Source organism: Lissotriton helveticus, chromosome 5_1 (assembly GCF_964261635.1).
Source record: "Lissotriton helveticus chromosome 5_1, aLisHel1.1, whole genome shotgun sequence".
Lineage (NCBI taxonomy): Eukaryota > Metazoa > Chordata > Amphibia > Caudata > Salamandridae > Lissotriton > Lissotriton helveticus.
The window spans coordinates 141,804,376-142,039,620 of NC_136065.1; the positions used below are offsets into that span (position 1 = coordinate 141,804,376).

Sequence of the window (235,245 nt, forward strand, 5' to 3'; positions counted from 1 at the left end):
TCGCAAAGGGCCGGATTCTCAGAATCTGGCCCTTTGCGAGCCGATTTTACGTTGATGAATCTGGCCGATAGTGCTTGCATGATGTAAATATCTGGAAGCAAAGATGGTCATGATACAAACAAACAGCCACGCTTTTTGCACAACGCTTACAATCATTCAGTTTGTTCTCATGCCCTCACGAAGTAGCGACTGGCATTGCCGCACTGAACACCCCCGAAACACAAACCCTGTCCCACCATAACTGCATGAAAACATCACAACATATGAAAAGCAGTATATTTTTAATGAGAAAATATAACATATATAATCTATCCATCAGTTTACTTATTTCTGTACAAAAGTTTCCACAGGTAGTTCAACATAGAAATGAGAGCAACTGTAAAAACAGAGACAAGCACAAACTTGATAGATCTGAACAACACACAGTGTCACACAGCTGATATAAATAATGTTTTTAAGGATGATAATAAATTAAGGTAACTTCTTCTTCCTCTCCAGAGTTCTTTGCCCAGGTTTCTGCGGCGGCGTCAGGTGTAGCACAGGTAGGATGCGACAACTGGATGATGACGGACAGAGATCCCACTGTGTAGGTGATGCTTCTCCATCCTAGATGCTACAGTAAAACTCTCAAGCGACAAGCAGCTACAAGGAAGGTAGCAGGTGGCTCCACTCTTTCTTCTCAACCAGTTGGGATGCACTTCTGCAAGGACCTCTGGCATCAGCTATGTACCAGTATGAAAGTGCTTCATGAAAGTGCTTGCCTCATGTCAACCACCAGGCATGAAGATGTCTCACCAGCGACCCCTGTCAAAAGAAAAATGCATGTTGGCAATTAGTGTTGCCCTGATCAAAGCTCAAAATGATGTGATCCCACAGCCAACATGAGAACAATTGACAAAACGTGACTCTCTGCCTTCTATTGGCCAGAGCCATAGTCAGGTATAAAGTTGGGTGATAATGTAAAATGCTACACATTCTGCAGGAAATACTAAATATGGATAAACATTCACTGGTGGAGGTTTCTGCACCATTGGCATAGTGTGGTGGATTAATTTGCACCAGTGACCTCTCTTTTGGACTTAGCACTTCCTGTAGAAATCAGCTTTCCATTACCACTCAACTCGAACTTAGGTCCTTAACATTTTTCAGACCCACTGGAAGTCTAAGAAATAGCAGCTAGTATTAGACCAATGGGAAGCTTAGCTTAAGGTCATTACCTTTCGGATTTCACTGTATATGTAACACACTTATCCTGACCCTAGTTTCAGGTCTGAGTGGTGCAAGTAGGCACATAGCCGTATTTGTATACCACAAACCTAACTGGGAGGCAACAAAGCAGTGAACAGAGGGTGGGAATAACCAAGAGGTACGATTCAAAATTTATTTTTGAATTGCAGGAGTGTCAGGTCGGTTTTGATGTTGATGATACCGTTGAGCCGGATTCCGAAGCCTAAATGGAGAATGCTTGTCCAGGTTTTTTTCTTTCTTGCTCTCCAGCCTGGCGATATCCTGGATCTTGGTGTGTGGTTGTCTACCTTGGGTGGCCAGTTTCTTGGTCAGGTACTCTTGGGTATCATTTGTGATGGCCTTGGAAGTGATGTGACTTGTCATAGGTGCCAGAGTCTTGGCATAGCGTTGTTGAGCAGGATGTTGACTCCATCCTGGTGAGAGAAGATACCAGACACTATGCATTATTGGTTTTCTTGGTGATGTGTTCTTTGAAGGTAAGGTCTGTGTCAAGGGTGAATGCAAGTGACTGACATTTTCTCTCACTAGGGTGTAAAGCTGTCTAGGTTCATGTTGGATATCAAGGCTTGAATCGGTGGTTGTTTTGAGCTATTGACGAACAAGAGAAATTTAGATTTTGTCACGTTGTGCTTTTTTGGAATGTACTTGACATCCAGTTCGGGAGTATCTGAAAATAGGCTTTGGGTCGCTAAATGTTATTAACTGAGGAGATTTTGAGATGCAGATGAGCTTCATTGGCATACCGATGAATACCAGTGTTTTCAGCAAGAAGGCATATGAGGGGTTCCAAATGGAGGTTGAAGAGGATGGGGGGGATAGATTGAAGAGATACTGCACAGGTGGCATGGGGTTTCTGGCATATTGCAGTGTTTAGCTGCATGAGATGGAGGCGATTGGGGACATAGAAGATGAAATATCGCTGACCTGTACCAAAGAATCTCAAATGTATTTCCAAGGTGTAGATCACCGCTGGATGCTTGACTGCGTCAAAAGCTAAAGAGAGGTCCAGCTGGATCAAGAGGCAGGGGTTATTTTGTCATTGATAAGGATGGAGATGTCAAATATGTGAACAGTAGCTTTCTCTGCAATACAGCAACCAGACTAGTAGCCCTGTAGAAGACTGTTCGTGTGATTTGCTATTAGAAATGGGTGGAGAATACTTTTTCCAACATTTTTGTTCTGTGAAGGATAGGTAGCTAATGGAACAGACTTATGGAAAAGTGGAACAGACTTATGGAAAAGACATTGGCCAGATTATTAAGGCCAAGGGTCAGTAGGAGGATGATCTGCCCTGTCTTAAGGGCATCTGGGAATATTTCTTCCCTGAGGAATTAATTGACGAGAGTAGGGAGGGTTAGGAGGATATCTCCTTAAAGAGATTTGATGATGGATAATGGTAGGATGTTTTCTTCATAGGAGGTGGCCTTCAGTGAGTTACAGACAGCAATAACCTCAGCTTGCGAATGGAGGATGTCCATTTGGGGGTGGGACGATGAGGGATAGAAGACAGAGTAGATGTTGTGTTGTCCACTTGATTTAGTTGTGATTTGCTATTCATTAAGGAGGACTGTAAAGGTCTTCTCTTCTAAATCCAAGTTCCTCAAGGGGATTTGAACCGGGATAAGATTGTTGTAATTATCAAAGTTCAGTCCTGTACCTCTCTTCTTGCTCAAGCATACTAACTACGAAGAGTAACTACTCCCTGTTTCCTCTGCTAAACGGGACCTGCATTTAGGCTCCACTGTCTCCATTATCAAGCGCCCTCTTTGGAAAGAGCATTGCCATCTGGCTCCCAGGATGACAGAACATAAATAGGGGTGATGGGTCTCATATATTGCAATTTTCCTTCTTGTGTCTTGTGTGCTGGCATTCATGCGATGTTGCAGAGAAACAGTCTTCTATTGATATCACCTCTGTTGAGACCCTGGACTTTGTAACAGGGTGAACACTGGTGAGGATAGGTAGGAAGCATTTTTACCAGGCATGGTCTCAGAGGCGGAGATGCCTGTTGATACCAATGACACTGTTCCTTCCCTTTTTCTGGGACCCTTTGCTCATGAGGTGGAAAACACTATAAGAGACAACTTGTCAGTCTCCATGTGAAAGAAAGCACCATGTTCAGTTAGTTACGTTCTCTGGTACCAGACAGCCTATGTATTTATGTTCCACTGTGAAATGTACCAGAGAGTGATGCTCTTGCAGCAGGATAAAGTGGAAAGCCATCAGTACTTTATGACCTTTTCACTACTATCCCGGTTTAAAAAGCCCCACAGCGGAGGACTCTTGCCTTGGAATGGCCGGGGAAGTGCACTGACCAGGTTCAGAGCAGTGGCGGCTGGTGAGATTTGAAAGTGGTGTGCGGAAACTTATTGGTGTAGCACACCGTGCGAGCGAGTGAGCCCGAACCACCTAAGGAGGGTTCTTGGGGGTTCTACCCCCGAAAAAATTTAGAAAAATTAGCAGCCAAATGGTGGATTTTCAAGACTTTCGGAAGCAATTGTGCTTAACAGAAACAGGCCACTGCCTCACCTAAAACTATCATCAGTTCGAAGGCCTCATGAATAAACCATTCTAAATTGCAATAAACCACATTATATTTTAACAATGTTGCATAAATAAGTTGGATCTGTCTACTGACCCAGTGGCTACGTGAGATAAAGTGGCATTCGAGGTAGCCCATCAGAGTAAAATGCCTATTCCAAGAGGCAAATTCCCCAAACAGGATGGGCATGTCGGAAGTGGACCTTTCCTCCCTCTGGGGTCAAGGTACTCCTACATTAGTTATCACAAAAATAGTCTACATACCATGTTTAGAGAGGATGTGTATAGAATAATGCAGATGTTACACAATTGAGATAGGTCCAGTCGTCTTTTCCATTGACCTGAAAAGCACACAATCCCCCAATCATACAAGGCGACATGCTTCCTTATAGGGTTGTTCTACATCGTAAGGCCAAGGAGGACCTTGATAAGGCTCTCAGGTTCCCGGACTAGAGTGGTTCAGTCTGTGTTTTTTTAAAGCTGGGTGAATTAAAATTGTCCTGGGGTGGATATAAAAAATGGATACCTCCATGTTCACAAGATTAGAAACTTTGGAAGTATTATGGCTACCTCTCTTGCCACAAAGTCAACATGGTTCTATCAAAACTTGCTCCCGATAGAGGTCACTACACTTTCATGAAGGTGGCCAATCGGGGCCGGACTGGGAACAGGAACCGGCCCTGGCACACTGCTCAGCCGCCCCCCCTGGGGTGAGAAGGAGTGCAGCCGAGCAGTTTGCGACAGTTGGTTTCAGCCGATTTTGTTACAGGGGGCCGATATTGCCGACCCCCGGTAACAAAAACACCCCCCCATGGGCTCAAAACCACCCCGCACCCTAGCGGCCTATTGAGGAAATGCCTGTTGCCCGCTATGGCCAGTCCAGCCCTATCCTTCCTGCACTAGCCCGAACTGGTCTCCGTGTGGACAGAAGGCCAGGAAATCTTCCAATTTACCTCTATAGACCAGGCAGTAAGGAGGATCACGAGCAGTATAAGAAAAAGGAAGAATTAATGAATGAATTAAGGATTTATACAGCACATATCAATTCAGAAGAGTGTTCACAGCGCTAGATGCGAGCAGCCCCTCGGTACAAAACTCATAACACAAGCCTTACTGCCTCACAGAAAAAAAGGCAGATTTTAAGATTCCTGCAGAATATAGTCTTAAAGGGAATCAGACGCAATTCGCTTGGAAGTTCATTCCATGCTTTAGCGGCCTGGGAAGAGAAAGCTTTACCGCCCCTTCAAACACGCTTAAAGCGGGGTAAGGAGATGCTGTAAAATTGCTTTGCCAGATATCCCTGGCTGGACTGATCCACTGCCCTATGAACGAGACTCAGGGATTTGAATAGGATTTGTTTCCCGACGGGCAGCCAGTGGAGAGCTTACAGGACAGAGGCGATGGAAGAACACCTGCGAAGACGCAAAAGAAGCCTAGCTGCCACAATGTAGACCACCTGCAAGCGGTTCACGAATACCTCCGCAGCTTCTAAATAGAGGGTGTTAGAGTAATAAAGAAGTGAAGTGATCAACGTGTGAATCACCACATGAATCAAGGAATAGGAATGGAGTCTCTGCTCATTGCTGCTTGGCTTGAGGAGAGAATACCCCCCCACATGCACACGGTTTGGACTGTGATTGCCAGGGGGCGATTACAAGGAAAGAATGCCCAAGGCCCAGCTGACTCGAAAGACTGTTATGCAGGTCGCTCAATATTGCCCACAAGCTTGCCCAGCCAGCTGCACAGGAATCCATCTTGAACGAGTAGCACTGCTGCAGATGACTCTTCCTATGCGTGGTGACCCATTACATTTTTCGACATAGACACTGCGAATTTATACTATAGAGAGTGACCCGGTACCTCCACCACAAGTGAGGCCACTTTCCGGGAATATGACCAGCACACGAAGATGGTAGCTGAAAAAATTATATCCACTTGGGACTATTGTGCAATTTTGGCACTAGTTAGTATCGGGTTGTTTTGACAGCTGGATCTAATAAAGGTTTCCTTTCGCCCCAGTCCTGATGAGGCCCTAATTTATCGGGCTGAAATGCATCGTCACCGCATTTTGGAGAAGTCCCTAAAAAATCTGAATTGAGTAGAAGGAATTATGAGCACAGTCTAATGTTTAAAGAGGGTTTATTAATTTTCCCTCCTTTGTGCTTATGTATATGGGCTATCTTCTTGAATACGGATTGCGAGCGATAATAATTGTGTTCTAAAAAATCTTTTTTCACATCTGTAATAGCAGATAGGGTAATAAGGCATCATATTTTTTGTACAGCTATATGTGTGACTGTTTATATATGTTTAACTTTGTGTGTATACATGTTGTGTATTGATCCTTTTGCTAAATATATATATATATATATATATAAAATATAAACACAACTTTGGATCATGTGCTGGTGCTGGTCTTTGAATATATAAAGAAATCATTTTGACATATAATTCCATGTGAAGGATTAATTTAAGTGTCCTTCTACAACAAGAGATTTTTAGATCCATTCCGCGGCATCATTTTTTGTATTTTCAGTGTCTGTTTGCCCAGATGCAGGTGGAGTATTAGGGCGAACCCCCTTCTTTTGAAAAGCTGCACAGGAACAGCAAGACATCCAGGATGAGAGGTGCTTCATCACCTTCTCAAGTTGAAATGGGTGTGCCTGCATCATCCCCAATGTCCCCATGCCCTACAGTGTCTGTACTTACCTCCTCCATCTCTCCAGTGGGACACGGAGATAGGTACATTTCATCCCCAAGATGCGAGCTCATCACATAATTCCAATAAGGTTGAGGAGGTATTTCTGAATCTGTAACCAGAACCATCATTGTAGCCTTTACCGTTCCAAAGATGGCACCAGTCTTAGTCACACTCTAATTCGGATTAGTATCCAATGGCTTCCAGTGCCACTGTGACTTACATTAGATGTACCCACTACCTGTGGATGCTCCACAACTTGGAGAACTCTACCGTGGCCTGTAGTTTCTGAAATACAGAACCATTCACCAAAAAGGTACATTTGGGACAAACAGTGGGAAATGGCCCACCATTTTGCCACCTGCTTCATAAAAGGCACAAGGGACCAGTTAGACCATAAATTGAGCCTTGTAGCTATTCAATTTAGAGAGCAACAGTAGTATGCCACTGCGACTCCATTGGTAAACTACCTCAATGGAACAGGATAAGGCTCACTTGCCTGTGACTGCCCTAAGACCCCAAGCAAAGGTCTCCCAGATTTAGAATAACCCACTGATTGCTCAAAATCTACACTTCACAGGAATTATTGCATGTCAATAAGGGATATGACATAATCTGCAAAATGTATGTGCTTTGAAACCGCTGTTTATTGAACAATAAAATATGTAATATATTACACAGATGCTTATTTGCTTGTCATTTTCTGGGTATAAAGAATCAAAAATGCCATGTTCTGATGAATCATTCCCAGTTGCATCATGCAGGAAATGCCAAACGTGGGTGGAAGCACTCCATGCGGGACTTTATTTGTAGCAACTAAAACATAAAGTGTGCGCCTTAACCTTTCTTTAATACTGTGCATGCTCCAGCCGTATTTCTTTGAGAAATGACTTACCTAATTTCTACTTTCTTACAGGCGCTTTTCGTTGACGAGTACTTCTCCTTGTCTGCTGCACCTTGGTGCTTTCTGCTGTGACCACCGAGCCGTCAGGGACAGCATGGCTGCAACTTGCTTCAACATGAGTTTCCTAAATATGAAAAAAAGGAGAATTTGGTAAAGTGGGTAAAACAATCAGTTCCTCACTTGACAAAGTGGCGCTGTTGTTCTGTCTGTGTCTACAGTCTCATCTGTCAAGGATGCTACCTGGCATCAGTGGATACTTTTGAAAAACACTGGGTTGCCATCACAGTGGCATAAGATTCGCTGATGTGGCATCCAATGCATGGAATTGTTCTGAAACACAGTCTGTACTCAATTTGAACCAGTGGTTTCCGGTGCTCAGCGCCAGCAGTTAATTGTCAACACCAGGACTTATGACAGCCAGCCTCATGGTGGTGCTGTTTGTCCAATTTTGTGTTGAACACAACAGTTGTTTAATAATTCTATATACATTAAAATGACTAATGCCTGCCACCCAAAGCTGTAAAAATAGCTTGGGTGGCAGGTAATAGCCATGTTTAATGTATGAAAAGTCTGAATTGGCATTAGTAGCGCAATGGGTCGCACACGCTGCTGTGGTCTCCTGACAGGCGTCCTGGCACTTATTTTTTTTTACAAATTAATTACTGACCCCAGTGATACATTCTTGAAAATAATGAGGTTCACTGCCATCAAAAACCAGAAGAGGTGGCATGTAGGAACAGTGTAGCAGCAAATTACCAGGAAGGCTGTAGTGTACCAACGATTGCAATAACAGCCGAGCGGATTTACCTATGCAATATCTCATAGCTGCATTACTTTCTGGGGCAAGGTCCTGAAGCGGGACAAAGGAAGAAGAAAAGTTCATCGAATTCTCCAGCACCTGGGCTGATTGTGAGGAAATTCAAACATCTTCATTCGTAAGTTTATACCTAAGTATGAGTGTGGAGTTTCAAATTTCTGATACACACAAAGGTTTCTAAGAATACTTCTGAAAATCTTCAGCAGCAATTGTAGTTTCTCCACACTACTCCTGAAAGGCTACTGAGAATGCTCATTTATATTCATGAGAGGCCACTTCTGCAGGGGCAATGCAAAAATGACTGTGCAATTTGCCTTTACCTCCTTCATACTCATTTCTTGACCCAGCACTCACTCATGGAGCACTGAGGCCCATCTCACCAGAGGCACCCCCCTAAGCATCTCACTTTCACTTAAAAAAGCACGCTCTGTGTCTATAAAGGTGGTTAATGATCACACTGCATCTCTGTACACACTCCTAGTTTACACAGTGCAGTGGCCATTGTCATTTCTTTTTTTTTTCTACTCTTAGGTTAGTGGTGCTTGGGCCCACGGGTTCTCGCTTCAAAAATTGTTCTGAATTTTTGGTTGTGAAAAAAAAAATTGTTCTGAATTTGGTTTGGTGCAGGTTCCTTGACTTGCATGTTCTGGCCTGTTAAGCCTTTCTTCTTAGCAGGTTCCGGTCTGTAATGGCGGCTGCTTATCACTTTCTTTTCATCAGCTTACCATGTTTTTTAAGGGGTTCGGGTAGCCGAACAGTAACTTCGTACTCTACGTTTATTACTCAGCACCTTACAGGGTGTCTCCTTTAGTGTCCGTTTCATCGGTAGTAAAACCTCACATAATGCTGCTGGGCATTTTTTAAATTGTAGACCGAATTTTTGGAATCAAGAGTGGAGTAACTTTTTTCTTTTTGAGTTATAAGCAAAATAAAAAGACACCTGAAAAAGAGGGAGTACTTTTTAGGTCTCGCCTGAGCTAGTGCATGCGCTTTTCTGGTGAGACATTTAGTAGCTGGTTTAAAAGTGCTACCTTGCCGGCCACCAGTATGCTATTATGCGCACAGCTGCCATCTGGCTTTCAGCGCGCGCGTGAATCCCCTCCCCTACCCCCTCCCTTCTCCCACTCCCTCCTCGTCAGCTTCATTTTCCTTTCACTTTCCCGCCGCGCTGCTGTGTTACATTCACGGCCGCGCGGCTATCAGCTTCATTTGGAATTTTTTTTTTACTTTCAGCGCGAGGCGCACGCTGGTTCTATTTTGCTCTCCCATGTTGCTCTCACATCCACCCCTCACCCTTCCCAGTTTTGCTTCAGCACTCACCACCCCCCGCTGCTTCCATGTTACCCTGTGTGGCTCACCTTCGTTTTCATGGCCGCATGGCGTTACTTTTACGGCCGTGCGGCAAATCTTGTTTTTTTAACTTCTTTATTTAAACTGCTGCTCAAAGATAACCGGTGGTTATCTTATTTTCTCTTCCTGTCAGTTACTTTTTTTACACTATTTATTCAACTTGCTGTATGGATCAGAAATTAGCTATCTGTTCTAGAACCAAATGCCAAGCACAGTTTTATTCTTTTTTTTGCTTGCAGATAACACCGATTTTCTTTTCTACAAAAGAAGACTTGGTCTATGCTGCAGTAAACTAGCCACCGGGGGTAAGGTTACACCCCTGAAAACCAACTGACAGCCAACTTAAGGATCTTGGTTACAAAAAATACACCTACGCCACATTTTATCATGTGAGAAAATGTACACCTTTTGATCTTGCATGTGGCAAAATCATTCAGCAAGGCATGTACCTAAAGGCTGAGGCGCTTCAAGGAGAGTTAGGCCACAACCAGGACATGTTTCCGGGCCCCCACTACTGCAGTGAAGAAGTGGAGTAGCCTTTATAACCTAGTTTGACTGGCCAACCTAGTCTGATGCCAGCTGCCCCCCTTTTTTTCCTTTCCTTCCCTAGACCCTTAAACCCCAGAATGCCTCTGCTGCTGTTCATGAATGTCTCTTTCAACTTCCTGCTGAAAGCCCCCACTGAAAGTCAGATCTGCCTGATAAGGTGATATTTATTTTATCTAGCCGTGTCAGACTCTCCATTTCCTTAACCCTCCCCTTCCAGGACTCTCAATCAGTGTCCCTAATCAGCACCTTCCTGACATTGCGACTTTCCAGTGTTTATTCAAGGCTGCTATCGAGGGAGCTGCTGGTGATAAGGCATAGGTAGGGGATAACTCCACCACGCGTGTCACGCCTGAAGCCAGACCCAAATCCTAGACAGAATCTGTTCCCCATTAGTGTGGACATTTAATTCACTATCCTTGCACACAGTGGCGTTGCCACAGCCGAACTATTAATTTTCTGTTCCATGATGCTGAGGGGGCAATGTTGTGTTTCAGGGGGGCTATGTTGTACTTCAGGCTTGTATAGTTATGGGTATGGCTGGAGTTTGCAACAGCACCCAAGTTCTTGATCATGCTACCAGTTGGACTATATGGCTGGAAGTTTGCAAGGCTATAAAAAATTTGCCCCATATTTACTATACTTTGCGTGGGCGCTCACACGTCCTACATACCCAGACATTGAAAATGATAAGTATATGATGCTGTCTTTTGCATCACGCCAGTGCCTGTTCAAATCTTTGGAAAATGTGGGGCACAATGTTTCCCAGAGGGTATTGGGATCAGTTAATACAACTGACATTGATCAACTAATATTTTTATTTTTGGATGGCTTATTTGTATGGTTTTGTCCCTTTGCGACAGCAATGCATCAGGGCCTGCTTTCTGATCTTCTCAAATTATTTGAAGGTATATAAATCATGTGCAGTGGTTTCAACATGCCATTTAAGTGAACAAGTGTCAGTTTCAAGTATGGTATGGGTCTTTATATAGCGCTTGCTACTGCTGAGGAGGCGCTGAGGTGCTTTGCAGACCGGTACCACGCTACGCTGTTGGGTCCAAGTGTCGGTGATTAGTTCGTGCTGCATGATTACAGTTTGTCAAGCGGTTTATCCTGAGGCCTCCGTGCAGTTTTGCAGCTTTATCCCACTCTATTATGCAATTCCTTATGTAAGCTGATTATATATTGTTGTCATGTGCTTGAGTAATGGATGATGCAGATGACCTCAGCGTGGCTTCTGCAGTTGTCATGCAGTTTGCTACCTAGGGGTCCTATCATCTAGTGTATTGTGCCTGTCACTAAGTCTGCACAATGGATTCAGTATAATCATCACTCAGCACCACCACAGCATCACTGAGGGCCACCACATGATCACTCACCTTCACCACAGTATCACTCAGGAATACCACAGCATCACTCAGGAATACCACAGCATCACTCATTACCACCAAAGCATCACTATGCGCTACCACAGCATCACTCTGCAGCGCCACAGCATCAATCAGCATCACCAAAGGCATCAGTCAGCACCACCACAGCATCACTCAGGGTCACCACAGCATCACTCCGGGACAGCACAGCATCACACAACAACACCACAGCATCACTCAGTGCTTCTTAAACTTTTTAATTGCAACTTCTCAGCATGCTGCACAGCAGCCACACTTCTCTACAGAACAGCTCAAAAACATTGGCAAAGTCAATAGCTCTACCTAAAAACTTATAAGGCCCCCCAAAGCATAGCCAATAGGTCTCGCCTTTCGAACATTAAAAGTGTTTAGTTATCCAGCACAATATCTTACATTAAACAACATCAAGTGTTGCATGGCTAATCACTTATAAGGTCCCAAAAGCGAGACCTATTGGCTATGCCAATGCTTGTTCTAGGTATAGTTAGGCTTGGAAATATTCAGTTTATATAATCCTAGTAAAGACCCTTCACATATTTCAGATAGAAATGTAGGACCTGTATCTTGTTGTACGGGGATACTTCGCCAGAGAACCGCAGGCCAAGATGCCTGCACTGCATTAAGCTCATGCAGAGGGTAGCAAGTGGCCCCTAAAATCTAGCAGGAGGAGGATGTGAAATAACTCAGTGCCCGATGTATGTGTCTGTCAGAGAGCCAGTTGAGCTGAGTATTATCCCAAGCGGTGTAATACCTGCAAAGTTACATGCCGCCAGCATCCTGGCCTGAACATTGCAGCCAGGGCGTAGCTTTGGGGGGGGGATTTGGTGTGTGACACCCCCCTAAATAAATGCATTTATAGCTTAAGAGTTGAGTCTGGGGGCCCTGAGTCGGGTCTCCTGCGTCTTTGTTAGTTTTTTTCGTCATCCTAGTTTGACTAAAAGGTTTTATCTTGTTATTAATTTTTTATAAATCAATCACTTAGACAGGGGCCCACCTAATGTAAACCTTGGTCATTCCTCCGCCCTCTGACAAACTGTTTTTAGTTGGGAAATTTACGATTCACACACCCCCTGAATATCACTGACTAAGCTACGCCCCTCGTTGCGGCCGGTGAAACCCACAGCAGGGAGGAGCCTGTGGCCCGGGTCTGGGAATGTGTTGCTGCGCGGCACCCCAACTCTCTGGGTGTGACACCGCTGACAGTAGAGGCTGACTGTCCAGACTAACGAGGTCGCAGGCAGCTCAGAGCGTGGCTATGAGCACACAGGGGAGAGGAAGGCCGGCAAGCACCAGTAAGTGCTGCTGGCGGCAGAGACCAAGGTCTGCAGGTATGGCCTGGAAGAGGGAGCCCAACATGGCCTGGTTGAAAAGGCAAAAGGAAACAACTGATCTAGCGGTCATGGGACCTGTGTAAAGCTGTGATGCATGATCACAGACGAGAGTGATACCTTGTAAGTGGCCTGTACTACAGACCTGGTGCAGAGACACATTAAAATACCTATTAAGTTGCCATAACTTTATTGAAACGTTTATAAGCCGATACTGGTTGATTGTTTGTGAATCAACATAAGTGCGGCAGACATATTATCAAGTGAGAAACTCAGTGTAAGCATTGCTCGGCTGTTATTTTTTTGCATGCCACTTGGTTAAATCATCACTAATCCATGAAATTACTCAGTAGAGCGTGGTGGCATAGCACACTTAGTTCGTAAAATTAATCTGAACCCTAAGAGATCACTGTATGGGGCTACCCAGGGTTGTGGGGCTCAGAATCATCAACAGGACACAATCATGAGGCACTAACTGGAATACTTCCTTTTGTGACGGGTGACGCATTCCTACCATGCTAGAGAAGCATGTGTTTTTCCTTCTTTAATCTGGTGGATGGACAATAATCACTGAGATGTGTAACATTTTATACCTTGAACTTAGTAAAGCATAGGCATGGAACATAGGCATGGGGAAGAACAACCAGCACCAAACCAAGCTAACATTCAAGCAGAGCCTGGCAGAGATGAACAACGCAACAAAACTTTGGAGCCGGAGTAGGAAATTGATACACATGATATTAAAACACTACTCTTGGAAATGAAAAAGAGCCTATCCACAATAGATGGGAGTAGAGGGAAAATGAAGACCTAGAGGCAAGGTCGAGGAGGAATAACCTGCTCATTACAGGAATAGCGGCATCTACAAACATCTACAAACATAAGAAAAATTGAAATTATGGAGAAACCATACTAGTAATTCAGTGGATTCGCCTTTTCAAATATGTTCATGGTAGAATAGGAGAATAGGTCAATGGTAAAACACCCACCACCAGGAGCCTTGCTTTGATCTATAATTGGTAGAATATTGAACTATCAGGATAGGGACAATGGACACAATGATTCATTAAAGAAAAAGGATCAAGCATAGAACAGGTTGTTTAACTTGTTTTTCCCAGACTTTACGTAAATGGTGCAGTCGGCGAAGAGTGTATTCACCATGGTGAATAAGAAACGACAACAGGTCAATATCAAATAGGCGATGCTGTACCCCATACGGCTGCACATTTTCTTTGAAGACAAAACGTATATCTTTAATGATGCGCAAAAAGCAGGAGACTTTTTCAAATGAAATTGTGGAAGACAATCCTTAGTCATCACCAACAAAACTCTCCTCTCTTGACTGCCATGCTGAGTGTGAGCATATCGGATGTGCCACTGGTGTAAAAAATGGCTCTTTGCACATATATGGACATATACCTTTGGTAATGTGGCTTATGTACATTACTATGTTGAACTGCCTTGCTTGATGGTTTCCCTTCTACAAATCGTGACTTTTTCAGACTCGTGAACAGGGAAGCACTAATGGGTAGTGGGACGTTGTGCACTAATCGGTAGTGGGAATGGGTCTCCTGCTGCATTCAAAGTTTGGTTGTGACCCTATGGGTGAATTGTTGACCGGTTTCGGGTTGGTATGGGTTGTGGGTAGTATAATGGGGACAGTTTATGATGTTAAATGTATTTCTCAATATATCATAAAGTAAACTGTTAACCTTTACACTCAAACTAATAAACCATTTCCAGTACATTGCTAGATCTATTGTGATTTTCAATTACAACAATGCAAAGTACACCATCACCTCCACTTAGTGTAAACTTCCACACATGGAATGTACGAGGATTCAATAATGTGCCCAAGGCAAGGCGGTTATTGGCATACCGTGACTGTAATATTGTACATATAGCCCTGTTACAAGAGACAAAATGACATCCACATTCGGACTCGAGATTTGCACAGCGCTGGAGTGGAGACCGATTTTTCACTTCCTACTCGAATTAAGCATTGCCATAATAATAATAAAGAGTTCTGTTTACAGTACGATTGGCGCTGAGAGACACGGAGGGATCTTATCTGAAGGCAAGCGGACATTGGGTATATCGCCTGTTACAATAATTAACATTTATGGGACTAAGGGCCAGATGTAGGAAGGCAAATACCGGTCGGTAACGGCTGATTTCGGCCGTTACCGACCGCTATTTGGAGTTTGGGACGTAGGGGCATGTTAAAATACAGATTCGGTAATTTTACCGAATCGGTAAAATACCGAATCGGTCTAATTACCGAATCTGTATTTTGACTGCACTGTAATCAGTGCTACAGGGGTTTAAGAATTCTTAATTTACCACCAACTAGAAGTTGGTGGTATATTATGAAAACCCTTTAAAAAGCATTTCTTTTGTTTTTGAAACAGTGCCATGTTGCAGACATACATGCCCGAAGGGCATGTATGTCCCTAAGGCATGTATGTCTGCAACATGTGCACCCATGCACAATTGAGGGGTGCAACAGGGTGTCAAAGTGACACCCTGCCACCCTTCAATGTTTCCCTCAATTACTGAATCGGTATTTACCGATTCAGTAATTGACATTCATTCCTATGGGCCTCCAGGCCCATAGGAATGAATGGCAATTACTGAATCGGTAATTACCGAATCATACCGATTCGCTAATTAAATCGGTAAAATTACCTACATCCCGACTGCCAGTTCTTAAATACCGAATCGGTATCGGAATCACCACCCCCTTTTGTACCGCTTTTGGCCACCATAAGTGTGGCAGGGTATGCTCAGACGTGAGTCCCTTGCTCACTTTGCCATTGGATTCAAGCAAGCCGGGCTGAAGACGGCTGGAATGCCAGAAACCGGTCCTCGGAAGCTTGTTTCCGGTCCAGGGAAGACATGGATTGGCAGTTCTGGCTGGACTGTTCCCATGAGGCACAGGGTCAGACTGATTTGCATATAGCCATGTCTGAACTGGGGTGGCAGAGTGGGCTAAAGAACGGTGATGGATTAAACCCAGATCTTTTGACTGGGTGTGAGTGTTTGATTGATTCAGATGCTCCGTCCATCACCAACCCCTTTTGTACCGCTTTTGGCCGCCATAAGTGTGGCAGGGTATGCTCAGACGTGAGTCCCTTACTCACTTTGCCACTGGATTCAAGCAAGCCGGGCTGAAGAAGGCTGGGATGCCAGAAACCGGTCCTCGGAAGCTTGTTTACGGTCCAGGGAAGACATGGCTTGGCAGTTCGGGCTGGACTGTTCCCATGAGGCACAGGGTCAGACTGATTTGCATATAGCCATGTCTGAACTGGGGTGGCAAAGTGGGCTAAAGAACGGTGATGGATTAAACCCAGATCTTTTGACTGGGTGTGAGTGTTTGATTGATTCAGATGCTCCGTCCATCACCACCCCCTTTTGTACCGCTTTTGGCCGCCATAAGTGTGGCAGGGTATGCTCAGACGTGAGTCCCTTGCTCACTTTGCCACTGGATTCAAGCAAGCCGGGCTGAAGACGGCTGGAATGCCTGAAACCGGTCCTCAGAAGCTTGTTTCCGGTCCAGGGAAGACATGGCTTGGCAGTTCGGGCTGGACTGTTGCCATGAGGCACAGGGTCAGACTGATTTGCATATAGCCATGTCTGAACTGGGGTGGCAGAGTCGGCTAAAGAACGATGATGGATTAAACCCAGATCTTTTGACTTGGTGTGAGTGTTTGATTGATTCAGATGCTCCGTCCATCACCACCCCCTTTTGTACCGCTTTTGGCCGCCATAAGTGTGGCAGGGTATGCTCAGTCGTGAGTCCCTTACTCACTTTGCCACTGGATTCAAGCAAGCCGGGCTGAAGATGGCTGGAATGCAAGAAACCGGTCCTCGGAAGCTTGTTTAAGGTCCAGGGAAGACATGGCTAGGCAGTTCGGGCTGGACTGTTCCCATGAGGCACAGGGTCAGACTGATTTGCATATAGCCATGTCTGATCTGGGGTTGCAGAGTGGGCTAAAGAACGTGATGGATTAAACCCAGATCTTTTGACTGGGTGTGAGTGTTTGATTGATTCAGATGCTCCGTCCATCACCACCCCCTTTTGTACCGCTTTTGGCCGCCATAAGTGTGGTAGGGTATGCTCAGACGTGAGTCCCTTACTCACTTTGCCACTGGATTCAAGCAAGCCGGGCTGAAGACGGCTGGAATGCCAGAAACCGGTCCTCGGAAGCTTGTTTACGGTCCAGGGAAGACATGGCTTGGCAGTTCGGGCTGGACTGTTCCCATGAGGCACAGGGTCAGACTGATTTGCATATAGCCATGTCTGAACTGGGGTGGCAAAGTGGGCTAAAGAACGGTGATGGATTAAACCCAGATCTTTTGACTGGGTGTGAGTGTTTGATTGATTCAGGTGCTCCGTCCATCACCACCCCCTTTTGTACCGCTTTTTGCCGCCATAAGTGTGGCAGGGTATGCTCAGACGTGAGTCCCTTGCTCACTTTGCCACTGGATTCAAGCAAGCCGGGCTGAAGACGGCTGGAATGCCAGAAACCGGTCCTCGGAAGCTTGTTTCCGGTCCAGGGAAGACATGGCTTGGCAGTTCGGGCTGGACTGTTCCCATGAGGCACAGGGTCAGACTGATTTGCATATAGCCATGTCTGAACTGGGGTGGCAGAGTGGGCTAAAGAACGGTGATGGATTAAACCCAGATCTTTTGACTGGGTGTGAGTGTTTGATTGATTCAGATGCTCCGTCCATCACCACCCCCTTTTGTACCGCTTTTGGCCGCCATAAGTGTGACAGGGTATCCTCAGACGTGAGTCCCTTGCTCACTTTGCCACTGGATTCAAGCAAGCCGGGCTGAAGACGGCTGGAATGCCAGAAATCGGTCCTCGGAAGCTTGTTTCCGGTCAAGGGAAGACATGGCTTGGCAGTTCGGGCTGGACTGTTCCCATGAGGCACAGGGTCAGACTGATTTGCATATAGCCATGTCTGAACTGGGGTGGCAGAGTGGGCTAAAGAACGGTGATGGATTAAACCCAGATCTTTTGACTGAGTGTGAGTGTTTGATTGATTCAGATGCTCCGTCCATCACCACCCCCTTTTGTACCGCTTTTGGCCGCCATAAGTGTGGCAGGGTATGCTCAGACGTGAGTCCCTTACTCACTTTGCCACTGGATTCAAGCAAGCCGGGCTGAAGACGGCTGGAATGCCAGAAACCAGTCCTCGGAAGCTTGTTTCCGGTTCAGGGAAGACATGGCTTGGCAGTTCGGGCTGGACTGTTCCCATGAGGCACAGGGTCAGACTGCTTTGCATATAGCCATTTCTGAACTGGGGTGGCAGAGTGGGCTAAAGAACGGTGATGGATTAAACCCAGATCTTTTGACTGGGTGTGAGTGTTTGATTGATTCAGATGCTCCGTCCATCACCACCCCCTTTTGTACCGCTTTTGGCCGCCATAGGTGTGGCAGGGTATGCTCAGACGTGAGTCCCTTACTCACTTTGCCACTGGATTCAAGCAAGCCGGGCTGAAGACGGCTGGAATGCCAGAATCCGGTCCTCGGAGCTTGTTTACGGTCCAGGGAAGACATGGCTTGGCAGTTCGGGCTGGACTGTTCCCATGAGGCACAGGGTCAGACTGATTTGCATATAGCCATGTCTGAACTGGGTGGCAAAGTGGGCTAAAGAACGGTGATGGATTAAACCCAGATCTTTTGACTGGGTGTGAGTGTTTGATTGATTCAGATGCTCCGTCCATCACCAACCCCTTTTGTACCGCTTTTGGCCGCCATAAGTGTGGCAGGGTATGCTCAGACGTGAGTCCCTTACTCACTTTGCCACTGGATTCAAGCAAGCCGGGCTGAAGAAGGCTGGGATGCCAGAAACCGGTCCTCGGAAGCTTGTTTACGGTCCAGGGAAGACATGGCTTGGCAGTTCGGGCTGGACTGTTCCCATGAGGCACAGGGTCAGACTGATTTGCATATAGCCATGTCTGAACTGGGGTGGCAAAGTGGGCTAAAGAACGGTGATGGATTAAACCCAGATCTTTTGACTGGGTGTGAGTGTTTGATTGATTCAGATGCTCCGTCCATCACCACCCCCTTTTGTACCGCTTTTGGCCGCCATAAGTGTGGCAGGGTATGCTCAGACGTGAGTCCCTTACTCACTTTGCCACTGGATTCAAGCAAGCCGGGCTGAAGATGGCTGGAATGCAAGAAACCGGTCCTCGGAAGCTTGTTTAAGGTCCAGGGAAGACATGGCTAGGCAGTTCGGGCTGGACTGTTCCCATGAGGCACAGGGTCAGACTGATTTGCATATAGCCATGTCTGATCTGGGGTTGCAGAGTGGGCTAAAGAACGTGATGGATTAAACCCAGATCTTTTGACTGGGTGTGAGTGTTTGATTGATTCAGATGCTCCGTCCATCACCACCCCCTTTTGTACCGCTTTTGGCCGCCATAAGTGTGGCAGGGTATGCTCAGACGTGAGTCCCTTACTCACTTTGCCACTGGATTCATGCAAGCCGGGCTGAAGACGGCTGGAATGCCAGAAACCGGTCCTCGGAAGCTTGTTTACGGTCCAGGGTAGACATGGCTTGGCAGTTCGGGCTGGACTGTTCCCATGAGGCACAGGGTCAGACTGATTTGCATATAGCCATGTCTGAACTGGGGTGGCAAAGTGGGCTAAAGAACGGTGATGGATTAAACCCAGATCTTTTGACTGGGTGTGAGTGTTTGATTGATTCAGGTGCTCCGTCCATCACCACCCCCTTTTGTACCGCTTTTTGCTGCCATAAGTGTGGCAGGGTATGCTCAGACGTGAGTCCCTTGCTCACTTTGCCACTGGATTCAAGCAAGCCGGGCTGAAGACGGCTGGAATGCCAGAAACCGGTCCTCGGAAGCTTGTTTACGGTCCAGGGAAGACATGGCTTGGCAGTTCGGGCTGGACTGTTCCCATGAGGCACAGGGTCAGACTGATTTGCATATAGCCATGTCTGAACTGGGGTGGCAGAGTGGGCTAAAGAACGGTGATGGATTAAACCCAGATCTTTTGACTGGGTGTGAGTGTTTGATTGATTCAGATGCTCCGTCCATCACCACCCCCTTTTGTACCGCTTTTGGCCGCCATAAGTGTGACAGGGTATGCTCAGACGTGAGTCCCTTGCTCACTTTGCCACTGGATTCAAGCAAGCCGGGCTGAAGACGGCTGGAGTGCCAGAAACCGGTCCTCGGAAGCTTGTTTCCGGTCAAGGGAAGACATGGCTTGGCAGTTCGGGCTGGACTGTTCCCATGAGGCACAGGGTCAGACTGATTTGCATATAGCCATGTCTGAACTGGGGTGGCAGAGTGGGCTAAAGAACGGTGATGGATTAAACCCAGATCTTTTGACTGAGTGTGAGTGTTTGATTGATTCAGATGCTCCGTCCATCACCACCCCCTTTTGTACCGCTTTTTGCCGCCATAAGTGTGGCAGGGTATGCTCAGACGTGAGTCCCTTGCTCACTTTGCCACTGGATTCAAGCAAGCCGGGCTGAAGACGGCTGGAATGCCAGAAACCGGTCCTCGGAAGCTTGTTTCCGGTTCGGGGAAGACATGGCTTGGCAGTTCGGGCTGGACTGTTACCATGAGGCACAGGGTCACACTGCTTTGCATATAGCCATGTCTGAACTGGGGTGGCAGAGTGGGCTAAAGAACGGTGATGGATTAAACCCAGATCTTTTGACTGGGTGTGAGTGTTTGATTGATTCAGATGCTCCGTCCATCACCACCCCCTTTTGTACCACTTTTGGCCGCCATAGGTGTGGCAGGGTATGCTCAGACGTGAGTCCCTTACTCACTTTGCCACTGGATTCAAGCAAGCCGGGCTGAAGACGGCTGGAATGCCAGAATCCGGTCCTCGGAAGCTTGTTTACGGTCCAGGGAAGACATGGCTTGGCAGTTCGGGCTGGACTGTTCCCATGAGGCACAGGGTCAGACTGATTTGCATATAGCCATGTCTGAACTGGGTGGCAAAGTGGGCTAAAGAACGGTGATGGATTAAACCCAGATCTTTTGACAGGGTGTGAGTGTTTGATTGATTCAGATGCTCCGTCCATCACCACCCCCTTTTGTACCGCTTTTTGCCGCCATAAGTGTGGCAGCGTATGCTCAGACGTGAGTCCCTTGCTCACTTTGCCACTGGATTCAAGCAAGCCGGGCTGAAGACGGCTGGAATGCCAGAAACCGGTCCTCGGACGCTTGTTTCCGGTCCAGGGAAGACATGGCTTGGCAGTTCGGGCTGGACTGTTCCCATGAGGCACAGGGTCAGACTGATTTGCATATAGCCATGTCTGAACTGGGGTGGCAGAGTGGGCTAAAGAACGGTGATGGATTAAACCCAGATCTTTTGACTGGGTGTGAGTGTTTGATTGATTCAGATGCTCCGTCCATCACCACCCCCTTTTGTACCATTACCCAAAGCCCAGCAGCAAATCATGGAACAATTTGAGCTAATACACATATGGAGACATCGAAATCCAGCTAAGCACGAGTATACACATAACTCCTTGCTAGAATATCTAGATTGGACTGCTGGATAGTTTATCAAGATGAATGGCTGAAGTCCAGCTATTAGCTATAACGCTGTCGGATCATTCACCAGTATTACTTACACTAGTGTTCCCTGTGGAATACTAGAAGCATAGATTATGGCATTTCACTTCAAAAGTGACAATGGACTCCATGTTAAAAAACTGAAATCATTGACTACTTTCATAATACTAACAATACTTTCACATTATTATTAATAATAATACTCACTCAGTATTGTTTGGGAGACCTTTAAGGCCTATGTAAGAGGTGTATGTATTTCAAAATCATAGGGAATTCTTAAATCCATCAGGACTAGGCTGGATATGCAAGAAAAAAAGGTCCAACTTTTGGAATCCAAAATAGGGGGAGTAGCAGATGTACAAAAACCTTTAGCAGACTGTACAGGAATATCATGCTAAAGTAAATACGGACATGTACTTCCTGGGAAATACCAACACCATTAGTAGATATGGAGAGGGAGAGTCCCCTGGGAGAGCACTGGCTGCTTCGATCTGTAAACCTTGTGCGCTAGCCGTGGTCACTGAGATTCACACCTCTGAAACTGATGTTATGACAGACCCACATGAGGTCCTGGTAACTTTCACCAAATTGCATAACTCGCTCTATGAGTCTGTTGCAACGTCCCCATGAGTCAAAATCGATAACTATTTAAATGAGGCTGCCATGGCCTGGTTAACTAATGTAAACCGAGGATATCTGGACTGCCCCATAACTGAGTAGGATATTGCGGGAACAATATGCAGCATGGCGAATGGAAAAGTCCCTAGTAATGATGGGCTAACTGTTGAATTCTATAAAGCAGTGTTTCCCAAACTGTGGGTCACGCCCCACTGGTAGGCAAGGAGTGGGTCGCAAAAGCCAGAGCAATAAATAAAAATGCCTTTAAATTCTGTGTTTAACTTGTCACATTTACCCAAAGACAGAGGCCAATTGTAAGGCTGCTTAATTCTTTTAACATGGGGCTGGTGTTTAATGTTCTTTTCCTGACTGCAAAATGAGAGGTTTTTTTTCAAGTGAATTATTTGACAATGTAGGATGTTGGTTTTTTCAATGCACATCAAAATGTAAATACCTGTAAATGAACTGTATGCAACCTGTAGTTAGGAATACAAAACAGAAGCACTTTTTGGTAACTCTGAAGTGTGCTGGAAACAGAGTTTCAACCAAGACACTTACTTGGAGAGGCACAAGTGATAAATTTTCACAGAAACCCGATATCCACATATCATTTGTGTGCTACATAGTTTTATCAGTAAAACTGTATATCTGTGCAAATGTAGTGGCCATTTCAGTGGAAAATGTGCTATCTGTAAATGTCAATGCGCTACCACACGATGTTATAGTTGCATTCACAAATCACCTGGCCTCATGTGCTTTAAAGGTAGGTGTGTCGGGAACGCTTGTTGTTCTAAAAAGTGGCTCGTGGTTCTAAAACTTTTGGGAACCACTGCTGTAAGGAGGCACCCTCATTGCCCCTCACCCGATGAAGGTCTATCAAAAAACTTTTGATATGGATCAGCTCCCTACTGCAATGCAAGAAGCCCTGCTGATCACTTCACATAAACCAGGCAAGGATTCCAGCAAATTTAACTCTTGTCAGCCATTGTCACTCAGAAAAAATGGATGACAACATTCTGTTAGCCAGTAGGCTTCTCCCACTCATGCCTATCATAGTATTACCCAAGTAATCTGGTTTTGTACCGGGACGGTCCACAGCTTTTAAGCTCTATTACACAAATTAAATCCTGAGATTCATACTGTGGTGGTGTTTCTTGATGCCGCCAAAGCATTGATTCATTACCATTGCCATTCGTGAGTCCATCGAGAGAATTATGGGCTACCTATTATTCAACTTACTAGTCAAGTAGAACGATGGATACAACAGCCCCTTACTATAATTATGAGGATAGCCATAATCAAGATGGTCATAATGCCCAAGCATTTATACCTTTTTAATAATATTCTCATATACCCAACAGCACACTTTTGTAGGACATTAAAACCCCTGTTTATCTGACACATTTGGGCAGGCAAAGTATCCCGGATAAAATGAAGCACATTGATACTTCATACAAAGATGGTGGCCTTAATGTACCAGATTCAATGTTGTACTATAGTTGTAGGTAAGCACAATTTGCTTTTTACTGGCACCACCCTGAGCTACCCCATCTGCAAATAGTTGGAAAAACTGATCCAACCTAGCCTACACCGCTAAACACTGTAATTTGCTTGAAAGTGACCCGGTCAACACAACAAATCAATCCTGTGACTAGTACAACTCAGGCATAGCACTTTCTAATTAACATGCCACCTTGCACACACCATATTCCTCAAAATGGTCTTTAATAGAGAACCCCTTAATTCCTCTTACAGCAGAACCTAAAGTAGCGAGTCAGTTTAAAAGTAAAGGGTACACCATGTTAGGGACCCTATTTCAAAATGGGTCATTTGTGACACTTGAAGATTATCTGGGGACTGCTGGATGATCGACACCAGACTATTTCTATATCACAGATTAAGACTTGCAATGAAACACATATTAAGCGACTTCCCTAGGTACCACTGTAACCACTACAGGTATCACACATTATATGGGCTCCTGGAGCTAAACAAATGTCAAAACTCTATAAATGTCTTTGGTTTTTCTGTCTTTAAACCCCAGACAACTACGGAACTAGATAATTTGACATTGCAGTAGCTGAAATCTCTGCTATTGCAATCCTCCTCTGCTACTGCGATTCCTCCTCCTCCGATTCTTCGATTACTAAGGAAGATTCGGAGAGGCAAGACCGTTATATATTTTACTGTATCCATACTGGCCAACAAGAGAGAAGTTGGTTTCCTCTTCTAGGAGGGTAGATGAAAGGACAAGTGTGGTGTCTCCCCCAAAATACATATATCTTAGTTCCTGCTCCTCTGTTCCCCCTAAAACCTCTATAATGTCCAAGGTTGGCAGTTTGAAGCTTGAAAGATAGGGGGTTTAAAAGTTAGATATTTCTGTTTTAGTGACTAATTTCGTCCAGGCCTCAAAAAGGGACTCTCCTTGCAAAGCATATAATCATCACTGGGCCTATTTTTCAAAATGGTGTAACAATGGAGAGGCTTCTCCTGCCCTATGTGACCCGGAAGGCATCATGAAATTTCTGCAAAATAGTTTCAACAAGGGTTGATCAACCTCTACCTTCAAGTTAGAATGGGCTTCAGTTAAAGGCTTTCATTCAACTTTGGATTTTCTTTTGGAGCTTGAGAGTTGGGTCACACAACTTTTTAAAGGCTTTGACATCTTCAGACCTAAGGTAAGAAATATATTTCTGGGTTGAAACCTTCTGTTAGTTTTGGATGAACTACTAAAGGTTGTTTTTGAGTCTTTGAAGGACGTTTCTCAAGTAAATTTCTTTAAATGTGACATTTCCGGGAGTAATAGTTACTACTAGACATCTGAGAGAACTGTCTGCGTTGATGTGTAATAACTCTCATTTTAGGATTTTTGAAGATCGTATGTTTTGAGATGTGGTCCGAATTTTGCACTGAAGGTCATTTCAGTATTTCATAAGTCACAAGACATTGTTCTGCCTTTGAGTTCCATTGACAAGGAATGATTGCCATATCTATTGGATGGTCTGAGGGCAGTCAAGATATACCTGTCTTGAGCAGATAAATTCAGGAAGCATGACTCCCTGTTTTTGAATTTTGGTTGAAAGTCTTCCCTTTCTACCTTAGGCCATTGGATTTAAGGGGTAATTTCAAGTGGTTATTCTAGGACTACTCGTGAGATACCACGCTCCGTGAAGCTCACTCTACAAGAGGGATGATTGCTTCATGGGTAGAATGGGGTGTAGTCTCTATTACCGACGTTCGTGGGTAGCAACGTGGGCAAGATCTTCCATGTTAGTTAAACATTACAGGTTCAATGCGGCCTAATGGTCTGAGCTAGAATTGCGTACAAAGGTTTTGGATCATGATTGTTTAAATGGTTGGTTGAATCAATTAACTTTTTTCTACATGGTTTGTGGTTTCCAGCATAGTTACTTTGGCATGTCTGCTTGAGTGAGCAATGGGACAAGGAATGGTGATGAGGAAGCTAAAATTTAGGTGAATCTTCATTACTCTGATTACATATTCCTTGTTTCAGTACTTAAGATCAAACTCTCGCACCCTATTTGTGAAGAGTGGTAACGTAAAAGCACCAGTAGGTCATGTCGTCATTATCCCTTTTTTATAACTAAAGGAGGGTTTTTGGTTTTTTTTGTGTGAAAATTAGAAGCTTAGAAGGGATGCCATGGGTGAAGCAAGGCGTCACGTCTGCACCAGTAAGCACTGGGTCACAGAATGTGGAATTGGAGTAATGAACTTCATCAGTAACTAGTCTAAACATTTTGTAAGCAGTGGGGTATTTTTCTCAGAAAAAAACTCTTTCCCATACACTTTTAGTAATTCTGTGAGTGTTTCGTGCCCATTCCCACCCTGGAAACAGATTTGCTCCTACCCACAGCAAGTGTAAATAACCGGCCATTATAATGGTTGGGAATGGGTTGTTAAAGTTTGGACATGCCTACCATCCTCCTACACAAGTCTCCATTCAGAGCCTAGAAAGAATGAAGCTCTCAGAATGAAATGCTCCTTAAGGTTTTTAAGAAAAAAAGGAAAGAAACAAATATTTTTTTAGCTGCTTTGTGCTCATCTCGCTGATAAAAAGTGATTTGTTAATATTTGTGTTTTTAATATTTTAATCTATTTTCAGTATTTTATTTGTTGTCTGCACACACGGGCTGGTTCAGGATGGTTTTTATATTTTATGGTCTAAATTCAAATCGCTTTCTTCAGGTCTGGCGGTAGGTAAGGCATCTGTATTTTACTACAAGTATATTTATACAAAATATTTATTTACATGGGCTTTTATCCAGCCCTCTTCGTCCATTGGGATGCTATTTGGTCACTAAAAATGTTCTTCCATCCACTACAGGATACAGCATGCATCAATGGATCAGTCCACTTCAGCCATTGGGTAACTTCACTGTGAGTGACCGCATTCTGCAGTTTCACAAGGATCGGTTCCCTCAAGGTTCAGACACTATTATGGCAATATGTCCTTTTGGAGACCAACAAAATGTGTGCTTTTGGCTAAAGTATTTTTTTAGATTGCCCTGTGCTTGCCCAAAAATAAAAATCTGCAAATGCCATGACAAAACAAAACAAGCATTGGCAATGCCAAAGGCTGCGGCCAAAGCCAGACCTATTGGATTAGCCACAGCTTGTTCCTTGATCCACTTGTGTATTGGAGTAATAGGCTCCCAGGCTTCCTTAATGATTGGTCCAAGCAATGTAGCCCCATTCCTTTGTTCCCTTGAGCCCTTCTCCCATGTTCTCTTGGTCCCAAGACAGGTTTATTTCCGGAGTATAATGGCCTAAATATCATCTGACATAAATATTGTAACCAGGATATCGTTTACAAAATTAGCACTCCATTGGGGTTAGTAACTGATAATACATGACCCAAGGGAGCAACAGTTTGATAAATGATATTTGGACTATGATATTTATGTCAGACAACATTTATGTTATCAAATTCTATAGGAAAGGATGGTGCACCAGAATTAGCAGTCCAGGTAGGCTGTCGTATTTTGAAAAAGTCCTTTATTATTTTCAGTCTTTAAAAAGGCCTCAGCAAACGCGTTCGTTCCCATACGAACTTCGTCAGGGCTAGAGAAAAACTTGGTGACACGTAAGGCAACCAAGCACAATTTGTAAGTCGAAACCTCCACGTCGTCAATAGGTCAAATTCTTAGAATAGATAGATGAGACGTATTAAAAGGAGTTTCTAACGCCAATAAGTGTCACCGGGCAGGATTCTTCACGGTCCAGACGTGAGAGAACCACAACGTGATTGAATATCAGTATAAACAAGAAACTGAACCACAATTTGTTGATATGTCGGATGCTAGACCATTAGGTAATCTCAGAACTAGTTGAAATCGATGACCTCCTCTCAACAAATTAGATAGGTGCAAGGTCAAAGCCCACTGACAAACCTATCCACCACTTAAAATTTACTTGCATGTTTCACTATACTAATTCAACACTAATCCTCTATGGGTCCTGGAGTAGCCTGCTACTTGCCAAAAAAAGCGCTTCAACGCATCGTCAGGGGTAGTTAGCGCTATACAAATGCAATTACAATACAATACAATACATTACACACTGTATGGCCTGTGCGACATTACCTGATCTGGCTGGGCATCACACTGAGTTGTAGGAAGGCTTTTAGCTGTACTGTCCAACTGCATTTTAGCCAAAGGATTTTCTTGATTGTAGATTGCTTGCTTACACTCATCGTCTGTAGAGTCCATCTCATCATACTCAACCACTAACTCTTGATAGTCATCCACTTCGTCATCGGTATCGCCGTATGTGTAGTGAGTGGAACGTATGGTTGTTCTGATTCCTGGAGGAGGCATTGTAGCCAAAAAAGCTGGTAGGGTAAATGCTGATAGGAACCGGGCTTTCAGCAGGAGATACGCTGGATTGTCCTTAAGTTTATGAGCAACCAATTCTTCTATAACCTCAAGTGATTTGTCTGTAGTCCTTTCCTTATTTTCTTCATTAGATTGCAAAAGCCGAAGCGCATTCTTTTCCAGCACCTTTTTCTGCTGTAGAAGTCTTGACAAAGTCTTCAAGTTGCAAGTGGAAGGTGGCATGTAGGGTAGGTCATCTTTTAATGGTGGCACATGAACGCCATGTGCTCCTTTCAGCCAACTCTTCACTTTTCCTTCATCCTCTAGGGAAACTATGCTCAGATCCAGAACCTTTTTCTCAGTACCTGATACAGGTGGGTGGTTTTTGCTGTTATCAGTAGCAGAGACCAGAGGCGTGGCTGGAGTCTTTGCACCAACAGATACAGGTGGCTGGATTTGGTTCTTATCAGCACTAGAGACAGGTAGGGTGGCTGCACTCATGGAAGTAATAGATACGGGTGGGGGAATATGGCTCACACTATTGCTAGCTACAAGTTGTGTGGTTGAGCTCCTTGCAGCAGCGTATATAGGTGGGTGGATTTGGTTGTTAATAGACACTGGAGGTGTTGCACACACTGCAGAAACAGATACAGGTGGACAGATTTGGTTCTGACCCTTAACAGAGACAGGTAGAGTTGCAAAGCTCACTGTAGCAGTAGATACAGGATGCTGGATTTGGTTATCATCTTTACCAGGCACAGGTGCTGTGGCTAAACTCCTTAGAGCAGTAGATAAAGGCGGATTGATTTGGTTTTTAACATTACTAGGGCCAGGTGGTGTGCCTAAGCTTCTTGGAACACTAGAAACAGATGGCTGGATTTGGTTCTCATCTTTACTAGGCACAGGTGCTGTGGCTAAACTCCTTAGAGCAGTAGAAAAAGGCGGATAGATTTGATTCTTATCGTTACTAGGGCCAGGTGCTGTGGTTAAGATCCTTCGAACAATAGATACAGAGGGCTGGATTTGGTTCTTATCGTTACTAGGCACAGGTGCTGCGGCTAAGCTCCTTGCAGCAACAGGTACAGATAGCGGGATTTGGGTCTTATTCTTACTAAGCACATGTGCTGTGGCTAAGCTCCTTGCAACAACAGATACAGATGGCTGGATTTGGTTCTTATCATTACTAGGGCCAGGTGCTGTGGCTAAGCTCCTTGGAACAATAGATACAGATGGCTGGATTTGGTTCTTATCATTACTAAGCACAAGTGCTGTGGCTAAGCTCCTTGCAACAACAGATACAGATGGCTGGATTTGGTTCTTATCATTACCAGGGCCAGGTGCAGTGGCTGGGCTTCTAACGGCTAATGGTACAGGTAGCTGGATTTGGTTCTGATTACTACTAAAAACAACTTGTGTGGCTGGGTTCCTCACGGCAACAGATACGAGGGGCAGACCTTTGTTCTTATCATCACTAGCTATATGTGGTGTGGCCACATTAGTCACAGCAATAGATGCATGTGGTTGGATATTTTTATTTTCATTGCTAGCCTTAAGCAGTGTGGCAGGAAATGGGCTCTTTGCAGTAACAGAAACAGGTGGCTGGGTATGGTTCATGCTGTTTCCAGCCAGAGGTGGAGTGGGTGCACTCTTTGCTAAAAGAGCAGATACAGGTAGTTGGTTTGGTTTCTTATCAACACTGGAGCAAGGTGGTGTCAGAGCACTCATCACACCAAAAGACATAGGTAGCCGTATTTGGTTATTGTTGGAACTTAACAAAACTTGTGCGGTTGGGTTCTTCACAGCAGCAGACATGAGGGGTAGATTTTTGGTCATATTTGTACTAGCCACAGAAGGTGTGGCTGGGCTTCTCACAGCAATAGAGACAGCCGGGCAAATTTGGTTCATATCTTTACTAACCACAGGATATGTGGCAGGGGTTTGGCTCCTTGCAATAATTACAGGTGACTTAATTTGGTGTATGCTGCTACTAGCAACAGGTGGTGTAGCTAGGCTCCTTGCAACTACAGGACACTGTACACTCTCTGCTTTAGGAATAGGTATAGTAACCGAAGTCAGAGGGCGTTTTGGTGCTTGAACAAAGGTATCGGAGAATGTTTGTACAAGAGACCTCTTTTTTCCAATTTTCTGTGCTTCGCTCTGGAAGGAAGGTGACTCTTCAAGTTCAGTAACTCCACCCTTGCTCAGGCTGATTAAACTCAGAGAACACTGCAGTTCTGCACTTGATATGACCATTGGCTTGTTTGCTGGAGGTAACACAGCCATGAAGGATGGTCCACTTGAGGGGGAAGCAGCCCCCAGTTCACCAGATGTGCATGATTCAGTAGAATTGGGGCAGTGCACAGGAACCGCCTGGACAGGCACTGATGCCGCTGATGGAAGAATATCCGTAGGGCACCTAAGTTTTGCTACCTCATCTTTAACTGATTTAATGGATGGTTGATTTGAATTGGAAGTGGGTGCAGCTGGACTGCTTGTTACATTTGTGTTTGCATTAGTCACGGATAGGCGTTCTCCTTCAGCAGACACCTTGTCACCAGAAATACCTGCCAATGGCAACAGACAACCAGAAGGAACATTAAATTCTGTTTTAGGTAAAGCCATCTGTAGACTGGAGCTGGGAAAGCCGAATAGTGTGTGAGCAGGCACAGGAACCGGTCCCTGTGGCGTTACAACCCAGGTGAAGGGCATCAGGGTGTTGGTTAGATTTTGAGGCCCTCTCTGCGAGGGTGAAACTGCAGGCATCAAGCTCAAGATGCTCTTTTGCGAATAAATGGGAACTGAAGATCCAGCCTTGGACATTGAAGCTTTGGTTTGAAGTGCAACTGTTGTGGCATTAGGAGCTGCTTGAGCAATCTCTTTTCCTGCAGGTACTGGGCATGTCATAGCAGCTTGTCCTTGAAGAGACTGGGATGTCAAGCTATTTCCCACCATTCTCTTAAAACTTGTCTCATCAGGGCTACTTGTGTGAGATACTGAAGTGCTGCTTGAAATTGGCGTACGTTCTCCTTTATTATGTATCACAGACTTATCTGAGCCTGCACTCTTCTCCTGGGATAAGGTAGAGCCATCTACACACTTGGATTGCCTTTCCGAGAGACGTATTGATATCCGCGATGCGGAAGATGCCGCTGGGGATGGCAAAGGCAACAATGGGGCCTGTGCAGTGTTTATCAAAGGAAATGGATTCTTAGGGGATGGCAAAGGGTGTGGCTGGCTTGATCCAGGTTTAGGCTGTAGGGCAATCAATAACTGGGGAGTCAAAAGTCTGGGTCCAACAGCAACAGCCTTCCCACAGGGTGCTGCACTAGTAAAAGATGCTGAGTTCTTCATCCTTTTCTCCCTCAGTAATTCCCAGACAGTTTTAGGTTTTTCTTTTGGTACACGAAATGGTCTCGGCATCCTATACCCCAGTGATTCTGTATTGCCACTTGATGTTTTAAGACCAGACAAGGCATTGGTGGTATTTGGCAGGGTCCCAGGTGGCACAGGAGGTACTCTTGGAGGCACTCTTGGAGGGAAACGTTTTCCTGGGCGGCCTACAAAAGAAGCGAACAATATAGTAAGAAGAGGAGATATTTACTGTTAAGTAATTTAACATACAAGCATAATGTTATTGAAGGTTTTACATTCAGCTCCCAAGTCTATGAAAGTGTGACAAATCAAAAGTAAAAGTAAGTTTGACAACAAGGGCCACTGATATGCCACAAATACAGGCCTACTACAACCTTTGGCTTTTCACACTCAAACTTCCCAAACCAGGCACTAATCCCACAACCATCACCATTCAGGAATTAGGTGCAGGGTGACTACTGTATAATTTCCACAGACTGTCCATTGACTCCTTCTGACACCATGAATCAATGGGTTAACATGTCAGCTGAATGGTAGCACTGCCTACTACCCCACCTTCCTACATCTTCTCCTAAGCAGTAGGAACACCTCTACAAGTAAAAGACAGATCAGGTTTAAACTACAAAGAGCATTCACTTCAATCAAGAATTGTCCTAGAAATGGAGACTGGTCATCACACTTCCTAACCCTAAGCACTCCACTACGAAAATTGCAAATTCAATATTGGATGCTAGACTAAAACCATAAGCATTCTCTTTTCTGTTCAAAAACATCTATTCGATTTTATCATAAAACCAGACATGCAGTAACTAGGGTAGCAAAATACAAGATTATCGGGTGACCATAACCTCAAGTAACAACAATTAACAAACACAATGACAGATTAAAAGATATACGCCCAATTTCTAATTTGGCAGTTGGGTCGTCCACCACCGAGCGATGGAGTAAATGACTGTCACCCTGGCGGAGGTCACATTGGCCACATTTGGAACTGTCCACTGGACATTTCAAGGATTGAAAGGAACCGCCATCAAGGCATTTCCTGCCAATGTTTGTAACTTTGCTGTACGACTCTGTCATACACGGTGGAGCCTTATGGCAAAGTTACAATTCTTTTTTTTTTTATTTTAAACTTAAAAACAAAGAAAATCAGGATATTCTTTTTGAAAATTTAAAAAACAAGGCTCCCTAGCCATGGGAGTTTTATCACATGACAAGGGTGGCATTGAGCACTGGGCACTTTTCAGTGGCCTTTACAGCTAATTAGATGGCCGGACATACAGCCAATTCTCCAACGGCGCTTATTCTGTTTGAGTTTTGTATAGGCAGCGGGGGCGCACTAGTCTCTGCTATCTATACACTGAAGGTCCCCCAACTCTAAATAAGGTGTACGGACTTTCAGGTAAGCGGAAAGGGTACTCCGTTGCTGCTGCGACAGAATACGCAGTCCGCCAACAGCTATATCAGGCCCATAGTCTAACATGACAATCTTACGTCATGGGCAGCCTGATACTCCTAGCTGTGGGAAGATAAAAATGTACTACTAACATTTTTAATCAACTAACCAAGAGATACATATGGACACAGAGGAACTAAACGAGGATCGGAAAACAGACAAGTAACATTGTGGTCACAGTTAAAACAGTAATAAAACAAAACGAAGAATCTCTGACTTCATTGGCTCTGTAGCGTAAACAACTCAAAGAACTGTTACCTATTAGGCCCATAAGTCCTGCTTCTTTGTAAAGACATGCATATTGCTCTGTTTCAGTACTTATTCTAGTACAGCCTAACACCTGAACAGCAAAGATATAAAATCTTCCTGAACTGATACCTGGGAATATTTATAAAGATGGGGAAGATGCAGAAATATAAAGCATCCATCACTCAAGCACTGACAAAACTAATGTTTCTGTCTTTTGTCCAGTAAAAAGGGCTCTGAGAGAGAGCAGATCTGCCCATGCTCAAAGATGGCCACCATCATCAAAGGGGTGGTGTGCCTACCTTTCTGAAGCTCTTCTTGGCGCTGTGGTTGTAAGTCGGTCCAGCATTGGTGAGTTCAGAGTAGAAGCGCCCTGATCAACATGCAGTGATTTGCGCTACATGCTGGAACCAGGAGAAATACACTTCGGCACTGGAATTGCAAGGTGACTACAAGGTGGTGCGGCATCTGTGTCTAGCCACACTATTGAGTAGGATAGAGCACCACAGTGTCATGAACCTACAAGTGTCATGAGGATTCCCTTTGCCTCTGGCATAGCGCAGCAGAAAGAGCTGAGTGAGAACTGACAAGACGTCAGAAGCAGGCTACATCGCACAATGGTGGTGGTGATGCCCCGCCTGTGCTGCAAAGAAGAAGAAGGGAAGGTGTCAATGAGTTTCCCTCCCTTCTTCATGAGTAAGCACTATATAACACAACTGGACTGAACCTGCCAAGACGGTATCATATCACTGACTTAATACAGAGAGGTCTTAAAGCTAAACTGGACATTTTCACTGAAGGCCTCAAGGAAGACACATGGAGAGGTACACGAGGAGCATGAGTCCACAGATGCTGGGCCATCCGAAGCAAAACTGTAGCAATCCACCCAACGTATTGAGGCAAAAGTGGTTTGGATGGAAGGGGTGCTGGAGGAGTTCAACATTCTTGTGACACAGAGAGCGCCCTTGATAAGTGAGTCTCCACCCTTGACACCTGGAGGAGGACAACATAACAGAACCCAACTGGAAAGATTGTATAGTGCAATAAGCCTTTATCTGTCTCGTACACTTGGAAACCAAGGTGGAATCCCTGGTGAACACAGCAAGGAGCAGATACTTCAGAATAGTCTACATGCACCCTCTCGTTAATAACAAGAACTTTGGAGGTATTGTTCAGTCATTTTACATCAAGTGTGATGGGATGCGATCCCCCTTGCCAGATGCAGGCACTTCAATCCACTAGACTGCCCATAAAGGGCCCAATGAACAATGAGTCACTGTTAGGCAATGCTGTGAGTAGAATTATCCATTGCCAGACACAAACTAATAACTAAAACAGCAGACAAGTCAAGGAGCCTTTGATACCTGGAAGTAAGATTCAATTGTTCCCAGACCTGCAAAGAGGATGCTCTTACGGAGGCATAAGTTACAGTCTACAGAGTTGTTTGCGGTGGCATTTCTTATGGCTAATTCAAGGATGAGGCAAGAGGACATGGTTCACATTTTCATCCAATGAACTTTGAACTCCCATATTCCTGGAGATTCTAAGGGGCTCAAGACACTCTGAAGTGAAGTTTTCCTCCCTAGCTACATGTATTGTGCACATGCTAATGGAGGGAAGAATGTGTTGATTTGGAAGCAGGGATAGGTCTACACAGGTAGCCTACATATCAGCTCAAGGTGGGAGCCTACTTTGTGGGATGGGCGCTAGGAAGTAGGGGTGTGGGAGCAGGGCCGAGCTGGGAACCCAAAGCAGCCCTGGCAAATTTCTATAACTGGGAGCAGATATTGCAGCACCCCTACAAAACTGGCCTCCGGTAACAAAACCGTCCCCCACCCTTCCAGCCTCTCGGGGAAACGCCCCATGCCCTGTGTGGGAATGCTGCAGCACCCCTAAAATAACAACACCGGAATTCAGAAGTTTAATGAGCAATACAGCCGCCTTTAAATCTTGTTTTTTATCTTGTCATAGAGGTCAAGTGTAAGGCTCTGTCTTCTGACAAATTGCTACTTATTCTTCTAACATATTGGTCGGTATTTACTTTACTTTCTCTAAATCCAAAGTTAGAGGTTTTTGCAAAGTTAACTATGTGACAATCTTGCTGGGATACAAGAACAGTGAAAGGACTAGGGGGTAGGATGTCATTTCTTTCGTGTTAGCAGTAACATTGCAAGTCTGAGCAAATTTAGTGGCCAATGGAGAACATGCTGTCTGTTAATGTCAGTGCACCACCACACCAGGCTTTCTTAATATACTTGAGACAGTGTGCTCCAAAATGCCACTGGCTACATACTACACCCTTACCACCCTCCTCCTGAATGGGTGTGGCTAATTAGCTACACTTGTTCTTTGTGTGATGCTTGGATTTTTCACAAGCCCTATAATTTCAGTGATGTGACACTAATGGCCGCACCCCCACTCTGAAAAGTTTTGCCGCTCCACTACTTCGTGGGTTTCCTTGGTGGTACTTGAATCTCAAGGCACTATTCACTCACCCTTCATCACATGCTAGGCTAATAAACAGTTTTCAGGGCCAATTATGGATCTTGCTGGATGCTTTATTTTATGTTTAAGGCCGCTTATATATTTTTTTATTTCATGTATCCCATGGTATAGATAGGTGTGCCTCTTGAAATGTGAGATTGACTCAGCTATGTATAGCATTCGTGGGCAATGTGCCCATTTGTGTCAATTAGAACATATTTAATAGGAAGCTTTTTTGCCACAGAGGACAGTACCTTAGGAGTAGCAGCAGAACCTGCTTGACGAGGTACAAGTGGCACAGAACAGGGCCATCCACATTATTTATAGCTTGCCCACGCTTGGTTCTGTTTCCAGATACTGCAATGACCTGGGCAGGTTGCAGGAGTTTCCGGGATTAATGGGCACGCTCTCTGTCTCGTGTGGGAGGAACTGAAAGAGGTTACCCTTGAGGGCATCCCGAACTCGAGATTCTTAAGCGGTGAGGTGTTAGGTGTGGAGGTAAAGGCTGTAAGCTGCAGATGCCACTTTGTGGAATGAACATTTAGCGTCCTAGTGCTCTGCCGCGTCATTCCCCAGTCTTAAGGGGGCCATGCAGAGAAAAGAATACATGGTTCTGAGTCTCTAAATCACCAACAACAGGTGTCCTATAATGTTGCTTTGATTGATGACGTCTGTCGGGGTCATCTACCGGATGTGGCTTTTAGAGGCCCTTAAACTATGCCCTAGAGTTTAATCTACTGCAGGAGTAAAAAATTAGCTAGCATTCGCGCCAAGAATTTTCAATTTTATTATGGGCACGGAGGCGAGGATTATCCCACCAGGATTATGCTTCTCTTCCTTTTATTTGCCACTCACAGCAGCCAATGAAAACGTTTTTGTATGCGATCTGCTGACTGGTCATCTGAGTCTACATTTAAACAATTTTATTATAAACCGGTGGGTGATACAGTTTCAGTTGTGTTTGATAAGCGTTAAACTAGCATATTCAGAAGCCTCAGGTTCTGTAATAGAATAAAAAATTAGCTAGCGTTCGTGCCAAGAATTTTCAATTCTATTAAGGACACAGAGGCGAGGATTATCCCACACGGTTATATTACAATGTTTGTAATGTTTGCCCACCTGTTTGTATTTGGTTTTTCCTGTGTTTCGTTCCTTTCAGGTTCTGAAAAGAAGATGGATTAGAAGTACTTCTGGTTAAGAAGACGTATACTTTCCAGTTTGGTTCTAGTTTTTCCACGTTGGAGGATGGTTGTTTTGACTTGAGTATATGTTCTTGGACTGAAATGTTAATGTTAATGGACAGAAATGTTCGAGCAAAGAAAGAGGCTCAGCAACAGGATATGGTGGCTCTTATAGGGTCATGCAGGATGTGATGTAAACCAAGCATCATGGGAAATGTAGTTTTTATTTGCATACAAAAACGTCTTCATTGGCTGCTGTGAAAGGCAAATAAAAGAAAGAGGAGCATAATCAGAAGCCTCCGGTCGTGTAATAAAATGTAAAGTGTCTGTATTGCGAGACCGTATTGTGGGTTCCTCTTCTTTTCACTTATGTTTTAAAGCTGTTGTACTTTTGATAGTACTTTCCATATGTTAGGTATTTTTTATTTGGTGGTTACTAGCAGCTCGATTTTATCTGGATATTCTGCACTTTAAAAATAAAATACAATTAAAAGTAGGATCAAGAATGCAAATGCAGCATGTCTTAATAAGTATTGTTTAAAGAAAATATGTGTTAGGTTAAAGTAAAACAATGCAATGAGAAATAAATAACAAATGATTTTATTGAAAAATGAGACCTGGCAGATACTATATTGCATCTGCATACTTTTCTTGATCTTATGTGAAGCAAACGTTTGTTTCTCGGTTTACTGGTGTTGTCTTTAATTTTGTAAACTGCCTTTCTAAGATTTGGGCTATTTTTGTCCTATCTTGTGAACTGACCTATGTTTGGTAACCATTTTCTATCTGTGTGAAATGTTAGTCATGTTGAAAAATTATGCACTTTGTTTGATTGATGGAGAATTACATGATTACCCCCCTTTCTGCATTAATCGGCCCATTTTGACATAGGTGTTTTGGGCTACTTCCGGTGTAGACCAGTAGGATTGAGTTATTTCACACCAATATTCCTGTTCTGCTGTATGGAATTTACGTCATACGCAGGACATATGAAGTTTGTTTAACAGGGGGATGGCTTTCCCTCACTGGATCACATTTCTTGACTTTTTTGACACCATTCGCTTTGGGCTAATTTTGGTCCTGTCTGTGTCACGACTTGAATGTGAGCCCGCCTGATCTTAAGATGGCTTTCATAATGGGCTTTCATTTCAGAAGGCCAATATTTAATGGCTTACACTGGACGGGGGAAGAGCCCTTCACAGTTATTCTTGCAGGCATAAGCTGTGACTAAGTATCCAAGCTGGTCAGACGATTCTGTCTTCTCAGTGATGAAAATGATCAATATCAACAGTTAAGTGGTAAGTCATTTCCAGTACCCTTTGTTTCCATCTTCCCACCCCGAGGGTTCCCTCTACGATGACACTGAGCCTTTCGTTTCATGACTGCAGTAGCACTGGTGCCACCCCTTGCCTGCAAGAGCTCTCTCAAGTCCTCCTTTGCCACCCGTCTCCTACCATGTCTGTCAGGGCACCCATTTTTCACTAACTACACAACCAGCTGTGCAGTCAAATGTCTTCTTTACAAGGTTCTCGCAGCATACGATCTTCTTGACATTAGCACGGCCGTTGTGCACATTTATCTGCCAAGAGCATCCAGCATTAGTGACTTCGGCTTCCACCTTCGCCACTGGGGCTAGCTCCACTCCTGTCATTTCATCTCTTTCCTAAATGCCTTTGTGTGGGCAGATTGACGATACCCTGGTTTTCTTATGTTACGTTATGTTAATTGTAGCTTATATAGCGCATAATCACCTGCAGGTCTCTTAGCGCTTGTAGAGAAAGCTCAAGTAGCCACTGAAATCCCTGTTCAGTTCTTTCCAGTTAGTGCTCAATGAGCTCTTTTCCAGACTAGCCCCAAACGTATGAGGTATTCTGTTAGAGTGGAGCGCATCATATGGCTCTTCCAGATGAAATAGACAAGATTTCCTCCTCCTCCTCCCTCAGGACTACCCTACTCAATGTTTGAATACCCTCAAGGGTGATTAGCCGTGCTCTACAAATCCACATAACATCATAAAGTCATAAGCAGTAGCTCAACGGCCTCCACTCATCTCAGAGACCAGCCGAACAACTCTTACTGAATCCTGATGATTTCTCGATCACTCAGTCTTTGTTAAAATGCCCGATAATACAACTGCTTTTACTAAATAATTGTATCTGCTTGCAGAGCAGAAGAAACTCGACCATAAAGGGTTAGTGTTATTGCTCCGAGAAACAAGATCTTAGGTTTTTCCACATTCAGACATAAATCTTATATCCAAATTTTAACAGCCTGAAAGCACTACGAGATTGATTCCGAATCACTCGATTCCTGATGTAAATTCAAAAAAATTGTCTATCGTCAGCTTAAGGCAGATACCACAGAAGGCGGGAGCAAGAAAAAGTTACTCTCAATTGGTAATGATATTTCGGGGTGATACTTTTTCTTACCAAAGATTCTTCACGTTATGAATATACCCAGGTGCCAAACTGGATCGGGATAACTCTTCTCAAGTACTAGTTATTAAGGACAGCCAGCTGGCACCGCAAGACTTCAGTCATTTATTCTGATCTCATCTGTCAAGTATAGAATGAGACAGCTTACCTAGGGTCCGGTTTATACAGGCTGGCAGCACCTTGGACAGAAAGAAGGGACAATTAGAAGAACCAGCTTGTCTGGATAAAATTCAGTAGAAAGTGGACTGAACTATAAGATCTAGAAGTCGGAGTAGTCACCACCAAGAAGACAATTTTGAGGGTTAAGAGAAAAAGAACTATGCAGCGGTCTGAATGGCAATACTGCAAGAAATTTGAGGACTACGTTTAAGTCCCACTCTAGAGCAATGTTGAATGTAGGAGAATACATACATTGTAAGCTCTTCAAAAACATGTCACTAGGAGCAGTTGGCTATAAAGCAAGGACATCAGACAGGTGAGCCTTTTAAGGATTTAAGTAAGCAACCGGACACCAATAGACTGCTCCACAATATTGTACCTTCTGCAGAAGTTACAAGTATCATGATGGTAGAGAATACATCATACAGGCCCTGCGACCAGCTCAGACAGAAAGCATTCCCTAGCGGCGAACCAATTGGTGGGAAGAGCAGGGAGCAAAATATAGGAAATTTCCTGTTTGGAGCAATGGGAAAGATGTCAATTCAGCTGGGGGAAGAAGACGTTCATGACATTAAATGGGGGTAACTCCAAATTATGATCCTCCAGCGACAGGCAAATCAAGTTATCAGCCTTCCCATTCAGAGTGTCCACCAGATGAGATGCCACTTGGAAAATATCCTACTGCAGAGCCCCATGCCACAATTGCAGGGGTCACAGCCTTCACAAACCAGTCATCCAAATATGGAAATACATGGACTCCTGACCTGCTGAAGAAAGTCACCACCACACCCAGCTCTTTGACAAAGATTGGCAGAGCAGTTGTCATCCGATATAGCAGTACGGTGAATTTGTAGTGCTAAAACTCCATTCTCAAGCAGAGGTAACATCTGTGAGCTGGGAGGGTCAGCAGCCTGTAGGTCTGTAGGTCCAGCAGCCTGTAGGCCTGTAGGTCCAGAGACACCATCCAAACTTGCACATTCAGGATCAGGAGGGCCTGACTCAGGGAAGCATTTTGAATATGTGCTGACAAAAAAAGAAAAATCTGGAATCTGAGGTATATATTGGGTCTGAGGCTTGTGCTCCATGTACCTCTCCTCCACGGACACCACTTCTATGGCCCATTTTTGCAACAAAGCAAAAACATCCATCTCTAAGATTGAGGAATGGGACAGGGTGCGCTTCGTGGCGGAAGGAAGGCGATCTGGAAGAGTAAAGAGAAAGAAGAGACTGTAAGCCTTGACAACAAGCTGGAGGACTCTGTGATAGAGGTGGCAGATCCAGTGCAAGAAGGAAGACTCCCTTTGATTCAACTTTCCAGCTAAAGTAGCAGAACTGCTGCAGGGTCTGGACTGGCTGGATTGACTTTCTAGGCTGAGTCAGCAATGAAGGATGCTCCAGGAGAGACACGGTATCTGCGACTTTGATGCTGGTGGCTTCCGTGGCAGCAGCGCAAAGCCCAGAGCCTATAGAGACACAGACTGGTGGCTGGGATGGAGCTGCTAGAATCAGCAAGCCTGATGGGTCTTACCCACTCTTTGGCTCGGAAGGGGCCCAGAGGGAGGAAAGGCAGCCCTAAAGAGGTCCCACATGGCCCACCAGAAGACCTTGACGTAAGAAGAATCAGAAGATAGAAACAGAAACTCAGATCTAAGGTTTTAAAAAACCTGGATTGGCTCCGAAGAAGACAAAGAAGAGAATGGCTCCACCAACTCTCTTTACAGTCTTGCAAGCAAAATCATTTCCTTGAGGAAGAAGAGAACTTATCATTCCATTTATGTTTCTTAGGTGTTTTGCAGGAAGGAACCTTTGGAAAAGCACGTCATTTGACAAGAATTACTTGAGGGGTGGGAGAGAGACCTTTTGGAGGACTTCTTACAGACCGGACCAAGAAAGAGCTAGGCTTCCTGCTCACTATTGGCTTTTGGATGCAGGGAGGTAATGAGGTCACCAACTTAAGGATCATGTTAAGGCTCAGACACTCTGTCCTCCTGGTGGAGGAACCACCAGGCAAATTTATAAACGACCGCCAAGCTGGCTGTCAGTTATAAAGCATTGGCAGGACATGCCACCACAGCACTTCCTGCCAATGCTCTACGCTGTTTGGTTCAGGATGAAGCTACATAACAAAGCCTTGCACCAAACAGTCTTCAATTTTATTTTTCAGAACAATTCCCGAAATGAAAAAGAAGGTGGGTGGGTGTTTCTGTGTCCGGACATGCTGATGGGGAGGGAGGCATACACCAAATGGGGTGAAACCTGATGTCATATTGTGGAGCCTCCTGTTTCTGGTGGCCATAATTGTGATGTTGTATGTAACACTGTCCAAGCTTTTTATGTGTATCACGCCTACCGTACATACCACTGCCTGGACTTTGGAATTGTGTTATAAAATGGAAAAATTAAGGTATAAAAAAGTTAGAAAGAAAATGCCCCCTGGAAATGGCAGCCATCTCCCATGAAAAGGGGGGCATTATTTATTTTTTACTGTCCCTACCACCAGGGTTTGCCCGGTGGTGAAAGACAGTAAAAAAATGGCTATATGTGCACTCATCCTAATTGGGTGGGCGGACATATTGCCATTTCCCTGATGGCCCAACGGAATAAGGGCTGACAAAGAGGTTCGGCTTTGACAGTGACACAGAAGTCACCGCTGTAGCCAAACCTATGGTCCACCCGCATCTAAATTGGACAGGGAAAACATTATCTCAACGGTAACCATACTCTGTCACTGTTGTACAGAGCATGCTTACCACCACGAAATAAAAAGGGCCCTTAATCTGTGAAGAAGTTTCATTTAAAATGTTAAGGAATGTAGGGCCATATGTATCAAGCAAATTCGCATTCGCAAACGCCGAAATTCCCAGAATTTCGGCGTTTGCGAATTTGCTAAATGGTATGTATTAAGGAAAATCTGGTGCAAAACAAGGAATCGCAAAATTTGCGATTCCTTATTTTGCAATTGCATTTAAGAAATCTCAAATTTAGCGATTCCTTAAATGCAATGTATGAAGCAAAAAAAAAATGCAAATTGTCCTTAAGGAATCGCAAATTACCACCAACTTCAAGTTGGTGGTAATATGCGAATTCCTTGAAAAATGCACATTTTTGCATTTTTCACAGTGCCATGTGACGCACATACATGCCCTTTGGGCATGTATGTGCGCCACATGTGCACCCATGCTTATTTCAGGGGTGCAACAGGGTTTTGGACACCCCTGCACCCTTGAAATTATTCTCAATTTGCGATTCTCAAATTGCGAATCGCAAATTGAGAATAACTTCCCATTCATTCCTATGTGCCTCCTAGCCCATAGAAATGAATGGGAAAGTATTCCTTAATTGCGATTTGCAATTTGCTATTCGCAATTAAGGAATACTAAGAATTCGCAAAAATAAATGCGAATTTGTACATACATCCCAATTTGCGATTCTGAAATAGTGATTTCTAAAAAATCGCTATTTCAGAATCGCAAATCGGGTTGATGATACATATGGCCCATAGTAAACTTCTTTCCCCCATCTTCTGTCACTGACATCTGAACACTTTGGATACTGTAGCTCCTCCTGATGAGAATTTATAAAGCATTAAAAACCAGTCTGAGTCATCCCACTGAACGCAATCCTATCACAAAAGATTAGACCATAGAGCATGTCCTCTTCTTTCCTCGTCCAGCTACTCAAGACGTAGCTTTTGGAGACTCCCTTTGGATTTCAATGTGTAGGGAAGCAAGTGGCAAGTGAGAGAAACCAAAACTGCAAAACGATCATGATTTCAATGAAGACAAAAGTGATACTGTACCCAGGGGAGTCGGCGGAATCTTGGGTGGCTGCAAAAGAAAAAGAAAAACAACAAACGATTATAGGTGCAATAGGACTAGCTTTCGAGGTATTCATAAATAAAGTAATAGGTACTTGATGGAGATCTTTGCTCTTTTACAGCAGAGTCACAAAGGAACTTTAAAACTAATCTGCTACCCAAGTGATTTGGGTACCTAGGGGATCATTTCACAAGCAGACCCACCCTGGGTGGTTACTGCGAACCCCCTAAATACGAATACCACAAGGTACGTTACAGGCAGGATTGTTTTTGTGCAGCAAAGGATACCCTGATAGACAAAACAAATATTTAGAAGCATATTCCACTTTCTATGTGTGCTGCAAAGTGCAAGACGCAAAATCTTTGTAAATCTGGGCCTAACCTCAATATAGCTAAAAAAAACCAACATTATTACATCTGATTTGCATGTAAAAATATAAAAAAATATAAAAATGCTAAAAAAGTTTAAAAAGCTGGGGAGTAGGTGAAACAGTAATGTCTCAGAGCAATAAGTCACAACTTCTGACTTCAAAACTAGCGTGGTCAAGTAGGCCACTAGTACCTGTAAATGCTTAGATCACTAAGTACCACGTAGTAGGGGCAAAGGTGAGACCCGGCTCAATCTAACCTATGTGTATTACATAACAAGCTGAAATAAAAAGATGAATGAATGAGTGAGTGGCCGCCAGATTCTGTACCTGCACAGCGCTTTGAGATTTGTGAGGCACTGCTTCGAGGACTTCTGATTCTTGGGTTTTGCGTTCACGTATCACTTGCAAGCAGCCATCAGCGTCGATCTTGAAAAGCTAAAAGCGAGAAAGAAAAAAATTCAGTTGAAAAAGTCAGGTGGGACTTTTTTTGCTGGCCAGTTTTCCACTGAGATTTCTATTCATGAAATAATAATAATAATAATTAAAAAAGCTCATATCGCTATGTCTAGGCTCTCATTATGAGTCTTGTGGGGATAATTATATGGTAATACCTCAATGGGAATTATGGACACCATAGGGTACTGTGCTTAAGTGGTGCAGTATTGAGTTGTATTCTCCCTTCATTCCAAGGTCTTGTCTATGGATATATTAACCCTGGGTTTCAGGGGTAAAACGTGTCCAGGGGTAAAACGTGTCCAGGGAAAAACCTGAAGGTTTTACGGCAACACCTGGAACTCCAAATCGCACAGGAACACTCGTTTTCACCTGATTTGGGGTTATCTGGTTAATTTCTGGTTCTAGTGAAAATGCTTATTAGCAATGACATCATTTGAAGGTTTATAGCATTTGGGCACACCTTTTATACTTTGGAAACTCAGCTCACTAGAGCACAATCCATGTGTTCACCCAGTGGCGGCTCGCACAGGTAATGCTGTGGGGCGGGGTGGGGACTCGGCTGGGTGGGAGGTAGTGGAGTGTGACATACAATGGGAAAGTCAAGAGTAAGTTATTAAATAAATAAAAGCACTTACTTTGCACTCGCAGCATCGCAGACTCACGACTTTCCTGTCGTATGCCACACTCCACTACCCCCCACCCAGCCCCGCCCAGCCCCACCACCCTACAGCCTTACCTGTGCGAGCAGCCACTGTGTGCACCATTGTCTCACTTCATTTTACCATAGGTTTCCTTCCTCCCAGCAGTGTAAAATCCTCGAGGCCCAGTAGAGATTTGTGTAAAGATTAAGTGTCTGATTTAATAGTGGGAAATTTACGAGTGTTCCATTTAGCCGATGTCTTCTCCACTCATCTCTGCCTTCCTTACCCCCATTAGGACTGCTGGGAAAGGTGCTGTTCCTTATGGCAGAGTCCCCATTGGGAAAGCCTTATGGCAGAGTGCAAAACCCATCTTTGCCTTCCCATTCCTATTTAGAGTGCAGGCAAGGTTGGTGTTGCTGATGGTAGACCCACCTTTAAAAGTCCAATGGTTGGCCATGACAACATAAATTATCACTCACATATTAGAAGAAAAGTCTCACCATGTCAGAGACATTCATAATGTTAGTTTCGTAAATGTAACCCTAACTTACAGGTGCAATTCCAGTACCCACATTCGTAATGGCAGTTCTGGTTTGTAAATAGAGCACGGTGGACCTGCCTGCACATAGTTCCCCTGAACAATTGGGATCAAACTTGCATTGCAATGACTCTATCTCTGTCAAAAAAGCCTAAATAAGGAGGAAGTTACTCTGCTATGTGCCAGTAATTGTCCTCCACCACAGTGGTGCAGTGGCGGTTCACGGGTGAAAGGCTGAATCAGGCCCCAAGTCTCTCAGTCAACAGGTTGCATCAATCGGGTCCCCTGGCTCACCCTGTTGCCCGCTTAACAAATGAAACAGCAGCAGAAATCCGCAGAGATTTATTTTATTTTTATTTTATTTTAAAGTTTTTTTTATAGCGCTGGCTAGACCCGGAGTTACTTGTAAGGTCAAGATAAACAATAAGAACAAATATGTAAGGGGAAAAACAGGCAAGGGGAAAGATTCGGGGAGGGGGGAGGAGCTGGGGAAGTAGACAGGTAATGAAGGCGGGAAAGGGGTGGGTGAAGGACATTGCATGGGAAGAGGAGGGGAAGGGCGACGGGGACACAAACCAGTAGACGAGTCAATGCAACGTCCAAAGTCCAGTAAGCTGTGATCCCAGGGGAAGTGGTATCACTTCCCTATCTCTGTTGCGGGAGGCTCCCATTACGCAGTGGACTCTCTCAGAGGGGTCTCTGAGACTCCAAGGCCTACATACTGGATCCTTCCCCAAAAAGGGGAGAGGGAGTGCTTTGGCAAGGGGTGCCATACCATACCTCAGCTGTGAGTGGCTCCCTTGGCACAGTGGACTCTCAGCGGGTACGCTGAGACTCTAGAGTATAAACATTGGATCTTTCCCCAACAAGGGGACTAGGAGTGCTTAGTCAAAGGGCACAAAGGACAGGGGGCTAGGCAGACTAGCAGGCAAGGTGAGAGATTCAGGGGAGAGTGGCTAGGAGCTAGGGAGTTAGACAAAGGGAGAAAGAGTACTAAATGGGAACAGATTTAATTAATGAGTTATTATATAGCGCTGGCTAGACCCGATGGAATCAGAGCGTTTTACTTGAGGGACAATAATGTTACAAATTACATCAGCTAAAAGTCCAGTTTCCACAACAGGAGTCATCCCCGAAAGCTAATATTAGAACTCTGGAGATGCCATGCACCCAAGCTCATGGCAATGCAGTCGGCTGGGGATCCTCAACAGGGACACCTACCTTCAGCCAAGAGCATCCCTAGTGCAGCCCAGCTAACCTAGTAGTAAAGCATTTGCTTTTGTTGGCTGGAGGGAGAACACTACCACCTCTGAGTATCCCTGAATGCCTGTCCTCAACTCCCTCTATTCCCTGTGGTTCACTGATTTCCTCCACTACTACCCTCTTTTTTTTGGCCTTTCTGAATAACAGCATCTGATATCAGTCAGAAGATTTTGTACAACAACACTAAAGTGATGCGCAAAACATCTACAAAAACCAAGACTTAAAAAAACAGCATACCTGCCATTGAAAGGTACTATATAACAATCTTTAAAAGCCTGCTTGGCCACATTGCATGAATTCCCAGCCATTCTTACAGGGTTCTGTTAATAATATTAACTGTATGAGGGAAAAATAGAAGGGTTGACTCCAAATGCGAAAGGACTCCTTCGACCATCACCGGAGGCAACCACCGAGGGCTTGCTTGGCAACCACATCCTGAAGAACAGGACCTAAGAAATATGCGTGCCCAGTGACTTGCATCAAGGGTAACAAGCCAAGTTAGTGGGCTGCTCAACGCCTCCCATTATTGCCAAGTCGTCCCCATACATTAGTACAATCACTCACAGCAATAACTTTCATTAAGTGACTAAACAACACCTCAAAACAACTTCAGCTGGCAGGATATTGAGGCTAAAACCTTTCAATGTTCCTGTTGTGGTTGACTAAACGACCACAGCAGCCCGGGAATACACTGCTCAGGACATTACAGAAGACCTCACATGTTACATTGTGGGTTATATCTCTCAAATCGCTCACACTTCCCTTTTTCATGTCAATACTTATGGAAACAGAGCCTTGTTAATCGCTGTAACCTGGACAAGGACATCTAGGTTAGACCATAGAGCATGTCCTCTTCTTTTACTTGTCCAGCTACTCTAGACGTAGGTATTGGAGACTCCCATTGGATTTCAATGTGTAGGGAACGAAGTGGCATAGAGTGAGTGAAACCAAAACTGCAAAACAATCATGATTTCAATGAAGACAAAAGTGATACTGTACCCAGGGGAGTCGGCGGAATGTTAGGTCTAGAAACGGATACTGCAACATTTGAATTACAATCATGTATGGGAATAAGTATTACTCCTGAGTGTACCAGCAGCTGCGTTCCTCTGTTAAATATACATTACACAGTCACAATGGTGGTTTCATGGTTGAAGTCTATATAAAGGTCATTGAAGACGCATTTTGTGGTGCCATTTGTAACCTCCCGTTTGAAGGTGTAGTAGTTGGGTAGAAAACAAATAATGGGAAGTTGTGGTGATTTTAAGTTTTGGATTATAATTAAAATGTACCTTTGCGGGACGATTTTGGGGACATTAAAACATTTTAACAGCACATTTTATTTTGTGATATGAGAAGTTAACCGCAACTCTCTCATTGTAGGACAATGGGAAAGTGGATCATTTGTGATTTTCCTCTCGAAGTCTGTTCGGTCTGTTGAAACTTATTTTCCAATTATTCCATTCACCAATAACATTCGAAGTAGACCCAATGAGCTCATGGAGTCGAAATCCCCAGACGCTCAATGAGATGCAAAGCATCAATGCAGTAAACTAATGCTTTAAGCACATATTAACTTGTAAGCCAAATGTCTTTCAAATACTCCAATTTGCAATATACTAAATTAATCTACTTAAGCTGCAGAAAGATGTCTGCCAAAGGGTTCGATATTTCAATTTCCAGCCTTGCTACGAAGTTCGATACTCTTATGTACAGACCTTCAACCCTGCATTTGTGCAGAAATTCAATTCACAACTGAAGGCATGGGAGAGACTGGACCTTAAGGCTGATCATTATTAGCAATTACTCCCAAATAAAGGGGAGACTTTGCTCCCCGTGAAGAGAGGTTTGGGGGTCAGCTGAACGTAGTGAGGTCTGCCCCCGGTGCAGTTTGGGAGGGGTTTGGGCTGGCCGGGCCGGCCATTTTGTGGTTTGGTTTTTTTTTGGGGCATAGCCCAATTATAGCCCAAGTAGCCCAAGGTTATATAACTCTGTAAGAGTTATGCCAACCACCATTTTAGGTTTTGGTGACCTGGTGGCTGGCAGCAGGGTAGCTTGGCTTTCAGTTAGCTGTAGGTTAGCGATTTCGGCACAGTTATGCAGGATTATAATGTCTTGGAAGCGGTGCGCCTGCTGAGCGAGGCGGGTCGCCTCGATCTCCTAATGCCAGCGGCTTGAGGAGTTTTCTCGCCCTCCTAGGCGCGCCTCTGTGGGGGTGGCGACCACTGTCGCGGCCTGCACATCCCCAAAGTGGGCAAAAGGAAAAGCAGTGAGTGCCAGGGGCCGCTCTTATACCCGTAGAGCAGCCCCATTGTCCCCAGACGAACCAGAGCCTCATGCACATTCTGAGGTTCCGACGAGAGTGTGCGAGGGCAGGGCCCAAGGGCGGAGGAGAGCGTCTGTGGCCCGCTCCACTGGGCCTCAAAAAAGGTCTGGCCTGCTCGGGGCCTGGGGCCGAATGAGGCCGAGGCACTGGCATCAACAGGAAGGGAGGAGCGGGAGGCTGGGGGAGGGAGGGCTGGGGAGAGATGGAAGTCTTTGGGGGGCGGGGAGAGGGGACTGGACAGAGGTGCAGAAAAAAGAGTTTAGGCAGTAGTGGTGGTTACCCCCCCCACCACCACCACCACCCCTTTTTCCTGGGTGGCGGGGTTTCGAAAAGTTGGCCAGGGTTGGCACAGGTTTTTGGTTAAGTATTGGAAGTTGGTGAGCAGTCGCAGGAAAAGCCCCTCGTAGGGATCATAGGGGCGGGGGGATCAGGGGTCAGTTATTTGATGTATAGTGAGGCTTTAGTTTTGTAAGGCAGTTGCCAGTTGGTTATTTTGTAATGTGCACCTGTTTCAATAAAGCAGACTTTTTCACTCACAAAATGGGTCTCGGGTTGGGTTGCCCCCCTCCCTCCCAAGGGGGGGTTCGGGGGCAGCCAAAATTAGAGAGGAAGGGGTTTGGGCCGGCTGGGCCAGCCATTTTGTGGTTTGGGGCTTTTTTGGGGCATAGCCCAATTATAGCCCAAAATTATATAACTCTGTGAGGGGTTATGCCAGCCACCATTTTAGGTTTTGGTGACCTGGTGGCTGGCAGCAGGGTAGCTAGTAATAGTTTTCCTGGCCCTGCTCTCCCATCCCTCTTTTTAAGAAATTCATCTGGGTGGAGTCTTTGTTGTTTTTTCCTTGGTTTAGGCAAGGTTTGTGGAGACAGGTAACTAAGGGACCTTTAGGGATGTGGTCACTTGGAACAGGTGCTTGCAGGGTTTTGAAAAGTTGGCCAGGGTTGGCACAGATTTTTGGTTAAGTATTGGAAATTGGTGAGCAGGGGCTGGAAAAGGGTAAGCAGGTAGTCTTACGTTTCAGGATAGACGTTTGTTAGTTGCAGTTAAACGGGGTTTCATTGGGGGAAAACGTTTTAACTGCAATACTGTGTAATGTTGTTGTTATGTTAATGCCAGGGTGGGGGAACTTTGAGGGGATCGTAGGGGCGGCTCAGGCTTAGCCAGAGAAAGCTTGATCATGTTCTACCAAGCACTGCTTCTAAGCTCTCCTGCTGCACCGACACTTGCCGATGTATGGATGAAAGCAAATTAGAAGAAAAATGTTCAGATACAATAAAGCAACATCAACCACAGATCAAAGGTGAGAAAATATACATTACCTGTAAGAGTAATGCAAACACTGGCGTGCTGGATAGTTTGATCGTATGCACCTGTTCTTTGATACTATCCGCTTAAATAAACAAAGATAAAGAAAGTAATGTTAATTTACTGTGAAACATGTCCGCTGGAATGACATGGACACATGATCTCACCTGGCCTCCACAATATGTTTTTTAGATCTTTAAAGACCATCTGAATAATGTGAGCGGTAGTGGCACCCCCTACCGTAAAACTGTTTACATACTTGGAAATGTCTTCTGCATTTTGGAGAGTTTGTCTTATGCAACTTGCTGTACACATTACATTTAATAATTAATCACAAAGAAGTGATGATCAACTCATGTAAGGGCCTCTTAAGACTGGTCCTTGGGGCTCCTTCGGGGTACCTTATTGCTGGGGAGGAACCACTTCTCTTGCCTGCCAGCTCCAAGCAGCTGTACCTGTCCCTCCAGCTCTCCCATCTCTACTCAGGGACCCCTTCACCGTCTGCCAGTCATAGACGACCATTAGGCGTGACCCCCAGCCCCGGTGGGCCAAGTAGGAAGGGCTTATGTTCCACTAGTGATACTAGCCTTGCTGGCCCGAAAGTTAGTCAGGAGGCAAGGTCTCAACTACTGTGTACTGACAATGTCAGCAAGAGAGCTGAGATATTCTATCAGAGCTCGGTGCACCTCTGGCCCACTGATACTGAGGAAGGCAGCCCCTCAACCCAGCATAATTGCACTCTGTGGTAGAATACCCTTGGCCAATACCCAGTGGAGCTGTCCTATGCAGCTAGAGTGGAGTTTGGCTCTGGTTCACCCCACGACCGTCACCTACCCAGCCGGACATCGGACATTGTTTTCCTCGCCTCCCCATTGGGTCTCTTTTCCCTCCCCTGCCTCCTCCCTCCGTGATTCACTGTCTGCCGCCTAGGGGGAAACCTTAAATGTCCGTACATACCACGGTGCTCGAGCAACCCTGGCCGTTGCCCGGTGGAGGTGTTCTATGCAGCTAATGAGGAGTTTGGCTCTGGTTCACCTCTCGGCTGTCACCTACTCAGCCGGACAACGGACACTGTTTTCCTCGGCTCCCCCGTTGGGTTTCTTTTTCCTCCTCTGCCTCCTTTCTCCATGACTCATTGTCTGCCTCCCCTTTTCCAGTCTTACATTTTCTGCGTCCCCTGAAGTACTTTCCCCCTTGCTGTTTTTTCTATGTTATGCTATGCTTTAGTAACTCATGTAAGTATGTTATACTGTCTCCCTTTCTATGTTAAGCGATGCTCCAGAAACTGATGCAACTATGTAACAATGTTCTGAAACAATGTCCTACCTCATGTAAAGCGCTCTGATACCTCTGGGTCTAGGCAGCGCTTTATAAAACCTTTCAAATAAATAAATAAAGAATAAGCCACACGAGACCCTGGTCTGGCAGATGCCCAGATGCAGGAAAAACCTCAACCAGAGAGCTAATGGGACAGGGCACCTGGCCCCCATTGGCCCTTATGTAAATCTATTCTAAGTGCATCTACCTAGAGTGTTATATGTATCTGTTGCTTTATATCAGATTTCTTTTCTGCGTTTTGTCTCTTCTCCTTGGATCCACGCCAGCTGCACAGATTCATCGAGCAGTTTGTTTTTAATGTCTACTCAGTCTGCCTGTCTGGCTGTCTTTGCCTCCCTCCCCCTTCTCCTTCTCTCAGCCTTCCAGGCTACCATCGCTCTCTTGGCTGGGGCTCAGGATGCAGCAATATTTCTATGTTAAAGGATTAGCAGCCTGAGAATGGAGAATGCATTGAAGCATGTGAATCTGTAAAAGATTCAACGCTATCTACAACACACACACCAGATCAATAATACAAGTAGGAGGTGTTCTTTCCCTGCATATATTTATAACAGATCCTCATTGTGCAAACTATTCAACATAAACTAATCAAAAATGAAAAATAAATCAACAGAATAAAGCAGCTGGGTGAATGCTTCAGAGTACTACTTATGATTCTCTAGATACATTACTGACCATTCAGTTATTTATCTGTTTTACCTCAATCCCTGAAAACACCACTGGTGCCTCCATCTACCTTGCATTTCAAATAATTCCTTATTTGCTTCTCCTACAATATTAAACTAAAGTAAAAGTTCAGTCCACAGTGTGAAGTGCTACTGAAAATCTTACCTGGTCAGACAAGGGAACACAGTCCACACTAATTCACTCTAACATGGAAAGATTTAACTCTGAGGCTGTACTATTTGTGAACAAAATGTGCAGTGGGATAGGTACAGGAAAGGAGCACACATATGTAGATAAGGGACAGGTCAATTTCCAGCAAGCCCTTACCTAAGTGTTGAGTACAAAACAGCTCTTATGACATACCTTTGGTTCCACTTCGCAATGAACTTGTAGGTCTTAGAGAATAGACCACAATGACGTTGCCCACCCAGGGGGTCACAGCCATAAGAAGTTTTCGGTCAATTGTGCTATTTCTCAGACCAATTATGTTGTGGCGTGCTCCCTGCTCCTTAGCACGGTGCAGCACATCTCTCATTTGGTCCAGAGACAAGCCGGAATAAATCTGAGACATTTCTGGATAAATCCCCGAACACAGCCTTTTCATCTTTTCAACCTATGGAAGAACAAAGACTGACCATGAGACAGAGACGTAATACTTTGACAACAATGACAAACAAACGTGTACCTTCTATGAAATGAATAGTCTGGGATTGCTGATAACATATGTAACTATTGATCTAAGTGATATTACAAATGTCACCCTAATACATTTCTTCTAAACATCTGTAAGCCATGAATAACTATTTGGAGACGAATGCAAGAGTGTCATCCTCGTACACAAATCTATAGAAAGGGACTGACTGTGCCTTTTTGACAGAGGTGGGAACAGGCCATTGCTTTATGGCAAGAGCAATGTGCAGGCAGCAAGGATCCAATCTGCCTAATATGAACCCCAAAACATTTTGCTGCACCATCTCTTTTGACTGACACATGCATTTTGCTTCAGTCCTCTAGTTCTTCTGTATAAAGTCAGCAGCCATTGGCCTCACTGTAGCCGCCAGGGTAACAAGTGTTGCCTGACACACTTAAGGCCTGTTAACATGGCTTTTATTAAAATGTCACGAAGGAAGTGTTCCTTTTTCATAAGGGTAGAATCGACTGCAAATACTATGTTATTTTTAAAGTGCTATTGGAGAGAAATGAGAAATGAACCCCATTCTCCACTGGATTGTATTTCAATTGGTATAATTTAGGGGAACCTTGGATTAGGAAAAAATAGTAGGAAGGGAAGGGTAGGATGAGAAGGAGATGAAAGAGAAGTGAAGGGGTGAGGAGGGACGGATGGGAAGGGAAGGCAAAGGAAGGGAAAGGCAGGTAAAGACAGGAAGAGAAGGGACGGGAAGGGAATTATTAACTAATTGTCACACATTTGTGGGACAAGAGATTTCCTACCTCCACACTTGTATGATACTGACCCTAACTAAATACTGTTGGGACACCATGGTCTGGTCAGAGAGAGCAACCTCTGGAGTCAGACAGTTGACGAGAGAAGTGCCCTTCTAGCAGACCTAAACAGGCTCCGGTGTGCAATTGGTCAACCAAGGAAACGCCTTGTCCCACGTATGTGTGATCATTAGTTAACATAGGAGCAGGGATCCTTGGAGCCTTGAAGAATGTCCCTGACCTCTTTAGGGCACTAGAATGGGATGAAACATACTGGCGAACTTGGGAAGATTGAATCATTATATCCATAGACTTCCACCATTTTGTTTTTAACAACACCTGGGCAACTTTAAATAAAGGGAATTCCCTATGTTTACCCCAAAGTACTTTTAGTGTTAATCTGGATCCCGTTTTTATCCAGTTAGTCAATTATTTTGAAGTCACTCTACCTGAGGTTGAGTCCGCCCGGGCGGGATGAGGAAGACGATGATGAAGCATGCCACATGATGTGGGTGAGCCCTCCTCTTCCAATATATTGATATGCCTTTTTAACTAGCTGTCCTGGGATCGTGTTTAAATAATACTTTAACTATATCATCACTGCATCGTTTTATGGTTGTGTATACAGTGATTGTACCTCCTTTTCTATTATTGTGATACATATCTTCCTGGACTGAACCTGGCTATCAGGGCTTTGCAGTCAACTCGTTCAATTGCTCTCAGGTTAAAAGGATGGAGGTGGCCTTTTGCATGTTATGGAACAGGTGGGAGGCAACATCTACAAACGCCACTTATTGCTTTTGGGGCTTACGGTGGCCAAACGTGATATAGCCCGGGCCTGGAAGGATCCGAGGGCTCCCCTGCTAGGGGTGTGGGAAAAGGGATTAGACTTCTGTATGGGACTAGAGCGTCCGGTATTTGTTGCCAGGGGCTGCCCCCAAAAGTATTTTAAGATTTGGAAAAGATGGGCAGAATATAGAGGGCTGTGGCTGGAACCGCCAGCGTGTCAGGATGCTGATGCAGGACATTCGCTTGTGGACCTGGGGTGAACGGATCTGCACACGGACATGAGTAATGAATCGTTCTTAGCTTTCGGACTATGTTGACACTGTGAGGGGTTGTGGGTGGGATCCGGGCGGGAGTCTGCAGGGATGGGAGTTGGGGGGGTAGGGAGTTGGCAGTGGGTGTTCCTATTTAATACTGCTTATACTGCTTGATGATGATGATTATTTTATGCACACTATGTCTCTGGTGTACAGAGAGTAGTGCCGTCTATGCAATGTCTTGACACCCTAATTGAAAATAATAAAAATTGTTTTGAAAAAAAAAGGATGGAGGTGGGGGCATAGGTTGGGGAGGGTATTGGTGGGAGGCCTCCTTGTAAAGAACAACCCTCCAAAACAGCCTCTGATCTACATGCTGCTTTTAGGGCTTGCCATGCATTTTATAAATAGACTCATCTGTTACTGGAACCCCGAGTGCCAAGCACCCTGAGGGTCTAGTTGAAATGGAGATCTGCAAGTGGAAAAAAGAGTACAATGAAAATCTCCTGGAAGCCTAGAGGTGTGTGAGGGACACTAGGATACATTGACTAGATCTGCTGTTGGGGCTGATCCTAAATCACCCAGCGTCTATATCACCCAGTTTCTAGAATCCAATCTAAGGAACCAACTTCTGCAAAACATCAGGTGCAGGGTGTCTGTGATTGGTATTTGAAACACAACAATACCATTTGTAGCACCCCAGAACCTCTACAAATTTTCAAAGACTGACTGGAAGCCTACGAGGAAACTCCAGCACTAGTACAAAGGAGACATGATCTCTTGTCCCTTCGCAGATGCTTTTCTTCAAGCCCGCCTCCATGCAGTTTCAAGATCAGTTTATCATACTTTAACCGTGTCTGATACAACCTTGAGACAACTGCGGGTAACTTTGTTCACAAAGAAAACCTTCAAGCTGTAACTGTGGGTTGGCCAAGCTTTTTCCCTGGTTCCACTAAAACGACACATAACAATACTTAACATTTACTTGCCTTTGCCACTATTCCCTATAGGATAATTGTAATTTTGTAATTAATACTACACGCCAATTTCTATAATTGAAGAAGTTTAAAGTATTTTTCACTAGTTTGATGAAGTTACCTGATAAAGATTTAGGGCCTGATTTAGAGTTTGGCAGACGGGTTACGTTGTCTCAAATGTGAAAGAAGTCCCACCCACCTTATTACAAGTGTACTATATCCCACAGCACTTGTAGTAAGGCGGACGGGATATCTGTCATGTTTGCAAAGGGAGAACACACCTGCCAAACTCTAATTCAGGGGCTTACTTTGTATCATCTACATTTCAAACGTACTTTTTTTCCCCTTTTAACAGTGTTACTTTTTGATTTGTACATTCTGTTAGGCCTCACCATCTCACTCAAAGTAGAACGAGGTCCCCACCATCCACTGGTTAGACAAGGGTACTTTAAAGACATTTTGGCAAAGACTTTTTGTGGGTGCTGCAAAATACACAAGATGATGTACGGAATGTTGCACAATGGCAAAACATTCACCCCCAGTCACAGATCTGGGTTTAATCCATCGTTATTTTGCTCACCAAGCCACCCCAGTTCAGACATGGCCATATGCAAATCAGTCTTGACCCTGTGCCTCATGGATACAGTCCAGATCGAACTGCCAAGCCATGTCTTTCCTGGACCGGAATCAAGCATCCTAGGACTGGTTTCTGGCTATCAGCCGTCTTCAGCCAGGATAGCTTGACTCCAGGTGGCTTAGTGAGCTTACCCATCACACACACATAATAGCGTTTTCCAATCGCTCCTGCGTCTCCCCAACTTGCCAGGCTGAAATGTTATGCTATTGTCTTTAGTTCACTAGCAAACGTCTTTATTAAGTGTGGCTCTAGCAACAGGAGCTGAAGAGCATTTTATATCAAACAGATGAAGAAACCATAACAGAACAGAGAGAACAGGGGCAGTCCTCCACAAGGTCGGAGGAGCATTGCCCACACTGCTTTCTCGCAGTGCGAGAAGCAGAAACATAAAATGGTAATAATTTTCAGTTATTGTCATTTTATGTTTGCTTTACGCATTGGGGTTGGGGGAGAGGGGGTACTGTGCTCTCCGAGCAGGGCACTGGAGGAGTAGTTTGCCCACTCCTGAGTGCGCAAAGACTGTTTGGTCGGCCTTCTCGGGCCGCCCAAACCAGTCATGCAAACACTGCCCTTCTCCATGCAGGCTGCATGGAGCACATGCCCACTCCACTAACACCCAGCTGGGAGTCGTCCCGACCCATCACAACGCTGCACTGCAGCATTGTGATTGGCTGAGGGGAGGGAGCCTGGCTGCGTGGATGCCTGCTTCCTGTTCCTGACTAAGGCAGGAGAGCAGGAACAGAGAAGACGCGGGACCCAGCAAAAGTTAGGTTTGACATTTTTGGGGGATTAGTGACTCCCCTACCCGCACAATCCCCCCCTCCCCATTCAACCCGCGCCTGCTCCCCCACCAACGAGTCATGCCGGCCGCTACTGAGAGAGAAGCAGGACAAAATCAGAAACAACTGAAGGAAATTGTGCTGACAGAGTTTGGGAGTTAGCTCAAACTCTTTATTACGTTTGGATATTAATTCCCCAGAAGATAGGCAAAAGGTATTTATAAACAGTTTTGCAAATTGCATAAAACCATAGATCAATTCCAAAAATTCAGAGTTTTTTCCTGAAAAACTTAAATAAAACTCAAACTACAACAGAAAAAGTTTAAAAATAGTAACAACTCCTTAGATGCTGAGGCTTAAAAGATGGATCTTCAAGTCTAGCCACTATGCTAACAAGCAGAGGAGTAATAAACGTTTCGCACTTGTGGTTAAAATGTGCAACCCCTGAAGCATCTCTATAAGGGTGATGATGTGCATTCCACCCTTCCTCAGGGTTTGCGTAATACATATGGGGTTCACACCTTTGAGTGAGTTTCACTTCTTGGACCGCAGTCTTATTCATGTTAGAGAGCCTCACTTCTTAAAGTACAACTTCTCTGATTGCAACCAATCAACTCAGATTTGTAAAGCGCAACTAATCACCCATGAGGGTGTCCAGGCGCTGGGTTCCTGTTGGGATCAGTCGAAGAGCCAGGTCTTACGAATTCAGGCAGAGCGGATGATGTTCGGAGGTGCAGGGGGAGACTGCACCAGCCTCTGGTGCCAGTCCCATGCATTTGATCACTTCTTAGGTGGGAGCCACACAAGTTGGGACACAATCAGGTGCAAAGTTCATACACTGGTGTACAGTCTCGCTCTTTGGGGGGGACCCTCAAACCATGGTATTCAATCACATTCAATGGGTGAGAGTTTCACTTATTGGAGCACAATGCCACTCAATAACTGTGTGATCATTACATCTCAGAGTACGTTTCACTCACTATGTGTGCGCCTGACAACGTAATATCACTGATTTGGTGTGAGTCTCACATTTTAAATACACTCAATAATCCCCGAGTTTAATAGGGTCGTAGACAAGATTTTTTCGGCCAACATTCCTCTAATCTTACACTTACAGGTTGATGGCCTTGAGATGTCTGCTGTTGATGCCATGTCTAGGCCCCGAAGGGCATTGCATTGCCTAAGTAGAGGAAAGAAGTTATGTAACTGCAGGGGCAGGATGTCAAAGCACACTTTTGTGGATCTGAAATGCCTAAACAGCCCATATATAGTGTGCTCCCTCATTGCAAATCTACAAAGCCAAACAAAAGGGTTCCCTATCAGACCTGCACTAACATAACTCAATGTGTGCATGCTTGCGGATCTAGACTTTCTTAGTGTAGTCCTTCAGTTGTAATTCTGTTGGCCTCCAATTTGTAAATCCTGTTAGTTGCTCCACTACTAGACACGTGTCAAATGCGTATTACCACACAGTGGTTCAAGTGAGCTCCATATCTCCTACATGTACTAACCACACACTCCCTTTGTCCTCTTTTTCACAACTGCTGCTTATTACGAATGAACAGATCTGACATGACGTGGAAATGTTCTTCTGTTAACCTATATATGGTAGACACTTCCAACTACAAATGTACATATCTTTTAAATATCCTAGGCTCATACTGATGCCATCCACATATCTATAAAGCTCTCACTTTTTTCATTGATGTATTTATAATAGAGTGCAGTAACTGCAATTATTCTTTGATACATTCATGATGCAGGGATTGATGTCAACCCAATATTTAAAAAAAATGAAAAAACCTTTCTCTTCTACCTTATTGTAAGTAAATATTGTTGAAAAAAAAGCAAAACCTATTGTAAGCTATAAGTAACAGATTGTTGGAACAGAAAGTGTTCTTTGCCTGGCCCTGGAGACCGTACACCCCTGAATTCTGTGCACCACCATAGCAAGTCCCAAATGTTTCTGACTGTTTTGTGTCAGTGCACAAGACAATCAGGATGTGCAATGATAGATTTTGCAGCACGTAACACAACAGGGACAGACGGTGGTCTGGAGGGGCACATCATATGCATTCTCCCTTTGTTGAGCGTGATTACCATCATCTCACCGGACTGCTGAAGTCTTACAGTGGTGGTAGTGATAGATTATAGTGACAGGATAGTCATTCTTTACTGTCACCCACTTGGGGGAGTCACCTATTGGCCTCCTACATTTCCGAATCTCCCTGTCAGTCCCAGGCCACAGGGTCTTGTGCTTCATCTGTGTGGAAAATGATTGTCACATGTATGTTTAACGTGTGTTTATAGAGGCTGTGCTTGTAGTGTTAGACACCAACTAAAGAGTAACACTCAGTCAAAAACCTACTCAAAAATGAGGGTTGAAAAAGTGTGTGTGCTGCTTGCCAAATCAATAACAGGACACCCTTGCGATAGTTACAGTGTTCCCATCAGGGTTCCAACCTGTACCGCCCTTCATCATTTGGGAAGGCCACCATAAGTACACAGGGAGACCCCATATACGATCAGGCATAGCATGGTGGAAACCAATGCCCAATGAAGTTATAACAGGTCGGTGGCAGGATGTAACCAATAAGCAGTGCTAAATAATGAAAATAAAAATTTTTCAAAAAGTGGTGATGTTAAAAAGGGGTAGGAGAAGGAAAATAGATTTATTAGCAACCTTCAACTCCCACTCTCTAAAAACAGTGCAAAAAGGTAGTGTGAGCAAATTACTACCTCGACAGTTTATAAAGTCACGGTCGACATGTTTCTGCAGCTTTTACCTGTGCCCCGGGGTCACTCGCTGCTTCTTCAGGACCTATCCTGCTACTGCTTAATTAGTGCAAAACAAGGAAACTTAAATAAAGTAAATTTCACCTTACATTCTCCTCAGATTTTCTGTTGGAGGAACCAGTGGATTTCGCAATACAGCACACACACATAGAAAGGAAGAAAGAGAGAACAAGCCTATTAGCAAAAAACTCTCTGGGCGAGACTCAGATACCAAGAAGGGTCTCGCAATTAATGGTCTATAATCCATTACCTTCCACACTTATTTTGGGATAACAACAATTCCCAAAAGAGCCAGATTGTCTCTTAGGTACAGAAACACTCACCCCATGTTATGGAGAATGCTGCCCCACCTCACCCGGCATTAGCTCAGGTACTGCGGAGCCCCGCTCTGTATGGATCGCAAACACATAAAAACACCAGAATTAGTTGAAGGAAGTACTAAAAGGTCAAGGCAGGCCACTCGGCATTACGTGGCTTACAGAGGCACCAGTTCTGTCTGTTCGCTCACCTCTCCGTCGGTACTCCAGACGTCCAACTGGGCTGTCTGTGGGAGGTACCGACGGGAGGCGTCGTATTGTTTAAATAGATTATGGATCTTAAGGGTGTGCCAGCACATACCGTAAATCCGGACGCGCTGCCCCGCTCCTTGCTGCTCGCATCAGTCTGTCCTCTTCCGGGTCTGCCAGAGGAGTGTACTGATTGGCTAGCGCGGTGCGTGACGCGGGCGCGTCACGCCAGGAAATGTGGGATTTGTAGTTTTAAAACCCTCGTGTGTACTGTATACAATTATCTAAGGTGTCGGGCCTAAGAGGTCTCCCAGACTCCTCAGATTTTTTACATACACACTCGGCGCTAGGGCGCAAAATGTCATGGCGACCTTGTGCTAATTATAAAAAGGAAAAAATATCGACATTTTCAGAATGTTCAATCTACATAAAGTTTGACACAGCCTGGCGGCAAATCCAACGTGACGAGGAAGGGGGGCATCAAACCAAAGCCCCTTATGTCTTAATAGTAAGGTCAAATGGCCCTATCATAATTACGCTAATGGCGCATCTGAGTGAGACATAGTCAGATCTCGCCTCCAAAGGTCATTATAAACGCGCTACTCTTGCGCTGTATCCATTGTACTGGAAAACAAAAGAGTCCTGGGCTTCCATGTACCCAGGCAACAAAGATGTTCCGTCACTGACAGCCCATCAGCCACACACATCATCGAGTCCTCAGGTCCGGATGCTATCAAGTCGTCATGGAAATACCTCTCTCTGGGCATCTCATTCAAGGGATGAAAAAGCACTAATTATCTTGTGCCTCTAACTCTTGAGTGACATCCAAGGGATGTCTTCATTCAATCCCCGCTTGTCTGTGCCCAACTTGTGTACCCATCGCTGTTCACGCTGGAACAGAAAGCTCTTAATGTCAGTGGTATGGGCTGGTATTAGGGGCTGCTCTAGTAGTAGTTTGTGCTTGTAGTGTGTCTGTTATATGTGGCTGTGGCTACACAGGGATCCAGTTTGATTTCCAGAAACCCAAGTGGCACCTAGGATAAAGACTGGGGAGAGCTCAACACAGCAATGTGAATTGCAAGACTCCACCAGGACATTCCTCGGAGTCTCTGCAGTGGACCTCAGAAGAAGGTGGTGATATGTATTTTGGTTTGCTCAAGAACCACAGAGTCCGGTTTTCTAGACACTGGCACTTATGACTCAGGCAATGAACCAGCCCGAGACAGAAAACCAGTTGAACAGCAACCAGCCCACACCCAACTGAGGAATATTTGGTGTGCTCCTAGTTTGTTTTGGTCTTGTGTCTTGGCCCAAGAAAGATTTATTTATTTATTTATTTATTTATAGTGTTTTATATAGCGCGGACATGACCCGTGGGTATCAGAGCGCTTAACATTTAGAAAACAGATTGACATAGTGGTAACATTTATAACAGCAAAACATATATAGGGGTAGGGCAGTATGCTTAGAAAAGGGATTACCTAAAGACATAGAAGAATTAAACAGTTGACATTATAATAGCAATTATAGCATCAAAAACAAATCAGGTGTGGGAGGTAGTGTGCTGTCTACGGTGATTAAGGTAAGATATATTCCTAACGCCTAAGTAGTTAGTATTAGGGTGTGCCTATGTTTAGGTAGTGTCATAGTCATGCAGTCAAGTTCTATGAGGTAGTATAGTATATTATTAACAAGACAATATCGGCGTAATAAGCCATAAGAGTAGTGTGGGTATCGTTGGATGCATCGAACATAAATATTAACAGGTTCAGGTATGGGTGATATCTACCGGTGAGCAGTATGGAATAGATATCACCTAATAATGAGGTAGCAATAGATTGTAAGGCCGATGCTTGAGTGGCATCAGTCGTTTGTCTAATTGGTCTTCCAAGAGTTCGTGGTGACTCCAGTCCTTTTTGGCAGAAATGTTCGTATCACATGTCTGTGGTCATCTCTATATAGGGTATTTACTCATCATGTGGCTTTTCAGTTCCCTTTTAAAAGCTACGATATTTTGAATCCTCCTGATGTAAGGAGGGAGTGAATTCCAGACTCTGGGGGCCGCTCCTGAAAAAGCTCGGTCATAGGTCATAGGTCTTTTTTTTCTGGAAGAATGCCGGCCGCAATAGCAGCTCTTTGGAGCTTCTTGTTGTTCTGTTACCTCCCGATATCTTAATTTTCTTGGCGAGATATCTCGGCGTGTTGTAGTGGACCGCTTTATGTGTGATGCAGGCCATCTTCATTTTAATTCTAGCATCATAAGGTAACCAGTTTAGGGCCTTCAGGTGAGGAGATATGTGGTCGAATTTCCTAGTTCCTGTGATGAGTCTTGCCGCTGCGTTGAGACAGGCTTTTAGTGGTGCAGTGGATGTTTTTGGTAGGCCAGCTAATGTGGTACAGCCATATTCGATCCTCGAGATAACTAACGATTGGATGGCAAGTTTTAGGTCTGCTTCGGAGATAAAGGGCTTCAGTTTCCTTAGATAGTTTAAATGGAAGCGGGCGCCCTTGGCCATCAAGTTGATGTGTTCTTTCATGTCTAGGTTCTTGTCTAGTGTAATTCCTAATGATTTGGCTGAATTAACTAGGGTCGGGGTGCAGTTCAGCGCAGTCACCAATTTCGCCCATTCCTTTGCCTCTGTGTAACTCCTTGTCGGTGAGATTAACAGGAATTCCGTTTTATTGGCATTCAGTTTCAGGTGATTGGCTGTAAGCCACTGCAATGCTCTCTTTAGAGTTTCATTCATAAGATCAATGTCTTCACTGCAGGCAATCTTCATGTATATTTGGGTGTCGTCTGCGTACATGTGATAAGATATCTGTGAGATCCGAAGAATCTCTGTGAGAGGTTCTACATACAAGTTGAATAGATCTGGGGATAGCGTTGAGCCTTGAGGGACCCCTATTGTGTTAGGGCAAGGGGAAGAGGTTGCTTCGTTGACCATGAATAGCTGAGTCCTGTTCTGCAGGAAGGAATTAAACCACTTCAGAACGTTACCAGATAAACCCATCCTGTCTTGTAGTCTGGTCATCAGAATCGCATGATTTACCGTGTCGAATGCCGATGATAAGTCCAGTAGAATCAGTAGGCACGCATGATTTTGGTCAAGGGCTTGTAAAGCGTCATCAACAATGTGTAATATCGCAGTTTCCGTGCTGTGTCCTGTTCTGAAACCTGATTGGCAGTCGTCTAGTAGTGAGAACTTAGCGATATGTTGACTCAGTTGACCTTGTACACATTTCTCAAGAAGTTTGGCCAGTAGAGGGATGTTGGTCACTGGTCGATAATTGTTCGGGTCTGTTGCATCAGCTGTCGGTTTTTTGATAATGGGAGCTACCTGCCCCGTTTTTAGGCAGTCAGGCAGGGTCCCTTGTATTAGTGAAGCATTTATTATCTCCGTCCAGATTGGAACTAGAGTGTGACTGATTTCTCTTACACATTTTGCGGGTAGCGGGTCTTGGTAGTGGTTGTTAGGTTTAAGTTTCGCTAGCGTTTTGGCGATCATTTCCTGGGTGTATAGTTCAAATGTGTCCAGCTTGCCTTGTTTTTTGAGAAAAAATCCATCGATGGCGCATTCGTCTCCTTTTTTGAAGGGGGCGGGGTCGTGATGTTAGCCGCTGATTTTGTGAGCTCAGCTTCTAGCAATTTAGATTTGTCCGTGAAAAATGAGGAGAATTTCTCACAGCTTATAGGGTTTTTTGGGTTCTCTTGGGCGGTTTTAGTTAGTTTGTTTGACTGTTGTTTTAGGATCTCGAAGAGTTTTCGGGGTCTGTTTGTGGCATTGTCCAGTTCAGCCCTTATAAATTCTTTTTTGGCGTTGGTTATCTTTAAGTTATATTGTTTCCTCGTTTTTCTGAGGTCCTTCAATTCGGGGGAGGCGGGATGTTGTCTCCATTTCCTTTCAGCCATTCTCAATTTTCGCCTGTCCTCGTTCAGAGCCTCATTAAACCAAGGATTTTTGGGTTTTTCCGAGACTCTTTTCAGTTTTTGAGGCAAGGTGTCATTGACAATATTACCGATTGAAGTTATGTAGTGGTCAGTCAGCTCATTCACATTCTGCCAGTTGTTAGGAGGCTTGAGGTCTTTCTCACATCTTTCAACCAACCTTTCAATATTAGCTTCTTTAGTATCTCGTATCAATTCTTTGACCCTGTGCGGTTGTATGTTCCTGCCCTTTTTCATTGTAGGTATCATGAAAGTTATAGCGTGATGATCGGACCAGTCACATGGGTCTATAGCGGTAATTAGAATTTCTTTGTTTCTAGAAATTATCCAATCTAAAGTCGCTCCTTGTGAGTGAGTGGGCTGGGTGCATATTTGAGTGAGGTTTAGCTCATTAAGGAAGTCTTTGATCGATTTAACCATTTTGTCATTGCCATCGTCCCAGTGGAGGTTAAAGTCACCTAGGAATATGTTGTTAGCGTCTGGGTTAGAATTAGCAGTTATGATCTCCATGAGATGCTCTGTGAACTTTGCATTATCTCCAGGTGGGTGGTAGACCGCATGTAGGTTGTAGCTCTGATTATTTGGTGATCTTATATTAAGGCCAAGGTATTCACATGATTCTATAGGGTCTGATTGGAATTGGTTAACCTTTATCTCTGAGCGGTGAATGCACGCTATACCTCCTCCCACTTTCCTTGGTCTGTCTAACCTGATAATGTTATATTGTGGTGGTACTAGAAGATCCATGGTTGGGGAAGATGATTCATTGAGCCAAGTTTCCGTGAGGATGGCCAGGTCGATTTCTTTGTTGAGTATTAGAGCGGCTATGTCGGATGCATGTTTATTAGCTGATCGACAGTTAAGTAGTAGGCACTTCAGTGTTTTCAGTGAGTTGAAGTTGTTTCCGTTTTCAGCTTCGGTTGAATTTATCTGGATGGGTTGTAAGTTGTGGAGGATTGCTTTCCTATCCTTTGTTGAGGCCGTTCTATTAGGGTCAATAGGTACAACTTCGATAATCTCTTCCTTTTTCGGGGCCTGTTGTTCATAAGATCGAAGTAGGGCATGAGCTTCTTCGTTTGGAATGGGGTTGGTCCTGTTTGGTCGGTTGGGTCGAAGTATAATATTCTGGATGTGTGTGATCTTGGAGTTCGTGTTTATCGTCATCTCCCAGATTTTCTCAATTGTCTGTGAGACTTTTATTGAGTCTTGTGCCATGTAGCTTATTAGTTTTCTAAGCTCCTTCATTTCTTTCTGTGTTCGGGGTAGCTTCTTAAGTGAGGTAGGTCTGGCAGTTTGCGTTCTGTATTTAGCTCTCCTCCGTGATCGATCTGTTCTCAGTGTCCCATAATTTATCGTTGTATCCTTAATTTGGTTGTGATTCCGGATTCTATTAAGGGTGACATCATTATTTCCTATATTGTTAAGTTTGGGGGGTGTTTTTGTGGGTGAGGATCCGTGGGCCTCTAGTCTCGTATTCGAAGGGTGTAGGGGAAGGTAAATATTCTCTACTATGTTCCTTTCGTAGTTCTCGTCATAGGGGGGCTCGCTCTGATCTGAGTTGTCCTCTGCCGTTGGAGTGGCCACGTGTGATGGTATCAGCGGTCCTTCTAGGACTGTCAAGTTCTTCTCTTCGTTTCCAATGATATTATCTACCGTTATCCTTTCATTTTCATTCTCCGGTATTGTCATCACACTTCCAGGTAAATCTCCGGCGTTAGATGTTTGGTTGTCAGTTAAATTGACATCTCTAATGACTGGGTAGTTGTTGTCAGGTGTGGTCTCAGGAGGGGTCACGTTTTGTTGATGACTAAGTCTCACTGTATTTTGCAGGCGGTTTGGTCCTACTATGGATTCCTTTAAGGCTTGGAAAGTTATCTCAAATTTCTCAAGTTCTTTGTTAGTTCCTTGTATAAGCACTATTCCCGTTTTGTATATAGTAACGCATACTTCTGTATTACCTCTTTGAGTTATTGAGGTCGTTATTTTCGTGCCATGTGGTATATTTTTTACCGTTTTTATGAACAGTCTTTTTGTAATGATATTACGCCATTTAGCTGTTTTGTCTGTGTGGAATATTAGGTCATTCATCATGATACCTTTAACTCTATCAAAGTATGGGTCCACGAACAACGTGTCCGGGTTTTTTTTCAGAGTTGCATGTTTGAATTTTTTGGCTGCATTTTTTGATAGGGTGGAAGGATATTCTATATGTTTTGCATGAGATCCGGGCGACCCGTGGTATCTGCCCTCCATTTCCGCTTCTCCTTCACGTTGTGGGTCTCCAGCAGCCCTTTGCCTATTTAGGGTTGAGTAGTTCACTGTTGTGACTCACTCCAGACTGAATATTGACTGTGGTTATTTCGATGTGTCAATATAATTAACTTTAGTGTTTTCCATATGGCAGTGATGATACTTTCATTTCCCATTCGTTATTTCAGTATGACAATATAATTGGCTTTATTTAACTTTAGTTAATTCAATGTGTCAGTGCTGATACTTCCACATCCACAATATAATTGGCTTTATTTAACTTTAGTTAGTTCAATGTGTCAGTGCTGATACTTCCACTTCCAATACATTTCTTGCGCCTTGTGTGTTGTAGTTTCTGGTGACACTGCAGGTTACTTTCTCTGTGTTGTTTGGTGATTCTTAGTCCTTTTTCAATTTCTTGTGTTATTGATTGTTTGAGAACTGAGAACAGATCCACTGGATTGCAAGCAGTGCCACATGACTGGACTGGCATTGCCAATGCTCCCCTGACCAAGTGGGTGTACTCAATGGAGACTGTGATAAAGACGGCTGGGCTGGGGCAGACTCAATCCCCAGTCGATGAATCATGTATAAATGCACGTAACTTGGGGCAGCACTGCGTCCGTCACCTGCCAGTAACTGCAGGACTAGTCTCTAGCACACCAATGGCCAAGAAGGGCCCAAGGGTGCTTTACAAGTGCAGCACTGAAAGGAAGGGAAAGCCTTCACATGGGGCCTAAGAATTCAACAAGTCTCAGGCAGGGCTCAACTGGGCCCTCAGGAGCCCTAGCAAACACTACCCACAAAATCATCTAGAAAAGCTAATGTCTGCATTATACTGAAACACCACTAGAATACATATCCTAGAGAAGTAGCCTTTAATCGCAATTATTACTTAAAATATTAAAGTACAGTGTACCAATTGGAGTGGCTTATGATGATTATGTCCAGTACTGTGTCATGTGAATGGCACGTGTTCTTGAATACGTATTGGCTGCCATGGATTTATTGATTGTTATAGAGTTCTGAGTCTCTACCCCACAAAACCTCCCTCAGCAAGCCTTGGACTGCTTGACTCCGCTAGCCTAAGGAGCCTGTGCTAAATATGGGTACTTGATGCTTAATTTTAGTTTTAATGAAAAAGCCCCAGGGCACCAGTGGCAAAAGGCTTCAAGTGATGCAGTCTGAGTCCTATAACATCTGGCTCCCTTAATGCTCCTTAAAAAGTTCCCAATCAGTTGCTCAATGGAATTAGCTTAAGACACGTGTGTGCAATTATGAGCAGAGCTATAGACATCATATACGTATGTACTATCATTTAAACATCCACTATAGCCATCATAAATGCAGGTACTGCTGCCTTCATGTGACCAGGTACTTACTGCCTGAAGATCCCTGGGTACATCCATGGTCTGCTCGGGTACTGCCATCATACTGTACACCCACGTACTGCTGTTGAATGCCCATGAACTACCATTATATGTTCAATAGAGTCATTATGCTTATGTATTACCATCATATACATAGGTACTGCCATAAATTGTGATGGCATTACAATTATGTGACACATATTGCCACAAGTAGAAGGCTGCTGCCTTGCATTGTTTCAGTGCCACATATAGACCCTTTATTGATATGGAAGACAGCAATGAAGCTTCTCTCACTCAGTGGCATTGCTGCTTTCTACCTTCTGGCTAGCTTGGGATGCACTCATTAGGCTTCCACTCTTCAATGCATATGAGTGCAGCATCTCCTTCCTTTCGCCTGGTGTGAGGGACAAGGAGGGAAGGTCTCTTTTTCCGAGCTCCTGCTCCTTTGCAAGATTTTCCTTTTCTTACTTCCAAGGAAGAGGGGTAGCTTATTAATCAATGGAAAACACGTATGAATTGGATTTAATGGCATGTTCAAGTTCCCAAACTCTGTAGAATAATATTTACCTTTGTACCTCTATGGCCAAAATAATTTAGTTCCTACATTCTTATATTCTTACAGGAATATATACTTACAGGAATATATACTTACATGACGCTCAATCTGTACAAGGAGCTACTGGCATTACTACTAGGCCAAGATACTATAATCCATCAAAATGTTGATGATTACCTAACAAAATTCTTTAACTCAGATGCTGCCTGACTTCTTTGAACCCTGCATATCTGCAGTGTTTTTCGAGTTCAAACCAAACATGGCTGAGTTTGTCCTCATAAACAGGGGAACCTCAGTCTCCTCAAACAGAAACTGGCTTAAATAATATGAACTTGGATGGTATCTCCCCCATGTTGTGATGTTCCACTAAATCATGGGCTTTGTCACTGTAAGTCAGCTTACACTGCAAAATGAAAATCTTCCTCTCTCCTATGAACTTCCAGCCAGTGCTTGAACTGGAAACATAGAAGTGCTGGTACTCTGCATGAGAAGTGCCAGTACTCTCCAATTAAAAGTCTTACGTTTCTCTTGAAAAGTGCAGGTACTCTCCTTCTCAAAATAAAAAATTCCTGGTACTCAGTACAGGACAGTATCGGCGCATTTAAAGCACTGCTTCCAGCTCATGTCAAAGACTTGTCTTATCACACAGTATTGGCAGTAAGGCACGCTTGGTGTCCCGGCATCCTCATTAGCACCATTTAAAGGTGTCCTTTGTGCAGTGACTCAAAGAATCATCAACCAAAAGAAAGTTTGAGCACATTTCACCAGCCTTGAAAAAATTGCATTGGCTCCTTCTCCCAGCCAGAATCTAAAGGTTCTTCACTCCCTTATATCTAAACTCACCATGTCCTGTGGGGACTGCACCACTGACCAAGCTGGAGATACAAAAGACTCATAAACAACGTACAAGCCAGCAGGCTTCCTCTGAACATGGATGGAGACTCTGGAGCAACCTGCGTTTGCACCTCAGACTAACCTTTTTATTGATACAATTCAAGAACAGTCTCAATACACACTTCTTCCACCCTACTACTTGGACACGGTCACAGTGACGTGAGATGCAGAAGACCCGTTTAGATAGGAGCAAAGAAGTGAAGAAACAAAAAACACTCACCCGCTTTGTACGTTGGCAGGAGGTATTGCGTCTCAGTACTTTCCTCACATCTGCCATGTTAACTCGAAATACATACTTTCCATTGTCGCACGCCTTGGAAAGAAACAGCAAAAGTTAGTAAATAAAAAGGTCATTTGTTTACTTTTTTTAAATATATTTATTGAGAGGCGCATTTGAACCACAAAAGCTATACAAATTAGATTAAGCCAGAAAAGAGACTGCAATTTACCACATCTGGTAAATACCGCAGGGTTTGGTATGTACACTGTCTATACCACCATTCGCAATGTGTGTTTTCCATAACAAATTAGACATGTATCAAAATGTAGCACTTGTGTTTTTCCTTCAAAGTTTCCACACGGTTGACTTGCAGAAATGTATTAGGGGAAAGATTCAGGTATGTGGCTTTCAGGCTCATTTGAGAATTCTGAACCAAGCACAAAGAGAAGTTTGAGCAGGGTTCAGACTTTAACCCTTCCCGCCAATCAGGGCCATTGTAACATGTAGCATGTTATATTAAACAATTTGGAAAACGCACTATATACATCACTAAGGGCTCTCTCACAGCTCAGGTCTACTGACCTGATAAAATTGTCATCGGGTGCAAGAGGTTTTTGGAATAATATCCCAGCTGATACTTATGCTGCTCTCAAATAGTACACAAGATTTCTGGAAGAGTATGAAGACCAAAGTGTTTATGGAAGAAAGGAGTCAAAGGTAGGTAGGGTAGTAAGGTAGGGTGGTAGAGGCTGGTGGGGACCTTGTCTGCCTCAGTCCATCATTTACTGATGGTACTGATTTTAGAGGAAGATCTTAAAAGAAGTATGTTGAAAATATATTTTTTTATTCGTGACTCTTATCCGCTTAACCGCGGAGCGAATTCCGCCGCAGTGTGGCGGCTTTAATCAGTGGGCAGGGGCGCGTCGGCCAACGGACGTGCGCAGCACTACGGAGGTAGTACTCGCGACGGGCGTTGGCCGACTGGAGCACTTAAGGGGATATATGAGGACTATGTGTGATTTCAAGATCATTGGTGAGATGATCATTATATCAGATGAGGACATTGGAGAAGGAATATGTGTTAGAAATAGCGCAATGAAGAAGCGATCATTTTAATGAATACTGCAAAACGCGAGTTGGCTGTTTTTAGATATAAGAGAACATTTAATGTGATTGGAGATAACACTCATATCAATTCATTAAATGTGTTATCAATGTATTAGGTATGATGGAAATTTGAATTTTGTTTCTATTATGAAGAATTAATTGAGTTCATGCTTGCCCCTGCAACCACTCATTCCCCCCACCCCCACGCTTTGAGTCAGCTCAAAATTGTGATTGAAGGATGGGGGGTATCAAAGATAGCAAGGAAAATATCTCATCGTTCTTCCACAAAATGCTGAGAGATGAATCTGAAAGAAGAAATGATACTGCGAAAGGAGATGGTGTAGAAAAAGTCAAAAAGAGGAAACACACGACCTAACCTTGATTATCAATATCTGACTGACAGGCACTGAGAAGTCAGCAAATCATTACGTCGTTCCTTTTTCATTTGTTAGTGATATAGATTCAACATAGTTGGCACTAATGTGATGGCAAAAATCCAATTTTAATTCTGCTAACTCTTTGGAAAAGATGATTAGTGGATCTTCAAAATCACATGGAGAGAGAAATCTGCATCACAGTGAAATAAAACACAGAGGCGCTAGATCAATCCAGAGTTAAATGAATGGATTACAGATAAGAAAAACTAATTTTGTTTTAGAATACTTCCCGAGCAGATATCACTATGGGTGTTTATGACACTCCTATTATTATTTATGATGTGAAGAGAACTAACTAAGTCACTGTTTACAAGCTTTAGCCCAGGATTCTGCCAGCCAGGATAGATGCCAGAAAAAGCAAACTTGAATTTCCGAAATATTCCAAACAGAAGTAGGCATTTCGATGTGAGGAGCTCAGACAACAACAATAAGGACATACACACATTTACAATCCCAGACCACCATACCATTAAATGGAGGAAAACAGCACAACACTCCAAATTTCAATCACAGTTTTTTAAATAATGGAATGATAGTGCTATATTATTATAGGATGAAAATAAATAAACCAGAGCTCTGTGCATGTAAGGGAATCACCTGAACAGAATTAGCTTCAAAAGGCTGAGGCAGAGGTTGTGCTAATAAAAAGAGTGCACGTTTAGAATTATTTGCTTTAACCTAAAAACGAAACTGAAAACATTTAATAAGGAGAAAATATGAATACATAATGAAATTGTGTCTGATACTGGACTCTGCAAATATTTAGTAAACATACAATGCTGAAACGACAATTTACAAGAAAAAAAGTGAATAATTGCGTTGCTTTTTGGGTTTAGTAAAAAGTTATATTGAAAGTGAAACTGTGATTGATAATAAACAATAATGAAAATGAAAGGTATTTCACTTAATTTTAGCATTATGAGATATATTTTAAATGTAATAAATAATTAGACTCTCTCAAATGCAATTTCGAAAAGTGGCAATGGCTCCCATGGGTGATTGCCATTTACACCCATAGAAATAAGATAGCTAGGAGCAACTGGCCAAGGGAACAGATTTGAAGTACCAAAACTAAATCTGAAAGGATACAAAGCGTTATTTCCTGAACTATGCTTAAAATACTAACACGGCAGCAATGCAAAACATTATGGTCTCTATTGCAAGCTCGAATCTGCTGCAAGAGAGAAAAGAAAATAATACACCGAATACTGACATGTAAACTGCCAGGCAATGAATTCAAGAAAAAAGGCTCAAGTCTGTAGCCACAAAATGGAGGCGCTGTGTTGACACATGGACTGTGTGAGCTTGCGGAGTAGAGTGCTGTTTTGAAAGGTGTTCTTGTACAGAACTAGGAAGAGCTCTCTCGAAAAGATAGATGCAAACATTGCTTTCATAATCGTTGCCTAGGTCCTCTGTACGTTGAAGAGGTTGGTTCTTAAGGCCTTGCAATGTAGCATCACATTTCAGAAAGGTCAGCCGTTTCTTCTGTGAAATGCCCCTATGTCCCACATACCTGCTCTTCCACTGAACAGTGAAGAATGAATTGTTGATTGTAAGGTTGCAAAATATGGTTATTTGTACATTGTATAGTTAGGGCCAGCTGAGGGGCCCTATTGACTGTCAGCTCTCAGTCCAGTTGATGCTTCTTTCGAGGCATTCCCGGTTCATTGCATCATCCTGGAGGCATTTGTTCTTGGTTGGAAAACTGGTCTGTGTGTTAAGTATAGATTTTTATCTAGAATCAAGTTAATAATTCTGGGTATTGGGTGTTGTCCTCCAGGAGATCTGGCACTGACACCAGCCAGTGATGCATTTTGACTGCAGGTCCTGCCCCACCTGTACCATGCACATTGTGGATCTGGGTGACCGCCCTAGCTGAACAACATTCCAAAGATTAGAGGAGAGACAGGATAATGGCCCCTTGTCCGAACTATCTCAAATAATAGTTATTGCTTAATTGATGCGTGGTTGGCTTCATGCCACATCAGATGCTGCGGAAAGCAGCTTGAAGATGATAACTACAGATAAATTCATAGTAAGTATAGGGAAGGTTTAGAATATGAATACGGCAGTAGGACAATTTAGTAGTCGGAGACAATTCTGAATCTAAATTCTGGCATTTTCTTGAATTTGGTAATTCTGAAGTAAAGGCTATTTAAGTTCAGTAATGCCCTTTCTGGTGGATACTTTATCCTCCTGCTGATTCTAACTTCTCACTCCAGTGAGGCCATTACAAATGAAAGATCCACCCAAAAGAAAAATGCAAGCTTTACGCTACACCCACTTAACTATATGAAAGATGACCATATACTACAAGCTACTGAAAGTCAGCCTTCTGAAACTGCCTGTTTGTAACTTTGTAATAAAATTCCAGTGGAATAGATGGCCAACGGGCAACCTGGCAGATTTCCAGAGGCTGGACTCCTTTACAGAGGGGAGATTAGCCACCCTGTCGTTTTTAGATTAAACAATTATAACGGCAGGAGGATCCTTATCCCCCAACTCATAATAAAGCTTAACACAAAGCACTCCCCATCAGGAATAATGTGTCCTCAAAAGATTTCTCTTCTTTGAACCTGAATAGCCCCCAAGAGTTATCATTCAACCTATTTTCCGTTGATTTCTCCAAATAAAACCTAAGGGAGCCGTACACAGGAAGGAAACACCGTTTTCTGGGACTTATAAAATTCAGAGGCATCCCCTCAATATTATTGTGAGGCAGAAAAGAACTGAGGGTGGTATAGATTGTTCTTGCTCATGTGACTGCCACCATGGTCAATATTAAAACCATACATAAAGAATCTCAAATACAGAAGACTGAGAGACTGTCAAAAACATCAGCACTAAATTCAGAATCTACAGCAGGAAATTGAACTGTGTAAGAGTGAAAGAATTCTGCAAGAAAACCAATACTGTGTGAAGGGTCTGAGGGAAGTTTAAAGACCAGCCTAGGCTACAATCCCCAATAATACCATTAGCTACAAAAAAAACTAGGGTTCCAGAGTATGAGGGAAAAAGGGGACCTCAAATATAGGGCAACAACAGCAACCAAGTCTCTCAATTACCAAAGCACACTTGCTATTAATTTAAGTATTTACATGATACACACAGGACCAAATAATGATTGTGGGTGAAACCAATAAACGAATGTAGGATTCCCATCAAAGTCTTGTTGTGATCAATACTATCATCTGGTCATCCTTCGGGGATGGTGTGTCTCTAGATCATTGAGACCTTTCTACCAACCTCCGGTCAGGGCTGGGTTCCGACCCACAATCACTCCTGGACCAAGTAGCTAGTTATGTAAGATAGGAACCAGTGCAATGCAAAACCAAAGAAGGTGTATAGAAGTGGTGCATTAAAATAGGATAGAGGACAAAAGGAAAAAACTTTAATATAGATTGGCCTCTTCCTAATTAAAAACCAGGAACAGTGCAAGAAAAGACAGTTTCAAACAAATAACTGTAAAGGGGCCGACATGTTTCAGCCTTCAGAGCAATACCCTAGGCTTTCTTCTGGGCCTCTGTTTTATAATTTTTAATGCTACTGCATGTGTATATTATGAAAAGGTGAATAGAAATTATATATACAACAAAGGATGTAAATGACCGGAATGTACTTTTTCTCCGTGTCAATCCGAAATGTCTCAAAGGCCTCCCCCTGACTCAGGATCCGCCAGAGGCAACGATGGACAGAGCGGGGCCTCCATATTCCTGAGCCTGGTCCAGGAGAGGTGAGGTCTGGTCTCCGGTCTACCCGGGTGTGAGACATTGCGGATTGACACGGAGGATAAGTACATTCCGGTGTTTTAGATAAACACTTTTACTTTTAACAGGATTATCTGAGTGTGGACCAGGGAGGCGAATGTCACAAATGTGGGCTTAGAGATTTGCACACCCCTAGATGTTAGGAACTCGATTGAAAGTATATCCTTAGATTCCAGATGGCTGCGCTCCGGGATGGCCTTCATTAGCCTTGGGATATTTCCTCAGTTCAAGATGTCATGGCACCCTGTGTGTTGTATTCTGGGAAGAACAGCAGTCTGACATTGGGTTGGTGAAAATCAGTGTCTTTAAAGAAACAGGTTACCCTGTGGTTCTTACAAAACAACAGACTGCGCCAGCTGAGTTAAAGCAGAAGACATATTCCATCTTAAAAAATGCACTGGGCCGCAGCCTTTCAGTTTTCAGAGCCCAGCAGTTGTAGACATGCAACCTTCCAAGGGCTGAGTGGAGCTCGCTGCCAGCAAACTTAGTCCGCAGGCGCCCTGATTGAACTAAGGAAAGTGCCCAGTCCCGCGCCCATCATCCATTGTTCCTCTCTCTAAGCTCCTGGAATATTTTCGGCCTCGCCCAGAAACAGGGGTTTACTAACCTTCTGGATTTCTGGGGTGAATTCGAAATAATCTCTTTACAAGAAACCTGGTGTATCACTGACCACTCCATCACCTGTTTCCGCGAGTTCTGCAAATTTGCCTACAAAAAGCATAAAAACAATAAACCTAAAGGAGGATTTTCACTGTACATCGCCTCGAAACTTAAGGTCTCGATTGAACCAATAGACATCCAGAAGAACTGGCTGCAATCAGTCAATCTGCAACAATTGAGAGCTAGTTCGCTTTTGCTAATCAATATTTACATTTCCCCCTCATAGAGGGAAAAAGGGAAAAACGAAATCATCTCATATCAGTTATATGTGGACTGGGCACAGACCATCGCTCTATTGACTGTACCATAACGGGGGGTTCAACGTGATCCTCTTCCAAGACAATTATGAGGAATCCCCAGAGTTGGCTTTTGACTTTGAATGAAACATCACAGAACAAACAAGGCCTAATGGGAGTCGATGAAACGCGCTCGGGGAACTGGTGCTCATGCAAATCAACAACATGGGCTTCAAAGGTTCCTGCAGGATGTTCCACCCCACTGGACCAAATCAGGTGAAAAAACATAGTCTTACCTTGACTACACTATTTGTAATGTGGAAATGTTCAATTTAGTGGAACGTTATTGCATTGTACCCTGTCTTGAGAGCAACCATCACCCTCAAGTAACTAGAATAAAGACCGACTTGACGCAACACACTCTGGCCTGTCTCACAAGTAAAGGGGCCTTCACTGACCACCTTAGGCGACCTAAGTGGAGGGATGACTCCTGCTGTAAAATCATGGCGAAATGCATAAAGATTACAAGTATAGTCGCCATTGAATATACATCTCCAATAGCTGAGTGGTCCAACTTTACTACCCTGTTGCTTGCGAAATTTTCACATACAAGAGCAGTTAACTCACATCCTCCGACCCACTTCAAACTGTGCCCCCCAACCACTATGAATAGAAGCTTGAAGAAAGCCCTGAGGATCGCCCTGAGAGCAGTTTGCATAAACCCAGTCAACAATGAGCTAGCCACTGAGTTTAAGATTGCACAAAAATGCCTCAAGCGAGCAGTATGGGCCAAAAAGACCATACGCATTGATCAATTCTGGATGGCACACTTGTATGAGAGTAAAAAGAAATCAATAAAAATCAAGGAGGACCCCTTCTATTTAAGGTCTGGGACCAGGGGAAATGTTAAAAAAAGGTACAAAAAGGTCCCTGAGGGAGCCAAAAAATGGTCTCAGGTATTCACCAATGCCCATAAATCACCTATTTTTTACGATAATACCAATCTCACAGTGGTCAGAGCCTCCAGTTCCCTAAAAAATACCTCAAGGCGTATTCTGTATATATCAACTGGATGATTACAGCTCACAATTTTATATAAATCCAAACAATTTAGCAAAAAATTCAACATATGATTAGAAGCAAGCAGAGAAAAAAACTTCTATAAAAATATGAAATATATGTATTTATTCAACAGTTTTTACAATTATAATTCAATGGAAAAGACTGAACAAATGCATACAATGAAAGTACAAAGTACATGGTATATAAAAAAATTAATAAAAAACACAATATACGGTAATAATTAAAATGTTCATGAGGAACAGGTGTCAACGCGGCGTTTCGGTTGAAATGAAAATTAAAAACCTTCTTCAGGACAGTTTCTCGCTATCTGAGGCTTATGATTTTCTCAGAGGTAGGTAGAATAGGACCGTTTCCTGGATTTGGCACAACGGAACTAAGACGATATCCTGATTTCTTGATTATAGCTAGATCTTAATATTCAGGTGTCTTCATATAGCTTACTTCTAGTTCACACTAGTCTAACAGGAGCCACCGGTCTCGGGTTGTTTGTCCACTTGAATATTTCAAGTATCACTATATGGTAAATCGCTGTAGTCACGGACCTTTTCAATTGGATTTTCGTGTCAGCTTTTACTGATTTTTGGGGGTTGCCCTCCCACTGTTTCTGCAATTTCTTTTTACATAGAGTCGGCCTCCCTGCTCCTGTTGAGACAGTGTATCGGGGGTTCTGTATATCTCGATATTTATATTTATATAAAATTGTGAGCTGTAATCATACAGTTGATATATACAGAATACGCCTTGAGGTATTTTTTAGGGAACTGTAGGCTCTGACCACTGTGAGATTGGTATTATTCTAAAAAATAGGTGATTTATGGGCATTGGTGAATAGACCATTTTTTGTCTCCCTCAGGGACCTTTTTGTACCTTTTTTTTAGAGTAAAAAGAGCATCTCAAAAAACTTTTTGACTCTCATAAATTGGTAGATAAATGGCCCGAGCAGAGCTGGATGTGCTAACCTCACCGAATCGTATTGGTCATCTTTTCTGTCTGAACAGTTCACGTCCAGCGAACCTGCAGAAAGCCCCGACTGCTATGCCACCCAGCAACGGAGTGACCGTGGCCTCACAAGTATCAGGGAGGCTCCCAGCACTGTCAGTTATCAAAGATCTGTAGGTGTTACTCCCTGTACTAATGCACTGTCCTCCTTGACGTGTCAGCTGAAACTGGTTCTGGTGAAGGCCAAATCAGACGGGCCCCCTGGGCCAAACGGACTTCCCCAGGCTCTATTTAAGCAGGACATCCTCTTTTGAGCCAGCAAACTAAAGCCTCTGTTTGATTACCATCTAAGAAATTCATCAATACTGGATTCTTGGTGCAGTGCCATAATTTAACCTAAATCCGACCCCAGCAATTATAGCTGATAGCCCTTCTGGACAATGATGCAAAACCTTTTGCAAGCTTACTCCTGGACAATATGCGACAATGGGTGGAGTTGAGGGGTCTTACTCCAAGAAATCAAACTGGGTTTGTGGAGAAGTCTGGTACCTCAACAAATCTGTTAGCAATATCCTTACTCTCAGGAATAGCTATGACATCTCAGACCTTGCTGCACTGTTTCTTTGTGGACTCCAGGGAAGCGTTTGACTGCGTATCAAGGGGAGCCCTGTGGACAAAGTTAAGGAACTGGGGTGTCCCATCAAATCTCCTTGATGCAATTACACAATTACATACCAATACGTGGATCCTACTCAAACGGGGCACTGGAGCATGCATATCCAGGAAAATTGGAAGCGAGTAAATTAGTAGCCTGCTCAATGCAGATGACTTAGTTCTGCTTAGTCACATGAGAGTCGGCCTGCAGCGCTTATTAAATGAATTGCCAACGTTAACCGTATGGAAGTTAACTTAAAGAAAAACAAGCATTTACAATGCAATAGGTCTCGCAGCATTAAAGTTTGAGCTATTGGCATTGTATATTACAATGTGTTGCATTAATTTGTTATCAAACTCTGAATTGTTTTATAAAGATTGATTGCAAACTGTCAAATGTTGCTGAATAGTAAGCAACGTTGTGAATAATATTGTTTGCTAGTCATCCTTGGGTACCAGAGTACTTCACTTGAGGCAGAGGTATTATCTTTAGACTACAGGTGCCGGTGCCGCTTGAGCTAGAAACAGGGCCAGCCACTCACTACTCTGCACTCACTACTCACCACTCACTACTCACTACTCTGCACTCACTACTCACTACTCTACTCACTACTCACTACTCCCTACTCACCACTCACTACTCACCACTCACTACTCTGCACTCACTACTCTGCACTCACTACTCTGCACTCACTACTCTGCACTCACTACTCTGCACACACTACTCTGCACTCACTACTCACTACTCTGCACACTCACTCTGCACTCACTACTCTGCACACTCACTCTGCACTCACTACTCTGCACTCACTACTCTGCACTCACTACTCTGCACTCACTACTCACTCGGCACTCACTACTCTGCACACTCACTCTGCACTCACTACTCTGCACACTCACTCTGCACTCACTACTCTGCACTCACTACTCACTACTCTGCACACTCACTCTGCACTCACTACTCTGCACACTCACTCTGCACTCACTACTCACTACTCTGCACACTCACTCTGCACTCACTACTCTGCACTCACTACTCACTCGGCACTCACTACTCTGCACACTCACTCTGCACTCACTACTCTGCACTCACTACTCTGCACTCACTACTCACTACTCTGCACACTCACTCTGCACTCACTACTCTGCACTCACTACTCTGCACACTCACTCTGCACTCACTACTCTGCACTCACTACTCTGCACTCACTACTCTGCACTCACTACTCACTCGGCACTCACTACTCTGCACACTCACTCTGCACTCACTACTCTGCACACTCACTCTGCACTCACTACTCTGCACTCACTACTCACTCGGCACTCACTACTCTGCACACTCACTCTGCACTCACTACTCTGCACACTCACTCTGCACTCACTACTCTGCACACTCACTCTGCACTCACTACTCTGCACTCACTACTCTGCACTCACTACTCTGCACTCACTACTCACTCGGCACTCACTACTCTGCACACTCACTCGGCACTCACTACTCTGCACACTCACTCTGCACTCACTACTCTGCACACTCACTCTGCACTCACTACTCTGCACACTCACTCTGCACTCACTACTCTGCACACTCACTCTGCACTCACTACTCTGCACACTCACTCTACACTCACTACTCTGCACAAGGGTAAGAACACCGCCTTCATTCTTTGAGTCAGGCTAGCCTTACAACTTTAAGAGCCTGAGCTCCTAACATATCTTCACTAAAGTGTCGGGTGTGGTATATCACAAGCTGAGGGGTCTGTTTTCTTGGGGTTACGCGTGGTGGCTTGGGTACGATTTGCGATGGGCAACGTTTTATTAACTTACGAGAGTAGCGTCACCAAGCTTTAAAATGTAAATACCCCCAGGGCGAGACGTTTCTACTCCTTCACGCCGACAACTCTTTGGTACCCCGGGGGTGTCAACTAGAGCTCAATTCTGTTTTCGTGAGAAGTCCTGCCTACTCGTGCTTCTGTCTCGAGCGCGCTCTCGTTTCTCCTCCCTCCTCTCCTTACCTCCTCCCGCAAGCTCGGCCCCTGCCTCCCACCGCTTTCCTCGGCAAGCCGCTCGGTGACGCCCCCCCTGCAGTCGGTGGAAGCGCACTGCAGCTGCCCCACTCCCCGCGCCTCTCGATGTCAGCCTCCCGGCGGAGCTCTCCCGGTTACATTTACGTGGATTTGAGCGCGCATCCGGCTCGGCGCCGCTGCAAAGGTAAAGCCGCAGCCGGAGCTTGGGAGGGAGCTGGGCTGGTGTTCGGGGAGCAAGGATAGACGAGGGATTGCCCCAGGGGTGGAGGCGGGAAAAGAGGACACACGCAATGTGAATAAATATACTCACTACTCACTACTCTGCACACTCACTCTGCACTCACTACTCTGCACACTCACTCTGCACTCACTACTCTGCACTCACTACTCTGCACTCACTACTCTGCACTCTGCACTCACTACTCACTACTCTGCACACTCACTCTGCACTCACTACTCTGCACACTCACTCTGCACTCACTACTCACTACTCTGCACACTCACTCTGCACTCACTACTCTGCACTCACTACTCACTCGGCACTCACTACTCTGCACACTCACTCTGCACTCACTACTCTGCACTCACTACTCTGCACTCACTACTCACTACTCACTACTCTGCACACTCACTCTGCACTCACTACTCTGCACTCACTACTCTGCACACTCACTCTGCACTCACTACTCTGCACTCACTACTCTGCACTCACTACTCTGCACTCACTACTCACTCGGCACTCACTACTCTGCACACTCACTCTGCACTCACTACTCTGCACACTCACTCTGCACTCACTACTCTGCACTCACTACTCACTCGGCACTCACTACTCTGCACACTCACTCTGCACTCACTACTCTGCACACTCACTCTGCACTCACTACTCTGCACACTCACTCTGCACTCACTACTCTGCACTCACTACTCTGCACTCACTACTCTGCACTCACTACTCACTCGGCACTCACTACTCTGCACACTCACTCGGCACTCACTACTCTGCACACTCACTCTGCACTCACTACTCTGCACACTCACTCTGCACTCACTACTCTGCACACTCACTCTGCACTCACTACTCTGCACACTCACTCTGCACTCACTACTCTGCACACTCACTCTACACTCACTACTCTGCACAAGGGTAAGAACACCGCCTTCATTCTTTGAGTCAGGCTAGCCTTACAACTTTAAGAGCCTGAGCTCCTAACATATCTTCACTAAAGGGTCGGGTGTGGTATATCACAAGCTGAGGGGTCTGTTTTCTTGGGGTTACGCGTGGTGGCTTGGGTACGATTTGCGATGGGCAACGTTTTATTAACTTACGAGAGTAGCGTCACCAAGCTTTAAAATGTAAATACCCCCAGGGCGAGACGTTTCTACTCCTTCACGCCGACAACTCTTTGGTACCCCGGGGGTGTCAACTAGAGCTCAATTCTGTTTTCGTGAGAAGTCCTGCCTACTCGTGCTTCTGTCTCGAGCGCGCTCTCGTTTCTCCTCCCTCCTCTCCTTACCTCCTCCCGCAAGCTCGGCCCCTGCCTCCCACCGCTTTCCTCGGCAAGCCGCTCGGTGACGCCCCCCCTGCAGTCGGTGGAAGCGCACTGCAGCTGCCCCACTCCCCGCGCCTCTCGATGTCAGCCTCCCGGCGGAGCTCTCCCGGTTACATTTCCGTGGATTTGAGCGCGCATCCGGCTCGGCGCCGCTGCAAAGGTAAAGCCGCAGCCGGAGCTTGGGAGGGAGCTGGGCTGGTGTTCGGGGAGCAAGGATAGACGAGGGATTGCCCCAGGGGTGGAGGCGGGAAAAGAGGACACACGCAATGTGAATAAATATACTTACTTTCATCTGTAATTTCACGAAGCACTTGATGTGTGTATGCGCATGCGTGTGTGCTTCACAGGAGACAGCGCCTGGCCGCAGCGCTCGTTCGCGTGCGCGTGTCACTTTCAAATCGCCTCCAAGGCGATGCGCGCGGCCAGGACTGTCTCCTGGGAAGCACACATGCCGACAAAAGGGGCTCGGCGGAGACGCGCTTCGCGCAGCTAGCCGAGACCTAATAAGATTTTAATTCTAGGCAGGAAAATCAACAAGGGGATTGCTGGCACCTCAGTGGCAATAAGATCTCGAAGGAGCAGCCATTTAAATATCTTGGTGTTAATACTGATGCAAGGAGCTCCTTGCCTGGCATATGGAGGTCGTGGATACCAAGGCCTTGATCCTCCTATCATCCTCTTCAAAACTGTCAAGTTCGCTGTGGGGGACGAGCCATTCCGTCCTTAGTCTATGGCAGTCAAACCCTGCTGGGGAAGGATGGTAAGCTTTTAAACAAGTTGGTCACCAAGATTTATAAGACCGTTCTTCGTTTGCCAAAATCCTGATCAACTGTTCAAATCCAATTGGGATTCGGCCTTCTCAACCAATGGTTGGCAAGGGCAAGTGCCTTTTTAAATCTCAGCCACAAACTCTGGCTTGTTTGGAGAGGAAGTCTGAAGGCCCTATTGTGGAATTAAATTTAATCTGGGGGTGCCCGACAACCGTATTCCTTGCATCTTGAGGAGTGTTGCAGGCTCCTTAATGCCGGGGAGCTTTGGGCTCGACTTGAGTCAATCAATCAATCAATCAATCAATCAGAGTACTTGTAAAGCGTGCTACTTACCCGTGCGGGTCCCAAGGCGCTGAGGGGAAGGGGGGGAGGGGTGCTGCTACTGCTCGAAGAGCCAGGTCTTGAGGAGTCTTCTGAAGGCGAGTAGGTCTTGGGTCTGCCATAGGTGGGTAGGGAGGGTGTCATACATCTCCAGATGTTTGGCCTCCTTGGCCAAGTGGGAGGACAGAACTCTTTAGGGAAGAGTCAGGAGGAACAGAGAACAGAGTTCAAAGCAGATTCCAGAAGAGACAGACTGTCTTTACTGGAAGTGGTTCATGAGAACTGTGCAGGTTTGCTGGGAGAATAATGCCAACTCCTGGTCCTCCAAGACGGGGAGAGGATGTGGCCATATGGCTAGGGCGGCCGACCTCGATGCTGGGGAACCAGGTTCAAGTCCAGGCAAGTCCAGGCAGGGATGCTCAACATCCTGTGAGTCTGGACAAATCACGTAATCTCCCCATGTCAAACAAAAACGAATGTGTCCATCTGTAACGAAACTGGTGCTCATGTAAAGTGCTCTGATACCTGATATCATCAGGTCAAGTTTGCACTATATAAAACTCTTTAAAAAAAAGTGGTTCTTGAGAACTCTGCAAAGGCCAGGTCCTCCAAGATCTGGGCCAGCAGAGAAGATGGCGAAGTCACTTGCTCATTTTGACATTACAGCGGCATCCCTCTAAAACTGATTGGCTGTCTTAACAAAGTAACTTGGCGGATGCCAATGCTGCCTCTCACTTTTTCTAATGACCCTTGTGTTTAGTGGTACTGACTTTGTGTCGAAACATAGATGGAAACAGCCTTGTCCTGTGGCAAGGCTCCCTGCTCACTGATGAGCCCACTCTCTCACTCCGCAACCTGCACAGCACTGGAAATGGCTTAACAGCATAAGAGATGGGCCAGCCTGGTTATACTTGAACTGCAGCAAAAACCTGTCTAACGGAGAACCTGGGTCTGACTCCGGAGTCTCCTGATCTATGCCCAGGTAGGGAGATTAAATCTGCCTCTTGATGCAAAGAGCCTGCAGCACCACGCTCAGAAGAGAGGCTGGCTCTTTCCCAAGGTGTTTCTGCAGCATGAGGCGTCTTCACCCAAACGAGAAAATGAGTCTGATCCACTAGACGGTGTGTCAGAGTCTAAGGAACAAGAAGTTTGAAGAGCCCTCTTGCCCTTGATGCCTTGTCTGGGACTCTGATTACTTCAACCATTTGAAACAAGTTGTCTTGTTCCGATGGGAGGAAAGGGTTACGGTGTGAGAAAACAGCCTGGTGACACTAGAGATATATACACCACTTGTGTATGTCTGGTGAGTGTGGCCTCAACGAAGAGACCTCGATACCTCACAGGCGGTAAGGGTACTCAGTATTACATCCAACAATTAAGACACCTTAACACACTTCATAGCTCCTCTTACAAAATGATCAACTCCTATGTCTTCTGAAAGATCAATGCACTTTTGTTCTGGAGGCATGCACCAGATGCCTGTTCACCAAGCAAAAGTTATAGAGGGCATCTGAGTCAGCTGCTGTAAAGTCCCAGGTTGCCATAAATATATTTGAACCTGTGGAACATGACTAATAGAATGGTATCCAATTAATCAGTCGAAGGGGATTATAATTTTCATATCACCGGCGGCTACACTTGGCTACAAGAGGAGATCACGAGAAAGCGCAATTTGAAAAGGGAAATTATACCCTAAAGAAGGCAACAAATTATATGTAGTTGTGAGCAAAAGTATTGTGATGCACAAAGGATACATAAGCCCTGACGAAGTCGTGGGATTACACCCTTATACGACGAAACGCGTTGGCATAAGGGAGTGGAAGATTGTGATCAAGTGGATTAAAATAAAGGAACAGGACAAGCACAGCAACGTGGAGATTCATTTTTTGTTGCACCATCAATTTTCATATTATTTGGCTTGTGCTTCAGAAAATTGTTAGAATTGGTGTTCAATCTTTGATTGAGTAATTTTGGAGAGATTCGGTGTACACTCTCTTTTTCCGGATGCACGGCAGGAGATAGAGATTTTGACATATGTTAATGGTTCACTTTAGAAATATTGTGTAAATTTTACATGAGCGCCTCAAATCTCTGTAGACACCCATACATTGTTATTTGCTGTAAAGAGCTGTTGACACAATGTCCATGGCTTAAACCTGGATTACTGCAGTCCACAGGTGAACAATGTAGAAGATGAATGGATGAAAGAGCAAAAAAAAGATAGGACTTCGGGTATCAAAGGAGGCCCCGCATTAGGAATTCACCTAACTTGAGTAAAGGAGGGTCTGACTCACTGTGCCAGACAAAATACAAGTGCTTACGCCACTGCTCCATGCAAGGGAAGGTCACACAGCGCATATGGCGCATTCATGCATAAGAAGTAACAGTTCACAAAGCTTTGAACTTTCAACTATAGAATCAGGTTTCGGTCATTTTTCTAGGTGAAATGGGAAAAAGGAAGAGTACTTGGATGCACGTGTCCAAAAATACAAATTAATCTTTGCAATTAGTCAACTTCAGGGAAATAAAATGACAGGCCAACCAATGAGAGGAGAAACAAGGACTCCAAGCAATAGCAAATATCCCTTGGAATCTCTATGCACCCTATACTTGTTAAACATATACGCAGGATGACGAATAAAGCTGGAGAAAGGATTGAAACAGATCAAGAAGAAAACTTTTAAAGCCCCAGCAAGAAAGTTTGAAGCCCACGTAAGGCCCTTGGGTTACCTACACTCAACTCCTCTAATCTATGGCTCAGTTTACTGATCCCATCTACATTTTAAAGTAGAGCTTGTGGGCTTTGGCCTAATAGAGACTAAAGTGTCAATGTTAGCAAAGGAGTCCTTTTTGAGAAATCTAAGTTAGATGTTCTGGAACATTGGAGACATATTGCCCCATATAGTCCCCACCAAAGTCACTTCAGTGTAATTTATCAAATAGGTTGTCTCCCATTTTGAATCCAGGAGACCATAACCACTTATAATATCTACTTAGGAATTACAAACTAGTCAAACTGAACAACAGTAAGGCTTACACCGACAATCAAAGGGGAGTGGATGATTTCATTTCTCTTTCTGAAATTATTTGTTTTCATTGATTATATCATGAGCATAATACCCTCACCTCTGTTAGTTTAATTTATGTGGCTTCCGTTTTGTATATATAAATATTTGTATGCAAAGATCATGATCTGGCCAATACAATAAACTCAAACTTGAAACTGTTGACATCATAGCCTATATATTCATAGTAAATTTGGAGAATCATATTTGATATTTCTGTGGTCAAGTGACATGAGTTTAGTGAAATTATGTTACCTCTTTCAACATCTGTGTTGGATCATCCGTGGTAACATCTGTCATGTATGAGCTTCCAAATCCTTTGACTATAGTACTGTAACACCATGGTGAGTCTGCCATTGGTTCGTTACCTTCAGCAGAAGAAGGGCCTACTTTCTTGCGACTAGTTGGCGTGGCATCTTTAGCAGAAGGTTCTTTTGAATTTTTGGAAGACTGTGCACTTCTCGATATGCTGAGTGCAGTAATGATTTTGTGTCTTCGCTCCAGAGTGTGATCTTGAGTTGGTACCCAAAGGTCTACTGCTGGAATAGGATATGTAGGGCGCCTGATAACCTTGACTGGCTCTGTTTCTTCTTCAGAGCTGTCCATGAACTCAATCTCCATCTCTTCTGTCTCATCACTGCTGCTCTCACTGCTCATTTCCTCCTCCTCTTCCGAACTGTCCGGGAGGTTGTTATTTTCATTCTCCTCATCCTTCTTCTTCTTCAGCCTTTTCTTATTTTTCTAAAAAAACAAACACATTAATCACACACTAGGAAAACACCATCCACCAGGCATGACTATTTACCATGACTTAGTTCTCATATGTCTTTTTTTGTTGATATTCAATTCCCTCTTCGGCAAGATCCCCATGCACTGATAATGAAAACATGATTTAGACATTTTAAAAAGTGGCATTTTAAAGAGCCTGTACTGCTTGCTTAGATGGTGCCTTGTATGCATACGTCTTACCCTCAGGCCTACAGTACGATTTTGGAGCTACAAACCAGCAGTTTAAAAAAAAGACAACTTTATAGAAATTGTTTTTTATTTCTTTGCTTTGTATGAAAAAGCTGTTTTTATTCTGTATTTTATGTGGAATTCCATGGAATTCCAAATCATAATAAAAATTGAAATAGATGAGGACACATAATTTCTACATCAGAGAGTTCGCTGGCTGACCGCACGGTAGCTTGGTAAAAGGCAGAGTTATGGGTATGGCCTGTAAAGGTATCTCAAAATTAAAATATTTTAAAAATAGATGTACCCTGCCCAAAATAGTAAACAGCTTGTTGGCATAAACGCTAAATGCTTATATGCCTAAATGAATGTATTCAGGAACCCAGGTTGAGGAAGGATTGCTGCAGGTTAGGCTTTTTTTCTTCACCATCACAGTAGCTCTTGCATTGGCGATACCTATTGGCTTTGCCAAAACTTGTTTCTAGAGAGAATGTCTCAACTATATCGTCAGAAATCAACACTGTTGTGAAAGAAATTGAAAAAGAAATCAAGTGGTTAAAATTAAAATGCCAATCTCTTTTAGAAAAAAATACAGGTCACCTCAAAAAACGAATTATGAAAAAAGATACCATATGACATGTTCATGAGAGGGCGCAAATTATCATTAAACATATGTTTAACAAGGTTAAAAAAGGGGAACAACGTTGAAAAAGTCAGAACACAATTCTTGGAGCAAATCGCATAGTTGAGAGGTGTTCAATTGTGTAAAGAGAGTCCAATCACCGTCACAGTTATGATGTTGTCATTTGTAAGAGGGTGGCTGTTCCTGGAATACTGGAAAAACTCCTGAATGTCCAGGTAGATCACTCTCAATTTAAAGGGATTGTTGTATAGTTTGAATTGCAGTAATGTCCTTAGACCGTCACACGAGGGACCTTATGTTTAGAGCCCAAAAGAGAATATTTTCTGTTAGTGAAAGTTGTCTTTAGAATGTCTGAAAGAGCCCTAATGTGGTGGGATGGGTCTATATATTAATTGGAATTTACTATTTTGATGAAATACCTCAGTATCTGAAGGGCACCAATCCTGAACTTATTGGTGGCGCGACAGAGATCATGAAAGGATGAACAATTCAAACTTTAATAAAAGAAAGGAGCAAAAATAAACCTTACAAAAACATGACTAAGGTGTATCCTCTGAGATTCCTAGCTGCCTTTAACAACCGTCTACCTCAAGCGAACGAATAAAAGGCATTGATTGTCCTTCATAAGGTTGGTTCTTCTGGGGTGAGTTGTCTGTAGTGCCCGCTAGAATGTAGCAGTCCTGTAGATGTCAATGGGTCGCGAAACTAGGACCACAAGTGCAATGGGAAAGCAGAGCAAGCAAAGAATAAGATAACAGTGGGGGTAACAGTAGTGGATATAGTTCCCTAATCCTTAAAAGGCAAGGAGCATTTAATTCGAGGTCTTCAACTCTGAACCTTTTCAGGGTTACTACTAATATAACTATGCATGTGGGTCCCATCAGGAATCATTTTAGAGCAAAGTACTTCACTGGGATAACCCGAAACCCTAGAGGAGAAAGTTCATCTCTTTTTTCCAAGCCCCCCCCCCCCCCACATTTGTTTGCTCTGAACATCTGGCCTTCGAGCTCTGCGGTGGTCAAAGCTTGTTAAGAAGGCTTCAGGTACATGGGCTCTGTTGAAAATGACAAGAGTTGACTATTTCCAAACGGCCTACTGTCCTTCTGGTAATTTAGCAGTATGTGTGCAGTGCTCCTGCACAGCTGACAACAAAATATTTTTGAAGAAATTTAGAATTCCGTTAAGACCAAATGACCAATGAGCTCATCAGAGAGGCATCATTATATCATGAAGAATAGTCTCTCTCATGCATTGCTCCTTCTGTGTGGAAACAAGATGCAAGCGTAAACAGAAAGCGATATGCCTTTTCATGATGGTGACATCAACATCTGCTGCACCACAGTCTAGTAATGTTGCATGCACCAGCCAAGGACAGGGGAGGTTCACGCAGTAAATTGAGTGTCACAAGACCAGAAGCAACATTCGTTCCTGATGCCACACCAGAACTGCAGAAAGGGGTGAGTTGGATTGTCACCAAACTGCTACACAGCGTGTGAGGAGGGAGGAACCAGGAGGATGATTAAGTGATCAAAGATGGTCTCCTTGGGGTGGATTGAGTTTGTGGGGCCCACAAGGCTATCTCCCATCAACAGGATGCCCCCACAGCATCCACTGCCGGACTTATATGAGACGGGGGATTTAACAGGGGCTGAAGCGCTGCACTCGGTGCTTTAAATGGGCCGGTACGGTCCAGTACGGAGAACAGCACTTTTATTTTGAGGGGGAGAGTACCGGCACTTCTCAAGAGAGACGTAATACTTTTAACTGGAGAGTACCGGCACTTATCAGAAACAAGCAGTAACTCTGGTACAGAGTACCTGCACTTCTATTTTTCCATATTGAGCACTGGCAGCACGGATGTCACTGCCATGAAATCACCTGGACCTCTGAAGAGACCCTAGTGCCCCACGGCCTCCAGTCAGTGGAAGATCAGCACTTTGCTCAGGTCATAAAATGCAGAGATAAACAGGAGCAGAAGCCCTGCTATCATGACAAGGAGGCAAGGTGAGGACTGCCAATATGAACACCTCTCCTGGACAAATATCAGACAATGGTCCTTTGGATCAAACAGAAAACATACAGAGAAAAGCTATATGTTCTTCTGGGCCAGAGGCCGGAAGAAAGGAGACTGTGGGGGAAGTAAAGTGGATGTGCTGGGTTGAGAGGGGAAACAACTGTTTTGGTGCTGGAAGGAAATCAGCTAACTTGAGGCAAAGAGACAGTGTTTTACATAATGGAACAAGCATGTGCAAAGCCAATAAACTGATCTTGCCTTTATTTTAATGAAGAGCTTCTTCATTGTTTGGCAATTTTGTTTCTTTGATTGTGCGAATTGCTGGGTGGTTGATTTCGAAAATCAAAGTGTTGCTAAACTGATGGATGAGTTGTTGAATGCATTGAGAAATGGATGATTGAGTACATGTATGAATGGTTGAGAAACGTATAGATAAATGAGTCCGAATACACCGACAGGTGGTTGGATGAATAGATGAGTGTATTAGTGAATTGGTAAGGCAATGGGTAGGTGCTTCTGAAGTCCTAAGAAGACTCCAAAAACATATACGTATACATATATATAGGCGGTAGCGGTGCGGGCTCGGACGTAAACTCCGATTGAACACAAAGTTCACTCTTTCCTGGCTTCCGGAACAAAGAAAAAGTGCACTCCAATGTAGCTTGCACGTGAAGTTTTAATCAAATAATCTGTGGTACATGCAGGAAAGCACAAACTCCCAGTGCGATTTGGCGATCAAGTCGCCTTGGTCACAGGTAGGTTGCTTCCTCCTAGTGGGTGGTTACAAAGAAAATTATAGGTCATCGAGGTAACAGTGTGAACATAAAGAAAGGACTAGCTGGTGGGGGAACCTTTTGCGGCTGACGCTCGCCATGTTGGAATGTTACCTATTACATCATTTGTAATTACAACACCACTTACATGAAAATGTTTGCGTAAATTAGACAAGAGAGTACACGTAATCGCAGCTTGTTGGTAGGGTTCATGCCAATTCTCACACCTGCCAAACTCTTGAGCTCAAAATGTGAGTGAACACAAGTGATCCCACTGAGATGGAAGTACAATGGACACATTTTTTGCAGGGCTAGATAGGTTTGAAAAGTGGGTGACCCAATACAGTCTATAGAAGTATTTTGTTTTCAGAAGGGAGAATAGAAGTAAAAATACAGGTGAGTTGTGAGATGGGCATTCTCTCCTTGCCTGAATCAGTTGCAATGAAAGCACTCTAAAGGTAGAATCACACAATCTGGGCAACTAATCCCTACATGGTCAGAGATGGTGAATTTCCATCACTGTACTAGAGACTGAAGTAAGTACACCAATAACATAGTGCAATAGAAACAGCTCATAAACCAATGCAACTATGACCTGGCCAAACTAGCAGCATACCACAGGTGAGAGCCTGTATAGAAGAGTAAACGCTGTTACTTCCTGCTTGTCACCAACATACGAACAGGGAAAGCCGTAAGACCATGAACAGAGGCGGACTCATACAACACAAGAGAGTAATCATCACATCTTCAATGTGCACACATACAACTTGTATACCAGTGAAATGCCTGGATACTGGCGATCAAAAATGCATGTAGCGAGGAGAAACACTGATCAAAAGTGCCTACTCAAAGAAGACCTCAGGACATGAGCACACCCTGCACAGTTCCAGATAATGGTATTATGTTTTGTGTGGCTCCTCCTTCATAAGTTATCCTTCTGTGATCAGTCTGTCTACTGTTCATACTCATTCACACCGGGCAATGATGTCACTCAGTATTGGGCTCATACATCTTGAGACCGTAATCGCAGCTTGTTCATAGGGTTGTCCACCTGGCCACCACCACTTCAATGTGTGGGCTGGGGAAATAATGGAAATCACCTAAAGCCGGTATTGTTTCCTCTTATCGATACATACTTTAAACAGTACATATAAGAAGAAAGCACTATATGTTCTAGAGCTGCCTTAACGACCCTTGGCTGATAATTAAAGTAGACAAATACTGAAAGGTCAAGCCAACCTGCTTAGTTTCGGGAAACATCCTAAGACCTGGCTGTTTTTATCTTCCTTGTTGAAATCTTGATAGAGTCCCCAGGGAGGCCCTATGGGCCAAACTAAAGATGTGGGGGATTGCAGAGACACTACTAGAGGGAATAATTCAGCTTCACACTAGGACGTGGGTGCGGGTGAAGTTGGGGACCGGCACACATCTCTCACGCAAAATAATGACAACCAGAGGAGTGAAGCAGGGATGTGTGCTGGCCCCTCTTCTCTTCAACCTATTTGTAGCAGATCTGTCGGCGGCCCTAGATGACACCAATAATCACTCTCCAAAGGTGGGTGGCATGATTCTAAGTAATCTTTTATATGCCGATGACTTGGCTCTCTTCAGTCTAACCAGGGTAGGGTTACAAAGACTCCTCGACAAATTATTCGATTACACGATCAATAACCAACTCGAGGTTAACCTGAAGAAAACGCAAGTAGTCACATTTGGCAAGAAACGAAACACAGGGGGCGGTTGGTCATTCAACAATGTCAGCCTAGAAAATGGCCAGTCCTATAAATACTTAGGCGTCCACCTGGACTCAAAATGTGGTTACAAAAAACAGCGTGGTGAGATCGGAGCCAAAGCAGTGACCCTAATGGTATCACTGGGCAAACTTGCAAAAGATCTTTCTGGTCCAACCTTAGCTCCCCTCTTGGAGGTAATGAGAGCAAAGGTTGGCCCCACTTTATCCTATGGCATTGAGATTTTCTGTGGTAAAATGAACACAACCTTGAACCAACAGACAACCAAAATTTATAAAAGGGTGCTCCGGCTGCCAAAGACAGCCTCTGCAGCACAGATTAGGTTGGAGATGGGGCTGATTAATTATGAGGCCTCAGCCACCGGGGCATATCTTAACTTGTGTCACAAGTTAAGACAAGCTGAGCCAGGAACTTTAGAATCTTTAGTCTGGCAAGAAATCAGCCAGATTAATCCGGGGGGGTTGTACGGACTACTTTTCACAGACGCCATTAAGCAAATGTCAGCAAGCGATTTGTGGGCCTTAAACCCTGGCCAGGCAGCTTTTAAAAAAGCCATAAAAAAATGTGTGAGAATGACTTCTTGTTTTACTGATAAAGCACTTTTTCTTAAACGCAGCCATGCTTGGGCCATGATAAATTCCTACAGACACCCAGCCCCAGTCAGTTATTTGGCCAGCACATACCCCCTATACTTGAAACGTGGCTTCATAGCCATCAGACTGGGTGACTGGCGTTTCTTGCAGGACTTACCATCATGGCGACGCACATCGGAAGATCTCACCTGTAGAGGGTGTGGGAAAACAGCGGAAACCATGTTGCACGTAAGTTGCCTTTGCCCAGCTCTTAATACAGAACCTAGGTCCGAACTAAAATCAGAGTGGAACAGGCTGGGGGTTCGGACCTGCAGGCAAGCCATCAAGGCCGCTATAAACCCGGAAAACACTGTGCTAAACATAAAATTTACAAAATTTGTTCAGCAAGCATATCACACCTTTAACTCAAGGAGACCATGTTAACTGTGCTAAACATAAAATTTACAAAATTTGTTCAGCAAGCATATCACACCTTTAACTCAAGGAGACCATGTTAAAGTGCTTAATTTTCAATTTTTCTCTCATTGAAATGAACAATAACTGACATTATTTTTAGCAAAGTTGATATAATCTGGTTACCGAATGTAAGCTGGAGCCCTGCCTCAATTTTTGTGATTTTAAAACATACTATGAGACAAAATCCGTGTTTTTTTATAAGACTGTATTGGATTGTGTTTTTATACCTATACTATGTGTTATTTCTTAGAAGTTTTTATTTTAATTTTTGGCTAGGTTGCGAATTTGTAAATTCTTTTAAAGATATGTTTTATATCTAAATAAAGATGAATATTATTATTATTGTGTATAAGTTACTGCTTCGGTGCTATGTTTTCTGGCTGACTCTAGCGCCAAGATGCCTTTTGGCATTCGCAAGCTATATAAAACCTATCAATATCGATGAAATGTTTACAGATGAATTTATATACACTTCTATTTAACTATCATGCCTGGCCCTTTGCAGGGTCTTAAAAGGTAAACAAGTGACTGGTGTATTTCTCTGGGGAAGGGGCAATCCTAGGTGTTTACTGTGATCAGTGTATGTCTCCTGTTTATGAGCATTCTCTCATAACATAACATAACATGTGTATTTGTAAAGCGCACGTTCACCCAGAGGTCTCTTGGCGCTGAATAACAGATGTTCATTGTTACCCAACTCAATGGTACTCATTTTATCGACCTCAGATGGATGAAAGGCTGTGTGGACCCGCCGGGATTTCCATCCATCCATCAACAAAATGAAATCACTCTAGAGGCGGGCTCATACAAGGAATCCACCATGAAATGTCTGGAGGTTAGTGACCACATGATTACACAAGGGACACTGACCACCAGTGCATGTTCAGAAAAAACTCAGGCGATGAAGAGAACCGGAATATTTTCATATAATTCTAATCTGTTGTCTTGCAGGGATTCTCTTTGGTGAATTATATTTGTGCACTCACTCTCTGTCTGGCATGAATGAATGGTCACAAGACACTCCCTCGGTGGACTCCTACAACTGGAGACATGCTCAATGATGCCAAAACCCTACTACTATTGCCCTCTTTACTGCCATGCTAAAGACAGATGTAAATACACAGATAGAGCACATGGAATTGAAACAGCTGCAATAAAAACAGCTGCAACAGAAACTGCTGCAAGAGAAACAGCTCCAGCAGAAACAGCTGCAATAGGAACTGCTGCAACAGAAACAACTGCAACACAAACGGCAAGAGAAACAGCTGCAGCAGAAACAGCTGCAACAGAAATATCTACAACAGAAACAGCTGCAATAAAAACAGCTGCAACAAAAACAGCTGCAATAAAAACAGCTGCAATAAAAACAGCTGCAATAAAAACAGCTGCAACAGAAACAACTGCAACACAAACAGCAAGAGAAACAGCTGCAACAGAAATATCTACAACAGAAACAGCTGCAATAAAAACAGCTGCAACAAAAACAGCTGCAATAAAAACAGCTGCAACAAAAACAGCTGCAACAGAAACAACTGCAATAAAAACAGCTGCAATAAAAACAGCTGCAACAAAAACAGCTGCAACAAAAACAGCTGCAATAAAAACAGCTGCAATAAAAACAGCTGCAACAAAAACAGCTGCAATAAAAACAGCTGCAATAAAAACAGCTGCAACAGAAACAACTGCAACACAAACAGCAAGAGAAACAGCTGCAACAGAAATATCTACAACAGAAACAGCTGCAATAAAAACAGCTGCAACAAAAACAGCTGCAATAAAAACAGCTGCAATAAAAACAGCTGCAATAAAAACAGCTGCAACAGAAACAACTGCAACACAAACAGCAAGAGAAACAGCTGCAACAGAAATATCTACAACAGAAACAGCTGCAATAAAAACAGCTGCAACAAAAACAGCTGCAACAAAAACAGCTGCAATAAAAACAGCTGCAACAAAAACAGCCGCAACAAAAACAGCTGCAACAGAAACAGCTGCAACAGAAACAGCTGCAACAGAAACAGCTGCAACAGAAACAGTTGCAAAAGAATCAGTAGCAAAAGAATCAGTTGAGAGAGCAATACTCCTATAAGGAGGAGTCGAAGCCCACTTGGTGTACATTTATAGGAAGTGATACCAGAAAATCAGTCAAACGGCGAAGGCCGCCTGTAGCTACATCTTAAAATCAAGGCAAGCCGACATTACTCTTTTTTGCTAATACTTAAATGATGTATGGTTTCTACACTTTCTATGGTTTTTCGATCCTTACGAATCCCCTCATTTAATTCAAGGAGACGTATACTCATAACATGTAAAGTGTTCTGATACCTTCAGGTCTAGCTAGCGGTATTTAAAACTCAAATAAATAAATACAATTCAAATAAAGTAAATAGGGAATGTCTTATTCCGTTTCCCTGTTTCAAGTCAAGCGTTAAAAATGTAAATATTCAGTCAACACTGTGGCATTCCTGTATGCATGGCTACCACACTGGTATGTTTTTGTTCTGATGCCTCAAGACGATACCAAAGGACAACTCACCTTGTAACCCGCGATTATCTTCCACTTGTTCAGACACTGTGAGTCTGTCCGGTTGGGTAATTCAGAAGCGATTTTAGCCCAATGACCTAGAAGATGAATGGGTCACAGACAAAGTTGTGATGAAGCAGAAACCCACGTAACAAATACCACTATATCAGAAAGATTAGATATACAGAAACACTTGAGTATATATATAAAGGTAGTCACATTAAACCAAAAAGCTGACAACGCGGCCACACCCTGAAAGCCTAGCATCCATATCTCTTCAACCAATAGTCACTACTTTACAGAATATGGCCACATTAGTAATTTTTCTGCGCTGCCTGGAACTGTTTTTCACGTTGGTAGTTCATGCACAAAGCCCGGCACACCGGCAAACCCGAATATTTTGCGGCCAAACTCAAAAAAGCTGGTCAGGCCAGGAACTTCAGAAGCTCCAACTCCCTCCTACTCATCCCAATGAAAATTCGAAAACAAAAAACTGCGACACGATCCTTCGCAGGGAGCGCACCCAAAATCTGGAACTCTATTTCCCCCCACATCAGAACTATTCCCTCTTTTGTAAAATTCAAAAGCCAACTCAAAGCCCTGTTCCTAGACCGCTCCCTAGGGAATCGATAGGAGCAGTCGGAGCGAGAAAGCAGACGCAGCGAACTGCTTCGACCCCGTCCCCAAAACTTCAAAACAGATCTCCCCATCACTGACCTGCACTGCTAATTGTTGTTTTGTTGTGATTCTCTGCAATTTACCTGTTGTAAAGCGCTCCGATACCCTCGGGTCAGGCCAGCACTATATGAAACTTCTTAAATAAATAAAATAAATGCCTTGACACATATTCCTAATCTGCAAAGTGGAGCAGCAAGCATGCTATTGACGTCAATGCATGCAAGTAAAGTCGCCACTTACCTCTGGTTCTGTAGAACGTCAATTCTAATTAAGGTGCAGTGGACTTCTAATTCGCCTAGGCCTGGTGACCCTGCACCTCCTGCACTACTGAAAGCTACGCTGTCTGTGGTGCTGACACCACATGCAAGATCTTTTATCCCTGATGTAGCAGACACGGTACTTACTTATATGTAATACATAAAGCAAGTAGCCATTCTCAGGAATATGGCCAAAATATTCTAGCATTAACGTTTTCTTTAACATGCTTTTCTTTATTACTCAGTTGTGCAGTCCAGGGTACCAAAAGTATCTCTAACAAAGATGAGACAAAATGTTAGGCTATTTTTTCCTAAATGTCAATTGAGCTCTTTTGCATGCATTTAATATTAAATGGGGCTTTGGAAGAGTTAGCTAGTTCAGAAAGGGCGTAGTCATCCTGGTGGTCAGAAAAAGATACTACAATGATTCGGAACAGGTCAGCCTGGTCTGGGGTCCAGTCAAAAACATATATGGTTAAGGTGTATGTACAGTACACGCTTACTACATCCGTCTAGTATTTGGAACACACAGCAGTTGTCTGCAAAAATACAGTTCACATGATTTATTCAGATCGAATCACTAACTACTCATTCACAGGAAAACAAACTAGTCACACCTCTGATGTAGCAATATTTCAAGAAGTCATACTGTCACTAAATAGGAAATAAACATTCAAGGTTTCGGTTTTGATATGAACACATTACATTGATATGAATACATTACACTTTCTGCTAGACCAGGTAAAACGTCCATTTTAAATGCTATGTTTGTATAAGGGCGCCTTTGTATACATTAATATGTATGAAACTCTGGTTTACTACTACATACAGCCTCCACTCTACAACTAAAAGATTGACTAATACAACCAAAATCAAATATTTGCACCCATGTATTTCTAAGTAGGAGTCAACAGCTCCCATGCTAATGGTAGAGACCCGCTCCATCTTATAGGACTATGTTGGAGAGGCAACTGGTTATAAAAAATGCCTGTTTTTGCTGTTTATTTAGCAAATACTATACGCGGATACTTGCCTATTGGTTTTATACAGCGATTTCAAAACGGCAGACGGGAAACATCATTTACCACGAAGCAAATAACACGCATAACGTTTACCACGCGTCACTCACCACGCAAAGGTCTTTCCCACGCGTAAACCTTCAACGACCGTCTTTACCACGCGAGTGGTATTCCTTCCTGTCGTCGTTCCGCAAGTACGATCTGCGTTGGCTTTGGGGGGCTGGGGGGAGGGGGGATTAAGGGGCTGGGGGGCTGGGGGGGGGACTGGGGGGAGGCTAGGGGGGGTAAAGGCATGCGTGGAACTTGAAATCGTTGAATAATCATATATTCACGGCAGACACTGAGGTACTTTACGGAGAACATACAATGCACAACCAAAAATGAAAAGGGTTGGGTAACCGTATTCCTTTTGGGTATTAAGTGTTCATCTAAGAGAACTAGATCAGGAGGTATTGCAGAAAGAGATGGAGAATATCGATTTTGTATTAATGTAATTACGTTTGTATTTATTTTGTATGTGTGTGATGCATGTATTTTTAGTATAAGATTTGTTTTTATTATCTGTTTAAAAATGTTAGTAGTTATTACATTTTTTGTTCTAATTTTGCATTTTTAGTTCCATAGTGGGATGTGGGTTTATAGGGGAATAGGGTGGGAAGTTATTTAATTGCCTCAAATTGTAAAGCGCTCTGATATCCTTCGGGATCAAGTTCGTGCTACATAAAACTTTATAAATAAAAATAAATAAAATAACAGTTGTTGTTAGATGTTTCCTGGAAGTCAAATGTGTGGGAACCATTCTGATTGTTGTTGGGAGAGTCAGTAATGTGAAGGCAGCTCCAGGGAAGGACTGCTTTGTGCCCAGGTGTTTCCAGGACTAGGTTGCTCTTGCTTCTTAGAACTTTTTGACCCCCAGATAATGTGAGTTTTTTGGTGAGGCCAGGAGGGTGCATTGGGAACACTTTATAACTTAGATTAGAGGCCGAAGCAGCTCTCGAGGTACAGGTCTTATATGGTTGAATCTTCTAGTGCTGGAAAGGAGATGTGCTGTAGAGTAAAGAAATTACTTGACTGGGGTCATAGACAATTTCTGGATTCTGCTCAATTTCCAATTGATTTATGTTTTGAACGAGGTATCTTCCACTCTTGTGTATGCAAATATTTCATTTAAATTAAGTAGGCAAAATTCAACACAAGGTATCTTTACGGCTACTAACTACTCTTGAAGATGTCTGTTTGACTTGGAAGATTTGTTTTATAAAAAGAATGTGTTAAATACTCCATTTTCTTCCAAAATACTGTATGAAGGCACTAGTAACCGCTACAGGGGAGAAGGGAAGCCAATGGTCAGTCAATTAAGTACCCCAAATTTTCAACATTTGAAAGCTCAATTAGATCACAGGTTATTGTAAGAAGAAGGCTAATGCAGGTGTTTATTCTTCAGACAAGGGAAACGATTAAGGCCCTGCTGAAAAGTGAGAAACAGTGTTCACTTAGCAAAACTCTTACCAACTCCATATTTGTCAAGCAACTCCAAAAACTTTGCTTTTTCAGCCTGGCTCCATCTTCCTTTCTTGACTCTTTTATCTAAAGCTTTCCTATACCTACAAGAAGCAAAGATATAAAGAAGGGATAATGTTACTGTTAGTCTGGCTGTTTTCCAAGTTTATAAACATTTTCCCACTAACACCTGAGTATCGCAGAACCGGATGGCAGGACTGGAAGATGTTTCAAGAACTGTTTAAAGCTTCCATGCTCTATACAGGGGGAAACATCCTTTACCACGCGGTATGTTAGGATTAGTTACTTACCTGTAATCCTAGTTCTCTTCCAGGGGTATCCTCATCAAAGTCATAAGCATTAGAATATTCCCGCCCATGTGCGGGACCCCGGAAACACTATATTATATGTGCCCCACATATATATATACTCATATATATATAAATACATATATATATATATAACATGCAATAGCAGCCAATAGAATCAGAGCTGAAATATGCTGTGTAGAATTTCCACCATACATGTAATAATAATAAGCATTAGAAACATGAGAAACAACAAAAAGTTTGTTTAGAAACTGTTTTAATGCTCAGAAAGCAGTAGAAATTCTCATAACTCACTGGAAGCATAGAAAGCTCCCAGGCTGCATTGCAAACACACAGTCTAAAAAGACTGAAAAGCTAACCTGTAGCTGCATAGCAATAAACTGACACCGTGCCTTTAAGGCACCCATGACCCCCAGTATCCCATCATGCCTCAGGGGTGACAGTTAGGTCAGTTGTTCTTTTCGGAGACTGAAAATAAACCCAATAACAAATAGGATAACCATATCTCCTTATTAAAGAATGTCCTTTGCCCGGGGAGGCGGGAGGGTTGCTTATGACTTTGATGAGGATACCCCTGGAAGAGAACTAGGATTACAGGTAAGTAACTAATCCTTCTCTTCCAGGGGATCCTCATCAATAGTCATAAGCATTAGAATAGAATAGCGAGCCTCACCTCATCTCCCTGCGGGCAAAGGAGTAACAATACAGTAATAAACCATATTAAGCCTAGTAACCACTAAGCTTGTACAGGCCGTAGGCTACCCAAATAGATTCCTCAAAGAGGCTTGTCCTACTTGAGTATCGGCCCTGGAATCAGACTCGAGACAGTAATGTCTCGTAAAGGTATGAACTGATTTCCAAGTCGCAGCCTTGCATATCTCCGACATCGGAATGTCGTGCAAGAAGGCTACTGTAGCGGCCTTCCCTCTAGTGGAATGCGCTTTGGGTGACTGCAACAAAGGCTTGCCTGCCAGCTGATAAGCCAATTTAATGCAAGAGACAATCCATCTCGCGATGGACCTCTTGGCCGCTGGAAAACCTGTTCGCATTGAACCATAGTTCAGAAACAGTTGATCCGTTTTCCTAATCCCTTTGGTCATTTCCAAATAGAACTTGAGCACTCTTTTAAGATCTAAGGAGTGAAGTGACCGCTCGGCTGGGGTCGTAGGATTTGGAAAAAATGACGGGAGGGAAATAGACTGATTTATATGAAAATCAGAGATGACTTTAGGTACAAAAGCTGGATGAGCCCTTAGGACTACCCTATTGTGATGAAAGATAGTGTATGGTTCTTTCGCACAGAGAGCTTGAATCTCGCTGACTCTGCGAGCAGAGGTAATCGCCACCAAAAAGGCTGCCTTCCAAGAGAGATGTTGCAAAGAGGCCTTGTGGATGGGCTCAAAAGGTGGTGACATTAACCTGGATAGCACCAGGTTTAATTCCCATGGAGGAGAAGGATTTCGCACAGGGGGATATACTTTCTTCAACCCCTGGAGGAAGTCCTTAACCACCGGAACCTGAAAGAAAGAAACCTGATCTGGTGATTTTCTGTATGCTACTATGGCCGACAAATGCACCCTAATAGAAGCGTATTTTAAACCAGCAGTAGCTAGGGAAAGGAGGTATGGCAAGATGACGTCCTCCTGCCCTTTAGTCAGATCAAGGTGATGATCCCTACACCATAGGAAAAACCGCTTCCACTTAAACGCATAGGACGCTCTCGTGGAAGGTCTCTTAGCCTCCTTTAAAATGTTCATGCACTCAGGAGGCAAGTTCAAATGTCCATATTGCAGGACCTCAGGAGCCATGCTGTTAGGTTCAATGATGGGAGGTTGGGATGCATTATCCTTCCGTTCATCTTGCTCAACAGGTCCGGCCTGCAAGGAAGTCGTCTGTGTGGACACACAGACAGATGTAGAAGGTCCGGGTACCACCACTGCCTCGGCCAATCTGGAGCTATCAGGATCATTTCCATGTTCGACCTGCAGAGCTTGGAAACTACTCTCGGAATCAGAGCCAGGGGAGGAAATGCGTAAGCGAATGACCCTGACCAATCCATCAGCAGAGCATTCCCCTGAGTCCCTGGCCGGTGGAACCTGGACGCAAAGGCGTGGCATTTGGAGTTTTCGTCGTCTGCAAACAAATCTATGGTTGGACGACCCCAGCAACGAAAAAGCTCTTCCACTACTTCGTCGTTTAGCACCCAGTCTGGCTGATCTTCGAAGTGCCTGCTGAGTGCGTCTGCTTTTACGTTCAACTCGCCTGGAAGGTGCACCGCCACTATCGTGAGGCCTCGAGAGAGGAGCCAATGCCAGATTGCCTGAGCCTCTCGAGACAGAGGGCGAGACCTTGTGCCTCCTTGTTTGTTCAGTTAGAACATGGTGGTCGTGTTGTCCGTCTGAACTAGGACTGAGTTGGACTCTATCGCTGGTAAAAAAGCTTTGAGAGCCAGGAATACCGCTCTGAGTTTCAGCATATTGATGTGGTATGTCTGCTCCTGCGCAGACCACAGGCCTTGAATCTGCAGCGGACCCATATGCGCTCCCCAACCTTGCAGAGAGGCATCCGTCACTATCGACTGGGTTGGAAGAGGCTGGTGAAACCGAACCCCCACCAGCAGATTCTTTCTCCGTGTCCACCATTTGATGGCATCTTTTGTCGCTTGGGATAGGTTGATGCGATCCTCCCAAAGATCTGTCGCCTGGTCCCACTGGTCCTCCAGAGCCTGCTGTAGAGGACGCATTCTCAGCCTGGCGTTTGGGATGAGAAAGATGCAGGACGCCATGGAACCTAGCAGGGATGCTACTTGACGGGCTGTTGGAAGCCGAGATTTCAGCAGGATTCCACATTTCTGGCTCATGGAAAAAAGTCTCTCCCCCGAAGGAAACGCTTTTCCCACTTTTGTGTCCAGAACGGAGCCAAGGTAGTGAATTGATTGAGTAGGCCGCTGGACTGACTTCTCCAGGTTCACATGGAGGCCGAGCCTGTGCAACTGGAGTAGACACAGATGTAGATCGTGTTGGACCTGCACTGGAGATGGACCTTTCAGGAGCCAGTCGTCCAGGTACGGGTAGATGAAGAGCCCCTTCTTGTGAAGAAAAGCCGCCACCACTGCCATGCATTTGGTGAAGACTCGTGGTGCGGACTTGAGACCGAAGGGTAGCACTGTGTACTGATAGTGTTTGTTCCCCACGACAAACCTTAAGTACTTGCGATGTTGTAGAGCAATAGGGATGTGAAAGTACGCATCTTGTAGGTCCACCGAACACATCCAATCTCCGACTTGAAGATGTGGGCATATTTGGTGAAGTGCCAACATGCGAAACTTTTCTCTGACGATGACCTTGTTTAGAAGTCGTAGATCGAGTATTGGTCTGAACTTGTCCTCCTGATCTTTTTTGGGGACAAGAAAGTACCTGGAGTAAACTCCCTTTCCTCTTTGAGCGAGAGAAACCTCCTCTATCGCTCTTTTTTGTAGTAGGACTTTTACCTCTCTTCGGAGCAAGCTTAGTTGGTGAGGGTAAGCGCTCTTTGGAGGAATGCTCTTTGGAGGGGCACGGAAACGTAGCCTGTATCCATTGCGCAGTATATTCAGCACCCACTGATCCTTGGTGATGCTGACCCACTCTGCCAGGTGTTGTGAAGCACTTCCTCCCACTGGAGTGGGCAACGGCGCCAGAGGAAGCCACTGATCAGGCTTTACCTCCTCTTGTGGTGTTAGAGGATTGCTGATGACCTCCTCTACCTCTGCCAGGTTTACCTCGAAAATGGGGTTTCCCTTGGGTTTTACTTTGGGACCATTGAGGGGTTTGAACCCTCTGTTGAGCCCCTCTCCCCCTGTTGGGCTTGAAATGGCGCTTGAACTCTTTCTTCTTTTCCAAACCCACCGCTTTCACTGTGTCCAGTTCCGTCTTCATTCGGGTCATTTCTTCGTCAGCATGCTCCCCGAAGAGAGTGGAACCCGAAAAGGGGAGATTAAGGATGCGATGTTGAGCATCCGGCTTCAGGCCTGTCAGGCGCAACCATGCCGATCTCCTGGCACAAACCCCATAAGAATAGGAGTGCGCCGCCAGGACAGCACCATCCGCAGCCGTGCTTATCATCTGCTTCGCCACCAGACATCCTTCCGTCACGGTCTCTTCAAAGTCCTGCTGGTCTTCTTTTGGCAGCTTGGCTTTGAACCTTTCCATAGAGTCCCATAAGGCTCTGTCCTATCGACCCAGAAGTGCAGCCGCACTAGAAACTTTTAGAGTCGACGCTGCTGAGTTGCAAACTTTGCGACCCCAGGAGTCTTGAGTCTTGCTGTCCTTGTCTGGTGGGACTGAAGAAGAACCGGCAACTGCGTGTGTCTTCCTCACTGCCGCCACAATAACAGAGTCTGCTGGAGGGTCAGATCTTACAAAAACCGGGTCAGAAGAGGCCGGTTTGTATTTCTTCTGGATGCGGGCTGGCACAGCTCTGATAGCCGCCGGAGTTAGGAATACCTCCTTGACAGGATCCATAATCCCCGGGACTAATGGTAGAAGAGGACGGGTGATCGCCTTTTTGTGTAAAGTCTCAAAAATGACTATCGTTGTAACCTGAGGGACAGACATTTCAATGCTCAGCTTGTGAGCTCCTCTTTGCAAGACATCCAGATATGTGCCAATGTCATCCACTGGGGAGGATCGGGACGTAGGACTGTCCGTCAAAGTAGGGGAGTAGTCCCTCTTGGAAGACCTGGTAGAAGAGGTAGATGAAGTAGACGGAGTTCGTCGACGTCTACGGTGAACACTGTGCCTCCTCTCTTTTGATCGTTTCGAACGCTCTTCTCGTCTAAGAGAGCGAGACCAGGCCCGCTCCTCTGGTTCTTTTCTGGGAGATCGGGACCTTCTGGGAGATCTGGTTGGTGTTCTCACAGGAGATTTGCACCTGGGAGGACTATGTTTGTCCATCTCCTCCACCACATCCTGAAGAGGAGACCTGTGCTGCGAGCTGGCATAGTCTTGCATACGCTTTGCAGCCCCAGAATCTCTCCAATGGTCCAAAGACCTGTACCATCTAGGTGACAGTCTGACTTTATCCGCCCAAGGGTCCGTCCGACGCACAGGTGATTTGCGTACCGGACTTCTGGACTTCGAAGATGCAGTTGAGGAGCCAGAGGACCTTGAGGTGGAATGACGGGAAGCTGACTCCTTTACCATCACCACATCTGAACATCTCGACGTCGAGCGATCTTCCCTCGTGGTCAAGTGCTTTCTGGGAGTCGGCGGATCAAACAATCTCGTTTTTGAATGCCTATGCGAGGATGTATGGTCTCTCGACGTCGAGCGGCGATGAGCAGCCGCCGACGGAGTTCCATGTCTCGACGTCGAACGGCGAGTACCGGCCGTCGACGGAGCCCTCTCCCTCGACGTCGAACGACGATGCCCAGTCGTCGACGGAGTTCCATGTCTCGACGTCAAACGGCGAGTACCGGCCGTCGACGGAGCCCTCTCCCTCGACGTCGAACGACGATGCCCAGTCGTCGACGGAAGTCTCGACGTCGAACGACGATGTCCTGTCGTCGACGAAGCACCCTGCCTCGACGTCGAGTGACGATGTCCAATCGTCGACGGAGGTCTTTCTCTCGACGTCGAACGGTGATGATCAGCCGTCGACGGAGTTTTCTGCTTCGACGTCGAATGTCTGTGCGACGACGGTGGAGGGGTATTGGACACCCTCGACGCCGAGAGCTGACGAGACACCGACGGAGACTGCCTCCTCGACGCCGATCGACTCTTCCCTGTTGACGGCGGAGGGGTCTTGGTCCTCGACGCCGAACGTCGCTTCTTCGACGACGGCGGAGGGGTCACACTTCTCGACGCCGGTCGACGTCTGGATGACGACGGCGGAGGGGTGACCTCCCTCGACGCCGGTCGTTGCCTGGTTGACAACGGCGGAGGGGTCTTGGAACTCGACGCCGACCGTCGCCCGGTTGACGGCGGCGGAGTTCCCTTCCTCGACGTCGGACGTCGCCCGGTTGACGCCGGCGGAGGGGATTTCGACGATGGAACTGGATCCTTCGACGTCGTCGACGTACCTGGTCTTCTTTTCAACGGCGAGCCCGCCATCGACGGTAGTTTAGACGATGAATGATCCACCGGTGGTTCTTTTCTCAGCGCCGAGCCCGACGCTGAGGGAGAGGGGTGTGAAGACTTCTTTCTGGAAGATGAATGAGTCTTCTTGGAGCCCTTCCTCACCGGAGATCTTCCTCTTGATGACCTATGAGCTAGGCCATAAATGCGAATCCTCTCCCTGTCTTTTAAAGTTCTACCTGACAGGTGTTCACAATGAGGACAGGTGCCTGGATCATGTTTCTCAGGCAGACACAGGATACAGACGTCGTGGTTGTCTGACTTGGCCTTCTTGTTGCCACAAGAAGGGCATTTGTCAAAGAGTGAAGGCATTTTCAGGAGAAAATGCTCACCAAATTGACTGAAAAAGACAGTATCTTACTTGACTAGATGTTAAATGTCGAGTAAGAACAAAAAATTGTCAAAAGTGAAGAGTTTTTCTGTCAAAAAACAGGAAAATTAGTGGAGCTGTGTAACCAGGGTCCTTCTCTGAAGGAGCCGGAAAGAACAACTGACCTAACTGTCACCCCTGAGGCATGATGGGATACTGGGGGTCATGGGTGCCTTAAAGGCACGGTGTCAGTTTATTGCTATGCAGCTACAGGTTAGCTTTTCAGTCTTTTTAGACTGTGTGTTTGCAATGCAGCCTGGGAGCTTTCTATGCTTCCAGTGAGTTATGAGAATTTCTACTGCTTTCTGAGCATTAAAACAGTTTCTAAACAAACTTTTTGTTGTTTCTCATGTTTCTAATGCTTATTATTATTACATGTATGGTGGAAATTCTACACAGCATATTTCAGCTCTGATTCTATTGGCTGCTATTAGAAAAGTGAACAAGTTCGCAAGGGACCTGAAGGACTATGAGACAGGGCAGATTTACACGTTTGCCAGAAAGTACGATCGAGCCAAGCAAGCCAAATTGAACAAACAAACTGCCAAAGTGGGAACAAGCAGTAATTTGGCAAAAGCTAATCAACGGGATGAAGCGATGGAAAAATCAGATCTAGATACAGTCTCTCTGGCCAGCTCATCCAGCATGTCTCTGTCTGAAATTAGTAACACAGAAACACAGCCGGGAAGAATTTTAGAAATCGGTGAAGAAATGGATTTTTTAGTCGACGATCGGCTGCAAACTTTGCGTCCGAGGCACAAAAAGAACTACAACGCAAAAAGCGGAACGCAAGACGCCACGCAAGACGCAAAAGGAGGAAAGCAACAGCAGCCTCAACAGCAAAAGAAAAAGAAACAATGGTTCAACAAGAAGAAGCAATAAAGGATTGTACCATTACCAATCTTTCCGATGTTACCCTTACCACAGCAGAAGAGCAGTTATTGGCTCTAGGACTCAATTTTTGCCCAGAAAGTTCATTCAATTATACAAACACAAGAGCGGATGTTTTTAAATTTATTCGCAAACTAAAACTCAGAAAGTTTTTTGCATCCAAAAACGCTGCCAAAAATAGGGAGCGTACCACGGGCACAACAGTGAATAACAGTGCCATTGTCACGGCTACAGCTACAGTTCCAGCAGCCCCGGCAGCGAGAGATGCTAGACTTTTGCTCACCCTATGTGATCTGGGCAATACGGCGGCCTCAACAACGGTGGAGGATGGTGTTCTCAACACACAAAGAGAACTGAGTAATGTGGATATTCGCCAAAAAGGAGCTGGAGAGAGTCCCTTCAAACCGGTAAGCACCTTTTTACCCGTCATGCCTAAAGATGCAATCGACATTTATCATGAGTGTGTGACGGAAGATTTAAAAAGACTTAACCGTACTATACAGGCACAATCCAATAGAAACAATGCTAGGACAATACAATACAATACTCTAATGAAGAAACTTAGTCAAAATCAGGAAGTTGTTATTAACAAATCCGATAAAGGGGGTAACATTGTCTTATGGAGAAAGGAAGAGTATGTGGCTGAAGCCATGAGACAGTTAAATGACCCCACCTGCTATGAAAGATCCAATGGGATGGCCTACAAACGAGCCAAAGACAATTTGAAGAAAATGTTGTTGTCTTATAAAAGAACTAATTTGATCTCTCAAGCGGAGTTTGACTACTTGCACAGAGAACACCCGGTGTTACCAAGATTGTATTTGATCCCAAAGATCCACAAGCAGAAAATCCCCACTCCAGGGCGTCCCATTATAGCGGCAATAAATAGTGTGGGGGAGAACATTTCACACTATATAGACTTTTTTCTGCAGGACATTGTTAAAGATTTGCCTAGTTATCTAAAAGATACGGGGGACTTCCTCTCCAAACTGAATTCTATCCAGTGGTGTCAAAATTGGTGTATTTTAACTTTGGACATTGAGTCTTTATACACTTCCATAGACCACAGTAAAGGACTGAATGCCATCACGCATTATCTTGGTTCCCGATCATGTGAATACTACGCACATAACAAGATGTTGTGTGAACTAGTGCAATGGTGTTTGAATAACAATTACTTCATGTTTGCTAAAGATGTATGGAGACAAGTACGGGGTGTGGCGATGGGATCGTGCTTCTCCCCCAGCTATGCATGCTTGCATGTAGGCTGGTGGGAGGAGCGCGGTCTCACCAACACTCCCGGATTTGAGCAGGTTCGATACTGGAAACGGTTTATTGATGATGTGTTTTGCATTTGGGAGGGGGATGAGGAAAGCGCTAGAGTCTTTGTTGATGCTTTGAATCAAAACAATGATAACCTGTTCTTCACGGCCCATATCAGCAGAGAGAAAGCAGACTTCCTTGATGTGCATGTTGCCATTGCCAATAATGTGGTCAATACTTCATTATATCGTAAACCAACGGCGGGCAACAGTATATTACACGCCAGCAGTAAACATCCCCAACACGTAATCACCAATATTCCTTATGGAGAGTTGCTCAGAGTTAAGAGAATTAGCAGCACTCCAGAAACCTTTGAACAAGAGGCACAGTTCACAATGAATAGACTGAGAGCCCGGGGTTATAACAATAAGGTTCTAAACAGTGCACTTAGGCGATGCCGAGCCAAGTCTCGGGAATCCCTTTTGACAAGTGAAACTGTAGAACAGGAATCAGACAATCCGGCTCCCCGACTGATTCTGGCATTCAGTAATCAAGAGAAACAAATAAGATCTATTGTGAAGAAACACTGGTCTGTTCTTCAAACAGACAGTATCTTGGGTGAGATTATCCCCAGTGCCCCTATTATAACATACAAAAAAGCACCTAGCATGCATAACTGTCTAGTCAAGAATAATCCTGAACTAAGCAATGGTAATGCCTGGCTCAAACAAAAAGGTTTCTTTAAATGTTCCTCCTGTAGGGCGTGTAAATTTGGAGTCAATACATCTTATTATTTTACACCTTTCAGCTCTAGGAGGAAAGCCATCCGGGGATATTTCAACTGTCACAGCGAGTTTGCAATATATGTTCTGACGTGCACCTGTGGCCTACGTTATGTGGGTAGTACCAAGCTACAGGTGCACGCCAGAATCTTGCAGCACTTACGTGCAATTGTGAACAGTGATAATACATACCCAGTAGCACGTCATTTCAAATCCACACATAATAATGATTTATCCAACTTATCATATTATGTTATTGATGTGGTTGCGCCCCTCATGCGAGGAGGCGACAGAGAAAGACTGCTCCGAAAAAAAGAAACCGAATATATTATTGAATTAGACAGTAAGTACCCAAATGGGCTAAACACCACTGAAGATTTGCATCATCTGTTATAACTTTATCCATCGCAAAATTCTTACGTGGTTTTCTCCATATTTTTCTCCTCAAGGTCGTTCTGAAAATAACAACTGATACCAGATGGCGCCAGCTAGGCATCACATGGGAGTCCAGCAAGGATTCATTTATCACATTGACCTTGTAGGGTTTTTGCCTTCATGTAAATTATATCTTTCTTTCCTTTTCTAAAGAATATATTGGTGACTAATGAATTTCAAGTCAACCAACAACTTGTTTTTAACTCACGATTTTGCACTTTCACGATTTGTCCAATACAGATCATATTTTGATTTAACACCAGTGGGTCAATCGAACATCTGTGTTGCCATGCTATAAATACATGTACAGGTTGATGTCATACATCCTTCTAAAGTATTGTCAATAACTATACATTGTTATAGGTCCTTTTGTCCATATAAATGCTATGAAATTTCCAAATTAGGATGATAATGAATGTATATTTGTAGATAAGAAGGGATTATATATTTTTGTGGTGTATAGATGTGTATATAGGTATAGGTGTATAGAGAAATATATTTTTATATATATATTTTTTTATATTACACGTTGATATTGTATATAGGATAGCACGTATATATACATATATATGGATGTGAAATTCAATGGACATGAGTCAATATGGGATGTATGGGTGTATATACAATATATATGTAGTTGTACAATTATATTATTATATGTACATGGTCATGGTTAAATGAGTTAATAATATTGCATTCATGCAGTTATAACTTTTCATTTAACACAGGTTTTTGTTTCAATTGTATATAGAGATGAGCACGTAGTTGTCAAGTGAACGCGTGTTTCTTCTATGTCTATACTTTGAGACCCACGATAATGGGTGGAGCATCACTGGTTAAAAAAATGTATAAATTTGTAGCTGACCTGGTGCGCGGTGTGTGACCAAGGGCACTCGGTGCTCGAAACGCGTAACCAGCGAGGGATTGATTAAAAGATTTCCTTGACTACAGCCATTGGGTCCGTGTCTTCGTTTTTTCCACGACAGGAGTGTGGTTATTTGAAGATCGTTTGGTTCATGTATTTATATATGAGTATATATATATGTGGGGCACATATAATATAGTGTTTCCGGGGTCCCACCATGGGCGGGAATATTCTAATGCTTATGACTATTGATGAGGATCCCCTGGAAGAGAACATCGCGGTTTCAACTACGCAAGTAGTACATCCACTTGCATTGGAGGGCGCTATAGACTAAGGAATAGTGTAATTTACTATTCCAACACCTTCCCTACTGTATGTAGACTGGACTTGGAATAGTAATTCACACTGTCCCTAAGTCCAGCGCCCTCCAGCGCAAGTCGATGTAACAACTTGCGTTGTCAAGACCGCGGTGTAACATACCGCGTTGTAATAGAACGCGTTGTATCGTCATACAATTTATACAGGCAGGTTGAATCCATTCCACCATGCAGGCTTGCACCCTTGTCAGTTCTTGTTAAAATAGGAATAAATCTTTTTTTGGGGGGCTGACGGCTGTGTGGTAGACAGCAGGATGATGATAATAGAGAGACTAGGAACTAAAAAAAAAATGTCACCATGAAGGAACCTTATCCTACTTACATATTATAATTAAGAAATATTTCACAGCATAAATGTAGAGAGAGAGAGACAGAAAGGCGCCAAAGCACAATGCAGACCGAAACAATAGGTTTTACGGAGGTTCCTAATCAAATTTTGTATCGCAATTGAAAGACGCTTCAAGAGCGTAAAGCTTTCAGAATGTTTGTGGAGTCGCCCTTGATACTTCATTGGCAGGCCTGCATCAACGCCATCTTTGTTTTGCTGTAGGGTGCTTCTATTCCTTATTGAGGGTCTGTTGTATGCAGTGAGTAAATGTGAGAGATGCAGGATGTAATCCATCTAGCATTGCTAAATACAGACACAGCTGAGCCACTGTTATTTGGAAAGGGAAAAACAGCTGGTCTGTAGCATGCGAAGGCAGAAAAGCAAACATGAAGATCCCTCGCCCTCGGAAGTTATGTTATGTTATGTTAGACCGACTTGTATAGCGCAACAGCTCCCTCGGCAAAGAGGCGTCCTGGCGCTTACTACAGGCAGACCAAAACACTAGAGCCTAAATCGCAGGGAAAAGATGAGTTTTTATAGCCTTCCTAAACGGCAAGTAATTCTTCAGGCTGCGGATGTGCATGGGGAGGGAATTCCACAGTTTGGCCGCCAAACAGCGGAAAGAACGTCAGCAGAAAGAATGCAGGCAAATAAAAAAGGAAGGGACATTCCCTCCTTTGAGAGGACTTGAGTAAACAGACGTGTGATTGGTTCTCAACAACAGTTTGTCCCAATGGAACATGGTATACTATTTGGAGCCAAATAGTCCTTGATGTGTCCAAATGGATGTTCACTAGAAGAGAACATGAATGTGTACTTTGACCAAATATACTTTGGGAAGGGTCAACAGCAGACACAAGCTTCCATGCAGTGATTTGGTGGAGGACTTTGTTTCTTTGAACAGAGTCCTTGGAGGGTAAAAGCAAGCACTCAAAGTCTCTCTGCCTCCATGGACTGGAGGTATCCACTCTGGACAAGACAGCTATATTATCTCTGTTGAAGCTGCAGGACGTCTGAGACGCAGACAGGGACGGGCCAAGCCAGAGCAACCAAGATGCTAGGACATCAGGGGTGCCCTTGACCGGGTGCAACATACTAGAATCAGAGATGTTTGAGGAAATAGTTACACCATCAAACTCACTAATACAATTTGATGTCATCCCTGATGGACCCGGATACCTTGGCCCTACGTGAGATGAATCAATTGCACCTGGAATTCTGGGGTGACCGCAACGAAGTTGATGGCTGGGTGCCCCTGGAATCTGAATAAGTAGTTGAGAACTTATTTAGGAGATCCCCCTCATGTGGTGAAGTGAAAATGAGTGCTCGGGCTTTGCCCCTCACTTGTTCACCACAACATTGTGGGAGACCAGCAATGAAATCATCTGTTTCACAGCCTGCTCCCACACTTCTAAATCCAGATAACACAGCTGCGGGCAATATGCTACATTTTCTCCCTTATTTGTAGAAGGGGTCCGGATGCTATCCATGTTCATCATCACCTACCAGTGCCTGACCACTGTGGTCTTTTAGGGATTAATAATCTAGCTTCAGCTCCAGAAAAGTTTTGTGAATGAGTAAAAGTGAGCTGTTACACAAAGCACTGATGGAGATTTCCCCACAGTAGGCCCAGCCGGTTCAGTCTGATCAATCAGTCATGAACAGTGTTTCTGGACATGGTATGTGGTGCTGGGGGGGTGGATACCAATTATAGTTTTGAACAAAATTATTTACTGTAAAGGGATTTACAGAGCAATGCATTTTTTCCAAACTAGTTACATTTAATCCAAATGATTTAAAAAATATACTTTTCAGAGCAAATCATTTCAATTATTTGCAGAAAATCATCAAGGACTTGCCCAGAGGAGGCTTGAAGAAAGACAACCATATCACACTTATCCGGATGGAACTACACCCGTTCCTTCTGCTGTCTGCACTACTTTCAACACCTTTGCCATTATTTATTAAAGCCATTGTGGACAGTAACCCTGCCTATCTGGCAAAACATCCCTAGTGGCTCTTGGAAATCCAACTCAACCGCACATTCAGCCTGGAGACCAAGAAGTGTAAAAAAAGGAAAAAAACAAAGTAGCATGTATTCAGTGGCGGCTCCTCCGCTAAGGTGGAGGAGCATCGCCCTACTGATCTCAGAGCCGTGCAACAAGGAAAAATAAAATGATAATAACACATTGTTATAATCAGTTTTATGTTTCTGCACGCAGTCGGGTTGGGGCGGGGCTAGGCTGTTTCTCAGGAGGAGGAGTGGTATGGGCACGACTAAGTGCACCTGACGGTTTGGCTGGACATCGGAGGCTGGCCAAACCGTCATGGCGACTGGCCAAACCGTCATTTGACTACCCTCTCCCCCCGGATGTGCCAAGACTCCCAGGCACTGCCTGAGCGGCCAAACAGGCCGCTCAGACCCATCACAACACTACTGTCAGGCTTGTGACAGCAACGTCATGATTGGCTTAGGGGAGCCTGGGAGCTTCCTGCTTCTGGGAGCCAGGATGAAGAGAAGAGGACGGAGGAGAGACGGCCACCATAACAAGGCAAGTGATTTTATTTTCACCCACCACCCCTGTTTCTAAGCAGCCGCCACTGCATGGTGCATTGTTCATCTATGCATGAGGATCTGCAGCAACATCCTTGAATGCATCAGAGCCACCCCAAACACTGCTCCAAACTAAAACAAGAGATGAAGAAGCATACCTCACTATGTCCTAACAATGCACCTCTGATCCCTCTTCAGTGATTGGTTGACTGCATCTTTACCTTTGACCCTGTAAATCTCTTCACTGCCTTTTGGTTATATTTGTGCTACACAAAAAACCACATACATACAAACATGAATACTAGATCAGCATTTGTCACCAGTTCCTGCTGTCAAGTGCGCACACTTTTCATGCTCCACTGACTTTGTACATAAGAATGCTTGGAGGTGCACATTCCTTTCAATAACTCTTGCTGAACCACACTGCATTCATCACCTCAAACACCAGGATCACAAACACACAAACATACAATCCCCAGAGATATCATATCTAACGCCCACAGACACACGCCCAGATGCTTACAGCCCATACAGTGCACATAGTTTAATCGCATTGGGTTTAATCAAATATATGAGACACTATCAGCAACTTCCCTTCAAAGGTCACTCACACACTTTCTTTGAGTCTGCACCTGCACAAGCTACAAAAACATTCAACTATTTTATTCCACGTTTTGTCTACGATGGTTTACATTTTACAATTGTTGTCACCTTCATACTTTTCGCCTAGAGTGTTTTTGCCACTCAGCCCCGTTTGGATTCCCTTGGTTCTGTTCTTGTCAGCATGCAGGTGTGCACCTGTAAATACCCCCGAGTCATTCCTATGTCTGACTAACCCCGCCCTCCCACAGGCAGCAGGTATCAGTGCCCGACCTTTGATCACTGCTCCCTCCTCGCCCGACTGGCAGACTTTATGTGGAGGGCAGTGAATGCCACCACGTTAGCGCTCTACGTGACGTCAGGGAAGGCTGCGGTTTGCATGACATCAGAGAGGAGTCCTGCACGGAATGGTTGGACTCCTGCCACACCATAACCCTACACTACACAGTGCTTTGAAGAAAGCAGGAGGCGACGCGCAGCGCTATATACAACTCAGAAATAAGCAGTAAGAACCTCGCAAGGCAAAGTTGCTTTCTTTCTAATTTTGTCACTACAGACTGCGTGCAGCACTGGGAGGGCAGTAGTTAAACAGAGTTCTAGGGGGTGCCTGGCCTGCACCAATCGGAGACGCTGACTCCAACAGGGGCGCCAATGAGGACTCTGTTTTGTTGATGTGGCCCCAAAGTATCCTTCATGGCTAAGTCTTATGGTCTTATGGTGAATAACATTCTATATCAGCTAGTGATATAAGACGTACAAAGATGTATACATGTTTGTTGCAAAATGTCAATAAAATATATATTTTTTTAAATGATAGGAAGTGAGCATTATCGCAAATATGTAATATGTAAATGTGAGATAAGTGAATCAGCGAAGAGATGTGTGCAACGGGTTCTAAAATAAAAACACAAGGAGGAGAAGAGCTGCGCGACGCAAAACTGCACATCGAACAAAAAATTCCAACAGAAAATTGTGTCCTGTACCTTTAAGGTTATCGTTAAAGCAATTAGCATCACCACAACAGACACCCTATACACCCATCTGAAGTTTTTTTACATTTAAAACATATTTGGTTGATATTATACATATTCTAATGACGGTCTGATATTTAAAAATATTGCATTGATTCGCCGTTGTCCATCTGAAATGACCATCCGCAGGTCATCCTTGGTTGTGACGCGTGAGGTTCTTTGGGGGGGCTCCAGTTGTGTGGGAGCAGACTTGTGCTTAGGCATGAAGCAATGTAGAAATGTCTAGTACTGATAGAGTTGTGCTTGTACAACCCCCTTTCTTATATGTGACCTGAGTCTGGGCGGGTCATGGTCTTGGGAAGGATTAGGGGCATATTTACAATAACTGGCGCATCCCTGCAAATCAGCAGGGATGCGCCAGTTATTGTACGCCACAGCTCCGCCATTATGGATGCGCCGCATTTACAATGCGGCGCACCATGGGGCAAAAACGGCAGAGATGACGCATTGCTGGAGTTGCGTCCGAAGCGCAACGCAGCACCAGCAATGCTCTGGGGGCCCTATTTAGTTAATGCTGCGTCAATCCTTAGGCCTGCTTCAGGCAGGCGCAGGGTTTTGACGCAGCATGGGCCTAAAAGTGACTGAGTGAAATCTTGTAGATTTCACTCAGCCACTTTTAGGAGGCGTTCCTGCGCCGGAACGCCCCCCCCCCTGCACAGGAACACCTACATGGGCAGTACAACGTGACGCATCTCCCAGATGCGTCACGTTGTAAGTACCCGCGCACCATGGAGCAGGATTTGCGCTGCCGCTGCGTCACAAAAGTGACGCAACGGCGGCGTAAATGAGGCGCAAGGGGCTTGTAAATCTGCCCCCAGGTCTTTGCAGCTCGTTGGAATCCAAGGTGGTTGAGGTTCATCTGTATTCCTGATTGGATCATATCCAGTGGCCTAGCTTCCTGTTCATCCAATCTGAGACTTTGTGAAAGAAGGGATGATCATGAGCTGAGCGAGGCTGGATCACTGCACTCTTTTGCAATATGGACAAAGTTTGCAAGAGAAGAAAGATCTGTCCAAAGTTATTGATGGGCCAATGAGTGATACAAAGAGAAGACTGACAGCAGCGACTAGTGCAGTTTAAGGACCACGGTGGTGGTGCTGTCGTCTATAACTAGATGTTTTGCTAGCGCCAATGTTCCTGATTGGGTTGAGTTTATGAAGCAAGCAGACAAAGGTCATAAGCTACACTCCTTTGGCATTATCTAGCACTCAGGCTTATTTCACACACATCTGGCATGACATTAGAAACAACTGACGTGGGCAGAGGGAGAGATCATAGCATGATAGGCTGATAAGTGAGAAATACAGACCAGATTGAATGGCTGAAGCTATGTGGAAAGAAGACAATGGAACAGTGTAAAAAACAGTCAAATGCCACGAAATTCTTTTTTGCAATGTGGATATAATGTGCGACCCTTAGTTATTCTCCTTCTAAACTACTGAGGCAGTCTCTTTGAATACTTTGGATTTAAAATGATTTTGTTGAATGGTTAAACTTTTAAGCCTTTCTTGGTCTAGCTCCTGCTTTAGTTCTTGCAGCCAAGTTATTGCACTGGCTCACATCTGGATTTTTTGGCTTTCCAAATCTAGTGACCAACAAATAGCCACCAGTCTGCGCATAACACCGCAAACAGTAATTAAAACACTTAATATAAAAAAGATTCTTACCGGTCCCTGCACTGGGAATCACTCCTGCCTGGTACCTCCTCCCTGATTTTATACCAGTAGCGCTCCCCATGTATTGAAACAGCTTGTAACAATTTCTAAAATAAACAGAATACAAAACAAATGTTATTTTTTTAAAGCAGAGTTCCAATCCAATCAATCAATATGATTGCGTACTTCATAATATATTACATTTGACTGACACAAATCCTAGCAATGTTCCTTTCTCTCAAATGAACTGCCTCACTCTCCCATATACTAGTAACACACTTGAACTATTACTGCAGTTTATGTTTAATTGCATCCTTTACTTATCTGCCCCTATGACACCACCCATAAACAGCCTTTATGAGTGCTGCCCGATACGCTTTGCACACAGGTCTCCTGCAAGATACAACACCCAAAGCGGCATAGCGTGGGCTGCCAACACACAGGGCAAGGCAAGCATCCTTCCACTTTTCTTTTTAAAATTTGACTCCTATTAAAATTTTGCACGACTAAGAATGTTGTGCCTGTGGCTCCGCTCATGCTACGCCACTGCCCAAATATATATTCTACTTTGTCTAAACCTGTTAGGTTCCCCAAGCCCTGTGAACTCGATCATATTATGTTCCTCCATTTAGATCTCTGGCCAATCAAGTCTCCCATTCATCATATTGTACTCTGCCAATCAACGAGTGAAGTATACACTCAATTCTTTTTCTACGTCCTGGTACTAAAATCCTTTACTTTTAGTGTAAAGTTTAAACTCATTCCCTTGCTTTCTCCACCTCATCCTGCTCTCTGCGAGTTCTGTATGAGACATCTGTATCTCTCCTTTCCATTTCTACCTCTTCTTATTGGAATTCTCCCTTAAAGAGAGCTCAATGCTAAACTCTATTACTTTCCTTCCTTTCGTTAATGAAATGCTTCCTTCTTCGATTGCCATTTAAAGTGTCCACTAAATCCCTTCCATGTCTACGGGTTGTTATCAAAATCCTCCTCTTTACAGTTTTTGAGGCAAAGTCTACCTAATCATGCCTTTATGCCAAGCGTTGAGTAACTTGTAAATGTGGTTATGAATAAATAAATCACAACACCCACGAAATTTAAAAAAAGTTGGGTGTAATCTGCTTTAAATAAAATAAAGCAGCAGAAAGAAACAGCGACTGGGTTCCTCTCATTTGATACATGTGAAAGCGTTGAGATACATCATCCCGCTACATTCTTCAGATCTCATGGAAACTCTCCACTGGTTTGCCGTTATTCTCTGCTATCCTTTATGAACATGACCCACTCTACAGTGTCACATCAAGCCTCCCACATGATGGTTGACTCTACAGATGCTGTTATTGAAGTCCTCCACTCTACCTTTTTGAATATGTAGTATCCACTCTCAATCATCTTAGACTCCTGTTACTGAAGTGCTAAATCCTACAAATCTCCATGATCAGGGTTTATTAACTCTCTTCCACTCTGTCATGAATCTGGTCTGCCACAGTTGTCAGGCTTGATTGCGGGCAGTCGTCTTTCCTTGGGGCCCTCTCCCATCTGCACAAAGTGCGGTACCAATGATCAACAGACTTCACCCAAAAGGAACTCAAGTGCTCTGTCAGGATTATTTAAATGAGACAAGCCAAGGGTACAATCGCCGAACAGTCACTCGACTGAACCACATTCCAACGCCTTCTTCTATATTGAAACACCAGTCACTATACAACTGGTTGAAGCGTCCCAAATCTCTAAAAGTCCAACATTAAAAAATATAGTTAGGCTGCTCAAAATGTACTAGACAAGGATCTTTTCTGATTTCAACTTCCTTTTTGATTAGTGGACCTGATGCAAGTTGTTGCACATTGCATAGACAATGATGGAGCAAGCTAATAATACACATTAATCTCAGTGTTTTCCTCAACTCGGGTTACTGAAACTAGAGTATCATGCTCCCATATCTTCACACGTATACAAGATTAATGTAGTTTTTAGTTCTTAATAATCACCAAGTGATTATTGTGTATCAAACAACTCTGCTTCATTCTATTAGGTTCCCCACCTTTAACTTCGGTTCCATCCACCTCCTTTATTCTCCAACTCATACATTTCCGTCATATTTTTACATTGACTTTTTCCTATTTCACTCGAGGAAGCGCCCTTTTATCCTCGCCCATTCCATGAGCTTTTCGCTTCCTCTTTTTGTATGCTTATTATTGCTTAATAACTCATGTTAGTAGATTAGCTTTGAAGATATATAAAATGTTAATAGCAAGCAATTGAATGGTAATCAATTGCCCAACCACAGAAGGATGTGAGGCTGAGATTAAAACAACTATTAATATCAAGATGCAAGAGGCTACTCTTTAACTCCTAGAGCCACTTCCCTGCTCATCACTTTAACTTTATTGTATCTTCTGGGTTTTTTTCTACCTATCTCTCCTGGTCCTCAGAACTCTTGGAAAAGATAGGTAGACAAAATATGAAACACTAGAAAATAAAATACAAACAAGTGAAAGAAAGGCTGTGATTCTTTGGGTTTCTAGTTATAAATGAGAAGTGCAAGCAGGGGAGTGTTTCTTTGTTAGTTCTCAAGAAGATTAAGGGAATCTCTTTCCTATTTACATCTTCCAGCATTTAGCACCTTCGTCAATTTCAATCAGCGCTTAAGGACATAAGAGGTTAAAAGTAGTGCTGAATCAGTTAGTGAGTTTGATGGATAATTGTTAGTAGATTGGCTTTGATGATATATATTTCAGCGCCGGGACGCCCCTTTGCTGGGGCAGCTGCGCGCTTTATAAGATTACCCAATAATAATAATAATAATTTCTAGAAATGCAGCCCCCCCACCCCATCTCATGTGTAGTATTTCTGGCTTCTTAGTCAATCCTACTGTGCATCGTTAGATTCTCCGACTCCATGTTAGATCTCAAGTGATTTTGGCAAAAAAGCCGGAACTGGCTTTTGGTGTCACACGACATGGGACATTTACATCTTCTACAATACTGACTTGAATATTTTTAGGAGTTCCCCAAAACACTTATTTAAAATTTTGTCTAGTGTCCAGAAACCAATGTGTACATCCTTCCTGAAAAGAATACTTTTAGATGTAGTACTCTGTGCTCCTGCATTTTCTGTATATCTCACTTTCTTTTGCCAATGTGCCTAGGACTCAGGCATAAAATTGTCTATGTCCAGCAAACTTCACCACAACTGTTTCCCTAATGTCGACCATGCTTGTCTGTGACTGCTTGTCTGCCTGAAAGTCTTATCAAGAGTGCGTGTAAAACATGACAACCTCAAAAGAAGTAAGAATCTCAAATACGTTATTTTAATACGTTTTTAAGATGAAAGTCCTAGATAGTAAGAGGACTGCTCACACCCTGCATTTTATAGTATGTTTAGTAGTACTACAATATAACTACTCACGCACTGCAAAATGGTATTCAAAAATACATGCGGAGACCTTCTTCTCACCTATCTTTTCTGTTCTGAGATCTCCATCCCAACTGTGGACACATATATGTTTTTAGGATTCTTTTTGTGAGAGGGGCAGTCTGGAGTGGCTGGAGCACGGGGAATCTTACCACTAAATGGGAGTGGTTTAGGGAGGATTAAAGAGGCTTTAAGGGAACGCTACGAAGGGATTTAGAACGGGATAGGCACACACCCATAAAAAAAGTAACCCCATTACTATTCACAAACTGCACTTCTACAGTAAGTACAGATAAAAATGATCCAAAATAATCACAAATGTACTCCAGCTCAGACCTGGAGTGAGTCCAGCCCCACACACGGCCAACAACTGGTGCTGGACACCCTCCAAGAGACACACTTACAAGAGGCAGACTTAACATAGAATCCCATAGAAAATATAGGTAAAATAAATTAATTTCTACCTTTTAAATATAATAAACACATTTAATTAAAAAAATAAATATTTTAAAAACGTGTTTAATTTAAAATAAATTTAACTATTTATAAAATAAATTAACATAAATTAATTCTAAACCTATCTTTTAGTCATTGTTAATACATATTAAAGAAATATAAACATTTTACTTGAAGTGGAATTATTAAATACATCTTTAAAACACGAATTTGTATTTAATATATTTATATTAATTAAATATTTTTTCAAAATTAAAATGGTAATGCTATTTTTTATTTTGTTCTATATTTAAAATGAATGTATAAATTAATTTCAATTAATATTTATTATAAAATGATTTTTTGCTATTTCTTTAAAAGTTTACTAAACATTTTTACTTCCCCAAATGAAGATCTCTTGTCCGACTGCCGGAATATCCACCTACCTGTGAAAATTGCTACTAGTAACTTAACACTCATAACTTCAAGGGGTGGAGACATGTAAGTCTACACTTTGTAATATATTTACACTCCTAAATACTAACTTTTCAAAAGTAGTAAATTTACTGCAAAGTGTAAGAGTACATTTACATAAGTAGGTTTACTCACATGTAAATTTACCTTCACAAATAGTCCCTTAAGGCTGGGGTGGTTGGACTAAACCACGACTATCTTAGACATGTGGTCCTGGGAGGCCCGTCCATGCTTTCAAATCACACAGTGGGGTATATCTGTTGTGGTCATGCTTAGACAGAGGTGGCCATTCCCTTACAAACAAGGTTGTAGCTTCAGGTAGGGGTGTTCGAGGTGTTACACCCCCCCCCATAAATGTATTTTCTGCTAAATAGTTGGGTACGTCGGGTATGGTGAGGTGTCTGATGGATTTTAACAGGACTTTTTACCCGCACTTTTACCTCTCTGTAATGAAAGTCTTCAACAATGTTGATTATTTTACAAAATTATGTTTTTCTCTCACTTAGTGCCCCTACCAATCGGCATTCATCTCCCTTTCCATTGCCCCTTAAGCCCCTCTCATGCATCTCCAGCTTGTCGTATAATGTATTTTAACATTATATGCCAGCGCTATTGTAGGAAAATCTGAAGCTCACCCCCCCCCCACCCACAATATTACTGACCAAGCTACGCCCCTGCATACAAAGTTCACATAGACAGGTCTTCTATATTGTGGAAGAGGTGTGGTGCAACGGCCCAGGGTGGCTGACTCTGGACCACGGGGGGTCATGGTTTGATCCAGATTAGCCCAGCACCTTGTGACTCTGGGTATAGCTCGCTTAATCTTCCCGACGCCCCCCAGTGCCGGGACATCTCGTCTAAGGTAGCTGCGCGCTTTACAAATGCTGGCAGTTGAAGTTATAGAAAAGTAACTTACAGCATCTTCTTCTGGTGTCCAAGGACCTTTTTTCAATCTGGGATCCACAGATTTGGTCCAGCGGTAAATCAACTGGAAAGTATCTCTGCCCTCCATGTAGTATGCAACTAAGAGATTAACCACACATATTTGGGAAACATCAGTGGGTGAATTATAAAAACAAGGAAGACCACAAAACCCCTTTTCAGCACGTTGATCAAAAATCTGATGACCTGAATAACAATTATGGGTGACCTTTTACATGTACAGTACAAAGGTATGAATCGTACACAAGTAGTTAGCTAAACTGGTGTAATGACGAACATCTGAGTCTTGGACACTCTTTTCAACAAACTAAAATGACCAAATATAAATCTAACTCGCCTCGGAGAACACATGGAATGTGTAAAGATTTGGCACTTTCCATTATAGTCCAAGGGCTTTTGCCCACTTATCCCACACAGAATAGAGCATTTACATTTTAGTGTCTTCTAGGCAGTTGCTTCCTCTGCAAAAAGACAACCCTTTCGATGAAGAAATGGAGATGTCTCATTGACTCTTTTGCTCTTAAATTAAACTTTTTTTAAAGTTTGTATCAGTATAGAAACATATTAAAATAAGATGAAAGACGACAAACCTCACTCTGCTCTCAGACGGTATCACAAAAATATCCCTTACAATGGAAGATAACTCAGACACATTCAACGCATACATTTGCCCTGCATTGCTGCATTACTTACGGACAAGTGGTGCAGCATACTACTTTACACAGAGTGCAAGTAATTTCTCACATGCTTGCCAGGATAGTAGCATACATAATTCAACTGATACAGCCTCATACAAAAAATGTGCTTCTGAAATATTTCTGGCATTTTCCATTAAATACAGACATAACCAAAATCAATTTTCTTCCTTGCTAGAAAAAAAATGTATGATGTATACAGAATCCACAGATCTTATATACTTGAGCATCAAGGACACTGGTCCAGGTTGAGTGCACGTTGTTATTCGTGTCATGCCATCAGTTGACCAGGGCCACAAGAATATTGGTGGACCATTGCCGGTAAATACTTACTTTTCTGGTATGGAATGTGGATTCCAACTCTCATTTGTTCAACCAAATGAGTGAGCATCTGGTCCTCCTCTTTGGTCCACTCTCTCTTCTTAAAAGTCTTGTTATACTTCTGAAACTTCTGCAGGCACTGGAAGGCTGTCCGGCTTGTCTTCAAGAAATAGTAACAATGCAAAGTGAGCCTGTGGCATTGCTTTACCAAGTTTGATTCTAGAGCATCATCTAAGTGCCAACCATCATGAATTTTGGACACTATGGAAACATGACATACAGCGTGAGAAAGCTTACCTCGCCTCATGCTGTTGGCAACTAAATGCTCAGCATTTCCAAACTTCCACAGTCTTTTAACCTCATATAAAGTGTACAGACCAAACTTCCAGAGATAAAGAACTCATCCAGTCAGATCATGAGATTTCAGGAGCATGTAACAGCTTACCGCAATACATCACCCAGTTGCCATTACAATATCTGTTTTATGTTTCCAATATTCCCCACACAGCATTTTCAGAGTACTACACTGTCAACATTTGTAATTTCTTTTCTAAAATGAGATAAGTGATTTTGATGGACTAAGTCAATGAACCTTCACACAGGCACCTGCATCGGGCACCCCTCAATTTCATCACACGCAAAAACTCAATGGAGATATTGAGACAGTCTGAGCTATAGTCATATTGGCCAACCGGTTCCACTAGATATCTGATGTATAAATTCACAAGCAAGGTAAAATATTGATGCAAGGGTCACTATGAGCCCCAATTTGGAACAAATTACTGTTTTTGACCAATCTATCTAGAAACATAACCGAATTTAGAGGAACTGGGATGGTAAAACTGAGGGTTGCTGGAATATGTTATGTTATGTTAATTGCATTTATATAGCGCTTGCAACCCCTCATGAGGTGTTGCAGTGCTTTTCAGCAAGTAGCACACTACTCCGGAACTCAAACAGGAAAAGTGGGGAAATCAGTATAGGAGGATATGAAATTAATTTGAGCAGTGGATATGCAAGTTTGTTATTTGTATTGAAAAGGATAGTGGAGGGATAGAAGAGGGAAGGGTTTGCATTTACGTAGCGTTTGCAACCCCTGATGAGGCATTTAAGCACTTTTCGGTATGTAGCAATCTAATCCGCAACCCAAAAGAATTAGTGGTAAATTGGTATAGGGAAATCTGGAATGAATTTCTTTTTTTTGTATTTTTTTTATCTTATGTGAATACAACTTCATTCCACATACAAACAGTAAAATCCAAGCATGTACATCACATGACATTGAGTATGGAATGAATTTGTGCGGTGGACTTGTTAGTCTTATTTGGATTGAAAAAGGTTTGGATTGGATAGTGGAGGGAAGGGTTTGTATTTATATAGTGGTTGCTACACCTGATGAGGTGTCGAAGTGCTTTTCGGCGGGTGGCACACTACTAAAAAGGATTAGTTGTGAATTAGTATAGGGAAATATGAAATTAATTTGAGTGGACATGTTAGTCTGTTATATGGATCGGAAAGGATAGTGGAGGGATAGAAGAGGTAAGAATTTAGAAAAAAAAATTCTTGGAGCTCATAGCAGTAGGAGGAGGTTTGGGTTGAGTAAAGGGGAGGTGGGGAAGAGTCAGAGGGAAGGGTTTAGACAGGCTTGTTTGGGAGATATGAATAGTAAAAGGGTTATGAGATGATGCAAGGGGGGTAAAGGAGGAAGGAGTCTAGAACAGTGGTCTCTGACCTTTTGTGTAATGAGAGCTACTTGTGTCCAATGAAATTCATTGCAAGCTACAAATACATTTAGTGTTATAATAGTGACCACATCAGACAAGTTTACGTTGGTGGTCACCACATGTAAAATTACTAACACCTATCATTACAACACATCAGAAAGAGATACCAACAGTGATGTACAAAAGGCTTTGTCCATTTGGAATGCCTCTACATGGCCAATACAAAACAGCCACAGCCGTACTGCCCCGGCACTAATGTAATGACAATCTAGATATATATGGTACACTTAATCATAGCAACTGACTTAACAGGTGGCTCCTGACAGACTTGATCTCGCACTATGCACTGGTAAAAGTATGGAGCCCGCTTCAGCCACAGGAGAGAGCCTACGTCTTTATTTCATGTGTTTACTCCTGCTATTCATTGCACTGAGTTAACTGTTATCAAATGCATCCAGTTGCTCTATTTTGGAAGGTAGCATCTCAGACTATACCCCAGTGTAACTTCAATGTTCTATGGGCTGCATATCAACTCCAAGCAGTGCTTAATTTGAGCCAGTAGTTGCAGGTAGGGTCCACTGGCACTAATGTTCAGGCACTAGGACATATTTTCTATCATCAGACTTTGACTAACAGCAAGAGAGGGAAAAACAGACAAGGAGAAAAGAAGGAGGAAGAGGAATATATGAAAACTGTGACAAAGGAGAAAGAAGGGATGGAAAAAAGTACAATAGTGAGATAAAAGAATAGAAAGTGGAGGGAGATGGATTAAAGAAGCAGGAGAGGGAATCAAAACTAGGCAACCCTGGTATTCGGCAACCCCAACACTCAGTAGAGCTGGCAACTAATGAGAAAAAAGTTGGGCCCCTGCGCTTGTTTTACAAATTAAGCACTGCTTCTCGGAATACCAGAGGAAAAAAAAACAAAAATGGCATGTCTTTGACTTTCTGCTAAATAATGAATGCTCTGTACTGTGTGCCCAAGTATTATGAGCAGCTGGGTATCAGATCAGAGGAGCCTGAGATGATGCAGGTCTCTTCGCTGGGATGTAAGAAACACAAAGAAAGACAAAAATCACTGGAAACAACTACCTCATTATTAAGTACAACAAACATCCTTCTACCCAGGCATTGAGAGAAGTGTCCAAAGCAAGTTCAAATTGAATGTTCTTTACATTACAGGCAGAATACACATTGTCAAAAGCAAAGTGGAGGCATTACAAGCATGATGAGAAAGCAAAAAAGAATATAATCGACATATCGGCAACACACATCCTGGACAATGGATCCATAAGCAAAGTTTAAATGGCTGTACACTGACCCTGTGGTGAAGATTAGATGCAGGTGCTACCTATATGAACCATTCCCATCAAGCTGTGCACCAGACGGGTGTCTGCTTTCCCACTACTCTTTTGGTTAGAATTGGAACCACTTGCAGGAGCCATTTACCAAACACAGAACATACACAGCACTGAAATACAAATAGACCAGCAGAAAATCCAATATATATGTGGAAGAAAGCTTTCTCGGTTTGTCACTACATGAATCTTCAATGCCAGATTTGATGAATCTGATCTCCAGAGTCTCATCCCTCCCATGAAGCAACATCAACTAGTCCAAGAGTGAAATACTGTCACTGAGATGTGAAACGACAAAACAAGGAAAGCCATACATGGAACCTACCTGTTCACATGAGTACTTGAAGTGGGTGGGAGAATCAGGGACTAAAAACACAGTTAATAACATTAACCAACTAATGCATAAATTGTCAGCAGACTTCCTCAAATGATTTCATCCCCGTGTCTCATTGTGGGCTACATGATATAGCTCTACGCTTTAACTATGTGTTCAGCAAGCTAAATTTTCCAACTCTTCCTAGGCAATATTAAATGAGGAAGGCCTAGCCAACTGCAGGCATCAACTCATTGAAAAATACGGTGATTGGAAAAAAGTCTACAAACATTTACCAATATGCAAAAACAATAGAGAATGCAACACTTTACAATACCAACAGTTGCAAAACAACCCGACCTCTGCACTAGGATCTCAATTTCCTGTTCTCCCCATCTTGTCTTATGTAAGAGTCTGGAAACAACTGGGTGGAGTGGTGTAAGGACTATATGCAACTATTACTGAACCCCTGTGCTTCAACACTGCTGCTATGCAGCTTAAAGAGAAATGACAAGAGCAAGTATCAGAGGAAATGGAGGATGATGAATCGTCAAAAGTTATGGAATCAAACACGCAAAAGGTGAAGGGAGTAATGCTCACAAACAGCCTAACAAAAATGAATGTGTCCTCATGTAACGAAACTGGTGCTCATGTAAAGCGCTCTGATACCCGAGCTCTCGGGTCTAGATTGCGCTATGGAAAACTCAAATAAATAATCAAAAAATAGCCTACACCACTGGCAATCGCTCTGGGGATCATTTCAATCCATCGTTTGTTCACCCACTGGGCGATTCTAGACAGAGATCCGCATTACGCAAATCTGCACTGACCCTGCTCCATGTGGGAACAGTCAATCCCGAACTACCAGGCAAAGCCTTCTCTAGAAGGTAATAGACGTGGGTCCTGTGAGCCCTGAGCTATTGGAATTAAGCGACACCTAAAAAAAGAGGCGCAAATAGGCCGAAACTAGTCTTGGGTTGCTTATGTTCCAGTTAAAAAAAAACCTGGCTTCACACTTTAGGCTGAATACTCCCTATTAAAGAAGAACCTACCCTGATGTGCATATGGCTGCGGCTAATCTGGTAAAACATGGATTGGAATGCTACCCAAACAACTGCCAGTGGTTAGACTATTTGCAAGTACCCTTACCTTCACCTTTTGAGTGTTCGATGTAACACCTTTAGTAGCTTAGAGTATGCCAGACGTGGTTCCTGTGCTCACTGTTCCACTGGCTACATTGCACTAAAGAGGCCGAAAGCAGTCTTTGGTTGTTTGTGTTCCAGTTCAGAGAGGGCACAGCTTGGCAGTTCGGGCTAGACTGTTCCTATTGAAGCAGGACTAAGGCTGGTTTGCACATGGCTGGGTCTAATCTGCGGTGGCATAGTGAGCAAAAACAATGATGGGTTGGATCTCTTCTCCAAGCGATTGTCAGTGGTTGAACTTTTTGCAAGCATTCCTCCCATCGCCTTTTGATGCCCAAATATGGTTCAACTAAAGATATGCTTGACAGTCGAAAGACACTAGCTAAAGAAAGTGGTAACTGGGAACGCCTGCTTCAGCAAATTGCTCTACTAACATATTGTCCAACTTTCCAGTGCACTCAGTTCTACAAGCTGGAAAGCACCTTCAAGCAATTTAATTCACTTGGTTGTGATATACAAGTCTACACTTCCTGACACCACCAGCAACCTAGACACCAACATACGAAAGGATGGATTTCAGACTGCACCAATACCCCTGCACCCATCAAGAACACCAAAGAAAGGAGAACCAACAAGCAAGCCAGCTGGTACACCAATGAACTCAGGGAATCCAAATGCTACAGCAAGCAACTAGAGAGAAAATGGAGAACCAGTAGAAGCCACCACCAGAAGCATCTACAATGTCGCACTCATGCGTTACCCCCACCAACTGAGGGAAAGAAAGAAAATGGCCTGATGCTGACAATTGAATCCAGCTCCAACAACTGCAAAGAACTATTCGTAATCATTAAGGAATTCTCCAACCCAGCAACTGCAAGCAACACCATCACCCCCCTGCAAGAACTTTGCAATGATGTCTCCTACTTCTTCCACAGTAAAATAACAACGATATACAGTAACGTTGATCCCCAGCCCTGCCCAGAGGACTCCTCAACCAGCTTTCTACCACCACCAAGGACGAACATCTAACTATCTGGAGCCCACTCACTAACAAAGACACAGGCTCTATCATGAAGTCAGTCCACTCAGGGCCCCCCAAGGACCGGTGCTCCCACTACATCTACAACTAAGGAGGAACCACAATCAGCCACACACACACATCCATCCTCAACTTCTCCATCAAAACCTCAACTTTCCAGGTGAGCTGGAAACATGCAGGAGTGAACATCCGCCTTAAAAAACCATCTGCCAATACAAGCGTACTCGGCAACTATCGACCCATTTCGCTGCTACCCTTCCCAGCCAAAGTCTTGGAGGAGGCAATCAACAAGCAACTCTCCAGCCACCTTGAACTCCAGCAACTTCTGGACAGCACACAGTCAGGCTTCTGCAGCAACCACATCACCAAAACAGCCCTCGTCATGGCCACAGATGACATCCGGTCCATCCTCGACCAAGGAGAAGCTGCAGCACTCATCCTACTCAACCTCTCTGCACCCTTCAACACTGTTTCTCATCACACACTTGTTACAATACTACATCACATGTGAATGCAAAAACTAGCAGTGAAGTGGATAACCTAATTTCTCAAAGGCAGAAGCCAGAGAGTAAGACTTCCACAGTACACCTCGGAACCCAAGAAACTCCTCTGCAGAGTCCTGCAAGGATAGGATCCTCACTGAGCCAAACCCTCTACAACATATACATGACACCACTAGTAAATATCATCAGCTCACATGGGATCAACATTGTTTCCTACACCGACAACACATACTTATCCCTTACAAATGACACCAGCACCATGAGGAATAATTTCACAAATTGCATGACCAGTGTGGGGAACTGAATGAAAGAGAAATGCCTTAAGCTCAACACCGACAAGAAAGAAATGCTGATCTTCAGAAAACAGAGTTCACCTTGGGATTGCTCCTGGTGGCTGACAGAGCTAAATCCCACAACTATTTCAAAGGACCACGCCAGAAAATTTAGACTCATCCTGGACAACAAAGTAACCAATCATTGCACATCAAAACTGTTACCTCCTCCTGCTGCCACATCGTACAAATGATGCGTAAGAGTTTTAAGTGGCTCCTCCAGAACTCCAGATGCATCATCAAAAAAGCTCTCATTACGGGCAGACTGGACTACGGCAATGCACTCCACACTGGATTCTCTACCCACCTCCTCCACAGACTCCAGACCATCCAGATTCCTGCCACCATACTCATCCTCGACCTCCTATGCCACATTAACTTCACTAACATCACGCCTCACCTCAGGGAGCGCCAACGACTCCGCATCCAGAAACGCTACCACTTTAAACATCTCATTCGCACATTCAAGGTACTGCACACACTGGAGCCACCTACGTCAACCACCTCTTATATTTCAATCAATCCACCAGACAACTACACTCCGCTTCACACTCATTCGCATGCACCCCCATACCCACAAAAGCAGAACTGGTGGTCATTCATTTTCCCACATTGTTGCCAAGACTTGGAACAACCTCCCCCCACACATCAGGGCCTCCAGCTCGCTTCTTGAATTCCACAAGAAGCTGAAGACCTGGCTCTCCAATTAACCGTGTGTCACAGACAGTGACAACCTGTATACAGGCACGACTCTTCTCACCCGGCTAGTGTGTGGATATCCTCTTGGGCGACAAGTGTGTTTTACAAATTCACAAAACATAAGATGTATCCAAGTGCTTTCTAACAATGAACATCAACCCATCAAAAGAGAACTGCTGCAGTAAATAAGTTAAACAAGCATTGGAAATGCAATAGGTCTCGCATTAGGAAAGTTTGACTTTTTATTTATGTGTTGGTTTTGAAAATAGCAAAATTAATACCTTTGTCAGTTACAATGTCAATAGTTTTAACTTTCGCAAATGTGACACCTATAGCATTTGTAATGCAATGTGTGTTGTATTTACGTGACTTAGATGTATTGATATTACAAATAACAATGGCTTTTAATTTTGTAAATAATTATTACTTAAATAAAATTTATTGTAATTTATAATGGCAATAGCTTAAACGTTTGTAAATAACTTTTGTGAAGATTATGTTCAGTGTATTTTATTGTGACGAAAATCCAAGAACATTGCATTTGCACCTACACACACACAGAGCCACACACACACACACACACACACATACATAGATGTGGTGGTGGTGGATCTGGGGGATATGGTGGTGGTGGTGGATGTGGTGGTGGTGGTGATGGTGGATGTGGTGGTGGTGGATGTGGTGGTGGTGGATGATGTGGTGGTGGATGATGTGGTGGTGGATGTGGTGGTGGATGTGGTGGTGGATGTGGTGATGGTGGATGTGGTGGTGGTGGATGTGGTGGTGGAAGTGATGGTGGTGGGTGTGGTGGATGCGGTGGTGGTGGTGGATGCGGTGGTGGTGGATGCGGTGGTGGTGGATGCGGTGGTGGTGGATGCGGTGGTGGTGGATGCGGTGGTGGTGGATGCGGTGGTGGTGGATGTGGTGGTGGATGTGGTGGTGGATGTGGTGGTGGATGTGGTGGTGGATGCTGTGGATGCGGTGGTGGACGTGGTGGACGTGGTGGTCGGTGTGGTGGTGGATTTTGTAGGTGTGGTGGATGTGGTGGTGGATGCAGTGGTGGTGGATGTGGTGGATGTGGTGGTGGTGGTGGATGTGGTGGTGGTGGATGTGGTGGTGGTGGATGCAGTGGTGGTGGATGCAGTGGTGGTGGATGCAGTGGTGGTGGATGCAGTGGTGGTGGATGCAGTGGGGTGGATGCAGTGGTGGTGGATGCAATGGTGGTGGATGCAGTGGTGGTGGATGCAGTGGTGGTGGATGCAGTGGTGGTGGATGCAGTGGTGGTGGATGCAGTGGTGGTGGATGTGGTGGTGGATGCAGTGGTGGTGGATGTGATGGATGTGGTGGTGGTGGATGTGGCGGTGGTGGATGTGGCGGTGGTGGATGTCATGGTGGATGTCGAGGCGATGGTGGATGTGGTGGTGGATGTGGTGGATGCGGTGGATGTGGTGGATGTGGTGGGTGTGGATGTGGTGGTGGTGGTGGATGTGGTGGTGGTTGCGGTGGTGGTGGAAGTGGTGGTGGATGTGTTGGATGTGGTGGGTGTGGTGGATGTGGTGGTGGTGGATGCGGTGGTGGTGGTGGATGCGGTGGTGGTGGATGTGGTGGATGTGGTGGTGGATGTGGTGGTGGACGTGGTGGTCTGTGTGGTGGTGGATGTGGTAGGTGTGGTGGTGGATGCAGTGGTGGTGGATGCAGTGGTGGTGGATGCAGTGGTGGTGCATGTGGTGGATGTGGTGGTGGTGGATGTGGTGGTGGTGGTGGATGTGGTGGTGGATGTGGTGGTGGATGTGGTGGTGGATGTGGTGGTGGATGTGGCGGTGGATGTGGCGGTGGATGTGGCGGTGGATGTCGAGGCGATGGTGGATGTGGTAGTGGATGTGGTGGTGGATGCGGTGGATGTGGTGGATGTGGTGGATAATGTAATGTAATTGCAATCCACATCCAATAAAAAAGCATCTTGAAAAGTAAGTTCCAATGCTGTGGAAGTTGTCAACAAAATACATATTTTAGCAGTGATAATCTTAACAGTTGTGCTAATGTCATCTTTTATATAGTGTACCTATCGCCTGGTACCAAACTGCAAAGTATACAATGTTGTCTACGGACTGCAGACTCCTTGTCGCATCCTTCTCGCTTTGAATAAATGTAAGGTGTAAGCACATTACAAAGTGATTGCTTGAGAAAAATAGTCTTAAGGCTTTAAAATACAGAATTGACCCCATAAGCAACTTTAGAAATTGCCTAAGAGTAAATTTGCAAAGGAGGAAGCCTGTGGTGGTGGGACACGGAATAATAGTGTGTAGCTGTGCTAAGCTGTAAAGATGGTTATAATCTTTCTAACCAGCATATGTTTTGTATTGCCACATTTGTCTGTAAAGGTTCTCAACCGCAAACGCATGCCAAGGGACAGTGGAAGGGGGTGGGGGTGTAAGAGGGAAGGAAATGACAACGTTGATAGAGTTTTCTATAATTAATGTAATTTAAACCTTTTGAGTTTTGATGAAGGTTACAGCGCAAAGAATAAATAAACCAGCCAGGCGTGTTTTCTGGTGTAGCTGCAATGAAGCAACTCCACGGAGAGGGGAGAGGGGAGGGGGGGGGGGGGCCGAGAGAGAACAGAAGTAGCCTACAAGGAATTTACCTTGCACTTTATTCAAATAGTTCTAGTAAATCAGCCCTTTAAAAAATGCTTAAAGCACAGCTTTAACTCTGTTTCTGGGAAATGCAACAGAAACGGAAGCACCACTTAAAGTAAGGCACAGCAGATCTCAAACATTTATTTCAACTAGGGGCAATGCTGGCTGCCTTCAACTTGTTACAGCTACGTTCACACAAATGCAATCAGCAGGAGGGAAGGCACGGTGATTAGAAGAGGCGAGACGGCTCCCCGGAATTCCAGGTCAGACGAGCAGCTCTTTAAGGGAGTTAGAAAGATACAAGCGTTTTAAGTTCTAAACAATTAAGATTACAGCAGAAATCGCACACACATGCATAGAAGGGGAGAGCAGTGGGAGAATTAACAAGTCAAATAAGGAGACACGGCCGGCCAAGCGGATGTAAACTGAAAGCATGGCCGGCCGTGAAAGCCAAGCAAAACAAGTCAAATAAGGAGACACGGCAGGGACAGTGGAAGGGGGTGGGGGTGTAAGAGGGAAGGAAATGACAACGTTGATAGAGTTTTCTATAATTAATGTAATTTAAACCTTTTGAGTTTTGATGAAGGTTACAGCGCAAAGAATAAATAAACCAGCCAGGCGTGTTTTCTGGTGTAGCTGCAATGAAGCAACTCCACGGAGAGGGGAGGGGGGGGGGGCCGAGAGAGAACAGAAGTAGCCTACAAGGAATTTACCTTGCACTTTATTCAAATAGTTCTAGTAAATCAGCCCTTTAAAAAATGCTTAAAGCACAGCTTTAACTCTTTGTTTCTGGGAAACGCAACCGAAACCGAAGCACCACTTAAAGTAAGGCACAGCAGATCTCAAACATTTATTTCAACTAGGGGCAATGCTGGCTGCCTTCAACTTGTTACAGCTACGTTCACACAAATGCAATCAGCAGGAGGGCAGGCACGGTGATTAGAAGAGGCGAGACGGCTCCCCGGAATTCCAGGTCAGACGAGCAGCTCTTTAAGGGAGTTAGAAAGATACAAGCGTTTTAAGTTCTAAACAATTAAGATTACAGCAGAAATCGCACACATATGCATAGAAGGGGAGAGCAGTGGGAGAATTAACAAGTCAAATAAGGAGACACAGCCGGCCAAGCGGATGTAAACTGAAAGCACGGCCGGCCGTGAAAGCCAAGCAAAACAAGTCAAATAAGGAGACACGGCCGGCCAAGCGGATGTAAACTGAAAGCACGGCCGGCCGGCCGTGAAAGCCTTTGATCCGGCAGGGGGTGGAGCGGCACCAAGCTGGGCAACAGATGGCTGGCGATTTGATGCTGAGCACGCGCATTTTAGGTCTATGCGCTTGCGCATTGACCTAAAAGCGCACGGGCACAGCACCAAATCGCCACAGTTAGTTAAACTTTGTTTAAAGCCCTATAGTCTCGCTTCTCTCAATGCGCATGCGCATTGATAGGTCACGAGACCTAAAAACAAGGGCGTTCACAGGTATCGGAAGAAACACAGGAAGGTTAATCTTTCCAAGTAAACTAATGAAAATACAAATAGTTAGGAAGTAAGGACTATGTCACACACACTTAGAATAGGGAAAAGTTGTTGAATTTTCTAGGTAACATTTGCTTTAGGTCTAGGAAGGCCTCACCCCAAGTTCGTCGGCAATTGATTGCCAGTCCGTACAGTTGTGTTCGGCTGCTATTATTTGTAAGGTTTCCACCTCCTCCTCGCTCCACTCATTTTTGTTGATTGACGGATGCTCACTGTTCTGCCAGAACTTCCGAAGCTCACTCGCAGTGCGGGTTCCTTCAAACTGGTAAACATAACCAGGTAAACCATTTTTACCTCACTGAAACATACACCAGTTCAAACTGAATAACAAGAACAGGAATGTGTACAGTGAGCCTTTTCCAGAATATAAAGCACAATGGTTTACCAAGCTTTTCAGCAATTTCACTACAATCAAAAGGAACAAATATATATATATTAGCAAATATAATGCGGAGGAGCCATCTTTAATCTTTAATGACTCTGGCAGAGTCCTGTAAATCCCTCAACCATGTGGCAGGCACCATAAGGGACCTGCCACTCGGTGCAGGGATTTACATGAACTCCATAGGGAAATGGGAGTGTGCGACGGCACCATGTGTGGTCGCATCCAAATCATGCGGTCGGAACCGCCGACCCGAGGTCGGTCAGTAGCGATTCCGCTACAATGTCGGTCGGAGGCAACTCCGACCGACATAGTAATCAGGTCCTTAATATCCTAGGCCTTGCACATTCAACATTACTGCAATAAAAACCACTGTGTGGTCTTCAGCAAAATCAACAGACTATTAGCATATTCAACACTTGACAAGTTAGCCATGGAATGGCCTTGTTTACAGTTAATTACGCAAATACTGCTTCATTATAGAAGAACCACTCCATTAATTTGCAAAGAGGTAAAGCAAACCAAAAGATAATTACCTGGTTCTTGATTGCTGCTTAGAAATATTTGGCAAATTTCAATTTATCGCCAATGTATTTGAAACAGACCATCCAGTTTTGCAAAGAAGCAATGAAAATTATACAATTTCTTTTGGATGTGCGTGAGCACATATCCATCGATAATCACAAGTGTAGGAGGGAATATACATAAAATACAGTTTAGAAAAACTTTTTTACCTAAGAGCAAATTTGTCAATGGAACTGAAGCTAACTTACATTTTGAAAAATGATTAAGAACATTACTTTAAAATGTTTAAATATGTTAGAGGAGAGTTTTATATATAAAAATGTGAAATAACGGAAAAAAGAGAAGACTAAGTTTATTTATATTATTATGATCAGCCAAATATAATCAAGTGAGGCATGATTATTCTTAATATACATAGGACACTTCATGGACCCCATTTTCGCTGTCTGACAGTGGTGTATACCCAGCTTCAGTCGCTGCTGACTCGCTCGTCTTTAAAAAGGGAATCTTAGGAATCCAATTCCCTGATTCTAATACCAAAGCAGATGACCAAAAAAGATACACTGCACTATACAGTCTGCAGCTCCCCATTAATTCTTTAAGATAAAGTATTAATGTATTGTATATATGCAAGTATACATTTTTATTGTAAAGAATCTTTCATGACTTGTTTGTTTGGTTGCCTAAAATGAGACATATGGATTTTAAAAAAAATACTATATGCAAATTGCATTTCACAACAAACAGTATGTCCTCCAAGTCTGCTCGAGTTGGAGTCTACATGATTAAATAAACATATTTCATTATATTATGTGTGGATGGTATTAGGTCATGCTTTATTGTCAATTTTTCAGAAAGCTGGTTCCACGATTTAACCCACCATGCAAGTTATTTTTAGGGTCAACCACCCCGGTGGTCCTTCCATTTGCAAGTATGCGCACAAAGCATTACATTACTTACGTGGACATTTGAAATCTTCTCCCAATCATGTTCATCGGTTCTTTGTCCAACCAATCGCTCATCGGACAGCTGGCTACATTTTAGGAAGAAACAGAACAATATGAAAGCAGGCTTCTGATTTTTTTTATTTGGGCCAGCTGGTAAAAGCAATAACTTGTCACTGTCATGAATTCAATGGGGTTATTAACAGAGCTACAACTATTTACTTACTATGATAATTCCAATATTGAGTCAATCAGTTTCTGGGAATTACCAACTTATATTGACTGGGTCCATGCAAAAGGATAAGAAAGAAAACTAACCATCACCTTAGGAAAATGGAAGTATGATGCCAGAGGGACCTAGAAAGTTTTACATTTTACATGTTACAAACATACCTTTGATAGGGAGGTGTTTGTAAATGTGTGCTAAATCATAATTATGAATACAAATAAGCTGGAATTGAAATACAGCGGAATATCTTGGATATTGTTAGTTTCTTTACTACCCCTTGCTCTCCCTAGAATGTTATAAATTCCCTTTCTCTTCTCTGGACCTTTCCAATCAGCATACCCATGTCCGGTCCCTTAGGTGAGCTCCTCCTCTGTAGGCAACTAATCAATCAATAAAATACTTTATTCTGCCCCACAGAGCCATAAAAGTTCAGAATAGAAAGCATGAGATTACATAAATATGTCTAAACAATTAAGTATACATCAGGATTACAAATTTGTCCGAATACAAAAGTGCAGCTTATGAATATTTCTCAATAATTCCTACGGGTTTGCCGGGCACTGTTTATGAAATTTAGCACAGTAGGGTTTTTTCCATGCGGCGGCGATGTCCCGTTTGGCCACCATGGCGGCAGTACCCAAGAACAGCTTGTCTGCCCGGGATCCGTCTAAACCGTCCATAACTCCCAGGAGCAAGTGCAGGGGACTACGTGGCACCTCCCAGCTCAGGACGTCGGTTAGCTCGGATATTAGTGTCTCTCAATACAGGTGAGATGAGGACATACCCATACCATGTGCAAGAAGTCTGCCGGTTCTGACCCACAGCGGGTATAGGATGGGTGGTCAATAAACCAGACTTTGGGTGAGATATGCAGAGTGGAGATAGTACAGTTGGACCATACGGAGCCTAGCTGAGATGGTGATGATTTTAGGAGCCATCAGGGCATCTCGCCAGTCTTCATCCTCCAACGGGCCCAACCATGCCTCCCAATGATGTCTAAGAGAATCAAGTGTGATTGAGCTGTTGTTAGTCAGTGACCGGTAGATCCTCAAAACCCCACCATTCCCCAAATTGACCATCAGGATTTGGGCCTCCAGGGGACTGAATTCTGGAAAAGTGTCTGCGGGGATGTGTTAGGTGAGTCTCTAAAGGCACTCTTAGGGTCTCACTCGGTGCCACCGGGATTACCCCTTTACACACTGCAATCATACTTCAATATAACAGAGGCTGATCGCATGCCATACATGCACCTTCGACACTGGGTAACAAATCCCTCTGTCCGTTTGAGTACCCACCGCCCTCCGACACCATTCCAAAAATGGCTTGAGCTGAAAGACAAGGACAGACGCCGGATCTCCAAACTGTATTCCTACCTGGGACAACCCCCACCTCAACCTAAGAGCGCCAACCAATTATGCTGGGAAGAGGAGCTAGGGAGGACCCTCACATTTAAAGAAAGGGAGACATATTCTATAGAGCACACAACACCGCACTTAAAGTTTGTTACCTACTGGTAGTGGGCACCAACCAGATTACAAAAATGACGCCCACATCATGGTGGGGACTTCTGGAGAATAAGTGGGGGTTCTGGTACCCTGGTATGCAGACAGTGGGAGTCCCCAAACTCTTTGGAAAGGGTCCTTAAGGACATAGACACTGTCTTCGAAACACAACACCCCCGCGTCCCCACATCTGTGCTCCTATGGCTGCCTAATCCTCTCACATACCCTCTGAAGTCCCTCAGGGCCAAACAAATTGCCCTAGCACTAGGGGCCGCCCACCAGACGATCCTTGCCCAATGGGGTTCAGGCAAGATCCTGGGCCACACGTTGTGGCTTCATTGTCTATGGTACATCCTGGGTCTGGAACCGCTAACCCTCACAGTGTAACACAAACTAGATCCTTACCAGGAGATGTGGGATCCTGTCATACCACTACAGACACTGGAATTCAATGAACTGATGTGCCCAAAACAACAGGATGCTGTTACATTTGATCGCCCCTCCTGAGGGTGCTGTAGGGGTACAGCTCGTTAGAGAGCAATCAGCTGGAGGGGGGTTACCGGAAGGGTCACATACCTACATTTGTAGAAGACCAAGCCAATATAACTGATGCACTGCCTGTATAATTGGGGGGGGGGGGTTATTGGGGGTGGGGGATAATATTTGTTTATCTTATCAGTCAGCCTTCAGGTTGTAGGCAACCGGGTCTGGTGGCTCAGTGGACTAACGTGTCTACTGCAGGGGCCTGTGTTCGACCTCATGGTCACAGGTTCAAATCCTGGCGGGTTCACTCAGCCTTTCATCCATCTGAGGTTGATAAAAGGAGTACCATTGAGTTGGGTAACACAAAACATCTGTTATTCAGCGCCAAGATACCTGTAGTGGTGAACGTGCGCTTTAAAAATACACATGTTATGTTATTGTTGTAAGTTACCCTTTTGCAAACTAAACCAATAAAACAGAACTTATTCTAAAATGCATCAAATGGGAAAACAGAGCCCTGCAAAAACAGAACATTAGTTATAAGATCACATGAATTGGAACATCAGAGTACAGTAAAACAGAACATCAATTTTAAAAATGTGAGCACTGTGAAACAGAATATCATTTGGACTATTAAGACGGATCCACTAGAACATAAGAACACTGTAAAAAAGAACATCATGTGGAAGATCAAAGCACTGTGAAACAGAGTACCAATTGAAACATCAAAACAAGGCAAAACAGTTCATTCGGAACATCAAAGTACAGTGAAACAGACCAGCAATTGGAAGATTTAGAACTTCCAGTAGATATGTAATTTTACAGTGCTGAACACTGTAAAACAACAGATCTACTGGAAGTTCAGGAACATTTATTTCAGTTTCTAAATGTGTTGAATTAGTTTGAAGTAAACTAAACACACAGTCTACGGGTATTTAAATTAATAAGGCAGACAGAAGAAAATGATCAGGTATTGATATAATAGTGAAAGAAATGTATCTCACTTTATGTCGTCGATTTCTCTTAGGGTTTCGCGGATTTGCTTTTCCACAATTTGCTTGCTCATTTCGTCCTTGACTTTTTCCAATTTCTGGGTCAGATATTCATGCCTGTCTCAAGAAAAAGTTTAAGTAGACTTTCAGTGAAATACAACAAAAACTAACAAACACCGATAAAGAAAATAGGCCTAGCTATTTGTAAAGAAGCAATGTGTTGTACTGTGTACATGAAGACACTGGTAGCCAGGTTGTAAGTTCTTAAAGTCTACTTTATTAGTTCCATGTCAAGTTGTATCCAACAAGGATCAGCCATGTAACAGCTCTTAACCCAGCTCCCATATCTCCTACACCAGCCCCACCAGGAGCAGCCTGCCTAGCTGCTCAGCCCATCTCCAACTGTCATCCACACATCCACTCAGGCTCCCAGGCATTCCATTCATCACAGCCACACCAATATTCCGTCACTATCTCTCACTCTGGCTGAGCAGCTAGGAGGACCTAGGCTGATTCACATATGAATGTAAACCTTGGGATATAACACAATGACATTTACATTTTCATGCCGTTCACAAGGTTTTCCCTATGCAGTAGAAAAAAGGGAGATCCCTTGGTGGATCTAAATACCACAACCAGATGGTAAAATGGTTGTCTGTGTTCTAGCCCGTATATTAGAAGTGAATGTCATGAACAAATCAATAAATTCTAAAATACTTCTTTTATTTTCAGTTAAAACAGGTTAATACACAAAGATTTCTTTAAAAACAATACATTATCATCACATTCAAATATACAACAATATACACCTCATGATTAAAACTTTTTTGACATAAAAAAAGTTGATCCTAAAGAGGGGAAAGACAAAGGAGAGAACAAAAGCCAGACAATCCTATTTGTCATATTAGTACATATCAGGGAATTCAAGTATAGGAGACTAATCCAGGACACGTTCTACTTATAATGTCTACGGAAATAGCTCAGTCCCTTGATTATGTGATACCAGGCGTCGACGCGTTTCGATGGTTAGTTTAAAATTGTGACCATCTTTTTCAAGACCAAATAGATATGTCTCTCCTATCACACTGGCACTGGATGGTTGCCAAGTTCATGGAGGTCCTTATATCATATTCGCCTCAGTTTCCTTCTGACTATCAATTGTTTCCCTATGCAGTGCCTTAGGTTGTTACGAAAGGTCCTTCGAGCTAGACACTAGATATATTTTCTTTTTGTTTATATAGCACAAACCTAACTCGAAGGTACTGGAGTGCTTTACATGAGCACCAGGTGCATTACACAATGTCACATTCATTTTTTTAAGGCCCAGGGGCATAAGTGATTTGCCCAGAATCACAGGATGTTGACCCGATGCCAGACTCGAACCTGGTTCTCCATATGCAAAGTCTGCAGCACTAGCTGAAGGGCACATTCTCTCCCTTCTTCGGTAGGCTGGGGCACTTTACGCCCTTATTAGAGATCCCCAGGACTTATCTAGCCCCTTTTCATAAAACCGCTTCTGCATGGCAGGCGTACGACATATGCACAACAGAGGTGCAGGTACGTTAGTTATGGTACCTTAGGGATGGGAGCTTAGGTATGCTAAGTAAGTTAACTACTGCAAACAGATACGGTGGCAGGGTATGTTTGCTGCATCTACTACCAATGTTTTTAGGGTCCTAATACAATTGCATATAGTTTGCAAATAGTCAATGCCCACCTCCCGAAACCAGCCACCCACAATTAGTTTCAAATGTGCTTATGCTAAGTAAGTTGGTTGGTGATGGTAGGTAAGATGTGATAGGCTGGCTAGGTATGGTATGTAGGTATGGTAGGTGGGTAGAATAGGCATTGTAGGCTAGGTATGGGTCACAGCCATGGTCGGTGCAGGTAACAGCAGTGGGCGGAGGTAGTGCTCGCGACGGCCGTTGGCCGACGGCAGCAATTAAGGGGTAACAACCTGGCAGGTGCCATGTTACTCCTCAGTATCCTGTCATTTCCCCGCTTGGCAGCAATGTGTGACAGGCACTGACAGAAGCAGACTGGACGCTTTAAGCTTTTCCAGAGCTATAGGAAGGGCCACAGGAATTAAGCGATTGTACGACCACTGCGTTTTTCACATAATTATAGATTTACCGCATTTGCCACATAATCCATCATATGCTGAAAAATCTGCAGATTTTTCTTTCTAGAGAAACAGGTTTCTAGCTCAAACGGTTCCAAAGTAACAAAATAAATGCAGCTAGGCGTGTTGTAGCGCGCTGGAAGGCCCTTTGGAAAGGTTGACTGGTCACTTATTTCTATATTTGGGTGTGTAACTGGTGCTAATCAGGTGCAACCAATGCCCAGGCAGTGTTCCAAGCGTAAACATGACAAAATAATGAAGTAATACATCACAAAATGTGCCGCATAATGCTGCATAATTGTAGGTTTTAAGGAGAAAAAAAAATTGTTTCTATCTCAAATGGATAAAAAATTATGAAAATCGCTGTGCACGTCTCTCACCATCGCATCGCATACATTATACAGGTGACAATTTGATGCAATTACGTGAAAATACTGATTGATTACACATGAGACGAGCTTTGAAAGCAGCAGGAAAGAAATATTAAATGCTTAACGTAAATAATTGTAATTAGATGGAAAAAATTATACATTTTTGTCGAGAAAATGTTTTGTTCTGCAACCCACATAAATGCAGGTTTACAAAGATGCTGCTCTAGAATAGATTTCATAATGGTGAATACAATCCCAGAGCGCCCTCTAGTGAAGGATGTACCTAATTAACATGAACATCCATATAGTTCTTCAAGGTTTCTTAATGGAACTAGATGGGGCAAATAGCTACTGTAGGAACACATGATGAATCCAAAACTACCAAGCGTTGGCAGCCAATAGGTCACGCTTTTGGGACTTATAAGTATTTAGCCATGCAGAACATTATCCTGGGTCCTAACATCTACTGTCCTTTAACGTGGAAGCTTTGATATTAATAGGCACATTATAGCACTGCATTGAGAAATAGTTATTTAAAGTTTTATTTTTGTACAACTAGTAGTCTGAACTCACATATCAGGAAGTGCATTTCACATGTGATAATGTAGAAAAAAAAGAGTTTTGGTGAAATAAATAATTTTTTCATATACCTGGGAGAGACAAGTTCTCCCTCTTTTATGTCTATGCACTACTTAGGGTGATTGGGCACAGTTATGTGGTCATGTGCGCAAGGCTTTTGCCTGTCTATGATGATTTCTAGAATAAACCAAATTGCTCTGGATATACCTCGTGCCGAACAGCTTTTTGCATTTGATGAATATATTTATATATTAGGGTAAGGATGATTTAAGGGGTTAGGGCTGGGTAAGGTATTGGGTGTGAAGGGTATTTTTAGGGTTTAGGGGTGGGTAAGGGTATTGGGCATTAAGGGTATTTTTAGGGTTTAGAGGAGGGTGTGAGCATTGGGTGGTAAGGTTGCTTAGGGGTATTGGGTGGTAAGGGTGTTTTGGGGTTTAGGAGTGGGTAGAGGTGTTGTGTGGTAAGGGTGTTTTTAGGGTTATGGGGTGGGTAAGGTATCGGTTTGTGGTAGGGGTGGGTAAGGGTATTGGGTGGTAAGGGTGTTTGTAGTGTTTAGGGGTTTGTAGGGGTATTGGGTGGTAGGGGTGTTTTTTTAGGCTTAGGGGTACATAAGGGTACTGGATAGTAAGGGTGTTTCAGGGGTATGGGGTGGGTAGTGTATAGGTTAGTGGGAAGAATGTTTTTAGAGTTTAGGGGTGGACAAGGATATTGGATGGTAGGGACTTTTTTTAGAGTTTAGAGGTGGGTAAGGGTATTGGGTGGTAAATGTGTTTTTAGTGTTTAGGGGTGGGTAGGGGTATTGAGTGGTAAGAGTACATATATAGTTTAAGGGTGCTTGAGTTTAGGGGTTAGGAGTTGATATGGGAGTATATATATATTTTTCTATATATATATATGTATATAAATAAATATATATATATATATATATTCACTGAAAAAACCATAGGTTATAGACCATATATAGTTAGGAATTAGCATTTACAAAACCTTGAAAATTCACTGAAAAAACCATAGGTTATACACCATATATAGTTAGGAATTAGCATTTACAAAACCTTATTTTACTCACACAAAACCATTGAAATTCGCATATATAGTTAGTTGCACTAACTATATATCGCACACCCGCAATCCACTGCTGATCATGTCACATATTACATCATTCATGACATGGTCAGTGACATCACTGATGACATCACTGATGACATCTCAAATGACATCACTGATGACATCACTGATGACATCTCAAATGACATCACTGATGACATCACTGATGACATCACTGATGACATCTCAAATGACATCACTGATGACATCACTGATGACATCTCAAATGACATCACTGATGACATCACTGATGACATCTCATTTGACATTACTGATCACATCACTGATGACATCATTAATGTGATAATACGATGAACCTCTTCAGACTCTAATATAACCTTAGATACACTCAGTGTAAACAGACACTCACAGACTGTCACTCATCCATGGAGTTACTCACACACCTAGTCAGTCATGCAAAGAATCAATCACACCTCCATTTCCTCAACTATACAGTTATACACACCTTACTTATTCAAACATATACTAACACATATTTACTCTCTTATACAATCCCTGATACAAGTTCACAATGATCCATACAGCCACTCACACATTCACTGGCTCTTATGCACAGTTATTTAAGTATGTCAACTCTCACATGTACTGTGTTTTACATATGTACTTACTTTGACATGTAGCACTGAGATATCCATTCACTCACCAATACACTCATGCACACAGTCAACCGCCCATACGGCTGTTTCCACATGCACTTTTGAACCCATACATCTAGTGAATCAACTGCTAACACATCTATGCACAGAGTCATACACCTCCCAGCCACCCACACACGCACTCAGTCTCCCATACAAATACTTGGGCAACCAATCAATAACCCATATAGTTACTCATATAGCTACTGATCAACACATGCAGCAGTTTACAGAACAACAGACATAATGATGCACAAATTAAGACAGTTTAGTCACTAACCCATGCACTCAGTGAGACACATTTAATCACTCACTCATACAGTCAGTCATGCACCTACTAAATCCTTCATCCAGACACTTATACATCCACTCATTCTTCAATATGTAAGACATATTTTAACTTTACAGAAACATACAGTCACTGGATGTTGTCATCAGTGATGTCATCAGTGATGTCATTTGAGATGTCATCAGTGATGTCACTGACCATGTCATGAATGATGTAATATGTGACATGATCAGCAGTGGATTGCGGGTGCGCGATATATAGTTAGTGCAGCTAACTATATATGCGAATTTCAATGGTTTTGTGTGAGTAAAATAAGGTTTTGTAAATGCTAATTCCTAACTATATATGGTCTATAACCTATGGTTTTTTCAGTGAATTTCAATGGTTTTTTAATAGCAAATATCAAAAGCTGTAAAATGTATTCTTCTTTTAAAGGAAAAATATATTTTATATGTATTTAATATAATTTTTTATGTATATACATTTTTTGAGGGAACGAATTTATCAACTATCATGCTGAAGAAGAGTGTGGGGAAAAAAATCAAAGAGGAGGACTAAGAGGAAAGAACAATCAGTTCAAAAATACAATTGCTTTAAAGCATGAAGTGCTTTCCACACATTTACATTTAAATAACCCGTATTAGAACATACAAAATATCTACAGAGGAGACGGTGTACATTGAATTTTAGACTCTTCATTGGTACCTACATGTTGGTACTTACATCACCCACACAACACAACAGCTCTATTCAGAGCTACCCTACCTCAAAGCACTCTAAAATATTATTTTAATATTTCCCTTGGTTTTCCCCTTGTTACGCTTTCCGGAACGCTACCCGGTGCGCGGACCGGGAGCTAACCGTGCGAAAATTTGAAGATTTTTTACATATATGGGCCTCCTCAGCCACCCTCAGAAAACCTAGGGGGTCAGGATATGTCTCCCGTGCCCCCTTATACCCATTCCCAACATTGTTTATCCTCCATCTTGTGACTAAATTCGTCCGAAACACAAGATGGCGGACTCCCGTTACGCTACCGGTGAGCTACCCGGTTCGCGTACCGGGTAGTGCTTCCACCGCGAAAAAAATCGAAAAAAATTGATTATTTTTTTGCCCCGCTGGGCCCTTTAACCCCTTCCACGCTCATGACGAGCTGGGCTCGTCATGAGGTAGCCTCCTCGCACGCTCAGTAACATGCGTTTTAAAAAATCTCAGCGTGCGAGCGGAATTCCGCCCGCACGCATGCGGTTAATAGCCCCCACATCAATCCTAGGGGGTCAGGAGGGGTCTACCTTGCCCCCTTTCATTCATTTCCCCCTTTGTTTATTTCCACCTCTTGTCTCTCGATCCTACCGAGAGACAAGATGGCGGCCGCTTCGGACTGTTTAGAATGTTGACAGTCACCGGAGAGCCGATCCGCTTCTCCTCGCGAAGTTCCGTTACGCGTCTGGCACGCGAACCGGGGCGCTAACCGGGACGCTGTCACAGATATATATTTTTTTTTAACGTTAATTTCTCAAAATCCACTGGAGCACATATCTTGAGACCTAGCAAAGGCACATCGGGCAAACAGTCTCTACAATTTTGCCAAGTTTCATAGAAATCCATTCAGCCGTTCGAGCTAAAAGTGAGTCCAACCGCCCTATGGAAAACTCAATGTTAAAAACACGTTTTGGGACCCCCCTTTTTTCTCGGCCCCCGCTTGACGAAACCCCCCAAACTTTCAGGGGACGCTCAGAAACAAAATGTGCCATTTTCCTGAAAATTTCAGCCAATTCCGTCCATCAACGCCAAAGTTATTCAACATAGAATTTTCAGAAACCCCTATTCAAAAAAATCCTAACTATATATACCTACTGGCGACTGCCAGTAGGTAATATATATATAAATATATATATATATATATATATATAACATTTCTATGGCAAAATGAAACCCCTCATTTTGTTCCTTTTCAAATTAAATGTATTAAGTGTTACCACTTTATTCCAATCAAGATGACTTCAGGTGTGCCATACTTTTGTCATAAGTAAGACTGTTAGCGTTCTAGTTGTTCTTTAGAACACTCTGGGACATTCTGTCATTGGGCTATAGTTGGGCTACATCTGGCTGATATTTGGGCTACATTTGGGCTCTTTTGTCTCTGGTGGCCATCTTGGGAGACTGCATATCAAAAAAAAATTTATGAAATATAAGAGGATTTGAGAAGTCACTCAAAATGTGCCCTAATTTTTCTTTCTTCAGCACTAATCATAATTTCTATGGCAAAATGAACCCCCTCATTTTGTTCCTTTGCAAATTAAATGTTTTAAGTGTTAACACTTTATTCCAATCAAGATGACTTCAGGTGTGCCATACTTTTGTCATAAGTAAGACTGTTAGCGCTCTAGTTGTTCTTTAGAACACTCTGGGACATTCTGTCACTGGGCTATAGTTGGGCTACATCTGGCTGATATTTGGGCTACATTTGGTTTTTTTTTGTCTCTGGTGGCCATCTTTGGGCTACATTGGGCTACATTGGGCTACATTGGGCTACATTTGGGCTCTAACATATATATAGCCCAATGTAGCCCAATATATATTTTTCAAAGTTAATTTTCGTAAAAACCACTGGAGCATATATCTTGAGACATAGCAAAGGCACATCGGGCTACCAGTCCCTACAATTTTGCCAAGTTTTGTGGAAATCCATTCAGCCGTTCGAGCTAAAAGTGAGTCCAACCGCCCTATGGAAAACTCAATGTTAAAAACACATTTTGGGACCCCCCTCTTTTCTCGGCCCCCGCTTGACGAAACCCCCCCCCCCCCAAACTTTCAGGGGACGATCAGAAACAAAATGTGCCATTTTCCTGAAAATTTCAGCCAATTCCGTCCATCAACGCCAAAGTTATTCAACATAGAATTTTCAGAAATCCCTATTCAAAAAAATCCTAACTATATATACCTACTGGCGACTGCCAGTAGGTAATATATATATATATATATATATATCCAACAAATGCAAGAACCCATATTGGAAGAAAGCCACTTGAAGTCAATATTTCCACTTGTTTATTGGCAGCCTGCTGACAATTGCGTGGCGGAAAGTCACATCACAGATCACTTGCCAGACGCGTTTCAGGGGTTAAAGAACCCCCTTCCTCAGTGGCGTTGTGTCATGCCTGCTTCAGAGCGCTGAGTGAAAAGTCCAATTTAAGCCACCTGTCGACCTGGGAGTGGCCGGCAGCATGGCCTTCTGGGTGTAGTAGTCCATTTGTTATTCCCCAGTGGGAGCGCTCCAAAGTAGAAAAATTGTACACTTTTAGTCCCCAGTGGGTGGATGTGAGAGACCGTCCATCAACTGCCCCGCTTTTAGGTTGCCAATGTAGATCGAGACAAGCGCTGCCTTGCAACAGCGCCAGCTCACCTGGTCGGTCGCGAAGGCAAGCCCACCGCTGCTGCGGGTCTTCGACAGTGCCACGGAGTGCTGTTCCATTTGGACGAGGAGAATTGGTGACCTTACACAGGGGGGGAGCCAGTTCAAGCTCCGGTATGCAACCACAAAGCGGGGCAGGTCCCGCTCTGGACTTTAGCACAAGAGATGGTTGCGAGTGAGAAACTCTGGAGGCGCGCCCACTGGGGATTGAAAAAAACACTACATCACCCAGAAAGCCTCGGTGTGAGGCCACGCCCATCGTAGCAGGTGATGCAATTACAAACTGCGCATTCACCGTTAGTCTGCAACAACGCCACTGAAGAGAGGGTCAACCTCGAAACGCGTCTGGCGATTTTATTTGAACATTGCTTCCAGGATGGTTCCTGCTGGCAGGTTACCTACCATTAAAGTGAGCTTTCAAGTTATCCTCGTGTGGTTTCCTTCAACCTGGGTGCCTGTTTGGATGGATTTACAGCGGCCTGCTCGGTCGCGAAGGCAAGCCCACCGCTGCTGCGGGTCTTCGACAGTGCCACGGAGTGCTGTTCCATTTGGACGAGGAGAATTGGTGACCTTACACAGGGGGGGAGCCAGTTCAAGCTCCGGTATGCAACCACAAAGCGGGGCAGGTCCCGCTCTGGACTTTAGCACAAGAGATGGTTGCGAGTGAGAAACTCTGGAGGCGCGCCCACTGGGGATTGAAAAAAACACTACATCACCCAGAAAGCCTCGGTGTGAGGCCACGCCCATCGTAGCAGGTGATGCAATTACAAACTGCGCCTTCACCGTTAGTATGCAACAACGCCACTGAAGAGAGGGTCAACCTCGAAACGCGTCTGGCGATTTTATTTGAACATTGCTTCCAGGATGGTTCCTGCTGGCAGGTTACCTACCATTAAAGTGAGCTTTCAAGTTATCCTCGTGTGGTTTCCTTCAACCTGGGTGCCTGTTTGGATGGATTTACAGCGGCCTGCTCGGTCGCGAAGGCAAGCCCACCGCTGCTGCGGGTCTTCGACAGTGCCACGGAGTGCTGTTCCATTTGGACGAGGAGAATTGGTGACCTTACACAGGGGGGGAGCCAGTTCAAGCTCCGGTATGCAACCACAAAGCGGGGCAGGTCCCGCTCTGGACTTTAGCACAAGAGATGGTTGCAAGTGAGAAACTCTGGAGGCGCGCCCACTGGGGATTGAAAAAAACACTACATCACCCAGAAAGCCTCGGTGTGAGGCCACGCCCATCGTAGCAGGTGATGCAATTACAAACTGCGCCTTCACCGTTAGTATGCAACAACGCCACTGAAGAGAGGGTCAACCTCGAAACGCGTCTGGCGATTTTATTTGAACATTGCTTCCAGGATGGTTCCTGCTGGCAGGTTACCTACCATTAAAGTGAGCTTTCAAGTTATCCTCGTGTGGTTTCCTTCAACCTGGGTGCCTGTTTGGATGGATTTACAGCGGCCTGCTCGGTCGCGAAGGCAAGCCCACCGCTGCTGCGGGTCTTCGACAGTGCCACGGAGTGCTGTTCCATTTGGACGAGGAGAATTGGTGACCTTACACAGGGGGGGAGCCAGTTCAAGCTCCGGTATGCAACCACAAAGCGGGGCAGGTCCCGCTCTGGACTTTAGCACAAGAGATGGTTGCGAGTGAGAAACTCTGGAGGCGCGCCCACTGGGGATTGAAAAAAACACTACATCACCCAGAAAGCCTCGGTGTGAGGCCACGCCCATCGTAGCAGGTGATGCAATTACAAACTGCGCCTTCACCGTTAGTATGCAACAACGCCACTGAAGAGAGGGTCAACCTCGAAACGCGTCTGGCGATTTTATTTGAACATTGCTTCCAGGATGGTTCCTGCTGGCAGGTTACCTACCATTAAAGTGAGCTTTCAAGTTATCCTCGTGTGGTTTCCTTCAACCTGGGTGCCTGTTTGGATGGATTTACAGCGGCCTGCTCGGTCGCGAAGGCAAGCCCACCGCTGCTGCGGGTCTTCGACAGTGCCACGGAGTGCTGTTCCATTTGGACGAGGAGAATTGGTGACCTTACACAGGGGGGGAGCCAGTTCAAGCTCCGGTATGCAACCACAAAGCGGGGCAGGTCCCGCTCTGGACTTTAGCACAAGAGATGGTTGCGAGTGAGAAACTCTGGAGGCGCGCCCACTGGGGATTGAAAAAAACACTACATCACCCAGAAAGCCTCGGTGTGAGGCCACGCCCATCGTAGCAGGTGATGCAATTACAAACTGCGCCTTCACCGTTAGTATGCAACAACGCCACTGAAGAGAGGGTCAACCTCGAAACGCGTCTGGCGATTTTATTTGAACATTGCTTCCAGGATGGTTCCTGCTGGCAGGTTACCTACCATTAAAGTGAGCTTTCAAGTTATCCTCGTGTGGTTTCCTTCAACCTGGGTGCCTGTTTGGATGGATTTACAGCGGCCTGCTCGGTCGCGAAGGCAAGCCCACCGCTGCTGCGGGTCTTCGACAGTGCCACGGAGTGCTGTTCCATTTGGACGAGGAGAATTGGTGACCTTACACAGGGGGGGAGCCAGTTCAAGCTCCGGTATGCAACCACAAAGCGGGGCAGGTCCCGCTCTGGACTTTAGCACAAGAGATGGTTGCGAGTGAGAAACTCTGGAGGCGCGCCCACTGGGGATTGAAAAAAACACTACATCACCCAGAAAGCCTCGGTGTGAGGCCACGCCCATCGTAGCAGGTGATGCAATTACAAACTGCGCCTTCACCGTTAGTATGCAACAACGCCACTGAAGAGAGGGTCAACCTCGAAACGCGTCTGGCGATTTTATTTGAACATTGCTTCCAGGATGGTTCCTGCTGGCAGGTTACCTACCATTAAAGTGAGCTTTCAAGTTATCCTCGTGTGGTTTCCTTCAACCTGGGTGCCTGTTTGGATGGATATATATATATATATATATATATATATATATATATATATATATATAGAGAGAGAGAGAGAGAGAGAGAGAGAGAGACAGAGACAGACACACACACACACTTTATATATATGATCAAGGCGGTAACGGCCGAAAAGCGTTATGGCGGAATTGGTGTGAGTGTCGAATAAACACCTCATGCACTTACTTTTGGTCCACTCTCGTTCTTTCTCCACGAAGGAGACACAAGCAGGCGAGGATTCTGATATATATATATATATAAATATATATATATATATATATATACACACCTTACCTGCTATATATTTACATGTGTGGCAAAGACATATGCGTGATAAAGACTTGCATGGTAACACCAATGTGTGGTAAAGGCATTGTGTGGTAAAGGACACGTGGTAAAGGCATGCGTGGTAAATGCATATGTCATTCCATCATACAACAAAACACACAAGATGATGGACAGAATGTTGCACAATGGCAAAACATTCACCCCCAGTCACAGATCTGGGTTTAATCCATTGTAATTTTGCTCACCAAGCCACCCCAGTTCAGACATGGCCATATGCAAATCAGTCTTGACCCTGTGCCTCATGATAACAGTCCAGCCCGAACTACCAAGCCATGTCTTCCCTGGACCGGAATCAAGCATCCTCACAGCACTTTCACAGCGCCCAGCACCTCTGCACGAGCGCACATCAGAATACAGGGAGGGAGAGAAAGACTTCCCCAGCTGATCATTTCAAAAGAATGCAGCAGCGTGATAGGAAGTTGTCTCTTCATGTGTGCGCTGCAAAAGGGGAATCTAGTCTAAAAGAGATCCAGCTGGGGTTCCATTAGTTTTCGGATGGGACTTCACAGGCTGGCAGTGTGATGAGGCCATTCTCAAATAAATACATTAAATTTGCTGATGCATTTAACACATTACAAGCCCTTTTGCTCTGTCCCTTTGCTGAAAGGACTTGACAAGGTGTCAAATGCATTAACATGTCAACAGGACGCAGGGGAGACACAGGTCCACTGTTCTGTGGGGTAATCAGGCTGGTCTTATTGGCCTTTATTTTTAGCAGTTTGTGGCATGTTAAATTGGTTGGTTGGTCGGTTTTCACTATGATTTCCCGGATATTCCTTGTGTTTGCTTTGTTTGCCCTAAGTTAGAAGGGAATGCCCAGACATGGGTCCCTTGCTCACTTTGCCACTGGGTTCAAGCTAGCCTGGCTGATGAGGGGTGTTATCCCGGTACAGGTCCCAGGATGCTTGTTTCTGGTTCAGGGAGGACCTGGCTTGGCAGTTCAGGCTGGACTGCCCCATGAGGCACAGGGTCTACACTGATTTACATATAGCTGGGTCTGAACTGAGGTGGCGAAGTGAGCTAAAGAACGATGATGGATTCAACCCAGATCTGTGACTGGGCGTCAGTGTCTGTAAAGTTACAGCGCTTCGTCCATCATCTCCTTGTGTTTGCATTATCTTAAGCATTGCCTGCAGTAAGCACAAATACATGGAGTATTCCATACCTTGAAAACAACAAACTGTTTGTCTTTACACATTCAAAACTGCTCTATTTTGAAAATGTGGGACACTTTTTTAGCTGCCTCAATCACTAATTATGGCAACTTGCTGTCCTGGCCAAACCTGAAGGCACATGCATGGCTACAGTAACTAGCATTGGCAAAGCTGATAGGTTTCACCTTTGCAAGATCTACTGGCTTTGTCAATGGTTTATTAGATATTCTGCACAGAAGCACAGGTTTAAAGTAAAGAATAAAAAGTGCTATGACACAGCCAGCATTATCCTCGTCAAGCACTTTTTCCCCGTTTTAATGTCTTGTTGCATAGCATATGCAGTATATCAAAAAAGCATTGACAAATCCAAATAAATCTTGGGGATGCAAGTACTAGTTGGTTAAAAGCTCTCTTGGGGGACAGGAGGTTGGAGGGGGGCATAACAGAGGAAACACACTGTACAATGCATCATTTGCCATTTACGCCATTACCACACAAGGTAAGTGTAGTATATATATATATATATATATATATATATATATATATATATATATATATAACCTACTGGCAGTCGTCAGTAGGTGGTTATAGTTAGGAATGGCTACCATAGGAAATCCACAACATTCTATTGGGAATAACTCTGGCGCCGGTTGAGGAATTTGTGTGTAATTTTCCAAAATGTTGGCCAGCTCCGCTCCGCTCCTTCCCTGGAAGTTTCGGGGGGATTCGTGAAGTGGGGGCTGAGAAAAAAGGGGGGGTCCCAAAACGTGTTTTCCCCATGTTAATTTCCTTAGGACGGTCTGACAAGTCTACAGCCCGAACCGCTGAACGGAATTACGCCAAACTTGGCAAAATTGTAGGGACTGGTACGCAGATGTGCCTTTGCTATATTTGGTGAAAATTGCTCCGGTGGTTTTTTGGAAAATTAACTTCAAAAACACATATATATCTATAGGCGCGCTCCGAGCGCTCACCGGTACGCGTACCGGGGAGCGCACCCGGCGCGCTACGGGAGTGCGCGAGCAGAAAGCTGATTGGCTGTCGGGTGTCTGTCAACATTCTAAACAGTCCGGAGAGTCCGCCATCTTGTGTCTCGGTAGAATCAAGACACAAGAGGTGAAAAATAAAGGGGGAAATAATTAAAAGGGGACAGAGTAGACATCCCCTGACCCCCTAGGTTTTCTGAGGGGGGCCTAGAAGGACCCTGAAGGGCAAAAAAACTTTTATTTTTTTTTATTTTCGCGGGGTAAACGATGGGTGCGTTCCCAGGTGCGCGCTCGCTACGCGCACCCTGAGCGCACCACAGGGAAAAACAGTGTAAAAAATTATAGTAAAAAAATAATTTAGAGTGCTTAGAGGTAGGGTAGCTCTGAAAAGATCTGTTGTGTTATGTGGGTGTTTTTGTACCTACAAGTAGGTACCAATACAGAGTCTTATATTCAAGAGGAAAACTCTATTCCCCTCATCTGTAAAATGCACACCATCTCTCCTATAGATGTCTTGCATGTTGTAACGCAAATTGTTGTGGTAAATGGAACCCATACCATAGTCTCTGAGGAAAGCAGAAACAGATTTATTTACATGTTTCCTTGCTTTTTCAATCTGTGGACAAAATTGGTTGGACCAGTTCCATTTTTGCCTTTGGCATATATTAGAAAATACCAAGGCAGTTTTTGGAAAAAGTGACATCAATTGCCCAAAGATGTCCTTTAAAAGCATTTCCAGACCTACCCCAGTCAAAGTGCCCAAGTCATTGCCACCACAGTGCACAATTATAAGGTCAGGGTGTGGTAAATGCATAAAGGATTTTACCAATGGTATCAATTGGTGACTTCTCAATCCTCTCTGGCCAATCCATACAATGTCCACATTTGGTAAATCAAGGTTGTAAATACCTCTGTTAGCTACGTATTTTTTACTCCAGTGGACATAGCTATGACCCACAAACCAGACTTTTTGCATGTTGAAGGTAGATGTGCTTCAAGTCAGATGAATTGTGGAAATGAAATGGCAGTTTGATTATGAAAAAAAGTGCTTGGGAATCAGTGCAGTTGAAAAACCAGAAATGATTGGTGCTTTCTTAAAAATCTCCACTGAAAATTAGGCTGCATGCTTTTTTTTGTAAGAAGTCATTTAAATGGTTGAGAAAAAGTCATTTAAGAAACATTGCATTTCATTAGCTAGTAGATTGAGAGGTCAAACAACATTGATGGATTTTTTTGCAACATAGTATGATGAACTTGTGAACTGTGTGCTGGTTTAAGAGGGAGTTACCATGGTTACTTGTTGAATGAGCACTGGTGGGATGGGTGAATGTTATGTGAGTTTCAAAGTCTTGAAATGTACAACCAATTAAAATGTGCAGTTTGGTTTTGAATTTGTGTGGGAACAATTTTAATCGGTTAGGTACAAGAATATGGGTCTGAAATGAGAAAGAATCTATGCCATTATTCTTTTCTTCCTCTCTCTTCCCATCCTTTGCTCTTTCACTGTTTTCCCTTCCCTTACTGTCCTTACTCCACTTCACTAATTCCTTCTCTTACTCCCTCTGTCCTCTTACTTCTACACTCCTCTTACCTCATTCTCTCTCTGTTAGCCTCATTCTCTCTGACCCCTTAGTCTGTCACTCCTCTTCTATCACACTCACTCCCTATAACACAGCCACACTCCCTCACTTATGTTTCTTTCCTCTCTCACTCAGGGCCTCATTTATGAGAAATGACGCATTGCTGCGTGAAAGCAGCGATGCATCACTTCTCAGTGCGCTCTCCTTGCGACATTCCGGATGCGTCACATTTAATGTATGACGCATTGTTGGAAGGAGTTACAGATACGTCAGTATTTCTGACGTATCTGTAAGCGCAAAAGTGATGCATTGCTGGAGTGTGTCACAAAAGTGACGCAACTCCAACAATGCATCCTTTCACATGGGGCCAGCCCCATGTGAAAGGGCCTGCGTCAGTCTTACGCCTGCTGTGAGGCAGGTGCAAGATTTTGACGCAATGGCGTCCTAAAAGTGACGCAGTGAAATCTCATAGATTTCACTGCGTCACTTCTACGACCCTTCCTTGCGTCAATACACCCTCTTTGCATACTTTACACCTACCGCAGGTATAATGTGGCGCAGGGGTTTACAAAGTGACGCATCTACGTAGATGCCTCACTTTGTAAATATGACTCAACAAGGTGCATTTTTTACACCACTGGTGTGTCACAAAAAGTGACGCACCGGCGGCGTAAAAGTGACGCATGGCCTCATAAATGAGGCTCTCAGTCTTCTGCTCTTACTTTTGCTTTCACTTTCTCTGTCTCTTCACTCCCTTACTCACCTTGTCTCACACTCACTTGTCTTTATCTAGTCTCTATCTCCACTCTCGCAAGGAGTTACAGAAACGTCAGTATTTCTGACGTATCTGTAAGCGCAAAAGTGATGCATTGCTGGAGTGTGTCACAAACGTGACGCAACTCCAGCAATGCATCCTTTCACATGGGGCCAGCCCCATGTGAAGGGGCCTGCGTCAGTCTTACGCCTGCTGTGAGGAAGGCGCAAGATTTTGACGCAATGGCGTCCTAAAAGTGACGCAGTGAAATCGCATAGATTTCACTGCGTCACTTCTACGAGCCTTCCTTGCGTCAATACACCCTCTTGGCATACTTTACACCTGGTGCAGGTATAATGTGGCACAAGGGTTTACAAAGTGACGCATCTACGTAGATGCCTCACTTTGTAAATATGACTCAACAAGGTGCATTTTTTACACCACTGGTGTGTCACAAAAAGTGACGCACCGGCAGCGTAAAAGTGACGCATGGCCTCATAAATGAGGCTCTCAGTCTTCTACTCTTACTTTTGCTTTCACTTTCTCTGTCTCTTCACTCCCTTACTCACCTTGTCTCACACTCACTTGTCTTTATCTAGTCTCTATCTCCACTCTCGCAAGGAGTTACAGAAACGTCATTATTTCTGACGTATCTGTAAGCGCAAAAGTGATGCATTGCTGGAGTGTGTCACAAACGTGACGCAACTCCAGCAATGCATCCTTTCACATGGGGCCAGCCCCATGTGAAAGGGCCTGCGTCAGTCTTACGCCTGCTGTGAGGCAGGCGCAAGATTTTGACGCAATGGCGTCCTAAAAGTGACGCAGTGAAATCTCATAGATTTCACTGCATCACTTCTACGAGCCTTCCTTGCGTCAATACACCCCCTTGGCATACTTTACACCTGGCGCAGGTATAATGTGGCGCAGGGGTTTACAAAGTGACGCATCTACCTAGATGCGTCACTTAGTAAATATGAGTCAACAAGATGCATTTTTTACAACCACTGGTGTGTCCCAAAAAATGACGCACCAGCGGCGTAAAAGTGACGCATGGCCTCATAAATGAGGTCCTCAGTCTTCTACTCTCACTTTTTCTTTCACTTTCTCTGTCTCTTCACTCCCTTACTCACCTTGTCTCACACTCACTTGTCTTTATCCAGTCTGGATCTCCACTCTTTCCTAAACATCACTGCTCTTTTCTTACCGTTCCACACCCCCGTTCCTTTACTACATTTTCTTCACTTATCCTCATTCCACATGTTCACTCTCCTTCTCCTCACTCACCTTCCCCACACTCACCTTCCTTCAGTCCCCCTACTTCACTTCCCTTCCCCTCTTGTCCCTTTCTTTGCTTTCTCACTCATCTTCCTCTCCTTTTTCACTGCACTCCACTTCAGTTACTCTTTTTCATTTTTTTAAGAATACAGCTCTTTTTTGAGAATTGGAGGTAGTTCTGAAAATAACTTTTTTTTTTCTTCTTTTTTCTTTTTCTTCAACTAAAACAAAAACAGGGAATGGCAAACTGCTCAACAGGAGCAAAAAAAAAATATCAAAATTAGGGCTGGGGACGGCAGCGGTGGTTCTCTAATGCTCGAGCAATGATCTTAATACTTTGTTCCCCGTAACAAAGTAGAGCATCACAATGTTTGCATTTGATGGATGCCTCGTTAAAAATAGCCTGAATATTTGGGATCAGCTGCTCTGGTCGCCCCCTCACCGATGCAGTTGCTCCTCCAGTTGAAGTAGAGGCACCATCTCTTGGAGCCTCTCGTGCCAGAGCCCTGACACTCTCCCGGGCATAGTTCTGGGGATGCCTTCTCTGGACATGATGAATCATAGTTGAATGGCCAAAACTGTACTTCTTTCGGGGGTCTTCACGGGAAAGTACAGTTTGGCATATTTTGCATTCAACTTTGGGAGCATTTACTTTTTTATGCCCCTGAGGTATAGAAAAAAAATTCCAGATGAAATGTTCTTTCACCTTCGGCTGAGGAGGCTCTTCATCGATGAAACCATCTGACTCCTCACTGCTGCTGGATGCTCTGGCAGCCATTCTCTCCACAAATTCTTAGCACAGAAAATAAGAGGTCTTGCTCTCACCAAAGTGAAAGAAGAAGTGAAGGTAAAGGGTGGGGTTTTCATTAGTTGTAAAAAAAAACCTGTTAACAACCAATGAAAAGAGTTATTTTAAGGTCACATGACTTGACACGCTTACGATGCGCGCATCGGAGCGCTTCCGGGGACGCTTACGCGGCGCGAACGTAGGCGCTTACGCAGCGTGCCTGAGTGACGTCTTGGTACCTTTACGGGAATGCAAAATCATTTTCATTTCGTAAATAAAAAATACTGCTTTTATAAGTATAGTACTGAATGTCTTGCATTATTATTTACTTTTTATACATTTTTTTTTTACGAACGCAGAAATAGCGCTCTCGCTGCGCTCTCGGGAGAGCTTACCGGTGCGCGCACCCTGAGTGCTCCAAGACAAAATGATACGGGTAAGCTTACCGGTGCGCGCACCCTGAGCGCACCAAGAGAAAATAATAAAAACAATATATATACATTGAACAAATTATAATATTTTAAAAATATATATATATAATTAATAGTTATAAAAAACAGCTAATGAAAAAAAAAATTGTAGGTTAAAAAGTCGATATACAAAGGAATTAGCTTTTAAAAAAACTATGAAATTCACTGAAAAAAAACATAGGTTTCACAGACGTTATAGTTAGGAATTAGCTTTTAAAAAACCTTTGAAATTCACTGAAAAAACCATAGGTTTCACACTCGTTATAGTTAGGAATTAGCATTTAAAAAACCTTTGAAATTCACTGAAAAAAACATAGGTTTCACACCAGTTATAGTTAGCTGAACATTTTACTCATACAAAACCATTGAAATTCTCACGTTATAGTTAGTTGGACTCACTATAACTCGCGCGCCCGCAATCCACTGCTGATGATGTCACATATTACATCATTCATGACATGGTCAGTGACATCACTGATGACATCACTGATGACATCTCAAATGACATCGCTGATGACATCACTGATGACATCTCAAATGACATCACTGATGACATCACTGATGACATCATCCAGTGAATGTGTGTTTCTGTAAAGTTGAAATATGTTTTACATATTGAAGAATGAGTGTATATATGAGTGTCTTGATGAAGGATTTAGTAGGTGCGTGACTGACTGTATGAGTGAGTTATTAAATGTGTCTTACTGAATGCATTGGTTAATGACTAAACTGTCTGAATGTGTGCATCAGTATGTCTGTTGTTGTGTAAGCTGCTGTATGTGTTGATCAGTAGCTATATGAGTGGCTATATGGGTTATTGATTGGTTGTCCAAGTATTTGTATGTGAGGGTGAGTGTGTGTGTGTGTGGGTGGGTGGCTGGGAGGTGTGTGACTCTGTGCATAGATGTGTGAGCAGTTGATTCACTTGGTATATGGGTTCAAAAGTGCATGTGGAAAGAGCTCTATGGGTGGTTGACTGTCTGCATGGGTGTGTTGGTGAGTGAATGGCTATCTCAGTCCTCCATGTCCAAGTAAGTACATATGTAAAACACAGTGCATGTGAGAGTTGGCATATATAAATGACTATACATGAGAGCCTGTGATTGCGTAAGTGACTCTATGGATCAATGTGTACTTGTATCAGTGATTGTAAAAGAGAGTAAGTATGTATTAGTATATGTTTGAATAAGTAAAGTTTAGTGTATAAAACTGTTTAGTTGAGGAAATGGGAGTGTGATTGATTCTTTGCATAACTGACTAGGTGTGTGAGTAACTCTGTGGATGAGTGTCAGCGTGTGAGTGTCTGTATAGGTGTATGAGTGGATATGATAGTGTTCTATTGATGAGTGACTGTATGTATGAGTGATTGTATGGGTGATTGAGTGGATGTGTGTGTAGACCTAGAAATCAGTGAGTGCGTATGTAGTTACTGGTATTGGTGTGTCAATAATTTCAGGAATGGTAGTTTGTATTTAACACTGGGTGTATCAAAGGTTAGGTTAGAGTGTGAGGAGGTGCATCGTATTATCACATGGATGATGTCATCAGTGATGTCATCAGTGAAGTCATTTGAGATGTCATCAGTAATGTCATCAGTGATGTCATTTGAGATGTCATCAGTGATGTCATCAGTGATGTCATCAGTGATGTCACTGACCATGTCATGAATGATGTAATATGTGACATCATCATCAGTGGATTGCGGGCGCGCGAGTTATAGTGAGTCCAACTAACTATAACGTGGGAATTTCAATGGTTTTGTATGAGTAAAATGTTCAGCTAACTATAACTGGTGTGAAACCTATGGTTTTTTCAGTGAATTTCAAAGGTTTTTTAAATGCTAATTCCTTACTATAACGAGTATGAAACCTATGGTTTTTTCAGTGAATATATATATATATATATATATATATTTTTTTTTTTTTTTTTTTTTTTTAAGGGTATTTTTGGGCTGAAGGGGTGGATGGGGCATAGGATTTTAAGGGTTCTTATAGGGTATGGGGTGAGTAGGGGTATATATATATATATATATATATATATATATATATATATGTATATATATATATATATATATATATAGAGAGAGAGAGAGAGAGAGCGAGAGAGAGAGCGAGAGAGAGATGTATATACACACAGCAGGAGAGAGGGTGAGCAAGCAACAAGCGGGACGTGCAGGCGCACATGGCCTTGGCTGTGGTGCACAGAGGACCTTCATCTCCGCTCAAAGGTAAAAAATATTACAGGGAACATTGATCCGGGTCCGTACAGATCGCTGTTTGTCATTTCCCTCCTGAGGCGGAAGCCGGGAGGTTGCTGTGTTTTGCTACTATTCCTTCGTGTGTCATCACCCTGTTGTGTCACGGACCTGAAACCTTGTTTTTACTCACTTTGCACTTTGTTGAATAGTCAGCAATTTTAATTCCTAATATCTTTTCCCCGCACTCTGGGCCAGCCTCAGCCGAGTTAGGCGCTGAGTCCTTCGGTCCCAGGCGGCCAAATTTCGTACCGGCCATCTTGGGTGGGAGGAAGCGCTTTTGCGCATTCTAGTTGACAGCATAAAAGGGGCATTCTGGGCTGGGCGCGAGACCTCGCTATTTGTCATTTCCCTCCTGAGGCGGAAGCCGGGAGGTTGCTGTTTTGTGCTACTATTCCTTCGTGTGTCATCTCCCTTTTGTGTCACGGCCCTGAAACCTTGTTTTTACTCACTTTGCACTTTGTTGAATAGTCAGCAATTTTAATTCCTAATATCTTTTCCCCGCACTCTGGGCCAGCCTCAGTCGAGTTAGGCGCTGAGTCCTTCGGTCCCGGGCGGCCAAATTTCGTAGCGGCCATCTTGGGTTGGAGGAAGCGCTTTCGCGCATTCTAGTTGACAGCATAAAAGGGGACGGGCATGCCTCCGCGCAGCGGAAGCGATCAGCGGACGCGCCGTACCTGCGCCGGAGGCGCGCCTGAGTCCAGCCCGTCTGCGCCCGTCAGCACCAAGGAAGCGCCAGGGGCCAGGGAGGCTGGTGCTCCTTAAACCCAGGATCCAGTAAGTCCCCTCTATTCCCTACGGGCCCTTCAAGCACTGAGGCCATCCTGGCAGCCTTGTCACCACAGGTCTATACCCGAGAGACTGCTGGGTACCTTTGAGTGCCGATGTATCGAGGGGGTTAATAACTCCACCTGCTCTGATTCCCTAGGTAATCCGGCCATGACTAAGGGAGAAAACTCTCCTTCACTTAGTAAGGAAACAGGGTTTCTTATTAATGCCCGGTCCCTAGTTAAGAATAACATTGCATTTAGTGATTTCATCTTGGATAGGAAACCCTCATGGGCCTTTGTCACTGAAACATGGGCCTCAGAATCCACCGGGCCCGAACTTGTCAACGCCATCCCCGAGGGATATGCTCTCGCAAGAATGGATAGAGTGGGTCGCAGAGGGGGGTATCGGCATACTACACAAAAGCTGCATAAAATGCCGGACGGAGCACCTCCCTTCCCCGCGGGATTCCTTCCATGCCATGCACTTCATCTTAAATCCCTCCCCCACGGTGTCCTTTGCAGGTATTCTGATTTATAGACCTCCTGGCCCTAGGTCTGCATTCAGCCATAACCTTCTGGAAGTTTTGGAACCATATATTGATAAGCCAAATTTGACCATCCTTGGTGATTTTAACTTCCATTTGGAAAACCCGAACTCGGTTGACACAGTATCTTTGTTAGACTCGCTGGCGTCTTGCGGCCTGTCGCAAAGAGTTGGAAGTTCCACACATTCTGCTGGTCACACCTTGGATGGGGTATTTACCAATGACCCCAGGTTGGTAATAGATTACCCTATCCCCCTATCCTGGTCAGACCATATGGCTGTTTCATTTGAGTTCACACCACAACCCCTTTTTGTGCCCACAGTGGTCACCAACAACTGGGTTCTAAAAAGAAACCACAGGGGCCTGAATAATGAGTCCCTTGGCCCTGTGTTTGTGTAACAGGGTGGAGGATTTCGCCACGAATATGGACTGGTGGAATCCTGACGTTAATCTCGCCCCTTCTCTGCCACAGACTGCATGGGGATCGGAGACGGACGAATGGTGGAACCAGCAGGAGGACTGTGCCTTTAACTACGGCGAGGAAGATCGAGAAGACACCCCCCCCCTGTGACGTGCTTGTGAGTGTCAGCGAATGCGGCAGGGGACAGGTGGTCACGCCTTCTCGTGACGTGCGGCAGGGAGGAGACAACAAATACCCAGAAGAAGAAGACCGGGTGTGCCCCGACACTGCGGAGACGGAGAAGAGTGGAGAGCGTAACCGAAACAGAGAGGACGAACATGGAGTATTGGCGGAGGAAGAAAAGGCGAAGAATCCAGGAGGCGCGGCGCCAGGAGGCCCGCGATACCACGCTGCGCCCAGCCACACTCCAGGAGGAGGAGGAGTGTGGCTCACACAGGTGCGTGACCGGGTAGCAGGCTGGTGGGGAAGGCGGGGAGCCACCATGTAAATAGTGTACAGTGTCCCAACCCAGACCAAACAAACCCCCCCTAGTAAAAACACCCTTGACCATCATCCCTCACAAAGTCCCCTCACTCATCCGGCTCTTTACATAGATTTAGCACTCTCACCGGTGTCCTCACTACCCCGGGTACCCCCCACGGGAACGCGTGTTGTAGAAACAGTAATCCTGAGAGCCTATCTCTTTTCTCTTCTATGTGGCGTTGGAACCCGGCACGAGACAGAGACTCGGAGGAGGAAGACGGAAGGTCAAGTCCCCGTAGAGCCCGAGACCTAGCTGCAACATTGGATCCAGCCACACTAGCCAGGGAGAGGAGGTCCCAGCGCAAGAAAAAGACTTTCATTAAAATAAAACCTCGTTTACCTCACCCGGTTGTCAGTGTCCCTCCTTCTGAACCGCCACAGTTTGCCAACCTTAACCCCCCCCCCCGACAATGGACACCGACAATGCTGCCCTTGATCTCGCCAACATTATCTCGAATGCTGTGAATTTGTTAGCCCCGGCTAAACCTCACTACTCCGCCAGGAAACGACCCACTGCCCTTTGGAATTTAGACTCCCTTAGACTGCTAAGGCAGGAGTGCAGGAAGCAAGAGAGACTTTGGAGGTCTCATTTTGATCTGAATGAAAGGACTAAACATAAAAGACTGCTTAAGGGATATAAAGCTGGGGTATTAGCAGAAAAGAAAGCATATTTCACCAAATTGACTGCCTCCCTTAGCTCCACCAGAGAACTATTTAAAATTGTAGATTCTCTGACCCTTTCTCAACCGCCCGACCCTATTGTGGCATCCCAAGAACTGTATGATCAGATTTCCAGCTTCTTTCATATCAAGATTATGGATATTCACACAGCCTGGAAGCCCTTAACCTAGATTTAGAGGTTGCGTCGCCCTCGGTCACACCTCCTTTGCAGAGCCCGGTTAATGGACCTAGCGGTGACTTCTCTAATTTCCCCCCTGTCACTCTGGAACATCTTAACCAACTCTTGGATAAGCTTAAATCCGGATCCCCTCTGGATCCGTGTCCTCTAAAGACTTTGAAGGAGTGTAGGGACATCCTGCTACCTCCGCTTCTGGAGGTGATGAACCTGGCGATCTCCGAAGGTGTCTTCCCTGCGTCATGGAAGATGGCGATTGTTAAGCCCCTTTTGAAGAAGGCCACTCTAGATCCTGCAATCTTAAAAGAATTTCGCCCCATTTCTCTGCTTCCTGCTCCTGCTAAGATGCTCGAGGCCCACCTCAACCACCACCTGAGCACCTTCCTGGACAACTCCAGCTTGCTTGATCCCTCCCAACATGGCTTCAGGAAGGCGCATAGTACTGAGTCCGCCCTCACAGTGGTGGTCAATAACATCCGCGCTAAGGTCGACAGTGGCCAGACTACCCTTCTGGTCCTGCTCGACCTTACAGCCGCATTTGACACCCTGTCCCCCACCATTCTGGCTACTCGCCTTAGTGAGATGGGAGTGGACGGGCCAGAGCTGAGCCTCCTGATGTCCTTTCTCAACCAGCGTAAGCAAAGGGTCAAGCTGGGTGACTTCCTCTCCCCGTTAAGCCTGTGCAGTGTGGGGTTCCTCAGGGCTCATCCCTGAGCCCCACACTTTTTAACATCTATGTGGCCCCACTTGCCAGGCTAGTAAGATCGTTTGGACTGGAAGTTTTGTCGTATGCCGACGACACCCAGATTATGGTATCCTTATCTCAATCAGTGAACATCACGGCCTTAAATTTCAGGAACTTCATGGAAGCAGTGGCGTGCTGGTTGATAAAGAACTTCCTGAAATTAAATGGAGAAAAGACCGAGGTTCTCATCTTCGGAGGTACACAAGAGGTCTGGTCGGTCGACTGGTTGCCTCCTGCTCTAGGAACTTGCCCCACGCCCTCTCATGTTGCCCGTAACCTAGGGGTCATTCTTGACACCACTCTCTCCTTTGACAAACAAGTCAACAGGACGGTCTCTACCTGTTGTGGTGTCCTAAGAATTCTGAGAAAAATTACGCATTACCTTTCCCCGGAAGCCCTGAAACACGTCACGGTGGCCCTTATCTCTTCGCGTTTCAACTACTGCAATGCACTATATTTAGGAATAAACAAAAGACTAGTTCAACGCCTACAAATAGTGCAGAACGCGGCAGCCAGGTTTGTTGCAGATGCCCCTAGACGTTCATCAGGTTCCTCAATTAGAAAACACCTGCATTGGCTGCCCATGCAGGCTAGGATAAACTTTAAGGTTCTATGCCTTACCCACTATGCCCTATATGGGTCAAGAGCAGAAGACATCAGGTCCCTTGTGTCCTTCTATGCTCCTAGCAGGGCATTGCACTCTGCCAACAAAAACCTTTTGCCTGTTCCTCGATCTGCTAAGGCCAGATGGGGAGGAAGGACCTTTTTCTCCCTTGCCCCGAGACTGTGGAACATGCTTCCCGCTGAGCTCAAGGGCCAAGCATCTCTCGCATTCTTCCGTAAAGCCTTGAAGACCTGGCTATACACAGAAGCCTACCTGTAGTCGACACATGTTCTACATCTCAGTCAGCTAGACAAAATTACAAACTTTTAGTAGAAAATTGTTTTCTTTCTCTTACATTGATGCGCCTTGATGCCCTCGGGTTAAGTTCGCGCCTTATAAATTCTAGTTCATTCATTAATTCATTCATTAGCTTGGTCGCTGCCTAGAGTGGCACATTGGGCAAAAAACAATGTGTTAGAATGATACCCCAAGCAATTGTCAATGGTCAGACTATTTGCATTTGTTGCATCATCTTTTGAGCGTTTGACAGCCATTAGTATGCATGAAAATCTGAGAATGGTACAGCTTTCTAAGCCTTCTATTGCCAATATTTCTGAATTCCAAGAAGCACATTTACTCTGTGTGTGTGTGTGTATGTATGTATACATATATGCATATCATTTTTGAGTTGCTGATCTAAAAAATAAGAAGTTAAAACCTCCTAGTTAAACGAGGATGAGAAAAACCAACAGAGACATACCAGACCCGACTCAGGGCCCCCAGACCCAACTTTTGAGCCAAGAATGCTATATTGGGGGGGTGTCAAATCACAAATGTCTCCCCCTAAGCCCCTGGTGCCACGATCATGTGTACAATGTATGCGATATTACAAAAGGGAGCATTAGTGTGTAGTGGGCACACGTACACACACACAAACACACACACTCACTGAAGATTGTGGTTTGCTGCGTCAATTATGTCTCTCACTTACTTGAACAATTTGGGCTGCAGCAAGTGCTGCAAACTGTCGCTCAGCACAGAGTCCTTCAGCAGTGTCTTTTCTCTGGTTTTCCCTGTGAAACATGGATGTATATGAAATAAAATTACCAAAAATTATCAAAATTATACGTTAAAAAATGAATGTCAGAAAGTGTGGTGGGAGGCTACAGAAATGGGTGAGTATATTACTTATACATAAATAATTCATGTGTTGAGGAAGGATGAGGTACTCAGAGGCTTACATTTTGCTACGTTAACTTCTTGAAAGGACTTGATGCATTGGGCAGCCTTCTCTCTGGTATCTTGGTTCGCAGGAGGACCCTGTTGAGATGAGACTCTGTAAGCATTTGACATAGCTCTGCTTGAAAATACGATTCCACTATCCATCTGGTCCATGCCACATGCCATGAAACCAATTTACCACCCACCCCATATGCCCAACACACCCCACAGGCATGAACAGTGCAGTCTACTTGCCCACCCACAAAGGTAAACAACGTTTACCACAAACCTTTTTCCCCGCAGGGAATCACAACGCAGTTGTTATAACGACCGCGTTGTGATTCCGCATACCATTACTCCGCAAGTCGGAACGATGACTTGCGGGGGAGCTGGGGGGGGGGAGATGTTGGATTTAAAATCCAACACCTTCCCTACTGTCCGCACAGACTGGAGTTGGAATAGTAAATTATACTATTCCAACATCCAGCGCCCCACCTCCGCAAGTCGTTGTTCCGACTTGCAGAGTAATGGTATGCCGAATCACAACGCGGTCGTTGTAACGACCGTGTTGTGATTCCTTGCGGGGAAAAAGACGGCGGTATAACGACGTACATTCACCCACAAACTGTCAACATCAAACCTTAGCACTCCTCCAGCGCTTTTCATCCTATGGACCACCCACACACCATGAAGCACCCTGTTCATCAGTAAAAGAGGTGCAAGAAATCTAGTTTGGTGTTATTTCTATTCCATTACTTCTGCTTACCAGTACCTCGATCCCAATAACTTAACTATACCAATCTTACGAATGTCATTCCATTCCATTGTATTTTAAGGTAAGAAAATACTTACTTAAATGTTCATTTAATAGTAAAGAGAAATTAAACTAAATGAAATTAAATAATGCAAAATGTTGATTTTAAAACAGTATAATTAAACACTTGGGATTGTTTGGCGTGTTAGCTTACTTTTTTTAATTAAACAATTTTAATTAAATCTCAACAATATAACGTTTTTATATATTTCACTTAATTATTATAATTATTTAAGATTTGTTTAAGTGAAGTAGGACAAGAGTTCCCCATTTTTAATTTAATTAAATTACCATATATATAATTATAGTCATTTTTCAGGTTTAGCATTACCCAAATGTTCTTTTAATTTAATTAAGCTTATCAACATTAATCTAATGAAATATTTAACATTTAGGGTTGGTGCTAGGGTTAGGTTTAGGGTTAAGATAACCATTAGGGTCAAAGTTAAATTCTGGTTTAGACACATGTAGAGGAGATAAGGTTGAAGAAATGGGTAGTTTAAAGTAAGGTTAGGGACAGCAGGTCGAAATCATGGTTATGTTTTAAATCATCAACAGCTGGTCAAGATTTTTATATGAAATTAGACCAGCTACAGGAATTCCTCTTATGGATTAATCTCTGTGATGACAACTTAAGATTTGTGGCAAATATAAATAGGGAAATGGCACAGTTTATGGATATTTGGGTAGATAGTCAGGGAAGTATCAGGGTGGACCTCTATACCAAACTAACATGACAAAGTACTCCTCTACATTCCACGAATCCAACCAAATAGTCAAAAAGAAAGTATTCCCTACAATCAGTTCTTAAGTTTAAAGAGAAACCATATGCGAATATGAGATTTTGTGAATAATGCAGATAACTGAGCATAATTCGGAAATACACACCAAAAAAGATTAAAACACCCCTGGTTTAACAATGAATTCAGTACATATAGGAAGAAAGGCATTCTAGATGGATTATTGTGGAAAACGATGTACCCATGGTTGAGGAAAGTAACCTTGAGAAATTGTGCAAAGCAGAGAAGTGAACTGGATATTTACTCTTAACATGGTTTCAGTAAGTCTGAATGAAAGGATTTCATGGAAAAATGCCAAAGAGATCATGAGGGGTATTACATGCTAAGGATTGAAAGAAAAAAAAAATTGTTTAGATACAGACACACTCCCCAGTCCCCTACAGAAGTTTGTCATTATTGTCTGTAAGCGGTATCCCCTATCTATATGTGAACTTCTGTTCCAGTCGGGACAAAGGGATGGAACCATTATTTCCCAATAAGTAAAGGATTAAAATTCTATGAAGAGTATATGCCCTCCAATTAGATACATGACAATTCCGTTTTTAAGCGGTAAATGACTGTGTTAAGTATAACTCTGCATGTTTCAAGAGGGCTGTCATTTCTGATATATTACAGTTATCTCACTGCAAAGAGCACAGAAGAGAGAGTCAACACAAGCATGATGATGCATGCTATAACTATCGATCGGAAATAGATATGTCCAGCATTTCGTTTTTGGACTTGGGCTATACGAGGATTAAAAAGTAAGTACGTGTGGCATGACTATTGAAGTCAGTAAAGGGCTATCTGCACAGTAATGTAGTAAAGGAGTTAAGTACTAGTATTCAGCAAAATCTCAGGAAGCCCGTGAGAGCAACTTTATGGTGTGGCTTTAAGATATGCGCCAAACCTTGTTTTACTAATTTAACCTCTACCGAAGGTTTACAAATTAAGTGCCTATGTTGATGTATATTCTGGCAACTCTAAATTTTACGTTTATATTTGTTAGTCAAATTATTTCTATACGCGGTCTTTCTATATTGCAAATGTTCTTATTTGGATGATGTTTTATTAATTCGAGATTGTTTGAGGGAGAATCCAGTCAAAAACAAAATTGGAGCTAACCCTGCCTTAACTTTCTTTGAGCCTACAGGTAAAACCTATATATAGATTTGAAATGCCTGGAAAATCTGAGCCAGCTCATGTAAAATTGAGGAAATATACAACAATCTGTACATGAGTTAGTTTGATTCACCAAAAACTGCAGAACCACACATTAAGGTAGGGCATTTATATCTATATTCAGGTTTACAACTGAAGGCTAGCAGGCTAGGAGTAGCCATTACCTAATTAATTCTTCATTTGCTATGCAGGGTGGCATGACTGAACAGTACTTACTCAGCAGCAAAGCTCATGGTAAGATACAACTTAAACGAATCAGTTATTGCTATGTAGTACGTATATGTTTTTGGACATTTTATAATATCATACGGATGTTCTGTTTTGATTTAGAGGTTTCCTGTACCCAAGATGCATATCTGCCCTGTCCATAAACATTTGTTCCTGAAGAAAGTACTTTTCATCAATATATTAGCATGGAGACATGCGTTGACCTGAAAGTTTGGGACCACACTTTGTTAGCAGATCCTACAGAGGACTGCATTGGACTATAGATATATTTAAAGACCTGAACAGAACTATCTCTTTACTTGCTTTTAGTAATATGGTGTGTTGACTATGAAAGTGGAGTGCATGTGTATTGTTTTAGAGGGGGTTAGGATATACAAAAATGAATAACTGGCATGTGAATATGATTTATTAAAAAAACAGATGATATATATTCTCAATATGTATGTTTTTGCAGATTGGTTATATAAAAAATGTATGTCAGAACTTAAACTATGAAGTCTGTCCATAATGGACTACTTCAATGGAGTAGAGTGCAATTGTACTGTTTGTTGTGCTTGGATTCCCCTTCCGTCAACCTCATTAATTAATGGCTCTTTAACTTGGGGTACCCTTAACATCATTTTCAAAATCATGGTATGTCAAAATGATGAGGTGGTAGTAACTTTTCTTTTAATTTAAGGGTTAGGTATACTGAAGTGAATGGGTTGACTTAAATGGCATTTCAAAGTTAAGGGCAATGGTCGAAGTGAGGATATTTAGACATATATACGGTGGCTGCCGGGTAGGATGTTAGGGCAGGAAGGATGCTCAGATCACCACAGGAGTGGGTACATGTCTAATAGATTTGAAAACCTACATTAATTAGGAGTAACTGACTTTTTGGAGTTCTGTTCCTCTCCTTTCCTTAAGACAGCAGAACAAGTGAATGACGTGATACGTTGCTTAAAAGTTTGTTTTTTTACTCTAATTCTCATAAATACTGACACTAGAACTTGCTGAACAATATAATAAATTAATGAGTCCTGGGTTGAAAAACAAAATGAATCAGAATCAGACAGAAGCGTTTAAATGGAATAAAGCGAATTGATGTTAGCAATTCCTGACAGAAGAAAAGAAGGTAAAGGCTTATCGGGGTACGCTGATATGGTATACTCACACATCCCGTCGCGCTGTCCTTAAAATACGGCTTCATAAAACGGCCAATGAAGACATGACCTTTCAAATGGTCGTCAAGTTTGGTCTTTCGAATTCTTGGACCAGAAAGCTGCCATAAAATGTCCTCCTACAATACAAATGTAATTATTTTGTTTTTACTATGTCAAACAATCATGTATTCAAATACTATATGACAGGTTTTCCTTTTCAGTCAGAAATGCAGAAATGAAATATTAGTCCAACTGGACTGGTCAGGAGTTTGGACCACTTGTTTGTTTCCTCAAGCTGAAATGACAACCATCATTTGCCAACACTCCTACAATGAATACAGTTGAAACTTTTTTTAAGCACCACGTTGCTGATTCATGCACGTAAATGTTAGTTTCTGCTATATAATCAGTAGTGTAGCAAGGGGGGGCACGAGTTTTGGTGGTGGTGATGGCTCCCCCCCACTCTTACCTGCACCCGTCAGACGCATGGACCGTCGCCACCAACACAACCCCTCCTCCGAACCCCGCTCTCACCTGTGGCATTCGAAGGGCAGCAAACGCTCTGACCGCCATACCGCTAGTCTAGACTAATTTAGCTAATACATTATTTTCAATGAGTATATCAAAAATATATATTTCCTAATGATGTATTGCTTCAAAATGATAAATCAATTCAGTATTACACTTACCAAAACCTTTTTACATTTTTGCCTCTTTATCCAGTTTTAGCTTAATCATTTAACAAGTGCACATTGTAGGAAAGTGCCTTTTTGACATGGTCATCCCCACTTTGTGTCTGGTAATTGATGCAATTGTGGCTGAAGTGCACTGGATTCCTGCTATCCAGGTCCTAAGTGCCAGATCTTTTCCCCTAAAACTATACAATTGTTCCCCCAATTGACAAGTCCTTTAGCACCCCTGTAAGTCCCTAGCAAATGTTACCACTGGTACCTAGGGCATGTGTCCTAAAGAAGGTCTCTAAGGGTTGCAGCATGGATTGTGCCACCCTAAGGGACCCCCTCATCACACTCATGCAAACTGCCATTGCAGGTTACGTGACATGGTGCAGACAAAAGTGCACCTCTTTGTACCATGCCTGCAGGCACTGTATGCAATATATGTAGGTCAGCCCTACAGCAGGCTTTACAGCCCTAAGGCAGAGTGCATTATATTACGTGTGGACATATCTACATGAGCATATACGCCCCTGTGATGTCTACATGAGCATATACGACCTTGTGATGTCGAAGTCGATTCATAGACATTGCAAGTGAATAGGGAAGCCATCATAAAGATATGTACTGGAAACTGGTGAAAACGAGTTCCCCAGTGACATGATGATTTCACTGAAACCATGGATGTTTGGTATCAAACATCTCATATTAATAAACCCATACTGATTCCAGTGATGGCTTTATTAATACATGCACCCAGAGGGTGCCTTAGAGGTACCCCTTGAAAACCTACTGGTCCACTAGTGTGTTGGCTGACTGGTCCAGTCCAGCCTATTACCACAGGCACGTTTCTGACACCCTAGGAGGTGAGAGCCCTGCTCTCGTAGATCAGGAACAATGCCTGCTCTTGCAGGAGGTGTTGACACTTCCTCCAAACAGGATGACCAGCAATCAAGGTATCAAGGCTGGAGGCCTCAGAGCCATGCGGCCTTTGATATGCTACCCCGGCAACCCCCAGGCCTAGGAAATGCCACCCCCTGCCCTGAGGTCCATTTGGCACAAGGACAGGAGCTAAATGTGTATTGCAAAGTAGGCGTGGAGCACACCCAGGACAGTCACAACCCTAAGGTGAGCTGCCTGACATGCCCCCTTCGAGAAAAATTCTGCCATGTTGGTGATGGAAGAATTTAGGAAACTGGGACAGGGTCATAACCACTTCCCACAGGAAGTGGTCATAAGGGGGTGTATTGACCCCAAGGGTAGGTAGCCCATTGCCTACTTCTCTCCACTCCCCTAACGCCCCTAAATTTAGCATTTACGGGGCTCCATGAATCCAGAACTTCATATTCCACTGACTGAAAAGAAGAGGAGGTCATTGAAGAGCCAAACCCTCAAGAACTGAAGACTGCTGTGGATTTTTGGCGTCAAACCCTGCCTGCTGAACAGAGACTCAACAATTGCAAAGACCCGACTTGTCCTGCATCTGTACGTCCTCCACAAGCCCCGGAGGGCTGCCAGCACTTCGCCCAGCAGCCAGCACCTGCCTTGGAGTAAAGGAGCCAGCAGGCACTGACCGCAACGTCTGGTTTAAAGGCATTGTTGTCCACCGAACAGTAGCCGCCCAATAGAAGTACAGCGCATCCAAGGTCAGGTCTATCTTCCTGCCAAGCCTGAAGATGACAGGACTTTTACGAGCCCTCCTACACCAATACTCAGGGTACTGGACCCTTGCCGCGACCAACGCTTGTTGAAAGTCCAATCTGGAATCCAACCACATCACCGACAACCAGCCACTGAGAGACATCAATACCACAGAGGCCAGAACCGAGAGCAGCCCAGCTGTCCTTTTGTTGGCCCCCTTGCTGGTCCTGACCGTCACCAGTGAGCGCCTTGACACATGAAAGCTAGCGGACCTCAAACATTCTGCACCGAGTCGCCAGACCTAAAGAAACCGACTTCCCCTCATGCTTCCAGTACCCTCACGGCTCGAGTCCCCCATTGGGAGTTCTCAGACTTGTCCCCTTTTGCAGCCTATTTCCAGGTGGCCCCACCTTCATTCTACCGTGTAGCGTGCACGGCTAACAACCCTCCGAGCACTTCTGCACCCGGACTCACCAGGACAGATACAGCCGATCTACTGGTGGAACTTTGGTCCTTGTCCCCCTACCACCTCACAACTGAAATGAGTCCCATGGAAACACCTTGCAAGTATGTGTACACAGTAAATGTTCTATCGCCCATAGGAAAGCATTAAGCGTAAAATCGCATGGTTGGTTAACTGTGCTAAGACTGTAAAAAGTCTATCACAAATAAGTACTTACCTGATAACTAAGTTCTTGAGTTCAACATATATATAAAAATACATGTTATTTTTCTACATTAGTGTGGATCTCCATTTTGAGTGTGTGTCTCATTTATTAACTCTGTGTGTGCAACAAATGTCTAACACTCCTCTCTGATAAGCCTGAGACTGCTCATCATCAGTTCCCTGGATAGAGCACTTTGGGTTTGCTAGAACAAGCCCCTGTCCACTCATAAGGGATACCTAGAAACTGCACCTTCAAGGATGAGTACATGAACCATGCCAACATCCTAAAAGAGAGACTACTAGCACGCGGCTACCCAGCAAAACTCCTCAAGCAAGCCATCAAGCGAGCATGGTGGACCCCACGTGAAGAGCTTCTTAAAAAGAAAGAAAAGAAACAACAACAACACACAGTTTGTGTGTCTACTTTCTGTCCATCTTCCAATTTTTTCAAAACTACCATTAATCAAAACTGGCATTTATTAAAAGATCTAGATGCCCATTTTTCTGAAGTACCACTTTTTGCCTTTAAGAAGGACAAAAGTATAGCCAATCAAATCGTTCGAGCAGCAGTACCAAAAACAAAAGCTCTCACATTGCGTGACTATGTCAACCTCCCTCCAATAACTGGCCACCGGAAATGTGGCACATGCATCTGCTGTGCCTCCACAATTGAGGGCCAACTGTTCCAACATGCGGGCATATCATGGAAACATGATCAATTTACAAACTGCAAGACACGAAATATTGTCTATGGTACACTTTGCCCATGTGATAAACTCTATATAGGCAAGACAACACAGGAAGCCCGACAAAGGATGTCGCAGCACAAATCCAGGATTAAGAACAAAGTACTTACAGCTCCCCTTGTTCAACACTGGATCGATCAGTCTCACGAGGAAAGTGATCTAAGGTGGACGATAATATCGAAGATTGACCATGACCCGAGAGGTGGAGATGTGGAGGCCAAATTGCGACAACGAGAAGCTATGCTCATTCTCAAATTTAACACCACCATTCGAGGTTTGAATGAAATGTCTGAATTATACAATCTATGAAAAATACCACCATAATCATGCTCACTTTTTCCACCATGAACCACATGCATCCTTTAGACTAACTGTTCAAAAGCAATTGGACTATAAGCCCCAATTAGCGTGTGTCAATGTCATTGCAACTACCAGTGTCTGAATAACAACATGAACGACTAAAGTGTTTTATTAATTACATCACAAGCTCTAACTAACATCGACTTTGGCCATAGGATCCATGCACGTAAGAAAAAGGAAAACGACTTCATGTAAATAAACGCCTACAAACATACAAAAAACTACGACTCCCAGCAACGCCCCGAGGCCGTCCCGGAAGTAAAACACAATAAAACCGAACGAACCCGGAACAACAGTACGCCGCTCTCATTCACGGAGGCGCCGCATATTGGAGGACAACTAATTCCACAAAAGGTATCATTTTACGCGTATTTCTATCTTGAACCTGTGGTCTTTGTACAACTGCAACATGCTAACGGTTCTACTACGGAGCCAGACCTCATGAGCACATATTGAACAGCAATTGCAATCACGCAAGTGCTCCTACGAACATGCCGATAACGCATGGTTGAATTGAGAGTGTCAAGACACGTTTAATCTGAAAATTAATTGAGGCAAATGACACTTATTGAAAAAAAGAGAAGACCCCCCCAAATAAGCAATCCAGGTAGGACCGGAGTGTGTGTTGAACTGAATACTAGGTGAGAGTTGCTTGATGAGACGTCTGACAGTACGCCATTTCATTTATGTTTTGCAGATTTTTGTTTGTGGTCCTGAAGAGAATCCTTGCACTTGAAAAAGGATTAACGCGTCGACCCTGCTTAATCTTTAGAGCTCACAGACCAATCAATCATAAACTGATATTTCAAATGTTAAACTTGTGATGGTCTAGTTTATTAAGTTAAATTGAACTGTTCTTCCTCCATTCAGTGGACTAGGTTCCACCTGTTGATACAAATAAAACTGGGGTAGATCCTAGTGTATATTTTAAAAAAACAAAAACTTAAGCACACAAATCTTTCCCTTTCTTTGCACCATCCTTTGTTGTCTATTGTATATACTTTATGTGAGGGATTTGTCTTGAGTGTTAACTGTATGTCCCGCATTGGTTCCCCCACTTGGTTTCTTTGTAAACAACACAACATTTCAGCAACAATTCCCCCCAAAATCAAGTCCTTGCTATCCCTCCTTTATGTTACAAAAATAAAAAGTGTTGAAATTTATGTTACACAAAATTGAGTGTGTGATATTTCAATCAATAATCCACCTAATTTAATCCAAAAGAGTGAAAATAAATTCATTTGAATTTAAAAAGTTGACTGAAAGAGTGGTCAATGATAATGAGTAATCTTGAGCTCATTGTCTATTGTAATTGAGGAATCAGCGCACAGTACTGGCGATCAGATTGTTTATTAGAATCTTTGCACAGCATACCTCATTTTGGTATACTTTATACAGAGCCAGCTTTCTTCACACACACGGAGTGGCATAGACTTCACATACATGATCTGATAATGGGCCGTGTATGCAATTATTTACTCATTGTTGAAAAGTGAGTTCCAAGCCATGACTCCTACTTTGCTCATTGTGCTATCAGACACCCTTCTGGATCCAGTTCACTTTCCACTGCAAGCTCACACCGTGTGAAGTTTCAGCAGTTTTTTAGGGCTTGGATGAACCAACTAAGTTCCGGAGGGCCACATTCATGACATATTTTCTAAACTTTGTTTTATTGCCATCATGAAGTTCACATTATTATTAAGAACTAGCAAGGAGCAATGTATAACCATATTGTCCTTCCTCCTCATGATACTACTCACACAAAGGTCTACAGCCAGAGAACACTCAAACATGTAGTCCTCAATTGGAGTCTGTGCTTCAAATGTCATGTGGGATCACAGCCAACCCTAACTCCCACCTTGCCACAAACTCCTCCAGTGGTGACTGTATTCCCTCAAAAGTCTCACATTTCATGGACAGCTGGGAGGCATTGGCACCTATATTCTCCAGGATGTTTTTTCCAGACTGTGCATCATGTGTAGCAACTAGTTGTCCCAGTCAGTCTTTTTCGCCACAATCCATTTGTAACTAATTTGATCGCGTATGTTCCCAAGTGACTGCCTTGATCTTCTTATTCACTGTTTGTTTAAACAAGTTCTACTCCCACTTTAACATCATCATGGCCTGGCTTGTTGGTTTCTGTCACCCTCTGAGTTAGCAAATCCAGTGGTTCAGATCTATGCAACAAAGTGCCTGATCCAGTCTTTCACTCCAGGTTAGACCAATAGGCTCCGTCAACTCCATTCAGTGCAGTGGGTGTCTTTATCTCCAGGGTAGAGGTGTCCTGCACTCTTCTGGTCATTGCCTCTTGGCTCTCTCCTTAGAGCGCGGATTGCCTTGGGCAATCCAGGGAAAACAAAGCATGCAAACTGCAATGGCGACAAACGAGCAGTCAGTAGCTATGTAATCTCTGTCTCTTTTTCATAGCCTCAGAGAAACTATGTTTATAAGGGTGCTTCCACAGTGTCAGCAAAACTTGCAGTTTTATTAGAATATGAAGCAGCCATTTTGGTCTGCACTGCCCACTGTGCTGTTTGACGCAACCCTCTTGCTCAGAAGGTTGTCTTCTCGAGCACGTTTTTATCTCAATGGCAGATCCTGATGAGGACTTCCTTCATGTTCAGCATCTGGCCATGCCAATTTCCCATATCAAATTTATAAGGGAACTAGGTAGAATTCATTTACTAGTACTGAATTTAAATAAAAAACAGTTGTTGGTCAAAGTTAGTAGTCATCCTGAAAATCCGGCCAACGCCCAGTCCTGGAGCAAAGTTGAACATTAAAAGCTTAGGGGCTCCTAGAAAAGCTGTCAGCCAAAATGGTACTGCCTGGCTTAGGAACAATTAAGACTCCCGCTCCAAGCCATGTGGAGTAGAGGTCAGCACAACAGTGGTAAGGTATCCCAATACCTGCCCCACATTACAAAGTCCAAGATGGCACCACCATTAAACAAGAATACTGTTAGAAATGGGGATCTCTAGAGGGCAGCGGCCGGCGCCGAGGTGCAAATAGGGATCCTTCTTCCTAAGTCAAAGTAAGGGGGCTACACCCTTTGATAACCCCTGCTCAACCCTGTGGTAACATAGCACAAGCAGATAGGCCTATCTCAGAGGCAGTGTGTGAAGCATTTATGACCATACACAATAATGCAGGGAAGACGCTACAAACGGACACCACAAGCAGTTATAGAAAAATAGTTCTCTTTATATAGGCTGAACACGAGGCTTAAAAGCGCTCAAGGAGCCACAATGCACATAATTACAGATTCACTTCAAAAGCAATAAAGGCACTCAAAAAGCGTTTCGAACAAACTTAGTTCAAGGCCGGGGTCCACGCGACCCGGTGATGCACAATGTACCTGAGATTTAAAGGGGAACGGCACGCAGCCTCACAAGGAAGCCGCAGTGACGACAGGCGGACTCGCAGTGGCCACAGCTCCCAGCTGTAGTGGTCCACGGTGTGCACTCAGGATAATCCTGGGACAGGGCTTAAAGGTGGGCACCCAGGGCACACGTAGGTGGTAACAAGATCCTCAAAGTGGGGACTAGTGCAGGCACTCAGCGGCACAGCTCCTCAGCTGCAGCGGCCCACAATAGCGATTGCAATGACTCTCGTAGGACGGCAAATGCAGGCACTCAGCGGCACAGCTCCTCAGCTGCAGCAGCCCGCGATAGCGATGATTCTAGTAGGACGACAAATGCGGGCACACAGAGGCACAGCTCTTCAGCTGCGCCAGCCCACAATAGCGATAACAAGGACTTTGGTAACATAGGCATATGTGGGCTCTCAGCGGCAATAGCTCCTCAGCTGTGGCGGCCCACAATAGCGATCACGATGACTTTAGTAACACAGGCAAATGCGGGCTCTCAGCGGCTACAGCTCCTCAGCTGCGGCGGCCCACAATAGCGATAACAATGACTTTTAGCCCGCATTCCCAGCAGTAGAACCAAAGGCTCTGGAATTCTCAACAGAAGCCTCACCTGCGAGTAGAATCCCCCTCAAATAGGGATCCAGGCGGCTGATGGGTGAAGTATAATGTCCCTTCGACTTCGGCAGGAGGCAAGCTCAAATCAGGCCGTTGGGTAGTTGCTTCAGCAGGATGGATGAAAGTTTCAAAGTCCTTTCCCTCTAGTTACACGGACAGAGGTTTGTCTTGAGATCCAGAAGTAACACACCGTGTAGGGGTTTCAGCACAGATCTTTATACCCCGAAAGTCTTTGTTCTCAAAAAGTCATAAATCACTGAACCCAGCCAGAACCAGTTTGGTGCCGTCCTAGAGCACTTTGTTTACAAGGCTGCATCCTGCCTTTCAGGAAGAGGGGGTCTGCTATCAGACGCACAGTGGGAGGTGGAGCCATCATTCACCTTGCAAGGCACAGCCCTGCTCAGATCAGAGGGTCACCCCTCCCCATACTTCACTGCAGATCTCTCTATTCAATCAAGGTCGGGCTCAGCCTGCCCTGACCCTCCAAAACCAGACAGCCAATACATATAACAGCAGAGCACACAGGAAGGTTTAGGCAAGAACATATCTACTTCCTAAAAGTGGTATTTTCAATCACAGAATATAAAAATAATCATCACTAAAAGATGCACTTTCATATATGGAGCTCAGGCATACCAAATTTGACTTTCCTATCATGTTTCTTGGGTCAATTAGGATTATACCATTTCATACCGTCAATTTACAATAGGGAGCATTCGCGCTGTGGCACTGAATGGCAGTGGCACAGCACCTAGAGAATCTAACACCCGCAAACACAGAGGAGACAAAAGCGAAAGAATGGAAGGGAGATCCACGCCAATGGTGCCAGGTCTAACAAACACTATCACTATAGCACTGCTGTGGTCTGATGTAACGGACAGCACAGGTAATGAGGTAAGGATACCCAAAAAGAGTGGAAGACATAGAATAGAGGTGCATCATAAAATATGTGTAAAAGAAACATATCCCAATACTGATACATGGTCCAGATATTAAAAATGCCACTAAAAATGTGCTATGCTTCACAAATACTAGTTGTATTTGCATCCAGTGCCTGTCCTAGTGTACATCCCTGCAATTACCTACCTTCACCTCCACAAAATAATGCCCTTTATAGTGTTACTAACTCAACTGACTAGAGCCTATGCTAACGGCGATTAATTACTCTTGCCACTGGTAACCTCATACTCATGCCTACAAATGTCGATCAGAGTCCAGGTTTACCTATCTTATTGGACAGTTATAAAGATCCTGGACTTTCTGTCTACATTCTAGACTATATGATATCCCCCAACATTATATCATTCCCATTCCTCAGGGTGGCACACTAATTTAATATTTCATAAATCCATTACATCACTCTCACTTGAATGTTCACAGTAAAGACGAATATGTTACCGCTCTCAGCTGTTGTGTGAGGATTTCTGCATGTAACCAGTTTCCATGGACATAGAGCTATGCAGCTGTGCACAACCACTTGAGATAGATCTTAGCAGCTCAATATTCCTGAAGATGAGGTATGATTTTCCAAGACATAATGGGCTGCTTCCATTGACCTAGGATTCAAACTAGAGTGCCAGAATTAAACAAATCTGACAGGAGATTTTGGTTATTTTTTACTGGATGTTTCTCAACTTTTCTTAATTTCAGGATTCTACATTGGAAGCAAGATTGTGTTTTGTGAAAAACCACTTTCTTGGTGCACTCTTCTTGAGGTGTCTTAATTTGCAATACTATAATATATAACTAACCAAATTCACATATGTTCTCCTTATCACTTAATCAACATTTGAAGGCCAATATGAGTGCTTTTGAGTATTATCTAAACAGCTAAAATAAATTGGCTCTCCCCCACTAAGATTTTAAAAGGCTACTGAGTCTTTATGAAGAACTTCATGGAAAGACATCTAATGTGTATGTATGTTATATTTTTTCTTATGGAGTTATTGGTTTAATTCCTAGCATTACCCTCTCTTCCTGTGTTTCAAAGTCCTTGTTTAGGTCGTACATTTCCCTGTGGGTTTACATCACCTTCTGTCCACCACTACAGATCAGTAATGATAATCATTGTGTGTTATAAAATAAAAATATAATATATATATACATATATATGTGTGTAGCTAAAGGAAAGAAAATATAAAGTAGTCATCTACATTGGTCTAAATAGAACAAATAATGTTTTAAGAAAAGATCCCTTCCTTCATAAATATAGGAAATACTTTGCTAAACAATGAACATTGTTGTTGCACTGAGTCTCTCAGTTTTATGGTCATATCACTCATAGATCTGTTATGTGTGTATTTTAATATACCAAGAAAAGGGGATTAAATCATCCTAGATTTATAAACATGTTATTCACAATTAAATATTGAATTAGCCAAATGGGATATATTATACTGAACTTTAGCATAGTAAGTGATCACATCTATGGCTCAGTTCAAAAAGCCTAATTTCAAGCAGCCAGAAATCCACTCCCATTGGTTTTCTCCTACATCTGGAGCAGATATCCAACTTTTCCGAGAGTCACAGGCAATCTATGACAATCTAAGGAAGTCGAAATCTATGACAGTTCTTTCCACGGGTACTGATACTAGCAAACATTTAGTTGTGCAGATTTTGCACAAAATGGGAAACCTGTATTAGTAAATCAGAAAGAAATGGGCATTTGGTTATAAAACTATTTTGGATATGTTTCCATGGGAAAATATTTTACACATGGAAGAAATCCTTGACAAACAAGGGTGTGCTGGAAAAACATTTCTAACCTATTTACACACTTACTACAACCTTTTGGGAGTAGTTTCAGGTGTCTAAATGGAATGGAAATCTGCATTGGAAATGTTTATGAATACACGAAAAGTACATGTTTTGCCCCTCCCCTTGGAGCACTCATGGTACCACCTCTAATACTTACCTTACAGTTCTGGAAAACCTGCCATACTGCTAGACTGTAATGGTTTCCATCGCAAAAAAGCACTTCACAGTTCTAAAATCCTGATTCTATGAACCAGATTAATGAATTTAGAATAGCAAACAGCATCTTTGCTTATCTGGATTACACATTAGTGTGTAAAAATGTTTGTGAATGGGTCCCTATGATGCTGCCTAAAATGTAATTTCCATTATAGGCAATCCCAGGCAATTCCAATTTTGCAATTACAGATACAAACATAAATGTCTACGGATATCAACCCACATTTGGCAAAACTTTCTTGCCCTAAAAGCTGAAAGAAAGTGGGCGCACCACGCTACTGGCTTATATTCTAAAAAATAAAATATTCTAACGTGATTCATCCATGTCTTGACCTAGTATGGGGCTGTTGGCATTCTTCATGGTATGCTGGCATAGCTATATGTCACTGTAGCGAGACTGACAATAACAACCCAAAAAAAATGTCATCCAGTACATCGACCTACCATTATCCTGCAAGGTAAGTATGTACAATTTTTAACTCCACCTACACTAACCTACTGTGGTTAGTGGATGTGGAGTTAACCCCACCTATTCAATTCTTAACTCTACCTGTACTTACCCACTTTGAAAAGCATAGGTGGAGCGAACAATAATAATGATATACTTAATTCACAATGTAGCAGTTGGTCAATATAGTGGATGGGATATTGTTGGCATGAGAAATATTAAATATAATATATTGACCCCCGCCCCCACAACACTGTCCCTTTAGTGAGTCAAGACTTGATTTATTGATTCTCTAACCTCAACTTCTGTAGAAACGTAAATTTTAAGAGCCAGATGTACAACCTGCCAAATAGCAACTTGCAAATTGCATCGCTTTTGCAACTCGCAATTTGCAACTTTCTATTTGGCATGTACAACAGTGTCTTGGACACTGTTTGCGATTCCCAATGGGTCGCAAAATGTGAGGCTCATGAATATTAATGAGCCACTAGTATTTTGTGACCTCATTTGGAATGGCTGGCCCTCCCAGGGATGATGGCCTGCTGGGACTGCTTTTAAAAGGGAAAACGGGATGCATTAAAAAATAAATAAATAAATAAATAAACATTTTCGTTTCATTTTTTAAGGGCAGGCAGTGGTCTCAGGGACCACTGCCCGCCCTTAAAAATAATTTTGCATGCATTTGCAAAGGGGAAGGGGTTCCCTGGGGCCCCTTCCCATTTGCGAATGCATTACCACCTACTTTAAGTAGGTCGTAATTTGCTAGTGTTTTGCAACCGCAATTCCGGTCGCAAAACATTAGTACATGTCTAAGGAGATGCTGTTTGTAAAGGAACGCCCCTTCAAAATACCGAGTCGCAAAACAGTATTGTGTGAGTCGCTACTTATTTGTGACTCGCAAAATACTGTTTGTACATGGGCCCATGGTTTTTAGCGTGCGCAAACGGGTTTAAGACCCGTTTGCACACAATAAAAACCGTTGTACATCTGGCCCTAAGACTTTATGTTATAACATGCGTACTCGCAAACATTATACTTAGAGCCAAAACGTATGGTCTGTGGTGTTACAAAGGGCTGCATTCATCCCTGAAGGGTGAGGAATGGGTGGGGTGGTGTAAACTGGGTGTACGGCACCAAAGCAAGTACATGGTTTGGACAGTAAGACATGGAGTAATATTTTGGGTTTCATTCAAACTGCCCTTTACATTTAGCCACTAGTCATAAATTTGAAAATACTGTGTAGTGCCTTATCGGAGTTGCTATCCCCCTACACCACCCTGGGGTAAGGCTTCTCGGCTTGCTGTCACGGTCCTTTGGCGAGTCAGGTGTACAAAGGAAGTAACCTGATTATTGAACTGGAATGAAATAGAATCTTAGGACTTCCAACCTCCTTATACCTTTAGCTTCTTATCTGTAAACATCAAGAGTGCTTAGAAACAGATTCTAATAAGATAGTGAGTGCTATCTCTAAGACTATGAGTGCTACAGTGGGAAAGTTTTATCCATATTACTTGGAGATTTAATATTTAATCCTTTATAAAGCTTTATCACGTTGGCAAAATATGCTGATTGTGAACTGTATTTATTTTATATGCATGTTCCACAGAGCATAGTGGCATTTCTTTGATCAGAGCATTTCCTGAGTCTCACCATAGGAACCACTCACACCCCAGGTGTGCAATGAGCAAGATAGAAGGTATGGAAACATAATTCATGTTTTTTATTAATCTCGGCCTCCTGTTGTGACAAATTGCGCCCTCTTGAATAATAATTTTCTGAACATATTTCTCTGCTCCTTTTTTTTAACAGAAATAGGAAAAACGTAACTCAATCTAAACACTGGAAGTAAGTAAATGATAAGGAAACAGGCCTGGAACCCAACAGTCAAATGATTTTAACAATGGGAAGATAACACACAGTCTTATTGTCCACTCACAAAAGAGTGATACAGTTCTGAATCTTGAAACAAGGAGTACTGTATTGTGGTATTGGGATTCCTTTGTCACCAAATACCCCTCTAATGACTGAATTACCCAATGTGAAACCAGAAAACCTAGGATCGATCGCAGTGACCACACTTGACAAAATGTGTGGTCCTTTGGAATTGTTTTATATCACTTTTCCTCCATTTTATTCGAGTGTTTGATTTGATAAACAATATTTTCATGTGTATAAGAATAGCCTTGGCCACCCTGAGAGTGCAAATGACAACTTACTTGCCTCTTGGTTCACTAATGGCGTTGTTGTCAGGAATGGGTGATGCCTTTGTGAATTAAATTAATATTTTTCACATTTATGTATTTGTTTAATGCATACTTATTTTTGTGTCTTGTTTTGAAGTTCAAATGGCAGAAATTGCTTAAGCTAGTGTATTTATGCATAGTTCAAACTTTAAATATAATAAATATTTATGGCCAGATGTACTAACTTTACTGTTTGCGATTACCTAATAGTGATTTGCTATTAGGTATTCGCAAACAACGATGTTCTACAGTGTTTTTTACACTGTTTGCAATTCCTTGGTGGGTCGCAAATAGGCCTACCTCATTAACATTCATGAAGTAGGTCACAATTTGCAAACCATTGGGAATCACTAAAATTACTGTGATGTTGGCATGCTGGGGTCAGCAGACCACCATGTCTGTGATTGTTTTTAAATCAAGCAATGTATTATTTTTTTTTTAAATCCTTAAAGGAAAACTGGATACGTTTCAAAAAGAAAAATTTTAAGTTTTCTTTTAATTTTTTAAGAGCAGGAAGTAGTCTGTGGGACTACTGCCTGCTCCTAAAAAAATGTCTTTAAAACCATCCCTAAGGGGGACATTCGAGACCCCTTCCCATTTGCGAATGGGTAACCATCCACTTGAAGTAGGCGATAAAATGTGAATGTTTTGAAACCGCATTATGGTTGCAAAACATTCACACATACCACTGTGAGTCGCTATTAGGGACAGCCTTAACATGCCCCTTCCTAAGACTGAATAGCTAACCCATTTTGCAATTCGGTGATAGGTGACCAAATTGCAAAACAGGGTTTGGTATATAGGAAAATGTTTTTTTTCTGGTCGCAAACAGCGAATCGGTCCGTTTGCAACCTAAAAAAAGCACTGCACATCTATAAAAAGCTATTTCCACTTGCTGTGGCAATACGCAGACAGGCATGCCTGCATCAATTGGGTTGAGCATATATAATGGCCTTGCAATCTTTTGTAGCACATTCTCACTTGTGCAGGCTGACATTTACATTGGATTTTTGCTTACCTGTCGTTCCTTATTCTGAGACAGCAGAAGTGTGACTTCTTGTAGCTTTTCCTGGATTACCTCTTGATAGACAAGGTTTATCTGCAAACATGTTTCCAGACTTGCGGGAAGATTTCTGTCCGTCTCATCATCAGACTTTTCTTCCCCTCTTTCTTCGTCCTGTTTTCAAGCAAACGTAAACAAGTAATCTCTTGTTACTGTAGTACTAAAACATGCTCCTTCAGCCATGGTTTCCTCACTCTCATTGCATTAACCTCATTAAAAACATCATATCAATGGAGCCTTTCTTGGCACAAAGGAGTACTAGGTGGACACGACACATTGCTTCCAAAAGCATCAAGTATGGCCTTAGTGCCTGAAAAAGCTCAGCAAAAGGTCACTTCAACTAGAATGATAGAAATCATTGTACCAGGCATGAAACCTAGAGCAAACCTTAGATGCAGATTTGAAGGTGCAATGCTTTTTTAGACCAAATTCAATAGGAGCATGGGTCAAACATTGCATTTTGTCTGCATTATTATCATCCCCTAGATGTACTACCATCTCAGATTTTTGTTACATTACAACTTGAATAGCAAGGTCCTAAGTATTAAGGGCCAGATTACGACTTTGGTGCAGTTGCCTCGGCTCTCCACCAGCACGGCTGCGCCAAAGCTGCGCAAAGACCGCTGACCTGATTACTAGTTCAACTTGTGCAGGCGGACGGTCCGTTTTTAACAGCAAAAATTTTCCAGCACTGCATGGATGGAAATGTCTCTTCAAAAGTGCGCGCCACGGAACACACAGACGTAATGAGATAAAAACATAGAGCGCGCCTGAGCGTGCGGGAAACATAAGTAAACAAACACTTACTTGTACACTACACTATTGCATTTCTAATGCTTGTTTTCTTTTCTGCTTGCTGTATGGATGGGCATAAAAGACACAGCATACAGGATGATATTGGCTAAAAAGAAACTGAGCTGGCTGAAGTTAACCATTGTAACATCAGGCAGGTTGGCAGGCAAAGGTTATCAATAGTAAATAAAAGAGGTGTTATTATACCCTCTGGAGAACCTGAACTAAACTGGCATTGACCTTGTACTGAGCAGGAGCTGCACTGCCTGAGCTGAGGACAAGTCAGCGCAGGCACTTGTACCACCGGGCTGGAAGTTACTATAAAGCTTTTTGTACTGTCACATTGTTCTGTATTCAAGGGGCAGGCTTGATGTACAATGGAAGGGGCCCTGCCTGTGAATACACAGAGAAAGGGTGGTAGAAGCAGGAGGTAGAAGAAGGACTACATAATGAGAGATTTACATAATATCTAGAATTCATTACCGTGAGATAAGACCCATCTGAATCTTCATCTTCAAGATCCTCTGCTATTTAAAAAAAACACAGGTTTTTAGTGATATATTCCCACATAGATACATTACTTTTAAAACACATATAACTCGGTTAACTGCATAAATATGTTGATGATTAAAAATTACTGTGTCATACTTGATGACTTTTACATCCTAAAGGAACCACGTAGAAAGCATCCCTGTAAATTCAGCATCTCTTCCAGAGACTCACCAAGTATGCAAATGAGTTCCTTTTTTATTGGATCATCTTCATTGTGTAAAATAAACCCATGGATGGAGCTTTCAGGGTCCACTTACTCGAGTCTATCACGTCCCTGGGGGTCTAGCACCCCCCTCGGGCAGCCATTTTATAAAGTGTCCTCTCTACAGCTTTCCAACAGAGGATTAGCTAGGCTTCCCCCACCATCAAATCACAGCATATAGGGCCAGTTGTAGGAGCCCAAATACCGGTCGGTAACGGCCGATTTCGGCCGTTACAAGCCGGTATTTAGGAATTGGCATGTAGGGGCCATTATTTTACAGAATCGGTAAATTTACAGATTCGGTAATTTTACCGATTCGGTAAATCCAAATGTAGGTGACACTCCTGAGAGTGTCACAGGCCCTTAAGAGTCGGTATTTTACCACACAATCCTATTGTGTGGTAAAATACCGAATCCAGGTGTGCATGCACATCTGTGCATGCACACTGTGCAATGTGACACACAGACATGCCCTAAGGGCATGTATGTGTGCCACATGTCACACATGCCTTTACTTCGGGTGCTTGAGGGTGTCAAACGGACACCCCCTGCACCCTTGCAACATTCGGTATTTACCGATTCGGTATTTCCCATTGATTTCTATGGGCTTCACAGCCTATAGTAATCAATAGGAAATACCGATTCGGTATTTACCGAATCGGTAAATACCGAATGTTACCGAATCAGTATTTCTAATTCTAAAATTAGCTTCATCTCCCTCCTTCTTATTTACCGATTCATAAATACCGAATCGGTAAAATTCGGTATTTATGAGTCGGTAAATGTCCCTCACCTACATCTGGCCCATAGACTCTTAAAGGACAGGCAGTGGATAGATAAATCATAAATAACAATCTTTAGATATGTGATGCATCCACCTATCAAATAACGAGTGACAAGTGCAAAAGTGAAGACATTTTAGGGACAATACTCAGAGGATACTAAAATTCTTGGTTTAGCACTCAAAACCACTTTGAAAGCACTCAGATATTGTGGATGTAGTAAATTCATCTTTTTTGTGAAGTCACCCCAGACTTTTCACCTTTTGTTGGACCGTATATTTTTGCTGGCTTTAGAAATCTGTGCACTTTACCCCTGTTAACCAGTAGTAAAGTGCCTGTGCTCCCCCTTTTAAACATGGTTGAACTGACTTATTCCTAATTGCCATATTTAACTTGCCTGTAAATCCCTAGTATATGGTAGAAAGTGTACCCAGGGCCTGGAAATTAAATGTCACCAGTGGATAGCAGCACCTATGGTGCCATCCACTACAGTGGCACTTCAAACATGGCTTCAGGCTTACTCTGTGTAGCCTGACTGTAGCAACCTCCCTTTTAAATATAAATACGTCTCTTTTGTAGGCCTTTTAGCTCACAAGGCATGATGCATGATATTTACAAGTAGGATAGGACATGTATACATTTAATTTGAACATGTCCGTACAGTGCCTAGCACTCAAACACTACTTTTCACCTTAGCAGACCTAGCTGTCCTATGTAAAAAAAACAGAGTACAGATTAAGATCCTAATACTGTATCTCAGGAATGGGACTAGCTAAAAAAATACACAACTATTTTTAATAGTTATTAAAAATACAATTCAATTGTGCCTGAAATTCCTTGAGGCTAAATTACAGTTGCTCACCAACGTCTTCCAGCAAGTGATTAGCATTTAAATAGGTGAGGAAAAAGGTGTGAAAAACCTCCCAGCAGCAAATATAATACACTGACCTAAATAAGCAGAGAGAACCGCTCTGAACCTTACAGAATATGCAGGGTGGGAGTTATGTGCATCATTGTTGACACTGCAGCGTCAAATCCTGCTTGAGTGTAAAATCTTGCTTGACAAGTCTGCTGGCATCACACATAACACCTGGGGCACACTTTAAAGAAGAGAACAGATGGCAAGAAAATGCTTGTGTATCCGCTATCTGATTGCTGAAGAATCCTGCTTTTGTCCTATCAGACTTCTGTCAGTGGGGTTATTGTGGTTTCAGTAGTGGCTTCAAACTGGTTTTAGTGTTAGGTGTGAGAAGACACTCAGATTGCCACACACACACACACACAGCCCTCATGGCCCACGTTTAGTGTGGCTGAAGGCTTTTGCCACATAGCAAAATGCCCAAAGTGGGTATGGTTGGTCCAGGGAACTTTTATACCATTGGTTAGAGCATGCCTAGAAGTCACTCCTACCCACTATCTCGTACCAGGCATAAGTGTGACATCTCCAGGCACCCTCTTCAGAACACTTCTGGATCTAAGGAAGAACAGAGAGCACTGGACCTGCTTTCTGTGATTTGTGAGGAGCCCCAAACAACTGGACATGTTTCCTCTTGTATCCAGGACAACAAATAAGTGAACTCCAAGAATCATAGGCTAACCTCCATGTCAAGTTACATGGATACAAGTTACAAGAGGCCTTTCCTGAAACTGCCCAGATGACCAGTGGTAGCTGGTCCTGGACTAGACCATGCTGTTGGCCTCTGCCTGACAATCTGTGAGGCTCCAAGTGCCTCCCCTGAGGTCTTGGAGAACTTTAAAATGGTACTGCAGTGATGGATCGGGACTTAAAGGACTAAGTCAGTAGGTAAAGTCTTTGACTAGGATGAACCCAGTTGATGTATCTTACCAGCGCTGCATCACAGCCAGCTTCAAATTGCACCTAGGTCCCAACTTACCATTGACTATTATTGGCACTTTGTACTTATTGTAAGTATTCCTACTTTAAACTTTACAGATTCATATCTCTAGTTCCCCATAATTGATTTTTGTGATTTTGGTGTTGTTTTGTTTATTGGATTCTACTCTATTTCTCAAATTCGGTTTGGAATCTTTATTGTTTTGCACTTTGACTCTATTTCTGATTTGGTACTGCATAATTTACATTACACATTGTCCTAAATTAAGACGGGTGGTCACCAACCCAAATAATAAACCAATTTCATAGAGTGAGTAGGGACAACATCGTGTGATCCAGATACAACATATCTCTGTTCCAAAAAATCCTAACAAAGGTATAGAATGGGATGTACGCTGAATGCATGAGGGGGTTCTGGGTCAAAGGCCTTCAAGAAGGACAAGCAGGTTTTTGGTCCTCTAGAGATTCTTGGGAAATATTCTTCCAATCTAAGACGGGGGAGTAAGTTCAGGAAAAAGGTCTTCAAGCCAATGGAGCACTAAGAATGAAGAGATCTCTCTCTGAACCGCTTATATTTGGAAGGTTCAGTGGCCAGTAGATCCTGGAGGTGGGGTGGGGTCATGTGACTGGTACTCCTGTAAGATTTTGGTTAGATGAAGTTGGATCTTCCCTTGCAGGGCCTCATGGACAATGTACAGAGCTTAAACAGATACCAGTGCAGAGCCTTCAGTGATACTGTGATGTGGTCTGACCAGAGCAGATTCAAGTCGGAGTGATTCTGACTTCTTTGCATCCCATTAAAACTGTGGCTAATATGCCATTGTAGGTGGCACTGCAGTGGTTCAGATGGGATACTACCACACAAGGACTAATGTGATCTTGTATCACTGTGATAACAAGGGAAGGATAGCCTCCTTTACACATAAATGGTGAAAGATGCTTTTGACCATTGTGTTAACATGGAGTATGAAAGTAAAGTTGGAGTAAATAGTGATGCCTACATTTTCACGCTTTTACTGATGATTGAAAACCGCTAGCTGAGCATGATGCGAGGGACATTCGAGTCCTTAAGTAGAATCCCATACTTTCAAACATTGCGGCAGAGCTTGTTTTGGTGCATCTAATCTTCAGCAGACAAGATCCAATTTAATGTTGCAAAAAGGAGCCTTTCTGTAGCTGCAGGTGCAGATAAACTTCAACAGTGTATCTATAAAATAATATGGTGTAAAAAACAATGGTCTGAGCCAGATGGGCCCTGTATGTGGGATTCAGCTGGGCGGGAGTGCTGTTCTTTCGAGAAGCCTGCAGGTGATGGAGGCAGTTTTGGCCCAGAAAGTTACAAGCTTGTCCTGGAGAGTGCAGTTGTCCAGAAAGTAAGTCCCTTTACTCCAATTAGGCAAGAACAGCTAGCCAGTTAAGAAACATCATGCGCTGTATTAGAGAAGGTGCTTCAGGGGCGTAACGGGCAATTGAGCTCGCTTTGCGCGTCCCCTGGGCACTTTGGTATTACAGAAGGGGCCGTAGAAGGATGTGCGGCCCTTTCTGTAATACCGCTGGCACACATAAAGCACCAGCGCTATCTTCAAGGGGCGTTCCCTCATTTGCATGGGGGGTGTGCCCCATGCAAATGAGGGAATCCCTTTGCCTCTGTGCTCGCGCCGTATTACAGATGCGGGAGCAGAGGCAAAGAAGCTCTCGGGAGGCACACTGACAGTGCACCACCTCCAAGGTGGTGCACTGACAGTGCATCCCCTGATTGCAGCCCTCTGGAGGAAAGAAAGGGGTCCCATGGACCCCCAGACATCCCATTGCAGGCGGGTGCAGTCTCTGACTGCACCCGCCTGCAAGGTCATCGCTAATCCCCTTTTAAAAGTGCCGGCGGGTTGCCGCCTGCACTGTGAAACACGAAGCAGCTGCTTTAAAGCCGCTCCATATTTCTCATAAATGTGCTGCCCCCAGGGCAACACGAGTTTGTGGCTACCCTGGGAGCAGCGCATTCTATGTAATAGGGAGCACTTTCCCTGTGTGTGCCCGGCGTACCTGTTTTAAGGTGCGCTGGGCGCAAATAGGGAGAGTGTCCCCTTTACATAATAGGGCCCAATAAGGTGAACAGTGCTAAATGTCCATGAAAGAGCAAAAGGTCTTAGCAGACAGGTAACAAGTAGTTTCTGCCTAATGTTAACTGGGGCAGTTACCTTCTCTTTGGGAGGAGCTGCTGTCAGGCTCTTTCCTCTCCAGATCCGAGCTTGACTACACAGGAATTGCCCTCTAAACCTAACTAAGCCTTCCTAATCCCCCCATGGGAGAGTCCAAAACGCAATCCCATTTGGGGCACGTTTGTGGCTTCTGATGGTATCCACTCTGGGTCTAGCAGGACACTAGGGGATGGACAGGAAGACTCTAAGATGAAAATTAATGCTGACATTGGCTAAAGGAATTTGTATCAGCAACAAAGATTCCCAGTAATTGTAGGCTTCTGGAACAATGCTTGGGTATAAAGTTGGATGGGGAATGTCAAAAGCTGAAAATCATTGCATATGCAGGACTAGAATCTCTGGTTGGAAAATGCCTCCATAAATAATTAACAGTAAGCCGCAGAAATCTCTCTCCGGCACTCAAGGATAGGCCCAAGAAGTTTTTTTGCTTTCGGTTAATCCAGGCTCATCAGAAGAGGATACAGGAGCAAGGTTTTGTTGCTCTCTTCACCACTGAAACAAATATGCCTTTAAACTAAATTAAATTACACAAAAACAAAAGATGAGAGGAGAAAGTGGCATACCATGATAAGGCATTTATAATAACAACCTTACTTTCTCAAATTCGACAAAATATTAGCTTTTGTGCTCACAAATGGCCAATATATTCTACGACCAGGGGCAATGAGGACCCAACCCCATTATGCCTTCATTCCATATCTTTGTCTCACCAGACTCCGAAGCCGACTCAGAGATAGAATCTGAAACAACAACTTCAATGGAAGCATCTTTAGGATCTAGGCTTTTCTCAAGGGCCGCGATTTCCTTCCGAATCCTCTCTCTTTCTGCATTTAGGTCTTCCACAGACATGGCTAGAAGAAACAGAAAAAAATAAATTGCACATAAATCAATAAATAAAGCATTAGCTTCCCATACAAATCAAATCTTCAGAAACATAACACAAACTTTGGTTGAGTTCAAAGTTGACTTCATCACGGTTAGATCTGGTGGAGGGGCTATCAGGGGTTACTGAGCTTCAGTTGTGACAAGGGGCCACGCTTTAAAGACCCAGATAAGGCAATTTTCGTCCCAACAATCACTGTCATGTGATGAAAGGCAATGTAACATGAGAAATACTCAGTAACACGATAATTGTATGTAAGAAACAATGTTATCACTCCCACAGTGGGGTATGTATGTATTCAACACAAGCCTCGTTGTCCATTTACAAAGGGAAAATGTAATGTTCCTGTACCTGGCACACCTTAAGTTTAGGTTACTGAAGTTCAGACATTTCTAATGATTTTCGGCAGCTCTCTCGAGGTCAGAGAAAGCAATTAATCCTTAAGGTACCATACCAGATCCACAGTACATCTGAATAAAGTATGGCGGCTTTAGCATCAATCCAACCAACAGAAAACAAGTACTTGGGTCTTCATGATTACACTTTTGAGGTGCAATGTTGCTGCTTTTTACCATAAATGTAATTAGAGATAAATCTATTTCCATCATACTCAAATGCATCCAAGACACCAGTCGAATCCAGCAAATACCTTTAATTAAATTAACTTCAAGTAGTAAAGCATTGGTTGCCTCTCCCCACATCAATGCCCGCTCCAGAGGGCACCCATTGCAAGCTTGCGCCATGTCCATAACCTTTCTCTCAACACACTCAACCAACCACTTCCTTGCCTAATGGCTTCTATCACAAAACCTTTCAAAACGTGATTAAAGCGCTCAACTTGTCCATTTCCATGTGGTTCGTACAAGGATGTAAAAAAATGTTTAATACCACAATTGTTTAAAATACTTTCATCTCTGATGACGTCAATTGTTCGCCATTATCTGTGACTAAAGTGGATGGACATCCTTCACGTGCAAACACTTCTTTTAAAAAACTTATGACTGCACAAGTGGTTTCCTGCTATACAAATTTCACCTCTGGCCATTATGGTGATAGTCAAGTAAGACAAGTGCAAAACGAGAATTTTCTAGCAAAATATTAAATGGCCCTGAGATGTCAAATGCGACTTTTTGCCAAGGTTCCAAAGGCATTTCAACAATTTTTAGTGAAGGAATGATTACCTTTAAAACATTTTCACTAGAAACACATACTTCACACTCCCTGACTGTGCGATCAATATATCTATCCATTGCAGGCCACTAGAAATAATTTCTAATCAACAGTTTCATGGCTGAAATCTCTGGATGGGTTTTGTGAGCAATTTTAAGAATCACATCTTGCATACCTTTCGGAGGAACACACTTTCCTTCCATCTCCAGTTCATCTGACACATTAAATAGTGGTAACAATTCAGATCTTATGTCATTCTTTCTTGGCCATCCTTCCATCACAAATTTTTTTATGTCTTCCCAATCATCATCCTTGCGTTCACATTCTTCCCACATATTTTCAGTAATTTCAGTGAACTGCACTGGTACCACATCATTGATGTTGACAACTAGATCACACTCTTTGATTATACCCACCTCATTTTGACAACATGGTAGGCGTGATAGAAAATCTGCAGTAACCTTTTTCTTTCCAGGTACATATTCTGTTTTGAAATTGTATTCTTGGAGCTTCGATGCTAACCTGGCAATTCTCGCCATAAAATTCCAACCTCCACCAGAAGACAGAATATTAACTAATGGCTTGTGATCTGTCCTCAAAATAAATTTGCTGCCCCACACATAGATGCGGTAATGTTCAATAGCCCATACACATGCAAGTAACTCTCTCTCAATAACAGCATACTTGTGTTCGGTTTCATTTAGTGTTTTTGATGCATATGCTACATTCCACTCTTTACAACTTTTCTGCGACAAAACACCTCCTATACCGTACAAACTGGCATCAACAGTAACAATGCATTCTTTCCTCGTGCAAAACGGTTTTAAAGTAAGTACACTAACAATCTCTACTTTGATATCATCAAAAGCTTTCTGTTGTTCACTTGACCATTCATAAGGAACATTATGTCTTAATAATTTCCTCAAAGGTTCCATCTTGGTTGAAAAATTCTCAACAAATTTGCTGTGATATTCGCACATACCTGCAAAAGATAACAATTGATCCTTATTGGTTGGAGCTGGGGCATTGAGTATAGCATCCACATTAGATTTTTTGGGAATAACTCCATCACCAGACAAAGTGTGGCCTAAATATTCAACAGATTTTTTTAACAATTTGCATTTATGTGCTTTAAGGGTGAGACCATGTTTTGCCAACCTCTTACAAACTTCATTTAAATGTCTTTCATGTTCTGTTTTATCTTTTGAGAAAATCAAGATATCATCTTGAAAACACTTTACGTATTGATCAATGTCTCTGAAAATCTGAAACATCACCCTTTGAAAAACCAACACGGTTGACGCCAACCCAAAAGGCATTCTTGTGTATTGGTAAAGACCTTGAGGTGTAATGAATGCTGTAAGTTTTTTTTAATCTTCCGTCAGTTCTATCTGGTGGTATGCAGACCTTAGATGTAATATTTATAACTTTTTTGCACCTTTCAGCATTGAAACAACCTCATTTGTATTTGGTAGAGGGTGAAAACTACAATTATATTCACATTTAATGCTCTTAAATCCACACATACCCTCAATTTTTGGTCTGGTTTGCACACTAAAACACTGGGGGGAACCCCATTCGGAGGACTCAGTTTCCTCAATGATGCCTTCACTAGATAATTCCTTGAGTATGTCCCTTAATTTTTCTCTTACATTTATTGGTACACCCCTCAACTTCTGTTTTACAGGACATGCATTATCTTTTAAGATAATTTTGTGAGAGAATTTTTTTTGTTTGCCTAACTTGTCACAAAACACCTTTTTTAATCTTTTATCACTTGGACTTCTTTTCCACCATAATTTGTTCTGACTCTTTTCTTCACTTAATAACACTGGTTCAATGGACCGTGGATTTAAAATGATGCCCAATTTCCACTGATCACGCCAGCCTAACACATTTACTCCTTTCACAGCAATATATCATTTTATATCTGCACATCATCCTTTAAAGCATAAAGGAACATTAAAATAACCTTCTGTATTGATTTTAGAACCGTCAAAGCTCTCAGCTATAATATCAGATGGTTAAAGCCGTCTACTTTGACATATTTCACTAATTGTTTCGTTGTAATACTTTTGAGGGATAATAGCCCAAGGAGACCCAGAATCTGCCATCAGCTCTAATTCTGCTCCTAACACTTGTACCACACATTTTGGAGATCTCATTATTGTTTCTTCGTTAGAATTCACTCCATTATTGATGATGGACACCACAAATCCCTTGTTACACCCAGATAATTTACTGTACTCGCTTCCATTATTTATCTTATTAGTTTCAGAAATGCTTAAAACCATACCACGTTTGATTTAAATTTCTTCTACTATCTCTGCAAACATTACCATTCTGCCGCATGTTCTGCATTCTCTATTGATGGGAGGACATCCCGGGGACGATGCAATATGAGATCTACTACTACACCTGTAGCATGAATTTTGACTAAAATAACTATATCGCTTAACACTATTGCTATGGTTATATTTACCAACACTATATTTGGCTTGTGGCACATCACTCTTTTGTTCATTTTTGTTTTTTACTGCACATACTTCATCCACCCCTTCTGTCTTAACAATATTCTGTCTTACTGTTTGCATCCACTTTTCTGATTGCTTCTTATCTTTTCAACAAAATTTCACCATATGACTCCACTTTGAATCGTTGAAATCTCCACAACTGCAATCCTCATGTGTGATAACCGATGCTACTTTGTAATCCACAATATCTCCAAAATTACGTTTTCTTGTAATATTTTCCAAAAATCCTTGGGGCTCGAGAAACACTCTGTTCCCATAATGAGATATTGACAAAAGTGTTTCTGCAGCTCGTCGCCATTATAATTATCTTCCAGACATCTTTTTCTTGAAATAAGGTTTATTTAAATTCAGCACAGCAAAAACATCCATCCATCAGTGATTCCAGATGCAACTGAAGCACAGATGGAATCTATTTATTTACTTATCTATAACCCAAAGCTCTAGGAAGAACATGGAACACAGTACAAAGATATACAAGGCGTATGCCATGCAAACCCAGGCTGTGAGATCATTGTTGTTAAAGTAACAGCACACCTAAAATGTACAGAATGTAACAGAGGGGGAGACAGTATGTGTGTTTGTGTGTGTTATTGAGAGTGAATGACATTGAGTGAGTGTGCTCTTTAGCCTATTTCTGAACAACTTGGTTAAATATTTGCTAGAGGCTGGCCTGGATGTTCCAACCATTGCTGTGTTACTAGCCACTACAGAAAATACATTAGACAGATTTAATGGAGCACGTTATAGGTTACTGCCCTAAGAAAAATGTAACCCTAAATACCACGCAAACATATCTGTTAAACCTTTGCTGCATCTTAGAGGGAAGCCCAGTGTCCAAGATGTAACCTTCACTGCATCTTAGAAGGAAGCCCAGTGTCCACGTTGAACTACTTGGGTGCGTAACAGATTATGAATATCCGTGTATACAATTTAAAGATTAGATAAAGTGGAAAGCCCAGGTAGATAATAACTTAACTAGTATATTTCAAACTACACAGGCTATACATGGCTTTAGAGAAAAGTTGGGTAGCCCATCTTCTCTAAGCATCATTTAGAAAATCTACCATCAGAAAGCGGTGTCCACTGCATTGTTCGGAGTAGAGCTTTGGGGATATGGCAATTTAATAAAGCTCCAAGTACAAGAGAAACATTTTCTGACGTCCATGCTGCTGTTAGGACCTGGGACTCCTCTAGTGCCTCTATATTTTGAGCTAAGTATTTCCACCATAGCAGACAAGACAGCGCTTGTACCTGTATTGTATTGGGTGCATTTACACAGAAGCCCCTGGGCTGTAATATATTTGAAATCAGTCTCAGAAATGACTCCATACACTGTCCTACCTGCTTTTGTTCCTTGCCTGCCGCCACTCCGGGGAACCTTTTGCTGTCACTGCTGCTTGGATCTACGCACTGCTGGAGGGCTGCTTTGCGGGTCCATCAATACCGGCATTAGTCTCTGACCTGCCCCGCCAAGAAGGAGGAAGCCTACACTTCCGAGGGTGCACCGCACCAAGCACAGCTGCCGTGAGTGAGGGGGAGGCGTGGTGATCGCGCTTAAAGCGCTGCCTCTCCCCCTGCAGCGCGGGATGCGTGTGGGACAGAGCCCGGACGAAGCCCGGACCAAGGGTGGGCGCGTCTGAGCCCGTCAGAGGCCGAAGGAGGCTGGGCTGGGCCACCCCCCCTTTTACTTGCTGTGTTAAGACCCCCTGAGCCCTGGACTTCTATAAACTCTGAGGTTACTTCTGCTTTTAGACCATGACTTCTAAATGCAAGGCTACTGAATTGAGGGAGGGGAGTGTAGTGGGAACGCTGGATGCGTTTCTGACAAGGGCGGAGTCAGTTTTAGTGCATGAAATACAGCTTACAGAAAAAAGGATCTCCTTGGAATCGTATGCAGGGCAAAAAAGATCATCTCTGGGGGCTATATCTTTGGTCAAATCTCCCCTGGGTGCCCCGCAAGTCACGGTCTGCCCAAGTGTGGACGTATCAGATGCTAGGTCGGCTAGGGGACCAAGTGATGGCCTATCCTCTAAATTAGGGGCTACGGAGACGGACAACTTAGGGACTTTTGCTCTCACCCAAAGGACAAGGTTGAGTTTTCCTAGGGACCAGGAGGTGACTGCCACTGTGGAGGAGTTAGTCTTGCCTGTATTCCCGGTCCTATCCCAAGTTCACACTACAATTACGTCTCTGTCATCCCAAGGCGATCCTGCCACTAGACCTCAAAGGACTCTTAGGGAAAGGGAAAGTGTGGCATGTTCCTCTAAGCCTAGTTCAAGAGCTAATAGTGAGGGAGGGAACGGGGAACCACCGGCAAAACGCACAAGGGGCGGTGTGGCAACGAGAAATAAGGCCAAAGCTAAGCTTAAACATCAAGCCTCAGGGACATGTGTGTATCATCCCCCGAAACCCAATGGTGGCACAACCTTAATTCCAAACCTTGATCCCCCACCTCGGTGGAGCATGGAGGCGACCCTGATCATTGGAAACGCTTGGAGACTCTTATTTCTGCTCTCTTAGCGCCTTTTTAAGCAAACTAGGGGAGATTGAAGAAAAATTGTCTCATCCTCTAAAATCGAGCAATGTTCAAGATAATCAGGAGGCATGTGGGTGTCACTGCGAAGCCCGTGGGGGAGGGGGACTTAAAGCACCAGCGGCGCAGCTGCTATCAGAGACCATTGGTTCTGTGGGGGTTCATAATAAGGATGTGGCCCATGGGGTAGGAAAAAAGCCTACTGGCAATGCATGCCTTGCCACGTCACGATCATTAGGTTTGCCATCTGGATCGGGGGGACATGGTACAATTATCCACGGGAGGCCAGAGGACAGGCGGACTGGCGAATTGTTTGCACCCACATGAACAGAACCCGTCCACGCCCGTGGGCCCCTTGAGATCATTACCTATTGAACAGGCCAAATCCATCACGCAACCCAGTAATCACCATAGAGATGGTCGCACTATGTTGAATGCTGTGAACACCAAGCCCTTGGGGGACGTTTTACATTTGCCACCGGCTGCATGCCCTTATGTTTTGGTCCTGGCTGGTGTTCCCCCGCTCAGACCAGACCAATTTGAATCCTGGACCCAACTGCGTAATAAAACCGTAGATTGGTTATCCAGACATAAAGGCTTCAGGGTACCAATGAGTAATAACATCATTATGGTACGTAGAGTCGGGTGGGTGGGGCGGTCGCCAAAAAATATCATGGGGGACTGTGTGGTTGTCAACTTTCGAAATCCCTCAATTGTTCAGACGATTTTGGGGCGCTAGAGGGCGCACAAGCTAATGGCCGCACTTTAGTGAGGCTCTGGCTGCCTGGTCAGAACTATCCTGAATTTATCCTCTTACCCTGCAGTTGTCCACCTAAAAATGTCAACGAGTGTCAGGAACCGTGCCCTGCTGATCCTGTCCAAATTTGGTGGCGATCCGACGTCGGAAGCCGGACTTCGTCGAGTGTGAAGTCAGACCGGGACACACTGCTGCAGAGGGGCGGTGCGACAGCCTGGCAGCGCGACTACGTGAGGCCGAGGCTCGCCACGAGGAAAGCGGGCCTCAGTCGCGGGGCGGCCTGCCTGGAAAGTGCTATCCCTGCCGAGGTTCGGCTGACCGGCTGTGGCGGTGAGTCTTCCCCCCTTGCTGGACACATCAACGTGCAGGGATATTAAGCGGAGATACAAAGACTTGCTGGGACCGGGAGTGGAGACGGGACCTGCCGCCCGGCCGGGAGGTGGGTGAGAGGAGCCCCGAGCTGGGCGAACATTTGCCGATAGTGCCAGACCACCCTCCATGGACCCGCCGCTGCTGGTGGAGGTGGGCAGGGGGGCGCCAGGAGCCTGCTGTGGAGCACGGCCGGATTCCGGACCCTTCACTGGTTGCTGCCCGCCGGCAGCGCGGTGGGACCTCCCCCCATCCCCCCCCGAGTCTCTCCAGCACGGTCTGAGAGCGTCCCTGTAAGGCAGGGGGGACTGCATGAGCACAACTGGGGCATATTACGGACCATTGCACCTACTGACGACGTACAGTACCCATAGGAGTGTGGCTGGTACTGGGTTGTGGAGGCGTCGCTTGTCTGGAGGTCCGCAGGGGTGCGCGTCCCTCACTCATACCACGGCGAGGCCGCGTGCGGCCTACAACCCGAATACTGGTGGAGGATCCTGTGCACTCGTCTGGGCAGCTCGGCGCTGTGGGAGACGGAGTGACCCCCGACTGGGCGCTGGAGATCCTTGTAGCTGCTGTGGTGCCCCCTTCCACGAACTGCTAGCGACCGATGCAGGCAGCAGGTGACGGAGGAGCACAGGCCTTCCCTGCCCAGTGGAGGTGAAACGCACATTGGTGGAGAGCTGACGGGGGTAGGATGCCCACAGGGTGGCCTTGGAGAAGGCACTCTACTACGGCTCGGACCTAGACCGCTCACCCTTGGTACGACACCACCGGCCGCACGCACATCGGAGCCTAGTGGAACCACTGACACCTCATGAGCGATTGAAGGTAACTTCGGTTACTGGGGCTGAAGACACACTCGGTTGCGGTTGTGACTTGCACGCTGTTGGACCGCTCCTCGAGTCGAAGGTGCTGCCACGTACGCAACCATTGTGCTGGCGGTTCAGATGCAAAAGGATTTGTCGACAGGCAGTGAGAACCGCTCCAGTCGTATCTCACCGAGCACCTCAAGCCCCTACAAGCGACGCACAATGGGGAAGAATGACAATAAGCAGCCTAAACTTTCTTTTGAACCCGCGGCCACTAAGAAACAACTACGAGACACGGCAGGGGCTGGTGGTACACGTGGTTCACCGAGTGCTGCGCCCTTATCCGCCTCCGGGACCCCTGAGATGCAAATGATGATGGAGGAGATGAGGCAGGGCTTCGCCACAATAGTGGACAAGGTGGATCGGCTGTCCTCGAGGATGGATGGGGTCGCACAGAAACTGGAGGTCCACGAGGAGCGCCTGACGGAGGCAGAGCGACGCATATCGGCCGCGGAGGATACATCAACATCCCACGATACCCGCCTCTCCAGGATGGACAACATTCTGCGTGTGATTGCGGCAAAAAATTAGGAGTTGGAGGCGAGGAGTAGACGCAACAACATCCGCGTCATAGGTGTGCCGGAATCCACCAACACTGGGCGTATGGAAGAATGTCGAAAAAATCCTCGCGACTGCAGTGGGCAGGGAGGCCTTCTCCAGTCAATTTATTGTCGAACGGCCCGAGCCAGGGAGGCCGCCGCGGCCTATTATCGCTCGGTTGCTCAACTACCGCGACCGCGACGCGGCACTAAGGGCGGCACGGGTGCACCGAAACCTGACATGTGATGGGGTGACCTTCTCAGTATACCCGGACTTCACCCCTATGGTGCAGGAACAGCGGAAGAAGTTCCTGGACGTAAAGAAAAAGCTTAGAGACATGCAGGTGGACTATGCACTCCTGTACCCTGCAAGACTCAGAGTGACCCACCAGGCCAAACAATATTTCTTCACTACTCCGCAACAGGTGGAGGACTATATCAAAAAAATCCGGGTTACTAGAGGAGGAAGGCGAGACGAGGAGGATGATGGAGTCGACGGGGGACATTTGGAGAATGCTGGCGATTGACAGTGCCTCTCTGATTTAGACTGATAGACCTTTTGTTGTTGACCTGTTGCTCGATTTGCCCCCTTGAACCTGGCCAAGCCCCGGATGGACTACCTTGTTGTGGCAACGAGTTGCAGATTCAGTGCTACGTGAACTTGCTGTGATTGAGATGGTGGCTCGCTAACTGTGGCCTGATATTGGGGTTGTGGTTGAGGCGGGCGAGATGTTGGCAAACTTGGTGGAGGCATGACCTGCTGCTGATAAATGGGCATTCTCACTTGAATGCACTGGGGTCCTCTCCACCTGGGGAGGAAGGCGTGAGAGAAGTTGGAATGCTGGACAGGTGCTACTCTGCAGGGGTAATGTATACCAGGCACCACCCCCCCCCCATCTCTGACTGTTCCCGCATGGCGTGTACGGGGCGGGAGGAGATTATCGGGGTGGATTGGTGCGTTCCTCTTTTGCCCCCGGAAGGGGATTCCCCACACAGTTCTTTGATGGTTGTTGAGAATGGGGTTCGGGGAGGGGGGAGGGAATGCGGTACTGGCAAGATTGGGTTGCTTCAGTGGGTGGGGGGAGGTATGGGAGTGAGGGAGTTGGGTTGTTGCATGCGGGGGGGAGGGGGAAGTATGCCTGTTGGGGTTTGGGTTGTTGTGATCATAAGCAGTGTTTCGGGAGATATCCATGACGTGCATACTTGCATTGCAGCAAGTGTGACTGATAGTGTTACGGTATGTGAGATGCGGATGTTTCGGACAGTGAGGGTACTTGCACTAGGTATGATGCGAATAAGGGCTGGCATCTTGGCTATGATTCTTTACGGGAAGTGCAGTGGCGGACATGGGCGATGACGCATTGAATAACATCTCGATATTGTCCTGGAATGTGCGAGGCCTTAATGATCCCAGGAAATGCAGAAATGTACTTACGTATTTAGATAGACATCATGTGAAGATAGCGTTACTTCAGGAAACTCACTTGGACCCACGAAGGGACCCTAAATTTGCATGTAGATGGGCACTTGTGAGGGAGTTCTCTTCCTATTCCACGTATTCCAGGGGTACGGTAATTTTGATTAACAAAGCTCTGCCATTCCAAAAGTTGGGGGCGAGGGTGGACACTGAGGGTAGGTATGTGATCCTATGGGGCAGACTGGGCACGGAGGTGGTCATAATTGTGAACTGTTATGTGCCCAATGTTGACACACCTGGTTTTTTCCTGACATTGTGGGGTCATGTGTTAGAGGTCGAAGCTGCGCACATCATCTGGGGGGGGACTTCAACTTATCGCTGATGCCTGCAGCGGATAGGTCGGATGGAAGTGGCCAATACAACACAAAAGCCCGTGACACCCTGTTGGGTATATTAACTGAGGCAGGGCTAATAGATAGCTGGAGGTTCACGCACCCAGGGACTAGAGAGGGCACACATTTCACGGCACACGCACGTACCTGGGCGAGACTTGATTACTGCTTTATATCACGGGGCCTAGCCAATGGTGTCATTAACGTAAACCATTTGCCTCGGACCTTCTCTGACCACTGCCCGGTCTTGGCTATACTTCAGATGCCTGGCCTGCACAAATTGAGACCACCGTGGCGGCTGTTCCCCTCCTCTCTTCTTGACCCTGTCTTCAAGCATGAACTCGGCGAGGAGATAGAGGCTTTCTTCCCTAGAAACAAAGGGACAGTCGAGAGTGTGGAGACGATATGGGAAGCCTTCAAGGTGATTATCAGAGGTATTACGATTGCTAAGAGCTGCGGGATACTGAGGGACATAGTGCGTACGCTGACTAAACTTGAATTGGAACTTAAAGCCCTGGAGACGGCGATGGTCCACAACCCTAGCCCTGACCTAGCGCAGGAATTCAGGTCGAAGCTTTCAGCCTTTGAGGAGGAAGCTGCCAGGGAGGTGAAGTTCAGGGGCAAGTACTGGACGGCTAGGAGATTCTGCGAGGGGGACCGGCCGGGGAAGGTACTTGCTGCACTCATGCGACACCAACGATATGCCACCCATATCTTGGAAATTGCTGATGGCAAAGGGGGGACCTATCAGGACACAAAAAGGATACAAGACACCTTCCTACAGCACTACAAACATTTATATACCACGCAGCAGGAGGGTGAAGTGGAGTTCGGGGACTTCCTTGATGATATTGCGCTATGTTGGCTTGGCGATAGCCACAGGGCCTTCCTTGGGTGTCCTTTTGAACTAGATGAGATTAGGGATGCTATCATGTCCCTCAGTAACGGTAAAGCTGCAGGGCTGGATGGCCTCCCAGCTGAATTTTACAAGTGCTACATTGACGTTATGGCACCGGTGCTGAAAGAAGTCTTCACAGAGTCGCTGGAGGTGGGGATATTACCAGGTTCGATGAGGGAGGTGGCGATTACCTCGCTCCTGAAGCCAGGGAAAAATCTGTTAGATACAGACTCCTATAGACCCCTCTCGCTTCTGAACTGTGATGCGAAAATACTTGCCAAAGTGTTGGCAACTAGGCTGTCCCTACTCATGACTACTCTGGTGCTACCGGATCAGTCTGGCTTCGTGCCGGGGCAAGCTACGTCGCATAACCTTCGCACGCTGTTCTCCCTTGTCCCTACCATCGCGCCTGAGCTGCCTGTGGCCGCTGTGTTTCTAGACGCCTCCAAAGCGTTTGATTCTGTGGAATGGGGCTACCTCATGGCTATTCTGATCAGAATGGGATTTCCTCAGATTTTCATCTCATGGGTGAAGCTTCTGTACACTTCCCCAGTTGCCAGGGTCATCATTAATGGTGTGCTTTCTCCACTGATGCCGATCACGAGGGGGACCAGGCAGGGCTGCCCCCTATCGCCCCTGCTCTTCGCCTTGGCAATTGAGCCATTGGCATGCAGGATCCGGCAACTACATAAGGCCAGCGCCTTTAACTGCTACCAACGGCAGATAGGAATCTCCTTATACGCGGACGACGTTACCTTGTAGGGGCGGCACCCTCAGCAGAACCTTAACCCAATCCTGAGGGAATTTATTGTCTTTGGTGGCATGTCAGGAGTGCACATTAACTGGAAGAAATCACAATTCTTCCCCCTCACGGCCTCGGTTGGCCATTTCCAATTAGACTACCCCCTAGACTGGTGCAGCTCGGAACTCAGATACCTGGGTATTGAGATATCACTCAATAAAGAGGACACTATCCGGCTGAACTATGGCGTGGCTATCTCGCAACTGACAGACAATGTGGATCGCTGGATGGCTCTGCCGCTTTCGATGGCAGGCAGAGCCTCACTGATCAAGATGATCATCCTCCCGCGTTTCCTATACCTTTTTCAGAATATCCCCTACTACCCGGGCCCCTATTTCTTTAAGAGACTGAGAACTGAACTTCTTCGCTTATTTTGGGGAGGTAAACAGCCGCGGATTAGCTGGGCGGTCTTGACACAACCGTATGATAAGGGTGGGTTCGATGTGCCGGATTTTGCAGTGTATTATCTTAGTGCTCAGGCGCAATACGCCTACCACTGGGTCAACCCCACTCCCTTTATGCCACAGGTTGCGGCTGAAGAATGGATTGTGCGCCCTCTTCCGCTTAACGGTATGTTGATGGGAGGGATTGGTGATATTGAGACGCCTACCACCACAGTCACATGTACTATCGACGCCTGGAGAAGAGTAGCTAAAATGCTCGACGCTCCCATGCTCTACTCACCTGCACTGCCCCTAGTGTACCACCCGAGATTGTCATTGTTATTAGAAAATGGATTTCGATCCATGTGCAAACGCGTTTGCATACGTACTTGGGGTGATTTGTTCAAGGACGGGAAATTTTTTACCAAAGATCAGATATTTCAGACGGGTCCCCCGACTCCGATGGAGGTGTTTTACTATATTAGACTTCGTCAGGGTATGCGGGACATACTCCCCAGTTTTCCGGATGAACCAGGGGTGGTATTGCCCTTGCATGTGCTCTTGGTGTCAGATGGGATGCATATGGTTTCTAAACTATATAACAACATCCGAGCGCAACGCCCGCCTTCTAGGTCCAAAGCGCGAGACGATTGGAGCTCTGAATTGAACGCCGAACTCACTGAGGAGCAATGGAATTATTGCTGCTCGGTCACGTCGAACGTCTCGTCTAGCTGTCGTCTGAAAATCATCCACTACAAGTATATTCAGAGATTTTATTACACGCCAGTCAGGAAGCTACGATTTAATCTCTGAGACGATGACAGGTGCGCGCGCTGCCGCTCGGAAGGCGCGGGCTTCCTTCATCTGGCCTGGGAATGCGGCGTGATACAGGAATATTGGACGCAGGTGCACGCAGCGATCCAGGTCATGATCGCAAGCCCTCTTCCACTAGACCCGGTGCTGATGGTGTTGGGGTATACCAAAGACATACCCAAGTCGCGCCGACGATTTGTTGATATTGCGTTGCTCCTAGCTAAAAGGAGAATAGCCTGCAGATGGGGGAGGGGCAGGGCGCCGAAATTCAAAGAATGGATGGATGATCTCACATACTGCCAGGACCAACATGGCGTTTATGCAGAATTAATGCCTGTCCGTTGCAGGCCCAAAGATATATGGTCCCCGATACAGCTCTACTGGATGTCCCAGGTAGCTCACAGTGACACCTCTGCGGATGAGGGTCAGATAGCTGAGTCCTGAGCGACTTAATGCAATTGGGCGCTCGGATACAACTGCATCAAACCTAGTTGGTGGGAACAGAGACTATCGGCTCGTGGAGAGGCGGGCGGCTCGGCGGCGAGATGGGGTAGGGGGCTATGGGATGCCTGCAGGTTATATGCCGCTATGAGCGGGACATGCGACGTAGGCCCCCCCTGATATGCTAATGCTGTGATCAAGTTGGGATTTTCTTATTTGCATGCACACTGGGCTCACTGACTAAGCACATGTAGGGGTGGCCCCTAGAAGGTTGGATACCGTGCAACACCTTGCGACAAACACCATCTGGAGTGCCACATTCTATATGCACATTTGGAGGTGGCGTAGGGACACACTCCTTGCTGCCAGCAGGGGTCACTAGGACTAACAGGGGTGATGTTGGCCAACTGGTAGGGACTGTCTTATCCACACACATCGGATAGTCTAATGCTCGTCCCCTCTAAAATTTATTACTTGTACCTAGCTAGGTTGTAGTTGATCTGCCTACATGGATGGATGATCTATCCCAATAAATGCATGCCTCACTGCAAGGTACGCAGTGCTCTGCTACAGGTGTCCCCATCCTGCTGAATATTGCTCATTGTTTTGCTGTCTAGCCATAATGAGGTGATCCAGCCCACAGAACTGTACGTTAGTCTGCTGCTGTACCATAAGTGTAACGACCTGTTTGATTGGTAATGATGTAAATGTCATGTATCTCTATTGACTGCAATAAATAAAGGTTTCATAACTATGTTTAAAAAAAAAAATTGTTCAGACGATTTTGAGGGCACAGGCCCGTGCTCTATGGTTTCCACCTCCATTTGGGCTTTGCCTCTGGGATATTTCTATTAGCCACCATCAAAAATATTGAAGGAAACAGTTCCCCTTATCCCTGTTTCAAATATGTTCCAGGCATTCTCTGGATTAGATACCCAAGATTGACTACCCATCAGTAACACAACATTAGCGGCTTTACAGAATTGCAATGATTTGATAGAGGATGAACTACATGCCCCCACGGTCAGTTCACCGATTTTGATTAGACCTCCCCCTATGAATCGCCAGTCCCCCTTTACCTGGTATTTTTAATCCTAGCCCCGTCCGGGCATTAACTGTCAGCGAAAGTATAAAACTTTTATCATGGAACATTTCTGGCCTAAGGGCCAAAAGGCGTGGCGCTAACTGGGAATTTTTTCTTGCAACTTACCACATTATAGCACTACAGGAAACGTAGGAGGCTAACGAAACCTATTTATTGGATGGGTTTATATCCTTTAGTAAATGTGCTATACCATCCTCTAGGGGGAGAGCTACGGAGGGCTTATTGTTGATGTTTAACCTCAAATTGCTATATAAAGTAAGGTTGCTAGATACATGTTCCCCTAATATTTTGGCAGTTGAATCGACAGGGAAGAATCTGCCAACCCTTCTAGTTGTAAAATAAATAAATGTAAATTGTGTGTCTTGTAAAGCGCACTGCTACCCGCACCGCAGGCCTCGTAGCGCTATAGACCGCTGGGGAACCCGTCCTGGCTTTCCCTGTGAGATAGTCCCTCCTGGGAGTCTCCAAGGTGAAACCAGGCATAACCGGCGTTTGTGACGGGCCGTTGTGGAGATGAGGCAAGCTTAATGCCCAGAGTTGCCGAGTGTGATCCCTGGTTAGAGTAGGCACCGAGGCGAGAATTATCAAGTCCGCTGATCCTGGTCCAAGACCCTGCCGCGTCAGGAATCGAACCCTGGTCCCAGGCCGTTCTCTGCTCTCAGGTCTGCCGCCTCTAACCAGTGAGCCACACCACTCCACCTAGTTGTACATTTTTACCATTCATTCACTAGAAGCGATGAGCTAGAGCATTTAAGAGCTCTTACTGCCTTTTTGTTTAATTTTGCTGACAGCACCACAACCTTTTATAATATATTAGGCCTGTGGGATTTTAATACTCACATCTGCCCAGCCAATTGTCTAGCAATATTGGAAGAGGAGCATGGTCCCTATGGGCTAACTCATTTTGCATACCCCGTCCGGGTCCTTCTTAGAAAGTCTTTTATCAACCCATAACTTGATCTGCCCTGCACAGTCGGAAAGGATACTTCCTGTACCCACATATATTGGCTAAGGTCGGCAAAGTATAATTGATTATATTTTAGTCTCATCTTCACTGTTGTCGCCACTAGGCACATTAAGTGCAACAAACAATTGTTTTAGTGACCACAACCCATTGATATTGGACCTTCATATTTGTGCTGTTAATGAAGAGAGGCCTATGGTGCAACTCACTAATGCTAGAATTGCACCTATAGATCAAGTGCGCAGAATAAGGTGGGAAATGATTACCCCTGACAGCTTTATTGATAAACTAATTACCCGTCCACTATCAGTCCTTGGCGTCTTAGATCGAATCACAAAGCAGGTTGCCTCAAACCTAACTGTATCCTGTAAACAAAGGCCCCTAAAATGATTTGATGGAGCCTGTATGAGTACTCATAATCAACTCATGCAGGAACTCAAGCAAAAACTCAGGGTAGTCTTAGGAGTTAAGAATGCAAGGAGGGCATATAAACTTGCTGTAGAAAGGCGGAAAAAACAACTAAGGGAGATGACGAGGGAGGTGCTTAGCCAGGCTAGTGTCCTGAAAAATAGCTCTGCGTTCGGTCTGTTGTTAATAGCCTGTTGTTTGATGAATCACCAAACTCGAGTAACGACTGTTTAGTTCCAGCCGATAGGTGGGTTCAACACTTTGGGAAAGTATATAGTGATGTGATCACTGCAACACCTGTAGGGCCTATAGGCAGTGATCGTGTCTCACATCCCTTAATTTTTACAACAGATGAAGTTACTAAGGTAATTATAGAAACATCAGGGGGAAGTCCCCGGGTCCTGACGGAGTACCGGACGATCTTTATGAAGCAGATCCCAAGTTATGGGCTAAAATTTTAACTCACGTTTTTAATGCAGCCACCCTGTCTGGTTCTCCCCTGTCATGGGCCAAAGCAGTTATTATACCAATCTTTAAGAAGGGAGCTAGTGATAATCCGGCCTGTTATAGGCCCATTTCACTTCTTGACTCCCCTGCCAAAATGATGGGGAAAGTTGTCATTGCACGCCTTACAGAGTGGCTTAATCAAGCACACATAGTTTCTGACCTTAAATTCGGCTTCAGGCAAGGGAAAGGTACGCTGGGCCAATGTCTCAATCTCCATTTGGTGATAAGGAAGTACACGGTCGCTGAGCACGGGGACCTCCATCTGGCCTTTATGGACCTAACCTCGGCTTTCGACCTTGTCAATAGATCAAAACTTTGGGCGACCCTCCAAGACATAGGGTTAGATGCTGACCTGATATCTTTCTTGGCTGCCATCCATGAAAATACCACAGCAGCAGTGCGCTTTAATGAAGTTGGTAGCCTAACCGATTCTTGGGAAGTTAACACCATCGATGCTGGTGACGGAACCACTCCGTCACCAGCCACAGACGCGCTGTGCGGAGTGGTTCCGTCACGGCCCGGCCGCTGCGCCTGCGTGGCGCGTTCTATTGAGCGGGCAGGGCCGTGACGGAACCACTCCGTCACAAGCACAGCGCACCCGAGGCTCGTGACGGAGTGGTTCCGTCACGAGCATGGCAGCGCCACGTGGACCCCCCCCCCCTAGCGTTGCGGCGGAATTACCACCGCAGCCAAGGGGTTAAAAGAGGGGGCCGGCAGGGGTGCATTTTGGCACCCTTGCTGTTTACACTCTATATTAACAAGTTAGGGGACGCCCTGATCTCCTGTTGTAAAGACATCCCTAGAGCTGGCACTAAAATGATTCCTGCACTTCTATATGCCGATGATGCGGTGTTGGTGGCAAGGACGGCTAGGGTGCGGCAAACACTTTTAAACTGTTTGATAGATTTTATGGAATCCCTGGACTGGATTACTAATTTTAAAAAGTCACATGCTATGTCCATAGGCTCAAAGAGGGCAACAAAGGCCAAATTCTATTGCAGGGGTCTAGAGCTAGTAAAAGTCCCCGCATTTCCATACCAGGGGGTTCTTTTTGAGGACAGGCGATCATGGTCCATGCAGCGCACACACAAAAAGAACTTATTAGTTAGAGCTTCGGGGGCTATTCTAGACTTTGCAAAAAGAATTGGATCTAAGCCACTCCCAGCACTCATGAAGATTTATAACGTTAAGTGTCCCCCCATGGTGACTTATGGGAGTCGACTAGATTAAGGTTGCCCCTTTACTGTGCTGGGTGAGACTTTGGGCACAACCCACGCCAAATCTCACCCAACTGATCATCCAAGACTGCTTTTCTTTAGACAAAGTGTTAGATATTCCATGGATTCAATACATTAAGGTCCAGATGGAAATCCTTGGTTGTCCAGACTTGTTTTTGAGGCCCACAGCATTGGGCAAATCAGCCATAAGGGTTTTAAGCTGCAGTTCTTGGATAGATGTATGTCATCACGTGAGGGGAATGAATTGGTAAAACCTATGGTGAGAAGTTTTGGCACATTGAGCCTGGGTAGACAGCTGCAGCCATATTTATCCTATATAAACAAACCATACCACCTGTTTGTCTTAATAAGATTTAGGCATAATATAGTCCCCTGGCTCTTAGCGTTTCCAAAAGGGTATTTTAAAGAAAGAACATTAGATCCTTGCCCATGTGATAACTTCTCGGACCAGAATATCCTCCATTTAATATTTTTCTGCGCTTATTATAATTCATTACGCGTGAAATGTATTATTCCCTTACTCAGAGGCTGTAACTTTGAACAAGTTAGGCCGGCACTGGCATATTTGCAAATGCTAGCATTGCCTATGGTGTGCTTTGGAGTAGCTAGCTTTTTAACAGGAGCAATCAGGCATGGGAATAGGTTACCATTGAACCATTCTGTGGACTCTGCTTTAAATCATGTTATTTAGTTATCTATTTTTAATGCTCTCTTCATATGACACTGAATAAAACAAGATGGGCTAAATTTTATTTCACTTATTTATTTAATTGCCGGGCCTAATTATTTTGTGTTGCAGTGCTGTTTTCTTATTTTCCCTGATCTAGAAGGTTCGGGTGTTTAATTTTTATGCATGAAGTGTCGTGCAATCCTTCGAAGTGTATTTTTTAACCTTGTAGATAATGACCCCGAATATAGTAAGATGTCATGAAGTGTAATAATTGTTCTAATCGCCTTTGTTAAAAAATTATTTCACTTTGTTATAAGTTGGGGAAATTTGATAGAGTCAACACTTATGTTTTCCATGTATGTAGTTTTGATTGGTTTTGTTCTGTTTTTTGCACTTTGATGGTTTTAATTAACCAAATAAAGTTAACTTTGACTTGACTTGTCTCCATACACAGGTAGGGGCAGCAGAAACTGTTTGAATTATATTAAAAAACCTTTTACTATCCCAACAGCTAGTTTGCGGTCTACGGGCCGCAGTGCCCTTGTTCATAAAATCATTTTGGAGCATTTTCGGGCCATTAAGAATGGCGATCGCACCTATCCAGTTGCACTCCATTTCGAAAAATTCCATGGTAAAGACCATAAAGGTCTCACATATTATGTGATAGATGCAGTGGCACTTGATAAACATGGTGCGAAGAGGGAAAAGTAGCATAAAAAACTTAAGTCTCACTAGAAAATTGAATTGAATTCCAAGTACCCGGAAGGTCTGAATGTAGAAGAAGACTTGTACATGCATTTGTAAATATATAAAATTGGATTTCTGTCTCGCAAGTTTTTGTAGATAAAGAAGATGAGTTTTTTAACTATGGTTTTAATAGGGAAGAAAGTTTTTTATTAAACAGACAGTGTTTTAAAGCGAAAATTCTCAGAAGCCCACTTGGGCGGGGATTGCAGACAATGGGTTCCTTTTTAGTGTTATTGTGGTGAATCCCATAATTTATTTTATAGACAATTTTTATGCTATGAATTGATCCTAGAGTTAGAGTTGTATGTGAATAGTGCTAATGATTTGCGCATTCCAACACCACGGTTGACCCCATATAGAACCTTATTAGCATTTACAAACAGGCTAATAACTGAATAGGGAGCCCACATTTCATAATTGTTGGTAGTGATTTTTTCACAAGTTGAATATTGGGTGACAAGTATCTCCATTGGTTGTATATATTTATTGTGCCATTTCAATATTTGCACTAATATAACACATTGGGGAACGTATTGGACATTTCAATATACATTTCATCTTTTAATGAATTTTTATTTTCATATATATTTTTAATATGATTAATTTTAATTTCTTTTATTATGCATTTAATTTACCTTATGAAATGCAAAGTCTATTTCATACTGTGCAATAATGAATTTCCAATGTATGAATTCACAGGCAATCTCATTCCGTCAAAGATATATTTCTGGGACTCCTCCCTAGACCTAAAGGGAAAAAAATGTACAAGGAGGTTCCTCCAGTTGAGGTTGGTGCTGACTATACGGAGAATCGCAATTTGATGGATGAGTTTGGCGCCCCCCCACTGGGAGAGCTGGGCTAGGGACCTCCGGGAATGTGCTACAGCGGAGCTAATCCACATGAGCTGAGTTAGGAGAGATGAAAAGTTGGAGGATGATGCGAGGTCCTTGTATACCATGATCACAGAAGTTCCCATGACAGAAGTCCTCACCTCGCAAGAGATAGCGGAGACTCAAAATGGACTAGCTGCCTCGGGGGAGGCGGCGCCGTCTGGGGCCAATGTCATCTAAGTATGTAGTAGACACAGCATAGCGTGGCGTAGTCTGACATGTGCTGTATGATATGAGGGGGAGTTCCTTTATGCGACCCTGGGGGGAGGGAAGGGGGTTTGTTAAGAACTTACTGTTATGATATATGGCCTTGGGACAATGATGATATATCCAGACACTGTAAACTGTTATAATAGTGGAAGGTATCAGTGGGTTCATGTCTTATCCTTGGAAGGAATGCTGGATTTGTTAAGATAACCATGTGCAATGTATAATTGCTGTTTCGATTTAACCGTGAATCTGGATGGCTAATAAAACAATAAAAAATGTTTCAAAATTATATATAATGAATTCACGGACACTTTTAACCTGTATAGTAGTTTGTTCATGTCCATTACGTTGTGGCTTATTTTTAGGGTGAGTGGAGCACATTGTATAAACTTGACAAAGGCTCCTTAGCTGAAATGCGTTGTTTTGGACAATAAACATTTGTGCCTTCACTTGGTGTGCTGCATCGTTCATTGTGGATTTCTGGAATGGTTTCATGTTACGTATAATTGATGGTTGCTGCTACCATCGCTGGCATGGGCACAGCGAGGACAGTTATGGCGTTATAACAGCTCACTCATTACAATGCATATGTATGCATGCACTGTGACGCAAACTTGCATATGTGTTGCAACACGCGTGCGTACTGGTGACCACCTAGAAATGTTTATTTTACCATTCCACAAGCACCATCATGCATAAATGTGTATCCATGCACTGCAATGAATATACACGTGTCATCACACATGCATCATAACGCGAGTGCCGATGCAAGCAAGCACTGGCAAAGCCAACAGGCCGGCACTCAACTTTGAAATGCAAGACCTACGGGCTTTAACAATTATTGTTTACTAATAAAATACATGTTGCAGGAGGAGCGTAGGGTTAATTGCAAAGAGCTTTGGATGCCCTAGCCTTCTCATAGCCCTGGGGCTGCTTTCAGACCTGAATAGATTACAAACATAAACCTTATTTGCAGCTACCGAGAAATAAAGTTCCTGGAACTTGTGTCAGACCGCGAAGTACTAGAATAGTTAATGAGTTTCTCTACAGGATAGCCTGTAAATCTTATTACTTTTTAATACCTTTGGAGGTACTCTATCAGTTTATTGTTGTTAGTTTTTGGTTGTTTTAAATAAGGGAGGGATAGGGCAGTTAGCTGTGTTCCAGTGCAAACAGGCCAGCCAGACTGCCATAACAGTGTTGGGTCACTCGGTAGTGCAAATATAGTAGGCCTGAAAGGAGAAGTAAAACTGGAAGGACGAAGGATGACGAAGAATGACTAGTAGTTCCAGGATACTGGAGGTTAGTAAAAGAGCCAGTAAGTCCAGCAACTTTGACCAGAAGGTTCAAAGGGAAGCTGGGAGCAGGAAGACTTTGGGAAGATGATGTTTTAGCAGAACTGTAGGTCAGAAGTGAGAGGTGGTCTAGTTCGGCCCAAAAGTGTCAGTATTTAGGGTTGAGTGTGGTGAAATTGAAATTTGCTGGATGTAGCATTGGTACAAACAAAATTCAAGTGCAGCTGTGGCTGCTCAAACACATAACATAGTTCACTTTTGTCCCAGAATGCTCTTTGGCATGTGCTCCTAACTGGGATTTAAATTTTGCAGTAATTTCATCTGAAGATCCTAGCTCTTCTTCAGGTACAGACCAATTTGTCTTGTTGTGTAACCTGAGAGATTTAAAGGAAAAGGAAAAAGATTTGTTCATCTGGGTGTTCAAGCTGCTCTCTGCGTAAAAGCGAGTGATTGTGTTTGCCCTGATGGTGTTATACAAACTGCAGTTCAACATAAAATGCTGCATGTCCTCACTTGCTCCACAGGGTACTTATACCAAACCGCAGGGTTTCATCTGTTCATGACGTAACTGCAAGCATTCCCCTCTTGCTAAAACAAAGTGTCTCCTTTCTGTGCTTTGGTTACAAAATCAGATATTGTTGGACAATCCGAGGAGGGGTCAAACATGCCAGCATGGCTCCGGGGATGTAGTTTTTCAAGGGCTCTGAGGTTCAATATTAACATTAGCCTTGAGAAATGTTTATTTACAGTGAAATGCATCTTTTTGTCAATAGTTCGAGGTTAGGGAGTACATGAGACCGTACCAATCTGAGTCGCTTGGTTCCTTTCCCATAAAGTTGCATAAGGTGATTTACCGTTCATGGAGAAGAGTTCTTTCCAGGCCCAATCGACCAAACTGTGGCCAAGTGCTCTTTGTCTCTTCAACCCATATTTAATGGGGGCCATCTGGCAACACACTGTAGTTCAAAGATAGCCAGCGTCTGATTCTAGGGCAACCATATGAAAGCGTGATGGTAACTTATGCACCGATTTTTAAATTTTTTTCTTGAAACATCCTACTTGGCTGGTATTCTAACTCCCGCTCATATGAAATTTGGCTTCCGGCCTTCGCTTGAAACACCTTATAGATGTGATGAGAGAAGCGGTGACCATGAGTACGCACCATCCTCAAGATGGCTTGTGCTCTACTCTCAGATTTCTCCATTACAACTTAAAGGTTGGTATTCCATTTAAGATTGCTATGGAATGTTACCCACAGGTATTTCAAGAAATTGACTTCTTCACATGTTGTATCGTTTATGAAAAATAGATACTTTTGTTGACATTTCCTCCTAAAAGTCATGATTATTGTTTTTCCTGTATTGATTTTTAGATTGTTAGAATTGCAGTCTCTTTCTGTGGCTGCGAGTTGAGCTTAGAGTTCTTAGGGGGTCCTGGAAATCAGGACTGCATCACAGGCATACAGAAGAACCGGGACATTGAAGCCATTTATTACCAGAATTTTGTCTGTGGCTTTTCAAACTTCCCAGTAAATATCATTGACGTACAGGGAGGACAGGAGGAGAGCCAAGAGCCAACCCTGTTTGACCCTCTTACTGATGTGTATTGTTTGCAGATGTTCCCCTTTTGACTTAGTCTCATCCGAGAGATTGTTCCAGTGTACAGCAGTTGCAACAGGGACAAGAGGACTTAATTGATACCCAAGGTTGACAATTTTTTTTCCAAAGGAGGGGTCTTGGAACCAAATCAAAGCAGATGAAAAATAAAAAATAACGCCCAAGAGGTATTTTTATGGTTCTACTGAATGTATGTATTATGAGCTAAAATGTGAAGATCTGATTAATTGTTGAGAGTCCTTCTCTGAAACCTCCTTGAAGGGAAGAGAGGATGTTTCCATTCATGACCCACTCTTCCATTTCCTTGAGTATCAATTTTTCAAAAGACCTAACAGTCAATATCTCTCAGGCTGATTGGCCTATGGGAGTTTGGATCACTTTTTTGCCCATTCATGTATAGCAGTACAATGATACTATTTTGCCAAGAATTTGGGAAGTGGAGGAGGAGCCAAGATGGCGACTCGGATGGCAGCGTAGGCCCCCGGCTCCGTGAACCTCCGCATCCTGCACGGATATCCTGCATGAGATCCTGAGCCTGCGCTACATGCCCGTGATGGTGGTTGAGAGCGGCGACCGATCGTGTGCTCCTGAGGTTTCTGACGGCGGTACCGCCGGAGAAATGTTCCTTTGAAGTTGGCGGCCTGTGCAACCTTGGCACCGGGACCTCGGGTGGACAACATGGCCGGGTACTAGTTCAACAACAGCGGCCATTGATGACTGGGCGGAGTCGGACTACCGGAGGGGTGCGAATATTGGCCTGAATTTCACCGTGGTCACTCCTACCACTGAACGGAGCGGATCGAGTGCATACCCGAGGTGGCAATTCCAAGATGCTTCTGTAATTGCCTGGGCTCTTGCCGGTGAGCTGCTCGTAACTCGTCCCGATTTTCGCGGGCCGCTCCCGAATTTTTCACGAGCATTGATCCAGAGTGAGGATGGCTTTTATTTGTGGCCGCACACTGGACTCATGTTTTGCCCACCCCCTGGTATCCTGTTTGCAGTAACTTGGCACTTGATGCGCTTGTGCCTGTGTCCCGGTCCCAGTCTACGGTGGAACTGCCCTACGGCCATCTTGATAGGGTGGAGTCTATCATCCTGCATACTGGGTCCCAGCAAGGTTGGAAGTGCGTGGCTCAGTGAAGCGTAACGGAGCGGGCGCAAGGAGCTATGTTGACGTCTGCTGATCTTCTCGCAGCCCTCCGTGCCCTTCACTCCACCCTGGCTTACGGCGCCCGAGTGTTGGGGAGAAAGCTTGATGATATTGTGTCAGCGTCGGACCAGTTGAGATCGGCCTGTCCCCAGGTACACAGGGATTTGCTTCACTTCACACAGGAGGAGAGTGTCGTGGCCGCCCCTGTGAATAGGGGAACGCTGGACATTTCGGACTATGTGGCAACGTGTGATCAGCTGGCTGTAGGTTTGGTCTGTTCCTGAGGTTTTGGATTTGAGCAAAAGATGGTGACTTTGTCCCACGCACAGCCTCCGGCGACCCAGGCAATTTTCTAGCAACGGTCGGCTGCTCTGGCTATTTCCTCTTTCTTATTATTATTATTATTATTTATTTTTATAAAGCGCGATAGTCACCCGGAGGTATCCCAGCGCTGAGGAACCCTGAATTCACCAGTCAGCGGGGCAAGAAACTGAGATAGAAGAAAAGGGAGGATGAAAGATCAGAGACAGGGGGGGGGGGTGCACAGGTTAGGGAAAGAGATGGGTTTTTAACAGCTTCCTGAAGCGCAGGTATTGAGGTTCCAGTCGTAGGTTACGAGGAAGAGAATTCCAAAGGCGGGAGGCTTGTACCGAGAAACGTCTTCCTCCTGTTCGGGTTTTCCTGAATCTTGGGGTGTTGATAAGGTTTTCTGCATTGGAACGGAGGGATCTAGAATTTCTGTAGGGGGTGACAGAATTACTGAGGACAGGAGGGCCTTGGTTGTGCAGCGTTTTGTGGACGAGACATAGGGCCTTAAATTTGACTCTCTCCCTTATGGGGAGCCAGTGGAGGAGTTTGAGAGCGGGTTTAGCAGATGATCTGGCCGAGGTGTTAGTGATGATCCGGGCGGCCGTGTTCTGAATTATCTGCAGTTTAGTAAGGGTCGCTTCGGGAGCACCCAGGTAAATCACATTACTATAGTCCAGCCTCGATATTATGAGACCTTGGACTAATAGTTTTTGGGATTTAGGGGGGAGAAGGGGCAGGACTTTCCTCAGAGATTTTAAGAGACCAAAGCAGGTCCCCGCCACCTTCTTAGCTTGTGAAGTGAAAGAGAGATCGGAATCGATCCACACACCCAGACTTTTCACCTCTGTTTTTGGGTCAGGGGGCGGACCCAAGCAAGCTGGCCAGCTGTCCAGGGGAAGTGAGGTTCCTTTCGGGCCCAGTATAAGGACCTCAGTTTTTGTCCCATTAAGCTTTAGGGCTGATCTGTTCATCCAACGATGGACCTGCGTAAGGCAGTTGAAGAGATCAGCTTTCTGTTGCTTGGGATGGGACAGAGACACCACTAGTTGTGTGTCGTCGGCGTAGCTGACGACGCTCACTCCGAAAGGGGTGATAACCTCCTCCAATGTGGACATATAGATATTAAATAAAGTAGGGCTCAGGGAAGAGCCCTGAGGAACACCACATTGGAGGGGCATTTCGGAGGAGCGGGCGTTCTTTTCCCAAATCTGGTAAGACCGTTGGGCCAGGAAAGAAGAAAGCCAGGATAGGGCTGTACCTTCCACTCCAACTCTAGCCAATCTTTCGATGAGGAGTTGGTGGTCTACGGTATCGAACGCTGCGCTAAGGTCGAGGAGGATCACTGCCACTGATCCTCCCCCATCCAGTAGCGCTCTTAGACCCTGTGCGCTTGCTGTGGAACACATGTCCTGGGGCAGTACCGGGAAACATGATTCTCCATGATGATGACTGTGTTGGTTTCCAGCGACGTCCAACTTGCATGTGTGTGTCACTGTTTGGGTTCTTTTGGACGCTCCTCTTCCTCGTAACATCAGACATGGCAATGGGTCGACGGGTATGCATGGGTGGATTCGTAAAGAGAGGCCAAGGATAAGGTTGATGCTTCAGAGGTTGTCATTTAATAGGCGGGCAAGCACGGGGGATGTGTGCTCTCACGGCATTACTGATAGGGTAGTAGGTGAATAATGCTCCCCATTTCTCTCTGACATGTTCGATTTTTGTTGTCTATTGTTTGCCTTGGGGAGGACTATATTGTGCGGGAGGGAGCAGCCGTGGGCATGTTTGAAGGCCCTCCTCCAGTTTATTAATATTCTTATTCCTTAGTGGATTCTGTGTCTTTCTCTTTCCCTCTCCTTTGGGGCAGTTCCTGGGCGACAGGCACGCTGTTAGTGGGGTAGGCCGTAGCCATTACAGTGGTGTGGGGTGGCGGGTGTGGGGGGGGTTTGTTATTTTAGTTTGTTATGTTCTATGGTCCCTTTCTTCTTTTCCGTCTGTCTCTGGGAGGGTTCTTTACCTCTTTAGTAGGGTTGGCTGTCTTTCTTTCCCTTTTTCCTTTTATTCTCAGGCTTCTACACTCGACTATGCCTTTAGGCTCATGGAGGGCGGGTTTTCAGAATGGTGCTCTGCTATATTGCTTGCTGTCGTATTGTTTTGCTCTAGGTCCGCCTCGGCGACTGTATTGTTTTGACAACTGTATGGTTCATCACCTGATTCTGTCTGCTATATGGGGTACGTTCCCCCCCTCACCTCTTCTTATTTCTGTGGTGTGACGCCATTGCTCCTGCAGCCGTTCCTACTCTACATAACTTTAGAAAAACGAAAACCTCATGTATCCTTATGTTTTGCAGTGCGCACTCACAACTGACGTATCTATGATATTGTTTTTTCGGTCATGTTCTTGTTTCTATATCCTGATTCATTTGCTACACTTGCGGCCGGCCCCTGTGGTTGTGGGCCTGCTTATGTAATACTTTGCAAGTTTCAATAAAGGTTTTCGAAAAAAAAAAGAAAAAAAAAGAAAAAAAAAGAATTTGGAAAGTGATTTGTGGAAATTACCTCTTAATAGCTTAATAGATTTTTAGGAGTATTTCTGACCGCCACTCTGGGTCAAAAAGAAACACCTCCAGAGGTATCTGGTTGGCACCAGGGCCTTTTACCCTTTCTGTACGATATTGTTTCTTTCACTTTATCTTTTGTTAATACCTTCGTCCAAATGTTGCTGTGGTCAGTGCTTATTTTGTCAGTGTCTTCAGCCTGGATGAAATTGATTTAGACAAGGTAGTCTTTGGTGTTAAAGATGGAGGTGAAGTGGGTTTTCCAAGCTTCTTATGTGATGTTTGAATCCAGATAGTTTCTTCTTGTTCCCAAGCTGTCTCCGATTTTGGTTATTTTTAACCAAAAGCCTGTGTTTCTTTTTCCGTGGCAGCTATTTGAAGCTCCTGCCAATTTCAGTTTAGTGAACCGTTCTTCTTCGTTCTCATGAGGGATTTGTAGCAAGATCTTGCAACCCTTATTTCCTGTATAGAAGAGTCCCTGTGGACTAACATTTGTAATTCAGTGTTTCTTGTCTTGCATCCTTCGTCAGAGCATCCATCTTTAAAGAGGTTTTCAATGGTTAGTGACTAGTTGAAACTACATCTTCTCAAAACTATCAGAGCCATTGATTTCAATAGTGTTTCATACAGTTTGTTGTTCTCAGTGAGTTCATTTAATACCTGCTTTTGGAGGTGGCAGTGAAAGGTTCCCTTTTCCATTCCTCCTAGTTGGATTCAAGGACATGGTTCCAACTCATTCTTACTTGACTGTCGAAGACGCTGGTGTTATTCAAATTTTGGACTTCTCTGGGCTCTTTAGATATATTGAATTTTATAGTGAGTATTAGGTGAGTGTGGTCACTTTCTAACTTCCATTAAAACCGTATAGTTTTTAATTTGTGCCAGTGGCTAGCTCCGGTCAGGATGTACTCGATTACAGATTGAGTGCTGTTGGCGTTGTAGATCAGTACGTTAAAGTCAACATTACCATAGAAATTATGGGCTAAATTGAAGCCCTCATTTATACAGAAGTGAGACAAACGTTTGCCCTCTGTGCCTGTTTTTCTAAATGCATATCTTACTGTCAGAATTCTGCATGCCGATTTAAACTCAGTGAATGATTCTTCATTGCTCCCCTATTCTCCCATCTTACAATCGAAATTGTCGCATATCAGAATATACGGTTTTGACTTAATATGGCTTAAAATGTTTGCTAAGCCGTCCATCATTTCCTGTTGCGCATAAATGTTAATTATCCAAAGCGTTGTATTGTCCAACAACCTAATTTCGCAAATTTGAAAATGATTTTGAATGTTTTTCCATACTTAGGGTAAAATGCATTATCAGCTTTGCATTATACCAGCAGGCCACCATTATTTATTAATTTCACCATTTTTTCATTTCATGAAGCTTTATTCGGTTCATATGTTACAAATGACCATAAAATGACCATAAAAGCACACAGGGGAAAAACACATATTTGGGTGGCGATATACAGATTAAAACAAGATACAAAATTTAAAATATCATACTTTTCCTGGAGTGGATATATTTGCATAGAAAAGTAGCAGTAAAAAGCATTTATCAGGAGAATTCACATTAAAAATCAGCTTCATAGACTCCTCAACATTATAGATACCATATTTCATGAACATTGGTTTCAGATAAACCACCCTAAAATTCATGAAAAGGGTACAGATTAACATAAAATGCAATGTGCTTTGTTTAGAATGTCCGTCACATGGACAGGGACCAACAGGGTGCTTTTTAAGATGTGGAAAAGCCACCAGATGATGAGCCAGTCCAAATCTAAGTCTCGTAAGAACAAACCTACGGGCTGGTGTAGTTACCTGGCTCAAGTATAGTTGAAAGCCTTCACAGTCAATGTATTTGTTATAGAGGTTAAGTGTAGTCAAGTGGCCATTGGTAGCTAAACGCTTTTCGGCTCTATACAACATGAATTTATTTTTCATCTCCTGCTTGGAGAGATCTCCTGCAGCATAGGGGTCCACTATTATATTAAGACCATAAATTGCCTGAAAGTTGTCTACGATGTACTTTAACCAGGGGATCTTAGAATAATTAACCAAATCAAGGCAATCCTTAATAACATGTTGGTTAAAAGCGGTCTCCTCCTTGTGCCAAATGGAGCGCCAAATCATTAGAGGCCGTAATGATATAAGATCACATAAATAGGCGGCCCCCACTTCCCTATGGATTAGATCGGTTGGAGTAGAGGTGGGTAGGCAAAGGAGTATTTTAAGGAAGGTATTTTCTTCCGTTTGCAAACAGCCTACGTTAAGATAACCCCACAACCCGGCCCCATATAATGCAATCGAGACACTCCTTGCCTGATAAATCTGCATCATATCACCGATTCGTCTATCGTCGATTTTAGAGGCGAATCTACATATACCGTAGGCGCTTTTTGCCATCTTTGACCGTACATTTACAAGTTCCTGGGACCAGCTACCATCCCTTGAAAAAGTAACACCCAAATAGCAAAATTTTTGCACTTGCTGCACTTTCACCCCTTCTATAAAAAATACATGATTTTGATTAGTCCTAGCCCCGCAAATCATCGTGTGGGTTTTGCTCTTATTAATTAATAATTTTCTATCCTTTATGAAAACAGAGAACCGGTCCATCAGACGCTGGAGACCTATAGGGGTCCATGACAATAGCACAGCGTCATCTGCGTAAAGCAGTACTGGGACTTCTGACCCTTTTACCTGAGGCGCATCAGCTCTGACTGATTTTAAAATTGAGTCCACGGCATTTATGAAAAGAGTAATAAGCAGGGGGGCAAGGACACAACCTTGTCTTATTCTGCGCTTACATTAAAGTTAGGGGTACACTCCCCGCTTACCCCGTAGCGGACACAGGCTTGCAGCTTTTCGTACAGTCGGGCTAAAAAGAAAATAATTTCCTCAGGTGCACCAAGTTCTAAGAAAGTTGGCCATAAAATTGAGTGGTCAACCAGATCAAATGCACTGCTTAAATCTGCGAAGCAGAGATATAAAGTGCCACGCTTGGCCTTGGTGTATTTGCCAATTAGTAAGTCTAGATTTAAGCATTGATCTAATGTACCACGCCCCTTCCTGAAACCATACTGTGAACTGGCCAGGATCCCCTTCTCATCAGCCCACTCTTCCAACCTGACAAGCAGCACTATACTCATGATTTTCACCGATGAGTCAAGTAAACTGATCGGGCGGTAATTACTTGCTGCTGACTTGTCCCCCTTTTTAGGTCTCGCCTAGACGAAAGCAAAGCGAAGCTTTGCTGTCTAGGGCGAGACAACTTATGTTGTTACTTTTGGGGGAATGTGGACAGCAAAGTGCCACGCGCTTTTTCTTGCCGAGATTGTACCTCGTGAGCGCGCATGTCGCCGTGCCTCATATTCCCATGCGCAAAGAAAGCCTCACTCACGCATGCGCACATACACAGCCATACACACACTGCATACACACACGCACCGCCCCTTAAACAGACACACGCGCACACAGACAGACAGACGCACGCACAGACACACTCAAACAGACACACACGCGTACACCCCACCCCCACTCACCCCTCCTCTCCCTCAACACACTCACCGGTTCTGGCGGTGCTCGGCGGCGGTTCTGCCTCTCGGGCGGCGGTAGCGCTTTGCGGGGCTCTCTCACCACATGAGAGCCCCGCCTTCCCCATGCGCCCGGCCGCTCTTCACCCGGTCCCCCATCTCGGGACCGGGACTCAATCAGGAGCCTTCGTGGCTCCTCGGGCAGTAGTTTCTCTCTCTCTCTCTCGCCGCGATGGGGCGGGACTTCCTGTTGGGGCCGCGATGGGATTGGCCGGCTGCCCAACCGCTTCCGGGTCGTCGCAGGCAGCGCGGCGGCCCGGCGGGGACTTGTACAAACTCCTAGGCTGCGGTGGTGAATTAAAGGCACACGAGGGGTGGGCTCCCTCCCTAATTTAAATATGCCGCGAGGAAGGCACTCGCTCGTTTTTTTGTTGCATTTGCGATTGCTTGTTTGCACTGGTAATGGATTTGGGAGTCCGTGCGGATCGCTGGTTTTTACAATGCTTATTTTTTAATTACTATTCCATCATGTCTAAACTCTTGGGGTCAGGATCAACAGAGCGCTGCCTCACTTTCGTTGTTCGTTTTTTTTTTTTGCACTGGTAATGGGTTTTAGGAGTCCGTGCGGCTCGCTGGTTTTTACAATGCTTGTTTTTTAATTACTATCCCATCACGGTTAAACTCTCAGGGTCGGGATCAACAAAGCACTGCCTCACTCTCGTTGCTGAAGGCTGCTGGAGTTGAATGCTCCCAGTGATGTTGCAATTCCGGTCGGGTGTTATGAGGCGTATGGTAGTGGCGATACAGTAGGATAAAGTGGGTCAATCTTGGAAGCCTGCTGTGTCTCGACTCCTCTTGTTTCCTGTGCCTCCCCGCAGGTCCGGCAGCACAGCATGGATCAGGGGCCTGGCATAGCCTGTAGCTTCTGCTCCACATTCATCTGCTCCCTTTTGCCCTGGCGCTGTGCTGTAGCCACGGAAAGCAGCAACGGAGGCAGGTGCGGAGCTGCTCTCCGTGGCTCCCGCCATCAGCAGACAGAGCAGTCACCCGAGGCACCACATCCAGAGCAGGACTGGGACCAATGTATTGGAAGGGGGAGGCATCGTGAGTGTTTTTCTCCGTGTTCGACTTATATTTGCATTTAATATGTATGCCTACCCCTGGCCTCTTGCAGCTTAACACAATATGCCCGACCACCATCCCACGGTGTGTTATGATTTAGGTTACATCCCTGTCTTGATCAACAAGACTTCACTTTTAATGGTACACTTAGTGCTATAAATGGAAAATAGTTACTGCACACACCCACAAATTAATTGGGGGTCGGAGAGTTGACATCATGGAGCCAGAAAGGGGTGATGTAATAAGGAGCAACGTTCACAACAGTAAGTGTGTTGTATGCGTGACCGTGCCAGTTGATTTGTCTAATGTGCTCTGTTGGTGTAGGCGAAGACACTAAAACTGGACTTACGTTTTCCATTGCCGTGGCAATGCTTTGGTGGCTAATTGACCTGAAGCCACATTGTGCTACACGCTTGTCAAATATGTAGTGTTTGGGTTATGTAAAGACTTACGTAAAGGAGTTTTATCAAATTAATATAGCTGTAAGTTGCATCCAGTACCATTTCTTTGTGTGAGATCCTGCCTGTAAGTGACAGATGCTCCTTCCTTTGAGAACTCCAAAACCAATGTTGCAGTATTTGTGGTAAAGCCTCTTCCAGTAAGAACACCCTTATCAGTGTTAGGAAATTGTCATGACTGCACTTAATATTGTGGTTTCTGTTACAAGAACACAAGCTCGTTTTGAAGAACTTGACTGCTTTTAGATTTCATGGTATTTGAAATACTGTGGTAACTGGTTTGAGTGTTTTTAAATTGCATGTATGATGAAATATAGGTTATAGTTTTCATTTAGGATGGTAACATCAGTTTTTGCTAACTCGTTTGATGTTCTTACAATATGTAATTTCGTGGCAGCCCAATCTGGTTTTGCGAGCGCTGTGCTGAGAATGGGACTAATCCCTGCGACAGCACTTTTATTTAAGAGTTATTGCTATCTCACTCAAACATAGTGACCTCAGTTACCAACTTAAACTCACATCTACTCTAAAGACATATACATATAGCATATGTCGACATAAAGGCTGACAGGGCAGTCTTCTGTAATGTACTTTTTCCATTCCCCTCGAGCACAAATTGGTGAAAACAATATTTAGCTATGCTCTAGCACTGCATGGCCTTAGTTGTGCAGGACTCCCCAAGGTAGACACTATTCAGATAGGACCCCTATCGCCTTTCCCCCAGGCCTGACATGTTGGACAGATCAGGGCTATTGATAGGAAGGCAAACAATAATTTGCAATGCAATAGGTCTCGTATTTGCGAGAATTTTAGCTATTGGAATTGTACATGACAATGCCTTTTATTTAGGTGCACCACTTGCAGGTTTTCAAAAACACATGAATAAAAGTCATTGCCTTTGACAATGCCAAAAGCTCAAACTCTCGCAAATGCGAGACCTATTGCATTGCAAATGCTTGTTGTGGATAGGGACAATAATAGAGTCCGCCCATGTTGGTGGAATCATGGTAGTCACTGCTGCATTAAGAACTATGGTAAGTATAGGGCCCTATAACAGTGGGAGAGCCTTGTAAACATCAATAGGGACCCCATCCGGTCCCTGGGCCTTACCCCCCTTACTGGCCTTAATACTGTTTTCCACCTCAGCTAAGGTGATGTTAAGTGGGACTGTAGGCCATGTTCCTGGTTTAACACCGTTATGGCCAGTAGTTTGGAAAATGGCTGAAAAGTGAGTGACCCAGGCCTCACTACTAACATGGGAAGCAAGATGTGGGGTTTTATCGTCCATGAGAAAGGGGGAGTTTACTGTTGCCCAAAACAGGCAGCAGTTGGAGGTCTCCGCTGCCTGTGCTAAGTTGTCCCAAGCTTCTTGCTGCAACTCCCCCTTCCTTTTGGAAAGAGCCAATTTGTAATCATATCTTAAGAGTATTACTTTGTTCTTGTCCCTAGGCCTAAGAGCTAAAGCCTGTTTTAATTGAAAAAGGAGGGCTGTACATGCGTGATCAAACCATCCCTTTTTATGGGCGGTTTTCCCTTTCCGGGTCCCAGTAAATATGGTATCTATAGTCTTATTAATATTAATAAAATTCTCTAAAATAAAAACCGAGGCGCTCCCTGATGTCAGGATACCATTAATATCTACCATAGATTTGGATATAATTATGCTCATTACCATCTCAGATTGTTCCCCTTTCCACCTTAGTCTTGTCCTGTTTAGTCGGTGTGGTTCAACGTTAACTATGGTTCTAGAGGTCTGCATAGTCCTACGTTCCCAAATCTCAGTTCTCAATAAGATACAGTTATGGTCGCTTAGGGTAGATTCCTTGACTACCGGGGTCGTACAGTATGACACAATATTTGATGAGACCATAACATGATCAATATGGGAATTAATATTCCTGCCTGTATAGGTAGGAATCGTTTGGCCAAGGGCATCTTTAGCAGGCTGTAGGAGCTCTAGATCATAAGTTGACATCATGTTATTTATTGCCTCACCATATACATTATGTGGGAAGTGGGGAGTATTTTCACCCATATTATTTTGTACCCCACATACCCGGGATAATGACATTGGGCAGATCGGAGTGTTAAAATCACCTACCCAGATAAAATCAAAAGTAGTTTTCGCCTCTGCTGTCAGCTTCGCTATGGCACTTTCTAGTTCAGCTATAACTTTGTGCCGTGTATTATCGGATATATTATTGTAAAAATTGACTAAAAGGACCTCATGGCCTTCCTCCTCGTGTATCCATAAGATTTGGGAGTGAGTTCCAACATTCAAGTGTCTAACTACCGTCAGTATTAAATTTAAAGATAGTAAAACAAGCAATCCACCTTTTGCTCTACCGTGCCGCGAAGTTGATGCTTCTAGATGATAACAAACGAACCCATCATAGCTGGGTTTTGTAGAACACCAGGTTTCTTGGAAACACAGGATATCATGTGATTTAATAAAATCATGCCACCCCAACATTCTATCTTTAGAGGCCCATCCAGCTATATTACAACTAGCAATTGATATCTCCCTCGTATTACCACAATCGGACTGGTCTTGAACAGGTTAACAATTAAGAACATCCCCACCACACTCTTCCACATCTATGCCAACATTTAAATTATCTACCACTACGAGTCCATGGTCGTGTAATATCCTCTCTTTTATAGTGACAGTTTCGGGCCTTGAAGAGACAGTCACTTGGGTTGTTCGGTGGGCAATAGCATGTCAATCGTTACTATCCAGGCCACTTAAGACGTCATATTTGTTTGATACCGCCACTCCATGGTCAGAAGTAGATATTTGGCGCCTGTCGTTAGGTAGTATATCTCTATAGGGTAGATTGGGTGGTTGGGGTATTGGGCTGTTATAGAAGTAACCAAGCGGGCGCAGGTTTATACCTTGCTGTGTGTACGGTAATGATGTTGCTCTTAGTAATGTGGTAGTGGTGTGCTGGGGGGTTTTAAAATTAATAATTACACAATCACCCTGAACATTTTTATTAGAATTTCCTATCCAGTTGACTCTTCTCGTTGAAATGATCTGGTCTGAATAATTCACAGGAAAGCCACAGTGGCTGTTTAGCCAATGTACTGATTTGTTTTTAAGAGAATCATGGGTTTCAACTTGTGTATGGTTAAGTGGGGAGTTGGTTAAAACAGCTACGTAAGGTACGCAGTCAGGCGGCAGATTGATGGTATTGCTACGTCTCAGTTCTGGGTTAATCTTCCCCTTTCCAGGTTCCAATCTCCTAGATTCCTTATTGCCATCTGGTAGCTGCTGGCTCAGGGGAAAAAACATCTCTAGAGGTAACCTCTATGACAACTTCTTGAAGTTCCGGCAAGGAAGGACAAAGTAAGGGTGTCCCAGGCAAACCACCCACACCTAAGGAGATTCGACGCTCAGCTTGTACTATTTTATCATTTAGAGCATTGACTGCTTTAACGAGATAGGTATCAATGGTTGCCCCAGAATGCTCAATAAGATTTTTGTTCCCTTTCAGTTTAGACATGTTGATACTATTTGTGAATGCCTCTGTCTGTCCTTGTGACAAACCGATCACAGAGGGGGAAAAGAACTAACTTTGGGTATACAAATAACAATACCTCTTATTACAGTTCAGTTAGTCCATGTGTGTGGAGGGCGACAAGTTCGTTTAGTCCTTACCCGTTGAATACCGTCCAGCTGAGTTCAATAACAGCCTGCGGTCAAATTTAAGACAGAATCAAGGGGTATGGCCCGGCCCAGCCACGGCCAGCCCTGGACGGCCACAGACGGCCCGCCCTTTGCCCGGGCTTAGCCCGGCGGTGCCCGCGCGTGTCCCGCGTCGCGCGTGTCTCCGCTGTTTTTAAGCGCCTCCGGGTGCCGACAGGGCGTCGGCAGCTTCCTCCCGCTTAGGATGCTGGGACACGTAGTCCCCCCCCACGCAGCGGCCGCGCCGGTTGGCAAGAGGGTAGCGGGGGGAGACCGGCTCCAGATGCAGGGGTCGAGGGAGGAACGGCGTCTTCAGGTAGGGTCTGTCCCCCAGGAAGCGTTGTGGCAGGAGGCACTGGTGCCAAAGGGACCCACTCTGCCGCGGGTCTCAGCTGTTTTTAAGTGCCTCCGGGCGCGGACAGGGCGTCTGCAGCTTCCTCTCGCTTAGGATGCTGGGACATGTAGTTCCCCCCACACAGTGGCCGCGCCGGTTGGCAAGAGGCTAGCGGCAGCGGGGGGAGACCGGCTCCAGATGCAGGGGTCAAGGGAGGAATGGCGTCTTCAGGTAGGGTCTGTCCCCCAGGAAGCGTTGTGGCAGGATGCACTGGTGCTAAAGGGACCAATTCACCAATTCTATAGCAAATTTTGTGTGGTTGAGGTAGCTCTGTAAAATCCCTGGGTCGAAGTCCATGTTTCGTGGAGTATTATTATGTTCATGAATGTTGATATATGAAATCAGTGTCACTTGTCTTTTGAGGAATACCTACCACATTCCAGAACAAAATGGAAGCGTTAGGTTACCATCCTGTGGGTGGGTTTCCTCGATTAAAATGAATATTTCTAGTTAATCTGTTTTTCCGTAGTTTGCTATGCCTAGTGTGCATGCAAGGGTGAGTGCATTCTCCTGGGCTGTAGGCAGTTCTTCCCTTCAGTTGCCCATGGTTCCCGCTGTGGCTGTATTGACTAGATGGGGTGATAATGTTGAGATATTACAAGTCCAATAAGAATAGTTTTGTAAGGTGATCATGAGGTAGAAACATCTTGCAGCTCTGGCCTCCCACATTATGGCACCCTTAACTTCACTGTTCAGGAGTATGAGCATTATTGCCCTATCCGCCTAAAGTTCATATTGAAGACTTATAAAAAAAAGTTATGGGGAAGGAGAAATCAAATTTAAATTAAAACAAAATGTGAAGAAAAATATGAACAACATAACTGAATTACACTAAACATACATATTTAAAATTAGTATTCCAGAAGATTTGAGACATATATTTTGGGATCAGGTTGAGTTCTCACTCACAGCAAGCTAAATGTTACACCGACTGGGAAGTAGGTGCGCCCATGTGCAGAGCATTGTGATGCTCAGGACAGCTTCTGGGAGCTTCTGAATCTTTAGGAACACCATCACCTAGGTGGGAGCCCTCCAGCAGGCTATTTCATTTAATAGAAGTCTCTTCAGACATACTGGAGGACGGGTCTCAACTTTGGTCAGCCACTTGTCTACCTTTCCGTGCTACGCCCGACTCTGTCTTGAAAACAAATTAGGATTTCTCATCTCCTCTATCTCCCAACTTGAAGCAACCATCTAACTCTTAAGCACTAAGATATTCACCTTTCTAAACAACCCAATTCCCTTGGCAAATACTCACTTCCCGAAACACCCGAGGAGTACCTTGCTCCCGTGCGCTAAAAAGCCCATCACAATCGGTCTTCTGCAGACATCGCTAACTTACTGGCTAGTTACAAGACTTCTAAAGCCACCCCCTACCACTTTCCTCTCCAAGTAACTCTACTCTATGCACTATTTCCAACATCACTTCTGTCAGAACTAATCATCAACCTTACTCTACCCTGGCACCCTCATACAAGAACATTATCCCTACCACCCCTAAAAGCCCAAATGCCCCCGTCACCAAAACAGTCTCGTCAGAGTTGTGCTGTTTGCTCCACAACTGCAGATCTGCAATTAAACACAATCTGGAAATTTCTGACACAGTCATTCTCCACAATCTTGACATTCTCTTCTTCACTGAGAGCTGGTTCAATGTACTATGTTTGATCTTCTGTTACCCACCAACTATTCTACCTTTAGAAATGACAGAACAGACAAAGTTGCAGGTGGTGTTGCAATCATCTTCAGAAACTCCCTTCAACTTAAAGCTTTTCCTAACAGCTTCTTCCTTTCATTTGAATGCCTGTCTATGGAGCTTCAAGTGCAACACTACTCCCCCTTCAGATTTCATGCCATTTATCACCCGCCTGGTGACTGCTCTTCTTTTTTGGAGGTCCTCACCAAATCATCAGCGACCAATACTCTCAAAGTGACAGACAGATTTTCCTGGGAAACTTGAATCCTCACTGGGTCTCTTTGGAAGACTCTGCTGCCAATAGGCATGCCACTTTTCTCTCAACAAATGATCTTATTCAACACTGCACTGAAACAACACACTCTAAGGGCTCAATTCTGGACCTTATTATATCTAAGGCAGACATGCTTACTATGGCTATCCCGATTCAAGTAGACTGGTCTGACTACTTCCTCATCCCCTTCTCTCTTCACCTATCACACTTTATAACTCTTGGCCAACCTAAAAGGACTACTACCTGGTTCCGTAACACCAAAAACATTGACCTTGACACTCTTTGTGATTCTGCTATGCTATCACTTCCAAGGTTAGACCCTAACTTGGATGTCAGCGATCTTACCTCCCAATGCCTCTCATCCTTGCAGTCGAAATTGATAATGTCGGTCCACTTCAAAGCAAAAGCAAAAGGCCTATTCCTTCAGCACCATGGTTTAATAAATTCCTTTATGAAGAAAGGAAGAACCTGAGAATCCTTGGGAAACAATGGAGACAATCTTCATCCACCATTAATCTTGCTATTCTACGTTCAGCAAGATCTAAATACCACAAACACATCTTCCATGAAAAAGTATCACACTTCAGAACCCTCTTCGACTCAGCCAAAAACAGACCAAAAAAACTATTTGAGCTCATCAAAAATCCAAACTGCTCTCCCTCAACCACCAAGCGTGACGGTTCTCCAAAGAAAGCAGCAGATTTTGCTATACTCTTTGATGGAAAAGTTAAATCACTGGTGGATCAGGTCATTCATCCTACCCCCCTAGAGGAGCGCAAATCTTTAGTCATTTGGCACAACTTTAACGTCATCTCTGAAGATGCCCTCCTCAAATGCATCCGCGAAACAAAACCCTCTAACCATTCATTTGACCCCATCCCTAATGACATTGCCATTGATTTCTACACCCATACTCTTTCCTATTGGACCGGTCTGGTTAACCTCTTCCTCAGCCAAGGCTCCCTTGCTGTTTCCCTTAAAACAGGACAGGTTACCCCACTTCTTAAAAAATCTTTTCCTGGAGCGAACGACCCTAACAACTTCCGCCCCATCACCAACCTCCCTTTTCTTGCAAAAATCACAGATAGATGTTTAGCGAAACAACTTTCCCTACATATTAAGGACAATATTCTTCTTGACAATTTCCAGTCTGGTTTCATTCAAAACTGAAGCACCGAAACTGCCCTGCTGCAAGTGATCGACGATGAGCTGCGTGTACTCGATGTCGGGGAGTCTTGTCTTCTGATTCTTCTAAACCTTTCTGCAGCCTTTGACACCGTTAATCACAACACTCTCCTTAACACTCTTCAGAGAATGGGCTTGGAAAGCAATGCTTAAATGGTTTGCCTCATTTCTCTTGGACAGATCCCAAAGATCAAAATAGCGAACAGTCTTTCGTCTTCATTGGGGGTAGGTCAAGGCGTCCCTCAAGGTTCTATACTTGCACCCACTTTGTTCAATCTTTATTAGGAACCATTGAGAAATCTCCTAAGTAAATGTGGGATCCTTTACCATCTCTATGCGGATCACACTTAAATCTACCTTAAAGTGTGTTCCGCACACGATATCTCAATCCTCAACTCTACTCTCAACTCTATTCAAAACTGGATGTAAGCTCATCAACTCATTCTGAATCCTTACAAAACGGAATTCCTCCTCCTCTCCACCTCACTATCTCCTCCTCCAGTTCAATCTTGGATGGATCAGCTGAATTTACTCAACAATAAACCTATCGTTGTCGACAGCGCAAAATCCCTTGATGTCATACTTCACAAAAGGCTCAATCTACTCTCCCACATCAATTCCATTGCAAAGAATGCACAATACCAACTGCGGCTTCTCTGGGGGAATCGACGTTTCTTTCTGGAGCAAGACCTAAAAACCTTGGTTCAATCTCTCGTTCTCTCTAGATTGGACTATTGCAATTATCTTCTTACTGGCCTCCCCAAATCCCACCTTTCTCCTCTTAAATCCGCTCTCCATTCAGCGGCTCGTTTTGTGTTTGGGGCCACAAGAAGTGACCAAATCACACCCATTTTGTCTTCTCTTTGATGGCTTCTCATTGAGGCAAGATCAATCTACAAGACTGCCAGTATCACCCACAAAGCCTTGCACACTCCCTCCCCTCAATACCTGGCGAATGAATTTAAAGTCTCAGGAGGCTCTAGATCTTCTCGTAATGCAGAAAATGTGATGCTTGAGCCCCACCTTCAAAAGGGAAAGATCGATGGCTCAATCCTTCTCAGGCAATACGGTTAGTATCTGGAACTCGATTCCTCCACTACTTCTTACCACCACCTCTACCCGGACCTTTAAAACTGACCTCCAAACTGTTCTCTTCCAAAGACACTTCCAGAACTAATACATCCCTTTTCATTTCCCTCAAGGAAGTTCTTTCAATATTGTAAATCTGTAATCTATGTCTGTAGGATCTTCATCCTACGTGTTTTTTGTGAAACTATCATCTATGGTTTAATTTTACTTTTTCTTATTTCTTGTTTGTATCTGTAACGTGTAAATATGTAGAATTCCCCTCATGTAACGTACTTGGTTCTATCGTGAAGCCCTCTAACACCTTTGGGTGAAGTCTGCGGTATATAAAAATACATTTAAAAAAAGTAAATAAATACCTCAGTGATGTGTTGGTGATATTCTATTAATTTTACCTTTGTGTTGATAGTCTTATCATTTAACGGATGTTAATCCCTATATTCACCTGCATGTCAACGTTTCCTTGACATCACCTCCTGTAATGTCATCAAATATGCTAATTAGTTCTGCTCTTTAAGAATTTTTAAACTATGAGGGCTCTCCAATGGACAAGTGATGTAAATCGTGTTCCTCTAGTCCCAACTGAATAGTCAACAGCATTTCGTAAGGTGGTGTTGGGGACCTGTAATACTATCTTTACAAAGAAGGGGAATTTCGATGAACACAGAGAGCAGATAGCTAACAATTTAGGAGACTCTACATGAAACGTGGTGGAAACATCACCAACGCTACTGCGCAGATGAATTATTATTTTACAGCTATTAATAAAAAAATTACAATATTTTCAAGTGTGTGACGTCATCGAAAGGCCTATCGAAATTAATCACTGGCTACACGTAGAGTGGGCTGTGGGTTGAAGGGTGGCTGATTACGCGCGCACAGGGTTGGGTGCACAGAATATACCCCCTCCCCAAAAAACGCGGGGCAGAACGGGGGAGCTAGCGACTAGTATTCTCTCATGTCGACAATACCCATAATGCATTTCCACCGCTCCTCCTACTTTCCATAGTTGTGGCCGCTTCTCAACGGGTGAAACCGACGTATGTAAAACGTGATCAGGACATCAAAAGGAACTGCAAATATTGTGCGTATATGATAGGTATTAGGAACTAAATTGAAGCAGTCAGTGTACGTCGAACTAAATTGAAGCAGTCAGTGTACGTCACACCTATAGTTATAGATAGTTTCAATATACTTTTATAACATTTTTAACCGTCTTCCCCGACCCTTAAACACACGCAAAAGAAGTGAGAGTTGAACACACGCATGAAGGCTGGATTCTAACGCAAGTGTGTACCGTACAGTTATATGTAAGTGCGTTTTTTATATCACGTACAGTTTGTATAAGTGTGCGAGAGTAGATAAATATTAATCATGACATACCTGCAGCGGGTACATGAGTCCTCCTCCGTCTCCTCTCTCCCGACTCGCTTCAAGCCTAGCAGTGTAAAATGGCAAAAGGTTTCTTTTCCAACCTCAAGCCGCAGCAAAGGACCATGGGAAAATAATTTGCATACTGCGTGTTTCAGCCACTCCGGGAGGCGGGTTTCTCTGTGCCCTGCTGCAGGAAGCCCCGCAGCCTGGCCTCCCCAGTGCAATGACCAGTGGGGGGGCGATGAAAGGGCGGCCTGCCGCTTTAAGAACGTGTTAGCTGAGGGGGTGGCGTGCAGTTTTTTTGTAAACATGCCTATGCAAATCCAAGCCCCCATGGTGCTTTGCGGCAGCACTGGCAGACGGAAGCTTGGGGCTGTCTGCAGAGGAGGAGGGAGGGAGGGATTCAAAGAGTGCATCATGTAATCGGACACCGTCGAGCGGTGCTGACCCCGAACCGTGTGCTGTTGTTTTTTGGAACAACATGGTTGTCTAAAATTTGTAGTCTTTAGTCTCACACATGAAAACTAAATAGCAAAGCTGA

The 235,245-nt window shown here is 44.1% G+C and overlaps 1 protein-coding gene across 1 annotated transcript; it reads right to left on the reverse strand.

The window, feature by feature from the left end:
• Positions 1–266: 266 nt before the first annotated feature.
• SNAPC4 (small nuclear RNA activating complex polypeptide 4) lies at positions 267–234,818 on the reverse strand. The gene is made up of 24 exons (XM_078641909.1): positions 234,714–234,818; positions 192,127–192,267; positions 186,293–186,336; positions 184,973–185,131; positions 170,229–170,354; positions 166,090–166,168; positions 165,840–165,921; positions 139,344–139,448; positions 136,142–136,214; positions 134,372–134,536; positions 123,007–123,154; positions 121,953–122,059; positions 116,726–116,820; positions 99,127–99,221; positions 95,676–95,761; positions 86,208–86,693; positions 69,334–69,426; positions 52,280–52,529; positions 49,927–49,997; positions 43,711–43,818; positions 42,995–43,022; positions 27,632–31,419; positions 7,383–7,515; positions 267–804 (listed from the first exon to the last, which is right to left on the reverse strand). Exons 2-23 carry the CDS (start codon positions 192,263–192,265, stop codon positions 7,390–7,392), a joined length of 6,453 nt encoding a protein of 2,150 aa, XP_078498035.1. The 5' UTR covers positions 192,266–192,267; positions 234,714–234,818; the 3' UTR covers positions 267–804; positions 7,383–7,389.
• Between the last annotated feature and the right edge of the window lie 427 nt (positions 234,819–235,245).

Coding starts and splice junctions, on each gene's coding strand:
- SNAPC4 (XM_078641909.1), bottom strand. CDS start 192,265: ATGTCTGTGGAAGACCTAAATGCAGAAAGAGAGAGGATTCGGAAGGAA. Junction 134,537..136,141: donor AGAAGATTTCAAATGTCCAC/GTAAGTAATGTA, acceptor TATGTTTACCAG/TTTGAAGGAACCCGCACTGC. Junction 116,821..121,952: donor GGACACCAGAAGAAGATGCT/GTAAGTTACTTT, acceptor TGTTTATTTTAG/AAATTGTTACAAGCTGTTTC.